Raw genomic sequence first — 280,396 nt, forward strand, 5'->3', positions numbered from 1 at the left:
GAGAAGCAAGAAGGGGCTGCACTCAGGATGGGTGAGATGGGGACAGACGAGTGGGAAAGGTTGGAGAAGGGAGGCCTTCCTGAAGGAAGCAGCCCCTGAACTGAGGCTTTAGGGATGAGGAAGCAAGAACAAGGTGAAGGGCTAAGACATCCTCCACAGAGGGATTAGCTGGGGCAAAGGCGCAGGGTAAGAAACAATGTCACGAGGACTGTTTGCAACCAGAGCACAAGTACTCAGCAGGGATGCGGAGAGGAGCAGCCGGAGGGGAAGGCCAACGCAGATCAGGGTCATATTTGCCTTGCAAAACCTTAGATCTTATAGGTGTTGGGAGCCACCAAAGTATTTAGGGGCTTGGTAGTTCACTCTGGCTCAGTATAGAGGAAGGGTTGAGGTGCGTGGATTGGAAGGAGGCAGGCAAGTTGTCAGGTTGTTGTGGATCCAAGAACTATTTTGACAGGCTAGCTGTGTCTGAGAGTTGGTGGGTGGGTGGGTGTAGGAGAGGCCAGCTTCACAAACAGCTCCCTGCCGAGTGACCAGGTGTATCCCACAGGGCGCTGGAACTAGTGTGGCTCTGGGTTCTGGGTATGAGGAGTGTGGGCAACGGTAGCAACAGCCAGGAATGTGGATGGGGCTCTGAACTCTCTGATTCCAGGACCCCCAGATGCTGGCCTGTGGAAATGAGGCATGTAGTGGGCTTCTTATAAATTAAATGTGTGCACTTGAAAGATCCATCTGCAGTTAAATCAATAAGTCGGCATATCACTTAAAGGCATGAAGTGAATTACCAAACGAAATCTCTTAAAGATTCAAAAGGAGTTTCATCCTGGAACTGGGCGTAGGGGAGGGTTTGCAGGGTTTTTTTTTTTTTGTTGTTGTTGATTTTAAATAAGCCTTTAAACTATCCTAGTTTAAAACCCATGCACATAAAACAAACACACACCCCCACCAGCAAAAAAAAACCCTGGCCTTTGTTCTGAATTTCTGTCCTTTCTACTTTTTAAATTGCTAAAAGTGGCCTTTCTTGTATGAAACGATACAGATGGAGAGTAGCCGGCTTCCCCCCCCCCCCCCCCCCGTTAATGTCCTCATTTGGCAGAAGAAAACATCGCTGAGCCCTGTGCATCCTGAAATACGAGACTGCGAGCCTCCAGTCCAGAGCACCCTGCCTTTGCGGCGGCCGGCCGGCAGGGGTCAGGCGAGCTCCACGCAGGACCCACGGAACCGCGCCCGAGCCCGAGCCGGGGTCCGCCGCCAGTGCGGCGCCTCGCGGAAGGGGGACAGAGGGAGGACCCTGGACCCTGGACCTGTCCTAGGCTGGCGGTCGCGGCTAACGGTCCTGGGTTAGCCGGGCGGGGCGTGGACTGGGCGTCCGCCCCCAAATAAAAAAGAGGCGCCCTTTCTCAGCCCCAACGCCTAACTGACGCCAGGGCTGGCTCCACGTCTGGGCGTGGCCGGTTCCCCTAGCGTTTTTTCGGGTACCGTGGGCAACTCACCGGTCTTCAGGAAGCGGGCCCTGCGCAACCTTGTCTCCTGCACCGGGTTGTCGGGATAAAGGAGCTAATATGTCAGTATGAGACTTGAGAGGTCTATATAGGTGAGCGATTGTCATTACCAGGTTATATGGGTTTAGAATTAGGACTCAGGCCTCTGGAGGTGTGTCCTCTAGGCCCCCGATCAGCTGTTCTAAAAGGTTGCCTGTGCTTTATAATTACCCCTGGGGATGTGATTAGGTCTGGGTTCCATCCAGGAATCTGGGTTTTTTACAGGTTGCTAAATTCTGATAAAGGGTGTGCCCAGACCACACTTGGAAAACCATTCTCTTAGCTTCTGTTGCCATCCGACGGGGCAAACAGTAGGAGAACAAAGAATGGCATGGTAGTCAACAGGGGAGCTGGGCTGATAGTGACCTGCCTGAAACTGGAGTGGAATGAGGCAGCCCCAGGAAGGAGTGGTGCTGGGAGCTGGTACTGCAGAGTTGCACAATGCACATAACAACCCCAAATACCAAGAACCAGTGCCCCCTGCTCTCCCATCATTCATGACTCAGGCTACACTGTTTTGGCTTTATTTTATAACATTTCTATTTCACATATAGCATTGGGAGAATAATCACCCTCCCCAAGTTGGTGGCAGAGCTCCGTTACCCACACTGACTGGATGAAGCATCCCATTCTGAACGTCTTCGGGCTGTTCGTTCCAGCTACACTTTATAACCAGCAAGACCACCATTTTAGCCACATTCATCTCCAACATAGTAGGGAGCAGGGTGGGGAAGTGAAGGGACAGGGCCACAAGCCCCTCAGGATAGGACTGGGCTGGGGCTGGTAAGGAGCTAGCTCCACCTGTCACAAGCATCAGGCTGGGAACAGCTCTTGGCTATAGGCCAGGACCAAAAGTCAGAACAGGCGCTGCTGGGCTGAGGGCCAAGAAAACCGGTTCTCTTTTAGGGAATTAGATGGGGTGGGACAACCCAAAACTGTCCCACTCTCCATCCAGGCGGCCATGTAGTAGGGCCCCAGCCTGGCATTCCCAGAACCCCTATTTCTGCTGATCTGGATTCTAGCTCCAGTTCTGACCTTGGGAAAATCAAATTGTCTTGATCTTAAACATGGGGATGGTTTCCAGAAACTTACGAGCTTCCTTCTAGCTCCAAGACTCTTACCGCTCCCTCCTTTCTTTAAAAAATCACTGGGAGATCTGGAAAAGGGAGGTTGAGAACTCCTCTATCCTAAGGGCTGATTCCACCCCTGTGTCCCCTATCATCAATGAGCAGGCTGAAGGGCCAGAAGCAGGACCCGGACCAGCCACTCTCCAAGGACATAGGGCTGGAGCCAGACAGAAGGCAGTAGCAAGTAGACTGCTTCTCCCCCAAAACACCAGTTTAGAATCAGATGGGTTTGCTTCACGAAATGTTTAATACAAAATGGCAGCAGCCACTGTGCAGTTGTAACAAAATTAGCCATAGGGTGTCCAGAGAAATGTATGCAGGCAGCCTTGGCTGGAGTTAAGCCAGCCAACCCAGGCCTGCTGCCCAGTCAGCTGTGGGCTGTCACATGGCCAGGACTGGACGGTGGCGGTGGCAGCATTGTGCTGGAGGCATTGAGCCCCGTCCTTCACGAGCACGCTGACCTCTGCCCCACCGTGGACTCTGGGTGGCACAGGTGTTCTGAGATGCCTATTTCCAGACCTCTACCCCAGTGGTAGGATTTCAGCTTAAAGAACGAGGGATGGAGGGGTTGCTGCAGAGGGGGTGCCCACTCACAAGCTGCTGAGAGCTGATGCCTCTAGAAATTGGCAGAAACAGAGGCTAGGTTTGGGGGGTATTTTTCCCCAGAAAGAAAAGACGCTACCAAGTTCAAATGAAGGAGAGGGGCAACGCTTCTTGTGTACTTGAGCAGAGAGTTCCCTGGCAGAGGCTCACCAGGAAAAAAGGTGCCCACCCTGGGAGCGGGGGTGGGGCATCAGGCTTGACGTTAGAGAGCAAGGGCGCAGAGTCACCAAAGCCCTCCCACTGAGCCCCAGAAAAGCCAGCATGCTTCCTGAGGAGTCCATGTTAAGCCGCTGCACACTTTCCCTGGGCCGGTGGGCAGGGCCTGCCTGGAGAAGAGCTGCCGCGTCTCTCCTTCCAGAGAAAGGCCTCTAGGTGCTGGGAAAGGGGATGAAGGGCCTTGGAGTTAGTGGAATTCTGCGTTGAAGGCTCTGCCGATGACTAGCCGCCTCACCTCACTGGTCCCAGCCCCGATCTCATACAGCTTGGCATCTCTCAGAAAGCGGCCCATGGGGAAGTCATTGATGTAGCCATTGCCACCTGCAGCCATGGTTTGGGCACAGGAGAAAGGACAACAGGAAAAGTGATGGGCAGTGGGCAAAGCAAGGAAAGCAAACAGAAGATCAAATACATAGAAATGGGCTAGGAGGAGAGACTGATTGAAGAGAAGCAGCAAAAGGTGATGAGAGGTTTCCCTGGTGGCGCAATGGTTAAGAATCCGCCTGCCAATGCAGGGGACATGGGTTCGAGCCCTGGTCTGGGAAGATCCACATGCCACAGAGCAGCTAAGCCCATGCGCCACAACTACTGAGCCTGCGCTCTAGAGCCCGCGAGCCACAACTACTGAGCCCGTGTGCTGCAACTAGTGAAGCCCATGCGCCTAGAGCCCGTGCTCTGCAACAAGAGAAGCCACCGCAATGAGAAGCCTGCGCACCGCGACGAAGAGTAGCCCCCGCTCACCGCAACTAGAGAAAGCCCGCGCACAGCAACGAAGACCCAACACAGCCAAAAATAAATTAAAAAAAAAAAAAAGGTGGTGAGAGGGATGGGGTGGGGATTACCTAATTGTGGGGAGGGTGGACAGGAGGCCGGAAGTCCACTCAGAGTGCTGAGGATGCCAGGCAAAGGTAGGGGAGAACCACTGGCAAACATGGAGAAGGGGGACAAGAAACTACTGCATAGCACTTACTGGGGGCCAGGCCCAGAGAGGTGAAGTAATTTGCACAGGTCACAAAGCTGGTCAGTGGTAGAGCCAGGATTTGAACCTAGGCCGTCTGGCTCAAGCCTGTGCTCTTAACCACTATGCGGCATTGAAGTGAGGCTGTTCCACCTCTGAGGCGTCTCCTCTTCCCCACTCCCCAGTGCCCATAGGACCAGGCTGGGAGGGTAAGAGGGGGGCACTACTGGAGACAGTAGCAACCTGTGGCCTCTGGCAGTTTTCTTCTTTGCTTTTCCATGTCCTCCCAGTAACTGGGGCAGGAGGAGCCTAAAGGTGCAGCTCAGCTGAAGCACAGGGTGAGGAGTGGGGGCCGCTCACCCAAACACTGGATGCCGTCCAGGGCTACCTGTGTGGCGCACTCGGCTGAGTAAAGAATCACCCCAGCGCAGTCCTGTGGGAGGAGGTTCCGTGTCAGCAGGGCCCCCGCCAGGGCCACACGGAGGAGAGGGGGCCCAGCAACCACCCCTGCCCCAGCGCGCTCTCCTCTGGGCCCAGCCCTTACCTTGGCAGTGCAGTAGCCCTCATCACAGGCCTTGGCGACATTGTAGACGTACTGCCGACAGGCCATGAGGCGGGTGTACATGTCTGCCATCTTCCCCTGCATCAACTGCACACAAAGGGAGCCCCCAGGTCAGTGTGGTGGAGACACGCTCCTCTCAGAATCATTCCCTAGTTACCGAAAGTGGGTCAGCAGTAGCAACCTGACAGCCGGGAATGGGGACCCGGGGCACAGAGAGGAGATGGTGGGACTTGCTTAGGATGACAGACATGGTAGCAGGTCTGGAGTTAAGGCCAGAGAGCTGCTGCTGCATTGTTGCCTCCTGCATGCATTGGATGCATTGCTGCATCCTCCAGTCACACGACCCTCATTACCGACCGTCCCGCAGCCCAGAAAGTGTGACTCAAAATGCTACTCCCTCCCCACAATCTGCTCCCTTCACCCTCCAACCCTACAATGCCTCATTCATTCATCTCAAACAGGGAGGGAGGTGACATGAGATGAACTGCCTGACAGCTTTCAAAGCCAGGTAGCATGCTGAGGAAGCCTGCGCCCCAAGCATTCACTCATTTTTTTGTTTTTTTGGCCATGCCACGAGGCTTGAGGCTTGCGGGATCTTAGTCCCCCAACCAGGGATCGAGCCTGGGCCCCCTGCAGTGGAAGCACAGAGTCCCAACCACTGGACCGCCAGGGCATTCCCTCAAACTCATTTTTTTTTTTTAATTTATTTATTATTTATTTTTGGCTGTGTTGGGTCTTCGTTGCTGCACATGGGCTTTCTCTAGTTGGGGCGAGCGGGTGCTACTCTACATTGCGGTGTGCGGGCTCCTCATTGCTGTGGCTTCTCTCGTTGCAGAGCACGGGCTCTAGGCACTGGGGTTTCAGTAGTTGTGGCACGCGGGCTTCAGCAGCTGTGGCTCATTGGCCCTAGAGCACAGGCTCAGCAGTTGTGGCGCACGGGCTTAGTTGCTCCGCGGCATGTGGGATCTTCCCAGACCAGGGCTCGAACCCATGTCCCCTGCACTGGCAGGCAGATTCCCAACCACTGTGCCACCAGGGAAGTCCCTCAAACTCATTTTTTTGACGAAGGATAGTAAATGCCCACAGCAAGTGCCCTATTTGTTCATTTGTTAAAGAAAACCTGAACCCAACGAAAGAGTACATCTTAACAAAACCATTCCACTCACCTGGAAGTGGCCGATCTTCTGGCCAAAGGCTTCCCTCACGTGTAGGTAGGGAATAGCGTGGTCGAGGATGGCCTGCATGATCCTGCGGGAAGGAGAGAACACTGGCGAGGGGCCTCGCTGTTACCCCATTGCTGGTTGGGGGGCAAATGCTAGTGTGGAAAGGCCTGGGGGGCAGCCCAGCAAGACAAGGAGCTGGCGTCCCAGGAAGGAGAAAAGGAGCGTGAGGACCCTTGTCAGCCCTGCTCAGTCACCACACTGACTGCCCAGCAGTGAGTGTCCCTTCCCCTGAGACCAGGCGGAGTGGTGGGACCCTTCGTAGATGGTTAGAGCTCAGGCGTCTTGCTTCACATCTGAGTAACTAAGCAGGGTGGCTCCTCAGGCCTTGTGTCTGTCACCCAATGATACTTGCCTTCAGTGCAAAGAAAGTAAACGTGAGCGGAAAGGTACTTTTTTGTCTCCAGGAGATAAGGTACAGGCTCCCATCGGCCCCAAGGGGAGGGCTGCGGCACCACCTGCTGAGGAGGCTACAAGAGCCCAGCTCCCGCCCACCCCCCGCCCCGAGCCTCACACTCACCCGAGGGGCCCGCCGGCCAGCACCAGCCGCTCCAGGTCCAGCCCACTCATCAGCACGTAGACGCCCTTGCTTCGATGGCCCAGGATGTTGGCAGCTGCAGGGAAAAGTGCTGGTCAGGGGCAAGGGAGCTGCCCACAGCCTCCTCGCTTTTAGAAAAGTTGCTGGGTTTAGTAACATGGCTCTCTCACAAGGCATTAAAATATGTTACCTGACCTTCAACTAGGGCCCCAGGTGAGGAAAAAGGATGGAGTTTACCACTTCCAGTCAGAAGTGGAGTTTGCTAGTGGGGACATGCTCCCCTCACCCTGCCCCCAACACACACACCATCCCCAAGACCAGACACACAGGCCCAATCCTTAGATCCTCCCCTTCTCTTCTTGAGCTGCCTTGGATGGGAAAGAAGAAAAGCTAGTTTGGTCTAGAAGTCATCCAACCTCTCCCAATTTTTCTTTTTAACACACTTGTGCCCATAAAGGAACCAGAGAATTACTCTTTCCCCCAGGTTGAGTCTGCTCTGGTTAATACTACCCTCCACCCTCCCCTGGGTGGTCCATGGAAGAGCCTGTCCAGGAGATGGGCCATTTGGTGCTGGTGACAGAAACTGCTGAACACCTCCCCACCCAGGAAGCAAGGACACTGGATGGCCTGGGGAGGTGTGGGCAGGAAGCTGAGTGCAAAGAGTTGACACCACTGACCTGTCTTTAATGCTAGTGGAGTTTTTTCCTTGCCGACAAAGAAGGCTCTGCACTGATCGTCCCTCCCTAGATGCTCCTTATGACTAAAGCACACTTTTCTCAGGTGGCGGATCGTGGGGCAGAGGGATGGTTTATGGCTGAGACACAGAACCATCCTAACTGGTGATCAAATCTGTGCCCTCCGTCTCATCAGTGCATGGCAGGCGTGCTGGTTCTCTCATGATGTGCCACACGCTCACTTACACTTCAGGGGAGAAATACCTATAAACAGAACTGCCTTCCCTTCACCGAGTCCAGCTTCCATCAGTTTATTTAGATGTTTTTTTTAGCATTGTTAATGAATACCTCACACAGGCTGTACAGGCAAATGTACGTACAAGGACGTCTGAAGGACGTGAGTGGGTGAGGGCAGATCTTACCTTTCTACGCCAGATACTGGAATACCAGCCCCAGGCACAGTGTGTGGTCCACATAGGGAGCACCACCCTTCCCTGAAGCCACAGTAGGGCATACAGCTGCAGGAGCTCTGGCCGGGAAGGACAGCTGTCCAGATTGAGACCGACACCTATGGGCCAGTGGGCAAGGGCGCAGTGGCAGGCCCACTCTCTGGCCACATACCATTGGTGAGCTAACAATGGTGAGGCTCTCCAAGCCAGAGATGGGCTTTCTCAGGGTGTGATGGGGTCAGGACAGGGGCTCCCTCATTCTCAGAGACTCACCAGGAACCTCGCAGTCCTCAAAGATTAGCTCACAGGTGTTAGAGCCCCTCATCCCCAGCTTGTCCAGCTTCTTGGAGGTGCTGAAGCCTGGCATACCCTTTATGGGAATAAAAGGTGGCCCTGATTACAGAGCAGTCCCCAAGGGGGCCAAGAAAAGGGAAACCCCTGGGAAGTAACCATCTTTCCATCAAGTCCCTGTATTTGCCTGATACACCAGCGTCTACTTACTCTGTATGCAACCACCCCATTTCTGGAGGCGCTGCCCTAACACTCCACCCCAGCCTCCCCTGCTGCTGGCTGCGTTCTCCCCAGTTCTCGGGAGACCGGTTCTTTCCCAGTGAAATGCCAGCTCCCTGGCGCCCTTCTGACCCTTCCTGGCTTTGGTTCCCTTCCTTGGGGGAAATCACTTCTTTTTTTTTTTTTTTAAGATTTTTTTTTTTAATTTATTTCTTTTTATTGGCTGTGTTGGGTCTTTGCTGCTGCGCACAGGCTTTCTCTAGTTGCGGCGAGGGGGGCTACTCTTCGTTGCGGTGCGTGGGCTTCTCATTGCTGTGGCTTCTCTTGTTGCAGAGCACGGGCTCTAGGCGCGTGGGCCTCAGTAGTTGCAGCACGCGGGCTCAGCAGTTGTGGCTCGCGGGCTCTAGAGCGTAGGCTCAGTAGCTGTGGCACACGGGCTTAGTTGCTCCGCGGCATGTGGGATCTTCCCGGACCAGGGGTTCAACCCGTGTCCCCTGCGTCGGCAGGCGGATTCTCAACCACTGTGCCACCAGGGAAGCCCCAGGAAATCACTTCGAAGACACTCTCCCCAGCCCACTCAATTCCTTTGTACCCTTGTTCCTCTGCCACCTGTACCTAATGGAGTCCCACCCAGGGTTCAACTCAACCACCTGTGTGCTCTGACCTGGACTAATCAGATGCAGAACACGTTGGCATATGCCCATCAGAGCACTGCCAGGTGCTGCTTCCCTCCCCTCTAGGAGATGAGAGCAGCGTGACTCAACCTGGAGAGTTCCCATCTCAGCCACGCCCTTCGGGGGGCTCACTTTTCTTGTCCTCCAGTCCCATTCCGAAACACTCTCTCCCTCTCCCTATGGAGGGTACTGCAAATCTTTAAAACACTCATTCACGAAACTCTCTGCCCCCAACTCCCCTGCCCCCATGGTCCCCCCGCCCTCCCAGGGGCCCTGGCCTCCTATTTCATGACCATTAGGCAGATGGTTCCTCCACCATCACCATCACCATCCCCCACCTGAGCCTCTTCTCCCTCAACTCACCATTGTGCTTTGCTCACTCTCTCTCATGCATCTCACTTTCTCCTTCTCCTATTTTCTTTTCTCTTTACCAAAAAATTTGCTCAGTTCTCTACCATTCCTAAAAGCAAACTGAAACTCCCAACTTTTCATTCTAACTCCTGCTGTCTCCCTTGTGCTTTTACTGACAAGACTTGGAAGGTGCGGTCTCCGGTCTCCACCTGCAACCTCACTCATACCCTGGGCTCCCGCGGCTGCTCTCTCCAAGTCCACCAGTGACACCCTGGTTGTCAAAGCTGGTGGCCTCCCTTCAGTCCTCATCTTCCTGGACCTCCGGACAGCCCAGCTCTGTGGATGGCTCCACCGTCCTCAGACTTGACCCCTCCTCCCTGAATTCCACTTTTTGGCCACCCTCCTTTCAGTCTCCATTCCCGCCTCAGCCCCATCCCAGGAGGGAGCCTTGGCAGAGCACACAAACCCTGATGGTCTTTGCAATCACCTGAAGGAGGTCACCTCTGGTGCCACTTTCAGGAGATAAAAGCCTCCCGCCATACACTCCCCTACACTCACCTTCTCCACAATGAAGGCTGTGATGCCCCGAGAAGCTGGCACGGCAGCCAGATCTGTCTTGGCATAGACAATAAGGACGTCAGCATCAGGGCCATTGGTGATCCAGAATTTGCTGCCATTCAGGACATAGTGGTCCCCTAAGGACAGGAAGTTGGCTACTTGCATAAGCTGTATGGGCCTGTCTCAACCAGTCAGTTCTCCAGACCTTCTGTGGACCAAAAAGCTGGCCAGCTGGTAAGTGCTTCCAGAAACCCAGCAGAGGCCACCTCCAGTCACTGCCCCCTCACCTCGAAGGTCTGTCCCTCTGCCCACTCCAGCTCTCAAATCAAGGGGATCCTCACCTTTCTTTTCTGCTTTCAGCTTCATGGAGACAACATCGGAGCCAGCGTTTGTCTCACTCATGGCCAGGGCTCCGACGTATTCACCGCTGATCAGCTGCAAGGAAAACCCCAAAGGGCCTTGTTATGACTTCAGAAATACCCTACAGGGGCTCACTGATACCATGTCTTGCCTGGTCACATGACACCCCTTCCAACTTCTTTCAGATCCGGGCATAGGTAAAGTCCTAGAAGAGAAGCCCCATAGCCACAAGCCTGAAGCTTTCTCTTCTATTCCCATTCCCTTTGCAAGGGAAGCTAGTCCTAGGCTTTCATTTCTTAAAATGCTCAGTAAATGTTGTCCAGTGACTGACTCAGGTGTTCTGGCCCTATTTTTAATTTATTTTTTGGCTGTGCCATGCGGCTTGAGAGTCCCCGACCAGGAATGGAACCCACGCCCCCTGCATTGGAAGCATGGAGTCTTAACCACTGGACCACCAGGGAAGTTCCTATTTTTAATTTTTTTGATTGAAGTATTTTATTTTTTTTTTAGTGTCATATTTTAGTTTTTTATTTTCTTAATTTATTTTTGGCTGAGTTGGGCCTTCGTTGCTGCGTGGGATTTCTCTAGTTGCGGAGAACGGGGTCTACTCTTCGTTGCAGTGCGCGGGCTTCTCATTGCGGTGGCTTCTCTTGTTGCGGAGCACGGGCTCTAGGCACGCAGGCTTCAGTAGCTGTGGCTCGCGGGCTCTAGAGCGCAGGCTCATTAGTTGTGGCGCACGGGCTTAGTTGCTCCACGGCACGTGGGAGCTTCTCGGACCAGGGCTCTAACCCATGTCCCCTGCACTGACAGGCGTATTCTTAACCACTGCACCACCAGGGAAGCCCTGACTGAAGTATTTTAAAACAAATCCCTGACCCCTTCCTACCCCTATCAGTTTCTGGGCAGCAGCATGCTACAGAAAGCAAGGCTGACCAGCCCTCCCCAATGGGGGAGAAGCCTCATGGCTGGTGGTTGCACCATGCGATCAGCGTGTTTCTCCATCCCCATTTCCTCACCTTGGGGAGGTACTTCTCCTTCTGGGCCTCGTTTCCATTACGAACAATTTGGTTGAGGCAGAGGTTGGAGTGGGCACCGTAACTGAGACCCACTGCTCCAGAGACTCGGGATATCTCCTCCATCACCAGCACGTGTTCCAGGTAGCCCAGGCCAGAGCCACCATACTGAACTAGGGGTCGGGGTGGGGGGCGCAGGGGAGTGGAAAAGGCAGCCCGGTTAAATGAGGACACTGAGAGGAATCTTACATTTATTTGCAGTAGAGGAACACTCTTATAGCACCTATTCCAAGTTCCCTCTAGCAAGGTCAACAGGCGGATGCCGTGGACCCTGCTCGCAAGCTCACAGAATTGGTTTTGCCTGCTGCTGCCTCTGGTCAGCTGAGGCATGGTTCAGAAAACAGTCATTGCAACTCCTGCTTTATCCCAAACATCAAAATCAAAGAGGCTGGGTTACCTGGTGCCAGCCTCCCCTCCCTCCGCCCTGCTGTCTGGGTAAACCCTGGCAAGGCCCTCTGTGTATGTTCACTCTGACCAAGAAGTCAGGCTGGTCCTTGGCTCTAGGGAAGGGTTAGCCCAACCCGCACGACTCCAGGAAGGAAAGCCCATGGGCGGGTAACGTTAGAAACTGCTACCAGGACACCATGTGGAAACCAGAACTCATATCTGGCTTTCTTTTCAAGGTTGTCCCTGGATAGGGTTTTCATCTGATTCCTAACTGCCTCTTTCTTCCATTAACTAGCATCTGATTCAGAAGAATATTCTTTATGGGGGCTCATAAACCCCCAAGACACAATGGGAGAAAGAGTCTTGTTTGAGAGTTCCCAGCAACCTTCCCCCTACTATTGTACGTTAAGATAGCCTAAATTAATTTTTAAGTGGTTACATCATTACTCATGATGTAACTTTGTACGATCAGCTTAAATCCCAGGAACTGTCTCCAAGTGGTGAGGGGAGGATGTAAGGAGAGAATACTGTGGTCCACCGCTACTCTAATGCCCAGTGAACACAGGCCAAAGCAGGGTGGGCTGTCCAGGCTTTGGCTGGTGAGGCCATAGGCTCACCTCTTTACAAGGCACTGCAAGCCAGGCCTGGCCTTTGCTCTAGAGGCCAACATCTGAAACAAAGCCCACCAGCTCCCTGCCCTCTCCCCCTGGAAACAAGTAGCAAGACGCACAGGGGACTCTGGACAGGCCCAGGGACAGCCTGTTAAAAACATCATCTGGCCACCTCACTGTGGAGGCTCAGAACGGCATCCCTCTCCCCTCTACCTCCGTCTGCTTCCAGATGAGCTCTAGGGCCCAGCTGTGGGCAGAGAACACAGGCATCCCCCACAGGAACACACTGTCCTGAGCAGTACTGCCTCGATGCTACCGGTAGGGCAGAGCCTAGGGATTATGCGAGGCAGTAAGACTGAGGTACTCAGACCACTGCTTGATCTGGAGTTTTCTAAACTCCCCAGATCACCTGAGGGAACTTGTTAAGCATGCACTGGGTGACCCAAGTGAACCACACTGACCTAAATTCTTTGCCTTGTTAACATCACCGCCTAAAGACACAGAAGAGTTTACTCTTCTCTGGGTTGACAGTCACTGGGCACTTTCTCAGCTCCAAGTGGGAAGAGACTCTGGTTTCTCCGAGTATGATCTTTCTTCTCCTTTCCTGCTTCTTTTGGGAATGGTTTTAAAGCGCATGCAAGAAAAGTTCTCTGTAGGGAAAGAAACCATACTCACCAGGGGCTGTGACACCCAAGACTCCCAGGTTCCCCAGCTGCTTCCAAAACTCCTGCCAACAGAATGGAGTGAGTATAGTCGGTTGTGAGAAAGCAGACAGTCACAGGGGCCTGGCATATCTGGAACAACAAGACCCAAGGGCTTCACAGAAAGGGGCTGCATTCTTAGGGGGCTTTCATTTACCAGAAGACTATGAGAACTCTGCCAGGCAGCAGTACAATTCCCAGGCCATCCCCGCCCAGCTCCCAGTCTGCCCCCCGTGCCCCTCAGAGTGGGCCCCACTACTGACTCGCAGGTTCTTGAACTCATTGCTCCGATCAATCTCCTGAGCATGGGGTGCTAGATGCTCCTGAAGGAATTTAGCCATGGTCTGACGAAGCTAGAGGGAGAGACGTGGACAGATGCTGCTGAAACGGTACATAATTGCCCCTGAGGACAGCGTCTCCACTACTGAGGACACCTTCAGGGAAACGGGACACAAGTAACCTCACCAAAGAGCATCAAACTGAAACTTAGAGGCCCCACCAGTTTATGCTTCCTCAGAGATGATCTTCCCCTCTCTTTCTGAAGATTATTTCTTTTTATTTATTTATTTATTTGGCTTTTATTTATTTATTAGGCTTTTATTTATTTATTTATTTGGCTTTTATTTATTTATTAGGCTTTTATTTATTTGGATTATTTCTTATTTATTTATTTATTTATTTGGCTGCAGCATAGGGGATTTTTTAGTTGTAGCCTGTGGGATCTAGTTCCCTGACCAGGGATCAAACCCGGGTCCCCTGCGTTGGGAGTGCAGAGTCTTAACCACTGGACCACCAGGGAAGTCCCTGAAGATTATTTCTTAAATGTCACTCCCCTACATAAATCATTCCATGGTTTTCCACTGTCCTTAAAAGACAAACTCCTGGGCTTCCTTGGTGGCGCAGTGGTTGAGAGTCCACCTGCCGATTCAGGGGACACGGGTTCGTGCCCCGGTCCGGGAAGATCCCACATGCCACGGAGCAGCTACTGTGCGCCATGGCCGCTGAGCCTGCGCGTCCGGAGCCTGTGCTCTGCAATGGGAGAGGCCACAACAGTGAGAGGCCCGCGTTCCGCAAGAAAAAAAAAAGACAAATTCCTTATATATGTATATGTATAACTGAATCACTTTGCTGTACACCTGAAACTAACACATTGTAAATTAACTATGCTTCTTTTTTTTTTTAACCATTAAAAAAAAATTAAGACAAACTCCTTACCCAGGACTGGAAGGCCCCGTGTGAAGTGACCCCTGCAGCCTATCCAGCCTTCCCCAGTACCTTTCTCATCCCCCACTCACTGTGCTCCAGCCACACCCCCTTCAGTTCCTGGCACGTGTCAGGCTCCTTTTTGTCCCTGAGCCTTTGGGTAAAAGGGATTATTCAAGAGAGATTAGAAACTCCTTTTGGCAGGAGAGTTTGAGAACTAGGATTGAACACTTTCTGCCTGAGGTGATTCAAAGCTCTGTCTGCTGACTGTAAATACAAGTGGACTTTGGGGTTCTGGGCAAGCTCAGGCACTTGCTTAGAGCCACAGGAGAATCACATTCCCCGGGAACTCCAAGCCAGTGTCCAAGTGAACAGTCTCCTTCCTCCAGGAATGGCTCTGGTTCAGCCACATTCGTAACAACATCTTTCAAGCTTTTTTTCAACTTTGTGGTTTGACCCGCTAGGTTGAAGAATTATATACACTGTGAATTTCAACTCCACCCCCAAGGTGTGTATTTGAAAGATTCCGTGGTAATGATTAACCAGGTTTGAGAACCACAGCCGTAGACAGTATTGAGGTGTAAGAAGACTTCAGACAGATTGAGGGCCCTTTTGCCGCACGCGGGTAGTCCTGCCAATCCTCCACCAAAACACCCCCCGCCCCACCATCCCCGGTCTCCCAGGAGCGTTCCTATCCTCGACTCCTCGTCTAACTCCGGCAACCGGGCCTTGCTGCCGCCACAGAGGGGAGACTGGGGCCCGCGGCCGCCCCCGCGCTGCCGCTCCTACAGCCCCCGGATCACACGCCGCGGCTGGGTGGGCGCTGGGTAGAAGAGCGCCAGGGCGACCACCGAGCACGGAAAATGGGCCGGGAGGGGGGTCAGGCTCCCTACCTGCTTCTGCTCCTCGCTTAGCCCATTGATTGCATCGTCCACGGGCAACAGCGAGTTGGCCCGCTGGGTAATCAGGCCGGCGAGCGGCTGCAGTGGCGGCCGTGGCCTCCAGCTCGCCACGCGTCGACCCAGTAACCAAGCTACAGTCGCCATCTCGGCCTTGTCCTGGGAGCCTGAGCCCCAGCAGCTGTGAGCGAGTCCTACGGCGCTCCACCAATCCCCGGCTTCGCTTCCGCCACCCAATCGGCGAGGGGGTGGGTCTCCAGCAGCCAATCACCCTCCACTGTCCGAGGAAGGCCGCGCTTCCCCCGGCCACTGCACCAGCCAATCAGCGGTGACCGCCTGCGGACCGACGCCCCGCGAGGCTGGTGTGCTTGCTGGGGGAGCTGGACCTGCAGGGGTCATGTCAAGTTTGGGTCTTTTTAAAGTGGACGAGTAGGAAGAGTGTCTTCTTTTTTGAGTTGAGGATAAGTATTCCCCCTGCGTTGAAAATAGCTGCCCCTAACTGCAAACATCTGTGGGAAAGCAAGTGTTAAAAAAGCAAAAGGAAAAGCCCCGAATGCCCCTTGCTTAGCAATACATTGTTAAAGCAAATCGGGGAAAAGAGCGCTTGCTCTAGGGTACACGTTGGTTATAACTCAGTGAATTTGCTTTATTATGTAACAAGGTTTGTTGAGTTCGATTGAGTTTTATGGGAAAGGGGTTGTTAAGGAGTTGCTGTCTTCCAAATTATTTAATGTGCCTAAGAACAAGAATCTGAACTTATTTTTAACAGGGGTGGGGTGATGGTGGACCGAACTCAGCTGCTCGGGTTCAGCTGCTTCCTGCTGGAAAGACAAGTGTTGGCTGGAAAGGACGGGTTGCTTTATTCAGAAGGCAACCTGGGGGGAAGGCAGAGTCGTGTCAAAGAACCAACTCTGAAGAGTCTGCTCCACCATGAAAGTTTTTAAAAGGAGAAAGGGGGGAAGCCATTCGCAGTTAATCATTTGGGGAGGGGGGGATCAGAGTCTTCCTTATCTTCCACTAAGTGCAGACTTTCTTCTGATTGGTTGGTGGTGGGGTAACAAGGTGGTGTTTCAGGAATCTGGTGCTCAGCCTGAAGTTACCATCTTCCACCTAGGTGGGGCCTTAGTTCTAGCAGAAGAACTCAAAGATATTGTTAGGTATATTTCTGGTTTCTGGAGGAACCAGGACCCTGCTTTATTGTTGTACTATAGTTTCTTGACAGCTCCTCCTTTGTTTCTGCATTCCCTCTTTTTTCTATTTAGCAACTGTTTGAATCTGCCCTTTGGCACTCAGGGAAGGTCTAGGAGGCTAATGCCTCTTTCCTACAAACAATAAATGGGGACACAGAAAGGATTTGTACACAGGAGGGCCTCACAGGGTCCTGCTCCATTTCAGGGAGACAGGAAAGGAAGAATGGTATATGAGGGGAAAGAGGAGAGCTGATAGAATTCGGCTTCTATCCCCTTCCTTGCTTTGCTAATTTCCCTTTCTGTGGGGTGGTCAATGCCCTTGAAGAACTCATCTCAGGTAGTTTAGCGCCCCGAATCCAGGGACACCATTGCAATCCTGCTACTTAGATGTGGAACTTCGGGCAAGTTTCTTGGATCTTTTCAGACTCTGTTTCACCGGGTTTTTTTTGGCCAAGCTGCCAGGGATTGAATCGGGCGCTCTGCAGTGAAAGTGCACAGTCCTAACCACTGGACCACCAGGGAATTCCCTTTCATCATCTTTATTTATTTATTTTTAAATATTTATTTTATTTTATTTTTGGCTGTGTCGAGTCTTAGTTGTGGCACGCGGGATCTTTCGTTGTGGCATTCGGGCTTCTCTCTGGTTGCAGCACTCGGGCTCCAGGGCGCGTGGGCTCTCTAGTTGAGGCACAAGCGGGCTTAGTTGCCCTGTGAGATGTGGGATCTTAGTTCCCCGACCAGGGATCAAACCGGAGTCCCCTATGTTGGAAGGAAGATTCTTAACCACTGGACCACAAGGGGAAGTCCCCCCTTTCATCATCTTTAAATGAAAACAATACTACCCATTGCAAGGAGGAATAAAGGAGATTACATATTTAATGAGAACACTTGGTGTTCCTTCTTACAGTGCCCCATTCATTAGTCCAAGGTCTCAAACACAGCTAAGACAAAGGCCAGGCTCTGTCAGCTTGTCCAGACCAAAATGTTTTCTTCTTCAGCTCACTGCCTTTCATATCAAAGGTTCCCCCACCCCCAGGTGGAGAAGATTTTCGGAATAACCTGATATCGATTGTGGGCAAGTTCTCTACATTTCTGATGATCTGCAGCCTCATGTTTGCGAAAATCTTCCATAGGCACCTTCCAATTTATCTCTTGGAGCCATTCCTTTGCTTTACTTTCAGGGACTAGTAAATGTACAAGCTGGTACAAGTTTGAATATCCAGGCTCATAAGTTCTTACTGTAAGATGAAATTGTTTAGCAAACCCCAAGGGATCCTGTGAACAATCTGGAAATTCCTTAGTTAAGGCCTTAAGTTCTGTCCTAGTCCAAGGGTGTATAGGTAAGAGCAGGTTTCTCCTTAAAGGGGGTGGCTATTACCTTAGGGCTGTCTTTATCCTTTCCCTTAGACTCAACAAGTTCTTCCTTTGAGATTAGAGGTGGAAGAGCAGAGAGGTCAGCATAGGGGAGCTCAGAAAGAAGAGGATACGAAGGAGACAAAGGAGGAGAGAGAGGAGGAGAAGCAGTGATGACTTCTGAGGTCTTTTCTAATCTAGTCACCATTTCTGATAATTTCTGATCTGTCTCTCACAATGAAGCCATTTTATCATTCTCTCGTTTTGAGGCTTCCAGGTACCAATTAAAATGTCTCCATTCTAGCTGTTTGATCTTAAGCCGGCTTTTTCTAATTTAGTGTGCAAATAAAATTTACCAACTTAGGTAAATCGAAAGTGCCCCATTTTGGCCATCTCAGGGACAAATGATTTTTGGTCAGACCTTCCCATTAAGTTAAACGCTTGCAAGTGTCAGTTTCATGGGTGTTATACATAAACCCAGCTGGGGTTCCCATAGGTGGCTATTCATCCGGGAGCTGTTTGGCCCGTGAGGCATGATTTCCCATTATTAGTTTGGTAGTCTGGTTCAGGTATGAGATATGATCTGAACAATTTTCTGAGGACAGTGTGGTGGACTGGATGTGCACTGCTTCTGAGTCTAGCAGTCGGTTTGACTCTGATGTGTCTCTGTTTCTCCCTGTGACAGTCTAAGACTGTCATGGGTGCGGGGAGTGCTAAGTTATCAGCTTCTGTTGCACCCCACAGATAAGTAGCATTTACTTAATGGTCGTAGTGGGGTTCCCTTGTAGGACCACTGCGCATAGTAAGGATTGATCCTCAGACACTTCTGCAAGGTCCTCAGCCACCTGAGGATGCCTTGTGGCCAGGAGCAAAATGTCCCTTTATTCTTCAGAGCTGAATAACTCAGTCTCTCATTTCACTAACAAAAAAGTTTTGTTAAGACCTGATATCAATTTACCCCTTTTTTTCCCTTGATTTAAGCCGAACTTAACAAAACCCAGCTACCTATGTTTCCCTGGACTTCCTGTCCAGATCCCCCTAGGTCCCTGCCTAGGAAATTCCTACGTGCCCCTTAAGACAAGTAAAAACCAGCCCAAATAAAATTTTCAGGATCATCACCAAAACAACAAGATCTGGGTATTAGGAGAACTCACCAGAACACCAGAGAGATGCTGAGAAGCTGGTGAGGCTCAAAGTACCCATGCTGGTACTGAGTGCCGGTTTGAGGCATCTTCCAGGTGTCCTCTGGTGGCTGTCTCTGGTATCCTGCTGACTACACCAAGCATATTTCGATGAAAAATTAATCAATAGCCAATCTATGAGAGAAATGGAAAATTTTATTTGAGCCAAATCTGAGTACTGTAACCCTCAAATTTGTGTTCCAAGAACTGTTCTGCCTGTTAGAAGTCAAAACACAGTTACATAAGTTTTTTGAGACAGAGCCGTACATTAGATGACGTATCACTGACAGTTTACACAATCCAGATCGGCAAGTGCAAACTGATGGGTCGTTGTGACCCCTTTACAAGATCAAGAAGAAATGTTGTCTTTTAAGGCGTTGCCTTGTTCCTGCTAGGAGGATGTTGCTGTTTATGGTTGAGCAGGTATTTCTGCCAGCGGGGAAGGTTTTGTTGAGGCAAAATGCAGATACACAATGCACAGTAGAGGGGAGACAGGAGGCTAAAGGGCAGAGGAAATTTTTTTATATTTAAATTTTTCTTGTCTTGCCATAAAATGTGAATTTCATTTCACACACCTTATCAAAAATTGTTTTGGGAAGAGTCATGAGACAGGAAGCCAGATTATCCACAGGTGAAAGAAGAAATCACAATGGAAATTAGAACATATTTTGAACAGAAAGACAAATAATCAGAATAGGACATAGCAAAATTTGGGATGCTGGTACCTGGCCCTTAGAGGGACAATTTATAGTTGTAAATGCATATACTGGAAAAGATAAAAATTGAAATGGAATTACCTCATCTTCTATTTTAAGAACCTAGAAAAAGAATAGTAAATTAATGGGAATTCCCTGTGGTTAGGACTTTGCATTTCCACTGCTGGGGGCCCAGGTTTGATCCCTGGTCGGGGAACTGAGATCCTGCAAGCCACGTTGCATGGCCAAAAACAAAGTAACAAACTTGTTGTGATAATCATTTTATGATGTGTGTAAGTCAAATCATTATGCTGTAAACCTTAAACTTATACACTGCTATGTCAGTTGTATCTCAATAAAACTGAAAGAAAAAAAGGTGCTATGGTAGTGCCCCATGACCTCCTGCCTGCCCAAGGAGTGGCTCAGGAACTAAGATCCTGCAAGCCGTCCATCCTTCACACAGTGCTAGATTCATTTTTTCTAAATCATTCATTATGGTGATTATCTGCTCAAAATGTATCAGTGATTCCTTATTGCCTAGATTCATGGTTCCCAGACTGTGAAAGGCATCCCTAGGCAGCAAGCTCACTGGGATGCCACGGGATAAACTTCTGGGGGAATCACAGTGATACATGACATGTTAGACAACATGTGAAGTACTAGCTCAAAGTAGGTCAGTTTCAACATTAGGTCATGCTGTGTTCCTCTCAGTGTCAAACAGGATAGGAAGGTGGTAGTGTCCAATTTGATTCCAAGGCTTGAGAAATTAAACTGCGCCCCACATCCCATTAGTAAATAATTGTAGTTATTTAAAAATAAAAATATTTTCTTTAGATTTATTTGTATTATTTTTTCAAATACCTACTAAAAATAGAACTTTTAGGTATTTAGAACTTTTAGGTATTACTTTTGGTGTGTCATAAAATATTGAGACACCAGGAGCATCATGAACTGAGACAGTTTGTAAACTTCTGGCCTGGATGATAAAAATCCACACCTCCTAGCTTGCATTTAAGTTTCTTCAAAACATCTAGTAGCACCATGTACTTTCCACTCCCATTATTCCCTGGCCCAAATCTTTCTCCAGTACTTGCCTGTTGTTTGACCTTGGGCAAATCAACTTCATTTCATTAACTAATTTCATTAATTAACTATATGGATTAATTTCGTATAATTTCTCTGAGCCTTTTTCTTTAGCTATAAAAAGGGTTAACAGTGCTTACCTTGTGTGACTGTAATGAGGATTACATGAGAATGAACATAAGGAGGAACACACATAAACATCACATATGGCATATTGCAAGTGCTCGGTTAAGTGTCAGATATAATCCCCTCTCATCTTTTTTTTTTTTTTTAATATCTTGGCCGTGCCACATGGCCTGCGGGATCTTAGTTCCCCGACCAGGGATCGAACCCATGTCCCCTGCAGTGGAAGCACAGAGTCCTAACCACTGGACCACCAGGGAATTCCTCCCCTCTCATCTTGAACTTTCTGAAGAAGCCCAGTGTTCTTACTGAGTTCCTCAAGACTCATCTGAATATCCCCTCAACTTTTTTTTTTTTTCTTCAGTCTCTCATAATTTTATTTTCTCCTCGGAAGTTCCAACGATCCCCTCCTTGGGTTTGACTGATTTGCTAGAATGGCTCACGGACTCAGAGAAGTATTTTATTTGCTAGATCTGGTTTATTAGAAAAGGATATAACTCAGGAACAGCCAGATGGAAGAGATGCATGGGGAAAGGGCGTGAAGCTTCCATGCCCTCTCTGAGTGCGCTACTGTCCCCAAATTCCATGTGTTCACCAACCTGGAAAGTTCTCAATCCTCTAGCTAGCTTCCCTAAATATTACTCTTCCTTCAACCCCAGTTTACCGCTTCCATCAAGCCTCCCCCAACCGAACTAGCTCAGAGTTAACTACTATAGCACACAACTATATCACACAACCCACTGTTTAGTAAACTATTGCCTTTGTTATTCAACTTGTATATTACCTGTGCAATGTTTCACCCCATGTACTGTAAGCATTTCTGAGGTTAAGAATGTCATGCTACATTAAAGTTTCCTATAGCGTCTAACAAAGTGGAGGGTGCAGATCACATTGGTTCATGTAATGCAGGAATTTATTGAGGCTGTAGATCAGAATAAGCACCACAACACCTCCACACGTACAAAAGGCAGATGGAGCAGCAGAGGTCAGAGGGAAGACAAGAAAATGCAAGACTGCACAAATGCTGGCTGGTGGTGCAAAGCAGCGCCGTGAGGTGAAGGGCCCTTGTGAGGCCAGACCTTGAGCAAACAGGATCTCAACACTGGGCAAGATGAGTAATGGAGGAGTTGGGATAGTTCCATTCTTAGGAGTTAACTAGGGAGGCACGACAAGGAGGAAAGGATCGCACAGCTGAGTTTCCCACCCTTTCCTTCCAAGAAGGAAGTAGAACTTTTGGGGGGACCAGAAATGCCAATTACAAATTCACTTGGGTAAAAATCTTTTAAACAATAAACATCCTGAAAATGGGTAGAAGAAAATATTCAGCCCTTGTCACCAGTGAGAATTATTTAACTGGGTTTCCCTATCAAAATATTTGGGACATAACCAACTGTGTGAATGTTGTATGTGTATGAAGGAAAAGAATTCTAGCCCTATAAGTTAGGGTGGGACGTTACTTGACTTGATTGGGTGGCTCTGGGCAGCCCCAATGATGCTGAAGAGTAGGGGGAATTGCTGAAGAAATTGGGAGAGGTGCAGAAAAAAATGGGAGATGGCCAAAGCCAAAGTGTGCCTAGTTTGACTATGAAATATGGCGGTGCCTTTGGTGGACTGGCGGTTGCAGGGGTGGGGTGTGGCTGCTGTGGACTTCAGTTGACTAAGGATCCAGGGGGCCAGGTCCAGGATTGGCCGTGCAAAGCAAGAGCAGAGATACACGCATACTTAGGAATGCAGGCCGCTAGTGACACAAACCTGGTGGACGGAGTGTGGCACCCACTGCTACAAACAGGGAACACCACAGAAGACTAGCTAATGTTCCTGGAAGATGGGGTTGGGGGGTGTGTGGGGGGCACTAGCTACAGAGCACTTAATGAGTGGAAGAAAAATATTCTGGGTGAAACTGGAGGCTTGAACTTGTTACCTAGATTAGTTCAATAGTATTCAGTGGACGTATTTAGGTTAAAAGGCTATTTTCATTTGCCAGTGTTGCAGTCTGAATAGTTACAGAAATATTTATTGTAAAAGTAACACTTTATAAAAACAAAAACAGAACTGATTTAGATTAAAAGCTCCAAGGTGTATTGTTTCATAGGTGTTATTGCTATCTATACCTTCACCCCATTTATTAAACCATTTCAGGTAACTTCCAGTTTGTAAATTTACAGTGAGGTTATAGAGCCCAACCAGGATGGGACAGAATGGGTTCCAAGTTACGAGGGGACCGCAGGGCTCCTCAGTGATGTCTCCCGTGAAGCACCTGTGCACCACTGTTTCTTCCCACACGTCTGAATGTGACCTTTTGGCTTCTCTGGCTGTGGCTGGTTTAGTCTCCTGATACTAATTCTGTGCCGCTCTGTTGCCTAGGAGGTTGATCCAAGCTTTCAGGCCCCCTCTCTTGTAGGCCTCAATTACGTATTGTGAGGTTCAGGAGAGCTGGCCAATCTGAAGGCTGGGAATGCTTGCTTAAAGGAGGAATTGCCATTCCAGCATGAACTGCAGAAACTGTTTTCATTCTGGGGGTGGTGAGTCCTAGAAGATCATGGCCAAGAAGCAGATGTCTTAAGTGGCTTCCTCTGAGAGTTTATCCCCAAGAGGGAGCCATGTGGCCACCTGCCTTTTATCACATTTCTAATAGCTGCTCCATTTCCTCAAGGGCTGTTGTAAAATCATTTACTTGACTGTTACATAAGGTCTGTTGTTCTAGGAACTGGGCCCTCTCTTCTTCTTTTATCTTCAACTTTACCTTTAAGGCCTGCATGGAAAGACATTAAAAAAGACAAAAAACAAAAAACCACCAAACTCTGACTCATAGGAAAGACAATACCATAACCAGAACATTATGCTTCTGTTTGAGATACTGACAGACATTGTCTTTTCTATCTTAGGTTTATCTGTGTTGGTTTTAGGAATTGTCTCTCTCTACTACAGAGTCTGTTATGTCAACTGGAGCAATGAAATACTCTAGGATTCCGTGTAGTATCCCATGGTTCATCCAAGCAATCCAAAGTGGTCCAGACCCAAGAATCGGGGTTTCCTATTACAGGTTTCCCTGAGATATCAAGTTTCTACAGCATGGATTTCACACAGGTGTCAACTGTCAACCTGGAGCCACCTAGCGTGTTGCACACTGCCTCAAGCCCTGCAGATGTGAACATTTCTAAGAGTCTTTAGAACAGAAAATTAGTTGAAAAAAATGGTGAAATCAAATAAAGTCTTGGAATTTAGTTAATAGTAAGGCATCAATATTGGTTTCTTAGTCTTGACAAATACAGCATGATAATGTAAGATGTTAATATTAGGGGAGTTGAATTCTCCATTATCTTTACAACTTTTCTGCAATCTAAAATTATTACAAAATAGTTTATTAAAAATGAATAAAGAGGGCTTCCCTGGTGGCGCAGTGGTTGGGAGTCCGCCTGCCGATGCAGGGGACACGGGTTCGTGCCCCGGTCTGGCAAGATCCCACATGCTGTGGAGCGGCTGGGCCCGTGAGCCATGGCCACTGAGCCTGCACGTCCGGAGCCTGTGCTCCGCAACGGGAGAGGCCACAACGGTGATAGGCCCGCATACCACAAAAAAAAAAATGAATAAAGAGATAAATAAGAAAGAGCCCTCCACAGATCCACCTATTGTGGTAGGAAATGGTAATTTTGCCTTGCGGAGATGTCTGCCTCTCACCTGTAACTCCTCCATCTGCTTTTTGGCTGTTTCGTTAAAAAGCTTCAGCTCATCTTGCAAAGTTTCTAACAGCAGCTAAGAGAAAAGTACAAGGTAGTAACAAATCTTTATTGAAATGTGAGAACTTTCTTCATATAAACTAATCTCTTCATGGGAGTTGAATCAGATGATCGCTAATATCCCATCTGTTCAGTCACTGACTGAGTGTCCGCAAACGTGCCGGGTTCTCTCGTGGGCCTGGAAGAACTGAGTCCACAGCATGGACAGAGAACCCCACCTCCACGTGCTCTGTGCTACACAGGTAATATGAACGAAAGGCAGTAGCCACTAAAGGGGTGATAAATCGCCTGGGGGAGCTGAGGAAGGCTTCCATACCCAGTATTCTAGGATTCTAAGATGACAACTGATCTTCCTGGGGAATAGATCACAGAAGCTCAAAAGGCTTTAAGTGCAAACGATTGCCCTTTACTTCAGGGAGGGAAGCAAAGAGAAGGCAGATTTAATTCAGGCTGGACCTTTGTAAGACACAGTTCTCAGCAAAGGAATAAGGGGAGAAATTTGGTAAAGCAAAGAACAGAGAAACCAGAAAGCTGTCTCTACCGGTCCACCCTACTACGGGTTTTAAACTGGTACATTCTCAACTTAGACTCCCTCATGTTTGTAAGCACAAAGTCACCTTCCGAGTAAAATATGCTACTTTGAGTACACATCCACCACCCTCTTCCACTACCCTGGATAACCGAAGGCTGCTTTGTGGGCTTTGCCGAGCATACGGCAGAGACCTGCTTAGATCTGCAGGGCCTCACGCTCACGGGGCCTTCGCCCACTCACACCCACACCCTCACCATCGAGTCCATGTGATCCGTGGTGGAGTCCTGCCGTGCCGCCAGGGTCTCACTGCCTAAAACCAGTAAATACAACAAAGTCAGCCTTGCCTAGGGAACTGCAACTTAAAAGAAAATTAAAATTCCCTTAGAGGGAAACTTCTCTAAGCATCTGAAAACTCTCTCCCCTGAGTTTTCACCTTGGCAAGGTCACCCACGCCTGCCCTCCAGAGCTGGATTTTATCTCCCCTTCCTCTCTAGGTATGGATATGGCCAAAACTTCATCCTGCTTTCTCCTCAGCTCAGCGGAAAATTTGTCCAAAAGAAATGTATAGGTTGTATTTTTTGGGTTCGTTAACAATACACAAAACTATTTTTAAAAGCTTTTCAGGCCTTAAAAATTTTTATTATTTTCGGTAAAAACAGTGCATACACGTAGGAAATTAAAATCATCCAAAAACATATATGGTGACTATCAAGAATATATCCTAAAATGCACAGGTTAATGGCAGCATTCAAAGTCAGCACTCCTTAATTCAAACAAGCCTGGGCTCCTTCCCTGGGCATTCTCAGGCTCCTCAGTTCAGGCTCTCTTACAGTCCTGGGGTAACCCCTTCTTCCGCTTCCTCTCTGTGACAGACTCTGCCCTCTAGGGAAGGCTCAGAACAGGAATCACATTTTAAACACCGCGATTCTGCTAACTAGCCAGCTTTAGGAACCCTTTCAACAGTATTATCTCTCTCTCCACCTGTGAAGGTTACCTGTATGCTATATCCCTTGAAAGAAAGAAAATATTTCTGATGTATTTGCAAGATCATACCTGTCAGCACCAAACTAATGGTATAAAGTGTTCAGATAAGAAAGAGAGAATCCTCTCTGCACAACCATCTAAAACTCCTCTGGGCAGGCAAAGTCAACATCACAACAGAACAGAGTGGAGCTCCCCCAAATCTTCAGGGCTTTGCTAGGCAACCCCTGCATTGACTGGGTCAGCTGACACCATGCCAGACCCCGATGCACAGTCCAGAATCACCCAGGAAGGGGCACATGCACTGACTCCTTTGAAGGCAGTTGTGTGCCATCTCTTACCTGGGTTGAGGCCCTTGCTCTCCAAAATTGCCAGACAGCTGTCCTGAAACTTCTCCAGCAGCTCCACTTTTTGGGTCAAGTCCTTCAGCTCTCCCTGTAGGGGTGCCACACAGACAGGTAAGGCCTGCCCCATTCCTCAGGGGCAGCCACAGCGCAAGCCTGGCATCTTCTCCTGCGCTCAGGCACCTGGCGTGGCCCCTCAGGATTCCACATGCATCACCCAGTGCAGCTGATGGCAGGTCTGGTGGATCACTTACCTGAGTTTCAATCAACTTCTGGTGCAACTGCTTGTTGACGGCCTCTAAGAGCTGGTTCTTATCCTTGAGCTCTTCCTCTGATTTCTCTTTACTCAGTGGCTTATAGCTGTAATGATAATCGTACTTAGATGAAGTGGTGGAGGGGTTACGAGTATGGGCTATGGAGTCGGGTTGGTTTGAATCCTGGCATCACCACATAGTGGTATATGACCTTCAGGGAGTTGTGTAACCTCTCTGAGACTGTTTCCTCATTTCTAGAATTAATACACACATCTCATAATATTATTATCATGAAGGATAAGAGAGAATACATGTACAATTCTTAGCACAGCTACTGACACAAAACTTTTAATAAGTAATAGCCATAGCCCAAGCAGTCTTTAGGGAAAAAAATGGAGCTGGAGGAATCAGACTCCCTGACTTCAGACTATACTACAAAGCTACAGTAATCAAGACAGTATGGTACTGGCACAAAAACAGAAATATAGATCAATGGAACAGGATAGAAAGCCCAGAGATAAACCCATGCACCTATGGTCAACTCATCTACGACAAAGGAGGCAAGGATATACAATGGAGAAAAGACAGTCTCTTCAGTAAGTGGTGCTGGGAAAACTGGACAGCTACATGTAAAAGAATGAAATTAGAACACTCCCTAACACCATACACAAAAATAGACTCAAAATGTATTAGAGACCTAAATGTAAGACCAGGCACTATGAAACTCTTAGAGGAAAACATAGGAAGAACACTCTTTGACATAAATCACAGCAAGATCTTTTTTGATCCACCTCCTAGAGTAATGGAAATAAAAACAAAAATAAACAAATGGGACCTAATGAAACTTAAAAGCTTTTGCAAAGCAAAGGAAACTACAAACAAGATGAAAAGGCAATCTCAGAATGGGAGAAAATATGTGCAAACAAATCAATGGACAAAGGATTAATCTCCAAAATATATAAACAGCTCATGCAGCTCAATATCAAAAAAACAAACAACCCAATCAAAAAATGGGCAGAAGACCTAAATAGACATGTCTCCAAAGAAGACATACAGATGGCCAAGAAACACATGAAAAGCTGTGCAACATCACTAATTATTAGAAAAATGCAAATCAAAACTACAATGAGGTATCACCTCACACCAGTCAGAATGGGCATCATCAGAAAATCTACAAACAACAAATGCTGGAGAGGGTGTGGAGAAAAGGGGACCCTCTTGCACTGTTGGTGGGAATGTAAATTGATACAGCTGCTATGGAGAACAGTATGGAGGTTCCTTACAAAACTAAAAATAGAATTACCATATGACCCAGCAATCCCACTACTGGGCATATACCCAGAGAAAACCGTAATTCAAAAAGACACATGCACCCCAATGTTCACTGCAGCACCATTTACAATAGCAAGGACATGGAAGTGACCTAAATGCCCATCAACAGACGAATGGATAAAGAAGATGTGGTACATATATACAATGGAATATTACTCAGCCATAAAAAGGAACGAACTTGGGTCATTTGTAGAGACATGGGTGGATCTAGAGAATGTCACAGAGAGTGAATTAAGTCAGAAAGAGAGAAACAAATATCGTATATTAACACATATATGTGGAACCTAGAAAAATGGTACTGGTTTGCAGGGCAGAAATAGAGACACAGATGTAGAGAACAAGCATATGGACACCAAGGGGGAAAAGTGGTGGTGGTGGTGGTGGTGTGATGAATTGGGAGATTGGGTTTGACATATATACACTAATTTATATAAAATAGATAACTAATAAGAATCTGCTGTATAAAAAAATAAAATGCAAAAAATAAAAAAAAAGTAATAGCCATTATCATCATCAATATTAAGCCTTTTCAAAGTTCTGAGTCCTTGATAGTATTTTGTCTTCAGAACTTTTAAGTCATGCCCAAATAACAGATGTGGAATTAAAACCTATGTCTACAAACTTTTCAACTTATGTTATTTCTGTCTGCAGGACTGCAAAATGTCCAAGCAAGTCTCAAGCAGAGAAAGATGGATCCTTCTCCAGAATCTCAGCAGCAGCAGCAGCAGCAGAACACTCATCTCGAACTCACTAACCACACGCAGGCTCTCCCATCCTGAGGGCTTCCCGCTCCTGCCGATGGGCCATAGCTAGGTTGGGGCAGTGGTCCTGGCATGGAGCCCCCAAACTCTTGTCTGGTACTCAAGATGGTAGCATCACTGATTCTTGCCCTGACAGTGGTTCTCAAAATCGGCTGTGCCTCAGCCCTGAAAATACCATCTAGATTTCTGGGGTGGCATCAGACTCCAACACAGTAAAACAAGTCCTGTGAGTGATTCTGATGTGCAACCAGGATTGAGCTCCACTACCTTAAAACGGTGGCCAGGTTTCATCTACCCTGACGCTCACCTCTTCCTGATGTTCCTCCTGGTGGCAGTGTCTGTAGCTCTCAGCTGCCTAGAGAAGCAGAAACAAATCAGGATGTTAACTATTCTTACTGCGGTGATCATTTTGCAATATATATAAATATCAAATCATTATGTTGTACACCTGAAACTAACACAATGTTGTATGTCAACTATACCTCAATTAAAACAATAACAACAACAAAGAAATCAATCAGAGAATCACGGTACTGTTATTCCTTTTATTTTTTTTTTTGTATTTTTGTCCAGGCCATGTGCAGCATGCGGGAGTTTAGTTCCCTGACCAGGGATCGAACCCGCGCCCCCTGCAGTGGAAGCACAGAGTCTTAACCACTGGACTGCCAGGCAAGTCCCAGACAGCCCAAGCTTGAGAAGCTCTGAGGGCCCATGCACTTTTGTTTCAGCCCAGACTACTGAAAAAAGCTTATGAATAGGGCACGGGCTCCCCTCCTGACCACCTCAACAACCTGACAGACCTGCTTCGGCTCAAGACAGTGTGGCTACTTCATGTCAGCCTCACTCACACGGGAGCTGAACACCAGGTGGAGGGACACACATGCATACTACACTGGGTTGGACTGCTCAGAGCAGCAACCTAGGCTAACAACTAGGCCCCACCCGCCACGACTACCACTTAAGGCTGGTTTGACTGCACTGCTATTTGTACACTCAGAGCAAATGCTGAGAGAGGAAAGAATAGCTCTTATTGTAACCCTGGCTGTGCCTCTTCTGACCTGATCAACACAGAGGGTTCTGACAAACAGGTCAGCAACGCTGCACTGCTATAGGCCACTGACTACAGGCCAATCCTTCAGATACCCTGTGCTCTCAAAAGCCCTAATTCTTGGTACTGAGCAATTTCTAGCCCAATGTTCTAATTGGATACCGATGCTCTGACTCTCACCCATTGTCTCGTCTTGGTTTGATGATTTTTGTAACATCATTTTCTGAATCTCCTAAGTGAGGTCGGGAAACATCGACTTCTTTGGACCTAACAGGTAATAGGCTCTTAGAAGTGGCTCGAGTTTGTGCATCTGCAAAGGAAAACAAGAGGGTGGAATCCCACGCATCATGACCCAACAGTGCAACTCTATAAATTCGGAAGAATAAGACTTCTAGACCAATTGGGAATAGAAACCAAAATTCTTTAAATGTGACAGTACAGTGTGTTTGAGGGTAGCCAAAAGCTTGCTGATACAGCAAACTGAATGGCCAGAGGGTATAGATGTGAAAGTGGAGATTCATACAGCAAAGAGGATGAGAGGCAGTGTGGCCGTCAGCAAGGCAGAACACAGCTGAGTCCTTCGTCACACAGCAGTTGAAAGGAACTATGTCGTTCAGCTCCTAAGCACTCTGCCTGCTCTCCTAAGGCTACACTCAAGCTGCTTCAAGTTTCAGCAGTTGCTTAGTTGTTTAGTTGTTTTGACCAGACTGGCTCCCTAACTAGTACTCTAAGAGACATCTTTGTGCCCCAGCATCTAGGAGAGTATCTGGCATATTAACAGAGGTTCAAAACCTACTTATTGAATAAATAGAACACGTCACAGTTTCATGGGTTATTTCACAGACCATCTCTAAACTAGCTCCTCTATTCTTCTTTCCCTCTTCCATGCTGACTGCCTTTACCACCAGCCCTTTTTTTTTTTTTTTTTTTGCGGTACGCGGGCCCCTCACTGTTGCGGCCTCTCCCGTTGCAGAGCACAGGCTCCGGACGCCCAGGCTCAGTGGCCATGGCTTACGGGCCTAGCCACTCCGCAGCATGTGGGATCTTCCCGGACCGGGGCACAAACCCGTGTCCCCTGCATCGGCAGGCGGACTCTCAACCACTGCGCCACCAGGGAAGCCGCTACCACCAGCCCTTTTAAACTGTTTATCCACTGTTAAGTTTAGAGGCTCGTTAGGTTCCCTGTTTGGTATTCTGTTCTGATCCTGCTAGGCTACTGCCAGATAACCAGAGAAATGGCCCTGACATGACATTCTTCTTCGCCAGAGGTCCCCCTAGCCCTTATGCCAGCCCTCTACCACACACATCTTTCTACCACTTACATTTGATAGCAAATTCAAGTAACTTGTTCTGGAGTTAAGCACGCACCCCCAGCACATGCACAGGATTCTTCTAGTTTATACTAACTTTCACTTCGTTCATTGTAAAACGGCTCCTTTAAGCTTGACCTAAATTAAGAGCCATAACAATTAAATCAAGCTGAAGAAATGAGGTACAAAGCACTGGATCACAGGGATTAGGAAACTTTGTGTTTGATAAAGATTTATTTTGATGACTCTAGCTGCACAACAGTTTGGAATAAATATGATTTCTCAGGCTAACAAATTACTTCATTTATAGGTACACTCAATCGGCACTTACATCCTATTTTCCCCTTACCCACAAAACAAGTATTAAAAAGGTTCTTTCTGAGGTCTCTGTTGGAAGTAAAAGGTAACTTTGAGTGCATGAATTTACCTTCTCCTCTCTCAAGTATTAATAAGTTAACATACAATAAGAAATCTATCTCATGCAAAAAGGTGTCCATAGCAAATTGATCAAAATTAACACTCTTCATTGACTGGAATTGGTTTCAATAACCCATATTTGTGAGATCCTAAGAACTGCATCATAGGAAAAATTTAGCAGGATTTAACAAAGACCATCTCCTTAAAATGAGAGACGCGAAGGAGGGAACTGGATGGCTGGTGTCAAGGAAGGGAAGACTTGTTTTTCACCGTATATTGTTTCCCCACTTTGGATATTTCCTTATTTTGAATGTTACCTATTCAAAAACCTAAAAAACAACCAACCCATGCCTAAAATCTAAAATCCTGAGAGGCAGCCTAAAAATGTTAAACTACTGAAGTTACATATGATCATAAAGCTGGGACAAGGAAAAAAGCAAAGAGATGAAAACTTCCAACTTGGCTGGGGAGATGCCAGTCGCTCCCCACTGAACGAGAGACTGCTTTCTAAGGGAAAGGCAGCTAAGACTGGCTCCATTTCCTCCATCAACTCCTAGGTGTTGCTGATGCCAGAAATGCCACTCAGGTGTTCTGAAGCAACATAGGACAAACAGAACCCTTTGAAGCCTTTGAAGTAAAGCCCATTTACTTCAAAGGTCAATCCTGCTACTGCCCATCGGTCAACTGCATGGAGTCATCCGGGAAGGGATCTTAAATAGCTGCTTCAAAATCTCCTACCGCAGGTTCTGATGTTTGGAGCCTATTCTGTGCATCATCTCTAGATCAGGCAGCTCAGCAACTGCAGACTTTAGGAGATGACTTTCAGCCGCAAGCCCAGTAACACAAAGCAAATGGCAAAGCAATCAAACACGGCTTTTATTTTTATTTATTTATTTATTTAATTTTTTAGTTTTTGACCACGCAGGGCATCTTGTGGGATCTTAGTTCCCCGACCAGGGATGGAACCCAGGCCCTTGGCAGTGAAGGTGCGGAGTCCTAACCACTGAACCGCCAGGAAGTCCCAAACATTGCTTTTAACCATCTCTCTTCTCCCAAGATTCTCGAATACTAGTTAGGCCTGACCCTTCTCTCTCACTTCACTCAACAAATGTTTACTGAGAATGTACTATATAAGAGACACTGTGCCGTTACAAATGGGAACCAGACACAGTGTGAACCCTAGTGCTCCCTAAGTATCCTGCTTTTCATATGACTCTCTTCTCTTCTCCCTGACAATAAACCCAGTCCTTCCAGATAGCTCGTCTGGAAATAAAACAGGTAAATGTTTAAAAAGGGATTCCTAGCTTAATGGAAATAATATTGTAGAATAATCAACAACTTAAAACTACTTGGTGAATGCAGCAGAGTTCGGTTTGGGGAAGCAGGGGTATGGGTCAAGTCTAAATTCCCACCATGTGGCCCTTCCCCTAACTCCCATCATAAGCCTAGACAGCCCGGTTCTAGGGGAGTTAGAGTAGGATGTCAGAGCCGATAGAACCCCCTCCCTTGCCGGAGCCCTCCACTCCCATCCACCGATTTGATCCCCCATACTCCTGGCTTGACCACCCGGGGCCAGTTCGCAATGCCCGGGGGCAGGGGCGGCGTGGACACCCACCTGCGGACAGGCCGCTGCTCAGCACAGAGGGGGGCTGCAGGGTGTACACTGTCTTGACCACGCTGGTCATCGTAACGAGGCGGCACGGCTGGGGCCTGGAAGGTACAAGGCGAATGTTACCCAGGAGTGAGCCAGGGTGCCCGAGCAGGCGGAGGGCCCCAGAAGAGCGCGACTCGGCAGAGAGAAAATCCTCCATTCTCAGCCCATCCCATCGGCCTCCCACATCCAGCCCAGTCTCCCGCCCCAGGAGAGCCGAACCCAGACGCCTGCTGCTCCTGCCCGCAGGCCTCGTCGCTCAGCTTCTAAAGACGCTCGGCAATAACTGCCGTACCGCAGACCGGGTCTGCCGCCTGGGTTTCAAACGGAAACTTCCGGTGGCCGGGCAAGAGGGCTGCGACGCGCTCTCTGTAGGCGGCCATGTTGTACGGAATGCACTGCCGTGGGCGACGCCTTCGGGGGCTGCCATGCTGTACGGAAGATCCGAATCGAGGCACGAGCGCGAGCTTCCTCGCGGTGGATGTGGAATCCCCCAGGTCCGGGCGGGGGAGGGGAGTGATGCGCTTTGCCGGCCTAAATGGAGCTGTGAGTCATTGGCGTCTTATTCCGGCCTTGGGACGCAAACGCGGTCACGTTTAGAGTCCATGTCACAATCTTTCTCTTTATTTGGTCTGTGATTGTTAGGGATGGTGCATGATACCGGATAGCCAGGAACACAGAGAGGGATGGGCAGGAAACTACACGTTACGGGGTGGAGAGTGGCAGGCGAGGTTTGGAGAGGGTCTGTGAGCTGAAATACCTGCAACACCTACCCTCAGTCCTAACTTTAATAAGACTTATCCAGAATTTAAGCGGAGATTCAAAGCTACTCCTAGGGAACAGGGCAGGGTTCTTAAACAGTGCACTAATTCATTTCGCTCAACAACTATTTATTGAGCACCTGCTATGTGCCAGACCACAATTCTAAGTGGGCAGATGGGATGAGGGCAGCAAATATCAGCACTAACCTGGGTTCTGCCCTCTGGGAGTTTACAATCCAGGAAACAGCAAACAAATAGTCACACAAACTTGTGAACTGTATCTCAGTTAAGTGGGAAAAAACCCAAATAAATATATATTCATCAACTATAGTAAAACTATGAAGGGAAAGTACAACGTGCTATGAGAGAAAAGCAGGGAAACCTAGTTTAAATTGCAGAGTCATTTTTTTTTGGCTGCGTTGGGTCTTCGCTGCTGCACGTGGGCTTTCTCTAGTTGTAGCGAGTAGGGGCTACTCTTCCTTGAGGTGTGTGGGCTTCTCATTGCGGGGGCTTCTCTTGTTGTGGAGCACGGGCTCTAGGTGCGCGGGCTTCAGTAGTCATGGCATGCGGGCTCAGTAGTTGTAGCACACAGGCTTAGTTGCTCCGAGACATGTGGACCAGGGATCAAACCCGTGTCCCCTGCATTGGCAGGCAGATTCTTAACCACTGTGCCACCAGGGAAGTACCAGGGAAGACATCTTAAGTGATGTTTGACTAACAAAAATGAGTAGGAGTTAATCAAATGAGCAATGGGAAAGAGGAGAGCAATGCAAAATCCCAAGGTAGGAATGGGCTTTTTCTAGAGGGACTGAAAGATGGGAGGCAAATGGTACTGATAAAGCTGGAGAAATAAGAAGTCAAGTGGCAGTCTTTGTAGGCCAAAGGTAAAGAGATTTGTAGTCCAAACGTAATGAGATTTTTTTTTCTTTTTTTGAGATTTTTTTTCTTAAGGGTAATTAGAAATCATTGAAGTATTAGAGCAGGAGAGTGTCATTCTATATATATATATATATTGGCCGCACTGCGCAGCTTGTGTGATCTTAGTTCCCAACCAGGGATCGAACCTGAGGCCCTGGCAGTGGGAGCGCCAAGTCCTAACCACTGGACTGCCAGGGAATTCCCCAATTTATATTTTAAAAAGTTCACTCTGGCTACTCCAAGGAGAATGGATTGAAGGGGAGCAAGAGCAGAATTAGAGAGACAGTTGCGAAGCTACTCTCATCATTCAAGTGAGAGATGATGGGGGCTTGGCCAGGATGGTGGTGGTGGTAGTGGACATGGAAAGAGGTGGACACATTTAAGACAGCTTTTGAGGGCAGAATCTCAGGACTTAGTGTTAGACTGGATGTGGGGGAAGGAGGAGTAAGGGGGAGGGAGATCTTAAGGATGACTCCCAGGCTTGAATAATTGTGTGGATAGAGTCATTATTTTGTGTTGGGGAGAGATTTAGATTTCAGTTCTGAACACGGCAAACCTGAAATGCCTTTGAGACATTCAAGTGGAGCTGTCAAGTAGGCGGTTGGAAATACAAGCCTTGAGCCCGGAGGAGAGTCTGGGTTGGAGATATACTCTTGGGAGTCATGGGTATACATATGTATTTAAAGCTATGATATTGGATGAGATCACCAGGGAAGAAGTGTACAGAGAGCCTTAGGACCAAGGACAGGGATGGCAGTACTTAGAAGCTGCAGTGATTAGAAGGTGCCAGCCAAGACATCTGATAAAGAGGTGTCAGAGAGGTGAGAAGAAAATAAAGAGGGGCTTCCCTGGTGGCGCAGTGGTTGAGAATCTGCCTGCTAATGCAGGGGACACGGGTTTGAGCCCTGGTCTGGGAGGATCCCACATGCCCCGGAGCGACTAGGCCCGTGAGCCACAACTACTGAGCCTGCGCGTCTGGAGCCTGTGCTCCGCAACGGGAGAGGCTGCGATAGTGAGAGGTCCGCGCACCACGATGAAGAGTGGCCCTCACTCGCCACAACTAGAGAAAGCCCTCGCACAGAAACGAAGACCCAACACAGCAAAAATAAATTAATTAGTTAATAAACTCCTACCCCCAACATCTTAAAAAAATAATAAATAAATAAATAAAGGGTGATGTCTTAGAAGCTAGGAAGAAGGAAGTGGTAAACTGCTGAAAAAGGGAGTGATAAACCATTGAAAATAACTGAAAGGGCAAGCAAGATGAGAATTTAAAAGAACCCATTTAATTTAGCAACAGAGAAGTCATTGGTGTGTACAAAATCCTGCAGTGAATAAACTCATGCATATGTTTTCTCATACACACACAAAAGTCACTGTTGAGTATCAGAAGAGGAATTCTGGTGGAGAGGCTGGAGTGGAAGCCACACTGGAACAAATTGAAGAGTAAATGAGAGATGAGGAAGCAGAGATGGCGGGTGCAGAAGAGTTTGTCTGTGAATGGAGTTAGAACAATTGGGCAATAACTGAAGGTGGGTTGTGGGGGTCAAGGAAGGGTTTTCTTGAAGATGTAGATAATAGTGGGTACATGTGCCTATGGGAGTGAGCCAGCTGAGAGGAAGAATAGGATGCTTCAGAAGGGAGATGGGATGATCAAAAGAGCAAAGTCATAGAGAAAGGGGCAAGGGAGATGGTACCTAGAGTAGCATCTTCAAACTCCTTTGTGCATGTACCCTCACAAAAAAATATATTTTTAAAATGCACCCTCTTCATTTTTAGTTGATGCCTAAATTATTTCATAATGTTAAATAGTTGTAAAGGACATATTTTCTGCTTGTTGTATATTGTGTATGCTCTTTATTCATTTCTAAACTTTTTTTTTTTCTCTTGGTGTTTCGTTTTGGATAATATCTATTGCTATGTCTTCAAGTCCACTAATCCTTTTTTTTTTCCTAAAACGTCTAAACCATTGATTCCATCCAAGGATTTTTTTTTTTTAATCAGACATTTTAGTTTTCATCTCTACAAGTTCAATTTGGGTATTTAAAATAAAATATATATATATATTTTTTCTAAGTCTCTACTTAGCTATGTGAACATATGGAATAGCTATAATAATGTTTGGATGTTCTTGGCTTTGCTCTCTCAAGGACTTCCTCAAGCAGAGCATTCTCAAGTAGTCCTTTTATTTGTTTTTCAGAAAATACTGCAGAGGGAGATGCCAGAGTAGGAGTCAGAATGAAGGAAGGGTCAACTGGGAAAGCGGAGGTTGGGGAGGCGAACTTGCCGACCTAAGGCTCCTTCTTAGGCTGATGAATATGAGGAGAGGAAAATTATGAAGAAGGAAGCTCTTGAAACTGATTCCCTTAAAACTATCTGTGCCCACCTACCTTCTAGAAAGTGTTCATGTCTCTGTGGAATGCAAGCCCTAGTTGAAGGCCTCTCATGCAAAGTGTGTGAAGCCATTGCTGGGGCCATTACTGCTTCTTTCTTTGTAACAGAAGAGATGGGTTGAGAAGCCAGTAGGAGCACGGTAGGTGAGTTGGGGACTTGGTGCCTTGAAGGTGAGCACATTTCACTCTGATGCCTCTAGGTTTCTTCATGAATAATGAGTTTTTTGTCTACTGAAAGTCGGGGTGCAGGGAGGAGAAGGGCATCTGATGTCTGAAGCAGGTAGAGAAAGTATGAAATGATCATTGCAAAGAATGGAAACTAGTAACTGGAATGGAAGCTAGCTAGGCAGGGCGGAGACTGCAGGTGAGGTTGGAGGTCATGGATTCAAATCTACGTCAGTCTGCCCAGCTGAGTGATATTCGTTAGCAATCCTGAAGCTCTTGTTTGATGTTTGTGAACTTGGTAAAATGTTGATCTTTTCCCTATGTTAAGGTCTAACATGAATAACCACACAGAGGCCTCATGATAACAAGTTTATCAAGGTCCTTCCAGGGCTCTTCAGTGCAAGGTGGCTTGGGACAGCCAGCCATTTACACAGCACACAGTGGCTTTCTTTTGTTTCTCATCTTCCCAGTGAATTGAGTTACAGCTTCTTCTCTTAAGCATAAACACCACTACACCTTGAGTTACTGCTGTCCCTGTGAACAAGGGTGAGGTTAGAAACTGTAAGGAATGTCTGTTTTTCCCACCCCCAAGCAAATCTTTTTTTTTTTTTTTTTTTTTCCAAGCAAATCTTGATGCATGGCATGGGTGCCAGAGAGCTTGTCATTGCCCACGTGTATTATCAAAGGCCAAGATAAGGCCACCATGGAAGAAAAGATCAGAAACTCTCCAATATGTCCTCTTTCCTGGTACCCCTCCCCCACCTCCCTGTCTTGTCATGCGCTGGGAGAAGAAGGAGTTAGTTGGAGGGGCTGAGGGCATTTGGCTTATAAATCTCCTGTGAGATGTCTCTTTCAGAATCAGGCTCAAGCTGAGATATTGCCTAAATATCATGGTATGGGATGTGCCCGTAAAATCTAAGATTCTGCCGGTCAATTCAATCTCTAACATTGTCACCAAAGCCATGGAAAGATGGGTTTCCCCATAGTGACAAACTATTCCAAGTTACATTCTTAAAACATACGGTACATATACTCATGCTCTGGGTGTGAGTTCAAGGACCTGTGGCACAAATAGGAGAAATGACCTCAAGTCCCAAATGAGTGTTCATGCAGTGTCTCAGTGTTAAGAAAGCATTTCTCGAATTTTCCAGAGCCATCGTGAATGCTTTGACTGGTTTTCCCTTGCCTCACAGCATGCATCTAAGCCTCTCCCCACATGTGTCCAGGGCCATACACTCACTGTAACCACCCATAATGATAATAATAGATCTGCTGAAACTCAGAGGAAATAGAAAGTGCTTCAAATCCCGCTTTCCAAAGTTGGGGCTAGAGAGGCAGGCGGGATTACCCACTGCTGTGGGAAGCCTGCTCTTCGTTCGGGCCACTCTGGGTGTGAGGTGATGTTTTGGATTACCACTGGATTCTTCCAGTCCTTTGGGCCCACTGGTGTAAAGAACAAATCCAGTGGGTGCCTCGGCTTCTCTGACTCATCTGCCTTCCTGAAGGGTTGTGGCCACAGCCTGCCAGAAGGGGACCCTGCGGAGGGCCCTCAGTTGTCCCCAGATCCTTGATGCCCACCCCAGCCACCACTTCATGCTCTCTCGAACGTTTCACTGGTTGTGTTCAGGCCAGATTCCTGACGCTCCAGTCCCAGACATCAAGGTCTCCCCCTGCAAGACACGAAAGAGGGTGCAGAGGAGCAGGTCCTTTCCGTCCAGGGCCCTGCTGCCTTCCTACAACACAGGGCAGAAGAGCCGCGGTGAGTCACTGAGAGACCACTAAGATGTTGGACTCGCTTTTGAGTCAAGGCCAGACTTCTGCTTATGCTCAGTAAGAAGGGCTCACCTTGTCCTCCCTCTGGCTGATGGTCCCAGACAAGACCAGAGCTCTCTCAGCCTGGCTGTGTGATAACAGAAGGATATAGTCCATGGTGCAGAGAAGCCAGGCCAGAGAGGCTGAATTCTACTGGGACATGAAGAGAGAGGTCCCAGCGGACCTCCAGGGAGATGGTCCAAGTTAGTCCTAGTCACTCTCTCTCCTTCCTGGTGTCGGGAGTCAAATGGGTATCATTATCTTGCAAAGGAGCCGACATAACCGGTCATTTCTGCCCACGGTCTTCTGTCTCTTCCACAATGCCCACATTTTCATTGGGGTTCTGGCCTCACTTCTTATGGGTTACTCGGAGTGGGAGGTAGGGCTCAACAATATAGGAAAAAAACCCTAAAACACCCCCTGATTTGCCTCCAGCTCTGCCACAGACTGTCTCTTTGGCCCTAGAAAAGTCCCTTCCCCTCTGTGATACTCATCCATAAAATGACCTGCATCAGTGGTTTCGCATCACATTCTTCAGAGTCACCAGGAGCTTGAGGGGTTCCCCAGGGTCCCCTGAGAGGCACAGTAGAAAGGGAGGCTGACCTGGCTCTGTACTCCCCCACCCCCAGCACCCACAAGAGTGGCTGCTTTTCATCTGCTTTATATACTGTTTCCACACAAGGATTCTTTGAAGAAAGGATCCTGAGGCTCCAAAGTTTGAAAACTGCTGGAATAAATGATTGTTAAGGTCCCTTCCAGTTTGAGATACTTGGACTTCTAAAGCCCAGCTCAAGTCGTTCCTCCTCCAGGAAGCCTTCCTGGTTACCATTCCTGGGTACTTGAGCTCCAGCAATAGTCATGGTGACAGGCCTATGGCCCTCAGCACATGCTGCATGCTACTATCAGTGACCCATCGATGCCTGCATGTGTGTGTGAGCTGTTTCCCCAGCTAGAGAGTGAGCTCCTTAGGGCAGATGTCTGATTTTCCCTCCTTGCCTCTGTCCCCATGTAGTGCCATAGGCAGAGTTGGTGTTCAGTAAACTTGCTGAAGCTCCAGGTGTCGTGAGCTCTCATGTGGGAAAAAACCTTCCAGAGAGACCCTTTGCTTTGGGGAGGGGGCAGTCAGCCTTTGGTCTGCTGAGTACCCCTAGAGAGACCCGTCCTTAGGAAGCTGGGACCTTGACCTGCGAAACAGCTTCAGACTTACACACTCCTAAAGAGGGCAGCCCTGAGTTCCTGCCTTAATTGAACTCTTCTCAGCCTCTACTGCCCTCAGTGCGTCTCCTGGCAGGGACTCTCCACACATTGTGGCCACTGAAGAGGCCTCCTCCTCTTGACCCTGAACCTGGGAATCAGAACAGCCAGGATGCCTTATGGATGGTAGGCTTCTCAGCTGGAGCTGGAGGGAAGCACGAGGGAGATGGGGAGGAACTCCAGGCTTGCTCAGAACGTAGCTCTTTCTGGAGATGGAGGCCTAAAGTGAGGAAGGAGGGGAGTTTACTGAAAGGCATCTGCGAAGGCAGGTTGTTAGAGGGTGTCAGAGACCAAAGATCAAGACAGCCACAGGCCAACATCCCTGGGGCAGGTAGACAGGAGGAGAGTGGCAGTTGTGGTGGAATGAGTCAGGAAGCCTGTTCTGCCATTTACTAGCTACGCGACTTTGTGTAAATCACTTAACCTTACCTAGTCTCAATGTCTTTACCTGTAAACTGGCGGCAAGAGGACCTGACCAACTGTAGGCTACCCCACACAGAAGTGGTGAGATTCCCAGGACACGATGGGTGTGGAAGTGTTCTGCAAACTAAAAGATGCAGGACGTAAAGGATTCTTATTGTTGTTAACAGGGGAGAGGACCCTTCCATGTCAATGCAGCTCCCCATGAGGGACCATCAGCAATTTAGGGGTGCTCTGAGGCTGACCATTCCTCCTCCTCCACTTCACTGCCAGCAGCCATCTCTGCCTGGTCTTGACAAATTCCTGGTCAGACTGAGGACTGTGAGGGGCACAGGTAGTTAAGGACAGAGGGCCCAGCCCAATTCTGGCCCAGAGAGGATCCCCAAAGAGAAGGAAGTGTCCTGATAAAAAGCCTCTGAAAGGTGTGAGGTCCAGGAGGCTGCTGAGGCTTCCCAGGGCTCTTTTGGTTGGTGAGGTGCCCTGGCAGGGTCCCAAGGACTGGGTGCCTTAGTCCCACTGACCTTCTTGTCACTTGGCATGGGGGCCAGGTCAGCCTCCTCTGATATATGGAGCTACACCTGTGGCCTTCCCCATTCCAGAGGGTGGGTCCTGGTTGGCACTGTGGGGCAGACGAGCCCTTAGCAGGTCACAAGGAGAGCTTGGCGTTTCACTCCAAAGACCACCCCCCCCGTACCCCTCCACTGAATCTTCTAGATGTGGGGAGGAAGCAGAAGCCCCTACCAAGGCTGGATCATCTGGCAGGGTTTAAAATCCACAGCTGGAGAGTGAGACCCCTCCACGCTGATGTGAGGAAACACCAACAGGCTCTAGCCTGCTGCTGCCCCTGCCTTGTCACCCCCGACAGGCTCTGGGCCCCAGTCCGGCCTCTCAGGGCCCCCCTCAGCTGCTGTAGCCTGAAGTGTGGGTGCTGGGCCTGCGCACCCAAACGTCTGGCAGATCTGGCTGGCTGTTGGGCAGCACCACAGGGCTGCCATCCCCTGGCCCACCACGGCCCTTCCAGGACGAGCTGCTCTGGTGGGAGGCGGGCAGTGATGGATCGTACACGGTCTCCCTCAGCGCCAGCCACAGCGTGTCCCGCTTCCCATTCAGCTGGCCCCGCTCAGGTACTGTTTGCTCAGTTTCATCCAGGTCCTCTGGAGAGGCACCCATGGAATCTGGCACACGGGCACTGGGCTCAGAGGTGCTTAGGCAGGTCTCGTCAGAGACACTGAGCCCCTCCAGGGTGCTGGCTGAGGAGCAGAGGCAATCAGGAGGTTCTGCGACCTGGGGCTTGGGCTTGGGGGAGTGGGCTGGGGCTTCTGGTGATGCCTGCACGGGCTCAGCCTTCTGCCCTTGGGAGTCCTGCCTGGCCCGGGTTTTGGGGCTGGGGCCAGCCTGCTTATAGGGGGAGGAGGTCTGCAGGGCTGGGCACTGGCTGAAGAGCGCCTGGTGGTCCAGGAACACCTCCCTTGGGGAGGTAGGGGCTGGTGGGAGCCGGGAGCAGCAGGGGCCATCATGCAGCTGTAGATCCTCAGAGAGCACTGAGGGCCGGTGGGACAGCTTGCTGGTGGCTGTACTAGTGTCAAAGCTGGGACTCCGGCGTCGTGCCAGGGGCTGTAACTCGTACTGCTCTGGACAGGACCCAGGCGCCCCTCCCACTGGCCCTGGTCGTTGGCGGCCTGCCTTCTCCCCTCCAGGCTCCCCAGTTCCGGCGTCCCATGGCAGGTGGGCACAAGGCCAGAGGATTTGCCCACAGTTCTTCTCTGGTCCAAAGAAACAGCAGAGAGATTGGAAGAAGAAGCTGGCGAAGCCGCAGCTGACGCACTTCACCATCATGAGGACGATGCCCAGCTTGCGATAGAGCAACACCGAGGCAGGCAGCATGAGCACACCGGCTGCAAACAGGGCTGCAGCCCCCACTGCCGTGGCGCAGCTGGTCTGGCGCAGCGAGAAGGCCACGCGGCTCAGGCGGTCAGGGTGTGGGCACAGGTGATAGGAGATGCAGTAGTTGACGGTGAAGTCGACCGAGAGGCCCACAGAGGCAGAGAGAAAGAGGGCCTCAGCAGTGTTGAGCTGCCACTCGAGTAGAACCAGGAGCCCCACCGTGAGCAGCACGGTGCCTGCCACGGCTGCCACAGAGAACAGGCTAAGTGGAACATTCCAGGTGCCCAGCAGCAGTGTGGCAAAGGCCAGCGCCAGGGCCAGGCCCAGCACCACAGCAGGCTCGGTGCTCAGGCTGTGCTGCAGGCTGTACAGCTCCAGACGGCTGGTGAACCAACCCCGGCGCAGGCCGGGGGGTGCCCTGCCCAGCTCTGCTGCCAGCCAGTAGCTGACCTCAGTGTAGAAGTGGTGGGCCTGGCTGTAGTCTGGACTATACTGGAAGTTGGTCTGGAACTGCAGGACCAGGGCAGCCAGGCCGCCCTGGGTATTGAAGCGGGCTCCCAGGTCCCGGGTGCTCTCGGGGCCTTGCTCCAGAGCCATCATCTTGAGGCAGTGCAGGAAAAGCTGGGGGGGCCAGGGGAAGCCCGAGTGGCCACAGCAGAGGCCAGGCCCCAGGCGGGCGCAACCGGGGCTCTCCATCCAGCGCTGGAGGGCCTCCACGAAGCACAGCGTGGGCCAGCCCTCTGGCTGGGCCCCAAAGAAGCTCTGATTCCGAGCTCCCTGGCAGAGTGCCAGCAGCCAGCGCTGGGCCTCAGGACCGCTGGCCGAGAAGGCAGGGTCACTCACCAGAGAGCTGTTGCTGCGAGGGTCCAGGGGGTCGCCAGTGTCCACCGGCAGGATGCCCCACACCAAAACCACAGGCATGTGGCCGCCCTCACCCTGAGGCAGCCGCTCGAACAGAAACTGCTGACGGTACTCAGCGTCGAAGCGTTCGAAGGGGTGGCTGGGCCGGAAGACCTGGCCGCGGGGAGGCGGCAGCGTGGGCAGCCGCAGGCGGGGGCTGACGCCAGCGATGTAGGCGCCCCCCGCCGCCAGCGCGGCGAACCAGCAGATCCAGATGTAGCGGAACTTGATGACGCCGCAGGGCAGGAGGCGCTGGAAGAGCAGGCGCGAGGTGCTGGCGGCCGCCCTCCGAAGCCCGCGGAGCCGCCGGTGCAGCGCCAGCGCCAGTCGCCGGGGCGTGCTGCCGCCCCACGGGCCGCGCGCCCGGGCCGCACAGCCGCGCGCTAGGTAGCGCTCGTGGAGCACCGCGGAGGAAGGCAGCCAGGCCAGCGTGAGCGCCAGGTGCGCCAGCACAGCCGTGCCCATGTAGAGAGCGAAGCAGCGGACGGCGGGGAGGCGGCTCAGGTAGCTGGCGTAGAAAGCCGCGCCCGTGGTGAGGCCCGAGACTAGCAGCAGGTAGCCGAAGTGGTGCATGGTGCGGCCCACGCGCTGCGCCAGCCCCCCGGAGGGCAGCTGGCTCTTGCTGAGGCGCCAGAGGTCGAAGAAGATGAGGGTGTGGTTGGCGCAGACGCTGCTCAGCAGGACAAGGGCCGCCAGATTGACGAAGGGGAAGTAGGCCATCCGGAAGGCCACTCGGTAAAGAAAAAAGGCAAGCAGCAGGGAGCCCAGCACCCCCAGTAGCACCATGAGTGTGAGGAAGAGGGAGCGCAGGTAGAGGGCGATGCTGAGGAAGATGGCGGCCAGAGCCAGCAAGGGGTACACCGTATCCTGGGCCAGGTAGTGCCTCAGCAGCTCCTGCTTGAGGCCCAGGTCCATGCCAGTGATGGATGTGTAGTTGTCGGAGAGCCCCCAGGGCACGGCTAGGCGGTCCAGGTAGATGCCCATCATGGAGGCACCCTTCGGGGTGGGCAGGAAGAGCAGGCTGTACTTGAGGGAGGGCACCTGGTAGTCAGCCGTCTGGGGACTCAGAAAGTCCCTGTCCAGCAGGAAGTGCAGGAGTTGGTAGACAGCACTGCTCCGGGAGCACTTGGTGGGAACCTGGGCACAGCGCGGGGGTTTGTCCTTCCCGGGTCCCAGACAAGAGGGCACCAGGGCACCACGGTGATAGTAGAGGGCACAGGCCCGCAGCAGGGCCAGCGTGCGGGCTGTGTCGGCTTGAGTAGTGTCCAGGCAGGAGGAACGATTGGAGAGCACGGCCACATAGTTGCCCAGGGACCAACTGGGGCAGCACTCGTTGGCTGCTGTACGCTGGCACAGAGCCCCAAAGCTGGTATGGGAGCGGACCTATAGGACACACACAGCACGAGAGAGCTCAGGGGCAGTGCAGGGGCCCAGGTTTCCCCAGCGCTGTCCGAGGCCCTCTCACCTCCTTTCAGGCTGCAGGGCAGAGGCAGAGAGGTATCTTGACTGCCCAGCAAAACCTGACTGGTCAGGCCCAGGTTCCAGCAGCTACATCTTGACTCTGTCAAAGAGGAGCCTCAGGAATGCTGCCCCAGGCCTCTGCCTGAGAGGTCTTGCCCTAAGGGCCCCAGCAGGTCACACACCCCAACTCTGCACTGCCTGAGACAGAAGTAGGAGTGGAAGTGGCAGCCACAGATGGAACAGGGCCAAGTGTCCAGGGAACTGGACAGGTGGGAAAAGTGGAGGCCAAAACATTCCAGGATCAGGGTCACTGCCAAACCCTAGCCCCCTATCTCTGTCCACTGGTCTGCTTAAACCTTGTGAGGGATAGGGCTGTTTCTTTTTCAGACCTCATGCCTGTTTTTCTCTCCCACCCTGATGCTGACATTACAATAGCTGGTGTAGTTACAGAGAATGCTAGCCTGGGAATCAGAGGCCCTGTACTGCCGTCAACTGGATGTATGGCGTTGGGCCTGAGATCATGGTGACAATATTAACATTTATTGAGAGATCACTATTGTCAGTCATTATGCTATATTTTTTACAAATTCTACCTTGTTTCATTGTCACAACACCCCTATGAGGAAACTACCATTATTCCCATTTTATATATACAAAGACCGAGGCACCGAGAGGTTGAGAAACGTGTCTGAGGTCACACAGCCAAGGAGTATGAGAGCTGGCCTTGAATTCAGGCATCTGACTCCAGAGCACATGTTCTTCAAGCCTAGTGGTGTTCACACTGTTTTTAGTAGCGCAACTTTCTTCAGATGTTATAGCACACGGTTCTCCAGTTAGCATGACTGGATCTGCGGCGCTTGGGTTGATGGGGGCTGGGGGCCTTGGGCCGGGGCCTCCTCAACAGCTCTTGAGGCTCCTTTTCAGGACCTTTCGAAAATCCCCAGGCTCTGCAGGGTCTGTCTTCCAGCACCTGTGTCTTGGCTCTTCTGGAAATAGCTGACTCTTCTCTCCCTGCCAACCCAGAACCTCTCAGCAGGGTTGCAGTAATTTTCTAAGCAGGGAATGCTCTCTCCTAGTCCAGGCTGGGAGTCCTGGCTCAGCTGTATTTCCTTATGATCAGGTCCCTGGTGTCCCTGGTTCCCCCACCCAGCCCCTGGCACCTCCCTAGCCAGCTCACCTGATCCTGTTCCATGCGACACATGGAATGGATGGCGTGCAGGTTCCACAGGCTGCCCGCTGAGGTGGACATGAACACCAGCTGTGCATAGCTCTTCTCTGCAACACACCGCCCAGAGCTCACCCTTTGGCCCCAGGTCCTGGGCCCACCGAAGGGAAGATGCTTACCCAGGGCCATATGAGGTTTAGATTCCCAGGAGCCTGAAACCTGTGCCTGCCTGCCTGATCCTGGGCCTGCATCCCTCCCCTGTGGCACACCCCCATCCAGCTTGCCCCTACCTGGCTGGAGCACCTGAGACCTGCCTCCTCATCCCAGCTGTAACTCAACTTCCTTGGCTTGAATGTGACTGGCCAGGCTCCTTCCCCTTCTGTCTGCCCAAATTTGTTCTCCTGGGCCCTCCTGTTCTCGTAGGTGAGGAGGGGGGTAACCACCATTAAAGCCAGGAACTGGCCAGGCTGCAGCTTACCAGGGGGGCCACAGAAGAAGCTCTCCTGCCCTCTGGCCTCCAGGGGCTCCACCATCCTCCGAGGCCGGACCATGCCCTCCTGGGCACTGCTCCAGGGTGTGGGGCTCAGAGTGGTATGGGGGTTTGAGCTGAGGTAGAGAGGAAATCTATGCCAGGCCCTCTGACCTGCCTTCGGCTGCTCTCTGGAGGCCTCGTTCTTTCCCCGGTTCCCCCCAGCAGTGGAAAGATGGGAACCCATTACCTGTTCAGCTCAAGGTCTGGAGAAAGGGAAAGCAGCTTCTTGGGGCCTGTGAGGGACTGCAGCGCTCTCCAGACCACTAGCTTGCGCCCAATGTCTGTGTCCCGAGGCTCAAAGCCCTGCAGGGGGGAGGGCAGAGAAGATCAGGCCAGCAGGAGGGGGAGTTCTCCTTCTCCCTTCTCGGCTCTGCCCCTTTGGGTCCCTGGAGCAGGGAAGGCTGGCCCGCCTGCCTGGATTGTTGGACACGAGGATCACCTCTATACCATCTCCCAGCTCTCTCTGGAGAGCCCACTGCTGCCTCCCCACTCCCAGCTGCGCCACTCCCATTTTCTGCCCCAGACTGAGCTGAGGTGGCCAGGCCTGGGGGCCCATCCCTCCCCTTGGTTCCTCACCAGTAAGGGCTTGGAGAAATCGGGTAGCTGGCCCCCCAGCAGTCCAGCCAGGGTGCAGAGGAGGATGACAGCCAGACACAGCAGCAGCACGGCCACTGGCCACTCAGCAATCAGCTGGGAATAGCTGGGAAAGAGGAAGAGATCCCACATGAATTAGCGTTGGGTGTGATATAGCAGGGAATGCGGGAGCTTAGAAGCCACCAACAAGGGATGGTGGGGCTAAACTGGGCACTGGCCTGGTGACCCCTAGGGCTCCAGAGAAGGCCCAGGCCTACCTCTTTGGCATCTGGAAGGCCCGTACCTGCCTGTGGAAGAGAAGAAAAGACACTTGCTTGCTAGAGTCCTCTTGTAGGGTGGGAGGTTGGGATGGGGGTGGAGGATAGAGGAAGATGGCATCAACCCTTTTAGGCTTTCCCATTCCCAAGCTCCAATGCTTCCTTCCTCTTCCATCCAGGCTGCCTCCTCCATCAGACGCAGGGGACATCCTGGGCTGCCTCCTAGTGAAGGAGTCCAGAGCCTGGGGAGTGGGGTGGTGGGGGGGGGTCGACCCCACTTTTAAGCCCTGCCCGGGCTTCCCTGGTGGCGCAGTGGTAGAGAGTCCGCCTGCCGATGCAGGGGACACGGGTTCGTGCCCCGGTCCGGGAAGATCCCACATGCCGCAGAGCGGCTAGGCCCGTGAGCCATGGCTGCTGAGCCTGCGCGTCCGGAGCCTGTGCTCCGCAACGGGAGAGGCCACAACAGTGAGAGGCCCGCGTACCGCAAAAAAAAAAAAAAAAAAAAAAAAAAAAGCCCTGCCCCACCTTCCAGGGCAGCTGGCAGGCTGCTGGACCCCTCCTTACCTGACGCTGACCACATGGTGCTGCACAGATGCTGGCTTCCAGGCCCCATCATGCTGTGAGGGGGCTGGGGAAGGGCTGAGGCTGGAGCCATGGGAGCACAGCGCTGCCCGGTCCCCAAGCCCTGGAAGGGAGCTGCCCCCCCGGTATTCCTGTGGTGCCCGGGGATAGGTAAAGTGGGTAGGGGCCAAGGGGCTGGATGGGCCCACAGGATGAAGGGTGGAAGTTGCTGGTGGGGGTCCTGAAGAACTGGAAGGGTCCTCAAGGGGGCAGCTGTGGAGGGCGCAGCTTCTCTCTGGGCTTGCCTCAGGGGCCACAGCCTTGCTCTGGGACCTGGGGAGAGAGGAGACAGGGAAAAAGAGGGTGGGAGACAGCGGTGGTCCACACAGTGCGGCAGCCTTGCTCAGTGAGCTGAGACGGACGGAGCTCAGGCTGTTCTATTCCTAGGCCTGGGGAGAGGCAAGGAGGGTGGAGGCTCTGGGTCTACACTCCCAGCCTACTTCTTGGGGTTCACTGTCTCATTCACGCATCTGCCCCTGCACCTCAAAACACATATGATCTTATTTACTCCTTTAAAAACCATACCGGGGAAGTACTTTCCTTCTTTTATAGATTTGAAAACTGAGAAGAGCTGGGCCTTGAACCCAGTTCTGACTTGCAGCCCTGTGCTCTTTCTGCTGTAGTTGTCCTTCATCCTCTTGTCAGACGTTTATTGAGCACCTGCTGCACTTTTGTTCCCACCTTAGAGCCTCTAAGCTTTCTTTGCCCTCTGCTTGGGATGTTCCTCCCCAGATAATTGCACGGCTCACATCATTACCTTCTTAGAGAAGCCCTCCCTGACTACCCTCTCTAAATAATCATCCACCAACTCCTATCCCCCTACCTACTCTATATTTCTTCCTAGCATTTTCCACAACTGGACGTTGTATTATATATTGTCATGTTTACTGCCTGTCTCTCCTATGGAACGTGATCTCCGGGAGAGCAGGGCCTGGTGCATTTGTTCATCTGTGTCCCCAGTGCCTTGAGCAGCACCTTGCACACCGAAGGTGCCCCAGGGATGTTTGCTGAGTGAAGGCTGAGTGCTGGACGGGCTGCTAATAGTGGTGCCAGGATGAATAAAGCCCAGTCCTTGTCCTCCAAGCACTCATGGTAGGTGGGCGATGTGCAGGGGCCACCATGTTGAGTGTTGTGAGAGGGGAAGTCACACAGGGCTGAAGGCGCCCAGAGGAGGGCCCAACTTTGACAGGGGTGGGGGGGTCAGGGAAAGCTTTGCAGAGGCAACCACTTCCTTTTCACCAAGCCTGGGCCTTGGGGCAGGAGGTTTGCTCTGCAACGGTGTGCACGGTTGGGAGAGGGAGTTGGGACCCCCAAGGAGCTTGCCAGGGAGGAGTCAGCAATAGATTCCTCTTTCCAAACTATGCATGAGGGCAGCACTCTGTGCATGGACCCAGCCCCACTCCTTGGGTGCAGGCAGAGGCGGAGTCCCACCCCAGGGGCAGGATTGCCAGACCTGGGGTAGGAGAAGATGGCCACAGAACAGAGTGCCTGAGGGCCATGGCGGGTTCCCAAGGGGTTCTGGGCCCTCCAGCGAGTCTCCTTTCTTCCATCCGCCTGCTACAACTTGCATAGCTCCCATGGGAGAGCCAGGTCTATGCCGAGCAAACCCTGGCTTCCAGTCTTGCCTGCTGCACTGCTGAAGGGGCCGTGGGCCAGAGTCCTGGCTGTGGTGGCACGTGGACATTGCCCACAGAGGCTGGGTTCTGCCCAGAGACCAAGTAGAGGACCTGGAAAGAATAGGCAAGCTCCTCCTCTTCCTCCCAGAAGGCTGGATGGCAGACAGTCAGGGGGTGGGGTATAATTCTCATGCTTGGACTAAAATAGGGGAGCAGTGGAGGTGGGATCCTGGCTCCATCATCCTTTAACTCTGGGGTCTTGGGAAAGACACACAATTCTTGGAGCATTGGCATCCTTGTCTGCTGAGTGAGGGTACGATGATAACGCCTCCCTCTCAGGTTTAGTATGGGCATTAACTGAGGTAACACATGTGAGGTGCCTGGCGTGGAGCCTGGCATGTGGAAGACATTTACTTTCCTGCCTCTTCCCACACTCAGTGCTGCAGGGAGTGTGCAGTTTAAGAAGTATATTTATATTTACAATTCGACCTCTTTAGGCACCTCAGATAATATATCTCCATTTGAGAACTTCTCACACCTTGAGAATCTCACTACATATATAATTATAAGTACTTTTCTTTTTGTTATTCAGAAGCAGCATCAGAATTTGTTTCATGATTTAAACCACTGATATTTTTTTTCTTACTAACTCAACACTTAGAAAAATAGGAATTTGACTAAACTTGTTCTCAAGCAAGACCACAGAATACCCCATAAAGTTAATGACACAGCAACCAGTGTCCTTGCAGATAACACAGCTTATGGGCCCATCACCATGGGCCAAATGGAAGCTGGAAAAATGACCAGGGTTCATGTGTATAAGTGTGGACATCTACTTCTTTAAGATTTTTATTCTGCAGGTCTTTTTTGAGCACCTGCCACATGCTGGGCACTGTGCTTGGTCTGGGTTGGATCCTGAAGGCATGAAGGTGACCCATTAGTCTTGGTCTCCCTCTTTAGAGCAGGGCCTGCTTTCCGCAGTCAGGAGGGTGGGGCAGCCAGGGTGCCTATTTCAGCTGCGCATGGTCTTAGAGCACTCACTGAGCTTTGGGCTTATCCTAGGAGCCAGGCCTCCACTTGGAGTGTCAGTTTCTTTTTCATTAAGGGAAGCCAGCACTCCAGGCCGTGCTGGCAGAGAACAGGAACTCCAGTTGTCCTTAACCAGTCTACCAAATCTCATAAGCCACCCCCTTCCTTAGCAGGCTCCTGTTCAAGGGGGATTCCAGCATCCACCATTGGTTTGCTTCTACTGGGGTGTCCCTGGCCCCAGCCCCTTCCTCTCAATCCCTTCTATCCCTCTCCAGGGACCTAGGATCAGCTGCTCCCAAATCTCACCCTTCATGACCGTGCCCATCATTGTGAATGTGGCAGAATTTGAAACTTTCCACATTCCGACTGCTGTAGAACCGGGAGTTTGTCTTGACCCTCCCAAGGAGAAGAGGCAAACTGTTCTCAGAATAAAAGCTTTCTCCTGCCAGCCCCTGCTGCCTTCTGTTTTCGGAAGACCTAGTAATAGTTAAGCACCCCTCGCCTTGCCTCCCCAGGGGGCTTTCATTCTCACCCTCTCAGTTCCATGGCTCTGACTAGGATGAGCGATTTCCTGGGCCACCTGCCTGGGCCCACCGGTCTGCAAGCTAAGTGATTGGGGCAGGCAGGTAGGTTAATGGAAAGTGATGACACAGGCCTCACTCATGGCCAAAGTCACAGCAGTCAGGGCCTGGCTAATAGTGCCCCAGACACCTCTCTTGGGAGCCCCGTGAGCGGAAAATATACATGTGTATTAACCATGCCCCCAAGTCCACAGACACGTAGCCATATGGACATCCATGTGACCCTGCGAAGTGGCCAGGACAGATGAGGGAGCAATTCACGCCACTAGGAAAATAAAAAGGTAATTTTAAAAACACAAAGAATGGGGCTTCCCTGGTGGCGCAGTGGTTGAGAGTCCTCCTGCCGATGCAGGGGACATGGGTTCGTGCCCCGGCCCGGGAGGATCCCACATGCTGTGGAGCGGCTGGGCCCGTGAGCCATGGCCGCTGAGCCTGTGCGTCCGGAGCCTGTGCTCTGCAACGGGAGAGGCCACAACAGTGAGAGGCCCGCGTATCGCAAAAAAAAAAAAAACACAAAGAATGAACTATTTCAAATTGCCCTGTTGTCAATGCATTAGTAAAGGGGTGTGTGTGTGTGCGCGCACGTACGCGCTATCTTATTCACTCCCCAGAGTGCTACTTAGTTCAGCAGGAATGTATTTTTGTTTCTTGGATTGAAATGAATCCCTTTGCCTGATTTGTCCAGGGTCTCTGGGTAAGTGCAGAGAGGGGCCAGAGGTCTCAGGGAGTTGCTAGAAGAGAGCAAGTGATTCCTGTGCCCAAGTATGACCCACACGTGCAGGGGAAGTGAGCAGACCAGACAGGGCTGATCCTTGGCAAAATATCCAAGGTAGCAAATGACTCTCCAGTCCCTTCTAGGGATGCTCCTGGCCCCTGCCCTGTCCTGTCACTGTCTCTGCCTTGTCCATACTTGGCTTTTTGGTCAAGCCATAGTTCCAGGCAGCCCCCTGGTCCAGGGAACACATTAATCCTGTGTACCATCCCGTTGAAGAAAGTTCTGTGGCTTTCAGACTGAAACGTGGCTAAATCTACCCAGGCTGATGTGTCAACATAGTGGGAAGAAAACATTTCCCTCCACTTGTGGGGTCTCCTCTTCACTCAGGTACAGAATGCACATTTTAACTGGGGCAGTCTGAAGACAATGTGTCCACCTCTGCTTTTGCCCCCAAAGAACGCTTCCTATTTCAGTCCAGGCAGGAGAGAGAGGCGGTGTCATGTCAGGTGAGGGATTCTGGGGGCGGCAGACCAGGCAGGGCACAGAAATTGCACCATATTGCTACCTGGCTGGGCTGTTCCCTCACACATATGGTGGAGGAAGGGAGAGGAGAGGCACCAAGATCTGGGCCCGCAGCGGGAAGATGTTCCTTCTGTCCCGCCAGCCTGGTGCTCCTTCAGGGACGGTACTGACCGCAGCCTGAGCCTCAGAGCCTGCCCACGCAGCGCCTCAGAAGAGTGCAGGTGGCTGCCACACGTGGGGACTCGAGCCTACACGTGCGCAGCTGGCCATGTGGGGCAGACTGGAGACAGACGGTGATGGACAAAGACAGATCCTACCTAGCTTGGAGACCGAGTGTTTGCCCTCCCCCCAGGACACACCTTGGCGAGTCTCCCGTCTACAGTACACGCGCACCCTCGACCACATTGACTCGCTGGAACCCGGACTGAGGTTGCTGCAGGCTTGGGGCTTACAGAGAAGACGCGGGGGCAGGGCCTAGAGGGAGGGGCTCTGGAGGCCGGAGGGGCTGGGGATACCGGGGCCTTAGAGGAAAGGTAGGAACAGTGGGTGGGGCAGGTCCTGGGGGCGGTGAGGGCTAAGCGGGCTGACAGTAGGGGGTATCGGGAGAGAGAAAATTGACCCGGCAGAATGAGGGCGTGGCCAGGGGGCAGGGAGTCTGGAGGCCCCAGAGGGGCTCTGGGAGGGGCTGGGGACTGAATGGGACGACATATGGCGGCTATTGGGGATACCTGGGGCGGGGATTCTGGGAAGGTCTGCGAGCTGGGTCTGCGGAGCAGTCCGCCCCTACCTGTCCGGGGACCTGCCGTCTGGAGCCAAAGGCTCCCCCTCGGGCCGCTGCTCCCCTTCCGGACCCGGGCCGGGAGCCGGATCGTTGCTGCCGCTGCCGCTACCGCCGTCCATGCCCGTGGGCGGCGCCGCTGTCCGGGCGCTGGTGCTGAAGCAGCGGCGGCGGCGGCGGCGGCGGCGGCGGCGGCGGCGGCGGCGGCGGCGGCGGCGGCGGCGGCGGCGGCGGCGGCGGCGGCGGCGGCGGCGGCGGCGGCGGCGGCGGCGGCGGCGGCGGCGGCGGCGGCGGCGGGCTCCTGCGCACGCGTCGACGCCAAGCGGGTCGACCGCTGGGCGGGGCCGATGAGGAGCCCAGCCAATGGGCGCGGCACCGGGGGGCGGGGACAGGGGCTTACCGCCGCGCCGCTGCCCGAAGGCTCGCTGTCTTTAAGACCCCCGGGCTGGAGTTGTGGGCTCTTCTACTCAGGCCAGGTCTGAGAGCTGCTGTTAGGAGTCTGTGCAGTAGTTCTCACATCGGCCTTTCCTGGGGGGGCATCCGTCTTCCCGCGAGGGACCAGGAAACGCGACCCCAGGCACCGTGTAAAGAGCCTCATAACTTGTAACACAGACTCTTCCAGCCCCAAAGAGGGAGCAGCTCCATACCGGCACTTCACTGCTCCGGACGCTGAGGGGTTGAGAGGTTGGGCTACTTTTAGACTCACATTTCTCTCGGCTCCGTTCAGCGTCCCCCCTTTCCTTCCCAGTAAGGCTAGGCACCTGCTCAAGTTGGGTCTTCACGTTGGTCTGGACCTGGGTCTGCACCCCTCAGTTGTGGAGCCTGGATTCTGTTATTCAAGTGCAGAATATGGCCGGGGAGAGGGACAAGAGAGACACTCAGAGAAGCTCCAACTCTCTCTTATAACCACCCCACTTCAGCCTGGAAGGTACCCAATAGCCACTCATTCCAGGGAGCTTGCTGCTTCCCCTGTCAAGGAATGGCTGTGAGAGACGGGCGGTGTGATGGGCGGTGGAGAGGCCGGGCTAGAGGGCTGTTACCACAGATCTAGAACAGATACGGGCCCTGTGAGAAGCCTGGGAGTTGGGGAGCGGAGAGGATCCCAGACGTGGAATTTGGATGCGAAGAAGAGGTTTTACAGTAAGCAGACTCTCTGTGTGTGTGGTAGGTGCCTTGGCTGAAGCATGCGGCTGGGGAGAGAGTCAGAACCCAGGAGTGTTTGGACTATGGGTATCCCTAAATTGTGTGCAAACCGTGTACAAGGCATAGACCAGTAGGCACGAGGGTGGGAGAGTCTAGAGGTGTAGAAGTGGTGGCCCTGCCCTGAGTAGCTTAGTTTGGTGAGAGAGATAAAACGCCAGCCCGTTAATTGATGCCAACTGGGTAGGGTGTGGTTGGGCCCATGTGATGGTCGATAGGAGCTGCAGAGGAGGGGGCAGTGTGCAAAGACAGAGAGGACCTCACTCATCCTAATGGGCTTTAGGGAAGCCTTCATGTTGATGGTGGAGCTTCAGCTGGCTTGGAAGGAAGGCATTCCTGACCTGGGGGTGAGGTGGAGGTGGCGGTGGGGAAACTGTGCAAAGTTTAAGAGGCTGGAAATTTCTATGTGTTTTCAGGGGATAGTGAGAAATAACAACTGGAGAGTTAGGGATCCATTGAAGGCTTCTGACCTGTAGGGTGAGGCATGTAAGATGGAACCTTGGAAGGCCCACCAGGTCTGGGTATATATGATGGGATAGATGTGATGAGACCATACTTGAGATTGAGACCCTTTGATGGGGGGTGAGGCAGAAGTGAAAACAAAAGGAGGGGTGACCTTATTCAACCGTATGCTATGGACACTACTGACAATGCCTGACTGGGTGCCGATTTTCACAACTAGGGAACTCAGAGACCACTGGGCCCCGAGTGCCAGTTTGGATGTGAAGGAAGATAGGCTCTTTTAAGAGTAGAACATGGCCTCCTGAGGAGACTGTTTATTAGATCCAGAAGATTCTGGTTCAGGCCCCATGCCAGGTCATGCTCTCCATTCTTATGTCCTGTTTCTTCTGCTTCCTCAGTGATGTGGGCCAGTGGGGTGCCCACAGGGCCCTGGGGGGTGGCCCTGCATAGGACAGTGCCCTGGTTCAGGGTGGGAACCTGGAGGATGGTTGCCATGCCAGGGGGTGCCTACCACCATGGCAGTGCCCAGGGCCAGGGCCGTGACCATGCCCGCCACCATGGCAGGGCCCCTGTGGAAAGCCGGATGAACAATATTAGAGTCAGAGGTCAGTGCCAATCTTACCTGCAGTCAACTCTCCCTCTCCCTTCCCCTTCCCCATCTCCAGCCCCTACTCTAGAGGACTCAGGATTCCTGGGCACTAGCAGGGGCTCACTGTGGAGGTCAGGAGACAGGGATAGCAAGTGACTGCTCCTAGCCCTGGGCCTTTTGCCTTGATGAAACCAGAGCACAGAGCAGACACAAGGGGAGGAACCTAGATCCATTGGGTTCCATTCCTTTAGCTGAGATATGACTCCCAGTCTCTGGACCTCAGTTTATTTTATCTGCAACGAAGAAGCAGAATTATCTCATCTTCTCTCTTCCCTCACCCAGGAACCCATGCAGAGTGATTAGAGGTTTTGCCATGCTGACTACTTAGAAGTGAACATGGGGCTGGGGGAGGCTACAGAGGAACACAGTGAGGGCCAGGGGCAAGGAGGAGACAGGAGGCAGGGTGAGGGGAGATGCGGGAGCCAAGGAGAAGGAGAGGCAGCTGGAGGGTGGGAGGAGACAAAGGTAGGAGGTGACAAGGTAAGGATGTGCTTGTTCTCTATGTAGGTAGTGTATGCAGGTACAAGGCTATGTGCTGCATTTACATACACATAGCTATGTCTGCATACATGTGCATGGGTGGGCGCCTATACATGCCTGCTGTGTGCACAGATACATGTGTATGGGTGCATGTGCCTGGTTGTGTGTATGTGACAGTGGGAGTACATGTGAGCCCATGCCTGTCCCTGAGGAGGTGCCAGACTCAAGAAACCAGGAAGAATGGAAAGTAAAATCAAGGCTTTATTGCCTAAGCCAGAAGAGTCCTGGGAAAAGTGGTTTAACCTTCTGTCTTGGCTGGAGCCACTCCTGAGGCCCCAAGGCCAGAGAAGTCTCTTTGCCTCTTGCCACAGGCCTAGGGAAGAGTGGAGACGCTACCTTGCTTTTCTGGTGCTGGGCACAGGGGACCTGGGGCCCCGGGGGAGCAGGGTTGGGGCCCTACTCTGGGGGGTGGATAACTCCCCAGTCGCTCCTGCCGCCTAGGGCCTGAAAACGGCTTATAACCAGTGGGGAAGAGGCAGGCTCCATGGTTAGGGGACTTTCCTGTGACCAAGTTAGGGCTGCCGCTGCCCCATCCAGGCTCAGTGATGCCTGGAAACTGCCACTTCCCACCCTGCTTGCCTCTTCTGTGACTCTTTTTGTGGTGGGCCCAGTTCCGGGCCTAGGAGCTGGGTCTGCTGGTGGTAGCCAGTGGGGGCTGGGGGAGGGGGAAGCAGGGAGGAGGGCAGGCAGCCTCCCTTCTCTGGCAGAGGCAGGTCACTGGGGCCCTGCAGTGTGGTTGGGATTTGGGAGCAAGCCAGCTATCCAGGGAGGCTGTGAATAGCCAGGAATGCAGAGAAGCATGGAACAGGAGGGGAAGCAGCAGGAGAGAGGATGGGCTGCCAGGGCAGGGAGGGGATGTGAGAAAAGGAGAGAGACAGATGGGAAAACAGGAAAGGAGCAGAGGAGAAGGCTGACGCCTGTAGGGGGTGAACCTGCACTGTGATGCCCTGCCCCACCCCACCCATGGGGGCTGAGGCCTCCCTATTCTGCATCTGGGGGACATTGTGGTCGCTCCCTGAGGGTCTAGGAAGGGGCTGGAGGTCTGGGGGATGTGGCAGCGGGGAGGAAAAGGGGGAGACGGCTGGGGAACTTTCTATCCTTTGGACCTGTGGGAAAGGAAGGGAAAAGAAAGAAATAGCTTTGGTTATTTGGTTCTGCAGTGAGAATCCTGTCTTCCTCCTGGTGCTGATTTTGTGCCCACCTTCCACCCCCCTGCTCCAACAAGGCTCAAGAGCCAGCTGAGTTCTCCTGGGTGGGATGGGGCTAGTTAGGAAGTGTGGGTTCTTGTTCTCACTCTGTCAGCTGTCTGCCCTCCCAACCTCGGCCAAACTCCCTAACGCTAAGGGAGGCGTCTGCAGTGGAAACCCTGTTTCTTCTACTTCCACCTTCAGGCGGGCCCCACCCCGTCTCCCCCTCTGCCTCCTCCCCCCAGATCCCACTTTTCTCAGCCCAATCTCTGCTCAGATCCTCAGCTGTTTCTTGGCTCCTGCTTAATGACCTTCTGGTCCCAGCTCTTAGCCTTTGCTCATGTCTCCTGCCACTTGGAACTATCTCTTGCTTGACTCTGTGTCGCATTCCTGCAGGAAGTCTGCTTAGATTGGGCCGTCCTGCCTGCCCTCACTGCCCAGCTGCTGGCCCAGAGGGCTCATTCTTGCAGTAACCAATTTGAGTGGTCCTGGGTGTTCTGAAGTGCTCCCTCGGTGAGAATCGCCTCCTTGATGAGATGTATATTTCTTTTCTCTTTTTCTTTTGGCCGCATCACACAGCATGTGGAACTTCCCTGACCAGGGATGAAACCTGCACCGCCTGCAGGGGTAGTGCGAAATCTTAACCACTGGACGACCAGGGAACAGGAGGGGAAGCAGCGTGGTCTTTTGTTCCTTTTGAGGGGAGCCAATGGCACAGCTGCCAAGAGCTGTGTTCAAGGCTCCAAACCCAGCCACACCTCCAGGGCCTCACCCTGAGCATGACCCCTAATTCCCCAGAGTGCATGTGGACTCAGGAGGAGCCCCTGCCTGTTTTACTCCTGAGGTTGAAGAACTAGTGGGATGAAGGATGTGTGGGCATGCTTCTTAAACTGTAGAGTGTATTACAAAATTCAAGGGCTTGTTTTCATTTTGGAACCCTACCACCGCGCACACACACACACACACACACACACACACACTCTCTCGGCTTGTGGTAGATGTGACTGACTGATTGCCCCTGCCTTCACCACCCTCCCCTTCCTTCTCTCTTGCTTCTTCCACCCTACAGCCTCCCGCTGCAATACTTACCTGGCTCCATCTTTATGACGCAAGCACAGGGGGTGACAAAAAGAACACCTGTGAGTCAACAGGTAAAGTTTAGTTTACTGTAATCTAAATCTCAGTCTCTCCTTCTTCTTCCCAAGGATGTACACACGTAGACCCTCCAAGGGATGAAAGGGATAAAACTGCTCCCTGTGGCTTAGCTTGGGACTCACTGTGGAGCTGGACCCAGAGTAGGCGCCAGGCAAGGGTGTTGAGCGGATGCACTGGGTTCATTCATATGGTAGGTAGACAGAGACATGAGAGCATTATGCACCCCTGAACCCTACACCCTCACACGTGACCCACCAGATCCACCCCCAGACTCACAATCATGTATTAATTCATTTTTTAAAAAATAAATTTATTTATTTTTGGCAGTGTTGGGCCTTCATTGCTGCGCGCGGGCTTTCTCTAGTTGCGGCGAGCTGGGGCTACTCTTTGTTGCAGTGCGTGGGCTTCTCATTGCAGTGGCTTCTCTTGTTGCGGAGCACGGGCTCTAGGCGCGCGGGCTTCAGTAGTTGTGGTACGCGGGCTCTAGGGCACAGGCTCAGTAGTTGTGGCGTGTGGGCTTAGTTGCTCCGCGTCATGTGGGAGCTTCCTGGACCAGGGCTCGAACCCATGTCCCCTGCATTGGCAGATGGATTCTTAACCACTGTGCCACCAGGGAAGCTCCCTATTAATTCGTTTCTACTAGGGTCAATTTCAATCATGTTAATTATTCATGTAGCATGCCTACCATGTGTCAGGTCACAGTACTCAGTCCCTAGAGACTCTTGTCCCTGTGTAGATGCCTGGCATAAAGGTGGGGAGGGAGGCTTGGAGAGATCAGTGCACCCAGAGCAGGGAGGATGGGGTTGGTGGGTAGGGGCTTCCCTGGTGGCGCAGTGGTTGAGAGTCCCCCTGCCGATGCAGGGGACGCAGGTTCGTGCCCCGGTCAGGGAGGATCCCACATGCCGCGGAGCGGCTGGGCCCGTGAGCCATGGCTGCTGAGCCTGCGCGTCCGGAGCCTGTGCTCTGCAACGGGAGAGGCCACACAGTGAGAGGCCCGCGTACCGCAAAAAAAAAAAAAAAAAAAAAGAAAACCTTAGGGCCAGCCAGGATCTGGCTTGGTAGAAAGAGAAAAGACAGGCCTTGGAAAGAAAACAATCCCATTAAAAAATGGGCAGAGGGGCTTCCCTGGTGGCATAGTGGTTAAGAATCTCCCTGCCAATGCAGGGGACACGGATTCGAGCCCTGATCCGGGAAGATCCCACATGCCGCGGAGCAGCTAAGCCGGTTCACCACAACTACTGAGCCTGCGCTCTAGAGCCCGGGAGTCACAACTACTGAGTCCATGTGCCACAACTACTGAAGCCCGCACACCTAGATCCCGTGCTCCACAACAAGAGAAGACGCCGCAATGAGAAGTCCACGCACGGCAACGAAGAGTACCCCCTGCTCGCCACAGCTAGAGAAAGCCCTCGCGCAGCAATGAAGACCCAATGCAGCCAAAAATAAAGAAATAAATTAATTTAAAAAAAATAGGCAGAGAACCTGACATTTTTCCAAAGAAGACATACAGATGGCCAGCAGGTACATGAAAAGGTGCTCAACATCAGTAATCATCATGGAAATGAAAACCAAAACCACAATGAGATATCACCTCACACCTGTCAGAATGGCTATCATCCAAAGGACAAGAAATAAGTGTTGGCGAGGATGTGGAGAAGAGGGAATGTAAATTGGTGCAGCCACTATGAAAAACAGTATGTTGGTTCCTCAAAAAATTAAAAATAGAACTGCCATATGATCTAGTAATTCCACTTCTGGGTATTTATCCAAAGAAAACAAAAACACTAATTTGAAAAGATATAGGCACCCCCATGTTCATTGCAGCATTATTTACAATAGTCAAGACATGAAAACAGCCTAAGTGTCGATCAACAGATGAATGGATAAATAAAATGTGTATTATAAACAATGAATATTGTTTAGCCATATTGTTTGGCGATATTGTTTCAGCCATAAGAATGAAATCTTGCTGTTTGTGACAACATGGGTGGACCTTGAGGGCATTATGTTGAGTGAAATAAGTCAGACAGAGAAAGACAAGTATCATATAATCTCACTTATATGTGGAACCTAAAAAAATTCCCCAAACAAACAAAAATACCCCCCAAGCTCACCGATACTGAGAACAGATGGGTGGTTGCCAGAGGCAGGGGGTGGGGCCTGGGTGAACTGGGCGGAGGGGGTCGGAAGGTACAAGCTGCTACACACCTGACACTAACCCAACCTTATCGTTAATTATACCTCAATTAAAAAAAAAAGACAGGCCTTGGACTGTCTCTCCCCAGTTCAGGCCAAGGTGCTTGAGGGGTAGGAGTTGGTGGCTCTGGAAGGGAACTAACACAATCTCCTGGACCCTCAGCTAAACCCCTGTGCCTGGCGCATCAGAGGCTGTAAATTCAATTCTAACTCAAGAAGAGAGCGCAGACCCAGGGGTGGGGTCAGGCACCTAGACACATAGCACACAGACCCACATTGCGTTTATGAGAGACACACACATGCGCGCGCGCACACACGAATGACACCCACACAAAGAGACACAGAGGCACAGATACCAATTCAGTACACACACACATACCCAGGGAGACCATGACCACACAGGCCCACAGCACTCACAGAGCCCACAGCCAGCGGAGCCAGACCCTGACCTGGGAGCGCAGAGCCGGGGGCAGGAGGCAGTCTGAGGCTCTGTTTGTCCTCAGGTGTATTTGTAAAGGATAGGGAGGGGCTGGGGTGGGCCAGGTGCACTGGGAAGTTCATGGGCTGAAGGAGTGGAGGAATGAGGGGGGCTGGGCTAATCTTTAACTGGGCAAAGGGCAGCTGGAAACAGGGTGTGTGTGGGGGGGGGGCAGTGTGTAAGGGTGGAGTGGGTGGGAAGGAGCAGGGAAGAACCCGCTACCCCATCAGCCTGGTAACAAGATGCCGCAGAACCAAGGCAGGGGGCCTATACCCTGGCGAGGCTGTTTAGCACCCAGAGGGCCGTCTCTAAACACTCATGGAGCTCCTACTAAATGCCAGGCCCTGAGGTGCTTCACACACTTAGTTAACCCACTGACGCATAAAAAACAGTGAGATTATCACCTGCTTCCATGGGTGAAGGAGGAAACAGGGAGCCTAGTGGAGGGGCCTCTGGAATCTGTGCCCTGGGAACCAAGCCCCAGGCCTGAGTTCTCACATGTGCTGCCCCAGCTCAGGGAGCTCGCCTGGGAGTGGAAATTGAGTGAGTCAGAAAAAAAACAAACTTGTGGTTACCAAAGTGGGGAAGGACAAATTAGGGGTATGGGATTAACAGATTAAAAACTACTATAAAATAGATAAGGGGGCTTCCCTGGTGGCGCAGTGGTTGAGAGTCCGCCTGCCGATGCAGGGGACACGGGTTCGTGCCCCGGTCCGGGAAGATCCCACGTGCCGCAGAGCGGCTGGGCCCGTGAGCCATGGCTGCTGAGCCTATGCGTCCAGAGCCTGTGCTCCGCAACGGGAGAGGCTACAACAGTGAGAGGCCCGTGTACCGCCAAAAAAAGATAAGGAACAAGGGTATACTGCATAGCGTGGGAATTATGCTCATTATCTTGTAATAACCTATAATGGAATATAATCTGCAAAAATACTGAAGCACTATGCTGTACACCTGAAACTAACACAATGTTGTAAATCAACTATACTTCAGTTAAAAATTTTTTTAAAAATAGAAGTGGGGATAAGATTAATAAATTTCCAGGACACTGAAAAAAGAAAAAAAAGAAAAGAAGAGGGGACTTTGGGGTTGGAATGTCGACAAGAGGGAAGCAAGCCTAGGGTTTTGCAGTCCAGACCACCAGCTTGCTCTGTGCTCTGCAAGCCCCTGCGGCCCAGCCCAGCTGAATCCTCTGGCCTCTTGTTTGTGCCACACCCCTTGGCTTCCCTTAGGCCCCTGCAGACAGACCAGATGCCCCTATTACAAGGCATCCCCTCTCTCCCTGCATCTTTCTTCTCCTGTATCCTGCTCCGTGGGACTATCTGTTCACCTTTGTATCCCCAGGGACTGGCCCTTAGCAGCTCTCCTGGCCCTCAGCAGGTGCCCAATAAAAATCTGGTGAATGAATGCAAGGTTGGAGTGTAGTTACTGTTGGGTAGTAACTGGTCTCCATTTCTGTGGTTTATATTTTGTTTATTTTTCTCTCTTTTTTACATATTAAAAAAAATTTTATTTTCTGGAAGAAGGAGGAGGATTTTTCCCATGATGGCAGTCCCCTGGCTGACGTGAGCTCATGCTGCCCACCCCTGGGCTCACCGTGATGGGTGAAACCGAGGCCAGCTGACACTCCCACCCTCAACTAGGTGAAGGGGCTCAGAGGGGCCCTGTTTCGATCAAGGAGAACAAGCACCATGTGAAATCGAGAACATGCAGGAGGAGGAAGAGAAGTTAAAGCAGCTGCTCTCTCTAGGTTCTCCTATAAAAAGCCTGGTTGAACTGGATGCACCTGAACTGCTTTAAATTCATTTTTAAACAGTGACCTGCCGGAGAGAAGGGAAAACCTGGGCCTCACTAAGGTTTATACTTGAATGTAGTAACTTTGTTTGGAATAGCTAAAAACTGGGGAACGTCTCAAATGTCCATCAATATGTGAATGAATAAACGGATCATGGTGCATGCACTCCATTGGATACGACAGTAAAAAGGAATGAACTATTGATATGCACAAAAACATAAGTGAACCTCAAAATAACTGCTGGTGAAGGAAGCAAGACATGAAGAATCCATACTACATAAGTGTCTATAAAATTCTAGAATGGTGTAAAATTCTAGAAAATGTGAACCAATTGATAATGACAGCAGATCAGTGGTTGCCCGGGGAAAGCATGGTGGGGGTTGGGGGCTGGAGGGAGACGTTAGAAAGGGACATGAGGAAAGTTTTGGGTTTCATGGATGTGTTCATTATCTTGATTGTGAGGATGGTTTCATGGGGTAAAAACACGGCAAAACTTATCAAATTGTACATTTTGTGCCATTTCTGGTATATCATTTTGGCCTCGATCAGAGCTGTAAAAACAGAAGCAACATAACCACATCAGAAAACAATTTGGAAAATGGAGAGGAGGAAAATAGTGATTCTCCTTTATTTCCCTGGTGTGCAGGAAAGGAAAGTATTTGTGTGTCCGTTTCTTTTAAAATACCAATTATCTCACATAAGCTCTTGGGGATAGGTGTTATTATCTTCCTCTTTTTTATAGATTAGGAAAAGCCAGGATTCAGAGAAGTTAAGACACTTGCCTGAGGTCACCCAGCCAGCGTGTAATTAGTCCCAGTCGAGGACCATCTGAGTCTAGAGCCTGGGCCCCTTCTCCACATTACGTTGTCTATCTTTTCAGGAATGCATTTCTGAAAAATTCCAGCCTGCTTTGGTAACACTGTGGGCAAAGGACTTTGGTTTATGACTAGATGGGGAGTTATTAATCCATCATGCACATATTTTCTGTGAGCCTTAGGGGAGCTAGTGCACGGAGGGCAGGCGGAGGTTTACAAAGGCACGGTGTCTGCAGAGCTCACACCTTTCAGCCCACGCTGCCTGAATGATACTACCTGTGACCACCACGTCCTGCCCTCCCCAGCCCTCCCAGCCCCCCTCTTCCAGGAATCCTCCTTTTCCCCTTCCAGGACCCTGATGTCATGACCTGTTCACCCCCAGCCCCAGCCTTTGGCAGGAAGCTAAAAGGAGAGGCCTATGGCTTCATGGACACCCAAGGGGGATAGGGGACTGCAGGGCTGAGGAGGGCAGTGGGGCCTCATGCTCTGGGCTCAAGGTTCAGTACCCTGGTTCTCTGCATCTCTGGAGTCAGGGTCTGGGCTCAGGATCTGCATCACTGCAGGCAGGCAGTAGGAGGTACGGAGGCCTTGGGCCGAGGAGGCAGACCCATCATTTTTTTTTTTTTAATTTTTATCGGAGTGTAGTTGATTTACAATGTTGTGTTAGTTTCAGGTGTACAGCAAAGTGAGTCAGTTATACATATACATATATCCACTCTTTTTAAGCTTCTTTTCCCATATAGGTCATTACAGAGTATTGAGTAGAGTTCCCTGTGCTATACAATAGGTCCTTATTAGTTATCTGTTTTATATACAGTAGTGTGTATATGTCAATCCCAATCTCCCAATTTAGAGGTAGACCCATCTTGATGGGGTGGACAGAGAAGCGAGGACAGTCTGAGTGGTCTGGGTGGGGTGCAGCCTTCGGGAGGTGAGGAGGATGTCCACAGCAGTGGGTGGGCACACTGGAGTCAATTTGTTTTTTTTTTAATGGATTAGTCTTGCTTAATAATGTCTTATTTATTTATTTATTTTTGGCTGCGTTGGGTCTTCGTTGCTGTGCGCGGGCTTTCTCTAGCTGCAGCGAGTGGGGGCTACTCTTTGTTGGGTGCGTGGGCTTCTTACTGCGGTGGCTTCTCTTGTTGTGGAGCACAGGCTCTAGGTGCGCGGGCTTCAGTAGTTGTGGCACGCGAGCTCAGTAGTTGTGGCTCACGGACTCTAGAGCTCAGGCTCAGTAGTTGTGGCGTACGGGCTTAGTTGCTCCACGGCATGTGGGATCCTCCCGGACCAGGGCTCGAACCCGTGTCCCCTGCGTTGGCAGGAGGATTTGTAACTACTGCGCCACCAGGGAAGTCCTGGAATCAATTTATAGCAGAGCACGATGTTCCGTGGGATCCCTCTACCCAATCCTAAGATGTTGGGGGTGAGCAGAGCATCGACCACGTGTGGGTTCCCTCTACCCTCCGGCACTGTGCCTTACAGATAGTAAGTGCTTACCGAGTGCTTTTGTTTATTGCCTGGCAGAGAGAGGTGGCCCTTCCCTGCCAGAAAGGCACACCAAGTGGAGAAGAAAGGCACTCTGGGAGGAAGGAGAGACATTTCTGGGCTCAGGGAGAGGAGAGGCTGAGGGCATCTCCAGAAGCGGTAGAGGCCATGGGTGGGGGGGCCTCAGGGAGCGTGTGGACTGATGGTGAAGGCCAAAAGGCAGGATGTCGGCCCTCTCTGTGACCCCCAATCCCTGTCAGTAGAGCCAGCAAGGCCCTTGCTCCTGGGCTGTCCTGGGGGGTGAGGTGGGGAAGGAGGTGGGACAGCCAGGCAGTTTTGCAGGGTTTGGGGGGACAGGTTTCTCCTGGCAGGAGGGTAAAGGTGGGCGGCCTTGACCTGGGCTGGAGAGGGTGCTGCAGGGATGGGGCCGGTGCAGCGGGAGGCCCCCACCTGACCACGAGACTCCCGGGCATGTCACTGACCCTGATCTCCAAAGACAATCGAGTAACACTAGCCCTGGCTAACCCACAGATTTCAAAGCTTGATGAGATCAAATGACATCACATGTGTGAGGGCTTTGGCAGTGTTAGATGTAAGTGCCAGGTGTTATTATGATTATCAGTATTAGCACTGACGACCTGGCCTCATTGTTCATCCCCTTGCTCACAGTGGGATCTTCCTGAGGGACACATCTGCATCTTTGGCCACTGGCATCACTCAGAGTATTTCACTCACAGGTGAAGATTCCCTCCCTGCCCCAGCCTCCTTCCCCATAAAGTGACCAGACATCCAGGTTTGTCTAGGAATGGGGGGACTTCTGGACACAGGACTTTCAGTGCTAAGGTGGGCTCAGTTTCAGGCAAACCGGGACAACTGGTCACCCTACTTCCCTTCCACCCCCCAGGCTGTTCCCTCTTCCCTGTGATGACTGTGGTGTCCCAGGCATTTCAGCGTGCTCTCTCTCACCCTGGTTGCCCTCTTCTGCCTTGAAGCCTCTAGGCTGGGTGATACCACCTCCAGAGAGGGGACATCCACCCCCTGCCATTCCAAAGGCCAGCCTTCAGCAATCCCTCGGCCTTCTGTTGGGCTTCTGTCCTCTCCGCCCCTGAAAACTGTGCCAGACCTTTTCCCTATCCCTGGAGGGTGTGACCCCACCCACACCTCATCCCCATGAGAGGCCCCTGTGATGAGCTTCAAGATGGGGAGAGCCTGTCTGTCCCAAGCCAGCCTTCCAGCCTCTCTGCCTACCTAGAGGAAGGAGCACCCTGGGCACCTGTAGGCAAGCCCGGCCTGCTCCCCACATCCATGAGGACCCCAGGCCTGAGTCTTAGATGCTGTCTTGGCTGCCCTGCCCCTCTCCCCCCCACCCCCCATGCTGATGCTCTGAGGCCTCCTGAGGCTCTCCTGCTCATCCTTTCCTGGAAACTCCTCTGCCCTCTCTGGTACAGACCCCTCCCTCCACGATCTGGACTCAGCCTCCTCCCTGGCTTCCTAAACCACTGCATGGCCTCCTTAGCCCCTGCTGTAAAACCTTCAGTGAGCCCCTCTGGACGGCTTTGTCCCCTCAGTCTGCCCTGCAGTGACCTACCTGGTCTGGTCTGCACTTGCCTAACTTAAGGGTCTCTCTCTCTCTTTTTTAAAAAATTTATTTGGCTGCACCGGGTCTTGGTTGTACTGCACGCGGGATCTTTGTTGTGGCATGTGGACTCTTAGTTGCGGCATACAGGATCTAGCTCTCCGACCAGGGATCGAACCCGGGCCCCCTGCATTGGGAGCACGGAGTCTTACCCACTGGACCAGCAGGGAAGTCCCCTAACGTTTTTTTACTAGTAAGATGCCACTCCCGCTTCATGCAACACTCTCACTGCCATCCCCTTGCTGAGTCCTGCTCATCCCCTGCAACGTTATCTCCTGGAAAATTGTAACAGAGAAGAGCCAAATCTGACTACATGTAGAATCTGTTTCTTTTACTTTAACCTTTGCTTTCCCCTGCTTTTGTTCACTAAAAGGATATTGTGTAGGGCTTCCCTGGTGGCGCAGTGGTTGAGAGTCCACCTGCCGATGCAGGGGACACGGGTTCGTGCCCCGGTCCGGGAAGATCCCACATGCTGCAGGAGCGGCTGGGCCCGTGAGCCATGGCCGCTGGGCCTGAGCGTCCAGAGCCTGTCCTGTGCTCCACAATGGGAGAGGCCACAACAGTGAGAGGTCCGAGTACTGCAAAAAAAAAAAAAAAAAAAAAAAAAGGATATTGTGTATACATAATGGCCTGCCTCAGGGAACTCTGCCCCTCTGCCAGAATGTTAAACCAAGTGCCTTTTGTTCAGGCAAACATCCGGACCCTGTCCACCTGTGGATGGCTAAGAGAAAGAAGAAATTAACACTTAACACATCCCTTCCCGGAGGCTGGCCATTCCAGGGGATATTTGCAAAACGTCTGGCCTTTTTACTTTACTGCCTCTCTCCTCCCCCTCTGTGCTATAAAAGAAACTGGCATCCAAACCCCGATAAGATGGTTATTTTGAGACTTTAGTCTGCCATCTTCTCCGTCTGCTGGCTACACCTCGTCTCCGATTTATTGGCCTGTCCTGCGGCAAGGAAAACTCCTCAACTGAGGAGTCTTATGTCACCCTGGCCTCAGGCTTACGTGGCCTGGTATCATCAGGTGCCTCTGAGGTGGAGCCTGGGTCTTCACTTTTTGTTCACTCATTGACTGGACCAGGTGAAGTAGCTCAGGGGTTCGGTTCCACGTCAGGGTTCTCCTCCCACTGCCGGACTGGAGCCGGAAAGCTCAGGATGCCCCAGCCCAGGGCGTGCCCTGGAGAGCAGAATGGAGGAGGGGTTCCCCGAACCATCCTTCTGCCACCTGATGCTTCAAAGGACTTCGGCCCCACCCTGCTCTGGTATGTGTGTTCTTGGGAGTGGTAGGGCCCAGACCGTCCTTGGCATCTGGAGCCTGACAAGAGCTTGTCCCTCTGGCCCTACCTCATGCACTCTGAGTCCTCCGTACCCAGGGCCAGGCCTGGCCTGACCTTAGAGGCCTGCACTAAACCTCTGGTCAGTAGGAATCATGACAGCAGTTTCTTGATCCAGGGAGGCACGGAGAGTGAGGTGGCAGTGCTATGGGCCCAGCCGGCAGGCTGCCTGAGAGGGTGGGGGACCAGCCAGGGAAGAGACACGACCTGGACCTGCGGCCCGGGACAACAGGCCCATCCCTGCGTAGAGAGAGGGAGGGCACACAGTGAAGTATCAGGAGAAACAGCGTTGTTGGGACAGCCAGGAAAAGAGCTGGTCAGGAGGCAGGTGCCCGGCTGCTAGGTTCATCTGAGCCACAAACAGGCTGAGCAGCCTAGGCAGAGGGGCGCTACCTCTCTGGTCTCATCACCAGTAAAATGAGGCTCTTACAACGCATGTGGCTTCTCTGGTCTGGTGGAGTTGGGAGGTGGGGGTTATGGAGACTTGTGGGCGGGGCACTGGGAAGGGGAGGGGAGCAGAAGGGAGGGGAAGAGGGCCCCCCAACCAGGCTTTTGTTAACCTTGCTGCCCCCTAGTGGTGACACAGAGTAACAGAGACATGGTCTCCCCGGGGGAACACAATGCTGGTCACACCCCGCCTTCCCTAGACAGGGAAAGGAAATTCACGGTTAGGGACTTTAGCGGACACCGCCTCCCTCAAGGCTGCGTGTGCTCTGGGTGGAGGGAAAGGCAGCCCCAGCCAATGCACAAGTACCCACAGCCGTGCACAGGATGGCGTGGCTACCTCACTCCTGTATTCATTCTGCAAGCGCCGAGGGAGGCTCTGTAGTTTGCAGGGGCACTGGGCCAGGCCCTGGGGATTTAGAGCCCCTTGGCACACCATTCCTGCCCTCAGAGAGCCTCTGTCCAGGGGGGAGCAGACAGGCACATCAGAGACTCTGGGGAAAATAGGAGACTGCTCTGGGGCGTGACTGTTGTGTGAGCAACACTTGGGAAGCACATGGCCGGCAACCGTGGGGCTGTCTGACTATTGGTTTCTCCTGGGCACGTGGCTCCAGCCTGCTGGGTCCGGAGGCCTTTGCCACTAGTTTAGGGGAGTCTTTTCCTGCAGGGCCTTCCAGAGATCTGGGTCGCCCTCCCTGCAGGAGAGCTGGATTTCTACCTGTGCCTGCTGCTCCCCGCTGCTGTCCTGTCCCCACCCTGGCTGGGAACAGGCACAAGGGGGACAGCAGACCTTGCCTCGCTCCTACAGCCTCCTCTATCTACACCTGCCCTCCCCAAACCTGGTCTGGGGACCTGGGTTCCAAAGACAACAGAGAACATTAGGTCTCAGCTGCATCTCCCCCTCCCAGGCTGGTACTCTGCGGGCCTTCCAGCTCCAACCACACGGCATGGGGCAGGTGACAGGGGGCCCAACTGCCACCCCACCAGGGCCCTGCCCTGACCTTCAGAGTCTAGGCTGGAGCTCAGTAGGCAGCACGTGGAGAGGGTGGGAGAAGAAGCAAGTGTGTGTGTGTGTGTGTGTGTGTGTGTGTGTGTGTAGCCTGGGTGCGTCACCGTCACTGGGAACGAGTAGACGAGTCTGACTCAGTGGGAACATCCGGCATGAAAGGAAGAGAGAGCACAGTGGCATTTCCAAGCAGGATGGGAACTCTGGGTGGTGGAGACTGGCCGTGGGGTCAGGGCTGCTGCTCCAAGGCCTGGCCTAGAAAGAGGCTAAGCGTGGTGGGGAGGGGGGAGGGGAGGGGAGACAGGAAGGGGTAGTTCAAGGGGAGCAGAGGTTGGACCTCTGACTGCCTGGGCTGGTCTGGGTAGGAGAGAGGGCAGCAGGGCTTTCTGCTCTGGAGACAGAAGGGGACAAGTCATGCATGGAATTAGAGAAATAGGCCTGGTCAATCATGGATGAGGGGAAATGCAGGGACTTCCGACCTGCCCTTCAGGGCCTGGAGGTTGGGCACCTGTTACTACTGAACCAGACCCCAGGTGCTCCTGATACGGAGAGACCACCCCTCCTCCCAGAGGCACTAAGGGTGGGATTGCCAGGCAAGCTGCTCCCCTGGGCAGAGACAGCAGCCTCAGATGCACCGGGAAGATCTGGGGAGAGACTTTCCCAGGAAACGTTGCTTCCTTTCTCAGGATCAGAGAGGCTGAAAGGGCCATCCCTGGAGAGCAAGGCCAGGAAAGGCCCAAGTTAGGAGCCAAGGAGGAAGGCTGTTGGCCAGCCCTGAGCTGTGGCAGTGCAGACCCTGAGGGATGCTCCCCACACCAAGGGGTGACCTGGACAGCTGAGCATCCCAGGAGTAACTGTACTTGAAAATACAGGGAAGGACTTCCCTGGTGGTGCAGTGGTTAAGAATCTGCCTGCTAATGCAGGGGACACGGTTTCGAGCCTTGGTCCGGCAAGATCCCCCATGCTGTGGAGCAACTAAGCCCGTGCGCCACAACTACTGAGCCTGAGCTCTAGAGTCCGCGAGCCACGACTACTGAAGCCCGTGTACCTAGAGCCCGTGCTCCGCAACAAAAGAAGCCACCACAATGAGAAGTCTGCGCACCACAACGAAGAGTAGCCCCCGCTCACCGCCAACTAGAGAAAGCCGTGCGCAGCAACAAAGAGCCAACACAGCCAAAAATTAAAAATAGGTGAAATAAATAAATATTAAAAATATATATATATATAAAGAAAATACAGGGAAGACAATGTTGAACCTAAAGGAATGAACGACAAATGGTGTTATTTTAGGTGTGTGGTAGTACTTGGTGGCCTAGGGGAGGGGAGCTTCTTAATCCCTTCGAATTACTTAAACCAGAACTGATGGGGAGAGTGAGGGGACAGGGGATGCTCATTTGAGTTGGGCCCCTTGGACCAGGGAGCACAATGGGCTGGGCTATAGGTCCTTCTCTACTAATGGGAGGGCCAGAGGGCTACTTGGCTGCCCATCTGTCTGCAGGCAGGCCCAGGCTGGGGTCCCACTGGAGCATAGGGCCCCCTGTGTAGACTCAACCCTCCAGGGAGAAGTCCCTGCCAGTCCGTCTGGGGATGCCGGGGCAGGGCAGGGAGAGGTGCTGGGCAGGGCCAGCTGGCTGCCGGGGCCCTGATCCTCGCCCTCTGAGGGTGGATGGTGAGGGCGGTGGCCACGGCGTTCCTGGCTGGGAGCCCAGAGGAGTCTTTTGTAATCACAACATGATCTCGTGTGCTGGGCGGTGAAGCCGGCAGGGAGAGGCCAGCAGAGGCCCGACTCCGGTGGCTCCAGCTTCCCTCCTGCTCTGGCTCCCCCAGGGCTGCTCTGGAAATCTCTCGGTGCCTGCTGTTGCCATGCACTCGGCTGTGAGTGGCACCTTGCCTTTGGCGGGGGGCTTCTTGGGGCTGGGACATCAGGCGGCCACTCTCTGGGGGCAGCTGGGGGCAGCTGGGCCTGGGAGGAAGAGGGCTGTGCCTATGCCGGTGGGGGGCTGGGCAGGGGCATCTCCTGCAGCCGGAGAAGCAGGGACTCGGGGGTCTCGGTGCTGAGGCACAGCGTGCCCCGGGGTGGCGCCCCGGCTGGGCCTGCCCTCGGAGCTGGCTCTTTCCTGCCCCGACTGACTGTCGGCAGCTCAGGGCCTGGAGAGGCTGGGCCCATGGGAGTGGCTCTTTCCCACAGGCTGGGCACAGTTTTGGGGTGTGGGGTCCAGGGCCTGGGAGCCGAGGACAGAGCAGGGGCCTCTCTTTTCACCATGGTTCTTGGCCTGGGAGCCAAACAGCACTCCCCTCGACCTCCTGAATACCCTGGCAACTTCCCAGTCACGGCAGGTTCCACTGCCAGAGCCATTTATAACTCCCATTCCAGGCTCTGCTCTGCAGTGGAGCTCCCAGGAGAGCTGGGGGGAGGGGCAGCCACTGCTGGGAGCTGCAGGCCTGGGTATGAGGCCCCGGCCTGAGCCTCAGAGGTGGCAGGAAGATGGGCACAGAGGCCAGCGGGGTGGGGCTGGGGGGCCTTCCATGGGCCATCTCCCCACGTGACCCTCGCTCTGGGTCTGGAGTCTGCTCCTTGGGTGGTAAGAGCATGGTAGAGTGGGTGAATGTGAAAGTCGAGGAGCTGGTAAGGGATGGGCCCAGCAGTCAGGAGCTTGGGCCCCCTGGCCTCTGCAGGGGCCTCATGGGGCCGAGTCCCCAGTGAGCAGGCAGGAGGAGAAGGATGCAGAGCTGGACAGGAGGATCGTTGCCCTTCGCAAGAAGAACCAGGCCTTACTGCGCAGGTACCAGGTGAGTGGGCTGTGATGGGCTGGGAGGACTGACTGGGTTGGCACTCCCTGTCCGATCTGCAGACCCTGAATGGTTGTCTCTCCCTGCAGGCTCTGGGCCTGGGACCAGGGTTAGGTTGGGTGCGTTCCATCTCAGGGGCTCTGTGAGGGTCCTGGGGACTCTGTGATGTAGTGCCTCTGCCCCCTGGTGTCCCACTGGTGTCTCTCTGTGTAGGCCTGTCGACATCTGTGTCTCTGTGCACTTGGGGGGCCATGGCCTGTGCTGACCCCGGGCCCTCCCACAGGAGATCCAGGAAGACCGTCGGCAGGCGGAGCAGGGGGGCATGGCTGGGACCACGCCGGAGCTCCTCCGTCCTGACGGCCTCACTGTCACCATCAGCCAGGTTCCTGGAGTAAGACCCACCCGGCAGACAGGGTGGGGTGGCAAGGAGGTGGAGGCCCAGCCCGTGCCAGGGGAGCACAGCTGTCCCCGCTCCTCTGCTTCTCCCGCTTACATTCTGGGGCATACCTACCAGCTCCCAACCTCATGCAGCCCAGGCCACTGCTGGCCCCCATCCCCAAAGGGCCACAGCTGAAAGGTGACCAGATAGAAGCCTCTTCATGCCCTTTTCCAGCCCCAGATCTCTGCACCCGTACCCCCAAGCACAGGCCGCTCGTAAACCCCAAACCCCAGGGGCACAGAGACGTTGGGGCTGAATGCCAGGAACAGCGTCTGAGGGACAGAGCCTCATTGTCTGAGTGTTTTGGATTTCCCAGCTCAGAGATGATGGGCCACTGTGGAGTCTTGGGGCCCTGGGTGGCCCCAGGCCCGGATAACCTAATGCCACTGGTATGTGAACGCCTCGCAGCGTCAGCTCCTCTGTGGGCATTCCAGGGAGGGCCAGGGCTGGAACCCAGCCTGGGGAACCACCCAAAGGGCCCAAGCCCCAGCTTCTGTCCAGTGCTGTCTATGTGGCGTGACGGCACGGCCCCTCATTCTGCAGGGGAAGCGGGTGGTCAGCCGGCACTGGGCAAGGAGCACCCTTGGACCTGGAGCAGCCAATGAGATGCTTGAGGATGAGGAGGCAGAGGCCCACGCGGGCGCCTTCCGCTTGGGGGAGCGGGTGGAGCTGGCTGTGATCATGGAAAACAAAGCCGAGGTGAGCAGTGCTGGTGGGGGGAGCCGGGTGCCAGGAAGGCAGCCTCTTCTTCTCTGGCTCTGCCACACTGCCCATCCGCACCTTCCCCAGGCCAAGCGGATCGTAAGTGAGAAGCCCACCAGAGCAAGGAGCCAGGGGGCAGAAGGGTCACCTGGAGGGGGCTTGGGCCGGAGCCCCTCCATGCAGATGGCCATCAGCTCAGATCCTGCCCGGAAGGTAGCTCTTCAAGAGGGGCTGGGGACATGAATGTGGTGGTCCCCTTTCGGGGGAGGAATAGAAGCTGAGTCACATATGTCCCCCTTTGCGAGGACGTGGCCCAGGCAGGACCTGCAAGAATTTCCCACTCCTTCTTCCTTTCTCTGGCCAGTCTCCACGTTGGGTGGGTCTTGCAGTGAGAGACAGTGTAAGCCAGAGGTGTGACCTAGCCCCTTACCCTACCTGGACATCTGGTAGCAAGGTGGGGGGGTCTGGAGGTCTGTCAGGAGGGTGTAAGAGACTGGCCATGTGCCAGGTGTGACCTCTAGGTGGCAGCAGCCCCTAGTCTTGGCTCTCGCTCACAGCCGCTGGGTGCCTCTCCACCCTGCCTGCACCTGACCACACACCTCAGCGACAACTCTGTGGATAGATGCTGTTATTATCCCCATTTTACAGATGAGGAAATGACACACAGAGAGGTTAAGTAACTTGCCCAAAAGACACCACTAATGCGTGGACGGAAACCGTGCCTATAGCAATCAACATGTTAGAGATGGAATGGATCTAATTTTTTTGGTGGGGGGACCTCAAGACCTTGAGAGAGGAAGGGGTTAGTAGACTCTGGATCCCCATTCCAAGCTCAGGGGTCTTTCTGTTTCGACCCCGTGGTGTTTTGTGTCTTCTCCCTGCAGGGTGTCCGAGAGCCCCAGAGTCCAGGCCTGGTCCCAGGCCCAGCTCCCCGCCGGCCAGTGGGGGGGCCCCCGGAGGTGGGCTGGGACTATGCCCAGTGGAAGCAGGAACGAGAGCAGATCGACCTGGCCCGCCTGGCGCGGCACAGAGATGCACAGGGTGACTGGCGCCGCCCGTGGGACCTGGACAAGGCCAAGCCCACGTGGGTGGCAGGGCTGGGCCCCCTGCTGGGTCGACATGCTTGCAGGGCTGAGTCGGGCTAACTGTGGGTGTCTCTTGGAGGGCTGCTGGGACCCTCCCCAGGGTGGTGAGGCTCTGCCTGACCCTCTGTTCGGACCCTGGGCTCAGGGCTGTGTGTGGGCACTGCGTTTCCCACCTTTCTCGGGCCCACCCTCTCCATGCTGTCCTTGGTTCCGTGGCTGGGCTTGGGGCTGGGACTGGGGCAGGAGGTGTCAGCCCACCAGCAGCCTTGCAGCCTCTGTGCTCCCTGCCAGCAGCCCACCTGACTCCCTCTCTCTGCAACGCAGGCCACAGGACTCCAGCAAGCCTTGGGAAGAGGGCCTGGCCAGGGTGGGCAGCACGAGGGGTGAGCCAACACCCACCCTTCCTGGATTTTTTCACCCCTTGCCCCCGCTTCCTCTCTGTTCCCTGTCTCTTGGTTTACCACTTATTTTCAGAGCTGGAAGGAAGCATGGAAGGACATCTTCCTTCCTCTCCCTCCCTATCAGAGGAGGGCACCACTTCCCATCCTCCAAACCCACAGCCCCTGTCCTGGATTCTGACCCCAGAAGGTCTGGGGAGAAGGGCTCACCAGGAAGTCAGCGCTGGAGTCCTTTTGAGGTGTTGGTCCCTTGTGGGCAGCAGCTGCCCCTCGCCTGTCATAGGAACAGAACTCTGCGTTGCTGGCCCCTCATTTTACACACAAGGGAGCTTGAGGCTGGAGAGGCTCTGCCGGTCACCTAGTCAGGAGTGACACAGCGAGCACAGGGACGCAGCTCCCCTGACCCCCAGGCCAGGGCTCTTTTTTGGGAGCCAGAACACTCATAGCTGGCGGCTTCCTGGTCCCGAAAGAACTGATGTTCCTGCTTTGGGTCTTTTGTGACGCCCACCCTTTCCCCATTTCTTTTTTCCACTTAGGCCCCAGGGGCCACCGAAAGCTACAGCCCCCACCGTTTCCCCCTGATGGCAAAGGTGAGTTGGGACAGGAGGAGGAGCAGGTCCCATGGGCTGGTGAAGGAGCTGGGCTGCTATGGACCTCTTCTCTCTTGATTTGTGGACCATCTCTTGCAGGCGGTACTACTCGGGGTGGGCAACCCAGCAGACCTTTGGTGGCGCTGGCCACGCACAGCAAAGCTCGGGGGACAGAGAGGCTGACTGGCAGGGCCCGCAGGTAACATGTGGCAGGGAGCAAAATCGAGGGAGGCATCAGGGCTCCCTGATTTCCTGGCCCTCCCCTGCCCCTGGGAGGTCAGGCCCAGCACTGGCCCAGGTGCCTGCTCCAGCCCCCCCGGGCCTCTGCCTCTTGGCTGACTGCTGCCTTGTGGCAGGTTAATGAGATGCGGGGAGAGGCCATCAGCAAAGGCAGCAGCAGCAAGAGCCTGGTGTCCAGGGAGGCTGGTGGTAATTACAGCAGTTACCTCCCCTGGGAAGTCAGGCGCGCCTTTCCTAGGCAGCGCAGGCCAGGACACGCACGGAGTCCCCACAGAACTCAAGGTGCTGCAGGCTTGGCCATAAACAGCAGCTGGGGACTTGCAACGGGGCTACGGTGGGCGGTGTTCAGAGGAAGTGGCTGGGTTTGGGGAGGAAGTTTGGGCTGGAAGGGAAGCATCCTGGAGCCTCGTTCTGGCTCTGAGGTTCCTCTGAGACCCTTGGGCTCTCGCTCCTCCCTGGAGGACATGGGCTGCTGGCTATGGAGCAGGTGACGTGAAGTGGGATGGGTAGTAGTGGGGCCTGCCATGTTCTGTGTTTCTGCAGGTGGGAAATGAAGGGAGGCAAGGAGGAGCTGGAGAGCCAGGAGGTGGGTACTTGGGCATAGGATGGGGCGGGATAGGGGCATGAGCCCTGAATTCACCAACCAGCAGAGCCGACCTCTTGTTGTCAGGGAAGCCCAAGCACCAGAAGGACTCCAGATGAGAAGGAACATGCACAGACTCCGAGCAGGATGGAGCCGGGCGGACCCATGAGTGTCCCAGCAACCGGCCCAGCTCCAGCATCAGCATCACCAGAGGAGCCAAAAGGGGAGTCAGGAGCTTCGACAGCCAGTCCTGAGCCTGGCTCTCCACGAAACACGGACTTGCTTCCCCTCGACCTCTCTCTAGGATGTGCCAGTAGCCCTGGGCCTGGGGAGAGCACGTGTGTGCTCAGTCCAAGGCCTGGGACCCAGGAGAGCCCTGTGTCCTGGTTGGAGGGTCACGAGCAGCCCCTGGGGTGGACCGAGCCCCAGGCTGAGCCAGAAGCCCAGACTTGTTCTGGGCCCCCAAAAGAGGCAGGGCCCCTGGAACCCAGAGAAGACAGGCCTGGCAAGGCTGGGGCCCAGCAGGTCCTGGCACCTCGAAGCAGACCCCCCAGAGGAGGCAGCCAAAGGGCGAGGGGCACAGGAGGTATGAGGCGCAGGACAGGGGGTCCTGCCCCTGCAAGAAGATGCTGAGCAAAGCTCTCGGGGGCAGGGGGCCGGACTGGGGAGGGGAGGAGGGAAGACACGGTCAAAAATCTTTGAGCTCTGGGCACGCGCTGGCTGGTGGCTGTGGCAGCCTGGCCGAGCAGTTTGGCAGACTCTCCAGTGAAGTGACACTGTGAAGGCAACGAGCCAACCCCTGCACCTCACGGGCACCCCCCTGTGCACGTGTGTGCTCTCACCAGCAGGTAGAGCCCCTGGCGTATCCCCATGCCACACCTGGTCTGTGAGGCTGGCAAGCCCTGCCCCAAGCCTACTGCTGCCCAGGCCACAAGCTCCCTGACCGTGGCGAGATGACAAGGCTTGGAAGCACTCAGCACCTGGCTCTCCTGGCTCCCATCACCCTCAGGGCCTGGCCTCCCTCTCCGGCTGCCGGCTCCTGGCTCCTCAGGTACAGACAGCCTCAGCAGCTGGCATGGCCAGCCCAGGCTCGGGCCCTTTCCTACTCCCCTGCCTCGCACCCAGGTGAATTACAGTCCAACACTCACAGGATGGCCAACCTGGGGATCTCACAATCATCTGGCAGCCTCCTGCCTTTCTCTGGGCCTCAGCATCCTGGAAGAGGAGGCTGAGGCCCAGAGAAAGGGAGGCCACAGCCAGCAGGGACAGAGCTGGGGACAGAAGAGTAGAGCTCAGGTCTCTGTGAAAGGAAGGGTCTCTGGAGAGTCTCTGAAATGGGGCGGGGCGGGGGGAGGAAGGAGGGGCCAGCTTCCTCTCCCCACAGCAGGCGCAGGAGCCCACCGTCAGGGACCTCGTCCCCCACCCCCAGGTCAGACATGGAGTGCGCCCTGAACGGGGGCAGAGGGAGCCTGCCACCCAGGGCCATTTCCTGCCATCTCCAGCTTCCTCCTCCCACCGCCTCCCTGCACAGTGTCATGCCAGAGCAAGGTCTCAGGCAGTGACCCAAGAGGCAGAGAAACAGCGACTCCAGCTAAGTATGACATCAGGACTTGTCTTTCCTACTTAGTCTCCTTTCCCGTCCCTCCCCTGAGGCCCACGTCTCCGCACAAGCTGTGGCTTCCTCTCAATTCAACAAACATTTCCTGAGCACCCACTACCAGCAATGCAGCTGGTGGGCGACGGTGACTTTGCCAGCAAGAGGGAGGGAAGAAACCCCTGCATCTGGCAGACCCAGGCTGTGCAGCAGGAGCTGTTCTTGGCTGTAGGTGCCCGACAGGGGCTGGGGATGGTAGTAGGAGCCCAGAGGGAACCATCCCACCGCTGCTCGCAAAGGCAGGCGCGTCTCCCTTTCTCATCGTGTGTACCCTTTGCCCCCAGTCCCCTGCTTGGATCTCCCCACGTGGCTCTGCCACGGTTGTTCCTCTCTGCTGAGGGTCCTGGGCCTCACCAGCCTCTCTGGGCTCTCTAGGGAGTGCCCGGCTCATCCCCAGCATCTCTCCACTGTCAGTGAGGCCTAAACTGTGGCTCAACTGTGTGAAGGCTGGGCTTCCTCACTGGCTCTTGCTCCGCTCTCCACCCCCTCTATTGCGGAAGCATGAGGAGGGGGTGTCTTTTTGGCAGATCAGATTGTTTAGAGCAGTGCCTCTCATACATTAAGGTGCAGAGTAATGCAGATTCTAACTCGGGAGGTCTGGGCTGGGCCCGGGAACTTGCATTTCTACTAGGCTCCAAGTGCTGCCTCTGCTGCTGCTTCCTGGACCACAGTGTGAGAGTAAGGGTTTGGACTAGAGTGTATGGAGGGCTAGGGGCAAAGACAGACTCTAGACTCTAAGGGCTGGCTGCTGGCTCTGTAGGGGATGGAGGCAGGCTGCCCCTGCCCGGTGGGAGCTTCCTGGCCTCAGAGTTGGGTGGGACACTGACGCACTGGGTAGATGCTTGAGAGTGGGTGGTGTCAACTTCCTGTAGTGGGGAGTGAGAAAGCTGGTTGGGAACGGGATGAGGTGAAGGGGGTTGGAAGAGGTGAGGACTGATCAGAGGAATTTTGGAAAGGCTTGGGAACATTCTGTGCCTAAGGGAAGAAGACCCCTGTGAGATATGAAAAGGCAAGGGTGAAAGAGTCCAAGCTCAAGCTTTTCTTTTGCCTTCCAGTCACATGTGCGTGGCTTTGGAACATGGCACTGGCTCTGGAACTCACGACTCCCAAAGGATGGAGCTGGGGTAGAGCAGGTTCGGGCAGCCTCGAATTCAGATGTCTCCCAAATAACTGTGATCCAGAATTTGAATTCTAAGATTCACAAACTTCCCCCAGCCCCCAGTGGCCCCAAGTGTACAGATGTGCCTTCATTGAAGGGTCTGTGCCAAGGCATGTTTGACTATGGGATGGGGATGTAGAACTTGGGCAGAGCTCTGGTTGAGGCCTCACAGCAAGACCTAAGCAGGAGAGGAAGCTGGACAAAAGGGCTATGGAGAAATAGGGCTTCTCTCCCTTCTGGATGTTAGGAGAAAGGGATGTCATGGGAATGAGTCACTAGGGCTTGGGGAGAATGGAGTCTGGCACAGGACGTCTTCATTGCAGGAGGACTGTAGTGCAAGGCAAGCATCACCGAGCTTTTCTCAAAAAAGGGGAGCCCTTCTTCAGGAACAATGAACCAGCAGCTCTGGGGGCCACCCCTCCTGCTCTAGGATGGAACCAGCTAAGGAACAGGAGGGAAGCGTAGACATCCCTCCACAAAGCTCAGGACCATGGAAGGCTGCTCTGTTTCCTTCTGGCTCCTTTGGTTAAAGGCCTGGCTGGGAGCCTTCTTCTTGGATTCCCTTCTCTCCAACCAACAGACAAGACTGCTCCTCAAAGGTGGGAAGTTCTTCATGGGACACGGCTTCAGGAGCCCAGGCACAGAGCTGGAGGAACTGACAAGGGAGAGTGCAGTGGGTAGTAGGGAGCCAGCAGGGAGATGACAGCTTTACCTAAGGCCTCAAAACAAGGAGGGCAGAAGAGGTGGAAAGCATCTCTGTCCTGGCCCATATCCCCTTACAGGGGGGAGCAGCAGACCACATTGTGTAAGGGAGGTATCCTGGGGATGATAGGCAGCATGGTTGAGGGGAACAAACACGGGCCTTGGAATCTGAGAGACTGAATCTGAATCCTAGGTCTGCCACCTGCTAGCTGGATGACTCTGGTCAATTTTAACATCTAAAAGCCTCAGTTTTCTTGCCTGCAAAATGGAGCTAGTAATACCTATGATGAAGGGTTGTTAAGAAGAAGATGAGAATATGCAAAATATACCTGGCATACCACAGGCACTCTATTCACAGTAGCACACAGAAGGCACTCAGTAAATATCTGTCAAATAAATAAAGTAGCTATTTGTTGTGATCTCCGTCTACTTGGTTTTCTATCTTTTCCACCGTCTTCTCTTTTAGTCTCATGGTCACTGGAGTCAATACACTCTCAGGAAAACAGGGATGGATTGTAAATGTTACCCAGCCTTCTAGGACAGTGAGCTGCTTTTAATGCCCCGGGGTAGTCTGGTTGAGTTGAAAGCATCACGAAGTGACTCTGCTCTTACAGGGAATGTTCTCTGCCCTCATCCACCCACTGGATCACAAGGATATCCTAAGCATTTCCCCCTGACTTTGCACACTGCCTCTTGCAGCTCAGAGTGTTTCCTCTTTTCTTCTGTTTACATCATAGCAATCTCAGGAACTCACTCCCCAGACACAAACTCCTTTGTGGAGTTTGCTCCATGCCTCCCAAAGTTTTATCAGCCAAAGGAGCAGCATGCCGGTATTTTCTTATAATCAAGAGACGGGTAATTGGGGATCCCTGGCAGCAGGGGCTCCCCAGCTATCTAAAAAGTCCCAAGTTTGGAAGGTTTGACCACCAGTCAGCTCCAGCCCCAAACCCTAGCCTCAGGGACAGGAATAACAGGAAAAGATGGCACTGGACCCTGAAAAGAAAAAAGGAAATGGCAAAAATCCCACTTTGGCCATGTCTTCTTATTTGGGGGCTAAATCAGGGGGGTCAAGGGAATAGGAGAAACTAAAGGCACCGCTTCACTTCTGCCTCTTAAGTCATTTATCAGTGTCCACAGACCCCGCAAGCGTCTCTTCCTGAGTGAGGGATATCAGGGCTTACGAGGAAGAGCTGACACAGGGTGACCACAGCCCCACCGAGGGGGAGAAGGCGAGGCTGGGGAAGGCAATGAGAGAAGCCGCGTAAGGCACAGACCAAGGCTGCTTTCTCTCAGCAAGTCTGCCGGCCTACATCACGGCCTCCCATTAAGCATCCACTTGACGCCGGGGAAGTGAAATAGCACAGACCTGGCACCAGAAAGGACAAATGTGGCACCCACTGCTCCTTTTAAGGACTGGCTGGAGGAGCTGCAGGCCCCAAGGCAGGAGGTGATGCAAACACATCAGTACCTTTGTGGGAGGGGGAGGGAGGACTCTTTCAGGCCTGCCTCCTTTTTTTTTTTTTTTTTTTTCCGGTATGCAGGCCTCTCACTGCTGTGGCCTCTCCCGTTGCGGAGCACAGGCTCCGGACGCGCAGGCCCAACGGCCATGGCTCACAGGCCCAGCCGCTCCGCGGCACTCGGGATCCTCCCAGACCGGGGCACGAACCCGTGTCCCCTGCATCGGCAGGCAGACTCTCAACCACTGCGCCACCAGGGAAGCCCCATTGTTGGTTATTCTTGAAGGTTGCAGGAGAGCTTGCCCAGGAGAGCTTGTTAAGAAGGAGGCAGGGGATTCCCTGGTGGCGCAGTGGTTGAGAGTCCGCCTGCCGATGCAGGGGACACGGGTTCGTGCCCCGGTCCGGGAAGATCCCACATGCCGCGGAGCGGCTGGGCCCTTGAGCCATGGCCGTTGGGCCTGCGCGTCCGGAGCTTGTGCTCCGCAACGGGAGAGGCCACAGCAGTGAGAGGCCCGCATACCGGAAAAAAAAAAAAAAAAAAAGGAATAACCAACAATGAAGGCTTTTTAAACTCTAGGGACACAGTGTTTCCTCTTCCCTCAGCAGGGCAGCTGGCTTCAACCAAGAAAGAGGGTCAAAAGTCACCTTTGGATAACCATCTGTTCAAACCGTAATACCCTAACCCCAAGTTACTGAATCAGAGGGAAAGGCTGGGCCAGTGCTTTTCACATTCCAGCGTGCATCCGACACCGGCAAGGCTGGTTAACACAGTGCGGAGCTCCTCCTCCTGAACTTCTCATTCGGTCGGTATGGGATGGGGCCTCAGACATGGCGTTTCTAACAAGTTCCCAGGTCATGCTGATGCTGATGGTCTGGGCACTGGTGTAATGTTTACTCCCTGCCCCTTCACATTTCTTTCCATGCATCATTTTTGCCCAAAGGGACAGTCCCTCCCTTGAAAATATATTAATTACCTCATGTGAATATACTGTACTTTTATTCCCAAGATCTCGAAGCCCTGTCACACCTATTAGCTCCATTTGCTCTCATGAATTCCCATTTGGTTAGGAGGAAAGAGAGAGGTCACGGGCAATAACCCATGCCATCGTTGAGTCCGTAGGCTGCCTGTCTTCCAGTTCGGGGGTCCCTCCGAAGAGCACACTGCCTCCCCAACCCAGATCCTCGTGATATGTGAGCTGCCTACAGCTCAGAGACTGGCTGCTGTGACTCAGCACTGCCCAGACTACTAGCAGGGAGCTGAAGGGACAGGTGGCCTCCAGGACAAGGTGGGAGGAGACCTCAACTCATCCTCTGAACATGGAGGTAGCAGAGAGAGGTAGAGGTAAAAGGAAATCCTTGGTAACCAGCAACTGCTTTTTTGGACAAGTTGGTTTGGGGACTTTTGAGGCTCACTTCATATACTGTAGGCAATAAATAAATAGTTCTTGAAATAATGGTAGTGGTTTATGGAAAATGTTCTAAGGAAGGTTACAATCTTACTGCTGATGAACTGATGAGCTATTGTAAAAACAGATTACTGAAGTTAAGGAAACAGGAAAAGTAACAAGGGTAGATTCTTGTTGGCATGACTGTAAATTCCTTGAGGGCAAGAACTGTATGGTAATTTTCTGGTCCCATAGGAGCAGCTTAACAAATGTTTATAGAATGGAATGCGGCACAGGGAAGCTGGTTTGGCTCTGGTGCTCCTTACTGACCAGGTGGCTCAAGGACACTGTGTGCCACTGGGAGCCACGGCTGCTTCTGCGCTTAGGACAGGCAGCCTGGTAGAGTCTGGGAGTGTGGTTAAAAAAAAGATTTCGTCTTTGTATTTTTAAATTAGCTACTCGAGGGAACAAAGAGCATAACACAGGTTTTCTGGCAGCAGAAACCTACATGTTATGTCAGCAAGTAAAACAGATGCGACCCAAAAACTGTTGATAGAGCAGATATTTTTATAGCTCAAATTGGCCACAGGGCCAGGACAAAGGAGACAATGAATGGGTTACATATTCTCTGTTGCCTCCTTGAAGCACCACATGGAATACAGCTGTGGACTCCTGGCGCCTGGCAAGAACAGGCAGGCCAAGCCCAAGCCCCGCAACCTGGCAGTGAAGAAACCGCAGCCAGAACGGCCAGTGCAGCTGTGATCTAGCAATTCACCTCCCTGAACCAAGATTCTCGCCTGTGGCTACACAAGTGGATCATGACAGTGATACCACGATGACTCTAGGGCCAATGCTATCCAACGCAGTGATAAACCAGGTGATCAACAGTGCCAGGCACTAAGCTTTGTGCTGGTCCTCTGAAACGAGCAAGGCCACTGTGGTCCCTCCCTCCACCCAGGGAGAACAACAAAATGTACAGCTGTGGCCCTTTTGTTACTGCATTGCAATTCCAGAAATACCACCATTCTCTGCAGACAGGAAAGGGAGGGCAATTATTATCCCTTTTAAATAGCTGTGGTAGCCCTAAAGCTCGGGACCTGACCTTTCAGTTCCCCTTAAAGAAACATGTAGAAACAAGTAGATGCTCTCCACTCAGCATTTCAAAACAGGATATAAATACTCAACGAAAGAACACACTATCTTAGGATTCCCTAGTGAAAACCAAAAAACAAGGTAGACAGAAAAAATTCCAAAGCTGTGGTATCATATGTGTAGAAATCTCGAGCTGTTAGGAAGAAAAATATTTCTTATGCCGGAAACTTCACAGAAACACTTCCTCAGCACAGTGGGGGAAAGAAATGATACCCACACAAGCCCAGTCTAAATGGCTTAGCAAACTCCTCACCCCTCACCCTCCAGAACTACGGTTTCAAAAGAGGATTATTTCATCAAATGCAGGCTGTTGAGAAATAAACGCACACAGTCACTTCTAACATAAACACCTTGAAATGATCCAGGTAGTCCCAGTGCAAAGCAGTTAAAGGAAAATAATCCCCCTTTACCCAGACCTCTCCTTCCCAGCTCAAAACCTGATGGACAATTTTGCAGCTAATTTCTAACCCTTGAAAATAAAGCTATTCCAACCGCTGCTCCCTGCCACCAGGCCCTGTTCCGGTGGAACAGTGACCTTCGCACTGGCCAGCAGGTTCCTGCTGCACACACACACTGCTGTATGTGCCCAACGTGTGAAGCCGTGTGCAACCGCAGAAGCCACATGTCTCCCTCTACAGAAAGGAGGGGCTGGCTTGAAGAACTTTGGAAACTCACTCCCCTTCTGCTCTGCCTTACCAAGCCCTCTCACAGAAAGCCATTGTGTAGGCTCAAGAGGGAAATAAAAGAAGGGTGGACTTTTTCCATGCTCCCCTGCGGACCACAAGGTGATGGAAAAGCACAGCAGCCACCCCCCAACAGCTCCTGAGAAGTACAGGCCTCAGGGGGCCCCACCGACACTGGCTTCTCACTTGGGTTCGCACTGGGCAACATTGTCTAATAATGAGCTGAGCTCAATTGCTTGCTGTGTATTTTGCAGCACAACTAATCCCTTATATTTGTGCTTTCCACCCACATGTCTTTTATTGTTTGCTCTAGGGAAGAAAAAGCCTCACCTTTGAAGCAACCTACACCTTCTCTCTGCCCTGTGGCTCTCTCACCTCCTCCACTGTAGACAAAGCTCTGTCCAACCACTGCAGACACATCCACTTGTCTCCCCCAGTATTAGCACTTCTTGGGCTTTCTGGGGGCCAGTGGTTTAAAGGCGAGAACAGCGATGCTATATGGCGGCTGACCCTCACCTCAGCTCAGCTCTCAGCCAGCTCAATGTTTATAATAATTCTCAATCTGCATGCTTACTGGTCCCTCAGCTCCCTCAGCTGGGCAGCTGCTCAGAGTCCTTTAAAGGCAGAACTTTTCCCAACCGTTTTAGGGTTGGCAAAAGGTAGCTGAGCTAGCTATCACTGTTCTTCCAACCCCGTGATTGCTTCCCGAATAAGATGGATTCCTGCCACCCTTCAATTTGGTCAAACCATCAGGCACAGAGAACGTTAGAGCAATTGCTTTTTCCTCTTACACCTTATTCATTACCACCCGTCCACCACACCTTAGACTATTACCTCTACTCCTTCCCCAAGAAGCATGAAAAGAGAAATGATCGACTTACACAGGCTGACGTAGAGTTCTTAGAATGTATTTTTGTTCACCTGAAAAATAAAACTTTTAAAAAATATACAGGACTTTTTGAGTACAGGTATATCTTAAATGGCTGGATTATAAATAATGTCTCTGGTCACGCTCACAGCTAGAGCTGGAGCTAATGTCCCAATTCCAGTGAAGGCGTTAGAGTCAGGAGACCAGCAGCTGGACCCACGAGTGGTTTCTCTAGACCCTGATCCATCCCAACGTAGATTAAACAGTCCAGAATGCAGGGGTCAGGATGGGGACAGGGGATTGGACTCCCAGATGTTCTCTTGCAAGTTCAAAGGATTCTTGGAATAAGAGATCGATTTACAAATTATTAAAATATAGGACTAAAAATTCACACAGTAAATATAAATTACAGGTTATTATTTAAGTTATAAAGTGGCATTTTATGTTTCTTCCCCCAGGCCCTCACCAAAAATTTAAAAAGGCCTCAGGGCTTCCTAATGGCCGAAGTGCTCAGAAATCTCCTTCAACCAAGACACCTTGGGGGTGCAACCAGCCTGCCCCTATAGGCTATGATAGCTCAGCTGCTATTACCTTGCCCACACCAGGACATGGCTTAAAGCAAGGCTGCTGTCCTGTAAACTTGGATCAGAGCTAACTGGAGTGTAAGCCAGAAAACAGGAGAGACAAATTGTTTCAGGACTCAGGTGGATAAGTTGTTGTTGTTGTCATTGTTTTAAAGTGCCTCATTTCCCAAAAAGGAAACACGAAAGGGTTTGATATCTTGTCACTACCCACACTCAACTGCCTAAAAGCAAGTGGCGGAAGGAAACGGAATCCAAATTGAGGATGTATAATTCTTGCTGCCCCAGAGCTAGCTCTACATATGTCATTTCACTCGATGTTTCTCATCTCAATAAAAGTATAGGCTGCATATAAGTAGAGCTTATCAGGAGAGGTAAAGACAAGCCAATTTAACCTTTCTATGGCTGGTCTATTATCTGGCTATCCAAACACAATCCGGAGGTTGAAGCCCACCTTTCGGCCTTGTGCGTTCCACAGTACAACTCATAACCAGAGGGTGTGCTCAAAGCTCTGGTTTCACAACGGATTTCGTCCTAATCACAGGGCTACACTGCCACTACAGGCTCAGGGAAGAGGGAAGGTGAAGGTGATTACTGGAACAAGACCAGATCTTAAAGAGCAGGGGAAAAAAAAAAAAACAAAAAACACTTGTGAGCCACTCTACTTACAAAAGCTTGCTCTTCCTAAAAGAACTCTGTGAGAAGGCCAAGGCGTGAAGCACAGAGGCATTGCTTTTTCCCTTCCTTCTTCCCTGGCCCATATCCAGATACTTAGGGCTGCAACAGAAAGCCTCTTAGGTGGGGGCACTAAGGTGGGAAGAGGAGAGCAGGGGATCAGTACATTCCCCACCCTCCCTGAACTCCTTCTACTTCTCCAAAGGTTTTCCATTGTCCTTTCAACAAGTTTAAGAATGATTATACTTTTGTCTTGTCTAACCCTAATGTGTCATAAATCTATCTTTCTGAAACAGGAGGGGGGAAAGGGGAAAGAGTGGGTAATGAAAAAAGCGTTTGTGCCCTTCTGGCTAGCTGCACTTTGGGGGCCAGCAAATAGCCCTTGCTTAGCCCCATCCATCAGTCAGTAGCTACCCAGGGTGTAGGAGAATACATGTAGTTATATGTAATTATAGCTTCTAGTGCATATGTCAACAACTATATACAGGGATCTATAAATTAAATGCATCTGTGGCCACTGCAACTAGGTTGACGTACCTGAGCTCCACTACTTTTGGTGCCCTCCTCCTTGCGAGAGCTTCGGCTTATTAAAGAAGAGCCCCTACAGCTCCCTCCTTCCCCTGAGTCTTGGGGGAAAGCCCGAGTCACCCCTCCACGTAAGATACCGAAGAGCTAGCGGCGCAGAAGGGTTCGGTGCTGGGATCTCCCCCCCGCTCCCCCCATCCCCCTTATGGCTCAGGGCCCTGGCGCAGCACGGTCCTAGGAAGACAAAACACCGAACCCCCGGAGAATCGTGGTCCCTTGGCTGAAGATCCGACTTCAGGCCCCTCGCCTCTGCGGCGAGCGCGCGATCGTCGGGGGAAGGGAGGCGTTCACTCCCGTGGGGGTCACTCCCGCGGGCTCCCCGCCCGGTCCTGCTGCAAAGTCCTGCCTCCGGGCTTGGGGAGGATGGTTTCCGGCCACCCCTGGCACGGAGGGGTTCAACGACTCCCGGGCGCCGCCGCCGCTTCCTTCTCGTCCTCCTCGGCCCCCTGCGGCTGCTCCAGCGGCCCGGCCAGGGGTCTGTCGGCAGAAGGCTCAGGAGACACGGGCCGCGCCGCCTGCAGCGGGGGCGCGTCGCGCGGCGCTTCGCGGCGGGACGACCCCGTGGTGTTGGGCCCCGCCGCAGCCGCCGCCCCTGAAGTCCCGGACGGGCCGGTGGCGTTGGAGCCGCCGGGGGGCGGGCCGGCGGCTCCTCCCGAGGTCCCGGCGCCCACCGGCTGCCAGATGAGGCTGTAGTAGACGGCGAGCACGATGGCGGCCAGCGACACCGAGAGCACGTAAGCGAACACGGTGGCGAGTCGAACCCACTTCTTGTTGGTCTTGGCCGCCATCTTCGCCTTCTTGTCCCCGGTGTAGGTGGCCGGCTTGCCCCGCTCGGCCGGGGCCGCGTCGCGCTCCTTCATGGGAGGGCCCCGGCCTTTGCCCCGGTGCTCCACGGCCCCGGCTGGAGGGGGCCTGGCGGCCTGCAAGGACTGGGCAAGGGGCGGCCCGGTGCCCACGGTTCCCGGCCACTCGGCTCTCCGCCGCCGCTCCTCACGCCGCCAGCCCGCAGCCCGCCACCGTGTCGCTGCAGCCGCCGCCGGGGCCTGGACCAGTCACCGCCGCCAGCGCCGCCGCCGCCGCCGGCCCGTCAGCTGCTTCCCCGCCGCCGCCACAGCCACAGCCGCCACAGTCGCCCGGCTCCGAGTCCCCATCCGCCGCCGCCGCCGCCTGCCCGGCCGCCGGCCGCCCGGTCTCCAGTGGCCGCGCGGACAGCGCTCTCTTCTCCTGCCCGGCTCCCCCGCCTCTCGCGCCGGCAACAAGGGGCGGGAGAGGGCGCTGCTGGGGGCTGCCTCTTAAAAGGGCGACGGCGGGGTCCGGAAGTACCGCACGGGGAGGCGGTCTGCAGGCGGGCGCCGCGAGCCCCGCCGGGACGCCCCGTTAAGAGAGAGTTAACGGAGGCTGGCTCTTAAAAGGGCAACGTCGCCGCAGCCCCTTACGGGCTGGCGCGGCGACGGTGGGAGCCCGGGGCGCTTCTTTAAAAGGGGAACGGCGTCGTTTGGGGCGGAGTGGTGAACTGGAATGGGGCGGGGAGGGGCGGTCGGAGCGCAGAGCTGTCAACTCTGGCGCCTCCCCTCTGTGTCCAGACTGTCCGAAGTGACAGGTGGTATAGCAGCAACGGCTTCCGCTCCCAGGCCCCAGGCCTCAGTTTACCCCCAGAAGTGGGAGTGATTTCACGTTGGTGCTCTCGACTCGCGCCCCGTTCCACGTACCCGCCGGGCGGGGCTTTCAGACCCCTTTACACCTAGCGAGTCTGGACCATGTCGTCTGGCGTAGGCAGCCAAGGAAGCAGGAGCGTGCACTGTGGTTACAGCTGGTCGCGCCCTTTCCCAGCCCTCACCTGCCACCCGCCGCCGGATCCCGCCTGGGCTTCAGGCTCTCCCGATTCTCTGTCCTCGGAGATCCCCGAGTCGGCTGCCCAGACCTTCCAGAGCTTTCGGGACAGTACAAGTGCTGAGCTGTTTCTCCTCCCACCTTAGTCCTGAAGTTTGCAACAGGTCCCAGGTCCCGCTTTGGGGGGATTCCGACTCCCGGGTCTGGGCTTGATTCATGGACTCAGGAGGCTGCCCTTGAACCGGTGGAGCGGCTTACAGTACAGGGCTTTTGCCTTCTCTGATCCTCTCCGGGTCTCAGAGCCTGGGCGGCTGTTGCCCTGCCATCCTTCCCAAGTGAGGCTTGTCATCCCTCGTTTAGGTGCTGACGAACTCCTCCAAGCTCGGACTCTCAGTAGCCGCTTACCCTGTGCCTTCCCTCTCCTTCAGCCCTCCTCTCTTTTGGCTTCTCTCCTCCCCATTCCCTGTCTATGAGGTTTTCGAGAATTTCTGGTTCTCTCCTCCTTGAGTTCTACTTCCTGTGTTCCCACAGCTGGGTGTGTGGACCTCCTGGGTATCTCAGTGGGTGTGGGAGACAGCCTTGGTGGGGGGGAGAGAGCCCAATTAGGTCGGTCCTAATTGGGTTCTGTGGGCGAACCACCCCTCCTGACTCCTGGCTTCAGACTCTGTGGGGCTGGACCATCTCTGCCTTTTCCATTTCCCCTCCTCCACAGGAACTCTTAGCTTCCAGACACCATGCCCCCTGATGAAGAAGCCCCACCCCATCACTGCTGCCCTGCCTCCCCCACTGCACAGAAGTCAAGTGGCTACCAGAGCTGAGTGTGTTGATCAGGGCTGGAACTCCAGGCCCATAGCCCAGCCCCTGACTCCTGAAGCTCAGGTGCGAGTCTGCCACTAGCAATGGCCAACTGGATGCTTATTTCCAAGAACAGGCTGCCTTTTTACTTTCTGAGAGATTTTAAGGACATTGAAAGTTTGGAGTGCTTATTGCCTTCTGGAGGCTGATGGGGAAAAGACAACCACTCCTTCCCCAACCTGCTGCCAGGGTGGCCAGAGCCCGTCTAGCAGGGCGACCTGTTAAGTCAAAATCCCTGAATTGCCTCTGGATGTTGAACTCTCTCTCCACCTTACTCTCTGGCCTTCCTGGCAGGACCGATCATACCAGCTGTACCAAGGTGAATTATTCTTAAAAGATTCCAGGTGAGGCCAACCCAAAGCCTCCTTCCATCTGCTTCCTTGAATGCACTCTGAATTTCTTCTGTTGCAAATTAAACTTCTTTCTTCTTGCTTGGCTCCCAGCGGAGTAGGAAAACAGCCTGTCACTTTTTTCCATACTGAAGAATAGATATACTTGAAGCCCCTATTCAATTCCTCTCACCCTATTCTTCTCTAAACTAAACAGTGCCAGATTCTTTAACCTGTCATCAATAAGCCGTATTTATTATCTGGATTTACATAGTGTCTTTTACCCTAGGAACTCAAAATGCTTTCAGATATAATTGAGGCTGATCTCCCTGGTGCCTGAGCCATTAAGAAACCATTAGTGTATTCCTGTTGCAGGCAACTAAACGGCCCCCTGGTGGCCTGAAAGTGAATATGCTTCTCTAAGTGCCTCTCCGGGACTAAGGGTAGGCAGAGTCAGAGCAGAGAATCAAGGCAGCTTGGGGATAGAACGGGCCCAAAAGGTCCTCTTTTGTAAATACCCTCATGGACCCTAGAACCTTCCCCACAGCATCCCTATGGAGCACTCTCCAGCGTTAGCTAAAAGACCCTCCATGTTGGTGTACGTTATTGTCTGCTTCCTAAGGCAGCCCTTTCAGGCTTCGGAAAGTTCTGACCAATTGTAACAGCAGCAGTTCTGACCAATTGTAACAGCATCCACACCTTTATTATGTGCTAGGCACCACGCTAAGCACTTACATTCCTTGTCTCATTTGTCTTACAACAATCTATCAGGTAGTTACTATTTATCTTCGTTTTAGAGATGAAGAAATTGCCTCAAAAAAGTTCAGTAGGGCTTCCCTGGTGGCGCAGTGGTTGAGAGTCCGCCTGCCGATGCAGGGGACGCGGGTTCGTGCCCTGGTCCGTGCCCACATGCCGCGGAGCGGCTAGGCCCGTGAGCCATGGCCCTTGAGGCCGTGCGTCCGGAGCCTGTGCTCCGCAACGGGAGAGGCCACACAGTGAGAGGCCCGCGTACCGCAAAAAAAAAAAAAAGTTCAGTAACTTGCCCAAGGTCACATAGCTAGATAGAATTCAAACCTGAGTCTTTATGACTCTAGAGCATTAGATACCGATCCCTGTTCTACTTTGCCTCACTGGCAGAGCTGAACTTTGTCTCTGTAGTGGATATTGGGAATACCACGCACATCACCCTCAGAATGGAGGCTCTCATTCCTCTAGCTGCTAGGAATGTTGGCTACTAATGGCTCACAGCTTGCCACTGTCCCTGGGAATTGCCCTCAGGCACCAAAGGAAGCTGTAACTCTCTCTTGGCCTACAAGACCAATAAACAGGGCCAAGTTGCAACAAAACCCAGCCAGAGATGTGCAGGGTTCCTGCTAGGGAAGGAGGAGGGCTCTATGCCCAAGGAGCTGCGGAAGTAGCCAGTATGTACTAGCAGGAGCAGGAGAGGATGTATTGGCTGGATCGAGGGGGAGGTGAATACTAAGTAGAATGAGGGGGAGTTTATTGATATGGGAACACTCTCCCATGAAACAGGATTTAACATCCTGACAAGGATCCTGGGAGACAGGCTCACCAAGTAAAATGGAAATGCCAGAAGTACCATGGCAGAAGATGGAAGAAGGGTTCAAAAAGCTCAGAGAAGTGGGCATGCTCTAGTGGGTATTCTATGTAAGATCAGAAACCCACTTAAGTTCTGCAGGAGGGCCCAGAGGATACTCTGGTTATCAAAGCAAAGAGGAGTGCATTGGTGAGAAGCTGAGTTTTGGCTGTCCTACGCAGGCCAGGGCTGACAGCAAGAGGCCAAAACAGAACTGGCTCCCTAATAGCGATGGGGATGTTAGGACTGCAAAATGATAGAAGCCAGAGATTGGCACAGTATTGTAATAAGCAGCAAGCCGCAGTGTCAGTGGGAGGGTCCTGACAATAGAGCTATGCAGATGGTTAAAAGGTCATAGCACCTCTGGGGCAAATTAGTGGGAAGAGTGCCTTTTTTTTCACATTTTTGCAAGTCACTTAAATGTGGCTTTATAGACAACAGCTGGATCCTCATATCTGCTTTGGTTGGCAATATGTTGTTTTGGTTAAAATATGTGAAGAAAATCCAGCCTCATGAATATATGTATTAACAGTTGGAAAAGAGAGGAGCATTTTAATAGACTTTTCAGCTAACTGTGGGCATTTTCCTTTGATACTACACCAAAATTCAACAAGGAGTATTTTCTTAAATGGTAGTTGTAATGTAGAATATGAAACTATGTCAGTGAACTTTTTGTACTCAATCATATTAAAGTCTATTGATCTACCTTGCATTCTGAACGGCTCTTCTACCTATGCATGATTTTGTAACATCCTTTGGTCATTTGGAAAATATGGGTTCATTGAATTATACAGATCTTTCAAATATTGATACAATTCATTATACAATACTAAAAATCATATTTGTTAGTATCATCAGGAAAAGTTTTAAGTATTGGGAATCTGTCAAGTTCATGATAGTGCATACAAGTTTCCTAAAATTCTAATTTTCATTTGAAAGCTCAAATTGTATCATTGGCAAAAAATACCATCAGTTGCTTTCCTCAAAGTCACAGGCCTACTTGGTTTGAATCTGAGAAAATACCTCCCAGATAACCAAGTCTGAATGACTATAGTTTACCTGTCAGTTATTTTGTCGAGTGAAAAAAATGGCTAGTTTAGCTCATACTCAATTGTACAATTGCTTTTTCTTGAGAGAACCATTATATTTCTGGGTGCAGTACGGTACTTTCTAATTAATTACAGAGAATATTAAAAAGACATGTTTTTAAGGGTTATGATTTAATAAAATTTAACAAATTTAAAATTCTGTTAAATTCATTAAGGACATTCTTAAGTGAGACTGACTCTTCACTTTCTTCCTCCCTCCCTCCCTCCCTTTCTTCCTTCCTTCCTTCCTACCTTCCTGCCTTCCTGCCTTCCTTCCTTCCCCTTTCCTCCCTCCCTCCGTCCTGTCTTTCTTTTTCCTTCCTTCTTTTTTTACAGTGAACTACCAGAACAGTTTAGTGCCACTGCCTTGGTTTGATAAGGTGCCAGAAATTTTATCCAACATTGTGTTTGCACCATCAGTGCAAATGTCAACACAGTTTAAAAGGCATATAATGTCTTAGTATTATTATGCAAATATTTTGACCTTGTGAAATACCTGAAATGGTCTCAGGGCCCCCCAGCGATCTGCAGACCACACACAGAATTGCTGAGCTGTACAATGAAAAGAAATCAGGAATGAAAGATCAGGAGGTTGGTGACAGTTGCTCCAATAAAAAGTCACGATGCCTTGTCTGGTTTCCAGACCTGACTCAATTTTCAGATCTAGAACACTTTTTTTTTTTAATTTACTTACTTTATTTTTATTTATTTTTGGCTGCATTGGGTCTTTATTGCTGTGCATGGGCTTTCTCTAGTTGCAGCGAGTGGGGGCTACTCTTTTTTTTTTTTTTTTGCGTTACGCGGGCCTCTCACTGTTGTGGCCTCTCCCGTTGCGGAGCACAGGCTCCGGACGCGCAGGCTCAGCGGCCATGGCTCACGGGCCCAGCCGCTCCGCGGCATGTGGGATCTTCCCGGACCGGGGCACGAACCCTGCATCAGCAGGCGGACTCTCAACCACTGCGCCACCGGGGAAGCCCTGGGGGCTACTCTTCATTGCGGTGCGCTGGCTTCTCATTATGGTGGCTTCTCTTGCTGTGGAGCACGGGCTCTAGGCACATGGGCTTCAGCAGTTGTGGCATGCAGGCTCAGTAGTTGTGGCTCATGGGCTCTAGAGCACAGGCTCAGTAGTTGTGGTGCACGGGCTTAGTTGCTCCGCGGCATGTGGAATCTTCCCGGACCAGGGCTCAAACCCGTGTCCCCTGCATTGGCAGGTGGCAGATCCAGAACCCTTTGACTGAAGGAGAGGTTGGGTCTCCAGGAGGAAGGCTTCCGTAATACTATGGCAATACAGTAATGATTTTCTACTCCTTCCCCAAAGGGACCTATGGCCATTTACTTGGGTAACTGTACAGTGGGGAAAGTGGAATAGCCAAACATTTTAAGGTCATGCCGTGTCTGAGTTGACACTGATATCTGGAGACCTGAATCATCATCATGGCTGCCTGGTCGAGTGGCCCTACATAAAAATATGTACAGGCTCATGGGCTGTAGAAAACGGCTTGATGAGTTGGTTAGAGGCCTAGAAAGGGAAACAGTGGAAAACTGGGAAGAAGAAGAGGCACGTGGATGTATCTATGGGAGTGGACACAAAGTGTGAAGATCTATACATTGCATGTTAATGTCCACTCAAGAGCATCCACCATGGAGGAGAGGCTAAATAGCCAAGTAGATAGAATGCCTTGGCTAGTTGACATTAGCCAGCCTCTGTCATCTACCACTTGTGCTGGCCCAACTGGCGCATGGAAAAGTGGTCATGTTGCCATGGATGGAGGCTACACATAGGCATATAGTGTATGGCGGCAGGGGTGCACCCAGCAGAATGGGCTCCCGCTCACCAAGGCTGGCCTTTTTATTGTTGCTGCCAAATCTCCAACCTACCAACATCTGATGTTACTTGGTAACAAGGTGACTACATTGCACCTGTTCTAATCGGGAAGGCTTGATGATTCATCTTGACTTGAATCAGCATGTATCCTGGACCGCTTTTTCTTTCCTGCTAAAGGCCTCAACCAGCACCACTCTCTGAGAGCTTAAAGAGTGTTTGATTCACAGATATGGGATCTCACATAACACTACATCAGACCAAAAGTCCCACTTTACAGCAAAAGAATGGGCACACGGTCGTAGAATCTCCTGGGCCTATCACATTCATCGCTATCCACTGGTGAATAGAGCTGATAGAGTGGAAGAAAAGCCTTTCAAAGGTGCAGCTGAAGCACTGTTTTAGAGATGATGGGACACCATGCTCCAGGATGAAGTATGTACCCTATTCAATAACTATAATATGGTGCTATGGACCAACAGGTAGAATATAAAAGCCTAATAAACAAGGGGTTGAAGTAGGAATAACCCCACTCACCATCACTCCCAGTGATCCTCTGGGGGGAATTCGTGGTTCCTATTCCTACAGTTCTAGGATCTCTGGGTTTAGAGAATCTAGTTCCCAGAGGTAGAACACTTCCACGAGGGCACAGAAAAAGAATCCCATCAACTTTAAGTGTGGCTGCTTCCTGCCTTTTAGATTCCTTGTAACAAGACACCAGCAGGCAAAAAAAAAAAAAAAAAAAAAAGAGTCGCTTCCTGCCAGGGGTACTTGACCCTGATCCTTGGGAAGAGATAGGGCTGCTGCTATATAATGGGGTCAGGGAAGAAGATGTTTGGCACCCAGGCGATCCTCTAGGGTGTCTCTTGGTACTCCCTTGCCCAATTTTGATAGTAAGTGGACAAATTCAGCAGCATGGCTTGCAAAGGGCATGGTGGTTAGGAGCTCAGACTCCTTGGGGAATGAGGATCTGAGTCATCCCACCAGGTAAGCCACCTAGACCAGGAGAGGTATAAGCTGAAGGTAAAGAGAATCTAGAATGGGTAATGGAGGGATGCTGAATATCAGTGTGACACCAAGACAAGCTTCAGTAGTGAGGGCTAAGTTCAACCTACTTACCTTCCTATAAGTTTCTCAGAGGAAACAATCACTAGAATTCTGGAGGGGCTATTCCCAGGCAGAGGGTGCTTACCATATGATGCAAAGAGTTCCAGGCTGTGCAAAGGGGGTACTGTCATGGTTGCTATGGTGCACCACCCAGATCCTGCCTCTGGGACCAAGAAGCTTATCCCCAAGTTGCTAGGAGTATTGGCTGCTGAACGCTCACAGCTGAGTCTCTCCCTGGGCATTTCCGTCAGCTTTCAAAGGGAGCTGCCTTGCCTGACTTCATGAGGGATAATCTGCCTAGTCAATGTTGCCGGGCGGGGGTGGGGCGTTCAACTTCAGTTGGGGCAGCTCTGAAGTGTCACCCCAACCCCCGAGCTCCCTGTGGAGGCGTCCTTTGTTGTGACTGCATCCTTGATCAATTTCTTCCTCTGCTCAGTCTTGATTCCTTCACTCCCTCAGATGTGTTGTTTCTGAGAGCACTTCCCAATAAACTTCCCACAAGAAGCAAATCTCTGTTTCATAATGTTTCATGAGAAACCTGACCTAAGACAGTCACCTCAGTCACCTAAGATTCCAACCTTTAGGACCCACGTGAACAAGTCTCATCCATTTGAAGGTGGACCGCCTGACCACCTTTATGTCCATGCTGTGGTTCCCTCCACCAGCCCTCACAGAATGTCAGGTGCATCCTACATCCTGGCCACCTTCCACCAAACGCCCTCCAGCTTGTGTGTTTCCCCATGATAAAGCCACCGAGACTGAAGTCCCTGAGTGCATTAGATGTGGTCTGACATGCCAAGAATGAGAATGTGATCGACTCTTCCTTGGTTCTAGAGCCCTGGCTGCACACTGGAACCAAGACTGAAGCTCTTTGGAAATCCAAACGCCTCACTTCCTTCCCCTCTCCCCACCCACCCATCCCAGGTCCTGAATCAGAGGGTCTGGGAACAGCAAGGAGCATCCAGTGTTACCAGAGCTTCCCAGGCGATTCTGATTGATATCAAGATGGACAGTCACTGGGCTCAGTACTCCACTTTAATTCAGCAGCCTAAGAGTCTGTCCGTTTCTTTGGCAGCCTTCTCGTTTGACTCATATGAAGCTGGCTGTCGGTGAAAACCCTCAGTTTTATTCACACATGCTTCTGCTAAGCCGCTACTTCCCCACCCTGTCCTTGTACAGTCGGTGCCTTGGAGCCAAGCCCGAATCTCTCAGTTAAGCCCTGTTCATTTTACCTTGTGAAGTTCAGGCTGTTGCTCCAGCAGGTTAGGATGTTTTGGGATCCTGAGTCTGTCTCTCAACACCTCCCCTATCCTCACTGGCTTCCTGCTATTCACAAAGTTGAGGGGCCGGTTCAATGTGGCTTTGCCCAGGTCCTGATAAACAGATGGACCAGGATGGGAGTAAGGAGGGAAGCAATCAATCAATTCTGAGGGCACTCCTTATGTGCAATGCACCATGCCCACCTGGAGAAGGATGTTGTCTAACTTATTTCCATCACACTTATGAAAATGGGTCCATTTCACAGACAGATAAACAGAGGCAGAGAAGACGAGTAATGTGTCCAAGAACACCCGGTAGGGGGAAGAGCCGATCCTTTTCCTGCCATCTTCAGCTCTCATCTCTAGGTTTGTCACCTCTCAGAGAAAGTGACAAGGCTGGCCCTTCTGATGGGACAGAGATTTTTAGAGCTGGAAGGAATCTTGGAAATGATAAAAAACTTAACAGATCAGGAAGCTCAGGTAACTTGCCAAGATCTCACAGCTAACCTTTGCTCTGGTTGACAGTAAAATCTAGGTTTCTTGAGGACGGATCCAGTGTTCCCCTAGTTACACCTCCAGGTAAGTTTGATCCAAAATGATACTTCAAAGGGAAACACATATGGGACTGATTCTTTTCCACTTCTAAGTCCAGGATGGTTCCTTCTATGATTCTAGGAGGGGTTGGCATGGGAGGACAGGCAACGTCTTCCTCCTGGGTTTCTGCAGAGAGCTCTTGATTGCCTGTCCTTTTCCCCTAAGGGATTAGAGCCTCAGCACCTGCTACACAGCCTTGTCCTTGCCTGCATTCACACTCAGCTCTCAGCATGCAGAGGGTGGCTGGATCTGGAGCTACAGCTGAACATACAGCCGGACTGATGGACACCTCCTGGTCTTCACTGTCACGCCTGCCTCACCAGCTGTGATGGTGTGGAGGTGGTGGGAGGTTGGCGTTTGCCCGTGATGTGACTTCACGAGTTCAGGCTGCTTGGGGGACAGCCTGCTTCAGGAGCACCCCTAATTCAGCCTGCCCTGGGAAGGTGGGTCCAGGCCCTGATCCACACAAACTGCTGGAAAAAACCCCACAAAAAACCCAAAGAGCAAGTCAGTGAATACAGTTGTGGAAAGAATAGCAATATACACTGAGGAGGAAGTAATAAGAAACTGCTTTTCTCCTCTCAGCGTCTGCTAACAAGTAATAATAATAATATTGAGCTCATGTGCAGGCTGGGTATTAAGTACTTTACATCCATTATATTGTTTAATCCTTATAGAGTCCTGTGAGGCATAATTATCCCCATCTTACAGGTAAGAAAGTTGAGGCACGGGACCGTTACAAGATAAACCAGCTTGTAAGTGGCTGGGTTCATGGAGTAGTGAGCCCAACCTGGCTCCCTGTGCCCAACTAGGAAACAGATCTTTGAGGATGCAACATCTGAGCCAATCTTCATTCCAGAAGTAAACTAGCCACTGGCCCAAGACACTCAACAGGCCTCCGGGCTTCTGAACCCCACTGCTTCATCAGGTAAGTCATGGCATCAGGTAAGAAACCCACCTAATTTGACTCTCTTGTTTGTCTGGTAACTGGGCCACCCAAAGATCTGAGTTCAACTTCCACTGCTAAACTTCTCTGATGAACAGGTTGAGAAACCAAAAAGCAAGAGGTCCCCACACAAAGCTGCCAAGTGGGCAAGTGACTTTGCCAAAGCTCGGACATGCCAAACTCTCCAGCATACCCATCTTCGCAACTGATCCAGACCCAGCAGCAACTTCCCTAAGGGTCTGCCTTCGGGGTTCCCAGCCTTTCCCCAGGAGGCACGTGCTCTCCAGTGCGCCCAGCAGGGGGCATCCTCGCCCTTCACCTTCTGCCTTGGGGGGGATGAGATTGGCAGACTGTCTGAGGCGCCCTCTTCTCAGCTCAGCCCAGGAGCCAGTCTCCCAAACTGTGTATTCGTGTGACCTCTCTGATTTTCTCTGTATCCAGTCTACCATTATTTACACAATATTTTTGTCAATTCACATTTTAAAAAACCTAAATGTAATTTTAAAGGAAAAATATCCCTGTTGGATGAAGGTTTTCCCAGCTCCCTTTGCTGCTTGGATTTCTTGCATTCTGAGGGCTGCTTTGCAGGATGTGGGCAGGCGAGGACAGACGAAGCTACAGTTGGGGGTCTCAAGAACAGGGTCCAGGCAGTGTCATCACTGGGTAAAGATGGGTGAGGCTTTATTCTGTGGATTCAGAGCCTCAAACTTCAAAGCCGGAGATAGAAAGGGTAAAAGAGTAAAGAGCCCTGAAATCCTTGCCTTCCTTGTGGCGCCCCCAATCCTGTGAAATGAGAGAGCCTCCACCTACCCCATCCCCATGCCGAGGGAGAGAGAGGGGATTGTCTTTCCAGGCCCAAAGTAGAGAGAAGGCTGCAGGGTGGACCAGAGGGAGGAATTGGGTACAGGAGCAGGGCCGGCTGCAGGTGACAGGTGCAGGGGCTTTGGGAAGGGACAGGGATATCCCTTGCAAAATGCATTCAAACAGACAGAGAGGGAACCTGATCCCAGGAAGGGAATCGGAAGAGCAGGAGACACCAGAGGGGCCCCCAGAGGAGTCCAAGGCTGGAGGGATGAGGGAGGAGAGATGAGAGACAGCAGGGCTTAGAGGGAGGGGAGGGCGGCTGAGTCCTGAGGGCACAGGGCATGGCAGCATGGAGGATTCCCAAGCTGTTTCCACAGGTTCAGTCAGGCCTTGCTCCAGGATCCACCCCAGTGGTCTTAGAATCATTTTTCCAGGGCTTATTTTTGTGCTAGGAACCCCCTCAGCTCCAACCCCTAGAGGCCCCCATCCTCCTGCCTTGGGCCGGACTGGCCATCAGAGGCAGTTGTAGGGCCTGGGTGAGGGTCCCGTTGTTGTCAGGGGGTGGCACAAATGTCCACGGTGGGACCTGGAACAGAAAGCCGGGCCCTGAGAGGGGAAGGAAGTCCGGGGCAGAGCTCCCGGCTCCCCCAGCTGGGTTAAGAAGGGTGATGAGAGCAGATTAGGCAAGAGGAAGTGGGCTGGGCTGGACTGGGCTGTGACTGAGCTCCCAGGCCGGGCCCTGGGCCGGAGCAGAGTTAGGGCCATAAGCCCTGAGCAGCACCTCAAGCTGAGGCCCCTGCGAGCAGCCCTCCTGCCCCAAGCATTCTCTCCCACAGGCCCCGGCACAGGGCAGAGGCGGGAGCCTGGCAGGACAGCAAGGTGGAGGCTGGTGGCTGAGGGGTGCTTGAAGCAGCAGTGTGTGGAGTGGCGGCTGGTCAGTGAGGTTTCAGGCCTCGTCCAGGTCCGGAAGGCCAAGAGGAGGGAGTCACGTGTGACGCGGGTGAGGGGCGCGATTGCCTCACTTGCACCTCATTTTCATGGGGAGGAAGCACCGAGAAGGAGGGGCTGGGTGTTCAGCAAACTTTGCTTATTCAAAACGCTCAGTCCCAGCTGGACCCTGCTTCTCCCTCAACTCCCACCTCGAGGGTGGTCCCAGGCTCCTCGGCCTCTGAGAGTGACCCCTGTGCTCCGGACCCCACCTCTGTGGGGGTCCCTTCCCCTCGTGAGCTCCTTGCTTGCCCCCCTCAGTGTCCACCTGGGCAGCAGTATCCCCAGCTGGCCCCTTCCCACATCTGACCAGGGATGACCCCTGGGACGGAGAGGCCCCTGCTCGGGGCGGCCAGGCCTCGGGACCTGCTTCTTGAGCAGCACAGAGAAGGAAGCCCTGAGCAGGAAGTGCTGAGGCACCGGGTGAGGGCGGGGGGCTTTGCGGAGGGGAGCCCGGCCTCCCTGGGCAGGAGCAGTGACCACAGCCCCCCACTGCGGGCAGGCGGGACGAGGTTGATTTAAAAGGCAGATGGGCCTCTGGCCGAAGCATTCAGCTCTGCACCCAGCTACTGCCCCCCGCGGGCTGTAAGAGCGCCCAGACTTCCGGACTAGCTGGGGCGGGTGCCATGTGAGCCCAGCTAGTCTCCCCCCACCCCCGCCCGCCCTCCTTCCTCCCCTCCTTCTGTGCCCTGTGCCTGCCCAGCCTCTCATAAGACGGACGCTTGGCACTATGTCTCTGCTTAACCCTGTCCTGCAACCCCCCGGGGTGAAGGCCTATCTGAGCCAAGGGGAGCGCTTCATCAGATGGGATGATGTGAGTGGGGCTGGGCGGAGGGCTGCAGGGGTGGCGGCCGCCCTGCTTGGGGCTTTGCCGGGGTGGGAGGGGGGCTGGCTTGGTTTATGTCTGCCAGGACTCAGGCGCCTGTGTTGCTTGGCCAGGCAGCTGACACAACTACCCAGATAAACAAACCTGGGCGGGAGGGTGTGTGCCCCCAGTCTGTGTCCCTGGGCTGCTGGGGCTAAGGCTCTGTGTCTGGATGTGGGAAGATGATGGCTGCCTGGGTGGTCATAGGAGGAAATTTCTCTGGGTCTGGGTCTGTCTTTCCCCAAAGCCCCCAAGAAGAGAAGGGTGTGTTGCTCCCGGTCTGGGCAGTGGGAGGAAAGGTGTCCCAGAGCTGAGGCAGGGCCAGCAGCAGAGGTGAGCCAGGCCCCTACTCCCAGCACAGACAGCCCATTCCAGCCCCAGACGGACGCCTGGACTGGAATCCTCACCCCTCCCCACCTGGCCCCGGCCCTGTCCCTGGGATGCCCTGCTCTCCCCCTGCTGCTGTGAGGTGGCCACGAAAGGCTCCTGGACCCCAAGGGAGAACTGGAGGCTCTCCTCCCAGGGGCCTGGGAGGGAACGGATAGACTTCTGCTTCCGCCAGCTGCTCTCGGCCTGGCTCCCTGACGCCGGCCCGTCTGCAGGGAAGGGGAAACCACACTTTGCCCTGCACCTCTGTCTCCACTGTGTCTGCTGCTTCCCAAACTGGGCCTGCTTTCCAGCCTCCGGTCCTCCCGGAGCCTGAAGATGTGTGTGTTGCCATAGGCCAGGGATTCTCCTGGGCGGGTGAGAGGAACAACTTGGGGCCCCTCCTTCAGGGAGGTAAGACTGCTGGGCTGGCCCAGCGTGAGAGTCAGCACTGGCTGCTCCCAGGAAGGGAACCTGAAGTCTCTGGACTGGCTGTGGGGCGGCGGGGGGGGGGGGGGTTGGGGGGGGGGGAAGGAAGGGCCCTTAGGGCTGGTTCCTCCTCCTTACAGGTGGGATGAGGGGGCTCTGAGTCTGTGAGTTAAGGCTCTCAGGCCTTTGGGGCTGGGCTAGGCTGAGTAATCTGGTTGCCATGGCTATGGGGAGCGGGCCTGTGGTGAGAGACTTTCTGCTTCCCCACGAGTGGTGTGGTCACTGCGGCATGGTGGAGCCATGTCCCAGGAGCCTGTGGAATGAGGGAAGTGGCTCAGAATGAAAAGTGAAGCGGCCTCTCTCCCTTCCTCTGGGAAGTGCGTGTAACCTGACTGGGCAGAGGGTCATCAGGGATGGGGACGTGCTATGTGGCCTTCTCTGCAAGCCAGCATCCGTGTACCTGGCAGGCCCGCTGCCCTCCCCAAGGAACCTGCCTCCCACGAGCAGGAACCTTCCCCGTCACGGGGCACACGCACCTGCCAGACGAGGCTCTGCTCTCAGACTGCCTTTGGCCCCGTAGGCAGATGACCTGGGTACTGGATAAGCACAGTGCACAGGATGTAATCAAATCCCAGCTTACTGTTGTGTCCCACAGCCCGTTTCCAATGTATTCTGTGGGAGAAGCTCCCCTATGACCCATGGAAGGAAACTGAGCCTGTCATGAGATGTTCCATTTTCTCCTGGGGAATAGACAAGCCTAGGACACTTTTCCTCACAAAGCCCAGTCTTACTTCAGAAACTAGTTATAACTCAAAACTCCAGTCTTAATTTAGAATGACATCTTCTGCCCCACCTCCAAGAATGGTTTCAGGTGGGCTGCAGGCCCTGCAGAAAGGCCTGTGGGAGGATTCCCTGATCTTCCTCTATGCCCACTAGGGGTGGGGTACAGTGAGGAAGGAGGGAAAGAGGTACCAAAGTTCTTAACTGAGCAGCTGCTATCACGAAGTGGGCCTGGCGGAAGTGTAAGTCTTCTTCTTTCTCTCAGGCGCATTTTTGAGGATTCTTAGGAGACCCTCCCCCTGAGCTGGGGATCCCTTATTTAGGGTCCACCTGCCATCTCTGTTTCAGGAGCTCACTTCAAATTACTCCTTTAGCCCCGGAGAATCCAGTTACCACCCTCAGCTTCCTGCACCTTCGGCTTTGCCCCATTCTCCCACAGGCCCACTCTGGACCCAGAAAATACTCACGGGTTCATTGCCCCACAGACTCTGGGGGTTCGGGCTCACCTAGCACACCAGCATCTCTCTCACCCGCTCAGTTTCCTGGGCAGGAGTCAGACCCCAGTTTGTCATGCACCACAACTGCAGGGGTGACGACAGCTCTCCAAGTGCGAGCTTAAGGTGAGGGGTCAGGTACCCCAACCCACCCTTCGGGAAGGAAGGGAAGGGAGCTCACAACACAGCTTTCTCCAAAATTAGGTTCCTCACACAGTATTCTCTTTCCCCCCATATCCTAACTGCCCCTGATCTGGGCCATTTCCTTTGTAAATTCTGCATTTGGTCTGGTCTGGTGTGCAGCCAACTATCATGCCTTGTGGGAAACTTCGATTTTAGTATCTTGTTATTTGTGCATACAAAGACCATTAAAATAAAAGGTAGGCTGTGTGCTCTGTGAGTGGAGCAGGAACGCAGAAGCGAGTTCATTTTTCATTCACCTGCTCCTTCGGCAAACATGGCGCATGCAGCTCCTGGTCTAGTACAGGCTTGTTTCCCGAGAGTCCGTGAGCCCCTTGGGGATTTCCTGGAGGGGCTTCCAGGTCTGAGAACCAGCCCCCACCCTGTTGTTGCAGCATGCTTCAGGAAAGGCTTTGCAGAAGCTAGTCTTTGATGGTATTTTAGGCAAGAGGGGCTGGGTGCTGAGGCTGGGAGGTGGGAAGGCACTTGGGACAGCTGGGGGGTGGGGCGGTGGGGTTCATGGATGGAAGGGCTGGGCAGGCAGGAAGCTTAGGCAGCTCTGAGGGGTTTGGGCTCTCAGCTCTCACCGTGTTCAGCTCTCCTGGGGGTAGCATGGAGTCTTGGTGAGGGACATTCTACCTCTTTGGCTGAGCTGTGGGCCTTGAAAATAGGGTGAGGTGGGGGCCAAGACCCTGCTTGGGGTCTAGAGCGAGATCTTCTATTTGGGATTTAGAGGGGAAACCCTCTGCTCTTCCAGAAATGTCATCTCCAATCCTCTACCCCTCCCCACCCCCGGTTCAGAGCTTTTAAGGCTTACACCCAGCCCTTAGCTCTGGAGAACAAAGAGAAATGCCTGCAGATCCCTGGGATGGCCACCTCCTAGGCAGATGGTGAGCTCTGAAACCCCTGGCCCGGGCCACAAAAGCTCGGCCTGAAGTCTCAGAGCAGGGAGCTGACTCCTTCTCTCTGCAGGAAACAACAATAGCCTCCCCGGTTATCCTCCGTGTGGATCCCAAGGGCTACTACTTGTACTGGACGTATCAGAATAAGGTGAGGCAGCCCCTACCTACCGTGGCCCTGAGCTCCCGCTGTTCCATTGAGTCCAAGCAGCCTCTCGATGACACAGGGGTGGAGGTGTGGATGCCAGGAGTATAGAATGACCAGGAAGGGTGGCTCTGGGGGGATCTCCTGTGGGCAGGGGCTCTTTGCTTTGGGAGGGAGGATGCAGTCACTCCAACCATGGCTGCCTTGGGCCCAGATGCTTCAGCTTTAGCATCCCTTGGAGAGAGAGAGAGAGAAAGGAATTAGAGCTACTGCTGAAGGCTGATTCCCTGCCTGTGGTTCTGGGTAAACTTGAGGGCTCAGAGAGATCAGAGAAGGTCCTCGGCACCTGGGCGGAAGGAAGGGAGGGGGAACCTGGGGAGAGTGCAGGATGGTGGAGGGGAGGCTGGAGGTCACAGCTCTCAAGTAACTCCAGCGGCCAGGGGAGGAGTGGCCAGAGAGGAAGGGAGGAGGGTCACCATGAGGAAGGAGAGCCCGATCGCTGAGGAGGGAAGGCTGGGGTCTGGGAAGCCCCACAGTCTTGGCATCTAGAGAAGGCAGCTGGCCAAGATGTGAAGGGGTGTGAAGCTCCCTCCTCGCTGCCCTTCATTCTTGACCTGAGGTCTCTGTCCGCATCCTGTCTTTGCTCCTACCAGGAGATGGAGTTTCTGGATATCACCAGCATCCGGGACACCCGCTTTGGGAAGTTTGCCAAGATGCCCAAGGTAAGTGGGCCCAGTAGCAGCCCAGGCTCAGCACGGCCACCAGCTCCACGGGGCTGGGGCAGGAGTCCCTGTGGGGGCAGGGAGCCTGATCTCTGGAGCCAGGGAAGGGTCCGTGGGCTGAGCAGAGGGTCTCTTCCTGAGCTGAGCAAGAGGCGTGACTGCTCCCTGGCTTGCAGGGGCTTTGGTATCAGGGCACAGTGGATGGAGATGTTGCGTGGCCAGCTACTGCCCCTAGAGCACCCCAGGCTGTCTGGGAGGTGTTGCTTGCATCCTCTCCCCCTCCACCCTGACTGCTTTGCCTATATTTGCCTAATGCTGGTAGGAAAATTGGAGGAAGGGATTGGTGGAAAGCAGGATTCCCTGAGACTGGGGACTAAGAATCTGTCTTCAAATGAAAAATGGCAAACAAAATACACAGAACTCCCAGGCCCCAAAGTCTTGGTTAATCTCTTCCTGTGGGCCTCTCCCTCCCGTGGCTCCTAAGATGGGCATGGATGGGATGCCACCCCCGTGGGCCAGATTTCAAGTGGCTGAGAGGGAAAGACAGGGAGAGCCACAGTGGGCAGGGACGGGGGCACACACCTCTGATCCTAACCGTGTCACGACCTGCTGCAGAGCCAGAAGCTCCGGGATGTCTTCAACATGGACTTTCCTGACAACAACTTCCTGCTGAAGACGCTCACCGTGGTGTCTGGCCCCGACATGGTGGACCTCACCTTCCATAACTTCGTCTCCTACAAAGAGAACGTGGGCAAGGTGCACTGGGGGCGCCTGGCCTGGGGCTGGGCACCTGGGACAGCCTGAGAGACGGGCCTGGGCCACGGCGTGGGGCGGCACCTTTGTGGTTGGGGGCCTGACTGCTGTGCTCTGGGGTCCTGCAGGACTGGGCTGAAGATGTCCTGGCTCTGGCCAAGCACCCGCTGATGGCCAACGCCTCCCGCAGCACCTTCCTGGACAAGAGGTAAGTGCCTGCCTGCCTGGCCTGAGTGCGTGGGGCTAAGTGTGTCAGCCCGGGCCTTGACGGGCTGCCTTCTGCCCACCAGCCTGGTGAAACTCAAGATGCAGCTCAACCCTGAAGGAAAGATTCCTGTGAAGAAGTGAGTCTCCCCTCCTCCCTCCCCACATGTCCTCTGAGCTCCCCAAGGCCTTCCCTCTCCAGGCCTGACCCCTCTCTTGGCCTGGTGCTTTTCTCTGCTTCTTCAGTTTTTTCCAGATGTTTCCTGCTGACCGCAAGCGGGTGGAAGCTGCCCTTAGCGCCTGCCACCTCCCAAAAGGCAAGGTGAGTGGTTCCCCCCTCTCCAGCCCACGCCCAGCATTCTCCTTCTCATCTGAGTTGCCTTGGACTGGAGGGCACCCTGGGCAGGCCTGGTAGGGATGGGGAGGGCAGGAATGACAGTTCAGTCCCAGCCAACAGCGCGAAAAGTCAGTTCACTCTAGAGCCACCGGTTCCTAATACAAGGCACAGTGACAGAACCGGGGCAGGGGGTTGAGGTGCCCGGGTTCAGAGCAGGTTGGTCTATACCCCTTCAGCTCCAATAGGAAAACATTTTTCCTTTCTTTTTACTTAAGTAATTTTTAATTACAAGTCGTATGCTGGGTCACCCCATGAGATGCCTCATGTGACTTACAAAAAGGAGCCCTCTGGGCAGATGCAGCCCTGAGCCAGGGTTCCTGCCTGGCGGGGGTACATCTCAGGCCCCTGTCCTCCCTTGGCCAGTGCCTTTGTGGATTCCATGGAGTCTTTTCTCCTGGTAAGAATTTGGAATGTTATAAATAAATAAAACTAAGGCCTCGTAGATCACTTGTCCACATGAATCTCAGAAGGAATACTTCCCCCACACTCAACTCTACGGAGCTGGTGACCCCTCGGTGCAATGAGTCACAGGGGATGCAAGCTTGGGGTTGGGGAGAGGGTGGGAATGGGCTCCTGCTAAGGGCACCACTTGGGCTGTCACATCCACCCTCCTTTTCTCCTGCCTCCCGAGTTCCCACCTTGGCTAAGTCCTCCTTATTTATCAGCTCTCCTGCATCCCGGTAGGAGCCGTTGAGCCATCTTTGCTTGCAGCCGATGGGTCCAAGATTCGGTCGAGCTATCCTGCTCAGAGCCTCTGCTCCAAACTAAGACTGATGTTGGCTTTCCAGAATGACCCTGGAAAACATTTGACGGGTTTTTCTGGAATGGAATGCAAAGGCACAGAAACCCTGAATGCCACCAAATCTACTTTCTGTTTCTGTTTCTATGGATTTGTCTATTCCGGACATTTCTTGTAAATGGAATCATACAATATGATGTCAGCCTTCATTCATTTAGCACAGTGTTTTCAAGCTTCATCCATGTTGTATCACGTATCAGTAGTTCATTCCTTTTTTATTGTGGAATACTGTTCCATTGTGTGGATATACCACATTTTGTTTAACTGTTCAACAGTTGATGGACATTTGGGTTGTTTCCACTTTGGGGCTATTATGAATAATGCTGCTATGAACGATTCTGTCCGGACGTATATTTTCAAGTCACTTGAGGACATAGCTAGGGGTGGAATTCTTCTGTCATATTGTAACTGTACACTTAACATTTTGAGGAAATTCCACACTGTTTTCCAAAATGACTATACCATTTTACAATCCCACCAGCATTGTATGAGGGTTCCAATTTCTCCACATCTTCATCAACACCTGTTATTGTCTGTCTTTTTTTTCTTCTTTTTACTTTAGTCATTCTGTGAGTGTGATGTGGTATCTCATTGTGGTTTTATGTTATTTATTTATTTATTTTGGCCATGACACCCGCCTTGCGGGATCTTAGTCCCCCAACAAGGGATCAAACCCGTGCCCCCTGCAGTGGAAGTTCAGAGTCCTAACCACTGGACCGCCAGGGAATTCCCCTCATTGTGGGTTTGATTTGCATTTCCCTAAGGACTAATGATGCTGAGCATCTCTTCATGTGCTTATTGGTCATTTGCATATCTCCTTTGGAGAGATATCTATTCAAGTTCATTGCCCATCTTTCAGTTGGGTTTTCTTTTAGTGTGAAGTTGTCTACTACTGGATATCTGATTTGCAAATATTTTCTCCCATTCTTTTTACTTTATTGACAGTATCCTTTGGAACACCAACATTTTTAATTTGGATGAAGTCCAATCTGTCTATTTTTTGTTATCGTTCCTTGTGCTTTTTGGTGTCTCCAACTATTGTTGTTGAATTGTCTATTTCTCCCTTCAGTTTTGTCATTTTTGCTTCGTGCATCTTGGGGTTCCGTTGTTAGGTGCATTGTTTGTATGCAAATTGCTTCTTTTTGAAAATTTATCCTCCATTTAAAAAGAAAAAGATAGCCCACAGTTCTGGCAAACAGCATACAGTAGCTTGCTTCTGAGCTCTTTTCTTCCCAGTTCTGGTCATTCTTAGTTTGAATCCTGTACCAGCCAAGAGATTAGCCAGTATCAATCCAGGGGCAAAGCAAACCAGCTAAGATGCTCTCTGCTCAGCAACCAGGGCCTTGAAAAGTGGGGGCTCAGGGTGCCCTTGATGCTCTTCTGTCTGCCCTGAGCCCTCCCTCTCCCCAAGCCGCCTCGCGCAGGGCTGGGCCTAGTCTGTGGTTCTTAGTGCTGGAAGGTGGGGGCAGGAGTCATCAGGTGGCTCTCTATCCCCCCAGAATGATGCCATCAATCCCGAGGACTTCCCAGAATCCGTCTACAAGAGTTTCCTCATGAGCCTTTGTCCTCGGCCAGAAATAGATGAGATCTTCACTTCCTAGTGAGCTTCTTGGGCTGGGCTGGTCTTGGGGAAGGGGTGGTGGCTAAAATTCCCACCTGCCATGCTGACAATTAGGTAGCGTGGCTGGAGAAGGGGGTTGTCCCAGCTCCCACCACACACACCCCCGCCCCCAGCCCAGGGGATATAGAGGAGACCTGTGCTCCTCTCTTTGGCCTGCAGCCACGCCAAGGCCAAACCCTACATGACTAAGGAGCACCTGGCCAAATTCATCAACCAGAAACAGCGCGACTCCAGGCTCAACTCCCTGCTGTTCCCGCTTGCGCGGCCTGACCAGGTGCAGGGCCTCATCGACAAGTACGAGCCCAGAGGCATCAACGTGCAGAGGGGTGAGGACTAAGGGAACTTCTGACCCTCCACGGTCCTCTCGGGTCCTGGCAGCTGGGCTGCTGCCCTGACAACCACCCCTGTCCCCCAGGCCAGCTGTCCCCCGAGGGCATGGTATGGTTACTCTGTGGGCCAGAGAACAGCGTGCTGGCCCAGGACAAGCTGCTGCTGCACCACGACATGACGCAGCCGCTCAACCATTACTTCATCAACTCCTCCCACAACACCTACCTGACAGGTGGGCCCTGGCGACCTCACTGCCAACCTCTCCTTTTACGGGGGCTGTTCCTGCTCCCTGAATCCCCTGCAGGGGTTGCCCACGGGCTGCCCACGATGGAGTGGGGCGGGGCAGAGCTGGACTGCCCTTGAGTGAAGCCCCCGCCCCTCGCCCCTCCTCTGGCTCAGCCGGCCAGTTCTCAGGCCTTTCCTCTGCCGAGATGTACCGCCAGGTGCTGCTGGCGGGCTGCCGCTGCGTGGAGCTGGACTGCTGGAAGGGGAAGCCCCCTGACGAGGAGCCCATTATCACCCACGGCTTCACCATGACCACAGACATCTATTTCAAGGTGAGACTCGTCATGTGGAGGCTGGTGGCAGTGGCACTAGGGGAGGGCCCTGGGCCATGAGCTTTTTGGGGTTGGGGGGAGTGAGGCCAGAAAGGAGGGATGGCTGGGAGGCCTTGGACCAGTGTGGGTACTAGAGAGGACCAGAGACACAGGGCCAAGAGTGGCCCTCCAATTCTATGTGTGTGTTGAAACTGGGGAGTGGGGAAGGATGCCGCTGAGGGAGGCGAAGCCTGGAGGCACAGCACTGACCTCCCCATGGGGTCCCCTTCTCCTCCAGGAAGCAATTGAAGCTATTGCAGAAAGTGCCTTTAAGACCTCCCCTTATCCGGTCATCCTGTCGTTTGAAAACCATGTGGACTCGTGCGTATCCAGGCCATCCAGCCTCATTCTCTACCTGTCCCCATCTCCCGCCTGCAGCTGCCCTCCCCATAACTGTCTCTAGCCTCTAGCCATGCCTTCTGGCTCTCTCCCGGGTCTCAACACAATCTCCTTGGGACCCCAGGCTCTCCTGCCTGTGTCCCTGCCTCCCCAACATCTTGAGCCCCTGATCTGGGTCATCAGGGGGCACAAAAAGATGGACAAGAGGGTGGAGTGGAGCTGCTGAACCACACCCACTTCTGCTCCCTGCAGACCCCGCCAACAGGCTAAGATGGCTGAGTACTGCCGAACGATATTTGGGGATATGCTGCTCACAGAGCCACTGGAAAAGTTCCCAGTGAGTGGACTTCACTGTGGGGCATCTGGGTCTGAGGGCTGGGGAGCCAGGGCAGGGTGCCAGATTAAGGAGGCAGATGTCCCCAGAGGATGCTGGGGTTTATTTGGGAGGACGTGGGGCTGGGGTCCTACCATCTACCATGTGTCAGGCACTGTGCTGGGCTTGGGGGGTATGTCAGTAGCAGAGGGGCAGTCCCAGCCTTCAGATCACTTACCCTCTAGTCAGGAGGCAGACAAGTAACCAGGCCATTACAACCAGTGGCTGCTATGAGAGCACCTGGGGCTCCAGATCTGGTCTTGAGGATCAGGGAAGGCTTCCTGGAGGAGGTGATGGCTAAGCTGAAACCTGAGGGAAAGAATGGATTTATCTTGGTGAGAGTGGGGAAGGGTGTTCTAGGCAGGCTGAGTAGTTGAGAAAAGATCACTGAGGAGCTGGGATAAGTTGGGTCAGGCAGGGGTTTAGCGCACAAGGTGGGAGTGATGAGAGGAGAGGCTGGAGAGTTAGGCCGGGGGCAGGTGGAGCATAGCTTGCCATGCAGGAGCTTGGGCTACTCCCTGGAGGTGAGGAGATAGCGCTGAGGACCCTGTCTCCTCTCCCACAGCTGAAACCAGGCATCCCCCTGCCCAGCCCTGAGGATCTCCGAGGCAAGATCCTCATCAAAAACAAGAAGAACCAGTTTTCTGGTCCCCCAGCCCCCAGCCAGGAGCCGGGTGGGGAGGCTGAGGGGAGCGGCCCACCCAATGTCCCTGTGGGTGAGGACACAGGTGAGGCGGCCTGGGAGGAGTGGGGGTGGCCGAGGAGGAGCATCTGGAATGGGAGAGAGGGGCTGGGCCTGGAGGGGAGAGCCAGCCTGGTGCTGGGGTCTCCCCCGCCCCCAGTGCTGATGGAGCTGTATGTGGCAGTGTGGGCTGGTGAGGAAGGGGCTGAGCTGGAGGAGGAGGAGGTGGAAGAGGAAGAGGAGGAGTCGGGAAGCCTGGATGAAGAAGGGATGAAGAAGATGCAGTCAGATGAGGTGTGTGGGGAGCCCCGAGGCCCTTCTGCCAGCTCCACTGCAGAGCCCTCCAGGCGGGGGGGTGGGACCAGGCCCCTGGGCTCTGAGCTGGCCTCTTCCCCATCTTCCCCCCTTCTCCCTAGGGCACAGCGGGCCTGGAGGTGACGGCTTACAAGGAGATGTCCAGCCTAGTCAATTATGTCCAACCCACCAAGTTCATCTCCTTCGAGTCCTCTGCCCGTGAGTTAGCATGCGGTGGTGGTAAGCTGGAAGTTAGGCTAGATTCGGGAGAAGGCCCTTAGGACGCGTGTCCGGACGCCAGAGCAGCCTGATGGGTGGGGGTGCGAGCGAGGCGGGTCCTCCCTCTCCTTGGGCTGGGGGCCCTGTTTATAAATACCCAGCAGAGGAGCCAGGCAAAGGCATGTTTAAGTGGCAGTGGCCCCCAGTGTCCCATCACTGTACTGAAAACTTGGCACCAAGCAGAATGCTCTGGAGTGTGTCGGTGACAGGCAGGTCATTTACCAAGGGCCACCTCGGCCGGGCGGCCTGGGGCTCCTCCAGCTTCCTTCTGTGGCTGCCTGGGCATGAGAACTCCTGGGAGGGGGAGGAAGGCAAAGAAACCAGCCAGCGCACATCTGCCCCTTGTTCCCTTCCCTTTCTGAGTGCGTCCACGCTGTTTACCTTTATCTTCTCCGGACATGCGCGCAATGAGTTCCTCTCACCCCCTGTGCACAGCCCCAACACGAACACCTTTTTCTGCATGCACTCTGCAGCACTGGCTCGTCATCCCTGAAGCCCCAGCCTGCACCCCCTCCTGTGCACCACCCTTGCTGTGTGCCTCTCACCCCTGCACCCTGTTCCCTGTGCATCACAGCGTGTTCCTGACCCCCCGGGCTCATCGCTGCGTGTTTCCCACACCCTCCGCGTCCACCCAGGGCATGTACCCCACTTTTTAGGACTCTGGCACGCACACCCCATCCCTGTGCGTATGTATCCACTGTGCGTACCCTTTACCTCCAGCACACACTGCTATCCACACAGATCTGCATATTCCCCACCCCGGGGGTGGCCCCTCAACCCTCAGCCCTCGGTGGAAACGCTAGGTTGGAGGCATCTCTGTGCTGGAGGGAGCCGCGCCACAGGGGAGGGCAAGTCTGTGGGAGGGGACAGGCTGACGCGGACTCTCCTTCCTCTTTCTCCCCTACACAGAGAAGAACCGAAGTTATGTCATTTCCTCCTTCACGGAGCTCAAGGCTTACGACCTGCTCTCCAAGTCCTCAGTGCAGTTTGTGGAGTATCCTTGAGACCTCACTAGCCAGGGTCCCTGGTGGGGTGGAGGGAAGGGGGAGGCCTGGGATGGGGCTCGCAGGGGGTCTGTGGGTCTTCCCGGCGCGGGTGGCTTTGCTGGCTCCTATACCCTGCGGCAGCTACAACAAGCGCCAGATGAGCCGCATCTACCCCAAGGGCACCCGCATGGACTCCTCCAACTACATGCCCCAGATGTTCTGGAATGCTGGTTGCCAGATGGTTGCCCTCAACTTCCAGACGATGGGTGAGGGCATGCTCAGGCCCTTAAGAACCTTCCCCTGCCCCTCCCACCTTTACCCCTTCCCTGGGGAGGGGGGGGTCTTTGGAACAGGCCTGGGGGCAGGGGGGCCGATGTTCATTTAGGCTCTGGGCGCATGTGCATGTGTGTGAGCGTTTAGTGCATCAGCTCACGCCTATGTGACTGCACGTATACGAGTATGTCTGTGATGATGCCAGGGTGCTGGCATGGGTTCTGGCTGCTCGGCCTGAGTGGGTCTGTGGGAACACCTGCTCCACTGGCCTCAACTCCCACTGTGAGCTTGAGGTCCGGTTGTGGCTTTGCTCCTGCTGACTCCAGGTTGCGGGCCCTTCCTGAGAGATGAGACCCTAAGGAACCAGGCTGGGACATGAGAAACCCTCATCCTCACGGTCCACCCAACCTCCCCATTTGCGAGACGGGAAAGGCTGGGAAATGTGGAAAGAGAGGCTGCGTGCAGACCCAGAGCCGGGCCGCCCTTCCTGAGTGCCCTTGTCCCCCCAGACCTGCCCATGCAGCAGAACATGGCGCTCTTTGAGTTCAACGGGCAGAGTGGCTACCTCCTCAAGCATGAGTTCATGCGCCGGTTGGACAAGCAGTTCAACCCCTTCTCGGTGGACCGCATCGACGTGGTGGTAGCCACCACCCTTTCCATTACGGCAAGGCCCTGAGGTGGACAAGTGGCCGGGAGGGCTGGGGTCTTGAGGAGAAAGACACAGGAGCCCCACTCCTCCATTCCCAACCCCCTCCCCTGATATCCCGAAAACTTCAGCCCCAGCCAGTTCGTGAAGTAGCAAGTTGCCTTGGAAACTGCCTCCTCCTCAGCACTGGAGGCTGCCTCTTGGTCCCCATGGAAACCAAGGGGAAGGGCTGAGGCTGGGGTGGGGGAGGGGGGAAAGAGTGGGGCAGCAGGAGCCCCAGGCCCCGGGGGGAGGGCCCTGTTCCTTCCTCGCTGGGGAGGGAGGTGGGGAGGCCCACACCTCTTCCCTAAATGCTGGAAGCACCCTGGGTGCCAGAGCTTAGCTGTAACCCTTAAGCCACACAGCCTCTACTCTGTGGCCAGAATTGAATGGGGCTCTTCACAGTACCCAAGAATGGATGTTTCAGCTAGGGGGCCTGGAGGCCCTAAGTTCTGGGGAATGGCCGGGGTGGGGGAGCTGATGCTGGTCTCCCATGGGCCCCAACCTCCAGGTGATCTCTGGGCAGTTCCTGTCAGAACGCAGTGTGCGCACCTATGTGGAAGTGGAGCTGTTTGGCCTTCCTGGGGACCCCAAGAGGCGCTATCGCACCAAGCTGTCACCCAGTACCAATTCCATCAATCCTGTCTGGAAGGAGGAGCCCTTTGTCTTTGAAAAGGTGGGGCGGCTAGATCAGGGCAGGGGCTGGGATCTGTCCCTAGTTCTTGGTCTCTACTTGTAAAAGAGAAAATACATAAAGGGATTTCCTCGATCCTCCTCCTCTCCCCACCCCTCATCTGTGCCCTCCTGAGTTTCAAGAGTCCAAAAAGCAAGTTTACAGAAATTTACTTTGTGGGCAAGTTTTGTATGTGTGTGTACATGTGTGTATGTGCATGCTTGTCCATGTTACGATTAGAGGCAGAAATGTGAACTCCCAGACCAGGGTGCAGGGACCCAAGGAATCACGGGGGCCTTTTGCTCCCATTGGATACTTGTTGACAAAGCTTCCAAGGGCTGTCTGCACCAGGCCCCCTGGAGCCCTGGGCTGCATATCCAGCTCTCTGCCCTGTGTGGACCAGCCATGACATGAGCTGTTAGGATGTCTATGTGTGTGGCTTAGAGTGGGCCCTCTGTCCTCACCAAATCCAGTAAAGCCTGCCATGTTCTCACACTGACCCTAGATTTCTGGAATCAGGGAAGGGGGGCAGCTCGGCCACTCTCTCCCCTCTCCAGCTTGTCCTGTCCTGAACTCTCCCCAGATCTTGATGCCTGAGCTGGCCTCCCTCAGGGTGGCTGTGATGGAGGACGGCAACAAGTTTCTTGGACACCGCATCATCCCCATCAATGCCCTGAATTCTGGTAAGGATAGGGGTTCTTCTTTGCTGTTCCCAGTGGGTCTGAGACCAAGACCAGCATCAGGATCCCGTCCAGAGTGTGGGGCAGCTTCAGGGAGGTGGCGTTGTCATTTTATCAGCCTGGGAAAGTGGGGCAGGAATAGTACCTCTCCGGGAAACTGACAGAGGTGGGGACTCTGCCCACCCAACACAATGTCTCTAATTCTCTGAAACTACTGGGGCAGTTTCCCAAGTAGCTGACACTTATTGGGCACTTAAAATGCTTTACGGGCTTATAACACTTTCTCACTTAATCCTAACAGTAACCACATGAGGTAGAACCAGACTAAAGCCAGAAGTGTCGAGTACTGGGCTGCTGGTGAGCAGTGCTGGGCAGCAGTGGGCTCTGGCTCACTGGTCACCCGGTCATGTCCCACAGGATACCACCATCTGTGCCTGCACAGCGAGAGCAACATGCCGCTCACCATGCCTGCACTCTTTGTCTTCCTGGAGATGAAGGACTATGTACCTGACACCTGGGCAGGTGGGAGGCCCCTGGAATGTTGGAAGCCCCAGGGTGTCCATCCCCCCTCCTCTCTCCGCAAGCCAGCCTCCAGAGGGGGGCAGGACAGGGTATTCTGGCGTAGGTGAGGATGGGGGAGGCTCCCAGGTACATCTCCTTACCAGGCCCATCAAGTCCCTGTGCACCCAGATCTCACGGTGGCCCTCGCCAATCCCATCAAGTTCTTCAATGCTCATGATAAGAAGTCTGTGAAGCTCAAGGAAGCCATGGGAGGCCTGCCTGAGGTCTGTGTTGTCAGGTCCACTGCCAGGGGCCCCCATGAGCTGCAACTTCTCCTTGGGAAGATGAGGGAGGGGGCGGAGTCCAGGGCTCAGGGAGAGAGACACCTTCCTAACACGCTCTCCCTACACAGAATCCCTTCCCTCTCGGGAGTCCAGTTGCCCGCCAGGTCAATGGGGCATCAGCTTTAACGAGCAACGGGTCAGCAGGTACGCACTGCAGGGTCCCCGCACCTACCGGAAGGGTCTCGATCTCTCCGCTGCACCGGCGGGCACATCCCAGACAGGCGGCAGTTCTCTATAAAAACAAAAACAAAAACCACCCCGAAAACTTTCACCTGGGGAGGGAACGGCTGCATGTGAAGCCTCGGGCTGGGCAGTGCGCAGCAGGGGGTCCACACCGCCACCCCCGGGAGGCGCGGTAGCGGCCGAGCCGAGGGCACCGGAGAGCCTCTCCTTTGGCTCTTGCAGCAGCCGGGGCCAAGGCCAGGGAGGAGGCCACGAAAGAAGCTGCGGGTAAGGCCTGCTGAGACCGAGTCACGTTGGGGTCGAGCCCGGGGAGGGTCCGGGACTCGGGGTGGGGGGGCGGTTCCCGGGGGGCGCGCGCCTCACGCCTGCCCCAGCAGAGCCGCGGACCGCTAGCCTGGAGGAGCTGCGGGAGCTGAAGAGCGTCGTGAAGCTGCAGCGGCGGCACGAGAAGGAGCTGCGGGAGCTGGAGCGGCGCGGCGCGCGACGCTGGGAGGAGCTGCTGCAGAGGCGCGCGGCGCAGCGGGCCGAGCTCCGGCCGCCGGGCGCTGGGGGCGGCGGCGAGGGCCGGGGCCGCAAACTCGGCCCGGGGAAAGGCTCCAGCATAAAGAGGTAAGGGCAGCGGAGGCATCCTGCCCCCCGCGGCTCGGGCGCGGGCGGCCTGGGGCTCACGGCTTGTCCCCACATGGCCTCCGCAGGACCCCGCCGGGCGAGGACCCCGCCGGGTCGGCGCCGGCCGAAGGCCCCGAGGGCGCGGGCGCGCGTCTGCGAGAGCTGAGGGACAGGCTGGAGCTGGAGCTGCTGCAGCAGGGCGAGGAGCAGTGCGAGTGTGTCCTGAGGTGCAGGGCACAGCAAGTGGCCGAGGTGCCAGCGTCGGGGAGGGGAGGGAGCGAGGGCCCGACCGACCCCACACCCTCTGCACAGCCAAGGGCATCTCCTCGGGTCTTAGCTTAGCCGGTCCTTCCTCTCCCTCAGCAAATGACCAAGATGATGGAGCTGGCCAGAGAGAAACAGGCTGCAGAGCTGAAGACCCTCAAGGAGACTTTGGAGACGTAAGACTGCCTCCCTTCTACGCCTGACTCTTACCTCCCAGGAGGGCCCAAGTCGCAGGAAGCATCTTCCTGATGCCTGTTTCTCTGCAGTGACACCAAAGAGGTGAAGAAAAAGCTGGAGGCCAAGAGGCTGGATCGGATCCAGGCCATGATGAAGGTCACCACAGACAAGATGGCTCAGGAGAGGTGAGCCCTGGAGGGGAGGCACAGGACTCAAACTCCAGGCCCAGTGCTGAGCAAGAACCACACTGGGTGGGAAGGGGCCTTCCTACAAGTGGGTCCTGACTTGCTTCCCAGAGATGTGCCTGTCTCCTGGTGCTGGAAAGTTAATTCTACTTCCGTCACCTCTGATCAGAGAATGTCCTCCTTAGGCAAAACACAGATGCCACCACTATTTGAGGAAAGAGGAGAACTTAAGGGAAAATCAAGTGTGTAAAGAGGGAGGTGAAACCTTGGGAGAGCTGATTCCCACCTACACTTTCCCATGCATGCCTTGAAGAACAGTGCGTTTTAGTGAGGAAGCCCTTCCCTCAAAGGGCCCCCAGGGCTCCCAATATCTCCTTAGATCCTCCTTGGGTCCCCATGCTTACCTCTCTGGCTGGTTCCCAGACCAGACATAGATGCATGCCAGCCACAGAGGGTTCTACGATGGAGTTCTCATGTTGCCTACACCCTGTGGAGAATTTGTCTCATCCAGCTCTTCCCGGGGGCCTCCTGCCCTCTCTGAAACTCTGATCACCCCAACAGGTTGAAGAGAGAGATTAACAACTCCCACATCCAGGAGGTGGTGCAGGTCCTCAAGCAGGTGTGTATGAGCTGTGCCCTTCCCAAACACACTTTCTCTCTCTGAGGGAAGGAGTGGCCCCAAGGCCTTTACTTTGCCCTTAGGAGATGCACTGTTTAGAGTGGCCCACCAGCTAGGGATGGGGGGAGAGGCAGTAGAGGGGAGGGGCTTCCCCTAGGCCATCCAGGGTTCTGACCTTTGTGCAGAGGTTGGGATACCAGCCTAAAGGAGTCTGTCTTTGGCCAGCTGCCCTCGATGGAAATGATGTGGGCCAGCTGGCCAAGCGGAGGTGGGATTGGGGTGGGTGGGTAAGAGGGAGCAAGGGAGCTTCCAGAGTTAGACTTCCAGGGAGTCAGAAGAGGAAGGAAAGCCCTGTGGAGAATGGCCCTAAAGCTCCCTGGGGATTACTAACAACAGTAACAGAGCTACCAGCTCCTGAGTCCTGACCTTGTGCAGGCACTAAGCCGGGTGCTTCACATGAACTGTCTCATATAATCCTTCACAATCCAGCAAGACAGGTACTATTATCCTCATTTTACAAATTAAGAAACAAAACAAAACAAAAAACCCAACTTTTCAAAGGTTAAGGAATTTGTCCAAAGGCTCCAGCTCGTTGACTGGGATTGTAGCTGGATTCCACCCCAGACTGCCTGCCTATGCTGTCCTGATTCTCTGTCTCTCACTCCTGCCCAGATGACAGAGAACCTGGAGAGGCACCAGGAGAAGCTGGAAGAGAAGCAGGCAGCCTGCCTGGAACAGATCCGGGAGATGGAAAAGCAGGTGACGGGGGGACCACTACCCTGGCCCACAGCAGAGCTGGCCTGGCTCCAGGGTGTAAAGGGACCCAGCTCCGGGGGGCTGCGAGTCAAGAGGTGGGTGGTCGTGGGGGACTTGCCCCTCTCCAGGGGGTCAGGGCTCTGATTCCCAGGGGATCATGAGGCAGCTCTGCAGATCTCTTTGCTTGGTTGGTATTCCCTCTCCTGAAAGACCCCCTGATGGGCTCCACTACCCCCACCTCCCACCCTGATCTCCTGGGAGGTCTGAACAAACCAGGCATCTCCTGGTTCCACTGTTCAGGCGAGGAAGAGTGGGCGGGTGGCCCATGCTGAGCCAGGGGGTGGTCCTTGCTGTCCCCACAGTTCCAGCAGGAGGCGCTGGCACAGTACGAGGCCAAGATGAAGGGCCTGGAGGTGGAAGTGAAGGAGTCGGTGAGGACCTACCTCAGGGCCTGCTTGCCCTCTGCGGAGGAGGACAAGCCTGAGAGGCCCTGCAGGGTCTCCAGGGAGCTGTGTGAGCAGGATGCACTCACAGAGAAGACAGATGCCCAGGAGACCCTCCTCTGATGCCCCCATGCCCTTGGGACGTTCTGCAAGGACATTCACCCTTCTCTGGGACGTGAGTCCATTCCCCCTGGAGGAAAGGGCCCCAGCACCGTGAAGCTGCGGGAAGCTGGAGCTCCCTTGGACACTGGAGCCCCTTTCTCAACAGCCAGGCTAAGTAGGAGGCAGGAAGCAGGCCAGCTGGGGCCCGTCTGGGGTCTGAGGTCCTCTCCGTCCAACATCCTGCCCCTCCTGCTTCCGCTTCCCCTCTGAACAAGCGTCTGTCACATTTTTGTTGAGGGCAAAAGAATATGAACTTGGAGGCATGAAATGGGGCCCTGGCCCCACTCTGCATTTCCTAGTGTGCCGCTCTAGACTCAGTTTCCTCACCTGAAGGGTTAGGCCTGGCCACCTGGAACCTCTACTCCATCACCTGTAGTTCAAGCAGGTCCAAACTCCAAACTCTCCTGCCATAAGGCGGGCAGCTCACCCTGGCTTCTAGGCCCCATCTTGGGCTTGCCCTGAGTTGGCCTCATTGTCAGCTCCCTAATACAGAGTCCAGCACTTCCTTCCAGCTCCCTGCGGACAGCTGCTCCCAGGATCCCAGGCTAAGGTGCCTTCCCTGCTTCCTGCCTTTGGGGGATGGGAGGCTGATGTGGAAAAGCTGCCTCAGCTGTGTGGCCCTCAGGCCACTGAGACAACTGGGGCTGGGGGTGAGGGGAGAAGGACGGCCTTTTGTGCACTCTCCCACCCAGAGCCCAGCCACCCCTTTTCCTAGGCCTGGGGGGTACTTCCCAGCATGTGCCCCAGCTCAGGCTGTCCTGACAAGGTCAGCACCATTTTCTCTCCTGACTTTATGAGGTTTATTTATTTTTCTCTTTCTTACTCCTGCTAAAGAACCCTGTCTCAAGATTTCCTGCCTAAGCCTGGCCTCTGTTCTACAGCTAAGAAAGGCGGGTGGGGATGGGCAGGGCTTCCCAGGTGGCGCAGTGGTTAAGAATCCACCTGCCAATGCAGGGGACACGGGTATGAGCCTTGGTCCGGGAAGATCTCACATGCCGCGGAGCAGCTAAGCCCGTGCGCCACAACTACTGAGCCTATGCTCTAGATCCCGCGAGTGACAGCTACTGAAGCCTGAGCACCTACAGCCTGTGCTCTGCAACAAGAGAAGCCACCGCAATGAGAAGCCCGCGCACCGCAACTAGAGAAAGCCCGCGCGCAGCAACGAAGACCCAACGCAGCCAAAAATAAATAAAAGAAATGGGGGGGGCAGCGGAGTAGACTGCCCCCCTAATGAAGTGGGCTGGGGAAAAAGTCCATGAGAATTGACCTGGGCATGAGGTCCCTTCTAGAGCCCAGTGGAATGGCCCTGCCTCTGGGCTTGAAGAGGATTCACTTCCCCATCTGCTGGCCCTGATGCCACAACCACTGGAAAATGATGTCACCCTTCTGCTCCACTCCTCACCAGATGTGGCCCTTCCTTGTCTCCACCCTCAGGGCTGGAGCAGAAGAGCCTCCTGCAGAGGTGCCCCCCACCCTCTTGGGGAGTCGCAAGCTGTCAGGCCACCTGGGCCCCTTTAGGCAGACTTAGACCAGTCGTATTCTCAGGCTCCTGGGGCCGTTATGGTTGACCCAAACACAGGCTGTAGAGAGGCTTCTGGGCAGCTATTCACTGCACCTATTGACATAGTCCCAAATCCCAAATGAAAACAGACACTGGCTTCGGAGAGGCAGGGTGGGTGTTGATTCTGGGCTGTTTTCTTATCAGAGAGTTATAGCAAATGCCATTAGCCCCTCCCCCCATCCCTCTGGGGGCTTGATCTCTGTGATGCTAGCAGTCCCTGGCTGCAGGGTGAGGCTAGGGGCCTGCGCATTCACAGGAGTAAGGCCTGTCATTGGTCAGCCTGCATACACACTGGAGACAGCGGAGGGCGGGACACCTACACCCCAGGGCAGTGCCCTGTCTTCAGCACTCCAGCTGAGCACTCAGCTGCCCCATCTCCTCCCCAACCCAGGGGTAGAACCTTACAGGGATGAGGATCCAGGCCTAGAGGAACTCACTGACCTGGGCATGGGGCATAAGCCGGAGCCAGTGCCAAATAGGGCCCACTGGTCAGTCCCCAGCTTTGACCAGTGACCGCTCAGGGGAAGAAGACTGCCTTCTCTGCCCCTCAGTCAGGCTGGGCAGAGTCTCTAGGCCTCCAGTCTGGGGCTGAGAAGCCCAGGAATGGGGAAGGGGATGCAGTCCTCCCTCCTGGAGAGGCCTCTGCACAGCAGGCTGGGGGCTTCCCAGGAGGGCAGGGCAAATACCCACCTCCCTGCTTTCTGTCCTCTGGAAAAAGGGCAGGGTGCCCCTGGGAAAATGCCACAGTCCTTGGGCCCTGGACGGGAATTAATCTCTGGCCTCAGGGGATGTGCAGAGGAAGAACTGATGCCGTCCCTCAGGGCTCTAGAGCAAGGGAAGAACACCTGGCTTCCACTCCTGCTGCAGATCTGTGGGGCTGAGGCCAGCTTCCCTATCCACTTAGCATGCCTCAGTTTCACCTTTTGCATCAAGAGAAGGGTCCCTACCCCCTTCCCAATCCCACTGCTGACTCAGACGCCAGAGTCCCCTGCTGACTCACAACCCCCCCCCCCCCAGCTCTCTGGATCTCCCAGCCACGTGCCACCAGGCCCAACCCTGCTGAGCTGGTGCAACGTGACAGGGTGAGGGGGCTGGTGACACTTGAGGAAGAAAGAAGGGGGCCTGGGAAGGGGGGCAGCTGCAGACAGAGTGACAGACTGCAGGCCTGAGCCGCCTCTGGGAGGAAGCCCTTTTGCCAGCCTGGGGCCTGCAAGGGGGAGGCTCAGCAGGTGGGAGGGAAGGGGAGTGTGGCGTGCCTGCCTGCCCCCTGCCTGCCTCAGCTCCATCGCCTGTCAGCCTTCAGCTCCCTAAGCGACAGCTTCTAATTCCGGCTGTTGGTGCCTCGATGCTCCTCAGCAGAGTCTCAGCTTTTTTTCATCGTTGCTATTTCTTTTCTGCTCAGAACATGCTGAGCCCACTGGGAAGTCAGAGCAAAGGCTTTAGGGCATGAGACGTGGCACTGCCCCCCCCATCCCACCTCAGGCCTGGCTGGGTTGGTAGTACCAGCTGGGGCAATGGAACGGCCGCTCCTTCCAGAGAGTACCCAGCACAGCACACTCTGACGGGCCAGGGTGAGGACCTGATTCAGCTCCTCTTCTTCCCTGGCACTCTCTCCATCCACCACAGAGAAAAAGGACAAAAATGAGGCTGAGCTGGCTCAGGGAGGAGGGGCAGGGCTCTTTGGGACCGGTGCCCCTTCTGTGTTCCTGCTGCTTCTCTCCTCCACCTGGGGGTGTCACTGCCTGGATTGTTGGGCTGGCCTGCCACACAGATTCCTGGGATACCCCCTCCCCTAACCCTGGAAACAGAGAAAGAAGAGAAGAAAGCAATTTTCTTCATGCTGCAGAAAAGGGAAATTGAGTCATGAAGAGAAGAAAACCTTTCTTCTGCTACCTGAGTAAACAGGGAGAGCATTCCTGCGTCCTTACTAGGCTTGGCGAGTCTATTCCTACTCCAGGTGGGGCCCGCAGGTCTGTGGGTGGGATTGGGCTTTCTGCACTCTGAATAACTGTGCAGCTCTTTCCCTGACACTCCCTAGCTTGCTGTTGCTTGCAGCAGGCAGGGTTGGTGTTCTTGGCTTCCTTTTGCAGATGAGAGCATGCAGGCCTGGAGCCACACTGCTAGTAAATGCCTTCAAGCTGGGACTTAACTCTGCTGTCAGATGCCCTTTCGGTGACACCATGAGAGAAAAGTGGCAGATCTCAGAGTAGGGGGATTAAAAAATTCAAAAAGTCAGAAGGGGGGCGCTTCACGGTGTGCACAGGCATACATCACATGCTCCGCCCAGGGGAGAGGGAAGTGGGAGTCCCTGCTTCACGGCTGGCCCCGATGCCATGTGGGCATCTCTGAAGCCTGGGAGCTGGAGAGAGGTGAGAAGCTCAGGGTGCGGAGCTATGTGCCCACTTTGCCACTCCCCCATCTGGGCCCACGGGCTTTTCCCAGAGGCAAATCCTCTCCTTGCCCATACCTTTCCCCAGGCAGAGCCTGCTGCAAAGCTTCTGGTCACTGCTTTGCCCAGGCTGAGGACACCTTTATTCTTCCCTTAATTTCCTGTCTTTCATATAAAGGGACCCCTTAAAGCAGCCCTCAGCACTAAAGGTGTTTTTCCTGCTTACGTGCCCTTGCTTCTTAGCAGCCAGCTCCCACACATCCTTGAAGACCATTTCAGAAGCCCTATTCTCAGAAGACCCTAGAGTCCGCCTTTCCCCACAACTCCATTTTCTCCTCCAGGGACTGTCTCCGTTTTGTATTTAACATACGTATTCAGCCCCTAGGCGATAAACTCGACTTTTTATGTCCCGATCTTGTTTTCCCACTTGAGAGGGGAGGTTTCTTCCATCCAGAACCGAATTTCCGCCTCTGTATTTCCCACGGCTGGGAACACACAATACCTAGCTCACAAAAAGTCTCAGTAAATTCTGTAGTCGATACCTGACTCACTTCTTTTTTCACAAATATCCATTCCAACCCTACACACCTTCCCACCCTCTGCAGCTCTTAGGTGCTCTGACTCCCCTCCTCCGAGGCCTGCTCCTCCCCCCCCCCCCAGGGCGGAGCAGCGGGCCGGAGGGAGAGGGGATACGGTAGTTTTCTCACACTCTGTTGACTCGTGCTCTCTTCTTATCTCGGAAGGGTTCAGCTAGTGGTCAAGGTCAGAGCCCTGTGGTCTGGGGGTGGTTTTGTGCTCAAGAGGGAGATGGGGACCCTGGGGGAGGTTTGCATGTCCCTCGCTCTTTCCGGGGTGGCGATGGGTCCTGAAACAGCGGGGAGGCGGCACCGAGGAGTTGCTAACGCGGCTGCAGTACTCCCGGATCTTAAGGCGCCCGCTCCAGTCGCCGCGTCTCCGCACCGCCAGCTTCTCAGCCGCCGGGAGCTGGCAGGCGGGCGCGTTGTCTCGGTTGGAGACGTCCGAGATACGAGAGCGCACTCCCCCACCGCCACCCCCGCGCCGAATCAGCGTGTGCGGGAGGAACAATTGTGTGTGCGTGCGTGATTCGCTACACTTCCAGTGGCGGTTCCCAGCCAGACTGAGGGCCCCCAACCCCGCGCAGCGTAGGTACTCCCCCGCCCCCCGATTTGGGGAGTGATTTACTCCCCGCCCGCCTTTCGCCACCACCCCCAGCGCGCTTATGGTCCAGTTCTGCCCTCATGGGGTCCCACTTCCTTCCAGCCGCACCGATGGGGGCAGTCCTCGTCTTCTTCGACGGGCTCAGGGTCCCTCCAGTTTCTATGGAGCCCCGGGCACCGACTCCGGTGGGGGCGGAGGGTGGGGAGAGAAGACTGTGACTTTGGGATTGGCCCGGTCGGGTGCATGTGGCCCCCTGCGAGCAGCCCCCGCCCCGCCCCCGCTGCCGCAGCCCCAGGGAAGCGCGGAGGAGAAGCTGCTCCCCGACGTCGTGGCCCACCGAGAGGTGGGTGAAGGTCAGGGGCGGTCTCCGCCGCCCCGTCAGTTTCGGCTCTGACGGCTCAGCCCGCTTCCTGAGTAGCCATTGCCATGCAGACCCCCGAGACTATAAAACCAGGTATCTATGCGGGCGGCGACTCCCGCGCCGCCAAGCCCCCCAAGTAAGGAGCAAGCGCCCTGGCGTGGCCCGGCCCCCGCGAGAGGGGAGGAGGCGGAGGAGCGGCGCCGGGAGATTGAGGAGCGGCGCGCCCCGCCAGGGCTAGAGGCAGGCGCGCACGGCGGGCGCCACCGTCTCAGCAGGGGAGCGGTGCTGCCCCGGGTGTGGGTGAGTGGCGTGGCTCCCAGCCACGACGGACTGAGGGGCGCCGGACACTGGGAAAGCAGCGGGAGAGTCAGGAGGGGCCCGAGCTTCGGCTCCCGTCGTCTTGTGGCGGGCCAGGCGCGGAGCCCGGAGTAGCGAGCAACCTACACCATCAGGCGGGAAGCCCAGGGAAGGAGCAGCGAGACGCCGGGCGTGCGGCCCAGGAGCGGCGGGGCAGCTGGAGGACAGAGTGGGAACCTCAGGACCCTCGGCCGCAGCCGCCCACGCGCGGAGGGAGCCATACCCGAGCGTCGGCGGGGGCCGGAGCCCGGTGGGGCTCAGAAACAGGGGCGCCCCCGTGCGGAGCTGCCGGGCCGCCTGGGCGCGGCGGCCGAGGCCATGCTCAAGCCCAAGGACCTGTGCCCCCGAGCGGGTACGCGTACCTTCCTGGAGGCCATGCAGGCGGGCAAAGTGCACCTGGCCCGCTTTGTGCTGGATGCGCTGGACCGCAGCATCATCGACTGCCGCGCGGAGCAGGGCCGCACGCCGCTCATGGTGGCCGTGGGCTTGCCAGACCCCGCGCTGCGCGCGCGCTTTGTGCGACTACTGCTGGAGCAGGGTGCAGCAGTGAACCTGCGGGACGAGCGCGGCCGCACGGCGCTCAGCCTGGCGTGCGAGCGCGGCCACCTGGACGCCGTGCAACTGCTGGTGCAGTTCAGCGGCGACCCCGAGGCGGCCGACTCGGCGGGCAATAGCCCGGTGATGTGGGCGGCAGCGTGCGGCCACGGGGCGGTGCTCGAGTTCCTGGTGCGCTCTTTCCGCCGCCTCGGCCTGCGCCTCGACCGCACCAACCGGGCGGGCCACACGGCGTTGCAACTGGCCGCCGCCAGCGGCCACGGGACCTGTGTGCAGGCCCTCACCGGGCCCTGGGGCCGCGCAGCCGCCGCCGCCGCGGCCCGGGGCTCCAACTCCGACAGTCCCCCTGGCCGTCCGGCTCCCGCGCCCAGCCCGGAGCGCCGAAGACCCAGTCCCCGCCGCCTACCGCGGCCGCTCCTGGCGCGCTTTGCTCGAGCGGCCGGCGGCCATGGTCACGGCGGCGAGGCTGGCTCAGGGGGTAAGGGCTTCGGTCGGCACCGGGTGCAGGGCAGCGAGCGGCCGGAGCTGGGCCGGAGCATGAGCCTGGCGTTGGGTGCCGTGACCGAGGAGGAGGCGGCTCGACTGCGGGCGGGAGCCCTGATGGCACAACCACACTCGCCCCAGTCTTCAGGCGTTGGGCGGTGGCGTTCGCAGGAGGTGCTGGAGGGAGCGCCCCCAACCTTAGTGCAAGCCCCCGTCGGCCTTAGCCCCCACCCCGAGGGCGGCCCCGGCTCTGGCCGCTCGGGTTTGCGCCGACGCTCTACAGCTCCAGACATCCCCAGCCTGGTCGGGGAAGCACCTGGGCCCGAGAGCGGCCCAGAATTAGAGCCCAACGCTCTGCCCCATTCGGTGCCTGGGCCTCAGCCTTGTCAGGCGGGCACAGAGGCCGTGGTGCTGCACGCTCAGCAGTAAACAGCCTCGAGGCCGAGCCCTGCTCCCCCCACCTTGCCCTCTCTGCTCCACTGGGATTTCTTTTTCCCAGGTCCCTCACCTTCCTGGCAGTTTCCCACCCCCAGATCCTAGCACCTGTCCCTGCTGCCAAGGTGAGACCTCCCTCAGCCCTCTCTCCGAAAAGGACCCCTATCTTATTTCTTTTTTGTGCTTGTTGGTATTCCCTGCCCGAGTCTCTCACCTTTTCTAAAGGCCTGCCGTTCCAGTCCTGGAAGCGAGAAGTAGAAGACTGGATCCATAGGCTACAGCTTTCCAGCTGGACCCTCTTCCCTGAGCGCTAAGGCGCACTCCTGCGTCTTTCAGGCTCCTGCGGGGTTTCCTTCCCCTTGCCGGGTTTTCCCACACCCTAGTCAGCCAGCCAGGCAGAAGAGTTGTCCTGTAGAACAAAGGCCTAGCCTCCCTACCCCCCCCACTCCCACTCCCCCACCCCTCAACCCCTGCCCCCCCTACCCCAGTGATGCTGACAGTAATGCCCCACATGACCTAAGTATCCCTTCCCCTTGTGTTGGAGTGATGGAGAAGGGGAGCCTGGAGATGGGCTTCGGAGCCTTTCTGAACGGGAGGGAAGGAGTCTGGAGGTTACATTTTTAGGGGGAGAAACTCCTGCCTCAAGACACTGAAAGCATAGTTTGGGGGTGGGAGGAATGCTAGTTGTCCCTTGAACCAGCTTCTTCTGCCTCAGCCGGAGGCAGACCCAAGATTCAACTGCATCGACAATGTGGGGTCATTCCCCCCATCCCGCTCACGCGCCCCCCTCGCCCCCCTCGCCCAGCCCAGCTCTGGGCTCTTGAGCCTGTTTCCTCTCACTCTCAGAGGCCTGAAATGGAAAGGACTTAGCACTTCCCCCGCCCCCACCGCCTCGCAGCTCCCGGTCTTGCACGTGGGTGCTCCCGCAGGGGGGAACGGTTGCGAAGGCTTTGATTAATTGTATTTCTTCCAATCCTCAAAGAACTCGTGTTTTGAGTCTTTGTATGTGAAGCAGAAAGCAGCGGGTCTGATCCGAGGCTTAAGAACCTGACAATGTCTCTTTAAATAGAAGCTCCGCGAGGGGGATAATTGACTGAAGTGTTTGCCACGTTAAAGGCGGCGGCGCGCGGGAGTCTGAAGCCCACACGAACGGCAGGTCCGGGTTTAAATTATATCAAACTCCTTTGAGAGCTGGAAGAGGGCTGTTAAACGGTTCCTGCTTCTCCCTGGGCCGTTAATAGAGGGCAGGGTGGATAATGGATGCTAGAGCTCGAGACCAAGGACCCCTGCCTCTGCCCCAAAGCGTGGGATGCAGGCCCGGCTCAGCTTCAGTACTGGGCAGATTAGTGAGTCAGAGGCAATTGCGGAGAGGTGGTTAAAGGCCCCTTCCTAGCCTGGCCCTTCGTCCCCATCCCTCCCCGCCCCCGCCCTCATCTTTGTGCCGGCCTAGCGAGAAGGGTCTGGAGGGTCTGGCGAATCGCGTGCCCTAGGATCCTGCTGAAGCGCCAGCACACGAACCTGTGTGCCCAGCCCGTGGGGTGGCAGCACGTGGGGAGTTTTTTGTGAACCCCGAAGGTTGAGCGTGCAGCCCCTCAGCTGCCGGCCGTGGGGTCTTTTCAAGACGTCGATCTATTCATCTTTGCAGAACGGAAGGTTTCTCACCAATAACTCTAGGGGAACTGCCCAGAGCGAGAATGACCTGTGATGAGAAATTGGGCCTGGGGTGAGGGATGGGTGATCAGGGTCCGGCCTCGTGTAAGTGTCAGACACCTCCCCAGTGCTTCCACCAGTCCGGGGTCCGCGAGGCCGCGAGGGCCCAGACACTGGACGTGATCTCTGGTGCCCCCTGGTGGCAAAGTTGCGCTCTCGCTGCGCCCAGGCTCGGAGTTCAGCCTTGTGGTTTTATTTGGAGCCACCGCTGTGTACTTCTCCCTCCCTGTGCACTTACCCATGGAATCCTCTTCCTCTTGTAGTGTATTAAATCCGGATACTTGAAGTCATTTCACAGCAGTGAAGTGAGGGACAATGAACAAAAAACTCGCATTTGGAGTAGCAGGAGGCCAGACCCTTTACTTAGGACATCAAGATCTTCCAGGTTAAGGCTCCATATAGAGAGCTCCTGCTGTCTTCTGAGAAACTGGAGCTTCCAACCCGTCCCTTACGATTTCTGAACCTTGAGACCTGCTGATTGTGCACTGTTTTTTTCTGATGTGATTTGCTTTCGTTTCTGGGGTGTTTTGCCCTTCCCCCATTTTTCTCTCCCGAAATATCTGCCTCTCCTCAGTCCCACTGTCTGGGCGGCGGCTGAACTGAAAAGTTCTGAAAAACGCCTGAAAAGCCAGAAGGAGAGAATCTGGGGTGGGATGGGTGGTAATTGGACGCCCCAAGTGCAAACTCCTTTTTTCTGATCCTTGCTTGTTCACTTATCCTTTTCCAACTGTGTTTAATTTTTATGAAGTTTAATTTTAATGGTGTAAGAATACAAGTATTTTGGCTTCTTCAAAATATCACATTGAAGACATGGGTCTGGGTTGCACATTGTGTTGAAGGTGCTGTCATGTTTCAAGTGTTGCCGACATGGGGATTTCTGGTTGAACGTCACCTTGGGCCCTCTTTATTGGATAAACAACTATGAGGGCTCCTCTGTGGAATTGCCAAGGGTTTGGTGGTTGAAAGTGATGTTTCTAAAAAAACCACAGCAGATCTTTCCTGTCTGAACTGAATTGTGTGTTTGACTGCCTTGCTGTTCTTGCAGATTTCTTACCAGGCCCAGCTCTGTGCAGAACTTAGATGTTTCACCACATTTCGCTATCCTGAACTTCCCCTTATTGTCAGCCCCAAGGCATTGAGGCTGGGGTCCCCTCGAGCTCAATCTGGTTTAGAAGAGACTTTTCTAAACATTTTGTTTTTCCAATTCTTGTTGCTTTCGTCATTGTGAAGTCACCTGTGCCACTGGAGCTGGTACTCTCGGGTCAAGCTCAGAACCGGTCTGTGTGTGAGGCTAAATGACATACGCACATGCTTTTGGAATGACACTGTGCAGTGGAAGGACTCTTAGAGCTCAAAAGAATAGTTAATAAATCCAGTGTTATTCAGTTGCAAGAACTGGCCTCTTTTTGCCTTGCCAACCACTCGTGACCGTGGGCTTCGGTTGGGAGGTAGGTTCCGCCTTCCCTCAGCCTCCATCTCTGCCCAGCCCACTGTGGCTGCTTCCTGGAGGTAAGACTCAGGTGCTGCTTCTGGCTGAGCTGGTGGGACAGGGGCCCTTAGACCAGGGCAGCTGTCTAGGTGGGGAACTGTGGGGAGGAGGTCTGCAGGACTCCTTGCTCCTGGGTAGAAGGTTTCAGTGACCCTGACAGAGAGGGGGTAGAATGAGACCTCAGGAAGTAAATGCTGGAATCAGTGTCAGAGCTGGAAGTTTAAAGACCCAGGTTTCTTGGTTTCCAGTTGCGCTCTTTCACAGCTCCTCACGGTCACCCTCTGTTGTGAGAACTGAAGCAGAGACTGCTTTCTCACTGGAAGCAGTTCCAGGCCACTTCCTATGGACAGTTTGAGGGGAGCAGCCTCTGACTTTCCAGGGAGGTGGCAGGGGGGAAGCAAACGGGGGAAGGGAGATGCTGCTGCAGAAAGTGGCCGTCAGCCCCTGTGGCGCCAGCAAGCACAGCCCACGGCCCTGGCTTTCTGGGTTGGGTTCCTCTCCCCTGGGAAGGAGCCCTGTCTATTTCTCAGCTCTTTCAGTCCCAAGGGCCTTCCACTTCCTGTTTCCCTTCTTCTCTGCCCTCATTTCAGGCCCACATGCCACCAGGGAGTAGGATTTTCTGCGGATCAGAATGACCGTCGGGGGGCTCACAGCAGGGAGGAGGGAGGGCCACCCTGGACACCCACTACAGTGTGTCCAGTTTGAAGACAGCCTGGCTCTACTCCCAGGGACGACAGGAAGGCCAGAGGTTTTGAACACTCCGTTTAATTTAAAACAGGCACAAGTGCAAACAATTCACAAAAGAGACAATGCTTTTGTTTTTAAAACTCTGACCCTTAAAAAAAGTCCTTGCAATTTTTTTTTTTTTTTGCCCCAAAGCAGGCCACTAGGGATAGAGGAATCTAAAAATATTATCTAGATAGGGTCCAGACACCTGGAGTTCTTCCCTGGGATTCCCTGTCTCACAGCAGCCCTGAAGGTGGGGAGGGGAGGGGGACAAGGAGACAGGTGTCTGAGGAGGCAGCTAGGGGCACGTGGTTTGCACAAATGGGCTGCCCATTCCAGTGACATGATGGAATTGGGAGCTGGTTCACCTCTCCCAGACCAGGATTTTGAAAACAGGTCCCCCAAGCACACAAAAGAAGAGTGGGTCCCCGATGACCTGGTTGTTGAGATGAAGCTCACAGGTAAAACAAGTTTGTTCCCTCACCATTCTGGTCCCTGGCTCTCAGATCCCACAGTACAGGAGAAACCCAGAAACCGGCCAGGCCCCCAGGATGTGTTCGACTCAATACAGACCTCTTCGCTGGTCAGGTAGAACCCCGGGACTTAAGAGGTGGGAAACCGGGCCAAGGAAGCAGGTCACCTTCAGAGCAGAGTTTAGTGGGAGAGAAGATGGAGAAGCCTAACCGAAGACAGTCGTGGGTGACCTTCCTCCACACCACACACACACACACACGTGTGCGCGCACACGCATCCTGTGAAGTGAGACCACTTTACCACCAGCTGCCTTCTTCCTCTTTCACCCAGAAAATTCCCCTCCCCGTCACGGCCTCCGAGCAGGCTGTTCACAGTTGGGCGCGGGCTGTGCAGGGAGTGTGTTGTCAGCTCAGGTGGGTCGGGAAGCAGGTGCAGGTGGGACTGTGCCTTCAGGAAGTCAGACACAAGGGAGGAAGATGGAGTCAGGCAATAAACACCTTCCAGATCCCAGGATTTGGAATTGGAGCTGAGAACAGCAAGTATCCTGATGAAGACAGGCAGTCTGCCTCTTGGGTGACCTGGGATGCTCGTGTACTACTACTTTAAAAAAAAAAAACACCTCAGCAGCCTTTTCTGCTGTGTTGGCCACAGTGGCCAGAAGCACTGGTCTCCATGTTTCATAGAAATATCCCTGTGCAGATAACAAAGGGTCATCCTGCAGAAGAGGTCTCCATCATCCCAGAGGCAACTGGGGACTCTTGGGAGGGAAAGTGACTGAGGGGCAGGTCCGGCCTGGCCCAGTGGGCTGAGGGGCAGGAGGGCAGGGTCGGGGCTTCACATTCAATCTTTGGAGAGAATACTGAGAGAATGAGGCAGGCAGCCAGGCCCTGTTGGCAAGTTGGTGGCCCAGTGTCCCCTGCCTGTGGGCACAGGTGGCAGGCGCACTCGGGCTGGGCTCAGCAGGTGGAGGTCTGCTTGCGGTAGAGCTGGATCAAGGGCACCAGGCACTCGGGCAGCCCCGTCTGCAGCAGGAAGGGGTGGTCCAGGAGTTCCTGGGCCGTGGCTCTCTCCTGGGGGTCTCGCACCAGCATCTGTTCCAGGAAGTCTCGCAGCACTGGGGAGACCTGTGGAGGCAGGGCAGTGAGAGGAAGCCACAGTTTGCAGCCACTTTGGGGTGACCCAATCTGCCTGGCCCCACTGTCATTTGAAAGTCTTAAATTCTCGCTTCTTACTTCCTGGTTCCTCCCAGGCTCAGTACTTTCTGGACTATCAGGTAGGTAAAGAAAGTCAGCATCAGTCCGGGAAAGGTGGCCAGTTCACCTATAGTGGGTGCTGGTGAGCAATGGAATTAGGATACCAGGAGAGCTGGGGAGCTGAGCTCCAAATACAGCCCATGCACCACGCTGCTTCTCAGGGCTCTCAGTGTTCAGGCTCTGTGGAAAGGGGCACGGGATTGGTACCCAGTGATCCAGTCCTGGGTCTATCCCTAATCTCCAGCAAGTTGTACTTTTCTCTAGAGCTCAGTTTTGTCATCTGTAAAATGGGCTAATGATAAAATGTGCTTTCCCTGTCTGCTACATAGGGCTTTAGTGAAGATAAAAAAGAGAGGTCAGCGAGGAAGGAGTGTTTTGAAAAATAGAAAAAAACAAAGTGGGACCTGAAAAAGGAAGATTCCTTTATTTCTCTAAGCCTTAGAGTCTAAGTCAAGGGATTACCCTGGTTCATTTTGAGTCAATATTTTGGGATAAGGCTGAGTCTTAGGCTGTAATGGAAGGATGCATCCTCTGGGGAATTAGCCAGTTAGAAATATCTGCTAGTCTAGGGGGTCAGGAGTGCGGGTTCCAAGGACCAGCTGTCTCAGAAAGTGTTTCCTGTCTCTCCTCGTATCCAGCAGGGCTACGGAACTATTTTGCATTTAGAGACTGAGCGTCAACCCTCTGGGACATTTCTCACTCTGGCCACCAGGTGGCAGTGCCACTCTGCAGCCCTGTGCTGAGCTGGCTACCAGCAGGGGGTGCCCACAGGTAAGGACTGTGGGTTTGGGTGGATTTGCCAGAAAAGCGTTACACACCACACACACACACACACACACACACACACACACACACACACACACACACACACACACACACACACACACACACACACACACACTGGTTTTAAGGGAAAAGCTGGCTCAGATGTGGTTAGGATGTACATTGATGGAGGGCAAGCCAATTCTCTGTGTTGGAGACTGGGAACACTGTGTGCCTTGGCATGCCTCCCCTGACAGATGGGGTAGAGGCGTTACTGCTCAGTTAACTTCTCTAGATTCTTTCCCAGGGCATCAGGGACTCCCGCTGGCCTTGCTTTCCCTTCTTTCAGGCTCCTGTCAGTTGTCTGCAGGTGGAAACTTGTTGGAGTGACCACGGGAGTTTGTGACTAGGCTCCACACCAAGGTGCGGGATTTGTGTGGAGAAAGACGAGCCTTTTCCGGGAGCCCGGGCCCTCTGGTTTCTGTGGGAGGGAGAAGCTGGGCCTCACAGCCCAGACTCTGATCCTTGAAGCCTCAGGAAGAATGGGGCCTGCAGGGTCACACCCTGTGTACCGACTGACCTTGTGAGAGTTCTTCAGCTTGGGTGGGGGGCTGTCCCGGAGCCTCTTCATGGCTTGCACTGGGGAGTCACTGAAGTAGGGTGGCTCTCCATCTACCATCTCAATCACCATGATGCCCAGAGACCAGATATCCACCTGCAGGAGGAGAATGTCCCTGACTCCACTGGCCAGAGTCTGGCCCCTTGGTAGCAACATGCTGCAGGGGGAGGGGAGCAGCTGGTCCCAGGTTTCCTTGGTGAGCCGGCCTCCTTCCTGGTCACCTTCCCTGTGGTCAGTTGCCACCTGCGTGAGTGACCACTGACTGCAGGGACACAGCTGTCAGCCACTCTCTTAGAAAGGCCACCACACATGGGGAAGCCTGGCCATACCCCAACCTGCCCTTGCGCTTGGGGGAGAGCATTTTGGGGACCAGTTTGTGGCAGCAAAGTCACAGGCCAGAGAAGATCCAACCAAGAGTGGGAAGGGGGCAGTGGATGTTGGGGTAGGGTATTGACTAAGTGGGAACCCGACAACCGGGGCTATTCGGGGTGGGGGGCTCTGGAGGAGACCACAAGTAGAAGAGCTATGTGTCCCCAAGCCTCTTCTGGGAGGGCTGGGTGGTGGAGGGAGCCGTTACCTCAGTCGCATACAGACACCTGCAGATCACTTCGGGAGCCATCCAGTAGGGGGTTCCCACCAGGGACTTCCTCTTAGGGACATCTTTGCTGATCTGTGCACAGAATCCGAAGTCCGAGAGTTTCACCTGGGGTTGGGGTGAGAGGGAGAAAGGGGAGTGATGGCGAACTAGGGAGGAGGAGCTGTGAAGTGGGGTCGTGGGTGTGCCAGGGTGGGAAGGGCCCTACCCTGCCATCGAGGGTCAGCAGGATGGAGTCGCTCTTGATGTCCCGGTGGATGACACCCTGGGCGTGCAGGTAAGCCAGGGCCTGCAGCACGGCCTCGCACACGGTGGCAATCTGCTCCTCATTCAGCCTGGACGGGGAAGGCAGGGCCATCAGCAGAAGAGCATGTTAGCTTTGGCGGGGCTGCAGGGAAGACGGGCTGGGCAGAGTAGGTGCCCCTGGTACGGGGCCCCACAGCTCCTGGACGATGTGTGTGGGAGCCCAGTCAGGCTAGAGCCCTGGAAACGGGCCTGGGCCTAGGCTGGAGACCTCATGTCTTCCCCACTGCCCTGAGACCCCTGGGTCTGTTAACCCGAACAGATGGGGGTGGGCAGTGTGGCTCGGGACCACGTGACGGGCACCCCAATCATCCGGGCCTGAGGCTGCCTAATATCCCTGCCAGGGCAGTGACGGGAGCAGCCAGCGCTGGGTCCCATTCCTCTCAGCTGCCCACCTGACTTGGGAGATGATGTCCGTGAGGGCCCCGCCCTGCAGGAACTCCATAAGCACCCACAGCTCCTCGCCCACCAGGTAGCTCTTGTACATCTCCACCACGTTGAGGTGCTGGTAGTCCCGCATGATCACCACCTGGGGGCAGGAGGGGGGACGCCTGAGTGCCGGGCACCCTCCCCACTGCCCCTGCTTGCAGACGTCCAGCCTGCCTCCACCATCACTGCCCGTCCCAAAGGCCCCGCCACGCCCTCTCCTCCCACCTCATTAAAGAGCAGCTCCCTGCGCTGCTGCTTCCTGAGGTCCATCATCTTGACGGCCACCTGGCGGCCCGAGTGCTTCTCCCGGGCCAGGCAGACGATGCCTGTGGAGCCCTCGCCAATCTTCATGTAGCTGTCCAGCAGTAGCCGGGGGTCACCCTGGTCCACCACCATCCTGAGTGCAGCCTTGAACTGCTCGTGTGTCACAACGCCCGTTTCCTCACCAGCCAGGGCACCCTTGGCCACTGCGGGGTCCTGGGGCAGGTACAGGTTGCTGGTGCTGATCTGGGCATGCCGGGTGCGGGGGGAGCCTGCCGGGGAAGACCGTCCTGGAGGAGGGCCGGCAGCTGGGGCTGTGCGGAGGGACTTCTGGGGGCTGCTGGTATCCGAGGTGGCCAGAGGGCTGAAGGTCCCCACGGGCTGGTCTGAGGGCAAGGACTGGGCCTTAGCCACCAGGCTTGGGGGGCGGTCTTTCTGCAGTGGTCTGAAAGAGGCGTTGGGCTGCAAGGAGAAGGGAAGAAACGAAAGGGGTTTGGCTGTGGGAGCATTTGGAGTACCCTTCCCAGAGGCAGGGGGTGGCTGCCGTGACCTCTGGACACTGGCAGGGTTGGGCAGAGCCGGGATGGGCGTCAGACTAATGTGGGAGGTGCCGCAAGCAAAGATTTTCAAATGGAGCTGAAGCCAAACCATAGTCCTGCTTGAGAAGTCAACCCCCAGTGTTCCCAGGTGAGCAGACAAAACAACAGCTCTTTATATCCACACTGTCCTTCCTGCGAAGACAAAGCCGAGTCCCTGGGGTGTCCTGGGCCGGTATTTCTTCCTTGGGTGACTGACAGCCAGACCCCAGGGAGGCCACCAGGAGGCAACCTGGGTCAGAGGCGTTCACAACCGTGGCTACCCTACCCAAGGGCCCATGCGGGCAGAAGAGGCCCTGGGCGTAGGGGCGGGGGCTGCAGCGAGGCAGCTGTGACTGACTCCCAGGACACACGGCTGCCGTCTAATAGTCCCAATTGTTCCTGACAACGGGGCGTCTGCGTGTCTGTGCGGTGAGATTAGGTCCCCAACAGAGGACCACAGAGCCATGTTACCATCTTGGGGGGTCCTCAGGTGTCTCCTGGGCTGGGGATCTGGTGCTAGAGAGATCTGGAATCAGGAGGGTAGGTCCAGCCAAACCCAAGCCTTGGGGCCAGGGGTGAGGGGGTTTCCTCAGGGCTCCCCAGAGGAGCTCCTCCACTAGCCACATGGAACTCCTGGCTGATGACCCCCCAAGAAGGAAGAGAAGGCAGGGGGCCTATCTTTCTGGTCTCTGGCAGGGAGGGAGGGAGGGAAGATGGAATCGAGCAGCAGGCTGGGCCCCCAGTGAGTCTTGCTCAGGCCCAGCCTTCCGGGCAGCCCCAGCAGGAAAGGGTCCCATCCCTGGGTGTCCCCAAGGAGCTGGCGAAGTGCAGCAGGACCCTTCCCAGGGATTGTGTATGTTTAAAAGGGCCACCTGGAGAGGGCCATGTGCAACCTAATGGGGGACACCTGAGGAGCTGCAGAGGGGCCTTCCCGGAACATCTCAGAGCCCATCTCATAGGCGGTTGTCTAGGTGCCTAGAGGGTGCTGGTCTTCATCCTCAAAACTGAATCAGCTTCCAGGGAATCTACTCAAGCACTCAGCTTGGGCTGGGCTGCTTGAATCGGGGCCTTGGGTGCTACCAGGCTCAGCCAGGGCCTTTACAACCTCTTCAGCACCCCTCCCCACTAGACTTCAGGGCTCTCATCCCAGTCCCTGGCCTTGCCTATTATTGGGCATGTGCACGGTGCCTCTTCTGGCGACAGCCATGCTGTGGGGCTCTGCCACCTCCAGCCCCGCAGGCCCACTGAGTGTGCTCCAGCCTCTGCCAGGCCGTGCCTGACTCGTGCTCAGCCCTCGAGGTGAAGGAGCCAGGTAAACCTCCTGGGACTGCCGTGACTACTCCACCCCCGCCCGGCAAGCACATGTGTGCAGTAAATGGATTGTCCCCGCCAGCACCAGCACCGACCTCACCCCCCTTTCCCTACTGTGTTGTGGTGGAGCAGTGGGAACTCCAGACTGGGGGGTCAGGACCTGGGTTCCAGTCCTGCTCCGCTCTGACTTGGGGTGAATCTTAGGCCATTCCCCCTCTCTGAGCCCCAGTCTCCTCTGTGAAGGCACGGTGATCTGGGGAGCTGGATAAAATGCAGATTCCCTGGCCTTGGAAACGGCTTCAGCAGGTCCCTAGAGCAGGGACTCCGCAGTTTAACAAGGCCCGTGGCTTTGGATGTGAGAGGAACCTTGGCCCACAATTTGAGCAGCTCTGCAATTCCATGGCCTTGGGGAGCCTGTGGGAGGGCTGGGACTCGGGGTGGAGGGAGCACGGCCACCACCAAGGCTGTGAGGCCACAACCAGGAGCAGAAGGACCATCAGATGTCACCCGGTAGCAGCCTCCAAGGCTCTGTGAAAAGGCTGCCCGCTGGCCTGTGAGGCATGGACCTAACACAGAAAATGTGCTCTCTGAGCATCTGTGTGGGGCTGGGCAGAGATTGGGGATCCGAAAAGCTCCTAAAGCTGCTCCTGAGATTGCTCTCACGGCCCTTGACCTCTCTCCACTCTGGATTTCTAAGGAAGGCGGTAAAACATTTTCCCTCTCCTTCTGGCCTCCCGGCCTCCCGCATGAGCTCTCTGCTCTGAGGATGAGTGAACATGGGAGGGTGGGGACAAGTCAGGCAGAGGGACTGAGGAGGTGGGTTCGCTTCCCCCCCTGCTGTCGAGGCCCCTGTGGAGACCCTGCCGCAGGTGCTGGCTGAGCTCAGGGGCCGAGGAGGCAGCAGGTGGATGGAAGCAGCAGACGGATCTGGGGGAGGCAGCCAGCTCTGATGTGGCCTGGGACATGGGACATAGGACACGGGGGTGGTCGGGCCAGGATTGGTCTTCACCTCAGCAGGGTCTGGTCCCAAGTGTCCCTTTGTGGCCCTTGCTGCCTGTCTCCACAAGGAGGGAGATTTTACTTAACGTAACCACGAGAAAGGACCAGATGATACGTGTTAAACCGCTCCAAGAAAGGGAAAGGGGGACAAAAGGTGGAATTAATTGTTAGGGGCTCTGGATTAATTCTAGAGTTACTTGTGTGACTGAGGCCTCTTCTTGGGCAGGAAGCCACTAGAAAGAAGAGTTGTACATGGAGTTACAATGATGCCTCATGTTCCCTTCCCAGGCTAAGAAGACAGGGCCAGGCTCTCCAGCTGTGGGCTCAGGAGGCTGTTCTGTTAGTGCCGCCCAGGCAGAGGCCATTTCATAATATTTAAGAAATACTAGAGCCATTTTATTGAGGGCTTACCACTTTGACAAGGGCCTTAAATGCATTATCTCATTTAATTCTCATAGCCCTGTGGACTGATTTATCAGCCCATGGGTAATATTATTATCTACATTGGTAGATGAGGAAACAGGCTCAGAGAGGTTAAGTAACTTGCCTAGAGTCACTAAGCCGTAAGGGACAAGGCCAGACTTCAGCCCTGATCAGCTTAACCTCTGATCCCTATGCAGTGGTCCTACTGGGGATCCTTGGCATGTAACCGAGTACATGGTACACAGTAGGTGCTTAACCAAGGTTTGCTGATTGTTGAGGTCTTTCTGACAAGGCATTTCTGCCGCTAAGTGGGACCCCTTCTAAATCTCCCAAGCTCCTAACTGTCTTACCTCTTTGGCCTCTCTGTCCCCACTTGAGGTCTCCTTTTGCTCTTTAGCCAAAGCGAGTGAGTGCAGGCCAAGCTGCCTGGGGCTGAGTACAAGAGCTCTAGGTCACAGACCCTCCTGCAGCCATGCCTGGCACGCTGTGGCTATTGGTGGCCTGCCCTCCCAGGGCACTAGTGCATGGACTGCTGCTTTAGGAGTTGCTGTGAGTGTCCAGGGCCAACCTCTGGGATGTGCTGAGTGCGGAGGGCTGGCTGCTGGCTTGGTCTGGGTTCCCAGGGCCCAGGCCTTGGGGGAGGAGGAGGAAACTGAATGCTTCCCAACCATATGGTAATTTGCTGAGAGCAGTGGTTCTCAACTGGGGGTGATTTTTTTTTCCCTCAAGGAACATTTGGCAATGTCTGGAGGGATCTGGGGTTGTCCCATCTGAGGGGTGCTACTAGCATCTAGTGCATAGAGGCCAGAGATGCTTCTAAATATCCTTCAACACCCAGAAGAGCCCCTGCAACAAAGGATTATCTGATCCAAACGTCAATAGTACAGGGTTGAGAAGCCCTGGCCCAGAGCGGTTGTGGGGCAGTCTCGGCCCCGCCTTTCGGAGGCCTGGCTTGAGAACATCCATCTAGAAAGGTGTGCCCAGGGGGCCAAGAAGGAAACCACTCCCCTGGATTTGGAACCGTGGTGTTTCTGAGCCCCGGCTGGGCACCACCTGACTCTTCAGGGGCAGGGGAGACCTCGTACAGCCCGCAGCAGTGGCCCACAGTAGGTGCTTTGTGGGTGTGCGGGGATGCGGGCGGTTGGCCTGCCCCCTGCTGTGGGGTGCTGGCAGGAGCCTAGGACCATGCATACCAGTTTTGACACCCCCTTTCTCCAAATCCCTGAAACCACCCCCCACCCCATTAGGACTCTCGAAGTGCACTTCCTGGCAGGGTGCACTGTCCTGCTCCCACCTTAGTTTTCTGGGGAATGTCTCCCCAGGGGTACAGCCTTCCAGAGACCCCTCAGCTCACAGGCACTCATGTTTTCTCACGGGGCATATCAAGCCACGTCTCATCTGTTCCTCCCTAAAGCCCCTGCCCCACAGGGGATCCCAGCCTACCATCCTTTGTCCCAGTGGGGACTGGAGGGCACAAAGCCCAGAACCTTCCCTGGGTGCCTTGGGCTGGCAGTGACCTATATGGGGTTGAGGGTCCAGGCCACCCCTCAACCCCCCACCGCCCCCCCCCCACGATTGGGCTGGACACACTGACGCCATCCGGGGAGGGGGGACTCCATTACTCATGCCGCTGTCAGTGGCGGTTTCTTAGGTGAGACTTAACAACCCTTGTGCTGCAGCCTAAGCTCATTTCTGTCTGACCCTCAGGGAGGAGCTAAAAGATGCCTTCATGGAAAAGCCTTCCCTCCCACCTTCGGCTGACTCGTTCGCGACGCCAGGGGGTTGTACCACGCTCTCTGAGTCAGTCTTCTCATCTGCCAAATGGGAAAGGATGTCACTGTCACCACGGACAGGATGTCATAGGGCACGTAAGAAGCAAAAATGTTCTCCTCAGCCTGCCCAAAAATGTCACCATTAGGGTTCCCTTCACTGTTTCCTTTTTTACAAGAAAAATATGTGCATTTGAGGCTGTCACACGCCAAAAGTCAGCTCTCCTGTTGCTCCCAGACCTAGGCAAATTCAATCCTCTAGCTTTTCATATGGCACACAGTATGAGAATAAATAACTACAGGAATGTCAAACAAAGCAAGAACTACTAGAAAAAGGGAAGGAAGGAAGGAAGGAAGGAAGGGAGGGAGGAAGGGAAGGAGGGAGGGAGGCAGGGAAGAATCCTTACTAGAGAAGGGGTAACATAAACCTCTGGCAGAAGCAGCGCAGAGAGGCTGTGTATGACCTCAGGAGAGCACTGGGACAAGCTGGGGGTCCAGGCAGAAAAAAGATCAGAAAAGGGAGCCAGAGAGACCCTGCCCCCCCTCCCCACCCCCCGGGGCTGGAGCCTGGGTGGGGTCGCTGGGCACTGGGGGCAGGGGAGGGTCTGGGCTTGTGGTTAAAGGTGCTGCTTTTTCAGGGGTGCCTGCCTCCCCGTGTGGTCCGCCTAGATACACCCCAGAGGGCAGGAATGTCAGCTGAGGCGTACCACAGCCCCTCAGAGGCCCCCGGAAAATGACCTGGCTTGCAACATCTGACTCACACGTGCAAAGCCTTTGGAGCGCTAGGGCTCAGCTGGTTCAGGGTAGAATCCTCAGCTGATGATCTGTTTACCTCATGCTTTCCCCAATCCGACCGTGTAAGTGGGGAAGGCTGGGCAGGGCCTGTGTCCCCAGCGGATGCTGCCGGGCCAGGCTCCCTGCCCTGTCAAGAGTGGCCCCAGCGGAGGCCGTGGCCTGACCTACCTTGCTCTGTGGTGGAGGGCCTGGCTTGCTGCTGCTTGGAGGGGCGGCGGCAGGAGCAGACAGGAACATGCTTCGGAACAGCCTGCGCTTCAGGCTGCTCTCCGGGGTCTTAGGGCTGGGGCTGCCCTCCCCCCCCGGCCTGCCTGCAGCCGAGCCCACCAGGCAGGACTGTGGCCGGGCCTCCTCAGAGCCATGCCCGGCAATCTTGGGCCCCCGCCTGCCCGCAGCCGTGGAGGCCGAGGTGCCGGTTGGGGAGCTCTGCAGGCAGCGCTGCGGGGCACCCTGGAACTCGGTGGGGCCCAGGGACTGTGCCTTGGTGGCCAGCCCACTGGGCAGGACCCGCGGGCTCTGTGGCTCGGGCCATGGCATATGCCTGCGCCCTGCTGGTGCGGCCCCGTTGCAGCTGAGGTAGAGGCCATGGGGGTCCCTGTGCTCAGACTGGGGGCTCTGCAAGTACATGTCCGAGTTGGCGGCCCACTGCTCATCCCCTAGCAGCCCCAGGGACTGTGCCCGCCGCCGGCTGGTGGGGCTGCGGCCGCGCAGGGTGTTGGAGCTGATGACTGACAACTTCTGGATATCGTTGAGCAGCCCCGAGATGTAGCCGTCCATGGGCGCCGCGCTGCCCCGCACCACTGTCTGCAGGGGAGGGGGAAGAGCGTGGTGAGCCTCCTGTCATGGCAGGGAGGGGGCGCTGGGCGGGGACCAGGTCAGAGAGCCTCCCTGCGGGGCCTTGGGGAGGAGCACCATGGACCTCGCTTGCTGTGTCATCCATCTATTCTTAATTTTTCAGCCCCTACCCAGGGCCCACGGCGGGCCAGGCCTGTGCTGGCGGACGGATACAGGGAGAAGCCTCATTTTCACCGGCCCACAGTCTAGCAGGGCAGACAGGTGAGTAGCCGTGGCGTTCAATCCAGCGTGCCTGATGGTGCCGGCAGCTGAGCTTCGGGAGCTGGGGAGACTGCAGGCCTTGCCTGGGGCCCGCTGCCGTTCTCCAGCTCTGTCTGTGTGTGGCCTTCCAGGGGACACGCACCAGTCCAGGGCTCTCCTCCACACATACTGGCTTTGTGGCCTCCAAACCCTGACAGGGCCCTGACCCCAACCCCTATCAGGCTCTTGCATCAACCCCTCCTGACCCACACAACTTAATCCCCTGGGTCTGTGACAGCCCCCAGCCCCACAGGGGCTGCAGGTCCAAATTTTGCATGGGACATACTTAAAGATTATTTGTTATCTGAAACTCACATTGTATTGGGCATCCTGTATTTTTATTTGCTAAATCTGGCAACCCTACCACCCTGTGGAGAGGGACTCCCCAGGATCCTCCTCCCTGGGTCACCCAGGGAGAGAACGAGAGGCTGATTAGCCGGGAATGAAGACATCCTGGCTAACTGATAGCTGGTAAATCAGGTGGTTCTTCAGGTGCCTGTGTGGTCTTGTCAGCAGCCCTCTGTGAAGGGGGATGGTCTGAATCCTCCCCCTCCGCCATCCCTGATGCCCGCCTCACCTTCATGGGCTGGAGCTGCACCCGGGTGATGCGTGAAGGGTCCACCACGGGCTTGGGTCGCCGCAGTGTGTCCAGGATGTTCTGCCATTGTGGGGGGAGGCCCACGAACTTGCCTTCTTTGGGGTCGAAGGAGGTGTGGACACGGTGCTGGAAATTCTGTGGGGCCGAGATCTCAGGGCGTTTCTTTTTTTTCTTGCGGAACATGGTGCCTGCGTGGGGAGGGTCAGACTGAGTTCCAGAGGGGGCTTCACAGGAGCCTGGCCCCGGGAAGGACAGGTGGCCGCAGTGGGTACTGGGGCCCCAGACTCCCTCCCCCACTTCAACCCCCTGCACCGACCCACCTCTCAGGCCTACTCCCTCAGGGAAATGGCTAGCTCCCCGCAGAGCAGTCCCAGAAGCAGCAAAAGCCCCATAAATAAGCCAACACAGACTACAAAGGAGGAAACGAGGTGTCTGTCTTCTCATCTGCGCCAAGTCCCCTGCTGAGGAGGCAGACCCGGGGGGGTGTGTATTTATAAGATCCAAAGCCCATGACAAATAACATTCCACCGTCGAAGAATTAAAAGGGGGGTGGGGAAGAGGGAGGAAAGCTGGCAAACTCATTTTATGAAGTATGATTTTGATTCTTAAACCAGATAAGAATAGTACAAGGAAGACCCCTGGTGGCATAGTGGTTAAGAATCTGCCTGCCAATGCAGGGGACACAGGTTCGATCCCTGGCCCGGGAAGATCCCACATGCTGTGGAGCAACTAAGCCCGTGCGCCACAGCTACTGAGCCTGTGCTCTAGAGTCCACGAGCAACAACTACTGAAGCCAGCGCACCTAGAGCCCGTGCTCTGCAACAAGAGAAGCCGCTGCAATGAGAAGCCCGCGCACTGCAACAGAGTAGCCCCCGCTTGCCGCAACTAGAGAAAGCCCACGTGCAGCAACGAAGACCCAACGCAGCCAAAAATAAATAAATTTTAAAAAAAAGTAAAAGGAAAGGAAAATTTGAACCAATTTCACTTCTGAACATAAATGAAAATCCTAAAGAAAATTAGCAAATTGAATCCAATTGTTCGTTAAAGGGTTTTTTTGTTTGTTTGTTTGTTTCTTTTATAACACAGTCAACTCGGGTTTGTCCCAGAATGGTTCAAAACCAAAAACTGCTAATGTGACATACAACTTCATAAAAAGTCAAGCTGCTGATTCAGAGACATGTTGCCCCATCAGGGACCAAACTAAAAGGGCCCTTATGGTCCCCAGGTGCTCGGCCCTAATTCTGGAAAGGCCCTGAGCTAAGGGCACTGCTGGGGTGGGTGAGGGCAGCTATCTTAGGGGAAAAGCTCTCCAGGAAGAGAGAGCCCACCTCCCTCTGGGTCCCCTTCTCTCTGGTCTCAGAACTCTGATTGTACAAAACATCACCTGCAGTCAAACCTCCATCCTTTGCCTTGCTGGTTTGGGTTTGCCTTAGGCACTATTAAGCTCTAACAACAGCTCTGAGTGACACCGGCATGCAGATCTGAGAGAGGGAGACTGGAGACCCAGGAGGCAAAGTGACTCTTCCAAAGTGCTGCTCTGGCCTCACCTTCAGGGAGCCCTGGGCTGGGACCACATGGAAGACAGGGTTGGGGGTACCCACTAGAATGCTATTGTATTTGAAGTGGCTCAGAATAGCTCAGTGCATTTGTGTGGGGCGATGGGTGCTAAGGACACTCAGTGGGCTCTTCTGTCAGCTGGAAAAGTCACTTCTAGGTTTGTTTCAACAAGACATGTGTGTTTCTTGAATTGAATGCTTGGATCATTCATCTATCTACAGAACTGGATAGATCTGTGCCATGGCACTCTCTTTTTTTTCCTGCTCCAGAGAGAGAATTTTCCTGGTCACATTCACAGGTTCTGGAGCAGGTCACAGATCTGGGAGGCAGCTGGTGCCACTCGGGAAGGCAGGGGGCTCAAACGGCCAAGTCTCTCCACTAGGCATTCACCAAGCATGAATCAATCTGAATCCATGTCATACCTCTTGGAATGGCAGCCACTTTTGGGGACCTTGAGGTTCAGGAAATCTACCAAACATTCCCACCAGGCAAAGCCACATGTGCAGGAGCCCCAAGGACCAAGGACTTTGGAATGAAATATAACCGTTTGAGTTACAGGTGAGTTGCAGGGAGTCTTCCACTAATTTGGGGAGACTTTGAGCGAGCTACCTTAATGATTTGAGCCTCAGCGTTCTTCATCTATAGAATGTGGTTAATAAAAAATAACGCACAGAGTTTAGGGAGTGTTAAATGAGCGAATTCCCAGGAAAAAGGGGCGTTTCTCTTGCTATGTTACCTCTCCGTGCATCCTGTCTCTCAACTCAGGTCCCTGCAGACATCAGAACGTGAGCAGATCCAAGTCTGGGAGTGATGCCCAACTCCTGCCCTCTCGGAGTCACCTGGCAGGGGTCATGCCTGATTTCTCGTTCTGGGGCCCTCGTCACCGCTCCACGACATGGACTCTTCATAGCTTGGTAAAGCCTGGCCTCCTCCGTGTAGTCTTCGGCTACAGAAGAGTCTCAGTTCTGCAGTTCTGTCCTGACAGACCCACTATCTCTGGATTAGCTCAGCTGATGGTTGCACTGTCCTCCCCACTCTGTAAGCCCTTCTGGAGGTGTAGGGACACAGCCTAGAGTTGCAAAAGAGGTGGCTAATACTTCCCTCTCCCCCCACCAGAACATCCCTGGCCCCAACTCCCCGGCTGAACCCAAAGGCCCAGCATTTGCTGCAGGAATGCCCAGGGAAAGCATCTTTTTTGTTTTTGTTTTTTTTTTTCGGTTTTTTGTTTTTGGCTGCACCGCAGCATGCGGGATCTTAGTTCCCTGACCAGGCATCAGTGGAACCCTCGCCCCCTGCAGTGGAAGCATGGAATCCTAACCATTGGACTGCCAGGGAAGTTCCTGCAAAGCATCTTTAGCAAATGGTCTACATGACTCTGGGATGCCCCTCCTGAGTCCACCCTAACAGCAATTCCAGAATAAGTTCTTCCCACAGGCAGCAGGAAGGGCCTGAGGAGAAAGAAGGACAGTGCAGAGTCCTAGGATCCAGGGGTTACAGGGGAGGTGGGGAGCTGACAGAAGCAATGAACTGAGCTCAGGCTTTGGGGGAGGGGGAGTAGAGATTTAGAAATCAGAGCCAGCCACTTAGCTAGCGGGAAATCCACACCTAAAGGGAGGCTGCCAGGACTTGCCCAAAACCATGGTGAGGCCAACACTGCCTGGGACAATATGACTGTGTACATAGAAAAATCTACATACAAACTTTTGGGATTAAATGTGAATTTTAGAAGTCCCCAATTCAAGGTCAATATCAAAAAAAAATTGTATTTTTGCATACCAGCAGCAAACAAATAGAAAATGAAATTTAAAAAAAGATTCTGTGGTACAATGGGAAATAGACGTTTGGTCTTTGTACACCCCACACCCTGCCCCCTATTCCTGGCACAGAGCTCTTAAACCTCTTGGAATCCCCAGAGTGACAAGAGTGTTGGAACTTTCAGCCTCCCCATTCCCACCTCTGGGGAGGGAAGAGGGGCTGGAGATTGAGTTAATCGTCAATAACCAATGATTTAATCAATTGTGCCTACTTAATGAAACCCCTCAGAGATAGGATTCAGGGCTGGTGCACGCCTCAAGGTCCTGAGAGGGTGACGCGTCTGGGGAGAGCATGGAAGCTCTGCACCCTTCCCCCATACCCTGCCCTATGCGTTATGCATCTCTTCCATTTGGCTGTTCCTAAGTTGCATCTTAATGAACTGGTAATAGTAAAGTGCCTTCCTGACTTCCACCAGCCATCCTAGCAAATTATCAAATGTGAGGAGGGGGTCGTGGGAACCTCAATTATTAGCCAGCTGGTCAGAGGTACAGGGACCTGGGCCTTGGAACCTGAGTCCAAAGTGGGGGGCAGTTTGTGGGACTGAGCCTGAGGAGTCTGTGCTAATCCAGGTAGTTAGTGTCAGAATCAAATTGAATTGTTGAACACCCAGTTGGTGTCAGAGAGTTGGAGAAATGATCTCAGGAGGAGAAAAACCCTCTCATTTGCTGTCAGAAGTGTTATTAGGGCAAAACCCCTCAGACACCCTTTCCCACTTTACATTAAAAATATCAAATACCTAGGAATAAATCTAATCAAAGATGCACAAGGTCTCTACATTGAAAAATATCAAACGTTAAAGATAATAAAGAATGTTCATAGATTGGAAGCCTCAATATTGTAAAGATATCAATTATTCCCAAATTAACCTACAGAGTTATTGCAATCAAAATCCCAGCATACTCCTTTTGGTAGAAATTGACAAACTGATTCTAAAATGTACAGAGAAGCATAAAGAATCAGGAATAGTCAAATCAATCTTGAAGAACAAAGTTGGAGGGTTACACTACTAGATATCAAGATTTATTATAAAGTAACCAGAATTAATACAGTGTGAAACTGGCACAAAGACTTATGAATAGGCCAGTGCAACAGAAGACAGAATCTAGAAATAGACCCACTCGCATAAGGTCACTTAATTTATGACAAAGGTGACACTGCAATATGGTAGGGAACAGATGATCTTTTCCATAAATGTAGGTGAAGCAATTAGATATCCATATGAAAAAAAAAAGGAGTCTGGAAAAATGAATTCATATCATATCCCCAAACTAACTGGCTCTAAATGTGAAAGGTAAAAATAATAAAGCTGGTGGGAGTGATGGTGGGGGGCAGGAGAGAGGGTAACCCCTAGTCTGGCCATCCCCTGCCCCAGGTCTGGTGTGAGTGACTATGGCGAGCCCAAGTTTGATGGGCTCTCCTGGAGCCCCTGACCTGCTGGGGCCCAAACCTATCCACACCCATGGGTCCCGAGGACAAATTAAACTATCAAGGTTTTCTTTGTCCAAAGCAGGCCTAGGTTAGGAGTAGGAAATTCTTTCTAAAGATTTCACCTAGACTAATTTGTAAATGCAGTATGAATATAATGAATATTTGAAGGAAATACAGCAAAATATTCATTGTTGTTGTGTTTGACTGGTGGGGTTCCAGGTGACTTCCTCCTACCCCATCTTTCTACTCTTCTGAACTTTCCTTCAAGATGATGCATTATGCATCTCTTCCATTTGGCTGTTCCTAAGTTGCATCTTAATGAACTGGCTTTCTAAAGAAAACAAAATATTTTTAAATAAAGAAAAGAGTGATCCACGAGCACTGAGTTTCCTAAGAGATACTCACCCACTTAAGTATCCGATGTTGCCAGGTCACTGGGTGTCGATCACCTGAGACCCAAGCATCCCCTGCATCTCTCCAGCTCCATGTCCTGGACATACACACGAATGCCCAGACAGGGGCCCTCACTTGCCATTCCTAGGTCTCCATCTTTCACCCAGTTTCCCGCCTTCTGACAAGCCCAAGGGCCTCGGGGCTGAGGGAGAGGGAGTGCTGAGTCAGCCATGAGGTTAAATCAAATCAGGACATGCCCGCCTTTAAAACTGCCATCCGAGAAGCACCACCTCTTTGCATCCACTCACCTAGTGAAAGAGCCTTCCCTAAAGAAGGTACCCTGGAGGAGGAAGGAGGATGCTGTTCTTTCAGAGAGCCAGTCCCTGCCTTTCCTTCTGCCTAGCCTGACAGAAATGATGTGGGCCTTGGCCACTGAAGTAGAAATGGGCAGAGGCAGGGCGCCAGCTCTGGCTCAGGGGGACCTCCACTTCCCGAGCCCCTCCAACGCAGTGGGGGGAGGTGCTGAGGAGTCTTTCTCAGGCTGGGATGCACCTTTACGACCGAGGAATGCTTTGAACATTCCTCTTCTGAGAATGGCCGAGGACATCACCTTCCAGCCAGCAGGCTGGCCCATGACTGGACCAGAGAAGTATGCCCATCACTGGGGAGGGGAGGGGAGGGGAGAGGAGGGGAGGGGAGGGGAGGGGAGAGCCCTGCCCCAACCAGTTTTAGAAGGAAGCTCCCCCACCCCCGCCCCACCCCCGGCACAGCTCCTGCTGAGGCTGCTTCCTCCAGCCAGAGCCTGGCAGATGGGGAGCAGGTCAGTTCCTGGCAGAGGCTTCTGGAGGAAATGCTGTCACACCCAGTAAAACTGAGGGTGGAGGTGGTGGGAGAGTTCAGGGAGCCACAGGCCTGGGGTCACTGAGGGGTGGGACTATCATGTCAGAGGAGCAGGAGACTCCAGAGAGAAAGGAAAGTAACTTTTCTTGAGCACCTACTACATGCTAGGCCCTTTCCAAGCGCCAACTAATTTAATCCTCACAACGAGCCTGGGAGGTAGGAGCTATTATTATTATCCACAAATCCAGATGAGGCTCAGGGAGGCTGAATAACTTACCCAGGATCACAGAACCAGGAAATGACCGAGTTGGTGTTTAAACACAGATCTGGTTCCAAAGCCCTGCTCCGTCCACCATGCCCACTCAGAGGGACTCGGGCTATTGTTAATCTCCTTCCCAGGGGTCTCTGTGAACAGGAAGGGGGCTGGGCAGTCTGTGTAGAAGGGGATGGGCCAGGGCCAGCTCCCTCAATCAAGATTACTAGGTTCTTTCCTGGGCTGATCTGTGAGTCAGAGGCCAAGGGAGACTGGCGCTGTCTTGACTTGCAGTCTGACCCTTACTTTGTTTGGAACCAGGGCTTGTTTGTCTGTTTTTTTTTGCCCTGCAGTGGTGGTGGTGGGGTGTTCTAAGGAGCTTGCCTTGGCAGCTGTGATGTCAGGGCCTGGCACACATGGAAAGAGCCACAGAAACAGCAGGAGGGTATTTTCTCCAGCATAGGTCCACGTCCCCTCAGTAGGGTCTCAGCCTCAAGTCAGGCAACCGGCAGGCCTGTACTAGTGTCCCACGGTGCCATGGGGTCTGGGTGGTGAGGGCCCCCAGACCAGGCACTGTGGCTCAGCTGGTCCAGGGTCTATAACAGGGACAGCAGATAGCTGTGCTGGGTGGGTCACCCCCTCAAACTGCTTTTCCTCTTGGGGAGGAGACATCCGTCCGCCAGGACCTGGGGCTCCAGGGCCACCAAGCTGTTGGTTCCCCAACCAGAACTATGGAGAAATGAATCTGCACTTAAACCTCAAACCAGAGCACAGACTTTCCAGTGAGCACTGCCATTTGAGGCAGACCCTTGGAAGTGAAACCGCCTGTTATAGATGTGCTCCAGGACTTTCAGAAGTCCTCCTGGGAATCAACTTTGGGGCCCATCTTGGGCCAGCATCAAGTGTTTTCCTAACCTGTGGCCTCTGCTTTTCACCAGAAGAGCTGGTGTCCAACGAGGTTGCCTTGCCGCCTAGACCCGGCTTCCAGTGAGTTTTGGCTGTTCCCACACAGCGAATTCCTTTCAAGGAGAGGACACTCAGCCCACTGAAGGGATTCACAAGAACGCACTACAGGCTGGGAAGGTGGTTTCCAGAAAGCAAGTCTGAAGGAGCTTGCAGCCACTCTGAGGGGAGGAGGATTTGGTTGGCTGTGTGAGTTCTGGGATGTAAACTGTCTGTTAGGATGAGGCTGGTGGGATTCCCCTCCATTCCTAGACGAGTGGGAAGAGAGAAGGCAGCTGCACCTGGGGCCCTGTTCCCTCTGAGGGCCAGAGAGTGAGAGTGGGGTGCATGCCTAGGCCCCCCTTGAGGGAGGCACCGTCGGCTTGTCAGGGCTGAGTGCGGGCTCAGTGTGGACCTGGGGCGAGGCGTTCCTGAGTTCCGCTTGTGATCCTGGCCCACTCTTCCTTTCTAAGCCTCAGCATTTCCGGGGCCAACAGGGGCATGGACTTATTCACTTCTGCCAGCTTCTCCAGGTACAGTGAGGAAAGAAACAGCATCTGTCCTAGTTGGAGGGGCTGTTTTGGGTATTTTTAGTAATTGTCACTCAGGGAGTGCCTAGTATAAGCACCAGGCTCTGGGCTGAGCATTTCACACACAGAATCCTCGCTGCAAGCCGGTGAGGTGGGCCTATTACTGTACCCATTATGCAGATGAGAAAACCCTTGTTCAGAGAGATTAAGTGATTTGCCCAAGCGCAGCAGCAAAGAAGGGGAAGACCCCTGTTAGTCTGATCCAGATATGAACAAGGCTGCAGTTAGCTGTCACCTTCCACCACCCCAGCCTGTCATTCTCAGACCCACGCAAGATGCTCTGTGACATCGAGATAGAGGTAAGCCCCTGAGTCCTAGAGCACTTACAAAGGTACCCCCACTACTGCCACCATCCAGTCACAGAGGGGCTGATGGAGGACCCTGCCACCTCCAGAGCTGGGCCCTTTCACCCCGAGGTCTGCTGCCCAACCTCTTCATAACGCCCTTTGGGAACTGACATCCCACACCCTTCCGTGAAGAGGAATGTGCCTCGAAGGCCCCTGGTTGAGAATATCCTGGACAGAAGCCAGTCTTTCATTGGAATATTCTCATCAGCCAGGAAGATCTTTCTCAAATTTTAGTTTCTGGAGTTAGTTTAAATATGAAATTATATTATTCATTCACTTATTTGATAAATTCATTTGTTGTGCATCTGCTCTGCTCCAGGCTCTGGGGACCATGGTGAACAAAACAAAATCCTTGCTCTCGTGCAGTTTAGCTGGCTTTTCCAAATAGATGTTGCCAGACCCCATCCTGACCTGCGCCACCCACCTGTGGGACTTACTGATGGGGTATGGCCTCCCCTTCGCCCCTGCCCAATTTTCAATCCCTCGGTGGCATTCCCGACAGGAGCTGGTCCACGCCCTGCTCGCCTTGCTCCAATGAATTCAGTGATGGGGGGCTCCTCCCCCTTTCGGAGGCCCCTGCCCTCTGTCTCTCTGTCCCCTCACAGCTCATCCTTCGTGTGGGGCTGAGCTCTGTCCTCCCTCAGCTTCCACCAGGGGTCCAGGCCTACCATCTGCCCTCTTCACGTGACATGAGAGGTGGCACCCCAGCACTCTTCCTGTCCCCTAGAAATATACCAGGGGAAGGGCCTGAAGAGAATTTCATTTGCTCTTCTGCCCAGCTGTCCCCTGTAGGGTGGATGGGGCCTAGACCCAGGCTGTGGCCCTTACTGCCACTGCCCACAGGCACTATTTAAGACCTTCCCAGGGCCGCTGTGTGGAAGTGTGGAGCATCCCCGGGATGTAGAGCAGTACCCCGAGGTTCTTCGGACGCACTCGAGTGGCCCAGAGAGAAGCTGAGTGTGCAGGGCAGGGGGCACTGTGCACAGAACACGCCAAAATGTCCGGGCTCCCCACCCTTGTTGTCATTCCCACACTACAGGTCCCAGTGAATCCCCAGGGGAAAGATAATGGGGCTGTTGTTGAAAAGAATATGATAATAAGTCTCATTCAATCACTTGTGTCAACACTCCAGCTGAATGAGAGGCCGAAGAGCTAGGCTGGCCAGCCAGGGAAGGTCAATGTTGACTCAGGCCTGCCTTTTGGGCCCAGCTCCAGCCTGCAAGTGCTGTGCTGCCGCCGCCCGGCAGCGGCTCAAGCCAGAGCAGCCCTCTGACCTCTGTTCACTGTACTTGGAATCCTAACCGCTTCCCCAGTCCGCAGCACTGGGGTTTCCTGGGCATGGCATAATCTCCAAGGGAGGAGTGAAGACTGGGAGAGCTGCAGGCCAGCCACCTCTTCACTACCCCAGATTTTCTTTTTTTTTTTCTTTTTTTTGGCAGTACGCGGGCCTCTCACTGTTGCGGCCTCTCCCATTGCGGAGCACAGGCTCCGGACGCGCAGGCTCAGCGGCCATGGCTCACGGGCCTAGCCGCTCCGCGGCATGTGGGATCTTCCCGGACCGGGGCACGAACCCGCGTACCCTGCATCGGCAGGTGGACTCCCAACCACTGCGCCACCAGGGAAGCCTACCCCAGATTTTCAACAGCTTCCACATATAGAGGCTCGAGACCTCATCACAGAGCCCTCAGTGCCTAGCCAGAAAGAATCTCCAGAGTCCCCAAGTCACAGGATTAAGTCCCCTAGTCACAAAAAGATTATGTTTTCACAGCCCTTAACCTTCTGTATCACTATATTGTTCCCCTCCTCACTCCAAGTTCACAATACTGCAGTGACATGGGCCAAACCTGTTTTACTGGGTGCGTTTTAAGAATGGCAAGTGACTGGGGAGAGGAAGGAGGAGCTGAGAAAGGGAAGCTACACATACACGTGTATAAAGTGCCTCGCATGTGTCAGACACTGTACTAGGCGCTTTTCATTACTGCATTTAATGGTCACGACTCTACGAGGTAGGTTTTATGAGCTTAATTTTACAGGTGAAGAAACTGAGGCTGAGAGAGAAGTAATTGTCTGATATGGTGAGTGTGTAGCTGGGAATCAAATCCAAGCTCCAAGCTCTTGCACCATGCCTAGTGCACCCAGAGAAGTCAAATGACCTGCCCCAGATCACACAACTACTCTGGGCAGAGATAGGACCGGAAGCCTCAAGCCAGAGTCTCTCTCTCTCTCTCTCTCTCTCTCTCTCTCTCTCTCTCTCTCTGCCCCAGGCTGCACAGGTGTTAACAGTGTGTCCAGGGTCACCTAGGGACAGATGAAGCCGTGTGATGTGTACAGAGCACGCTGCTGTTTCTGCTTCCAAAGTGGGATTCCCTTCCAGAAATGGCCCCTTCTCTGGGGCCACCTTACTACCCACCCTGCACAGACCCTCTGCCGTTACTTTATTCCCATTGCTTTGCTCTAATGTCTTCCACAATCTCTTGCCACACAGCCAGACCATTCTCAAAGTTCTCCCAGAGAGGAGGGCTTGGGGAGCTTAACCTTTCCCAAAACTGGAGGCTAGGCAGATAGCCTCCTGCTGGGGCTGTTCTCCTTTATCAGTTATCATTGTGACTTCTCAACAACTGCCCTATGAGGAAGGCATGATCACCCCCATGTTATAGATAAGGACATTAAAGTTGGGAGAGAAGTAAAGAAACTTGCTTAAGGAATCAAAGGCAAAATGTCAGAATTCGAACCCAGCTCTCTCTGGTTCCAAATGTGTTCTCTACCCCTGTCCTATATATGGCCTGAGGAGAGCTCGCACCAGAATGGGGCAAGATACAGAAAACACAGACTACACCCTGGGAACTCCTCATGTCTTAGCCCTTGGTGCTCCCAGCAGCATCTCCCTCCCAGCGTGGATGCCACTCACTGGGTGTGGGCAAAGCTGGAGAGATTTTAGCAGGTTGGGCAGCTGGGGAATGAGCTGACGGCAGGCTGGGATCTGCCCAGCAGCACCTCTGGCTGGGGCTGCCTCCTGGTCTGCTCAGCACGGACGCTGGGCCTGCTTCTGCCCTTCCTGTTTGGGAGCCTCTTTCCCAAACAAGAATTTAGTGCACTGGCCTTGGTGACACTGCCTCGCCCCTGACCGGCAGCGGACGGGAGGACAGGCAGAGGCTGGGCCAGGAGCCAGGGCGGGGCATTTGAAGCCGTGCGCGCCTCCAGTGGGCCGAGGCGGGTGAAGTAACAAGGCACATCCACTAAGGACTGAGAAATGGCACCTAGTAGGGACCACTGCCTAACAGTACCGAGAACGGGGCAGCCCAGGAGGGCCACCTGCCCGCCCACTGTCCCGGCCTGTCCTTCACGGAGGTCCCAAGAGGCCCCTGGACACCCTCCCAGGGCTACTCACCTCCGGGCCGCCTTCCCTGCCTCCTCTTTCTCCGGACTCCTCACTCTTCAGTGGGCAGAGCTCTCAGGCACCGAGCAGAGGGAACTGGGGACCTTCGCGGGCCGGTCCTCCGAGGCCTGGGTGGAAACAGGTCAGAAATTCATTGTGGCCGATGTAGTAAGTGTCCCCGCGGATGTCGTGACTGGCCGGAATCCAGAGCATTGGGAACCCGCCCCCCCGCCCCCCACCCCCGGCCGCCCGCCTCCGGCTGAGCCACCTTCTCAGGTGCGAGCGAGCAGAGGAGGCGGCGGGCTCCCCGCAGGGCGCACGGGGACGAGGGGACAGCGGGCTCAGCGCTTCCGGCCACTCTGCTCTCCTAGCTCCGACCCAGCGCGGCCACCGGCCCCGCCTCGGCCGCCCGAGTGAGGCGCCCTCTGGGACGAAGCCCCCCCCGCCAGCCTGGGCGCGAGGGCCGGGCGTCCACGCGGAGCGAGGTCCGCTGCCGGTGCCGCCGACTCCCCTCGGCCCGCGCCGGCGGCCCCGCACTTCGGGGAATTAACACCCGAGAACCGGGAGCCGCGCGTGCGGGGAGGCCTGTTCCCCGCCCCGGCCCCTACCCGGGCAGGGCTTGCAGCACCCCGGTGGTCGGGGCACCCACCTGCCGAGCGGGAAGCGCCCGGAGCTCTGGGAGAGGCCGCGGGAGCCCGGCCCGCCCTCCGCCGGGAGGCGCCGGGAACGACGGGGGGAGGCCGCGCTTACATGTTTGTGCAGCGCCGGCTTCACCTGCCGCGAGTTTGATTTCGGGGTGTGGCCTCAGGTAGGACGCCGCGAACGCAGAGCCCGGGAAAAGCCGCCGAGGGGCGCAGGGGCCGCGGCCAGGAGCCTCCCTGCCCGAGGGGCACCCCCTTTCTCAACCCTTTCCCCCTACCCGCTCGGCTCCGGCTCCCGCCGGCCCTTTGCCTTCCGGTGCTGGCCCCGGCCGCCCGCTGTGACGTACACGTGGCCCCTCGGACCCTGGGCTACGGCCTAGAGGCCTGACCTGGACTGTCCGCCGAGCGCCTCTGTGTAATTAGCTCCTTAATTTGCACTGCCGACGCACACTCGGGCGGCGCGTCCCACCCGCCCACCCTGGAGAGCCCGGCTGGAATCCTGAAACCTACCACCTTGGCCTGTCCTGTCCCATCGCGCGACAAGGCCCTATGGCTGTCTTGGGTTAGCCCCCTTGTGCAGGCAGAAAAGTGGGATTTAAAGAGATTCCAGTGCCCTTGTCAGACCCTGATCAGTACTGAGAGCCCTCGGGCCTCAGGACTGTAAGGGACCTCTAGGAAAAGAAAGCTTCCAGGAGCCCTGCACCCCCAAACAGAGGATAAGGCACGGTTCCAGAGTCAGCATCTCCTAGCTGTCCCCAGCAGTGTCCGGGCCTCGGATTAGGATGGCTGTCCCAAGTGGCACACTCTGGGCTGCCCTTTGCCCTGCTTCTGGATTGGAGGGTGGTTTCTCCTGTGTTTATATGTTGTGGAGGAGGGCAGGGGCCATCTGTCTCTTCCCCAAACACGGAAGTGGGAAGACTTCCAGGTCCCCAGGGAGGGCTGTGTCCACCCGAGAGCTGAGGGGAGTCTGGCATGGAAATGCAGTATATCTAGACCTCAGATGGCTGCCCCGAAGGAGGAAGTGGAGAAATTTCTGTCATTGTTGGTCACCTCAAACTTTAGGTACTGAGGTGACTATTGCCATGTATTGTTTTTATTCACTGATTCTTTAGACATATCAGTGCAAGTTATGGATAAAGAATTTGCATTATAGGCTCAATTGCTTATGCACAGCTTACTCTAGGCTCCCACCAAACAGAGCTGAGGTGGCCACTGGGAATTCACTACCCCAAACAGGCCTGCACCCTGTCTGGCTGCATCCAAAGCCCTGATGTCCTCAGCATCCCGGGGAAGGCATGGTGATGCCAGGTGGAGACGCGCTGGCTGTGGGAAGGAGGTTGTGCTGGGTTGGGGGGTGGGTATGGGAATTGGCTGCTGAGGATTTGAAATGAACCAAGAACCAAAGCTAGAATGAAATGCATTACTTTATTGAACCTAGAATCAACACCCTAAATTATTTTTTACCGACACACATGAATTATTTCCTTTCGATACAAATACCTTATATACCAAAACCACGGCTCCAAGCAGTACTTTTGAACTGTTACACTACAATAAAGTGTGAACATTAGAATATTATCAGAAATGAACTGGTATTTAATTTGGTTTAATTCAGGCTTGGGTATCCCAAAAAGGCTACACACCCAGTCCCCTCCTTACCCCAAAGGGAGAGAGTCTAGGGTACCTTGGGGGCCCTCTCACCTTTGAGAGCTGCAGTGACATTTGGTGCCTTGAGAGAGACAGGACTCCCAAATAAGACTGACTGAGGAGGTAATGAATCCCCCATCCCTGAACGTATTCAAGAAGCAGATAACTGTCAGTCAGATATGCTAGAGAAAAGGTTCCCATAGTGGATACCAGACTAGAGTAGGGGGCCTCTTGGGTGCATCACAACCCCACATTTCTGCCCTTCCAGGTGGGTCTACGGCGGGTCGGCTGCAGAGGGTTGGATGACCGTCTGCATATTGGAATGGCTGGGATGTGCAGAATGGGTCCTGAGTGATTAATTTCTGTGTGTGACTCTCCCCCCACCCCCGTCTCCATCTTCTTCTGATCCACACCCAACTCGGCCCTGCCCAGGAGGAGGGGGCAGAACAGTTCAGGAAGTGGCAGGGACAGTCTAGAGACAGCTTCTCCTCCAGCATCCACATGCCTCCTTCTGGCCTATTCCCAGGTTGCCGTGCCAAGCGCAGGGAGAGGGACCAGGCACACCCTCCTTTGAAGAGCCTTGGCAGCTGGCATAGGCCTTCTGGTCAAGGGCGTTGTCCACACAATGCCATTGCACAAATTGGGCAGGAGTGCTGGACAGGGGCACTGAGAAGTGGCATTTCACCGTGGGCAATGGCGCTCGGAGCTCTGCCAGCTCTGGGGCATTGGTCAACCAGCCTGGTCTGGGAGGCTGTCAGGGAGGGCACATGGGCAGGGCAGGCACTGCCTGGCTCTCAGCCTGTGGCTCTTGGGGCCTGTTGTAACATCTGAGTACCTACAGCCAGGGCTGAGAACCCGGGTTAGGGCCAAAGAGGAAAGATACAGATCAACTTGTGGTTTAGAAACACAAACACATTATCCTTTCCTGGCACCTTTCTGCTCTGTGACTTGAAAAGCTTCCTCAGCGTCCTTTCTCTGGATGACTGCCCTTCTCTAATAATAGTAATAATAATGCCTGCCGATTACTGAATGCTTCAGGTGGGCCAGGCCCCATGCTAAGCTATTTACACGTGTCATCAGTCAAGTCTTCGCAACCACCCTGGGACAGAAGCACGATACTGTTATTATTCTCATTTTACAAATGAGGAAACAGATGAGGCTCAGACTGGTTAAGGAATCAGCTCAGGGTCTTATAGCTTTTGAGCGGTGGAGCCGGAATTTCAACCCAAGGGTATCTGTCCCCAGTCCGTTCTCTTAACTCTGTCCTGCTCAGAGGTTCCTGGTGCCAGGGACTGTCTGATATGACTTGACCGTGTGGGGTCAGGTCCCTGGGAGCAGCTGGTGGGGGAGGTGCTGGTAATTTGCCTCTTTGTGCCAACTCTGCCTGCCACCCAGGACGGGTATGTCATGTGACACAGAGAAGTCGGGAGGTGGGGTGGGGATATCCCTCCTCCATTTCTGATGAGGGCATGAGGACGCCCACATGGCACTGGGTATGAGGGGCAGAGGGGGGCCTCAGTTTCCACCACCCTCTCACTGAGTTATGAGCCAGCACCCTGCCTGAAGTCCCTGAATCAAGCCATCTGTCCTTCACAGACCCAGAATGGGCCAGGCGCCATCAGGCCCACATGCAGGCACCGCTAGGGAAGTGGGGCTGCACACCTGCTTGCTACCTGCTTGGAGGAGCCCCTTGGGGCCTGGGCTCCAGGGGGGTAGCTGCCCACTCACCCTGAGCCCCCAGCCCTAGGAGAGAGGCACTCTTTGGAGAAGATCCCTTCCTCCCCCTCTCTTTTGGGCTGTCCCACTCCTGTCCCTTCCTGCTCTTGGGGTGGCCTGGGCCAGTGCCCCTCACCCTGATGGGACCATCCATCTCTCTGCTGCTGGGGCTGGGAGGCAGGTGCAAACCTCTCAGATTCTGGGAGCGTGAATTGAGAAAGTTGAGGTTGCTAAGCCCTTGAGGTCCTTAGGCAGGAAGGAGGTAGAATCTAGCTGCAGAGACCATGGGTTCCTGCAGGACTGGAGCCCTTCTGCCTTTCTAGACTTCCAGCGTGTCTCAGCCTTAGTTTCTTGATGTGTATAACGGGGGAGAGGGTGCCCCTCTCCTTTGGGAAGGTGGTGGAATGATGAGGTCTAGAGCACTGGGGTACAGGGGCCCCAAGGACCAGCACCCCCAAACAGGGTGAGAGTTCTTGGCCCTCGGCCCTCACAGCTGCTGAAGGGACCAAGGAGGAAACTCCCCTCCCCTACACCATGCATGCACACAGCTGCCACAGGGAGCAATGGAGTCCGGTTTAGTGTGCCATGGGGGCAGAATCCCAGGGTTCTTCCAGGAGAACTTGCTATTAAATCAACGCAACAGGTCTATCCACTCCAGATCCTGGAGAGAGAACCCCAGCTCCAGCTGGCAGCACCATCTGGGCCCAGTTAGGTGTTCGGGAAAAGTCCACTGGACTCTCCTGCCTGGCCGCTGGACAGATGTGTCCCTCTGCCACCCTGAACTTCAGCAGAAGGAAATGACCACACCCAGAAGCCTCCAGCCTCTTTCTGCCTTTTTCTCAAGTGTATATATATGTACTAGGCTTCCTGTGCCAATGAGAATATATAGGCCTGTCTCCCCTAAATGAAAACTGACACTGGCGGCTGAACTTGCCTGATAGTCCCAAAGGGACCTGGTGACCTTGGGTGAGCCACCCAGATGCAGAAGCCACTGTCCACCCACCTCAAGGAGCTAAAGCAGGGGCAGGGCAAGCTGCGGCCCCCTTCCCGGGTGCATGGGGGCATGAGCTACGCTGGGGAGGGTGGCAACAGAAGGAGCTACCTCTGTGCTAAGGACACTCATTTTAGAGACATGATGAATTCCTTTAATATCTTCTCACTATGATCGCTTCGCAGCCCCTGCTCTTAATGGGCTCCAGAGTTCCATGCAACTGTCTGTTGCTGGCAATTCAGCTCTCTGGCTGGCATTTCTGCTGGCAGAACTGACCGCTGGGAAGCTTCCTGAATGGATGCCCTTCATTGTCCTTTCCTCTCTGCTCTGAGCCTCCAGCAGCTGCCCCCAGTCTAAGGCCAGGGCAGGGTTGCGACTGGCACCCACGCCCTGGAGCCCAGGGCCTGACTTTCAGGAAGGACAGGTGAGTTGGGGGAGTGGAAGGCTTGTGCCAGACCAGGTAAGAGCCCCAGCCAGAGTCCAGGGAAGGAAAGAGTCTCAGGAAGCATGATTTTGGCTGCCCAAGCCCCATCCACAACCGTCTGGGGGGAACACCTTAGCTCTAAATGCATGAAGTTCACAGGCTCTGGGCCACGTGGCCTCGTGGGAACTTGCTGCAGAGCTTGTGGAACTCCACCTTCTGCGTCTGCCCTGGGTTAGAAGGCATGACCTAACTACCGCTTGGCTGGGCTGGGCTCTGCTTAGAGGGTCCTAGGGTAGCGGGTGGGGCAGGCAGCTACTGCCATCCCTTCTCAGGGTCTTTCCTTCTTTAATCTCTGGACCACACCTTGACTGCCCTGGGGTGGGCCTGTGGGAACTTCATGTGAACCCTGAGGCAAAGGGTCCTGGTGTGCACTGCCCCGCCCTCCCCAGTGGCTCTTGCTGGGATGATGGACCTTCTGAGGCAGCCCCTCCTCCTGTCTGACCATCCTGTCCTCTACAGAAGCCCTGCATATGCTTGCTAACTGCCTGGCCTTGCATTCTTGCCCCTGGGTCTGGCTCCACCCTTTCCCAGGGTCCGAGACCTCTACCTTTCTCCACCTTGCCTGACCCCTGACACCCCATCTTCCAACAAACCCCACTACAGTGGAATATAAAAGACTTCTTGTCCAGCTTGTGCCTGGGGTCAGGGAGACAAATGACAGACAACTGGCCACCTGCTTCTGGGATCTGACCTCTGATGGTGGGTGTTTAAATTCCTGCCTGGGGTCATGGTATATAACTGGTGAAAAGACCACCTGAGGTAAAAGGTCTCCCGTGTTCCTCCCGCTCAGGGTCTGCCCCAGAATCTCTTTCATCCCTAGATACTATTATCATTACCCCCTCCTTTGGCTTAAGACATTAACAGGCTTCTGTTTAAAATGTAAAATGCTTCCTGGGACAAGAAATTGAGTCTATCCATTTACAAATTAGCTGGATCTGTTTATCAGAGAGTGGCCGGGTCCCAGGAGTGGGCCGGGCCTCTCCTTGGGGGGCGCTGGTGAATAAGCGTGGGCTGAGCTGGGGCTCCAGGTCCATCGAGATGCAGGGGCTGGGGGTGGGCAGGAGGCACAGAGGAGTAAGGGGACCTGTCCTCCTACTGTGTTAGGCCAGGCCGCCTCTCTCAAGCCACCTTGTTACCTGGCAGCTCTCACCTGTCCCTGCTTGGGGGTGCGTTTGTTGATACTGCTGACGGAAAGGCAACCTAGACTGGGAGGCGAGGACCCCCAGGCCTGAAGCTGACTCTGTCACCAGTTAGTTCTGTGATCTTAGGACCCCACTTTCCTTCTCTGGGTCTGTTTCCCTCTATGAAATTATGAAGGCTGCATTAAACATCCTTTGGGCCTCCCTTTGGCTTGAATGTACTACAGCAGTCCAAGGCGGCTAGCTCCTTTCTGGGGCAGTCCCTTTCCTCCTCTGCACTCCTCCCCACTGACCCGAGACTGTGCTCTGGTGCACAGTTGGTTCCCGCCTCCCTGCACTCTCTGTGCCTTCTTGCACAATTCCATATGGAGCCTCATTCGAAGCCGGAAGAAAGAAAATGGAGGCTGGAGGCTCCATGCCAGGACTGAACCAGAGAACCAGTCCTCCCGGTTTTAACCCCGCTGCCACCGCTGCAGCACTCAGGAGCCTCAGGAGCTGGGCGGACAGGCAAGCAGCAGGGGCCTTGAGCAAGGTGACTGGTTCGTTGCTATTTGCCCTGGGGTGAGTGGGCTGGGTTCCAGGTGCACGGGGGTCAGAGACCAGAACAACGAACGAACCAGCTGACCTGAGCTTCCTGGGCCTGCTTCTCTGAGCACGCAGAGGCCGCCACCAGGTCCTGGGCAGCCTGAGTGTGCAAGAGAACACAGCCCTGACTTCACCCCGTTAGCCAGAGGCCCGGGGCCCAAGTGCTTGGCAAACTCAGGCAAACCAGAGCCAGGCTGAAAGGTGCCAGTGTTTGCTGACTGAGGCAGCACTTCGAGGGGGAAAGTTTAACCACAGAGAAACCACAGGTGTAAAAAAAAAAGGTCATCACTGTCCCCCTGTAAAGTCTCTGCACTGCCTGGTGGGTCAGAGTGAGGTTTTATAGAAAATGCTGACCAGTGTAAGTGTCCTTTTGCTGGGGCTGATGTGGCCCCTTGCAGTTGCAAGGGAATGGTCCCTGCCTCCATGCTAATTCTCCCCAGGGTATGAAAGTCTGTCCTGTTCAGCTTTCCTTTCCACTGCTCTGTTGAAGCCTGTAAGTTCCCCCGGGGCAAGGGCTCCAGCACTCCACCCCACCCCGTCCCCCATCCTGCCACCAGTGTTTGGTACTTCGTAGTCAGGCCATAGCTCTTCCCTGCCTGCAAGCGAGTGAGCCAGAGCAAGGTGCCAGTGGCCACCACCTAGTGCTGCCTAGAGCCCACACCCTGCCCAGAAAAGACAAGTCCCCCTTTATCCCACACCTCACACCTCTCACCTTAGCCCCCAGTGGGCCCTCGGGCTGAGCTTGGAAGGGGCAGCTTCCCAGGACCAGTTGGCCTGTTCACCCCGGGCAGGAGGGTCAGCCCTGCTTCAGGAAGTTGAGAGATCTTCCGAAGCTTCCATTTTCCATGCTCTACTCCAACCTTTTGGCTACTCCACTTCTTTTAGGGACAGGCTGCAGAAGGCCTGCTAATGAGGTTTGCTAGCAGCCTTCCTACTGCCCGAGTCTCCTTCCCACTCAGGTGTGGAATGCATCCTACAGGAAGGGCTCCACTTCCAGCCACAGATCAGCTTCCCATGAGTCCTTCCTGCCTTCTGCACCCAGGACACAGTGCACAGAGGCGCCTCTGGGGCTGTTCCGGTGAGGAATGAGGTCTCTCAGGGTCTCCGCCTCCTCCCAGCCCGGCCCTCCCACCGAGGCGGTAGGTATAAGAAAGCCGTCGTCCTGAGCCCTCCCTGAGCTTTTCCTCTCCTCCTGGCCTCTGCCTTCCGCTCCCTCCTGGCCCGGCCAGCTGCCACCCTGCTGGCCTGCTGTTTGTCCGGTGCTCCCCAGCCTCTGCCACTCTGTCCCCACCTGGGCACCAGTCGCTGCTCAGCTCTGCATACACGGGGCTCCGCCAGGCTTGGAGTGGCCTTTCTCCAGGAGCTGGGAATACGCCCAAAGCTGGTAACCCCACGGCTAGTAAATACCCCCATTTTCCTCTTCCTGGAGCCAGGTATGGGGATGAATTGAGTGGGAGACACTTGGGTTCATCCTGACTCTGGTCCCATGGGCTCTTCCAGGACAGGGGGCATTCCTGGTCATTGTTGGGAATTATGCACAGAGTGGGTTTGCCGTGGCCGGAGGCCCCAGACCTGCCTGCACATTTCCCTGTGCCTGGTACATCCCAGGGGGCTCTGCTCACCAAGAATGTCTGTCCTTGCGGGACCGAACTGTCCATGCGGCCACCATACTCTCCTCTCGTGGCCACTCTCAGGTGCACAGAGCTTTCCACACAAATCAGGGGCTCCCAGAAAGCTTGCTCCTGGTGCCGACCCCTCTTGACTAGGCACCCTGGTCACCAGGGCTCCCAGGTTTGTCACTCCTGAGCTGCAGAGAGGACCCCTTGCTTGGCCCAAAGGCCTTATTCTCAGCTAGATGAGCTTCTGTGGGGCCGAGTCCCAGGCGCACCAGGGCCCATGCAGCCCAGAGCTCATCCTCTACTTCAGGAACCCGGTTCCCACCAAAACCACTCAGGGAAAGACCCCAAGCAGGACCCTCCGACCTTGGTGTGTGATGCCAGGGAAAGAGCAAACTACACTGTATGAGCCTTGCTTCTTGGTGGGGCCCCAGTGCTTTAGAAACCCGAGCTCACTGGGCCTGACGTCCCCCGAGCCAACCAGGTCCTTAACACTGCAGGGGAGTCTGAGGTCTGTGAGGAAACACGGTGCTCTCAGCCAGGCAGCCCCCTGAATCCGGCCTGAGGCTGAGTTTCAGAGTCAGAGTCTGTGCCAAGTCAAGCTCAGCACAGGGGCGTGACTTGGATCCCGGGACCCAGCGGATGCTCCATAAATATCTGTGGGATGCACGCATGGGGGGAGTGTCCCAGAGGCGGTGGGGCCTCCTGGAGGGGCGTCCCGGTGGCACTGGCACGGCCCAGCAGGAAGGGGAGTTAAAGGCAGGAATAGCAGAAATAAACATCTCTCTCTCTGGCCAGGGAGCCAGAGGCCAGCTTGGACGGGGGTGCTTCAAAATCCATCTGGGAAGGGAGTGGCAGTTCGGGCGGGGTGTGGGGCTCCTTAGCCCAGGAACCCACAGATGCCCGCCCTGTCCCAGATGGTGGGCAACCTGGACACCTTGGCACCCCACCCCGCCAGGGAGGCCCGCGCCGCCGTGGCAGCAGGGACCTTACCTTGGCCGTCCTCTGGGCCCCGAGCTCCCTGCTGCAGGCCGGTGCTTGCCTCTGGCCCAGGAAGCGGCACTCCCTTCGGGCAAAAAAGAAAAAAAAGGAACAGAAAAAGAAAACCTCAGTGCTTTTCTCGCCCAGCCGCCTCTCCCGAAGGCTCCTGGTTGGTGTCGTCTTGCCTCTGTGGGCACATAGCCTTCTCCCTCTAGCAGCTTACTCACTGGTGTGGAGGCGGGGGACCCACACCAGAGCACGTCCTGTGGGGTCAGGGGTCCGGGGCGCTGGCTTGAGCACCAGCCTGATCAGTGGCCCTGCTGTGTCCTGAGTATGGGGGAGCAGAGCCCTGGGCAGCATCCTTCCCAGGGATGCACCCGTGAGAGCTCGGCGGAGGACACACGAAGGTGCTGACGGGCGCTGCACCGAGAGGGACAGAATTCCTGGTAGGAAGCTGTTTCCTTAGTGCCTTAGTGATTAGGGCTGTCAGAAGAGGAGGCAGCCCAAGCACCGTCCGGTGCCCCCGGCGGGTTGGCTTCCATCCTTGGACCACCCCCTACCCTGGCACCCTGCCGTATCTCTGTCCCGTGGACTCAGTGGGGCCTGGGTCTGTATGAGCTGGAGCTGCTCTGCACCTGCTCAGGCCAGGCACCTGGTGTCCTTTTCCACAGCACCCATCTTGGGGCCTGGGCGGGCCCAGCATCAGTCAGGATGAACTGCTGCCAAATCCCTCATCCCCAGTCTCTGCCAGCTCCCCTGCGGTCCGCTCTCACACACACACCTGCTCCTCTCACACACACATGGGGCCACACCCGGCGCAGAGCCACCTACCTGCCCAGGCCAGCCTAAGCCAATCCAGCCTCGTTCTCCAAATGCCACTCTGACCCTAGGAGCTGCTCATTTACAGAAATATCCCTTAGGAGGTGAGTTCAAAGCCAGCCCGGAGGACGCCAGTCAGCATGGACCAGACTCCCCTTCTCCCGACACCTCCAGAGGACAGGCAGCCTCATCACCATATCTGCTGTTGCACTTTGCCGGCTGACATCTCTCCCCGGCCCCTCAGGCCCCCACAGCGTCTTCCATATCCTTAGCGGGTGGCGGCAGACTCGTGGCAGGTCCCATCTTCCTTGGAGCCCCAGGTAGGGAGGGGAGAGCTAGAAGGGGCGGGACTCAGGTGCAGCTCCAAGTTTCCAGTTCCCAAAATAATCAGATGCAAAAGGGAAGGAAGAAACCTCCAGGCCAGCGGTGACTCAGTGCCCGTGGGCCGGCTTAGTCACCTGGATGGCTGCTCCTGGCTCCTGGCACATCAGGCAGGGAGCGATGTCCTTCCCCCTGCTGCCGGCAGCAGGCTGTCAAAGGGAGCATGGCCAAGGAGCCCCAGCTGGCCCAGGGCTCCTGGCAAGCGGCACTGGCGGGCTCTGGCCTCCACCCCAGCCACGCACGCCTCCTCCACGGAACACCTTGGCTCACTTTGGGATTTCTCCATTAAATCCTCAGGCATCAACCCGCTCTCGTTTGGGGCGCCGAGCTGCTTCAACGTTGCTTGGCAATTTTGATATCGTCGGAGGTTGCCATGGGGAGGAGGGTGATGTCATTGACACAAAAAGCCCACTGAATTTACAAATCAGCTGGGGCTGGAGCTATTTATAAAAACACGTTTTTTTCCTGCCTGCCTTTACTGAGGGGGAGGTGGGGGGAAGGGCTGCCTGCCCAGCTCAGTGCAAGCCTCCCTCAGCCCCTGGGAAGCCAGACCTCCCAGGCTCCCCACTCCCAGAGATGTAGGATTCAGAATTCGGTGTTGGGACCTGGCTGCCCGGCCACAGCTGGCTGAGCTCGCCTTTAGGGGTCTCGGCTGGTTTTGCTGTGAAGGGTGAGAAAGCGGCACGCAGGGGGTGGCGGGCAGCGTGGGCACCGGCTTCCGGGGTCGGCAGGGACCCTTTGTTTCCCAGACCCTGATCAGAAACAGGGGCCTTTGCAGGTGAGAACTTGAGCTCCCCAGGGGCCAGGCAGAGCTCAGCCTTCTACAGTGCCCGCCCGGTCCCTGGACCCACCTGTCCCCTCACTGGCTCCTTTTCTTCTCCCAGTGCCCAAGCCCAGTCTCGGCCCCTGCTCCTCTCCCCTACACTTGCCCACACTCCCGCTGGAACACCATCCTCTCCATGGCTTTGACCGTCAACCTGGAAATGCTCACTCCAGAGCCCAAGTCACAGCTGCCCCAGTGTAGGCACCACCCTGACCTGCCAGTTCCCGCCCCAGTGCCCACTACTGCTGAAGATGGAAACCCACCGTTCCCCTTGACGCTTCTCACCCCCCAGCCCAAGGCGGCACTAAGCTGTTCGCGTTAATTTTGAAAACTCTTTCGTGAATTTTCTTCCATAGGGAAACAACGTGGTGTTTGGTTAAAAGCCCGGGTTCTGAGTTTTTCCTCCTGAGTTCACGTCCCAGCTTTACCGTTCATCAGCTGAGTGACGTTTAGCGTGTTATTTAATCACCTGGACCTCAATTTCCTCATCCATAAATTGGGGATGATTTCACCTGCCTGCAGGGTTGTGGGAAATAAATGAACGAAGCTCCTGGCATAGGAACTGCTCATCCTGAGAGCTCAGAAAACATCAATGTTCTCAGCTTTCAGCTTCATGGCTGTGCTCGTTTTGTCACTCATTCTTATCCACACACCAAACAGCAGCAGGTCCATCTTCCAAACCATGACTCCAGTCACCTCCCATGTAACAGTCTCAGGCTGCACACACAGACATTTTGATTGAGCTGCACAGCATTGGACCATGTGGCATTAATCATAAAAACTCAGTTAGGTTTTCTAATGACCAGCCATCTTGAGCAGGAAAGGGATTTTTTGACAGCCATCAGGTAACAAACTCCCAGCACTGATAAGTCTGGAGAATCAAGTCCAGGACAGAAGCCGGGCAGCCCTGAGGTCTCTAGACATCAGACCTAACTCCACAGTCTCCATGCTTCCCCCACCTGGACGGAAGGTGCTCCCACCACGCGCTCCACCCGATGCACCTCAGCACCTGGTCCAAGAGCAGGGGGAGTCTGGTTGGAGGCTCAGGTCACGTGTCCACCTCTGGCCTGGCAGAGGGGAGGGTAGCCTGGTCAAATGTTCCCATTACCCACATGAGGTGGGGAAGAAGATTAGCGTGCTGGAGGCCAAAAACCAGCCAAGGGTCACCATGGGTCTTGGCTACATTTTCTCATCCTTTAAAATTCCTGAGCATGATAATCCATCATTGTCAATTCTGTTAGTCTTGTCTTCAGGGACTTCTGAAAGCTGATGCCTGCACAGACTGAAACTCATTCCTCTGCCATCATGTTGCATGGCTTCTTGATTTGGTGAGGACACCTGCCAACCTAGATCCCTTTCCTCACAGGTTGTAGAAAAGGGGGATCTGCCAGCCAATGGAAGAAATCCTGCAAAGGCTTGGCTGCCTGTTGTAGAAGGCAGTTGGCCAGATGCCTGTGTTCTTGGGCCAGTGGTATGCCCTGTGCCCTTCCTTATCCCAGCAGAGTCACCTCTGCTAATCCCAGCAGGCTGCGTTCTCGAGGGCAGGAAACCCAGCATGGTGCCCTGTACATAGTAGATGCCTTTGCAAACTTTGTTGAATGAGTGAATGCATGAAGCGGTTCTGTGCTCTGGTCACCCTTACTTGGAATACGGTGAATCATGGCTGAAAGGAATTCTAGAATCATCAGCCCTGCCCCGCCTTCTGCAGGTGAGAAAACTGCAGCCCCCAGAGATTAAGTGACTCAGCAAAGCCACAGAGGAAATTAGAGGCAGAGTCGGGACTGCAACCCTGCTTTCCTCCTCACAGGCCCGTTGTTCCCTTTGCGGCCCATGCAGCCCGTTCTAGGTCAAGCCCCGAGTGTGACGTATCTGTAATTGAGTCCAAGGCAGCAGCGGTGATGTCACTGTGGGCATTTCTGCCTTTTACTCTTGGCTCCCAGGAAGTGGCAGCATGTGGATCAGCCAAAATGGTGTTTTTACAATAAAGTCTTTCATTTTACTCTCCATTTTGCTTTTGAAAATAGAGATATGCTTAAAGCCTCAAAAGCAACTTGCCTCATCTGTACCATTTTGGTGAGTCAGGTTCCGGTGGATTGACTGCTTACACGGAAATGTCCCACCGCATGGCTTTAAGCAAATCGTCTGGGGATGGGTTTGGAAAGGCCCTCTAACAGCGAAGTCCTCACATTTTCATAGACGCATGCTTCCCCAGCTTTCCTTAAGAATGACAAGTTTCAGAAACAAAGTCTAGGGTTCCAGCGTGCGGGAAAAATGCCTTTTTACTGCCAACTTTTTCTCGATCTTTAGATTCTTCCCCACACTTCCCGCCCCCCCTTGTGCTGTGTGTATAGAGGGTGCTTCACACGGGCCTTTCTGACGGCTGTGTGGGCCTGTCTCCGCCTGCCCACACTTGTCAGCATCTCTCGCCCCAGGGCCAGGAAGGGAGGAACAGGTCTGCCTGCCTTCACCCCCCTACCATCCCAAGCTGGGGCAGGCTCCAGAAGGGAAGGGCTGGTATTAAGGGGCAGGTATTGTCACTGGGGCCTGTGTCCTGCGTTCCAGGGCTGGTATTACCTCAGAGGTGCCCCTCAGCCCTGGGCCTCCAGGTAAGAGGCAGGGGCCCCACCTTTAAGAGGTTTTCCCAAATGGCTTCCCGCAGGGCAGGTGGGGTTCGCAGGGAGCAGATGCCTCCAGAGAATCCGCCCACCCTCCAAGGTGGTGGTAGCAAAAGGGAGAGTGACCAGTCGAGGCCTGGGGGTGGTCCTCAGTGGGAAGGAAGCATTGGGGCCTCGTCAGACAGGGATGCTTGGGCCCCTTCTGTGCCTCTCCTCCTGCCCTGCTCCTTCTCCCTCCTGTGGGTGTGGAGGGGGCAGGGAGGCCAGGGTAATCGGGTATTCTGGTAGCGGGGCAAGGTGTGTGGAAGGCTCCTGGCAGAGGGCCGAGAGTGTGCCTGGCAGAATTCTCTCCACCACGCTCCATGGAGTAGGAGAGCCTGCCGGGCTGCGTATTAGGGAATTTCTCCAGGAACTCTTCTTCAACAAAAGCAAACTGGAAAAGCCCAGGAGTTACTAATACTGCCGGCCAACTGCCTTGCTGCCCTGCCACTGTCCCTCTGGCCTTGATCAGAAGGCCCAACGCTGGCCCTCTGCCTAGAAGCAAAGAGAGAATGACGAGGCCTTCCGGTAGCCCAGGCTGGGCTGCGGAACCTGCCTGCACACTGATGGGCAGGGGAGGTGGGGAGGAAGCCAAGGGGCCGCGGCATAGACTGAGGGAAGACAGGGATTGTTCCCTGAGAAGCTGGTCTAGTGTCCCCCATGCTTCCACCCCACAGTGCCCCAGCTTCTGGGGCAACTGGGGGAAGCAAGAAGAAAGGGTAATAGGGTCGTGGCCAACGGGGAGATAGACCCAGAGAAGATGGCAGTGTTAGCAGATGGCCTGGGAAGCAGAAGGTGGGCACCGCTTCGTATGGTCTTCTCTTGCTTGTCCCTTCTTACTTGCTGGAAGAAACCCAACTTATTTGGATGTATACTCTTCTCCTTCCTGTGTGCTCAGGGAAGGGCCCCTCCCCGGCACCAGCCCTAGGGGTGAATCTTGATTAGTTTAAACCAATCTTGCTAATTCCCTTCCTTCTGCCAGGGATTGGTTTGGGCCCTAGGCATGTGACAACTGAGACAGGAGTGCAAGTCTGCTGGGAGAGTTTTTGGGAAAAATTTCCTTGCGCTGCTCCAAGTTGTAGAGCTTGCTGTGGTAGCCAACTGGGTTCTAGAAGAGGACCCAGCCTGAGGATAAAAGCCAACATGCTGAGGATGGCAGAATAGGTGGAAACAACATGGGTCTTCCATGAATTGCTGGGTTCAGGCTGTTATAAGAGATAACAGATATTCTTACCTTTTACGCTAGTTTCGATTTTCTGATTTTTGCAGCTGAAAACTACCCGATACAGACCAGCTCCAGTCCCTGCCATGCCCTGATGGCTCCCAGGACACCCTAACCCATGCTGACCCTCACTTCTCCAGTGTCCTAACATATCTGCTCCATCTGCCTTACCTTGAGATGTCCTTTGACTTACTTCTCTCGATATTCTCTTGGCTTTTAACCTGTAATATCCTGTTCTGCTAACTAAATTATAAACTCCCTGAAGGGAGAGAGCACGTCTTACATTTCTTTATATCCTTCATGGTGCCTGTCATTAAATGTGGAGCGCCAGTAGAGTTTAAAAACATTCATTGGCTAAACATCTTTGCCACATTCCAAGAGATTACTTGCTGTCCTGAAGGGGGTAAATGAACATTTATCAACAGAGTAAAACAGGAGTCAACAGGTTGCAGCTGGAGGCCTGAGTGAATAAGAATGTCAGGCATCTCCATTGTAGCTTAGATTCCACGAGGATGGATTACACCAGCTCCGGCTGCCTCCTGTGCCCAGCTCTGGGTTGGTTGTTGGGCAGACAGAGGCAAATCCACTGCTTGCCAGGAGCCATGAAATTTTCATGTTTAGCAACTATACTGTGTTATTAATTCTCACAACAGCCCTTTGGGGTAGAAGCCTCAGCACTAATTTATAGATGGCAGATTGACCTGCCCTGATCAAGAAGCCAGTATGGGGCTTCCCTGGTGGCGCAGTGGTTGAGAGTCCGCCTGCCGATGCAGGGGACATGGGTTCGTGCCCCGGTCCGGGAAGATCCCACATACCGCGGAGCGGCTGGGCCCGTGAGCCATGGCTGCTGAGCCTGCGCGTCTGGAGCCTGTGCTCTGCAACGGGAGAGGCCACAACAGTGAGAGGCCCGTGTACCGCAAAAAAAAAAAAAAAAAAAAAAAGAAGCCAGCATGCAGCAGAACTGGGGTTGGAGCCCAGGTTTTCCAGTTCATGAATCGAATTTATAGGGCTTCCTATGTTCTGCCTTTCCTTTTTCCTACTAAGCAAGTGGTCACTTTTTATCCATTGGCTCAGGAGAGGGATGTAGCAGAGGGTAATATAGAAATAGTTCTGAAAGCCTAAGCTCTAGCAGCAAGAGTCTCAGGAAGAGACTAAACGTCTTGGCCTTAAATGGGGTGAGTAGACCCTGCTCCCTAAGTCAGAAAGTGCTTCCCCTGGTGGGGGAGAGGAGTGAGATACATCTGCAGGTGGCTAGAGGGAAGGGATCTGCATCTTGCTTCCCACTAATGTGGGCAGCAAGACCTGCCTGTTACGTACTGTCAGAGCAAACAGGACCAGAGGCAGCATTTAAGATTCCTGTGCTCTGAACATGGCACAGAAGCAGCAGAGAGCTGCGAGCCAGAGACCACCTTTGGACTGAAACAGCCTTGTGGGCTGAAGACGGGACTAGACTGATCTTCCTGATAGCTTGGTACCTGGCTTATCTTGAGTCTGTCTTCTTGAAGTACAAATACTTGGTTCCCTGAAGGTCACTCCCAGTAGAAACTCATTTCCCCTTTAGGTTAGAGAACACCATGTTTCTTTCACCTACCTTTATTACACTATAGATTTAGCTGTACTCTGTACTGTAAATTAATTCAAAAGACAGTAAGGCTCCAATCTAGCTGGGATTCTAATCTACTCGAGAGGTTTCTAGAGAACTTTAGACCACATTAGAACTAAATCAATACAAACATCTACAAGCATCTGTACTAAAAGCTTTATTTAGTTCTCAGAACTTTGTAAAGTAGGCACTCGGGTTATCCTCATTTCATAGAGGGCAATACTGGCTTAGAGAGGATAAGTAACTTGTTCATTGTCACACAGCCAGGATTCAAACCCAGGCATTCTGGCTGTAGAGGCAGCATCTCTAACCATGTTATTAGCATTTGGTTTGGCACCACAGGCAAGGGGCCATCTCAATACTGAGGAGGTTCTAGCAGGCCCTGGGCCTGTGAAGTTAACCCCCTATAATGTGAGCACCACATGCAAGATGTAACTAGAGTATGAAAAGGCACAGGTCCCGTCCCACAGAGCTCAGCTGATTTAGAGAGGTAAGGCACGCACACGTACCTGTCCAAGGCAACTGATGATACAACGCAGGCAGGTGCTACGGGGCTGCCCCAGCGGCCTACACCACTGGTCCACAAGCTAGGTAGGGTCCCGGATGTGCCTGCTCGGGCGAGTCCTGAGCAAGTGGCTTCCTTATCTGTTCAGTGACAGGGTAGTTGATCAGGAAGGTCTCTCCCAGCAATGCTAGTTAACGTCTGTCTGCTCTGCCTAGCTCCTATTTCTGTCTGCCTGATCCCCTAGGTTCACTGGGACTCCTTGACTTGCTGTACCACACATGTACTCACCCTTAGCTGTCTCATTTCCTGGAAGGAGCCACTCTCAGTGAACCTTCATGTCTCATCCTTGTCAATATCTTTATCACTTTATTCTAGCATTACCAGTTTATTTTTCAATTTTGTTTTAAAATGCAAAAGCAAATGTATGTTCGTCTTTTTGTTCACAGATTTTAATGGGTATTTGTTTTTATGAAACACCATCCTCACTTTGTTACTTGCAGGACTGAAGCAATTAAATAAAACGCGTCACATGACCAGGCCCGTAAGGTTAGACTACTTTGAAACTGCAGCATTCACTGACTCACGCAACTGTTTCGAGTGAATGTGAGGCTGAATTATACACACACGGAAAATAAAATACACACTTTGACGGAATAAACATACCTGTGAAAATAACATTTAATTTTGAAAAGAGTAAACAGTACAATGAAGTGTATCCTGATGTAAGGTCAGCAGTCGATTACAAGAGAAGGTTAAAGAAACATACACAAAGTGACACACTAGAAATGAAAGTGAGATTATGATTCCAGGCATATCTACAGCCTTTCCCCCCTCACCAAGACTCTAATACAGCTAGTTTTTGAACTTGTGGCCGCTATTTTCCAACATTTTAATTCACTACTTATTTTTTTAACTCACTACGTATTTAATTCACTACTAATTTCTAGGACTATATAAAATTAATAGACACACAGTCCTTTGCTCACAAGGGGTTTGAGAACTAGCAGTGTGACTGGGCAACCACTGCTCCCCATGGAGAAGCCAATTTGAATTTAGTGGACAACACTGCTAGGCAGCTGAATGTCTGATGCAGGAGCCTCTAAAGAGCAAGACTACTGGAAGTAGTATGCTTTGACGGGAAAAAAGTGTGTTTATAGACATTTAGCCTGAGTTCATCAGTTTGTTCCTTTCTTAATCATACAATGTCAGTTTGTGGAAACTCAAGTTTTTATACGAAAGCCATAAAATGTATTTTGTTTTGAAAAAAATCAAGTTTTATGTAATTCAATCCCTTATTCACAGGCATAGGAAGTTGTAACAGTAGGAAAATAATTTTAGAAAGCACACCTTGAATAGAAACATTATAAAACATTTGAACATGTATGAATTTTTAGCATACTAAAAATAGAAGTTTAGATATATTATCTTCAATAATTTAAAACTGTTTTCATGCTCTCATTTTAATACCAAATTAATCTTGCTTTTATATTTGGATGATAAAGTCTCCCAAATTTCCCACTATAAAAACACCTAACACATATTAGGCGTTTTGTTTTTTTAATGTAGAGAAGGGAAAAGATGACAAAACCATAGCCCATAATTTCTTAGCCTAGATTATCCCATAGACATAAAAAAAAGTGATCAAAATGTTCAAAATGCTCAGAAATGCACAAATTGAAAAGTAAAAGCCTTTATTCGTTCCCCTCTCCACTCTACTCTCCTCAAAGGCAACCACTTTTTCCCCTCAGCTTTTTTTTTTTTTTAAACATAAGCTGAAATGTCTGGAATTCAACTTTCAAAGCCTAACTCAGGTTCTGCCATCTCTACAGGCTCATGCCAGATTGGAAGATTGGGCACCAATCTTCTTGGCACCAATGCCAAGGCATCCCTGCCATCTACAGAAATTGTCTGACTTCACCTCTGCATTAGTTCCAGGACTCCTCTTTTCGCAGGGTCTGTCACATGGATTATCCCTCTGGGACTAATGAGCCTTGGAAGCAGGGAGGACAACTGTTACAAACAGTGCTTTATCTTTGAGCATCTGTGCCAATGCTTCTTTAAGATAAACTCTTAGGAAAAATTTCTCAGCTGAAGGGAATGAATATTTAAATTAAATAAACATTGCCAAATCACCTCCTAATAGTGTGCCAATTTGCACTCCCACTAATAACATGAGTACTTATTTCCCCTCACCCTCACAAACACAATTTTCAACCATTTACTATCTGAATGATGAAAATTTCAGGTTTATTTTGCATTTTATTTAATTAGGAACGAGAGTGAACAACTCACATGCTGGCCATCAAAATGTTTTTAGTGGACTGTTCATGCCCTTTGTCTATTTCTACTGGTTTTCAATTTTTTAAGCGAGTTCTTTGTACCTTAGGAAAAATAGTGCTTTGACAGTGCTCTAGGCACTGGGGTTAAAACAAGAAACAAAGTAAATCCCTGCCCTTAAGGAGCTTAAATTCTAGTAGTGGGATACAGGAGAGAAGAACAAAGTATATATATATGTATGATATGGAAAAAATAGGTGATAAGTGCTATGGAAAAAATAAAGCAGGGTATAGAGGGATAGAGAGTAACAGCAGAACATCAGTGTGTGTATGGGATGCTATTTTGTACAGAATAGCCAGGGAAGGCCTCTGATAAGGTGGAGATCTGAGAAGATATCTGAAGGGGAGTAGGGGAGTAATCCATGTAAAGTTATGGGAAAGAACATTCCAGGCAGAAGAAACAAAGCAAAAAGTTCATAAAGAGGGAAACTAGTTGGCATGTTTAAGGAACAGAAAGGAGGTAGGCAGGCTACAGTGGAGTCAGCAAGGAAAAGAGGAGTCAGGGAAGAGGTGAGGGAATAGCAGGGTTAGACCTGGTAGGGTCTTGCAGGCTGTGAGAAGTCTTCCGATTTTGTGCTGTGTGAGATGGGAAGCCATTGGAGGGTTCTGATTTGACTGGAGGTGGGCAGGGGAAGCAGAGAGACTAGTTATGAGACCTTGAGATAAGGCAAGTGAAAAATGATGCAAACGTGTGGCAAGTAATTTTTCCTAGTTTGCGTTTAGGGTTTTTTTTGGGGGAGGGGAGAGGGGAGAGACAGGTGACTATGTTAGGTTTTGTTTTTTTATCTATTATAGTAATAAACAGCAATCTTCCTGGATAAACCTTGGTGTTATGTCACAGACAAAAAATTACAAAGTCATCTACTATTTTATATTTTCAGTTTTTTACATTAACATTTTTGATCTAAATTTTTTTTTGCAGGTAAGCTGTGAAACAGGAAAGACCACTGCATATGGCTGTGCAATTTATTTACAAGGGTACCAGGTTGAGAGGGTAAGTGCGGACTGAAATCCAGTCAAGCTATGGTGCACAGGGAGGTACTAAATCCGCTAGAGGAAGGGGACTTCTAATTTGCACAAAGGTGCTGTATGAACTAGTGGTGGCGCTGGTGATAGAGTTCAAACTCTAATCCATTATTTCAACACCAGTTTTCTGAAATGCCACCTTTATCCTATTAAATATTCATAGCTTCTTGTGTCTTTGGTGGAAACAAGAACCTCATTAAGGTCGAAGTTTGCCATATTAAAAATTTTTTAAAAAACGCATCTTCCTCCCTAGGGAAATCTTACTTTTATGAGCCAGACTGGAAGTGAATTTGGTGTAAGAGTTGGTAGAGCTGGAGGAAGAATTCCTCTTTTCCAAATGCAACAGACAAGAAGCATTTCTTTGCTGTCTTTGCTTAAAGATTTTAGCCTGAACACGAGTCATTTCAAAGTGCTTTGTGCTAACCCTCTGAAAGGCTTTCTTATCTACCTTGAGATAATAGCCCAACTAACCAGTCTAAAGTCCTAATGCTAAAGGAAATCTTTTTATTTCCAGATTCAGGTTTGGCATCAGTTAGAGCACTCTGACTTGGGTGGAAGGTTTCTTGTACAGCTGCCACAGAGGGATGAAGGTTCTAACAGTGGTAGAAGATTAGTGGATGTACACTTTGTGAATGGTGAGGCACTATATATTCCATGGTCTCTTTTCAAACAAAAGTGAAGATCCTGTCTTTTCAGCTATGTTCTTTTTCTCAGGTCTATCGTTAAGCTATTTCTGCCTTAGTGAGACAAGAAATAAGAACCATTTGAAGCTTCAGCCAACAAATAGAGGCTTCCGCTTCCTTCTCCCAAGACAAACAACATAAAATATAAGGAAAACGGAAATGTGCCCACTTTGTGGTTTTATGCTCAGGCAAAGAGAAAACAAAGACATCATAGGTCCTAACTGGTCAGGTATTATTTTCTCCCCTCTACGAAGAAAGGTCAGGATTAGAGGGGATGGGGAAAGGAGGAAGAGGTAGCAAAACAGTTGCAAGTTCTCTAATAAATTAGCTTCCTCAGATTTTCCTCCCTCTCCTCAGAGTGGACTTTCAGAATCAAAGCTTTATCCATAAAGCACTGGTTTGTCAGTCTTGCTGTCAAGGTTGCTGAAAAATTCACTAGATGGTAGCTAAGCCTATGTTGAGAAAGAATCTAAATTTACCATCCAGCCTCAAATGACTTTATGTGTCAAAGAGGTAGATTGAGAAATGAGGAGAGCAGAGCAGAGGGGTAGATGGGTTCTATTACATAAAAGATACAGATATATAATTTCATATCCTTAGTTGTACAAGAAGCAAACATGAAAATGTTTGAAAAATCATATTTTGGTTAAGAGCAAAAAATTTCTAAGTTGATTATCCTTCAGAGCCAAGTCATGTTTCAGTGCTTCAACTATATCTGCTTAAATATTTTTAGCTGAGATATACTTAGAATCTTCTGCTTTCCAGCAATCTTAGAGCAGTAACAGTGACAACTAGAGTGAAAAAAAAAAAAATCAGGCACCAGCATAGAGGCACATTTGATAATTTTGATATTTAGATATGAAATAGTTAATTTTCATTGCCCTTTTCTACCAATTTCCTTCCCTATACCCAAGACCTGGTGTAATTCATGCTTCTGTTTAGCAGTCTAATACTTCATTTAGACCTATTCTCTCCCAAATGATTCCATGCTTCAAAGTCTCTTTTTATTCTAAAATTCTGCCTCTTCAAATCTTCCAAACAACAAAATCTCCTTCTATTCCTTCATTAACCATGCCCCCACCAAGTCATTTTGCATGTAACAGAATGGTAATTATTCCATTTCTGAAAGGTTGCTAAAGCCCATTCAAAACCTTTTCTTTTCTAACTCGCATAGCCCTAATCAAGAGACCGAGCAGCAGCAGCACTGCTAGATTATATAAGTAGACCAAGGGGTTTGGTGGATAAAAAATGAAAACATTAAAATATAATAAAAACAAACAATTTTGCCCCTTGAAATTTAAGAAAATTTGGCCTTGTGTAAACCATTTTATCTGCTTTTCAATCTAGACCATTTAGTGGAAGGTCAGGAACACCTAAAGGAATGGTTGGCTATTCTGTCTCGTGACAATCCTATCATAACAGTTCTAAGTCTAGAATATATACATTTCCATGGTAAAGTAGCGCCTGTCTGCAAAATCAGGCCATTTATTACCTTAGTTAGCAAAAAGTAGATGAGATGTTAGAAGCACAAATTTAACAAATACTATTTTATTATTTACAAAATACATAGTGATCATAAGGGCACAGGTCACAAATTACAAATGGGAAAAGCACAGGGAAAAGTTGAGACAAATGCATTAAATGACAACAAGGTACCCATTAATATGGAATCCATTTAGAATAAAACAGTTCTTTGTTAAAGTTAGACAAGGCCAAGAGGCGGTACCTTGTTGAGTAGAAAATGCCAGTTACCTAGAAATAAACTTCTACCAAAAAGCAGAAAAGTGTTAGTAGTGTACCTAAATTAAATCATAGCATATACAGGTCCAGTGTTCCACAGTAACACCATTGGTTTTAGGCAGGAATCTGCGAGAGACTTGGCTGCCTATCTTGCTGGAAGAGGAAAGCCCCAGGACTGATTAACTTCCCTACCTTCCATAAAGCTTTGTTCAGGTGACTTTGGAATGTGGCGTCAAACACCCCATTCATTTCTGCTGCAAGTTCCCTCAGAACAGGCACTGTGGACTCATCACTGGCATTCAGAATCCGCACAAAGAATTGATTCCACAGTTCACCACCTTTTAGCCTAAAAATATATAAAACCATTTTCATCAAGATTAGGCATATAGGAGTTAGAATTCTTTCTGTGTTTAACTCAGTGGTACATTTATACACCAACATGATTTAAGGTAATACCTAACTCTAGGGTTAGAGATCATTCAAGTAGTGTCCTTTGAAAACCCAAGGTCAAACTACAAAAAAAAAAAAAGAAAAAAAGAAAAAAGAAAAAAGACTACCATAGTGGGAAAAGCCATAATATAATGCACATAAAGGGAAAGAAAATCTTTCATCCGAATCTATAAATTTCCTCCATGTACTAAGATGCAGCATTTCTCTTCTACAAATAGAAGAAAGACGAATTTTGTCTCCTCTCTTCTAACTTTTCTAAAGTCTAGGTCATTAGAAAGACTACAGCTTCCTCTCTTCCCCCGCCCAGGGGTTTATTATCTTCACAACCTTCTCAGAATCCTAAGCTCAAGTGAAGTAACTACTGCTTAAGTCTATGATGTTTGCGCCTTTTTTTTTTAAAGATCAGAGAAGCTTCTATTATTGTAAAAGGCAAGGCTGTTAGGAAACCCCACCTGACCCCACTTGCTTCTGTTTGTGTAAGACCCACCTAGGACCATAACCAACTGGAGATAACCTGAATCTATCCTATATGCCTTACATTATATTTCAAACCTATTTTGAAAGTACATGTTAGAGACAAATAAGACTGGCCAAATTCTGAATTAAATAAAGAAAAAAAATACAATTCAATTGTTGGCAGGGGAAAATGGAGGTGAAGGGGTGTTAAATTTTCAACACTGATTTTTCTTTTCTTTAAGTGATAGATTGGTAAGCTTATTCTGCGAAGTTAATAGCTATGATAAGGTAAGGGAGAACATGGGATATTTAATAAGTATTATGAGCAGGCCTGAGGGAATACTAAGGTTCTGAGACCAAGCAGCTGTTATTAAGAGAGCATTTACTTCCTCACCAAGGAGATTCAGTTCTCTGCTTTGGTTTCACCCATTCATTAAATAAATAATAGCCTAAAATTAGTATGTAATTTAGAAATTTAGCTTTCTTCAAGAGATGCTTATTAACTTTTGACAAAAGCTATTAAAAAGGGCCATAAGACTAACACCAATTGATTAGAAAATTATTCTCATAAAATGTTTCTATTAAGCCTTCTAAATTGAGAGGCTTCCATACTCTAGTCACGGTTTATATGTCTATGATACATCTAGGTCCAGAATGATGTCCTGAAGTCCGAATAGCTTGATTCCCATTTTTAATGAACAATTCCTTTGTCCTGCACAAGGTGCTCCACTGATACTCTAATGAAAACTGGTTAAAATTAATGAAATCATGGCATTTGGACTAAGAAACCAAGGCTGTCAAAGCAGAGAGCACCCAAGATAAAGAGAACATTATTTGGACAGGCAAAGACCCTGAAACCACCAATACTTACTCAGAAATATTTTGGCTAAGTCTCCAGAGGGACCCATCCCAGAAGACCTGCAGGTGTTCCTTGAACAATAGTAAATGTGCTAAATCTGCTATACCAAACAGATCTACCTGAAATCACAAAAAGCACCATCAGCTAAAATCATTCTCTGCTACTGTCACGGCAATTTATTTATGTAGGAAGTTGACAGGTATCATAGTGCTTAGCTAAGTTTATTTTATGACATACATTTTAGTAGACTGTTCCTTATCCTTACAGTAAAGAGAGAAACTCCCCAAAGAAGTGATCAGTAGAGCCAACTCTAGGAATTATCCTAGAACAAAAGATGACAAATAGGGCTTCCCTGGTGGCACAGTGGTTGAGAGTCTGCCTGCTGATGCAGGGGACGCGGGTTCGTGCCCCGGTCTGGGAAGATCCCACATGCCGCGGAGCGGCTAGGCCCGTGAGCCATGGCCGCTGAGCCTGCACGTCCAGAGCCTGTGCTCCGCAACGGGAGAGGCCATAACAGTGAGAGGCCCACGTACCGCAAAAAAAAAAAAAAAAAAAAAAAAAAAAGAAGACAAATATATCTGGACTGCCAAATTCAAATTTGTACACCTACTAAATTTGCATGGACTCTAGCTGTGATCTAAATGTGTTCTACATGACTAGTTCAGGGCTATGCTACATATTCAATCAGCAAAATGCCATATATCCAGAGCTGAGTCAGAAGGGATTTCTGCATATAATGCCACCATATAAAACACTTTATATTTCTCCTAATGTCTTTTTATATACATTATTGCATTTAATCCTCACAAGAATTCTGATGTAAACAGAGCTGATTATTATCTTTATTTTACAGAGAAGATCACAGAAAATGATTTACAAAAGACAACACAGCTAAGTGGTAGAAATGGCCCTGACACTTAGGTTACTGAGTTAGTCATGTGTCTGCACGTGTATGTGTAAATTCTTCAGTATTGTGACAGAAAAATGGTACATTTTGCTTGACTTGGTGATATTTGAAAACTAGGTCATCTGTTCCAGGAGAGACAATATCAGTAAACACTAGCTTTCATGGCTTATCTAGGTAAGAAGGAGATTAAGAAACCCTCTCCCTATTTGCTCAAGCTTGTTTTACACTTACCTGGTAGGGAGAAGAACAGTTAGCCAGGATCTTTTGTCCTTCCAGGATCTGTACAGTCCGAAAGCCGCTGAGGTTAAAAACATCTAGCTGTGCCCTAAGGTCAACACTGTAGGAAAAGTCCACTATCTTCAAAGCTTGATCGTTCTTATTACAATCATAGGGATCGTGGATTCTAAGCCCAGATGTAAGAGAAGGAGATAATAAAAATAGGCCATGAAAGAAGCTGCATAGCTGGTCTTTAAAAAAAAAGAAAGAAAGAAAAAAAAGGAGGTACTGCAGGTGTGCCTTAGCTATGCCAATAGCTCCCTCCAGTGGTTAGTTATGAAAATGCACCTGTAAGAGCAGTGGCAGTGTCCACCCAACTGGGGAACGTTAACATGAGTTCAGTGACCCAAGCTATATCTAAGCCATTGTGTATGGCCACCACAGAACATTTATCAAGTTTCCATATTATATAAACTAAATACTGAAACTAGACTGCAGGCCTCTGTCTTGCACTGAACATATTGACATATATAACAGCAATGATTTGTACACTGACAAGAATTATAATGGAGGAAATTAAGCTTTGATAGATGTCACAGTCTTTCTTGTTTACTATTAGATTAGGCTTTCCGAGTGTCATTCAGATCCCTCCTTCCCAGAGTTTAACTGAAAACAACATCAGGCTGTTTTTTGGTAAAGTGATACCTTTACAAAATACTGTAAACCATCCTGTTTATATTAAATTAATACCATACTGTCTTCCTCTTATATGTAATTCCAATCCTGTTTCCTTACAAAAAAAAAAGAGAAAAGAACTTTATAGCACTAATTCACTATTGATTTTCCTCAGGCTTATCTATTCCATGTAATAAAGCTATTCTCCAAAGAGATATAGGAACTATTTATGTGAGGAAAAAATGGATTATTTTTGTGTTCCTTCTGTTTCTCTGCTTTCTCAGTTGGTGTTTTCAAATCCCTGATGGATGTCAGTGGCAGGTCTTATATTCCTAAATATAGGCTTTGATTAATCCTATCACATATACCTCCACAGCACAGAATGATCTATTTTACTTTAAAATTTATGATTCCTTACTACAACTTGTTTTTGGCCATCATAAAACTATAATTCCCAAATATTTTCAAAACTTGGGAGAGGTAGGAAAAATGTTTCTGAGAATAATAAAAAGAAGCAGGAAGGTCTCCTAGCTCTCTAATCATCCATTCACTGTTACCCTGGGCAAGACATTCCACTTTTTTGGATCTCATTTTACACACACACACACACACACACACACACAATGTAGAAACTGCATTAAATGATTTCAAAAGGCTCTTTCACACAGACATAGAGAATAGACTTGAGGCTATGGGGAGGGGGAAGGGTAAGCTGGGATGAAGTGAGAGAGTAACATTGACATATATACACTACCAAATGTAAAATAGACAGCTACTGGGAAGCAGCCGCATAGCACAGGGAGATCAGCTCACAGCTTTGTGACCACCTAGAGGAGTGGGATAAGGAGGGTGGGAGGGAGATGCAAGAGGGAGGGGATATGGGGATATATGTATACATGTAGCTGATTCACTTTGTTATACAGCAGAAACTAACACAACATTGTAAAGCAATTATACTCCAATAGAGATGTTTAAAAAAAAAGGCTCTTTCAATTCCTTGTGCATCTATATGAAATTTCCTATCAAATTTGAAAAGTTGTGACAAAGTAAAAGGCAATGTCCCTTCAACACTATGTGGTTTCCTGGAGTCCTCTAGTGACTGAGAGAAGGATATTTGAATACACAGCATACAAATGCCTAATCCCAAAAAGGCTTAGAAAATCTCTTTGCTTACAATTTCCATGAAAAGTCCTGAGAACTCTAGCACTATCCTTTGAAATTTCAGTGCTGTGAAATAGAATGAAAATAAAAACTATACCAGGGGTTCTCACATTTGGAAACATATGGGGAGATATTTGGTGATCACAATGGCTGGGGGATTGTAACTTGTGTTTGGGTGAGAGGTAGTTAAGGGGAAATAGATATAAAACATCCTGACATGCTTGGACCAGACCTGCACAAAGAATTATCTCATCCAAAGTACCTATGGTGCCCTGGATGAGAAATGCTGCTGTATTATGCCTGGGGAAGCCTTTAGGGCTCTGCCATCTCAGGAAAGAAGGTAGGATGCTCTAGTTTTTTTGGTTATAATTGCAGAAATACATTGAAGGTTATTTTAATTTCCATGCCAACTATGATTTAGAGTCTAATTCAGTTTCTTCTTGCAGAATAAGTAGTCAGGAGAAATGTAAAGAATGATTCCAGCTTTTAGTGTACACGAATGACCTCAGAGAGAAAGTTAACTGCTTACCCAAGTCACAGGCTTGGGGCAGACAAAGCATCTTTAAACCAGACTGCTTCACTCAAATACCATGAGATCAATGCCCATTATTAGAGGGGTGTGTTGGTCCTCTAGTCCTTTCCATAAAACAAAAATTGTTGAGCATCTTTGCCTTGTTTATGCCTCGATGTTGTCTGTATTTTCTCAGTTCTTAGTATTTGGGCTTCATTTCTTATTTCCTGCTCTGTGCTCACCCCTTGAACCTGACGGCTAAACTGGATTTAATTTGAACACTAAGCCCCTTTTCTTGGCATGGTTTTTGCATTTGCACTCTGGTTTTACCTACTTCTCTTGGCAATTACCTCAATTTGGTGTGACTTAAGCTCTGGTCTTTGAAACTGAGCAGTGCCTCAGTTTTGCTAGCATCCTTGCTAGCTCCGCACTGGTCCCACACAAAGAAAGACTAGACAATCTACTTCACATTTCCCCAAATATTCACATTTTACATCTCTTCTTGACAGGAATCATCACGATGGAGTTGTTAATTCTTTTTTTCTGGATTTTTTCCTCAACGTGTTCTTTTTGGTTGAATTCTTTTAAACTATTCCCAGTGACTATTGACTTTTAGGTAGCAAATATTCTCTTAACGTACTGTGTTCATTAATATGGCATTTATCAAAAGGCAAAAGAGAATGGCAACTATCCATGTTTTATGACAAAGCTGACAGAATTATAAGAGAATGAAAAGGACCAACCTGTTTCTAAGAATCAGACTCCTTGGACTCAAGTCACCATGGACTATTTCTGCTTTGTGTAGTTTCTCCATCATTGTCAAGAGGTTACAAACAATCAACACTATCATTTCATGGGTAATAAGTTCACTGTATTGAAGAAGATCCTGGAAATAGAAGGACAGAAAACTATTTCTTAATTTGGGGTGACTTACACTCAATACCTTGCTTACCACTGCCCTGTACTCTTCCTTGTTGTTCTCTATTAGAATGTCGGCTCCTTTGTAGGTTGGGTTTTTGTCCCATTTTTAATAATGCTGCTTTCCAATTAGATTGTTTATAAGGATTTAATGAAATAATGGATGAAGAGCATCAAGGATGAGCCTGGCCCATAATAGGTGTTCTATAAATGGTAGTTTTAAAATACCATCATTCCAACCATTTTGGAGAATTTGTATTACCATCAAAATTGTAGCAAAACCATCACTATGTTGTACACCTGAAACTAATATAACATTGTCTATCAACTATACTTCAATTTAAAAAGAGATGAGAAATAAAAACCTCGGAAACACTAAACTAAAAAAAGGCAGTAAAACTTTCTTAAGAACATCCCAAAGAATAAAATGATATATTGTGGGGAGTTCCCTGGTGGCCTAGTGGTTAGGATTCTGGCCTTTCACTGCCAAGGGCCTGGGTTCAGTCCCTGGTTGCGGTACTGAGATCCCGCAAGCCGTGTGGTGTGGCCAAAAAAGATATATTGTGTTTGGGTTCCAAAAATGATCCAGGGGGAAAGTATACATAGAACAAGAGTGGCAAAAATAGACCTCTGGTTTCCATTCCTCACATAAGGAGCTTGGAAGTTACCACTGTCCTAACATGTAAAAAGCTGAGCCAACTGAAAAATCAACAACTTCTTTAGGATCTGTATGCATAGGGGGGCCCCACATTTTTGTGAACTTTACCTCTAGGAGCCAGACGAGGTTCTCACAGTAAATATCACAGAAAAATTCCCCTAGTGCTTCCAGCAGCGGGAGGGGAAAAAAGAACCATTTGAAATAGGCCACAGCACTCTGTTCTTTTTAACAAGGCCTGCCTTCAGGGGAAACTAGTTAACCAGAGCCTAACCTGCTGGGGCATTTTCAGAGCCTACCTGACCTGGGGAAGGGAAATACACAATTCCAGCCCACTCCAGCCATCCTGTCCTACCTAAGCCGGGTGGTGGGGGGTATGGGGGTAGGAAACTGAGAAACTTGTGAAGTTCACAGTCCAAAGGCATAGGCTCGCTGCAAAAGACGATGAATCATAGCACTGTACAACACCTTCCCTCCCCTCACACCTTATCATCATATTACTAAAGGCCTATTTACAGTAGTTCCTTTTACCCAGTACATCATGCCTGGCTATCAAGAAAAAATTACAAGGCATACCAAAAAGCAAAAAACTCAATTTGAACAAGCATCAAAACCAGACATGGCAGGGATGTTGGAATTACCAGACCAGGAATTTAAAACAAAAGTGGACATGAACTGGTGATGGTCACAGTTAGATGACCAGGTCATTACACAATTCTGTCTACTTTTATATGTTTGAAAATTGACATAATAAAAAGTTAAAGGAGGTTCTTGGTCAAAATAACTTGGAAAAAGAAAACAATGCTTTTAACTCATAATTTAATTGGTCTATTTCTAGAAGATTAACAGGAATTCTGTACTAAATTCCTTTGCTAAATGGAGCACAAATCTCTCTACTTGAGGACTTTAAATGATATGTTTTCGTATTATTGCAAACCTGAAGGGTGAAGCAGTTTATATATTGGTGCCAAACAATACAGCCATCTTGGTATTGATAACAGATACACAAATTATCACACTCCTCATTTAAACGTTCCTTTAACTTGAAGTTGATATAAAAGTCCCATGGGACAGGTTGAGAAGATACCTGTAAGAAAATATATTTTAAAAATAAGAGTCATTAGAATCTATGGTTATAGTTGGCAGAATGAAAACATTCCCTCCAGCCCTTCCTATATCCCAACAGAAATAATAGTAACGGGATATTTTAAAAGGTAGAAATCTATAATAAAGGACGGAGCAGCAGGAAATTCTGAAAGCTGGAAAGAGAATAATAAGAGGTAACAATCCACTTAACAGATCCAAGAAAGCTGATTCTAGCAGTGGAGAAAGCCGAAAGCAACCATATTTATACTACAAGACCATCTCCCTATAATATAAAACTGGTGGTACTAATTACCTATAGAAGTAAGGGTGAAGGTGGAGCTAAAACAGGGGTGGTTGAACTCCGTAAAGAGAACATCAGTCCCCAGACTCCCCTCCTGCTCCTGTAGCCCAGCCTAGCCCTGCCTCTCTCTCATTCTTGAAGACCAGAAGTTTATTCCTAGAGAATATAAAACAGAAGGGCTCTGGACTAGAGGACACCGTGCATTGTTGAGGGTGGGAATACCATATGGAGAAGAGGAAGAAGTTTATCATATGTCAAATGTTAAGATGCATCTTCCTGCCCCTCTACTCTGCAGACTAACTTCCCCATGCAGCTTTCAGGAGGCTAGCAGCCAGGATTACATGCTCTAGGCAGGAAACCAGAAGTTTTCTCTGAGGAATCTGATAAACTCAAAAGACCCAAAGATTGAGGATTTTCCAACAAAATGGCCAAGTGAGATCACTGTACAGTGAAGCCTACAGCTGTCAAGGTCCCACCATATAACAGAGCTTTCAACTGGCTTTCAACTTAAATATGAAGAGACAGCCAAAGACTTGAAGAAAGCCTCTAATATGAAAGACAGAGATCAAAACAGACAAAAGGAAACAGATGATGCAGGGAGAAAAAAAAAATTAAAGTATCATTAATATACTCAGAGAGATAAGGAATATTTCATCTTTGAAATGAAGAACAGAATGCTACAAAGAAAGAACATGATAAAAGAAATGAAAAACCCAGTAAAAAGACTGAAAATAAAGTTGACAAAACATTCAGAAAGTAAAGCAAAAAGACAAAGAGAAAATAGGAGAAAAAAGATAAGGTTTTTAAAGAATCTGTCCAGGAGACCCCAAATCCTAATAAAAGGAATTCTAGAATAAGTGAACAGAAAAGACTCGGGGGAAGAAATAATTTTTTCTTTGAAGATAATTCCTCAGAACTGAAGGAGTCTCCAGATTGAAATGGCCATCAAGTGCCTAGCATATGGGTGAAAATACACTTTTACCAAAGCATGTAATTGTGAAATTTCAGAATGCTGGGGACAAACATAAGATCCTACAAGGATCCAGAGAGAGGGGGAAAAAAAAAATCACACAGAGAATGGCAAAAGATTTTAAAAGCAAGGTTAGAAGCCAAAAGCTAATGGAGCTTATCTTCAAAATTCTAAAGAAAAAAAGTTTTGAACCTAGAATTCTAATATCCAGCCAACCTACCAATCAAATAAAGATGTGGAATAAGAAATATTTTGACATGCAAGGTTTCAAAAAATTTACATCCTATGCATCCTTTCTCAGGAAGCTACTAAAATATGAGGACTTAAACCAAGAAAGGAAAAGAAAACGGGATCCAACGTAACTAGGCATTCAATATAAAAAAGAGGTCATGTGAATCCCTGGGATGATGGTGAATGGAAATTTCAAGGTAATATAGTGTGTGTGTGTGTGTGTGTGTGTGTGTGTGTGTGTGTGTACACGTGTCAAGCCTAGAATGTAACTTGTCCAGATTGGAGCGAGCCAGAAAATTTCAGATGTCCTCAAAAAGATAAAATTGATGTAACACCTGACATGTTTGGACACATTGAGAGATTTACACAATACCCTCTCATTTTTTTTTTTTTTTTTTGCGGTACGCGGGCCTCTCACTGCTGTGGCCTCTCCTGTTGCCGGAGCACAGGCTCTGGACGCGCAGGCCCAGCGGCCATGGCTCACGGGCCCAGCTGCTCCGCGGCATGTGGGATCCTCCCGGACCGGGGCACGAATCCGCGTTCATCGGCAGGCGGACTCTCAACCAATGCGCCACCAGGGAAGCCACACCCTCTCATTTTTGATATCTCATCTTGGCATATAATGGTGAGTGATTTCTTTATGCATCACTGACTTTCCTATAAGGAAGCTTATAGACTATGAAAAGGATCTTATGGTACCATGGGGTCACAGTTACTGCTTCAACCAACATTATTTACAAAGAAATTGAAATGACAGAGAATCAGTCCCACCTTTATTATGGTTAACTCTGCAGAGTTTCTTGGCGTCACCCAGAATAATTTGTAGTCTTCACATATCAGGTATTGTTGTTTAATGCAATAATCCTCATTATCTGTTGAGAAGGTTTGATTCCATTTCAAAATCACTGTGAATATGTATAGCCCCCTAGCTTTTACTTCCTGGCTTAAGGGCTAAAGGCACTCACTTTATATTTGCCAGTTAGTAGCATCTAGAATACTTTTCAAAATCATTTGTTAAAAACTGAAAGAGGGGATAAAAAAATTGAAAGAGGGGAAGACAGAATTCCTATTGTTACTGGGACATGAACTTATCAATGTGTCAACTCCTATAATGTTGTTTCTTACATTCTAGAAATATTGATTGTACTTAAGCATCAAATTCAAGTACAAATAATCACTTATTTGTATATTGTCATACACAAAAGGACATGCATTCAACGATACTTACCTAATTCAATTTCCTTCTCTATTTCCAAATTAGGCATTGGTTTATCTTCTACAAAAAACTCTGTAGAGGTACTCAGCTCCGGTAGGGATTTTAGTAGTTGTCTGCGATACTGTGAACACCAGGGTGACTGAGTAGGGCTGTCTGCGGGAAAAAAAATGTTGAAAAAAATTATCCCCAAACTTAAAATGGGTATTATAACAGAGGAGGGGGAAAAAAAACCATGATCGCATGATCAATACTGCTAACCTAACAAGACTCATCTATCTCAGGTCTTTATAATACCGAATTCAGTTAGTACTCACTTATTCTAGAGATTTCACAATTTATGGCAACTTTTCTAGAGAAGAAATACTTATACCTCAGTTTGCTCTGATAAATAAGTGTTCACTGGACATGGATATAGATATTTGTTTACAAATGGTATATATGAACCTACCTGCAGTCTCACTAGTGAGCTCCAGTTTCTCAGGAATTTGAAGACATTTGATGGAGGAGGTGCTTGTAACTGAGGCAGAAGATCCAGAGAACCCAGAGGAGTGTGTGGCTTCACCGCTGTCTTCAATAATTGGGCTGAAAGAACCACAGATGAGTCAATGCTCAAGGGGGTAATTTATATCAACTTATCTTTATTATACTTTTATTTGCTATTCAATAGTCTCAATTTTAAAGTTCATTATTTTCCTGAAAAAAAAAAGATTCATAATCAGAATCTAGGTAACTTTACCTACTCTGGTTGAAAAGCAATGCCAAGCATTAAATTTATGTTTTATTAACCTAATCTATAGGAAATGCCTTCTTCTACGTCTATTCTAAACTGACTGAGAAAAACTAAGACACTAACTTCCTTCCTCTTTATCCATTCTTTGGACTTTTTAACTCTTCAATAAGCAAAGGTCAAGAAAGAAAAAGCGAAATTATTCAAGGTGAATACATGCTAGAAAATGTGAAAAAAGTTTGAAAATACAGTCTTAAAAGCACAAAATGGCAAATTAAAGAATATTCCTGGGCTTCCCTGGTGGCGCAGTGGTTATGAATCCGCCTGCCAATGCAGGCGACACGGGTTTGAACCCTGGTCCGGGAAGATCCCACATGCCACGGAGCAACTAAGTCCGTGAGCCACAACTACTGAGCCTGCGCTCTAGAGCCCGCAAGCCACAACTACTGAGTCCACGTGCCACAACTACTGAAGCCCGTCCTGGAGCCCATGCTCCGCAACAAGAGAAGCCACTGCAATAAGAAGCCACGCACCACAATGAAGAGTACCCCCACTCGCCACAACTAGAGAAAGCCCGCACACAGCAATGAAGACCCAATGCAGCCAAAAATAAATAAATAAAAACTATTTCTAAAACTGGAATGTTTGTTTAAATCAGGTGGCTTTTAAATATGGAGAGATCACAAGGCTTAGTCCCTGGCTCTCTATGCCATTCCCCCCCTCTTCTTTATTCATTTCCATCTCTCTACCAAAAGATATTTTAAAAAACATGTCTCCAGTGGAGTCAAGATGGCTACCAGGAGGACGAGAAATTCGTGTCTCCTCACAACTAGGGCACCTACCAGGCACTGGTGGGGGACCACAGACATCTCAGGGGACGGGAGGAACCCCCAGCCACCGGGTAGGACGTGGGGCGTGGGGGGAGTGAAGGGGGAAGAGAAGTGGAGGGGGACCAGACTGGCGCCCCTGAGGGGCTGCTGGGGGAGGGTAAGGGATCCCACCCCGAAAGGGGGAAACTGGGGAACCATTAGGAGGGCAGAGGATCAAAAGGGAGCATGGCCAGGTTTCCACTGCCCACTTGGACCCCCAGGAACCTGCTGAGATCCTGGGCCTGATCCTCTCCCCACTGAGGCCCTCTCCAGACGCGCGGGTCCTGAGGGAGTGGGAGGGAGGGAAGCGGGAGCAAAAGTAAAGGTTGGACTTCAGGGACCAACACCCCTGAGGGGTGTCTGGGGGAGGAGGAGTTCCTACACCCAGCAGGACCCACCCATGGTTAGGGGTCCAGTGGCCCAGTGGGGGGCGGGTGGGGAAGACCCTGGCAGAGACCATGGGGGAGGGGCATGAAGAGACAGAAGGTAACACGGCCAGTGCCTTCCCTGTCCACTTAGGCACTGGGAAGCCTGTTGGGGTCCAGGGCCTAATCCTCTGCCCTCAGTGCCTCCCTCCTGCCCTGGAGAGCCCAAGCCCTGCCCCTACACCCTCACTCAGTGCCCTACCTCCAAACTCCCGAACGCCACACTCTACAGGTCCTTCTTTCCACGTGCTGCCTACCCGCTTCTGTGCAGGTCCTAAGCAGAGGCCCCGCCCCATGCTTGAATGTCGTCCCGCCTAGGCCCCACCCCATGCTCAAACGTCACCCCCACGCCCTAGGTCCCGCCCCACCCTAAACCCCACCCCCGCCTAAACTCCTCCCCCAGAGTCAAGGTTTTTTTTCTTTTCTTCTCTTTTAGATTGGGTTCTGTTTTACCTTGTTGATTCACTGCTGTCGATTCTTTTATATTTTTATTTTTCTTAATAAACCTTTTATTATTCTAATTTTATTTTATTCTTTATACTTTGTTAGTGAAAGAACTTCTTTCACTTTTGGCTTCTTCCCCACCCCACCCCCCTTGTTTTTCCTTTTTTCTGCTGCGGTTTTATTTTACCTTGTTGCAGTTGCTTCAATTATAGTTTATTTTTCCTAATATATTTTTTATCTTTCTAACTTTATTTTGTTTTTTATTCTTTGATACTGTACTGCTCCTTTTTTTCTTTCTTTCTTCCTTTTTTTTTTTTTTACCATGCCACAAAGCTTATGAGATCTTGGTTCCCAGGCTGGAGGTCGGGCCTGAGCTCCTGTGATGGGAGCTCTGAGTCCAAACCACTGGACTAACAGAGAACCTCAGACCCCAGGGAATATCAGTCGGAGTGAGGCCTCCTGGAGGTCCTCATCTCAGCACCAACACCTGGATATATCCAACTGCCTGCAAACTCCACTGCTGGACGCCTCAGGCCAAACGACCAGTAAGACAGGAATACAACACCACCCATCAAAAAAGAAAAAGAAAAAGAAAAAGAAAGGACAAAAAAACTTGTTACAGACAAAGGAGCAAGGTAAAAACCTACAAGACCAAATTAATGAAGACGAAATAGGCAACCTACCGGAAAAAGAATTCAGAGTAATGATAGTAAAGATGATCCAAAACCTCAGAAACAGAATGGAGAAAATACAAGAAACATTTAACAAGGATCTAGAAGAACTAAAGAGCAAACAAACAGTGATGAACAACACAATTACTGAAATTAAAAATACTCTAGAAGGAATCAATAACAGAATAACTGAGACAGAAGAATGGATAAGTGAGCTAGAAGATAAAATGGTGGAAATAACTGCCAGGGAGCAGAATAAAGAAAAAAGAATGGGGCTTCCCTGGTGGCGCAGTGGTTGAGAGTCCGCCTGCTGATGCAGGGGATGTGGGTTCGTGCCCCGGTCCAGGAAGATCCCACATGCCGCGGAGCAGCTAGGCCCGTGAGCCATGGCCGCTGAGCCTGCGCATCTGGAGCCTGTGCTCCGCAACAGGAGAGGCCACAACAGTGAGAGGCCTGCGTAGCAAAAAAAAAAAAAAAAAAGAAAAAAGAATGAAAAGAATTGAGGACACTCTCAGAGACTCTGGGACAACATTAAACGCACCAACATTCGAATTATAGGGGTCCCAGAAAAAGAAGAGGAAAAGATAGAGTCTGAGAAAATATTTGAAGAGATTATAGTTGAAAACTTCCCTATCATGAGAAAGGAAATAGTCAATCAAGTCCAGGAAGCACAGAGAGTACCATACAGGATAAACCCAAAGAGAAACACGCTGAGACATATATTAATCAAACTATCAAAAATTAAATAAAAAGAAAAAATACTGAAAGCAGCAAGGGAAAAGCAACAAATAACATATAAAGGAATCCCCATAGGTTAACAGCTGATTTTTCAGCAGAAACTCTGCAAGCCAGAAGCGAGTGGCAGGATATATTTAAAGTGATAAAAGGGAAAAACCTACAACCAAGATTACTCTACCCAACAAGGACCTCATTCAGATTTGACAGAGAAGTTAAAACATTTACAAACAAGCAAAAGTTAAGAGAATTCAGCACCACCAAACCAGCTTTACAACAAATGCTAAAGGAACTTCTCTAGGCAGGAAACGCAAGAGAAGGAAAAGACCTACAATAACAAACCCAACAATTAAGAAAATGGTCATAGGAACATACATATCGATAATTACCTTAAATGTAAATGGGTTAAATGCTCCAACCAAAAGACACAGACCGGCTGAACGGATACAAAAACAAGATCCATACATATGCTGCCTACAAGAGACCCACTTCAGACCTAGGGACTCATACAGACTGAAAGTGAGGGGATGGAAAAAAATATTCCATGCAAATGGAAATCAAAAGAAAGCTGGAGTAGCAATTCTCATATCAGACAAAATAGACTTTAAAATAAAGACTATTACAAGAGACAAAGAAGGACACTACATAATGATCAAGGGATCAATCTAAGAAGAAGCTATAACAATTGTAAATATTTATGCACCCAACATAGGAGCACCTCAATACAGAAGGCAAATGCTAAGAGCCACAAAAGGGGAAATCGACAGTAACACAATAGTAGGGGACATTAACACCCCACTTTCACCCATGGACAGATCATCCAAAATGAAAATAAATAAGGAAACACAAGCTTTAAATGACACATTAAAAAAGATGGACTTAATTGACATTTATAGGACATGCCATCCAAAAACAACAGAATACACTTTCTTCTCAAGTGCTCATGGAACATCCTCCAGGATAGACTATATCTTGGGTCACAAATCAAGCCTTGGTAAATTTAAGAAAACTGAAATCATTATCAAGTATCTTTTCCGACCACAATGCTATGAGACTAGATATCAATTACAGGAAAAAAACTGTAAAAAATACAAACACATGTAGGCTAAACAATATGCTACTAAATAACCAAGAGATCACTGAAGAAATCAAACAGGAAATCAAAAAATACCTAGAAACAAATGACAATGAAAACATGACAACCCAAAACTTATGGGATGCAGCAAAAGCAGTTCTAAGAGGGAAATTCATAGCAATACAATCCTACCTCAAGAAACAAGAAAAATCTCAAACAAACAACCTAAACTTACACCTAAAGCAATTAGAGAAAGAAGAACCAAAAAACCCCAAAGTTAGCCGAAGGAAAGAAATCATAAAGACCAGATCAGAAATAAATGAAAAAGAAATGAAAGAAACAATAGGAAAGATTAATAAAACTAAAAGCTGGTTCTTTAAGAAGATAAACAAAATTGATAAACCATTAGCCAGACTCATCAAGAAAAAAAGGGAGAAGACTCAAATCAATAGAATTAGAAACGAAAAAGAAGTAACAACTGACACTGCAGAAATACAAAGGATCATGAGAGATTACTACAAGCAACTATATGCCAATAAAATGGACAACCTGGAAGAAATGGACAAATTCTTAGAAAAGCACAACCTCCTGAGACTGAACCAGGAAGAAATAGGAAATATAAACAGATCAATCACAAGCACTGAAATTGAAACTGTGATTTAAAATCTTCCAACAAACAAAAGCCCAGGACCAGATGGCTTCACAGGCAAATTCTATCATACATTTAGAGAAGAGCCAACACCTATCCTTCTCAAACTCTTCCAAAATATAGCAGAGGGAGGAATACTCCCAAAATCATTCTATGAGGCCACCAGCACCCTGATACCAAAATCAGACAAAGATGTCACAAAAAATGAAAATTACAGGCCAATATCTCTGATGAACATAGATGCAAAATCCTCAACAAAATACTAGCAAACAGAATCCAACAGCACATTAGAAGGATCATACACCATAATCAAGTGGGGTTTATCCCAGGAATGCAAGGATTCTTCAATATATGCAAATCAATCAATGTGATACACCATATTAACAAATTGAAGGAGAAAAACCATATGATAATCTCAACAGATGCAGAAAAAGCTTTTGACAAAATTCATCACCCACTTATGATAAAAACTCTCAAGAAAGTAGGCACAGAGGGAACCTACCTCTACACAAAAGGCCATATAGGACAAACCCACAGCCAACATCGTCCTCAATGGTGAAAAACTGAAACCATTTCCACTAAGATCAGGAACAAGACAAGACTGCCCACTCTCACCACTATTATTCAACATCGTTTTGGAAGTTTTAGCCACGGAAATCAGAGAAGACCAAGAAATAACAGGAATCCAAATGGGAAAAGAAGAAGTAAAACTGTCACTGTTTGCAGATGACATGATACTATACATAGAGAATCCTAAAGATGCTACCAGAAAACGACTAGAGCTAATCAATAAATTTGGTAGAGTAGCAGGATACAAAATTAATGCACAGAAATCTCTGGCATTCCTATACACTAATGATGAAAAATCTGAAAGAGAAATTAAGGAAACACTCCTATTTACTACTGCAACAAAAAGAATGAAATACCTAGGAATAAACCTACCTAAGGAGACAAAAGACCTGTATGCAGAAAACTATAAGACACTGATGAAAGAAATTAAAGATGATACAAACAGATGGAGAGATATATTATGTTCTTAGATTGGAAGAATCAACTTTGTGAAAATGACTATACTACCCAAAGCAATCTACAGATTCAATGTAATCCCTATCAAACTACCAATGGGATTTTTCACAGAACTAGAACAAAAAATTTCACAATTTGTACAGAAACACAAAAGACCCCAAATAGCCAAAACAATCTTGCAAAAGAAAAATGGAGCTGGAGGAATCAGGCTCCCTGACTTCAGACTATACTACAAAGCTACAGTAATCAAGACAGTATGGTACTGGCACAAAAACAGAAATATAGATCAATGGAACAGGACAGAAAGCCCAGAGATAAACCCACGCACATATGGTCACCTTATCTTTGCTTTGGGTAGTACAGTCATTTTCACAAAGTTGATTCTTCCAATCCAAGAACATAGGAGGCAGGAATGTACAATGGAGAAAAGACAGCCTCTTTAATAAGTGGTGCTGGGAAAACTGGACAGCTACATGTAAAAGAATGAAATTAGAACACTTCCTAACACCATACAGAAAAATAAACTCAAAATGGATTAAAGACCTAAATGTAAGGCCAGATACTATAAAACTCATAGAGGAAAACATAGGCAGAACACTCTATGACATAAATCACAGCAAGATCCTTTGACCCACGTCCTAGAGAAATGGAAATAAAAACAAAAATAAACAAATGGGACCTAATGAAACTTAAAAGCTTTCGTACAGCAAAGGAAACCATAAACAAGACGAAAAGACAACCCTCAGAATGGGAGAAAATAATTGTAAATGAAACACCTGACAAAAGATTAATCTCCAAAATATACAAGCAGCTCATGTAGCTCAATATCAAAAACACAAACAACCCAATCCAAAGATGGGCAGAAGACCTAAATAGACATTTCTCCAAAGAAGATATACAGATTGCCAAAAAACACATGAAAGAATGCTCAACATCATTAATCATTAGAGAAATGCAAATCAAAACTACAGTGAGGTATCACCTCACACTGGTCAGAATGGCTATCATCAAAATATCTACAAACAATAAATGCTGGAGAGGGTGTGGAGAAAAGGGAACCCTCTTGCACTGTTGGTGGCAATGTAAACTGATACAGCCACTATGGAGAACAGTATGGAGCTTCCTTTAAAAGCTAAAACTAGAACTCCTATATGACCCAGCAATCCCACTACTGGGCATATAACGTGAGAAAACCATAATTCAAAAAGAGTCATGTACCACAATGTTCAATGTAGCACTATTTACAATAGCCAGGACATGGAAGCAACCTAAGTGTCCACTGACAGACGAATGGATAAAGATGTGGCACATATATACAATGGAATATTACACAGCCGTAAAAAGAAATGAAATTGAGTTATTTGTAGTGAGGTGGATGGACCTAGAGTCTGTCATACAAAGTGATACAAGTCAGAAAGAGAAAAATAGATAGTGTACGCTAACATATATATATACGGAATCTAAAACAAAAAATGGTTCTGATGAACCTAGGGGCAGGACACGAACAAAGTCACAGATGTGGAGAATGGACTTGGGGACATGGAGAGGGGGAAGGGTGGGCTGGGACGAGGTGGGAGAGTAGCACTGACATGTATACACTACCAAACGTAAAATAGATAGCTAGTGGGAAGCAGCTTCATGGCACAGGGAGATCAGCTCAGTGCTTTGCGACCACCTGGAGCGGTGGGATGGGGAGGGTGGGAGGGAGACACAGGAGGGAGGGCATATGGGGATATACGTGTGCATGTAGCTGAGTCACTTTGTTGTACAGCAGAAACTAACACAACACTGTAAAGCAATTATACTCCAATAAAGATGTTAAAAAAACCCAAAAACATGTCTCTAATTGCCTATTTGAAATTAGCATCAACCTACTCTACCATTATTTTAACCTCAATATTAAAGGAAAAATAAATGCCTCGTCTCTACCAATCAGGTACACTTTGCTGAGTTTTCTCAAAGATACCATAACCGGCAAAATTTACTTTTAACCCTTAGAATCAAATCAGTTACTAAATCCCATTAACACTTTATCTGGAGGAGCCCAGCTGTCAGGTAAAGCACTTAGCACAGTACCCAGCAGGTAGTAAAAGCTTCATAATTGATTGCTATAACTGACAAGCACACACAGAATAAGAAAGCCCTCAAACAACCTGATTTGTACAACCTATAATCACCAGTCACCTCAGCTTCTTGATGCTGAGAGTTGGATTGTAGATAGTGCCACAAGCAGTTTGCTGGTCCTCAGAAGTCTTCACATCTAGGTCCTCTTCCTGCAACAGTCTCTCAGGGTCAGAAGGGAGATCCTTCAAGGATATCATCTCATGAAAAGGAGTGGATGCAAAATGAGCTGCTCTAGCGAAGTCACAAGTGTCTTCTGGGTTAGGACAAATAGTTACATTCCTGAAACCTGTGATAATAGCATCCTCACTCAAGGGCTCAATTCCTGTAAATTCATCCTGAAAAACCACAAAAAACTTAGCTCAAACATTTCAGTGAGCATATGAATGGCCTATCTTTTTTAGTGAAAGAGATACATATTAGTTAAGTGATTTTTAACACAGGGTGCAAAAGCATCATATCAGAATCTCTAGAGAAAGACAAATTTAAAAAGCACATCATTACATTTGAGGAAAAAGGTTTTGTATTATGAAAACAGCAAATTATATTTCATCAAAAAATACACTGTGAGGATTCTCCATACAAAGGAAAAATACTGGACAATGTTTTTTTCCCAACCAATTTCACCTAGGAACTAGAGGACTAATGCTATTTTTCTTCTGGCTTTGGCCTAGAATATGTTCCAATAATCTGCTATCCTCCTAGCTTTTAAGTCTTTTTCTTTGACAAATGTCTAATTTCTATTTTATTTCTTAAAGGTAATTCATGACCATGGTAGAAAATATGGGAAAAAAAGTATAAAATAATGGAAAACATTTAAAATACACCTTTGTCGCCATAAAAAAAAATACGCCTTTGTCTTTAAAAGTAATACAGGTATATAGTTTTAAAAAGTCAACTAGTTTAAAAGGATATATAGTGAAAAAGTCTCCTTTCCACACTTGGTTCCTGACGTCTCCACTCCAGTTACTACTCCCCAGAGGCAACTGCTATGACCATATGCATCTGGTAGGATACATGCACAAGCATATTCTATGCATTTAAAAAAGAGGTTTTAAAACAAGTGAAATTATAGCATCTATGCTAGTCTATATTATTCCTTCTCATTATATTTTTTAGTATATTTTCTGTGCTATTAAAAATTCTTTAGAAACATGATGGTAACATTGTGGGTTTATCAGAAGTTGACCAAATGTTTTAGGTTATCCCCTGTTTTTCACTGTCATAAAACTATTTTAAATATTCTTGTAGATTTAAATCTTTAAGAATATGTTAACTTTCTTAGGAATAATTCATAAAAGTAGAACTATCAGGTCAAAAAGGTAATTGAACACTAAGTGTCTTTATACGTACCGCCCTCAGAGGGACTGTACCACTTTATACATTTACCTGAAGTACACAAAAGTGCCTATTTCATTTAACCCTTATAGATACTAGATATTAATTTTCTAGATCATTACCAATATGATATATACTCTGAATTTCTGACTCAACATTATTTAGTAGAGGTGAGATGCATCTAGAAGAAACAATAAGTGAAACTAAATAATTGTAAGATTAGAGTAAAATAGATGTCTGCAGTCTAAGAATACATTTTATGCAAATTCTACTTATGGCCTTATTAGTTTAGACACTTTAATTTTTTTTTTTTTTTGTAGGGGAAAGAATCCTGGTAGGTACCTATTAACAAAATTCAAGTAAAAGGTTTAAGACAAAAAAACTAGATTGAGATTTACCCCTTTAATAATTTAGTCCATCCTTGAACAGCTGAACCTAGAACCACTACCTCCAAATCTAGCCTATCCATCTATTCTCTGGTGATATTCTCCAGAACACAGTATGTAAAACTTACTCTTCTACATCATTATCTTTTCATACCAGTCAGTGGATTACTTATATTAGAATTACCTGGGAAACTATTTAAAACAAATAAAAATACACGCTTGGGTTTTATCCCTGGAAATTCCAATTCAGTATAGTTGGAATGGGGCCTGAGCACCTTTAGTCATAAATGGCTCCCGAGGTTCCTCTGGGTTGCTGGAAATTTTCTGTATCTTGACATAGGTGAAGACCGCACAGATATTCACATATATAAAAATTAATATTTGTGCAGTTTATGAATATAAAATATACCTCAATAAATAAGTAAACAAAAACATGTTTGAGTCATTCCCTAGGATGTGGAGAATATACTGTTTTAAATCAGTGTTTTAAATCACTGTAGCTACTGATCATGTCTCCCCTTAAAAGTCTTCAGATTAAACATACTCAGTTCCCTTCAATCTCAAGACAAGTTTCCAGATGCTGGTTTAAGACTTCAATGAAATGTCACTGATAAAGTTTATTTACTTTGTCTTGAATGTCTACACAGGGTCTTTTTTTATCCTAAGTATTATCATGTCACTAGTCCACAGTGATTAAAATAAAACATTACTACAAAAAAAAAAAGGTTGGTTCACATAACTCTTTCATTGCCAATGTTTCATAAACATTTTATAAGATCCTTGGCTTTCAAGGCAGTGATTTTTCCCCACTTTAAAAAACTGAGATATAATTAACATACCAAAACCTTCACCCTTTAAAAGTGTGCATTTCAGTGGTTTTTAGTATATTCATAGGGCTTTGCAACCATCACCACTATCTAACTCCAGAACATCTTCATCACCTCAAAAAGAAACACCATATCCATTTGTAGTCACTTTCCAACCCATTCTCTCCCTAATCCCCTGGAAATCCCTAATCTACTTTCTGTCTTTATGGACTTGCCTATTCTAGACATTTCACATAAATGGAATCATACAATATGTGTTCTTTTGTGTGTGGCTTCATTTTAGCAGTGTTTTCAAGGTTCATTCATGTTGTAAGATATATCAGTACTTCATCCCTTCTTATGGCTTAATAATATTCCATTGTATGGATACACAACATTTTGTTTATCCATGCATCAGTTGACGAACACTGGGTTGTTTCCAGTTTTTGGCTATTATGAAAAATGCTGCTGTGAACATTCATGTAAAGCTTTTTGTGTGAAGATATGTTTTAAATTCTTTTGGGTATATACCTAGGAGGGAATTGCTGGATCATATGGTAACTCTATGTTCAACATTTTGAAGAATTGCCAAACTGTTTTCCAAAGAGGATGCATCATTCCACATTCTCACCAGCGAAGTATGAGGGTTCTAGTTACTTCCCATCCTCACCAACACTTGTTATTTTGTCTTTTTGATTATAGCCATCCTAGAGCATGTGTGCAACATTTCACTGTGGTTTTGATTTTCATTCTCTGATAACAGATGGTTTTGAGCGTCTTTTCATGTGCTTATTTCAAGCCAGTAATTTTCATTTTAACCCTAAACTTTTGTGAGAATTGAATGAAACTATCCACTAGTCCATTTATAAAAACTTAGGGATATTGCTCCTTACACAAACATCTGGAGATACATCCTCATTTGAGGTGATGCTTTCTGAAGTTTTGAGAACTGCAAGTGGTCTTCGTTGGGCTAAAACCCGTGGGGGATCTGCAGAAGGACTGGAAAAAGACATATTTCATTTAGCAATTTTTCTCTTAACACAGATAACAGTAACCCCCTATTTCATCCTCATTTATAATAACAGAAAACTTCTAATTGTCAAAACAAAACAAAACTAAAAAACCCCTCAAACCTGATAGTCTTTTTTTCTGAAAGGAGAAATTCATCAAAAATGGAGAAAGGTACACTGGAACCTATAGAAAGAGAGACTAAATTTACACTCTTATGAGTAAATGCCCTACTCTTCAAGACAACTAGGTCAATTAACATTTTTGCTGTTTGAAAGCATAAAGACAATTTTGTTTATCTTTTATAATAAATAATTTCAAATATATAAAAGTAGACATCATTTAATAACAATTACCTAAACATGGATGATCTTGTGTCATCTTTATTTCCCACTACTACTCCCCCAAACCTAACCCAATTCTGGATTATTTTGAAGCAAATACAAAACACCGTATCATTGCATATGTAAATATTTTAGTACATATTTCTTCAAGAGATAGCCTCTTTTTAAAAAGCATAATCTCAAAACATGATCATACCTATAAGAATTAACAATTTCTGTATTCAAATATCCAGTCAGAGGTTTCACATTTTACCAAAACTTTCTAGAAAGTTTGAATTAGGAATGCAAAATAGATTCATACACTGTTGACTAGTTGAAATGCCTCTTAAATTGCTTTTATTTTATAGGGTTTTTGTTTTTGCTATTAATTTTTTATTTTAGAAACTGGGTTGTTTGCCCCATAATGCTGGATTTTTTGCCAATTATATTGTTTCACATGTTCTTCTATGCTTTGCATTTCCTATAAATTAATGGTTAGAATTAGAGGTTTAATCAGATTCTACTGAATTTTTTTAACTACTTATAGATGGATATTCATGTTTCTACCACTTTTAACATGTTTCTGAAAAGACAACAAATTTGAGTATAAAATAGCTTTAGTTTTAAGCTTTCCCCCCTCATTCTTCCAAAAAACCACTTTCCACTCTTGGCTGCTGGGTACTACTGATACGCTTAGCTAGAGTACACTAACTAAAGTGGAAGATTATTTTGTAGTTAGTATAAATTTAAATTACATTTAAACCAAATATTTTAAAGCAATGAGTTATTTTATAAAAATATTCTTTCAAATGTCTAACGTATCTTGAATCATATGCTTATAACTGAATTCCATGATTCAAATATAACAGTACCTTAGTCCCTCCCTCTGCTTTCTTTCAAATCCTTTTACCACAATCAAGAAAAGTATTTACACTTATTACATAATGCATTTGTATCAATAAGTTCTTCATGAGATGTCAAATAAAACTCACTTTTAGAATGAGGCTGTTCTTGCCAAATGTTTTCTGCAAGTGAAGTTTCCCTGTGAAGAAATTTGTTTTAAAACATGTGCTTAGTACCCACAGAAAGAATTATTTAATTCTTAAAAGTCCAAGAGGTCTTTTTATTAAATATAATCTTCTTCACTCTAAGATAAAGAAAATATTCTAGTACCATTAAACCAAATTCTTTAAGATAGAACCTTCAGTCATTAAAATTGTCATAGAATTATATTTGATAACAGATGTTAAGTTACATTAACAGTATAAGTAGATTACAAAATGGTAAGCTTTCATTTTTATAAAACAAAACCAAAACAACAAATAAGAATATACCAATGTTAATACTAGTCATCTCTTGGTAGTAGAAATGGGTGGTATTATCATTTAAAAAATTATTTGGTTGTTCTTATAAGAAACATGTATTTTTTTTAATGGAAAAAAGCCAGCACCCAGACCTCCCTCATCAGCATCAAAGCTTATGTTGTGACAAAGACTTGGAAAAATCATGTCTCAATACTATAAAAGTTAAGGAGACTTCAAGTCACTAGAGAGTCAAAGGTCAGTTCTAGATGCCCTCCTATAAGCACCATCCCTCCCACCAATGCGGTCCTACCTGGCACAAGAGTTTACTGGGCAAACAGAATTGCATAGAGCCATTCCTGGTATTTCCTGAGACTCTGAAACAATTCGCAGTTCAGCTGTCTCCTTTGTAGACATCTTCTCTTCTTGCTATTTGCATTAAGTAAACAAAATCAATGTGTCCCTCCTATATAGAAAATGCTACCTATTCTCAAGTTTTAGTGCCAAAATTAACTTTACTATACTCTTCCCCTAGACATATATTAACCATATAAAATGTCTGTACCACAAAAGTTCTTCCCAATAATTTATGTTCCCAGTATAAACTGGTACTGTTGTACTCAACTGAGTAGTGGCACGGAAATACACACTAAATTTCTTTAGCTAATCTCATTTTAATGGAACATAACTAGAATAAAAATCTAAAGTAAGAAGTAACAGAATAGTGATTTAGAGTATAACTAAGAAGTCAATAGTCAATAAATTGCATCACTTATATGCCACAAATTCCATTTGAAGTCACCTGTTAAAATTACTTTCCTGCTCAACTTTACTGATACTAATAGCAAAGAAACTATCAGAAACTGAGTGGGTCTGACAGGACTTTTTACTTTCTATATTTTTATATTGTTTAAATTTGTTTCAATAAGCATTAGTTGTACGTATTGAAAAAGAGAATGACCTGATCACTTGCTCTTTCTTGCTGAGTAGTTTGGATTTCTTTTAGCTTCTTCTCCATCTCTTCAATCTGCTTCTGCATTTCTGCTCTCTTCTCTGCACTGGTCAGTAGCTCAGCTAGAAACAGTGAAGTTGGCTGAGGCATTACTCCTCATAGCAATTTATCCTGTCAAAAACTGTCTTTGGGGCTCATGTCCTCAACGTATGTTAATATTACAGATGAGAATGATACAAATGGAGCAAGGCCCTCAACTTGAGGTCTAGGTCTCTATTATTATTATTATTTTTTTTTGCGGTACACGGGCCTCTCACTGTTGTGGCCTCTCCTGTTGTGGAGCACAGGCTCTGGACGCGCAGGCTCAGCGGCCATGGCTCACGGGCCCAGCCGCTCTGCGGCATGTGGGATCTTCCAGGACCAGGACACGAACCCGTGTCCCCTGCATCGGCAGGTGGACTCTCAACCACTGCGCCACCAGGGAAGCCCCAAGGTCTCTATTATTTATTCAGTCAATAAAAAATAGAATATCTATTATGTGCCAAGCGCAACTTTAAGAATTTAGGTTTTAGTGGTACATAATACAAAGTCCTTGGTCATGTGATGCTAACGTTCAATTTGGGACAGACAAACACAAAAATTAACAAGAAAAATCAGTTTTAAAAATAAAACTAAATAGGTGATGTGAGAATGTGTCACTGGGTAGGGGGATGGAGGTCAGGGGCTACTTAAGACCAGAGATCAGGAAAGATCATCTAAGAAAGTTACATTAGAAAGCTGTAACCTGGATGACAAGAGGCCAGTCATATGAAGATCTGGGGAAAGATTTTAGGCCAAAGGACTAGCTGGCACAAAGGTCCTAATGCAGGAACAAGATTATTGTGTTCAAGGATCCAAAAGAAGGCCAACATGGTTGTAGCAAAGATAGAGGGAGCAAAGTAAAAGATGAGGTTGGAGAGGTAGGCAACGGCCAAATCACGTAGGGGTAAAGACGCTGTACTGCATTCTAAGACAATGAAAAAACACTGGAGAATTTTAAATAAAGGAGTAACATGATCTGACTTTTTTTTTTTTTTGTGGTATGCGGGACTCTCACTGTTGTGGCCTCTTCCGTTGCGGAGCACAGGCTCCGGACGCGCAGGCTCAACGGCCATGGCTCACGGGCCCAGCTGCTCCGCGGCATGTGGGATCTTCCCGGACCGGGGCACGAACCCATGTCCCCTGCATCGGCAGGCGGACTTTCAACCACTGTGCCACCAGGGAAACCCATGCTCTGACTTTTTAAAAAAGATAATTTGCTGTGAATAAAATGGACTGTGTTAAGGCCAGAATGAGGGCAGAAAGTCTAATTGCAGTAGTCCAGCTAAAAGACTGTGGTTTCGATTGAGGTAATAATGGGAATGGTGATAAATGAAAGATTTATGAAATTTCTTGGTGGTAAAGCTGATAGGCTTATTCACTAGATGTGGGGGAATGGTAAAGAAAGAGGGATCAGAGATGACTTCTGGACTTTTTTTGGCTCGAACCAACTGCGTGCATGGGGATGCCTTTTATTGAGATAGGGAAGCCTGTGGTACATTTGCATATTGAGGTGTGGTTTGTGACAGAAATCACTAACTTTGTTTTTCTTTAAAGTATTTATTTGGCTGCACCAGGTCTTAGTTGCAGCATGCAGGATCTTCCTTGTGGCATGCGGGATCTTTTAGTTGAGGCATGTAGGATATTTAGTTGTGGCATGCAAACTCTTAGTTGCAGCACATGGGATCTAGTTCCCTGACCAGAGATCGGACCAGGGCCCGCTGCACTGGGAGTGCAGAGTGTTAGTCGCTGGACCACCAGGGAAGTCCCAGTAACTATTTTTGCTTAGGTTGAGTTTAAAATGTCTATTAGGATAGCCAATAGATGCAGGCAACTAAATGTGAGTCTGCGGTTCAGGTGAAATGTCAGGGATGGGGATATGAATTTGAGAGTCCATGGCTTGAAAACAGTATTTAATCTATTACCTAAAGATAGCTGTTGAAAGAAAAGATAATTGGGATACTTCAGAACTCTCCCCTGGGCCTCAGGAACAGGTCCTGAATGAGAAGAACAGGAGTAAAGGAAACTGAATGGGAATACACATCAAGGAAGAAGCCAAGAGAAGCATTTCATAAAGTAGTACTTCATCAACTGTGCCAAATGAAGCCAAGAGGTCAATAAAGATCAGGACTGAGAAAGAGCCATAAGATTTGGCAAAAAGGAGGTTTCTGGTCACCGTGATCACTGGAATAGAAGGGATGCTTGAGGAAATAATAGGCAGCAAAAGATGATTGCAATTCCCCCCAAATTTTGCTGTGAAAGAGAGTATAGAAACGGGGTAGTAGCTAGAGAAGAATATGAGGATAATGGAGATTTTTTCTTTTTCTTTTTTTTTTTAAAGAATGGAGACATTAGAGTATATATGTATAAATGAGTGAGAATGGTTTAGTAAAAAGGGAAAATGCTGGAAGGGGAAGAAAAAAGGGCCACTCCTTTGATAGGAACAGAGAAACATTAATTTCTTTAAAAAAATTACTTATTTATTTATTTACTGGCCATGTTGGGTCTTCATTGCTGCCCATGGGCTTTCTCTAGTTGTGAGTGGGGCTACTCTTCGTTGGGGTGCACAGACTTCTCATTGCAGTGGCTTCTCTTGTTGCGAAGCATGGGCTCTAGGGGCGCAGGCTCAGTAGTTGTGGCACATGGGCTCAGCTGCTCCGTGGCATGTGGGATCTTCCCAGGCCGGGGCTCGAACCCGTGTCCCCTGCATTGGCAGGCGGATTCTTAACCACTGCACCACCAGGGAAGCCCCAGGGAAACGTTAATTTTAACAGAAAGAATGAGTGTATAGGTACAGATTGCAGATATGGCAGATTTGGTGGAAGAAAATGGAGCTACCATTACATTCCTTCTATTTTCTCAATGAAATTAGAAACGAGATTATAGGTGAGGAGGGACAGGGATGCAGATTTGAAAACATGAAAGAAAATTAAATTAGTTGTTTAGCAGAAAGAAGAACTTCACCTACCAGGAAACTAGAATGATTGTTAGGCACTGGTAAATGCTCATTTGAGATTTGTGGTCAAGAATTTAAAATGACTGGACAGCTACATGTAAAAGAATGAAATTAGAACACTCCCTAACACTATACACAAAAATAAACTCAAAATGGATTAAAGACCTAAATGTAAGACTGGACCGTATAAAACTCTTAGAGGAAAACATAGGAATAACACTCTTTGACATAAATCACAGCAAGATCCTTTTTGACACACTTCCTAGAGAAATGGAAATAAAAACAAAAATAAACAAATGGGACCTAGGGAAACTTAAAAGCGTTTGCACAGCAAAAGAAATCATAAGCAAGACGAAAAGACAACCCTCAGAATGGGAAAAAATATTTGCAAACGAAGCAATGGACAAAGGATTAATCTCCAAAATATACAAACAGCTCATGCAGCTCAATATCAAAAAAACAAACAACCCAATCAAAAAATGGGTGGAAGACCTACATAGACATTTCTCCAAAGAAGACATACAGATGGCCAAGAGGCACATGAAAAGATGCTCAACATCACTGATTATTAGAGAAATGCAAATCAAAACTACAATGAGGTATCACTTCACACCGGTTACAATGGGCATCATCAGAAAATCTACAAACAATAAATGCTGGAGAGGGTGTGGAGAAAAGGGAACCCTCTTGCACTGTTGGTGGGAATGTAAATTGATAGAGCTGCTATGGAGAACAGTACGGAGGTTCCTTAAAAAACTAAAAATAGAACTACCATATGACCCAGCAATCCCACTACTGGGCATATACCCAGAAAAAACCATAATTCATGAAGACACATGCACCCCAGTGTTCATTGCAGCACTGTTTACAATAGCCAGGTGATGGAAGCAACCTAAATGTCCATCAACAGATGAATGGATAAAGAAGATGTGGTGGCACAATGGTTAAGAATCTGCCTGCCAATGCAGGGGACACAGCTTCAAGTCCTGGTCCAGGAAGATCGCACATGCCGCGGAGCAGCTAAGCCCATGTGCCACAGCTACTGAGCCTGTGCTCTAGAGCCTGCGAGCCACAACTACTGAGCCTGCATGTCACAACTATTGAAGCCCGTGTGCCTAGAGCCTGTGCTCCGCAACAAGAGAAGCCCGTGCACCACAACAAGAAGCCCGGGCACCACAACAAAGAGTAGCCCCTGCTCGCCGCAACTAGAGAAAGCCCACACACAGCAATGAAGACCCAATGCAGCCAAAAATAAATAAATTTATATATTAAAAAAAAAGATGTGGTATATATATACAATGGAATATTACTCAGCCATAAAAAGGAACGAAACTGGGTCATTTGTAGAGATGTGGATGGAACTAGAGACTGTCACACAGAGTGAAGTAAGTCAAAAAGAGAAAAACAAATATTGTATATATTTGCATATATGTGGAAATATATGTGCATATATTTCCACATATATGTGGAATCTGGGAAAATGGTACAGATGAACTGGTTTGCAAGGCAGAAATAGAGACACAGATGCAGAGAACAAACGTATGGCTACCAAGGGCGGAAAGTGTGGGGTGGGATGAACTGGGAGATTGGGATTGACATATATACACTAATATGTATAAAACAGATAACTAATGAGAACCTGCTGTATAGCACAGGGAACTCCACTTCGCTGTACAGTAGAAACCAATACAACATTGTAAAACAACTATACCCCAATTAAAAAAAAAAGAATTTAAAATGAGACCGATGCACACAGTTGCATTTTTCTCCAGCTACATTTAAACTATCAATACTTGGATGCAGATAGAGAGTGTGAGCAGAGAGCTGGATTTAACCAGGGTTGAGGTTCTGCCAGGTGAATACAGTATAGTGGATGACGTAGGGAGTAGAAAGTAAGATATGAGCCAGGTGCTTAGTCAGTTAATGAGTGACAGGGAGTGACTGAAAAGTCTGAGGTGAGAACACTAAGGAGGTTCAAGAGGCAGAAAAAAAAAAAATTGGAAGACATGAATCCGAAAGAAGCTTTTTGAAGGAGGAGGGGGAATATGGTTTGGAAGTAGCAATGGTAAGAAAGGATAACAGCCTTGTCTTTAGGCCCAACCTGTGGCTTCCTCATTTCTCATATCCCTACCTGAGAGTGAAAGTCTGCAACAATCTTTGAAGCTAATTTTCAATATAAGAAGAAACCTCTTTCTTATAGGCATAAGGATTTATAAGAGTACAAACTAGATTCAGAGACAAGTTTAGGAAATGAGTATTAAAATACCCTCAAAGGTCAATACTTTTTTTAACTACTCAAATCCCAACTAACCCTAGCTCAGGTCCTTCTTTGGCTAGTTGAGAATAAAATGTACTATTTTACCTGTATATACTTGGCATAGCTAGAGCCTTCCCTTTAGGAAGCAGTAGTTTTAATCTAAGTACCTAGCTCCTTTCCCAGCTCATATTTGGCTACTCTGCTAGCCTACTTCTTTGTTGTGGTGGTTCCCACTTTGAAAAGCTTTACATAACCAGCTCCTTGCTTTTTAACCATTCCCTGTCTCCTACCTAGACACGTAGATTCCATTTTTCAATGTATTATTTGAGCCCAGAGCACTTCTGTCAACCTTGGAAGGCACCAGTTGATGTAACAAACAGGGCAATTCCAAACGTACAGTCTGCTTTACAGACGTTTGCTTCTAACTTGTCACCTGGAACTCTGAAATATTTTTTTCTCAAACAAATTACAAGTGATGGTTAAGTTTCCCAGCTAGCCTTATGAATGCCATGTCTCCTTAAGTGAGCTGAGCTGCAATAGCAGGTTACTCTGGATGCCTGTGTTTAAAAAAAAAAAATTTCTTCTTTCTTGGTATAGATCCTAGTCAAAATGTCTAAATGAATGAAATTTATTTCTGGACTCTCCCCTACCTCCTTTTCTGTACTCTCGCGCATCTTCTAATGCCTTGAGCTCCAAATGCTATACTTCCCTACTTTCAGCCTATTCTGCACACCTCTTGCCCCCAAGTACTTCTAGGCTTCAGAATCAGAACCACTTCCCACTTCCCCCAAATTCCCAGTTTTTCAATTTATAGTGAAGCTTCCCTTAACTTAGAAAGAACATAATGTCTTTAATAAACAGTACACATAATTATCATCTAAATGAGTATGTTAACCTAAATAAGCCCTGGGAGAAATTTTGGCCGAAGTATCAAAAGTAAAGTGAAATATTTAGGAAATGTTAGGAAAAGCACTCTGTCTGCCAATTGCAGGGAAATTATGAATTGGTCATGCAGTTCCTTTACTTTTGAACACAAACTTAGTTGCTTAATATTTTTTCTCAGGGGTTTCATGGAAAGCAACAATGGAAATTCAGCCTAAATGGAGAAACATAGAAACCATAGAAGCATCACATAAAGGTACACACAATGGGGTAATTTTCCTCAGACTTAACATATCAACTCAATCTTCCTACAACTAAGTTATTTTTACAAACTTGAACTAGATCAATACATATACCTTCTCTTCGCTCTTTTAATTTCTTCCGGAAAACCTCAGCCCGGATCTCCTCAAAGGAGAACTCCCCCACTCCTGCATAAATCTTCTCCTTACAATACATCATTTTCTCTTTCTTCTCCTCAGACTCTTGCTGAAGGTTTTGAACTCTTTGCAGGAGATCTCCTTCTTCCTTTCCAGGCTTTCTTGTGCTTAGAATGTGGTTTATACTGGGTTCAATTTTACATGGTGTCCTAAAAGAAGCAAGATAATTATTATTCACCATACAGATCAAATGAGTTATTTCTTACGTTTTGACAGAACACAGGGACAATGTCAGTAGTGAGGCTATATGTGATCGATTCCAAAAAAACAAAAACAAAAAAGACTGAGAAAACAGGCTAAAAATAATTTACATGGTCCATCAACAATTATGTTCTGAGTACTACTATGATGAAGAAGGAAATTAGGTGTAAGTTAGGGTCATCATATAGCTTTTATTACTTATAGGTAAAAATAAATCTGAATACCATATCTTTTTTTAAAGGAGGTAATATTTTTATTAAAAAAATTGTTTTTATTGAAGTATAGTTGATTTGTGTTAGTTTCAGATGTACAGCAAAGCGATTCACTTATACATATATACTTATAGATATATTCTTTTTCTGATTCTTTTCCCTTATAGGTTATTACAAAATATTGAGTATAGTTCCCTGTGCTATACAGTAGGTCCTTGTTGGTTATCTATTTTGTATATAGCAGTGTGTATATGTTAATCCCAACCTCCTAACTTATCTCTCCCCTCATCTTTCCCCTTTGGTAGCCATAAGTTTATTTTCTATGTCTGTGGAAATATCTAAATCAAAGTCAGTGTATGAAATGAAGTTAACTTATGCAATACAGCCCATTTTCCATTGTTTAGCACCCCAAAGAATTAGAGTTAGGAATATAGCATTTAGGGAACTGATGATGTGAAATTCAATGTTCTCAGCTGAGGGGGAAGAACGAGAGTGGTAATATAGGTTTGAAAAGGATGAAGCATAAAGTACCTCAATCGGGATAGGGCAGATGTTCTCAATCTGGACAATGGATCAGAATCACTTATGTATCTTTTATTTTCTTATGTACCTTTTTACAACTAAAGATACCTGGTCTTCACCTCAGATACACTGGATCAGAACCTTTAATGGCCCAAGCATCTACATGCTTAAAAGCCTTCCTCAACTGATAAAAGACTCTGAAAATCCCACACAAACATCATACCTAGCATATACGAAGGGTTATAGCTTAGTTATGAGGAAACTCTTGCCATAGGGTGCAAAATACGACCTAATATTAGAACTCCACAATGTTACATATTAGGCTGAATCTCAGACTGCCTGATTATTTAATCATCATCTATCATATTTTTTCTTATAAACAGAAATGCCAAGGGTTAGGAAGGAAAAGACATCCAGAAAGAAAAAGCAGGTTACGAGGAAAAACTGCCATAATTTCTTATTACTGTCAATAACAAAGGTAGAACACCTCATTTAAATCACAGTGACTGTCTTTGACTACAGCAATGTAAATATAAACCTATTGAGTTTATTCCTTAATAATACTAACAAATAGTCTTTTAGCCCTAACATACTCAAAAAAATATAGATGTAAAGGAAATAAAACTTTGGTTTACCTTCATCCCCACAAAGAAGAAAATGCCTTTGGGAACTAGGATAGGTGCCCCTGCCCACTCTTCATAATTCCCACCTCAAAACATCTGGAAACCAAACTCACATAACTGGCTGTTGTGCAGTCTCTTCCACATATGGAGTAAAACTGGGAAGCACAGAGGGTACAGCTGTCATAGAAGCTGCACTGCCACGAGGCTGGCGATGAAGAAGAAAACTAAAATTACCATGGTTTTACATTCTGACACAACATATGAAGACCATGCCTAATTATTCAAGAGGAATTAAGAGAGATGCTAAAAATACTCATCTACTCTAACTCTGAAGTCTTTGTTATGTCAGCAAATAAACTGGATCTAAGAGTCCTTACCCTGTATTCCAAAGGCCTGCCTGTGTTCCAAGGGCCAGCTTGCAGCTCATTCTCTTTGGCCCTGGACACAGGAGGTGCTATCCATGGCTGCCCTGTAGGCCTAGATGACTCCGCTCTAGAAGGTTCATCAGCATTTTCATCAAAAACAGTAATTCTAGAATTACTTTGCATCTGTTGAGGAACTGGATTTTGGAGTCCTCTGTTCTGCCTTGGAGCTAAGAGAAAAATATTAAAACTCCATGTAAAATCTTTAATTATCAATTTAGATGCCCAAGAAGGTATACCTAATTCTTTCCCAAATCAAGGAGATTACTTCTACTACCACACAATCAGAGATTTTTTTAAATAATAATTTTAAAAACCTTAATGGATCAAATTAGTAATTTTTAAGTCCATTCTGTATGTTACTTATACCCTACCTCTTTTCCCTCACCTGTAATCTTTTATGCATAGATATCCAAGAAACAAATTCTACATCTTCCTTCAGTCATCATTCTAACATTGCCTAATTTTACCAGACTAACCTAATCTTAATCTTCATTTTTCAGTTTAAAGCTTTCTCTCAATGGAAATCAGCTGAAAGGTACTGAATCTAGAAAAAACAAATTAACCCACTTATTAGTGGTATTCTCTTTAGTGGGGCTGCTTATTAGAATCAAGCTTCATCATGATCTGGATGAAATATTCTTTAAGACTATATTCCTTATACCCTAATTCTCAGATCTCCAAGGAACATTCTGAGTATTAATTTTTATTTATTTTTGGCAGCGTTGGGTCTTTGTTGCTGCACACGGACTTCTCATTGCAGTGGCTTCTCTTATTGGGGAGCACGGGCTCCAGGGCGCATGGGCTTCAATGGTTGTGGCGCACAGGCTCTAGAGCGCAGGCTCAGTAGTTGTGGTGCATGGGCTTAGCTGCTCTGCGGCATGTGGGATCTTCCCAGACCAGGGCTCAAACCCATGTCCCCTGCATTGGCAGGCAGATTCTTAACCACTGTGCCACCAGGGAAGTCCCCATTCTGAGTATTAAAAGTTGATATCAGGAAAGGGATAAGAGATCTTTTAAAAATCTGGTCTACATGTCTAACTGCTATAAATTTGGTTAATAATTATTTATCTTTGTACCTTCCACTCAATTTTGCTGTAAACCTAAATTTCCCTAAAAAACAGTGAATTTTTAAAAAAGCTATTACTGATCATCTTTAGGTATACAAAGAGAGCCCAATTTCTGACCCCTCAAAAGCTGAAAACCAAGTTAAAACATTCTTTGAGGATTTGGTACATGTAAGCTTTACTTTGATAATACTTGCTGTATCATTGCATATATTCTTTCAACTAACAACTAAAACTGAGAAACTCTAGATGCTCCCTGTATATTAGGTTAGGTTTTTTTCTCTCTCTTTTTCTTTTGCATTATAAGGGCCTCAGAATGGGTTTTTCTTAATTAAGAGACAAAATGCTGACATGTTTTAGTGTTACTGCACTCTGTGATCTCAGTTCTCCTTAGACTTTTCTTTTTTGCTACCTAGTACTCAGAACAGAAGGACAATGTCCATATATATATTTATACATGTTCTCCTTACATAATTTGCCTACCACCTGAGACGAAGAGCTTCCCATAATAACACTTAACAAACTTACCCTTGAGAGCACCTCCTACACGGCTGATTGGAGCTCTTGCTGTCTTCTTCCCTTTGCTTTTTAGTTCAGCCAATGTGCTTCGTTGTGGATCAGAAGATCCAAAAACTTCCTCCTCCTCTTCTTTCTCAAGTGCCAACAGAGTTTGCCGAGACACTCGAGCTTGGAATTGTCTAAAGTAAGAGAATGGACAATTAACATTTGGTGAGATGAACACTACTCACCAGATTCAAATTTCTTAATTTGTTAAATAAACAAGGGTGAAAAGTGGGATAAGGGAAGAAATATATACAAATAGCCAAAAGGAAGTGTTTAAGCTCTCAGGAATAAAGAAAGCCACCTTGAAATCAGAAAAGGTTTTGGCTAGAATGATTTAGCTCCCCCTCTGTATGTCCAAACTTGACCAATTAAAAATACTCTGAAGAGCACGAGTAAGCTGATCTCAGGATCAGATAAGGATGTCTAAGATTAAGATCATAGAATTTATTAAGATGAGACTTTCCCACCAACTTTTTAAACTCACGAAATAGTTGAAAGAGTAAATGAGCACCCATATACCCTTTACCTAGATTCACTAATTGTTAAAATCTTGCCACGTCTATTTTTATCGCTGCATGTCTTTCTCTCTCTACATAGAATCCCCACCCTACCCCCTACCCCACCATTTTTCCTGAATCAGATGAAATGAAGTTGCATCCAACGGGACATTTTACTTTAGTAAAGCTGGCAGAAGTTTGAAGTCTAAACTTCCTGTGCTGCTGTCCAAGTTTCAAGCATTATCAAAAGGGTAAAAAAACTGAATAAACTGCGAACGCTGGCCAAGATGGAACAAGCTCATGATAGCTTCTCTCTCTCTCACTGATTAGAATTAAAAACTCTAGACAAAATACAAAAAAGCAACTGAGGTCTCTGAAACGTAAACAAAAGCAAGTGGACTGTGGAGAGGAGTCAAACTTGAAGAAACAACCCACACAGGGCTGCTTCCTGGTTTGTTTTTTTTTTCCCCTTCATCTCTTTTCCTCACTTTGAATTGTTACACTGGTGGTGTGGGAAGCTAAAACTCCTAGAGAAACCTCATCTTTCTGGCCAGAGGACTGGGAAAACAGGACTCTGAGGGCCAATGAGTATGGGAGAAACATTGGAGAGGATGAGCTGAAGAAAGGGATCTCCTAATTCTATACATAAATTGGCACAAGCTCTAGACTCACCCCTGAGCTATGCATACACAGGGCAGACCCAAAGCAGCAGAGAAAAGGCTTTGAGAATTGAACGATAGTATAAACCACTGCCCAAGTCCTAGACTAACCCCAGAGCAACAGACACATGCGATAGACCCAAAGGTCTTTGGAAAATTGAACTGACACTGGAACCAATACCCACATAAGATGAAAAAGAAATTATGATATCTGAAGGTTAGTTACCTAATAAGACAAAAACATCAACATTCTCCAGAGAACATCAACCAACAGGACCTAGGATCAAATAATTCAGGATAAATGTCCAGGATATCATCCAAAATTATGTCACACATGAAGAACTGGGAAAATGTGACCGATTCTCAAAGGAAAAAGAATCAACAGATATAAACATCAAATGACCCAGGTGTTAGAGTTTTCAGACAGAGATTTTAAAGCAGGTATTATAGTGATGCTCCATAAGATAAAGGTAAAAACATTTGAAATGAGTGGAAAGATAGTTCTCAGCAGACACACAGAAAGTATGAAAAAGAATCAAATGGAAATTTTAGACCTGAAAAACACAGTATCTGAAATAAAAAATTTACTGGATATACTCATTATCAGAATGGAGAAGACTGAGAAAAGAGTAAATGAACCTGAAAACAAATAAATAAAAATTGGCCACCCTAAAGAACAGAAAGAATAAAGGTTAAATTTTTTTTTTTTTAATGAACAGAGCTTCAGGGACCTGTGGGACAATATCAGAAAGTCTAACATATGTGTAACTGAAGTCCCAGAAGAAAAGGTATAGACACGTTTTGCTTTTGTTTTTTTTTGTGGTACACGGGCCTCTCACTGTTGTGACCTCTCCGATTGCGGAGCACAGGCTATGGACGTGCAGGCTCAGCGGCCATGGCTCACGGGCCCAGCCGCTCCGCGGCATGTGGGATCCTCCCGGACCAGGGCACAAACCTGTGTCCCCTGCATTGGCAGGCGGACTCTCAACCACTGCGCCACCAGGGAAGCCCCAGACACATATTTTTAAAATAATGGCTGAAAACTTTTCAAATTTTGTGAAAGGCATGCATTTACAAATTCAAAAAGTGCAGTAATCCCCAAATGGATTAAACATAAAGGTAATCACACCTAGACACATCAAGATCAAACTGCTGAAAAGCAATGTTAAAGAAAAAAACCTTAAACATACCCAGAGAAAATCAACACACTACAAAAAATGGGGAAGAACCATTCAAATGACTACAGGTTTCCCATCAGAAGTCATGGAGTCCAGAAGACAGAAACATGTTAAAAGAACTGTTACCCAGAATTCTACATCCAGTGAAAATATCCTTCAGGAATGAAGATGAATAAAGACATTCTCAGATGAAAACAAAACTAAGATAATTTTTAGGCGAAAGACTCACTCTAAATGAATGGCTAAAAAACCCCTCACTGGGCTGAAAGGAAATGATACCAGAGGAGAACTTGGAATTTCAGGAATAAAGAAAGAACAAAAATGGTAAATATAAAAGATTATTTTTCTCTTAAGTTCTTTAAAATATGTATGGCTGATGAAAGCAAAAATTATAACGTTGTCTGATGGGGTTTTCTTCTTTTTAAAAAAAATTTATTTTATTTATTTATTTTTGGCTGTGTTGGGTCTTTGTTGCTACGCATGGGCTTTCTCTACTTGCAGCGAGCGGGGACTACTCTTTCTTGCGGTGTGCAGGCTTCTCATTGCGGTGGCTTCTCTTGCTGTGGAGCACAGGCTCTAGGTGCGCGGGCTTCAGCAGCTGTGGCACGTGGGCTCAGTAGTTGCGGCTCACGGGCTCTAGAGCGCAGGCTCTACAGAGCAGGCTCAGCAGCTGTGGCTCATGGGCTTAGCTGCTCTGGGGCATGTGGGACCTTCGTGGACCAGGGATCGAACCCATGTCCCCTGCATTGGCAGGCAGATTCTTAACCACTGTGCCACCATGGAAGTCCCGGATGGGGTTTTCAATGTATGTAAATATAATACATACAACCAGTATATCAAAAAAGTCAGGAAGATAAAGAACCTATATGGTTATAAAGCTTTTATATTTTACTTGAAGTGGTAAAATATTAACTCTAAGGAGACTGTGAAAGGTTAGATATATGTATAATATACCCTAGAGCAACCACTAAAAAAGTAACAGACAAAAAGCCAATAAAATAAATTTAAATGAAAAAAAAATTCAAATAATCCAAAAGAAGACAGGAAAGGGGCAACAGACGAACAAAAGACAGAGAACTGAAAACAAATAATAACAGATCTAAATCCCCCAAAATCGATAATTCCATTAAAATGTTCTAAGTATACCACATAAAAGATACTGCAGGAACTGAGAAAAACACAACACCCAACTCTTTAGCGTGTAAGAACCACTTTAAATATAAAGACACTGACAGGTTAAAAGCAAAAGGAGCAACCTGATTAAAAAATGGGCAGAAGACCTTAAAAGGCTTTTTTCCAAAGAGGAAATGCAGATGGCCAGAAGGCACATGAAAAGATGCTTAACATCACTAATCATCAGGGAAATGAAAACCAAAACCACAATGAGGTATCACCTCACACCTGTCAGAATGGCTATCATCAAAAAGAACACAAATCACAAATGTTGGCAAGGATGTGGAGAAAAGGGAACCCTTGTACACTATTGTAGGAATGTAAATTGCTGCAGCCATTATGGAAAAGAGTATGGAGGTTTCTCAAAAAACTAAAAACAGGGCTTCCCTGGTGGCGCAGTGGTTGAGAGTCTGCCTGCCCATGCAGGGGACACGAGTTCGTGCCCCGGTCTGGGAGGATCCCACATGCCGCAGAGTGGCTGAGCCCGTGAGCCATGGCCGCTGAGCCTGCGCGTCCGGAGCCCGTGCTCCACAATGGGAGAGGCCACAACAGTGAGAGGCCCATGTACCGCAAAAAAAAAAAAAAAAAAAACTAAAAACAGAACTACCATATGACCCAGCAATTCCACTCCTGGGTATATATCCAAAAAAAACAAAAACACTAATTTGCAAAGATAAATGCACTCCAGTGTTCAGAATAGTGTTATTTTCAATTGCCAAGATACGGAAGCAACCTAAGTGTCCACCAACAGATGAATGGATAAACAAGATGTGGTATACATATACAGTGGAATACTACTCAGTCATAAAAAAGAACGAAATCTTGTCATTTGCAACAACATGGATGAACTTGGAGGGGATTATGCAAAGTGAAATAAGTCAGAGACAGAGATAAATACTGTATGATATCACTTATATGTGGCATCTAAGAAATACAACAAACTAGTGAATAAAATAAAAAAGAAACAGACTCACAGATATAGAGAACTATTGGTTACCAGTGGGGAGAGGGAAGGGGGAGGGGCAACATAGGGGTAGGGAATTGGAAGGTACAAACTATTAGGTATAAAATAACCTACAAGGACATATTATACAACACAGGGAATACAGCCAATATTTTATAATAACTATAAATGGAGTATATAACCTTTAAAAATTGTGAATCACTATATTGTATGCCTGTAACTTTTATAATACTGTACATCAACTATACTTCAACAAAAAAAAGAACTCCCTTTGTTAAAAAGAAAAAAGTAAAAGGGAATTCACACAAAAACCTGTAATGTGAATGTTTATAGCAGCATTATTTCATAATTGCCAAAAAATAAAAACCTAAATGCCCAATAACTGAAGAATGGATAAACAAAATGTGGTATGTCCATAGAATGACATATTATTCAGCAATAAAAAGGAATGAAATACTGATATATGCCACAACTATGTTCATCTATGATGAACCCTGAAAACATGCTAAGTGAAAGAAGCCAGTCACAAAAGACCACATAATGTAGGATTCCATTTACGTGCAATGTCCAGAAGAGGCAAATGCAGAGAGAGAAAGCAGATTAGTGGTTGCCTGGAACTGGGGTGAGTGGGAATGGGGAGTGACTGCTAATAAGTATGGAATTCATTTTGGTGTGTTAAAAATGTTGTAAAATTACATTGTGGCAATGGCTGCACAACTCTAAAACTGTTAAAAAAAAAAAAAGTAAAGAAAGGAAAAAGATGTACCGTGCAAACTAAAGAAAGTTGGACTGCCTATATCAATATCAGATTAAGCTGACTTCAGAACGAGTATGATCAAGGATAAAGATGAACATTATATAATGATAAAGGGATCAATTCTAAATGTGTATAAACCTAACAACAGAACTTCAAAATATATGTAGCAAGACTGATATGAGCTCAAAGAAGAAACATAAATTCACAATAAAAGAGGGAATTCCCTGGTAGTCCAGTGGTTAGGATTCTGCACTCTCATTGGTGAGGGCCCAGGTTCAATCCCTGGTCGGGGAACTAAGATCTCACAAGCCACGCGGCAAGAAAAACGAACAAACAACCAAACAAACAAAACACAATAAAAGAAACTTCGAAATTCCTCTCTCAGTAACTGATAGAGCAAGTAGACAGAAAATCAGCAAGGATACAGAAGACTAGAACAGATTACCAATCAACTTAACCTAAATGACATTTACAGAACATTTTACTCCAAAACAGCAGAGAAGACATATTTTTCAGGTATACACAAAACATTCACCATGATAGACCATATTCTGGGCCATAAAATGAAGCTTAACAAATTCAAAAGAATTGAAATCATACGAATTATGTTCTCTGATCATAACGGAATTAAACTAGAAATCAGTAACAGGGAGATATCTGAAAAATCTCCGAACATGTCCTAATTAAACAATACACTTCTATATAACCCATGGATCAAAAGGAAGACATAAAGAAAATTAAAAAATATTTTGAACTGAATGAAAATGAAAACATAATATTATATCAAAATTTGTGGGATACGGCTAAAGCAGTGCTTAGACAGACATTTTTTATATTAGAAAAGAAAATTCTAGAAATCAGTGCTCTAAGTGTCACCTTAAATTAGAAAAAGAAGGGCAAGTTAAACCCAAAGCAAGCACAGAGAAGGAAATAATAAAGAGCAGAAATTAATAAAATTAAGAGCAGAATATCAATTAAGAGAAAAATCAATGGAACCAAAAGCTGATTCCCTAAAAAGATCAAGAGAAATCAACAAACTTCTACCCAGACTGACAGAGGAAAAAGAGAAGACCAATATCAGGATTATCAATATGAAAAAAGAAAGAAGGGGGGTTACTACATAACCTACAGACATTAAAAGGATAATAAAGGAATACTATGAACAATTCTATGTCCATAAACTCATCACTTGGATGAAATGGACCAATTCCTTGAAAGACAAAAACTACCAAAGCCCACTAAGAGAAATCAAAGATGTAAATAAATGGAGAAATATACCTTGTTCATGCACAATATTCATCAAAATCCCAGGAAGCTGATTCTAGAATTTATACACAGAGTCAAAGGAACTAGAAGACTTAAAAAGAACAGTTAGAAGACTCATATTACCTGATTTCCAGACTTACTATAAAACTCCAGCAATCCAGATAGTGTGATATATACCAATGATAGATACAGAGATCAACAGAACAAAACAGAGTAACAGAGATAAACCCATACAAATACGATCACTTGCTTTTTGACAAAGATGCAAAGGTAATTCAATGGAGAAAGTCTTTTCAACAAGTGGCACAGGAATAAATGGAGGCTTATATGCAAAATAAAAAAAACAAAAAAACAGCCTTGATACCTTCTACAAAAATTAACTCAGGGCTTCCCTGGTGGCGCCGTGGTTGAGAGTCCGCCTGCCGATGCAGGGGACGCGGGTTCGTGCCCCGGTCTGGGAAGATCCCACATGCCGTGGAGCGGCTGGGCCCGTGAGCCATGGCCGCTGAGCCTGCGCGTCCGGAGCCTGTGCTCCGCGATGGTAGAGGCCACACCAGTGAGAGGCCCGCGTACCGCAAAAAAAAAAACAAAAAAAAAACTCAAAATGGATCACAGATTTAAATGTAAAAAGTAAACTATAAAACTTCAGGATAAAAACATAGGAGTGACCTCTGTGACCTTCAGCTAGATGGAATTCTTAGATATACCAAAAGCACGATCCATACAAGAAATAATTGTAAGTTAAACTTCTTCAAAATTAAAAACCTTGGTCTATAAAAAACACTCCCAGACTTAAGCTAGGAGAAAAGACTTACAAATCACTCATCTGACAAAAGGCTTGTATTCAGAATATATAAAGAACTCTTGCAACTCAAATGCATTGTGCTAAATGAAAGCAGCCAGAATCAAGACTATATACTGTATGATTCCATTTATATGGCATTATGGAAAAGGCAAAACTATAGGGCTGGAGAACACATCAGTGGTTGCTAGAGGTTGGGATTGTGAGTAGGTGTTGACAACAAAGGGATAACGTGAGGGAATTCTATGGAGTGATGAAATTATTCTATATCTTGATTATGGTAATGGTTACATGTCTCTACTCACTTGTGAAAATGTATAGAACTGTACACCAAAGAGTACATTTTACAGAATGTTAAATGGAAAATATTTAAATATGTCTTTTAAAAAACTGAATAGTAATGAAGTTAACTTGCCAATCCATAGAGAGCACTTTATTCAGATGCAAAACGACTGTTACTAGTTTTAACGAGTTAAGACAAGCTCCAGAGAAGCAGTTTACCGGTGCTGGGACTGCAGTCTTTCCAGTGGTTCAGCCTTCTGTTGAATCCCTTCCTGAAATATCACATCTGCTTTCTTAAAGTTTTCTCTAGCTTCATATTCTTCAGCCCATGAGATATAGAATTGAGCAAGTGAAATGCCAATTCCTTGGTTATGTAAATAACTGTACATATCCAAAGGTTCATTGCATAAATGGCCCTGTAACAAATGAAAAGTGTTAGCAGTTAACCAATTTCTCTTCACTTACTGAGTGTCCATTATGTGCCAAACAATCACGGGAAATACTATATGTAGTTTCCGCACTGAAAAAAATATATCTATTATAATACAATGTTATAAGGAATATATTGGGAGGACCTAAAACATAGACAAAAGAGATTAATTTGTAAGAAAAAGAGATAGGGAGGAAAGTCTTTAAGAAGGTATGACATTTGAGTGTGGCGCCTAAGGAAGAATAGACTTACATAAGGTAGACAATGGAAAACAAAGGGCATTCTAGGCAGAGAAAATAGCATAAGCAAAGACACCGAAGACCAGAAATTTGTAGGGGTGTAGGCAGGACAGGAGTTTGGGAAAAAAAGGTCTGAACAGTCTTGAAAGTCAAGCTAATCAATTTTAAATATACTTGATAGTCAATGTTATATGTGTTGGGGTAGGAGAGCTATAAGCAAAGAAATGACATGGTCAAACCTATATTTTAGAAGGGACCTTATAAGACCAGTTACAATGTAGATAATTCTAGTAGCAAGAAGGGGAGGAGAGAGGGATCACTAAAAATCCCACACCACTAACAGTTTTATGTATTTTCTTCAGTCTTTGTTTTTCCCTTAGGGAAAAAAAGGAACATATTTCATTTTACCCAGGATAAAAGGATTTTTGTCATTTTACAGTTTTAATCATAATTAAATGTTTTTATTCCATTTGATAGTGCATCATTCATTTTTCCATGCGGCTACTTACTCTTCATTATTATTTTTAAATGGGTGAAAAATGTTCCATCTAGTAGATCTTCCATCATTTAATTATTCCCCTATTTTTTTGATAAACCACTTCTAATTTTGCCTAATATAAATAATTGAATAATAAATATCCTTAAGCATACTGCCTTTCACAATTTACATTATTCCCTTAAATTCCTATAAGTAGAACTATGTTAAAAAGTAAATTGCTTTCTAAGACGGTTTTACAAATTTAAAATGTTAGCAGTTATTCCCAAATATAATTTCACAGATAATACTTATTTTTAAAAGTTTCTCCTTTCATATAGAAAGTAGCATTTCAGTGTTCTAGTTAGGAGTTCTTTTACTACTGTGGAGGATAACATTTTCTCCTGTTCATTTACCATCTGTCTTCCTCAAAAAAGTAAACTCCACGAAAGCAGAAAACATTGCTATCTACTATATTCAGGTCCCTACCCAGGGTCTGGTAGAAAAAGGCTGAAAAAATGAAATGCTCCATTTATATCTTTGACAGAAACAATTAGTATTTTATACTTTAATTTTGCAGTAATTTAGTAAATGCAGTTTTTCTGCTTATCCGAATTAGAGATGTTTTCCCATATGTGATGGTGTTTCAAGCAAAGTTATAATTCTCAATGCGTTATCAGTATAAGATCCAGTCCTCGATATCTATTACTACATAAATAAAGCTTAAAATTGACTGCACTTCGTTAACGGCTTTCTGAATAGCTGTGGTACAGCATGGGATAGCCAATACATATCAGGTTATTCCAGACTGCTGAATGAGATCACTTAAGAAATAACATAAATATCAATAAAAGGATAAGATGGTGAGATTAATAGATTCAAAAGTTAAACATACCTTTTTGGTAACCTTAAAAAGCCAAATTAAAACAATTTTACACTTTTAACTAAAAATACTGGATATTTTCTAAGAACAAATTTTTCCTTAGCTAGATTGTAGTTATCCTTTATAAAAATAACTGGGGCTTTCCTGGTGGCCAATGAAGGAGACACGGGTTCGAGCCCTGGTCCGGGAAGATCCCACATGCCGCAGAGCAACTAAGCCCGTGTGCCACAACTACTGAGCCTGCGTGCCACAACTACTGAAGCCCACGCGCCTAGAGCTCGTGCTCCACAGCAAGAGAAGCCATCACAATGAGAAGCCAGAGCGCTGCAACGAAGAGTAGCCCCTGCTGGCCGCAAGTAGAGAAAGCCGGCGTGCAGCAACGAAGACCCAACACAGCCAAAAATAAAAATAAATAAAATAAAATAAAATAAATTTTTAAAAAAACAAAAAAACCCTCTGACTGCAGAAATCTTTCTGCAAATCAAGAGCAGTGTGAGAAACCCACCTTTACTCCTCTTGACTAAGAAAGACAGCAAAATAGTTTCATATGGACCTTATTTTCCAGGTGCAAAGTTTAAATTACTGCTGATCACTCTAGGGCTGATAATTTGAATTTGACGGTTATCTAGACCAGTCCTTCTCAGATTACCTGTGGTGAAGGAGACAGTTGTGTGTGTGTGTGTGTGTGTGTGTGTGTGTGTGTGTGTGTGTTTAAAAGTTTCCATTCCATCGCTGATTTTTTTTTCCCATTGCATTCATCTATTGGTGTATCATAAATTACCACAAATTTAGTAGCATAAAACAATTCAAGTTTACTGTCTTACAGTTTTTTGAGTCAGGATCAGTTGGGTTCCCTGTTCAAGGTTTCACCACATTGAAATCAAGGTACTGACTGATATTTTTTAAAAATACAATAAAAAGAGAAGTTACCAGAAAAATGAGGATGTGCTTAGATGTTGTGCCAATGCTAAACTGTTAACAAAATGTCTAAATGCTTACTCTCAATTTTTGTACTTATCTTGAACAGTCTACAGACCATTCTTTCAGGAGTACTGGTTTAGACTATGTCTTTTACTCTATGATAATCACTGCTTTTCAGTCCAAGCACCAGCATAAGTGAACAGAGAAATTATTCCAATTGTTACTTTTAATAGCTCCAACTAAATATAGTCATAGAAACCTGGGATTAAAAGTCACTTTAGAGGTTTATTTAGTTCAACCTTCTAATAAATCACACATAAGAATATTATATAGAATAGAATGAAGAACAAAATCCATTAGTATACCACCAGGAACCACAGTCTCCATACTAACAAATCTGTTTAGAATTCTTTGTGTGCCATCCTTTGTTATAAATTCCCCTAACTACTATCCCTAAGGTAATTTCACCAACTTGTATAAGGATGCCAAGATATGTCAAATGTCCTGCAGAAATCAAGATAATGATATCTTCAGGATTCACCTAACTTCCTGTACTAGTAACTATTTGAAGTTTAAGTTAAGTCCTCCCCAAGAGATATATTTTAGCCAGAAATCTTATTAATTTCCAGTGTCAGTATTTTATCATATTACAATGGTTGTAAATATTCCGTTATTTAGAATTATCTAATTACTTATTTTTAATAAATTTTTAATTTTTAAAAATGTATTTTTAATTTTTAAATATATTTTACTTAAATTTTTTAAATCCAATATCTAATTCTATCATCTAAAATTCTATTCTAAATATTTATCACTTGCTTATTTTCTAATCTCTTTTAGGATAAAAGCAATGAAATTAATGTCTAAGAAACCCTGGCCATAATTTTTACAAAGACATTTTCATAAAAAAATCCTCAAGAGTGTTCTTAAAAGAACTACATGTCAAGTAAGATGGTACAAAGTGGTCAGGTCAATATTTTTAATTGTAGCAACACACTAGGTGAAAGAAACCCAAAGACAGATGAAAAATAAACATCACTTTTTTTTTATGGTAAAGATTCAAAAGCTGGGAGAAAGGGATACCAGAATCACCTACAAAAGCTTTTCCCCAAACAATCGTACTACTGCCATGTGTTGGCTCCTACACATCCTCCCCCAGTACAGTTGCATGACCCAATGGTGTTTAAAATCAATAAATAACCCACTCCTACAGAGAAATAAGACAGGCCTTATGATCACTTTTAAAGGGATAAAAAAACCTTATAGTAAAATCCACCTCTAAAGTAGAAACAATTTAACAAATATTGAATATTTATTAAATGTTTAGTATCTACTGAACAGCTCAGTTTTTTGGTGTACAAGATACCTCTAGAGAAAATCTCTTGGTTTAATATTTTAAACTCAGATGGCACTTGAGAAAGACTTACCAGCTTAAGCCAGAGACTAAGAAATCGAGGATCATTATAATATCGTTTTTCTCCTTGTAGCGCTTCTACAGCTCTTTCTAATAATGTTGACATATTACTCTCCTTCCCGCCCTGAGGATAGTTCTGCTCTGTCCAGTTAATATACCTGAATGAGAAGAGAGGAAAAGAATATTTTTCAAGTTTAACATTATCTTGCTCCAAGACCCATTCTGGACTTTTTAAAGCAGAAATATCTAATATACTGATATATTTACCAGTATATTTAGAGGTCCTCAATGACATGCCCTAAGCCTGTATACCTCAAACTTTTCCAAATATTGCTAACATATACCTGTGGGAAATAATGCGGATGGTGATAGACAGGTATAGCTCACAGTCACACCTCAGGAAGATACACTATGATTATTCTGCTTATCTGTGTCTGCAAAACATCCAGTTTGAGATGCATGGCCATAAGGACTCACCTGTTAAGTTTCTATGGCCCTTGTTAAATAAAAAGACTCACCTGTCCCAAACATCCAGAGGGTCATTTCCAGCATAAAATCGAATTTCAGATTCAAATGCCCTGAAATTTAAACAGAAAATGTGAGCATAAGCAATAGTGATAAAAGCCAAATGAACAAGTATCACCTTCATTTTTATTCATTATTAAGTGTTTAATATCAACCTACATAACTGCACTGGAGTTTGAGGGCTTATTAAACAGAAAGAAAAAGAATAGAAACAATCAGGATTCTGCCTGATAATATAACAGAAGAGATAAAATATACAGAAATTAGAGAAATTCCAAGACAACATACAGAAAAGAAGTATTACACAGCAGTTTAAATCTCTGGAACAAGACTCCCTAGGTTCCAATGCAGCTCCAGTAATCACTAGCTGAGTAACATTATAAAAGCTATTTAAACTGTTTTCAGTTTCCTCATCTATAAAATGGGGATAATAATACTATCTATCTTATTAGGTTGACTAGTCTTAAGTGTAGTGTTTAGACATAGTAAGTACTCAATAAATGACAGCTATTATTTTATATGTATCTGATAGCACTGAAAAAAAACTAAACACACACACATACAGATATATATAGAAATAAGAATCTTAAAGAAAAATTCCATGGGTAACATTAGTCAGAGAAGAATTAAACCACATATAAATTGGAGGAATGCTTCAGAGAAAGTGTGAAATATGACTTTGTAAAGAGCTGGGAAAGCAGAGGGCTAAGACTAAGTTAAGACTGACCAGTTAGAATAGAGGGGAAGTATTGGGTAATAAACCACAATTTAGATAAATGCTTAATCAATAAAAACTGTATAAGGGGTTATGTTTGACATAAAGAATAGTCCCTGACACAAAGGAATTTATGCCCTAATAAGAAAGACAATACATAAATGAAAAATTAATAATACAGAGCAGTATATTACAATTGCCAAGAATGGATAGTAAAGGCTTTATGAAGTCAAAAGGAGGTATCATAGAAGCAATCTTAGAAGGTGTGACTCTGAAGGAACCATAAGATTTGAAAGAAAAAGGGAATTTTCCAAGAAAGAGGGAAATCAGTACTGAATAAAATTGTCAAAATGGGACAGTTAACCCAGAGGGAATGAAGCTATAACATAAAGTCAGTATTGGGAATAAATGGAGGTATCTGGAGAGGTAAGAAGGGAATGCTTTAAATGTAAATTTAAAGAGTTTGGATTCTACCTGTTCAAGCCACTAGTGGTTCTTCAATTGGAGAGTATCTTGAATATGGTAAGTAAAGATTTCAAAAAGACTAATCAGGTAACACTGAGACAGGCTGGGACCTGGGACACTTTGCCGCAGTGCTGGCACCTGGACAAAAGTCTCCTTGTGCAACAGAATACAAAGAAACTATAAGGGACTAAAAATAACTGTGTACATTTGCAGTTGGGGCAAATTATGAACAAAAAGATCCAAAAAGACCCAAAACCCACCACTTCTGAGGTTTCAGGAACAAAAGCAGAGTACTGCTAATAATCCCTGCACACAGCACCACCAAGGGGGTGGGGCCGATCACCCAAGTCACCCCTCTGGCCCAACCCTTGGACCCACTCCTACCCTCACCCCATTTAAGAAACCAGCTCGCCCCAGCTCAGGGGAACCTGTTATTTGTTTTTGCTCCCTGCAGCACGAGTCCCAATAAAGCCTTGCCTGAATTTCTGGTCTGGCCCCTTATCAATTTCTATTGATTAAAGAGTCCAAGAACCCTGGGTTGTAACAACGCTATAAGAAAAGGAAAAATTAAAAAAGGGTACACAATTATGTAGCTAAGGTGACACAATTATGTACACTACTGATAAAAATCAGCAATCCTCCAAATTTATCTATGGATTCAATGCAATCTAACCCAAATCCCAGCAGTCTCTTTTCTAGAAACTGACAAGATGATTTTAAAATTTGGAAAGGCAAAGGACCAAGAATAGCCAAAACAATTTTGAAAAAGAACAAGAGTTGGAGAACTCACGCTACCTGATTCTAGTCTTTACTATATAAAGCTAATCAAGACAATATATAATTGGTGAAAAGAAAGACAATTAGATCAACGGAACAGAATAGAGAGCTCAGAAATGATCCACACATATACAGTCAAATGATTTTTGACAAGAGCCCCAAAGCAATTCAATGGGGAAAGAAAAAAATAATCTCTTCAACAAATGGAGGCAGAACAACTAGATATTCACGTGGGGGTGGGGGTGGATGCAGAAGACCTTTTACTCCAACCTCACACCATACTCAAGGATAAATTTAAACATAAAAGCTAAAACAATAAAGTTAGAAGAAATCACAGGAGAATATCTTTGCACCTTTGGGGCAGGAAAAGATTTCCTAGAGAAGATACAAAACGCACTAAAAGAAAGACACTAATTAATTAAACTTCATCAAAATTAAAAACTTCTGGACTTCCCTGGTGGCACAGTGGTTAAGAATCCACCTGCCAATGCAGGGGACACGAGTTCGAGCTCTGTTCTGGGAAGATCCCACTTGCTGCGGAGCAACAAAGCCCCTGCGCCACAACTACTGAGCCTGTGCTCTAGAGCTCGCGAGCCACAACTACTGAGCCCGCGTGCCTAGAGCCTGTGCTCCGCAACAAGAGAGGCCACTGCAATGAGAAGCCCACGCATCTCAACGAAGAGTAGTCCCCGCTCTCTGCAGCTAGAGAAAGTCCGCGTGCAGCAACAGAGACCAAATGCAGCCAAAAAAAAAAAAAATTAAAAACTTCTTCTTGTCATATGGTACTGACACAAAAACAGAAATATAGATCAATGGAACAGGATAGAAAGCCCAGAGATAAACCCACGCACCTATGGTCAACTAATCTATGACAAAGGAAGCACAATGGGGAAAAGGATATACAATGGGGAAAAGACAGTCTCTTCAATAAGTGGTGCTGGGAAAACTGGACAGCTACATGTAAAAGAATGAAATTAGAATACTCCCTAACACCATACACAAAAATAAACTCAAAATGGATTAGAGACCTAAATGTAAGACTGGACACTATAAAACTCTTAGAGGAAAACATAGGAAGAACACTCTGACATAAATCACAGCAAGATCTTTTTTGATCCACCTCCTAGAGTAATGGAAATAAAAACAAAAATAAACAAATGGGACCAATTGAAACTTCAAAGCTTTTGCAAAGCAAATAAAACTACAAACAAGATGAAAAGACAACCCTCAGAATGGGAGAAAATATTTGCAAACGTATCAACGGACAAAGGATTAATCCCCCAAATATATAAACAGCTCATGCCGCTCAATATTAAAAAAACAAACAACCCAATCCAAAAATGGGCAGAAGACCTAAATAGACATTTCTCCAAAGAAGATATACAGATGGCCAAGAAGCACATGAAAAGCTGCTCAACATCACTAATTATTAGAGAAATGCAAACAAAAACTACAATGAGGTATCACCTCACACCAGTTAGAATGGGCGTAATCAGAAAATCTACAAACAGTAAATGCTGGAGAGGGTGTGGAGAAAAGGGAACCCTCCTGCACTGTTGGTAGGAATGTAAATTGATACAGCCACTATAGAGAACAGTATGGAGGTTCCTTGAAAACCTAAAAATAGAACTACCATATGACACAGCAATCCCACTACTGGGCATATACCCAGAGAAAACCATAATTCAAAAAGAGACATGCACCCCAATGTTCACTGCAGCACTATTTACAATAGTCAGGTCATGATAGCAACCTAAATGCCCATCAACAGACAAATGGATAAAGAAGATGTGGTACATATATACAATGGAATATTACTCAGCTAGAAAAAGGAACAAAATTGGGTCATTTGTAGAGGCGTGGATGGCTCTAGACACTGTCATACAGAGTGAAGTAAGTCAGAAAGAGAAAAACAAATATCGTATATTAACACATATATGTGGGACCTAGTAAAATGGTACAGATGAACCGGTTTGCAAGGCAGAAATAGAGACACAGGTGTAGAGAACAAACGTATGGACACCAAGGGGGGAAAGTGGTGGTGGGGGTGGTGGGATGAGATTGGGATGGACATATATACACTAATATGTATGAAATGGATAACTAATAAGAACCTGCTGTATAAAAAATAAATAAAATTCAAAAATAAAACAAAAATAAAAAACTTTTGCTTGTCAAAAAATACCACCAAGAAAACAGATAGCCATGGACTGGGAGAAAATATTTGTAACACATATATTTGATAAGACTATATAAAGAACTCCTGCAATCCAATTTTAAAACTAGGCCAAATATCTAAACAAATGCACCACAAAAGAAGATATATAAAAGACCAACAAGCAAGTGAAAAAGTGCTCACCATCATTAGTCACCTGGGAGATGGGAAGCAAAACCATAATGAGATACTATTATACACCCACCAGAATGGTTAAAATGAAAATAAATGACCACATCAAATATGGGAGTGGATGTGGAGCAAATAGAACCTCATACATGGCTGATAGGAGTGTAAAATGTTACAACCTCCTTGGAAAACCAGCAGTTTCTTAAAAAATTAAACATACATTTATTCTATGACCTAGCAATTCTATTCCGAGAGAAATGAAAATCTATGTCCACAGAAAGCCTTATGCAAGAATGTCCATAGCAGCTTTATTCATAAAGCACATAATTGGAAAGAATCTACTTGTCCATCAACTGAATGGATAAACAAATGGAATACTACTCAGTAATAAAAAGGAAAAATCTACTGATACATGCAACATGAAAAAGGCTAAAAAACATACTGAAAGAACTGTAGGATTCCATTTATATAAAATTCTAGAATAAACAAAAATAACCTATGGTGATAGAAATCTAATCACTGGTTGCTTCATGAGGGAGAGGAAGATTGATTGGGAAGGGGCATGAGAGAACTTTCTGAGGTAATAAAAATGTTCTGTGTCTTGAAATGTCTTAAAACTAACTAAAAATCTGAGCATTTCACTGCATGTAAATTATACTTTAAAAATAACAATCACATGGGCTTCCCTGGTGGCGCAGTGGTTGGGAGTCTGCCTGCCGATGCAGGGGACACGGCTTCGTGCCCCGGTCCGGGAAGATTCCACATGCCGCGGAGCGGCTGGGCGCGTGAGCCATAGCCGCTGAGCCTGTGTGTCTGGAGCCTGTGCTCCACAACGGGAGAGCCCACAACAGTGAGAGGCCCGCGTACCGCAAAAAATAAATAAGTAAATAAAAATTAAAAACCACAAATCCTTAGTAATTGACTAAATAAAATTAGAGTGAGAGGGCAGTGAGGTAAGATCATTTAGATGAGTTTTGGTACCATTAATCAAAATGGAGTAGAAAAAGATAGGTCATTTATGAGAGAAAAGATTCAGTATTTAATATATTAGTAAAACATTTATCTAATTATATGTTACAGGTAGATAAAAAGACATTTATCGATAGAAGGCAAGTAAGAGATGTAAATAGTAGTTAAACAATCCTGGAAAATTTGAATATGGAATGAGAATGGAGGACAAAGAACAGAGGCTTAGATAAAATGCAGTAGGAAGCCAACAAGAAAAAAGGAAGAGTAGTTAGTGACGTGGAAAAACTAGCACAACGTCACAGAACCAAGAAGCTTTAAGAATAGAACACCATCTGTGAAACAAAACCATAAAATTCAATGCTTTTAAAGATCCAAAGAGATGAACAAGGATATTCATCACGTTCTATCAAAGTTATGATAATTTGGGGACTTCCCTGGCCATCCTGTGGTTAAGACTCCGCGCGTACACTGCAGGGGTTGTGGGGTGGATCCCTGGTGGGGGAACTAACATCCCGCATGCCACGTGGCACGTCCAAAAAAATTAATAAAATAAATAAAGTATCTATAAAAAATATGATAATTTGCCTATAACATCAGAATTTTGTCATGAGATTGATGGTAGAAACTGATACTTTACTTTTTTGAAAAAAGTATATTTATCAAAACATTTGTCAGAGGAGAGCAAGTTCCATAGGTCCATTTGAATGATGTAGTGGTATTTTTCAGCTTTTCATTATCCTGAGTTTGTTAAATTCAGTTTCTCTGAGGTTTACATTTTCTTTGGAGACCACTATTTCTTTCTGGCACATTCTCGAAAATACTTTCCTAGAAAGTTAATAATTGAGTACACATAAAAGATAGCAGATTCACTCTCCCTCAGTACTCAGAATCCAAAGAAGCAATTTCATTAACTGATTACTCTCAAAGAGTTCATTCTGTTTAGGGATCCAGAATGACATAATACTTTTGTGAAATATTGTAAAATGATACTTGCTTTACTTATCAGTTCCCCCTGTATGAGAAATATTTCTATTGATACAAGAGTTTGGCTGCTCCACAATGAAATGAAATCCTATAGCTCTTGTTCTTAAGTGCACTTGAGGAGATCTTTAGATAGCTGTTGTGTGACGAGAAAGCAGGAGAGGAACAGATTCTCATCCTACCAGCTTTTGAAGAGTAGTTTAGTACTCCTCATGCCATACTGCACGGGTCCACACCCACATTACCTACCAAACTGGGGATAAATGATGACAGGTTGAGCCCCAACCATTCTACATACCTTTTCTGTTGCTGAAGAGTAGTGTTACAGGCAGATTCTTGCTGTGCCAGTGCTCCCTGAAGTGTGGACATGATCCGCCCCTGCCTTAAAGGTTGGACATTTTCTTTACTCAGCTCCCATTCATCTCCCTCCAAGGACATGACTTCACTGCGAAGAGGGAAACAAAAGTAAATCTCATACCAACACTGAGTTACTATAACACTAGATTATTGTAAATGTTTTCAGAAAAGTGATCATGATCTTTGGGTTGAATATAGTGGGTTGGCACATTAGTAGTGTTATTATACTCCTAAGCTTCGGAGCCTTTCTGTGACCTGGTTTCCAAGTTTACAGCTGTACTATTGCCTAATGGAAGAGAGAACATAGCTAGGATATTGTGAACAATATTATAAGAAGAAAGTTTATGGCAGGAAAAAAAAACGGGAAAAAAGTATTATAAATTTGGCTAGGTAGACAAAAAGCAGTTCGATGCCTACACTGAATGCATCATCTAGTTTAATTTAAAATTAGCAACGTGTTTATCAGACTAACACCCCATGTTTCAACTGATGACTTAAAACTGAAGTTTATGTATACGGGTAGCCAAGAGCAGAAGCAGACAAAAATACAGCTTACTGGTCACAAATGGCTCCCCCAATTCTACCAATTCTATGGGGGGAATCCCCAAAAGGTTTTTGGAGGTAATCACTACAAAGGGTATGTACTCTGAACTTCAGAGCTCTGCAATGGTCGAAGAGAAGCTTACTTCTGGCTGAGAGACACTATCTCTGGGTTTAAAACAGATAGGCACTATTCTTCAAAACAAAGTGAAAGTTATGTGAGACCTCAGTCTAGATGAGAGCTGAAAACTTCCTTCAAGAAAGTAAACTGAAAAAAAAAAAAAAAGAAAGTAAACTGTAAGTGATTAATAATAATTTAGGTTGTAACTACTCATATCTTTTTAACTATTTTGTGTGAATCCTGTAAATGTAAGGGCCATGTCATTTATTTTTATTTTCTCATGCTCTAATATAGTATCTAACACTAGTTAGCACTGAATAAATATTTCCTAAGTTCATCTAAATTTCTTCTCCTGCTCTTAAAATAGCAATTAAACTATCTCTATTTTTTTTGTGTGTGTGTGGTATGCAGGCCTCTCACTGCTGTGGCCTCTCCCGCTGCGGAGCACAGTCACCGGACGTGCAGGCTCAGCGGCCATGGCTCATGGGCCCAGCCACTCCGCAGCATGTGGGATCTTCCCGGACCGGGGCACGAACCCGTGTCCCCTGCATCGGCAGGCAGACTCTCAACCACTGCGCCACCAGGGAAGCCCATTATCTCTATTAAATAGTATCCAAAACTGAGCTGGATTGCTTCCTCCATCCCTCCTCCTCCTCCTCTTGCCTCCTCAAAGACCTGGTCCTTCCCTCATCTCAAATAAATGGCAATTTCATTTTTCCAGTTGCTCAGGTCAAAATTCTTAATGCTAACCTTGACACTCCACTCACCCACCACCCACCCCGCCAGTCACTCAGCGAGTCCTGTTGGTTCTACCTTCAAAACATATCCAGAAATTAATCTCTTCTCACTATCTCCACTGTCTCCAGCCTGACTCAGGCCACCATCTTCTCTTGCCTGGAATATTTCAATAACCTCTAAACCGGTCTCCCTGCTTCCACCCTTTTCTACCTTTAGTCTTTTCAACACTGCAGCCAAAGTGATCCCATTTAAACACATGTCAGATCATGTCTCTCCTCTGCTCAAAACCTTCCAATAACTTTCAACTACAGAGTAAAAGCCAAGTCCTTACAATGCCTGCATCCTCACCTTTTTTACTTCGCTTCCTTTTACTCTGGTTCATTCTGCTCCAGGTACTGGCCCAGTGCGCCTCCCTCCTGCAACTCTCACCCACCAGCCTTTGTACTTCCCCGCCCCCGCCGCCAGATCTATGCAGGACTAGCTCTTGAGTTTCCTTCAAGTCTTGACCCAAATGACACCTTCTCAGTGAGGCCCTCAGTTCAAAACTATCGAAAATTGCACCCCCCAAATGTTTTATTTATTTATTTTTTTAGTACCGACCACCATCTAACTTTTAGTTTATTTATCTTGTTTATTGTCTGTTGCCCCTACCCTCATCCCACCCCAGAACTTAAGCTTCAGGAGGGTAGGAGTAAGAGCTTATATATGTATAAATAAGGAAGAGCAGCCAGCATGCAGACAAGGGCTTTTTAGATTTCTAACTATGCTACTAGCTTAATGCTAGCACCCACCATGTGCTGAGCACTTACTTGGAGGCAGTTACTTTACAGCTACTCTTAATTCTCCCAGAACCCGGCATGGTAGCGTTAACAGCAGCGTTTTCCATATTAAGACGTGTCCAAGGTCAAAGAGCCAGCAAACGTCTGGGCTGAGATACCAACACAGAACACACGACAAATTCCAAGCTCTTTGGACCCCTGGCGTCCCACAGCCTCCTTGGCTTTGAAGCAGGATGCAGCATGATTTTCACGCGCCCTCACCCCACTGAGGTCGGTGCTAACCCTGCTCTGCGCTTTCACCTCCACCGCTTGCGTCCGACTCCAGCAGGGAGGAGGATCCGGCCGGGCCTGCTCTTCTCCTGACCGTGCCGGTGCTCTCCTGGGCTGCTCTGAGCGAAGCCTCTGTCACCTGCCAGGCACCCGCGGGGCTCGCAGGCCCAGCTCCCGGCCGCCCTTCTCCGGTACCTACCTCGGAGCACCCCTTTCCTTCTGCATCGCCGCCATCCTGCATTCCCGGCTCAGGGCCTCGTCCTGCCGAGGGCCTTTCTTCAGGGCCGCAGACCGCCTGGGCGTCCTTCTGCAACCTGCCCTTCGACGTACTGAAGCGACCGGAGGGCGCTCCCGAAAAAACCACGCACCTGACTCCCTCGCGAACCAGCCACCTCAAGCCCTCACGTCCAGCCGCCAAGTTTCAAATTTAACGGTCCCGCGCCGACAACGTGCTACGCCCCTCCGCTCCTCCGCGCTCGCGCCTCCCACACAAGGGATTCTGGGACTTGTAGTTTATCCCAGGTTTAGTCCACGCTGTCGCGGTGCATAGTGGGAGTGGTAGTTTCCGGGGGACTGTGGCTGTCCAGGTGTAAATTCTCTCCAGGTGCTCTCTGCGTCCAGGCTCTAGAGCTAATCTTTGAGCCTAGCGAGGGACATTTTAAGCACCAGGATTCTCTGATGTCATGAGCATAGTGAGATATCTTTGAGTGCTTGCGCTTGGCCTGACTTTTTTCTGGGGTGGCTGGCCAGGCTATGACCACCCCTCTGCCCCAAGTCTCACACATGTCCTGAGCTCTTAGGGCGGCTCTGACCCAGCTGTTTCCTGCCCCACCCTTGAACTGAGAAAAGCCGGATTCTAGTTCTGTAAGAATCGTACCAAATGTGCAACCTTAGGCAAGCCACATAATCTCTCTGACCTTTGATTTTCCTCGTCTATAATGCGGTGATATTGCGTTGCTTTCTCTGCTGCGTAGTCCCAGACAGAAAATGCAGCTATTCCACAGCTCCCTAGGTTTTACCTCTTTTCCCCTTCAGCAGACCAACCTCCACTGTTCTGATTTCCTAAGGAAGAAACTATGGTAGCCTCAGATGTAGCTGGGAAGCTGAACAAGCCCAGCTACACTGGAGTCCTGAAAGGCTCTCTAGAGCCCTTAATAGCTAAAGCACACCATGAATCTCTGAGGGAGGGGGTGTACTCCATCTTCTAATGCTGCTCTAACAAATTGCCATAAACTTAGCAGCTTAAAACATCACAAATTTATTACTTTGCAATTTGGTAAGTCAGAAATTAGACTCGAGTTTCACACTAAACAAGGTGTTGGCAGGACTTTGTTTCTGGAAGCCCTTCAGGAGAATTTGTTTCTTTTTTTCCAGTTTTTAGAAACATTCATTCTTTAGCTTGTGTCCCCCATCCTCCATCTTCAAAGCCAACAGCATAGCATCTCTCTGACCCAGTGACTGTCATCACATCTCTTTCCCTGACCACAGTCAGGAAAATCTCTCTGCTTTGAAGGACTCATGTAATTGTATTGGGCCCATCCATATAAACTGTCTCAGGGTCCTGAACCTTAATCATACCTGCTAAGTTTCTTTCGTCATGTAAGTTGACATATTCACAGGTTCCGTGGATTAGGAATGCACGTCTTTGGGGGCCATTATTCTGCCTGCCACAGGGAGTGCTAAAATATGTTGGCATCTCTAAACTTATTTGACCATAAACCTTTTCACACATCTTTCAGAACAGATTTGGAGCTCTTTGTGTTTTAACAGTAGGTCCCAGGAGAAGAAAATTCATAACGGAATAAATCTTAATGGTGGAATTTCAGGTACAGTGGGAACTGGTAGCTGTTGGGGACTCTCATTTTCACCCATTTATATGCAAAGCCATACCTATGTGCATCAGTGGCTGTTAGAGGGATTTAGGTGTCAAAATCTATGATCTCTTGCTTGGTCTTGTGGAGATGTGTGTGTTCTTGATTGTCAAAGGCTAATTTTCCCCAACTTTGCCTTCATGGGTTATGCAAAGTCCTACTTTAGCAGGCTAAACGCTACAAAGATGAAAACCTCTGGGTCTCCAGGGAACCCTTGGACGAACTGCTTGTTTACTGTGCAACCACAGGAAGAGAGAGGGACTATCTGGGGGTGGGAGGAAGGTCAAGAGAGACCGAATGAGGGTGTGTGTGTTCAGGGCCTGAAGGAGACCACATCTGGCAAAGCAGCATCACCAAGCTGGCCTTTACCCCAGCAACACATCAGCCAATCAGAGCAGCAGCTGCGTCTTTTATTTACCAGTGATGAGGTAGAAGAACCAATGAGAAGGAGGCATAATAATCCAAACCATCTTGTGTTGCCAAGAGGAAGGGAGGTGAAGGGTGAAAAGATGCATTAGTCCCAAGGCTGGAGGCTACTGGCTGCTGCCTAGTTGCATCTCACAGTAGCTGTTATTACAGGGTATTAGGGAATCTCCTAGGAGCTGGGTCTCTCTCCAGTTCCATGGAAACTTCTTTCTGAACTCTGTCTTTGCTTTTCTGCAGAAACACCCTACTTTTCATGGGTCTTCTCAAATCATTGGAAATTGCCTGACCCAGAATTTCCACACTGATATATGTAAAAAAATATACATACTGAACAAGAAGATATCAGTCATCAACTTTTCTGCATCTTGCAGAAAAGGACCAAAAGGTCAGAATGGACCACAAGCTGAGAACAGAAGCAGTCATATGGCAGGGCTGTTAAGATACAAGTTAAGATGTAGAGCTAAATAAGCTATGTTGCTAATAAGAAGTACAAAATTAGGCTCTTTTGCCCTGGAATTAGCCTGACCAGAGTTTTGTGCTCCAGGAAGGTCTTGGAGAATCTAGAAGGTTCCCAAATATTCATCATTGTGCTCAATTTGCACATGAGCTGATTCAACCTCAAGGAAGTAAAGTGTCGATGAGAGTCAGCTATTAAGGAAGAACAGAGTAGGATCTGAATGCTGCCAGCTTCTTACTTCAAGCCCAGTACTCTGGGCGCCACAAACCTAAGCTCTAAATTAAGGGATTCAACCGTAATTTATGTTTAATTCATTCAACCCAAGTTTATGTTTAATAAACGTCAGCTTCTGGGTGCCAAATTCTGGGGGAGGAAACCAGCATCATACGGAGTGGGAGCCTCCACTTACCCTAACATGTTAGATATTTCCAAAAAACAGTGGGTGGGGCCCCTGGCAGGCAATTTTGTGTGCTTTTGAGGAATAAGAACAGTGGAACCGCGGACTTGGGGAGAACTGGAATGGGGAGGGTCACTTGATATCTGTCTTGAGCAGCGACCCTTCCTTGGCCTGACCCCAAGGAGCCCTGGCCTCGTAGAGAGAGGGCTGGTAGGCAGAGGCTGTAGAAGTTGGTACTGTGTGATGCTGGGCTCCACCAGCACTGTCTTCATGCCCAGGTGCCAAGGGTACAGCCCAGCTCCAGCATCTCAAGTTCTGGCCGTTCTGAGAACACTGGGAGGCCACTCCTGAACCCGGTCATCAGCACCCTCACAGCAGGATGCAGCAGAGGGGACAGACCCTCCAGTGGCCTCAGAGGTAGAGGCCATCAGCCAGGAAGCTAGAGCAGGAAAGGAAGAGCATGGCAGATACTGGTTGGTTGCAGTGGGGAATGGACTGGTTTGTGAGCACCAGAGCTCTGGAAAACACCCAGATGACCTGGGGGAGGCTTTGAAAGGGAGGCTGATTCAGGGCTGCATGTATAGTTGTTCAATTTATGCCACACCCAAGAGTGCCTGGCCAGAGGCATGAATGGAGACACTTTTTCCTGCTTCATTCGCTCAGAGTAGGCACTTTAAAAAATTCATCTGCCCAGAGGGGCCTCCTTTTCCTAATTCACACAAAGCACTGTGTGTGCTAGCCATGACCCTGGGCCTGGAGATCCTATGGAAGAGCCAGTGGAATTTTCATTACTCATGTTCATGTGGCTCCATAACATTGAGGCTTGAGGAATGATTTATGTCCTGGTCTGTCCTTATTCGAGGAGGTATTGATACCATGACAGGGGGACAACACCTGGGATGGCACTTGGCAGAGCCAACCAATATGGGAAACTGACAGGAGGATGGAGTGTGTAGGCGTGGGTACCCCACCTCCCATTGCTTGTACACCTGGCAAGCTTCCTCGCTCCCTCTCTCAGACGTTGCCTCCTGGGGCCTGGTGCAGACCGTGGAAAGTTTGCTTCTGACATTCTGAGGGGCCCAGCTGTGGGAGACATTCTGCGGATCTGGGCTATGTGCTGCTTTTCCAAGAAATGGTCAGAGGTCAGAGGCCCCCAGGCTGAGACAGGATGAGATGAGTGGAAACAACTTAGTTTGGGAGCCAAGCATGGAAATGTTTGGACTGTACAGTGAGAAGTGGCCATGGCTAGATGTGAGGTGATTCAGGGAATTAAGTGAGGTAACAAGCTATCTGGCCTCTGCTGCCACCTCCACCTTTTCCCCTGAAAGCTGTCCTTTTTTGGTCCTTGCTTGGAGGTGTGGGTCCTCTCAGGACTGGTCAACATTCTTCCTTTCTTAAAACAATTCTGAGACTGAGGGCCAGTGGGAGACCTGAATTTGGGCCACTTCTAGAGCAACGTTAGAGGAACTCTTCACATTTCAGAATCCCAGGTTCACTCCTGGGCTTGAACATGCCAGTGATAAGAACCCCAGGCTCTTGAGCCAGATCAAAACCACACAATCTTCCTTTCTCCACAGAGGTCTTCAGGACGTGTTGCCTCTGGGAAGTTGCAATGTCTTTCTTGCAACACAGACTCCCAAACTGAAGGAGGGAGAGGAGAATCCAGGGACAGGCAGAGTTAGAAAAACATCATCTCTTAACAGCTAAAGACAAACGTGACAGCTAAAGACAATCTGATCCTCTTTCTGATTTTCTATCCAGCCCCTTTATAAGGAGTTAGAGAAGGCAGTGGGCATGCCAAGAAAAGTGGCAGGGACGTTTGCCAGCTGTGATTTCACCAGGAGACCTGTGATATTCGAAAGGCTGGCTTCTGCCAATTGGAAGACATGTGTCTGGAACAGACAGACCCTGGGCATATATTACCTATGGTGGCTGTCATGGGGAGGACCCCGCCTCACAGTCAGGTATGAGAGAGGCTCAGGCCTCCCATCTGTGGGGGGCAGTTTCTTCCTCAGCTGCCAACAGATATTGGACCTGCTGGCTCCTCCGAGCAGCCAGAGGTTCTGCGTTCCTCCGTGTAAGAGCCTTGAGACAGGGTGTGGCAGTTCTGGCCCTTCACTGAATTCCCAGGACCTGGCCCAAGGCAGGTGCTCAATCAACCCTGGTTAACTGACTGACTGACAGAAGCAAACAAAAGAGAAGGGTTTTTTTTTTTGCTTGTATGTGTGTTTGTTTTAACATCTTTATTGGAGTATAATTGCTTTACAATGGTGTGTTAGTTTCTGCTGTATAACAGAGTGAATCAGCTATACATATACATATATCCTCATATCTCCTCCCTCTTGTGTCTCCCTCCCACCCTCCCTATCCCACCCCTCTAGGTGGTCACAAAGCACCTAGCTGATCTCCCTGTGCTACGGGGCTGCTTCCCACTAGCTGTCTATTTTACATTTGGTGGTGTATATATGTCCATGCCACTCTCTCACTTCCTCTCAGCTTACCCTTCCCCCTCCCCACATCCTCAAGTCCATTCTCTACTTCTGTGGCATGACCTTGGTAGACCAAGTACTCCAGGATGTCCTTCATTCACTCAACAAACACTTTATAAATATTTCATGTCAGGTGCTGTACCTGACAGGTATGGACACATTTTCATATAAATATGAAAAATAGCACAAGTCCTATGCTTGAAAAAACAATCTATAGCATGGCAGCTTATGAGCTAAAACCCAGCATGTGCCTAGAATTAGGGGAACTCAAAAGAGGATATAGTTCCTTCCTCTGCTGAGGGGCTAGGAGAAGGGGAGGTCAGAAAGAACTCCCCGAGAGGGGTGTTGGAAAATGAGTAGGAGATACTGGAAGGAGAGGAAGTGGCTTCTAGGCAGAAGGAACAGCACAGCTAATGTGCCTCCCTGAGAAAGAGAGTATGCAGGTGTCTGAGGGGCCTGCAGGTAGTCATAATGGCAGGAGCTTAGGAGGGGTGTGCGGACCTGGCTGAGGATGCCCTCACTCACTGCACCTGGCAAATGGCAAGGTTGGAGGGCAAACCCAGCCCTTTCTGCTCCAGCCTAGGGCAGGCGTCCAGCTGCAGTCTGGAAGCTGGATCTCTTCCACAGAGCTCTCAGGTTTCCCAGCTACTGAGCCACCTATTTCTCCCGGCTCTGGGAAGGGCCTGAGGATCCCTCTCCCCCATCCCAGGTGAGAAGGGGACAGGGCAGGGCACAGAATGGGCACCTCGCCCACCTGGATGCCTTCCCTTCCTCACCTCAGACAGCTCAGACGGGCCTTTCGGATGCCCACCTGTTGTCATTTATTTGCTTTATCTCGACTAGGCCACTGAGGCTGCCAGGACCAGGGGGGACTGCCCCAGCTGGTCTGACTGGTTGGGCTGCAGTCGCAGCTCTGTCTCTTGCACAGGGCTTCTGTGTCTCCCCTGCTCCCCTCCTCTGCTCTGCCACCCCAGCTCTGCCATGTTCCCATTGGCTGGGGTGGCTCCTCCAGGGCCAGCGCTCCTCAGCTGGTACCCTCCACCCCTCGGGGATGTGGTGAACAGCACTGCGATGTTTTAACTTCTGCATCTTTCCTTGCCTCCTGGACCCATCTGTAGACTGAGGCAGCCCACTGTCGGGCACACTGTCCATGCTGCAAGAAACACGCCCCTCCAGGGGTCTGTACCCTGAGGTGGTTCTGCTCCTCAGAGGGCATCTGGAGGGTGAGGGTAGCTCTGATTGCCTTGGAGACCAAGGAGCACTGTGTGGGCATTTAATGGGGATGGGGCAGGGATACCCTGTAAAGCAGGGGACAACAACAGAACAATCCAACAGAACAATGGATTGTCCCCCCCAAAAGGCAGTAACTTCCCTTGTTGGGAGACACCGCATCAGGGTCCACCTTATTCACAGGGTGCAGTTTGTGTAATCCCTGCAGCAGGGCTCGTCACACTTCATAGCACATGAATCACCTGTGGATCTTGTTACAATGCAGATCCTGACTCAGTAGGCCTGGGTCGGAGCCTGAGAATCTGTATTTCACATGAACTCCCAGGTGTTTTTCATGCTGCTTGTTCAAGACCACACTTTTCAAAGCAAGGCTTTACAGCACAAATATGCATGTCTTTTCTTTTAAGGGGGGCATTTTATCTGCAGAATTTGTTGAACTGGATATTGCCAAATGTTTGTTTAGATTAGTGGTTTTCAATGGGGAGTGATTTTTGCCTCCTCCCTAAGGGGACATTTTTTTTTTTTTTTTTTGCGGTACGCAGGCCTCTCACTTTTGTGACCTCTCCCGTTGCGGAGCACAGGCTACGGACGCGCAGACTCAGCGGCCATGGCTCACGGGCCCAGCCGCTCCGTGGCATGTGGGATCTTCCCGGACCGGGGCACGAACCCGTGTCCCCTGCATCGGCAGGTGGACTCTCAACCACTGCGCCACCAGGGAAGCCCCAAGGGGACATTTTTGACTGTCACAACTAGAGGAGCGGGGCCACAAGTACTACTGGCATCTAGTGGGTGGAGGCCAGGTATACTGCTGAACATCCAACAATGGACAGGACAGTTCTGCACAACAAAGAATGATCCAGCCCAAAATGTCAGTATTGCCAAAGCTGAGAAACCCAGGCTTAGATAAAATGTTAAAACAATGGGAAATATATTTGTGGGTGATCTGACTTCATAGTAAGCTGGTGACTCCAGCCACGATGCTGTGAATACGTGTCATCCACTGAGTCTGGGGCCCCTCTGAGCATAAGCACATCCAGCCAGTTGGAAATCAGAAGCACTGGGTTGTGGTCCTGGTGAGTAAACTCTGGCAGTAGGTGTAATAATTCATCAACCTTGGAGAGCCAATTTTTATTTTTTAAAATAAATTTATTTATTTTATTATTTATTTTTATTTTGGGCTGCGTTGGGTCTTCATTGCTACATGCGGGCTTTCCCTGGTTGTGGTGAGCGGGGGCTACTCTTCATTGCGGTGCGTGCGCTTCTCACTGCAGTGGCTTCTCTTGTTGCGGAGCACGGGCTCTAGGAGTGTGGGCTTCAGTAATTGTGGCTCGCGGGCTCAGTAGTTGTGGTGCGGGCTCTAGAGTGCGGGCTCAGTAGTTGTGGCACACGGGCTTAGTTGCTCTGCGGCATGTGGGATCTTCCTGGACCAGGGCTCAAACCCGTGTTCCCTGCACTGGCAGGCAGATTCTTAACCACTGAGCCACCAGAGAAGCCCTGGAGAGCAAATTTTAAAAAAATCTATGGAGGGGGCTTCCCTGGTGGCGCAGTGGTTGAGAGTCCACCTGCCGATGCAGGGGACACGGGTTTGTGCCCCGGTCCGGGAAGATCCCACAGGCCGCGGAGCGGGTGCGCCCGTGAGCCATGGCCGCTGAGCCTGCGCGTCCGGAGCCTGTGCTCTGCGACGGGAGGGGCCACAGCAGTGAGAGGCCCACGTAACGCAAAAAAAAAAAAAAAAATCTGTGGAGGGTAGTGGGTGGTGGAGAGAGGGATAGGATGAAGAAGGAGCACATATGTAGAGGTGGCTGTGGTCCATATTTTACTGGGTGTTCATGGGTGTTTTTTATATTATTTTGAAATAAACAATTTATTAAACAGAAATAAACACAAAGGTGGGCCACACCTGGATCAGTGAAGAAAGAGAGCTATAGACAAAGGATTGTGATTAATCCAATGTACCTGGGGTTAAAAAAAAAATGTGAACTTGCAGGGTCAGTGACAAATAATAAAGTGATACCATTATATTCATGGCAAAAATATCTGTGAGGGGAAGAGAATGTGACAGGTTAAGCAAAAAGACAAAAGTAGGCACCCTGGGAAGATGCCGCTTGCCTTGGGTCTGACTCTTTCCCTGCACGGGCAGAGCGGAGGTGGGTCTGGAAGGCGCGGGAGACAGGCTCTTCCCTTTTCTGCTCAGTTTTAGCCATGCAAGGACTGTCCCATGGGGTATCACAGTGGAAGGTCAATGCCTCCAGGCCACATCCTGACAACGTGCTGCCCAGAGGTGCCTTCCATCAGGTGCCCTGGTCTGCCCTCCGGGAGCAAGGTATCCGTCCCTGCCCCAACCCGACTCTGAGATCCACAGCCTGGCTGGTCATGCTCAGCTATTCTGCTAGACAGACATAGGCAGCTGATGGTGTTTTCTCTGGCAACTTTCTGTGTCCCACAATTCCCCAGTGTCTTTATGTCCCCTGTGTTCCAGGTACCCAGACTCCTAGCTTCCTTTCTATTTCTTACAGAATCTCAGTTAGTCCCAGAATACACAATTCACCTTGCTTCAGACTTTCTCTCCTATCCACGTCAACACTGACCTCCCCTTTGCCCCCTTCCTCCAGACACCTGTTTCTGGGGCCCGCTATTTATAAACACCAGAGAATTTTCCTCGGTGATGCTGTTGGATTTTTTATTATGATAACCTCCCCATGTGGTTGTATGCACATTTTAACAGGAGATATCTGCATAGCTAATACCTCAATCCAAAGAAACAACTCCAGAAGTGGGAGTTCTTTGGTCTGTGATGGGAGTTAAAAATCACCGAGTGTCAGAATGAGAAGTCTTAGAGATCTTCTAGTGCAACTCTCTCAATCGACGGACGAGGGAACCGAGGTTCAGAGAAGTTATTTGCTAGAAGGTTACACAGTATAATGGGGGCAAAACTGAGAGCACAACCCAACTCGCATTCCTTTATTCAGTCGCTCGCTTAGTCACTCAGTCAGCAAATCCTTATTGAGCATTTGCTACTACATGCCAGGCACCAACTGCGTGATGGGGTCACAAATAAGATGCGATCCTTGTCCCAAGTCACGCCGAGCCTAGCAGGTGACGACAGCCTAGGGGGAAAGAAAATTGCAATACAGTGGGGTCAGTGATTCAGCAGAAGTATCATATTCGGAGAGAGTAATTCTGAGGAAGACTTGGCAGGGCAACCTTCTGACCTTGTCTAGGGTTTTCTCTCCATAACTCTCACCAAAGGGGGGACCCGGACACCAGACAGAAACTTGGAGCTACTCCATGGTGACCAGAGAAATGATTGTCTAAAATAATAGTAGTGATGTGTAGCGAAAGGGGGCACTTTTAATAATTATGCTTGGGTAGCAGTTGTATATTATGTGTTGGGATTGTCCTAGGCAAACCCGGACACAAGGTCTTCCTAACTCTGGGGCGGTACCCATTGGACCCGACTCCTGCTGGCCCTCCATCATGCTGGGGGATTGCAGTCTAGGATAACTTCTACCATTCTCAGCAGCCAAGTGGTTCTGCTTCTTGAGATTGAGTCACCAGGCACACAGTCCTGCCTACTGGCCTCTGAGGATGGCCCCAAAACTGATAAACCAATCCTTCTCGCCCCTCACCTTCCACCCCAGGCAGAGGATTTGCCTCTCTTCTCTTTGTCCCTCATACCTTGCAGAGGGGGTACAGGGATGATTCTATGAGGACTGTGGAGCTGTCCTTATTCACGATCTCAGCTCCAGGGAAAGGGAAGCACTGTGGGCTCTTCCAGAAAACACTGGGCCTGGGTTTGAGTCTGGCGTTTTCTTACCTTAAAGGGAAGGTGTTTGGATCCTCTACAGCCTTGCTAATCAAAGTGTGGTTTACATTGTAATTAGATCTCCAGGTGATTCAGTAAGGTTTGAGCACACTGTCCTAGGCATTCAGCATAACACTCTTTAAATGTTGGCTTGAGCCAGGAAGTGGGTATACAGTATGGATGGTTAGAGGCAATGCACTTTTGAAATGATATGCTTTGTGGGTCTGTTTTACTGTCCCCATTAAACTATAAACTCTTCAGGGTAGGGATTATGTAGATTTCACACATTCCTCCCCAGCTCATATTCCATTGCCATTGCCTAGGAAGGACAGAGCCTGGTGTGTTGCCTTGGGAACCTGTTTTGTTTCCAGTCACCTTCTCTTCTGCCTCTGATGAGTAGATGCCAGCAGAGGAGGAGAGAGATCAGGTGATATGGAGTGTTAGCAGCCGCCAGTGGTAGGGGGACCTCAGCACAGAAAGTGTTTATGATAATAATTTATGGCAATGGTAGCTCTTTCTCCTCCCCTTCCTAGCCCCTGTCCATCAGCTGCCTTCTCCTCTTTCACCTTCCAGCCCTCCTGGCTGCATGGTCAAGTCCTCAGGGACATCTTGAGCCCCTTATTACACATTCTACATCAGCTGTGAATTTTTAGTAATAGAAAGGGCCATGATAAGGCATCTGGTGCCTGGTTTTGTTACTGCTCACGACAAGCCGCAGTGTTTGGGCAATGCCCTTTCAGAGGTCTCAGGCCTTAGGCTCAAGCCAGGGAAGAGTGAGCGTATCCCAGATCTGGCACTCCATGGATAGCCAACTCCTCTGGGGCCACAGAAAGAAAAATTGGGAGTTGCTCTGGAGAGGAGCTACAAAATAAAATAAGATAGTGAGGGAAGGTCCCCTTAAGAAGGTGACATTTGAGTAAAGATATAAAAGTTGTGAAGAAATAAGCCATGAGGATAGCTGAAGGAAAATTTTTCCAGGGATAGGGAACAGCAAGTACAAAAGTTCTGAAGTAGGAGCACGTCCAGATATTAGAGGCCCAGCATATGGTTTATCTTGATAAATGTTCCATGTGTATAGAATATGCTTTCTACCGTTATTCTTATAGTGATTAATAAATATCAATTAGATTAGGTGGGTTGATAGTATTATTAAAATTTCTATACCTTTTTCAGTATCCTTACTGAGTTTTTGTCTACTGGTTCTACCAATTACTGAAAAAGGAGTGATAAAATCTCCAGCTACAATTACTGATTTATTTTTCCCTTTAGTTCTATCAACTTTTGCTTTATGTATTTTGAAGCTTTGTTATTGGGTTACATACACATTTAGGATAGCTATTTCTTTTGAAGAATTGATCCTTTCATCTTTATAAAATATTCCTTCTACCTTTGGCAACACTCCTTGTCCTGAAGTCTACTTTGTTTGATGTTAATACAATCATGTTTGCTTACTCATGATTAGTGTTTGTGCGATGTATCTTTTTCCATCCTTTTACTTTTACATACTTTACTTTGTCTTACTATTTAAAGTACATCTCTTGTGATTATCATACTACATAAGTCAGACAGAGAAAGACATATCATATGATAACACTTACATGTGAAATCTAAAAAATGATACACATGAACTTATTTACAAAACAGAAACAGACTCACAGATACAGAAAACAAACTTATGCTTACCAAAGGAGAAAAGGGGGAGGGATAAATTAGGAGTTTGGGATTAGCAGATACAAACTACTATATAAAAAATAGATAAACAACAAGGTCCTACTGTATAGCACAGAGAATTATATTCAATATCTTCTAATAAACTATAAAGGAAAATAATCTGAAAACGAACATATATATATATATATATATCTGAATCATTTTGCTGTACACCAGAAACTAACACAATATTGTAAATCAGCTATACGTCAATAAAAAAATAAAGTACATCTCTTGTAAACAATCATTGTTAGATCTTACTTTTTAAACTAGTTTGACAAGTTCTGCCTTTTCTTTGGCATGTTTAGTCTATTTACATTTAATTTAATTATTGATATAGTTTGGGTTCAAGTCTACTATTTTGCTATTAATGTCTATTGGTTCCATGTGTTCATTGTTTCTTTGTTCCTCCTTTCTTCTGGATTGATTGTTTTTTAATATCCCATATTGTTGCCTCTATCTCTTTTTAGCTATACCTCTGTTTTGTTTTCAGTGATTGCTCTAGGGATTGTGATATGCATCTTTAACATGTTGTAGTCTGTTCTGAATCTATATTATACCACCTTGCAAATAATGTAAGACATTTATAACATTATGCTTGCATTTACTTCTTCCCATCCTTTGGCTATTTCATCATTTATTTTACTTCTGTATATGTAAAAACATACCATAATACATGGTTACTATTCATGTTTAAACAATTGTCTTTTAAAATAAGTTAAAATAATTTTTATATTTACCCACATATTTACCATTTCTAGTCCTCTTCATTCCTTTTGGTAGATCTAAGCTTCCCACTCATACCATTTCTTTTCAGCCTGAAGAACTTCCTTTAGTATTTCTTGGAGTGCAGGTCTGCTGGCAAGGATTTCTCTCAGCTGCTGCTTACCTGAAAATGTCTTTATTTCTTTTTCACTTTTAAAAGCTATTTTTCTTGTGCTTCTAAAAGTGAAAAAGAAATAATTCTAGATTTTCTATTTTTCTTTCCTTATATGTCATTCCACTGTCTCTTGGCTTGCATTATTTCTAAAGAGAAGTTAGTCATTATTCTTATCATTATAATATTCCTTTTTTTCTCTAGCTGGTTTTTATCTTTGGTTTTCAACAATTTGACTATGACATTCCTATGTGTATTTTATCCTACTTGGGATTTGATGAGATTTTTGAATCTGTAGGTTGCTGCTTTTCATCAAATTTGTAATTTTGGGGCTACTATTTCTTTTTCTTTTTTTAAAAAAATAAAGTTACTTATTTATTTTTGGCTGTGTTGGGTTTTTGTTGCTGTGTGGGCTTTCTCTAGTTGCAGCAAGTGGGGGCTACTCTTTGTTGCAATGTGCAGGCTTCTCATTGTGGTGGCTTCTCTCATTGAGGAACACAGGCTCTAGGCACACGGGCTTCAGTAGTTGTGGGACGTAGGCTCAGTAGATGTGGCTTGTGGGCTCTAGAGTGTAGGCTCAGTAGTTGTGGCACACAGGTTTAGTTGCTCTGCGGCATGTGGGATCTTCCTGGACCAGGGCTTGAACCCATGTCCCCTGCATTGGCAGGCGGATTCTTAACCACTGTGCCACCAGGGAAGTCCCTGGCTATTATTTCTTCAGAAATATTGTTGAAACTATTTATCCTCCTCTCTTCTCTGGGATACCAATTACAGATGTTAGACTACTAGATATTATCCTATAGGTCATTGATACTCTGTTCACTAATTTTTTCTCCCTTTGTTTCAACTTAGATTAATTTTGATAAATTCATCTTCAGGTTTGTTGATATTTTGTTCTCTAGTGTCTGATATGCTATTAAGCTAATCCAATGAATGTTTTTTTAATTAATTAATTTTTATTTTTGGCTGCATGCGGTCTTTGTTGCTGTGTGCGGGCTTTCTCTGGCTGTGGCGAGAGGGGGCTACTCTTCGTTGCGGTGTGCGGGCTTCTCATTGCAGTGGCTTCTCTTGTTGTGGAGCACGGGCTCTAGGCGTGCAGGCTTCAGTAGTTGTGGCACGTGAGCTCTAGAGCTCAGGCTCAGTAGTTGTAGCACACAGAGCTTAGTTGCTCCGTGGCATGTGGGATCTTCCCAGACCAGGGATCGAACTCGTGTCCCCTGCATTGTCAGGCAGATTCTTAACCACTGTGCCACCAGGGAAGCCCCCAATCCAATGAATTTTTGATATCATATATCATATTTTTCAGTTCTAGAACTTCCTTTTTTTTTTTTGAGTTTACATTTCTCTCTTGAAATAACCCTTTTATCCACCCATTATAGTCATCTTTTCCTGTGAACACTTTCACATATTTATAATAATTGTTTTAAAGCTCTTATCTGCTAACTCCAATAACTGGATCATCTGTGGATCTGCCTTTCTTGATTATGTGTCACATGTTTCTGCTTCTTTAATCACTTCATGTTTTTTTAAAAGATAGTATTCCAGAAATTTTGTATAAAAGAACACTACAGGCTAATATATATGTGTGTGTGTGTGTGTGTGTGTGTGTGTGTGTGTGTGTGTATTTCTCAGAAAGTGCAATGCTTTTCTTCTGTCTAGTGTTTGGGCTGAGAAGCAGACCATTCAGATTTCTTCTAGGGTAGAATTGAGCTGGAGTTGAACTGCTTTTTAATTATATTGCATTCTAATTAGTTCTGATTAGCCTAGCCCCCAAACTTCTGCCTCATTTTTATGTGTTAGTAGTTGAGGTGAGAGTGGGTAGGCTACAGTTTCAGATATTTTTTTTTTTGTTTGTTTTGGGGTTTTTTTTGTGGTATGCGGGCCTCTCACTGCTGTGGCCTCTCCTGTTGTGGAGCACAGGCTCCGACGCGCAGGCTCAGTGGCCATGGCTCACAGACCCAGACGCTCTGTGGCATGTGGGATCCTCCCGGACCGGGGCACGAACCCATGTCCCCTGCATCGGCAGGCAGACTCTCAACCACTGCACCACCAGGGAAGCCCCAGTTTCAGATATTTTTGAATCATCTTTGGACTCAACTCTGGCAGGACCCTGGAATCTAAGCACTGTGAAAATGTGCAGGGCTATGCTATTCTCTCCAGTGCCTCATCCGCTGCCACTTTTGTGGCAAAATTCAGGAGGGGTGTGTGTGGGGGGGTGTTTGTGGAGAATTACTAGGCCAAATGATCTGTTTTTACATTGGGGCTCTTCCAGATTCCAATATGTCATGCCAGCCCACGATACAGCTCAGCTGATTTCCTCTTCCCTACAGAGTCTCTGTCTATGACTTGCTCCTCCACATGAGGAGCTGGGTACACCCCCAGGTAAGTAAGCTATTGTGACTTTCTGTACATTTGGGAAAGACTTGTTTCTTCCTGGGGTTCAATTCATCGAGGCTTCCATGCATCCACTGCTCTTTACTAGCTCAGTAGAAAAGTATGATTTTAATTTTGTCTGTTTTTTCTTGTTGGGACCGTGGTAAGCAAAAGCTTTCCATATCTTTCTACATCTTAACTGGAAGTGGAACTCTCCTAGATGTTAGAGGAACAGCAAGAAGATCAACATGACTGGAACAGAATGAATGAGTAGAGGAAGAGGAGAGGAAGTCTGCGAGGCAACCAGGAGTCAGTCTGTGCTCAACTTTGTAGGCCATTGGAAAGACTGGCTTTTACTCTGAGTGAGGTGGGAAGCAACTGGATGGTTTTGAGCAGAGCATGACACAATCTGGTATGGGTTTTAACAGGATCCAGTCTGGATGCTGGGATGAGAATAGACTATAAGGGGCAAGAGAAGCACTAGGGAGGCTAGTTATTGCAACAGTCCACACAAAGGATAATGGTGGCTTGGAATAGTGGTAAGATGGTGAGAAGTGTTAAAATCTGAATACATTTTGAAGGCAGAGCCAACAGGGTATACTGACAGATTACATGTGAAGTAAAAGGAACTGATGACTCCAAAGTGTTAGCCTGAGTGACCAGAAGGATGAAGTTGCTGGTTGCCATGGGGAAGTTTGAAGAAGAGCAAGTTTGTTGGAAGTACTCTTTAGCCATCTAAGTACAGATGTTGTGGAGGCCCTTGATCTGCAGTTCAGGGAAGAGAAAAGGGCTGGGTTTATACACTTTTTTTTGTTTTCATAAATGAGTGTGTGAATGCAATAAATCCCATCAGTCTGGTTTAACATATTAGTAGCTAATATTTATTGTTAACTCTGCCAGGCATTGTACTGTGTTCTTACAAATGTCAACTTATTCAGTCCTCACAACAACCCTAAGAGTTAGGTTCTATTATTAGTATCCACGAAAGGGAGGTATGTTAGTTTGCTAGGGGTGCCATAACAAAATACCAGGGACTGAGTGGCTTAAACAACAGAAGTTTATTTTCTCCCAGTTTTGGAGGCTGTAAGTCCACGATTAAGTAAGTAAGTCCAGTTTGGTTTCTCCTGAGGTCTCTCTCCTTGGTTTGCACATGGCCTTTCCTCTATAGGCATGCTTCCCCAGGGTCTTCTGTGTATCCTACTCTCCTCTTTTTACAAGGATGCCAGTCAGATTGGATTAGGGTCCACTCATATGACCTTATTTATACTTAATTACCTTCTTCCAAATATAGTCCCATTCTGAGGTGCTGGGAGTAAGAGCTTCAACATATGAATTTTGGGGTAGAAACAATTCAATCCATAAAGGAGGTATAAAGAGATCACACAAAGTTTACAAGGTCACACAGCTAGTAAATGGTAAAATTAGGATTTGAATTCAGCAGGTCTCAGTCACAGCCTACTTTCTTAACGTAGTCTATATAGTCTCCTAGTAATGATACATCTTGGTATAGTTTCTTCTCCACCTGTAATAGCTTTTCATACATGTTTACAATCTGAACACTTGAGGCCAGACAATATGGTGCATGTGCCATGTGTTTTGTTACCACCTCCAGCAGGGTCTGGGCCAGCACTCTATTAGTAAATGCTTTGCTAATTTGGCAGAAAAAATGTAGTATTAATCACCCTAAATGGGATAGGAATTATGAATAGTTTCACACCATTTTAATAGGCTTTGATGCCAAATGATTCTTTGTTTAAGATTTTGGAGCATTGGGCTTTCAGAATTTTGGATGAGGGATTGTGGACATGCACCTGGCATTCTCCTCACTGTGGCTGTAACTATCCCCCTTAGTAAGGTTTATACCCCACTTGCTGATTCTGCTTAATCGCTTATGAGGCACACCGCACTAAAGCAGTTTGCCCCATGATGACCAACTGAACACGTGAGGTGTGAAGCCCCTGTGAGAGAGGGGAGTGGAGGGAAGTAAAAAGGGAGGTTTTGGCCCATGGCTTTGGTGAAAGGAGGAAAAATCCCTTGGTCCTCGGGAGGAGGTTGTGGCTGAATTTTACCCCAAAGAACCTACAGCACCTCCTATAGGGGAGGCGACGGCTCCTTTTTCTAAGACTTTCTTCTAGCAACTGCTGCATCTTTTTTTTTTTTTTTTAAGGTAGGAAAAGATATTTTTAATACATTAAGCACAAATATTCCAATGTTTTAAAATAGACTACAAATATTTATGCAAGGAAAAAGACTGGGGGAAATACATTATAATGTTAACTGCAACTGCTTCTTAACAGGACCCTCTGGATACTCCAAAAGAAGGATCCCAATTGTGAGATCTGCAGGCCTCAGAGAAGGCTGTGGGAACCCAGAGTTTTGGGGACACTTCTCACGTCATTCCACATTGACAACTTCCATCTTGGTCTAGGTGTGGACAATCCTGTGAAGAGAGAAGGTAACTTTAGCAACGCCATGTGGGTGGCTCTGGCCTAAGGGTCATGAAGGATCTAGAGACCTTACTCACGGTTGGGTTCTGACCTCAGGAGACCAGGTAACTCAATGGCTTAAGGGCACAGAGCTCCTTGAGAATGGAATATGTGGCCAGAGGTCAGACTTCCTTCTAACCCTGAGAGGCTCAGGCCCAGCTGTGGATGCTGCCATACATGCTGTCCCCTCCCACTTCCTCCAGGCACTGCCAGACTTCTAGGGCAGAGTTCTGAGTGACAGCTCATTAGATGCAGAGAGCCAGTGGAAATCCAAACTTCAGAACAATCTGTCTGGCTTTGTCTGGGGCCAGGCTGGTCAGCAATGGCCAGAGAACAAAGGGCTCTGCAGAAGAAAACAGCGTGAAACTTTAATGGTGTACTTTAAAGGCAGGTGTAATGGATCAGGGCCAAACTCCACCCCACCCCCCAAACCCCCGGCTCCTAGGTTTGCTCCTCTGCTTGCCTTCCTGGAGATTTCCTTACAAGGCTCCATGTTGCTGGCATGCTCCTACATGTCTGTCCCACGGTAGGTGCTGTGCATATTCTCTTGGGGGTGTGGGCACTGCCAAAGGGATATGTGCCTGGCAGGTCCCCTGTTCCCAGACTGGGGAGCTCCCTGCAGCCTGAGGATCCGGTGGGGCTCAGGCCTGCCTTAACTCAGTGCTGTCAGGGGAGCCTCCCCTGGATCTGGAAGGAGAAGAGGGGAGGGCAGATGGATCTGGATCTGGAGGGGGAAGAAGAGGGAAGTTAAGAGGGTAGCGAGGTCAAGGGAGAACACTAGGTCTCTATGGCACTGGGCTTCTGGCCTCACTTCAGGGAGACCCCAGAGCAGTAGCTACTTCTGGGCTGTAGCACTGTCCTGCTCTGCCCTGTGGTCATGCCACCTGCTTCACAGGCCAGCTTGTAATATTAGGGTTGATTGCAATCACCACTGGGCACCCGAATTAATTCACTGTGCACATTTGCTTAAAAGTGTATGCAAATGTATGCAAATAAGCACAACATCTGTGGCTATCCCAAGAGACTTGGTGTTATTTTTGTTCAGGTTCCCTGGCTGGGAATGTGGGGTTCATGTGGGCTGGGGGAATTTAAAAGACGGGACCATTTCCTTCTTAAAAAAGCCCATTTTCCCTGTACTTCCTTTTCTTCTTTCTTTTAGAAATTCAGCCCTAGACTCTGTGAGAGAATGGAGAAATGTGAACCCAAACCCAAAATTGAAAGCCTAGAAAAAAGCCCCAAGTCCTCATGGGAATAGGTACAGCTTGTAAGGCACTGTCTCCCATGTGAAGAAATAGGGTCACAAGATTGTCATATTATTTTTTACAATAATCATTTTGGAATTAAAATAAAATTTATGTTCTGAAGTTTGAGTTTCTAAATTATGTACTGAGAATGCAACTTGTCACTGAAAGTGGATTAAACCACAAGTTTGCTGCAGCCCTGGCTGGAGAATTACCAGAGCAGTATTTAGCACGTAAATCTTACCCTGTGTTTTGTTTGTTTGTGTGTTTTGCGGTACGCAGGCCTTTCACTACTGTGGCCTCTCCCGTTGCGGAGCACAGGCTCCAGATGCGCAGGCTCAGCGGCCGTGGCTCACGGGCCCAGCCGCTCCGCGGCATGTGGGATCTTCCTGGACCAGGGCACGAACCAGTGTCCCCTGCATCGGCAAGCGGACTCTCAACCACTGCGCCACCAGGGAAGCCCCTCTTACCCTGTTTCTAACGAGTAATATCTCTGAAAGACACAGACACTGAGTTGCAGAGACACAGGTGGCTCTGGGAGGTCACAGGAGATTCAAGCAGCTGACCTATCATACCCCTCCTGCTCCTTCCCTTTTCTGGGAAAGGGAAGGGAAACTAACATTTCCTGAGCATCCATGTAATCGGCACCGGGCTAAGGACGTGCATGTATGTCATCTCATTTTTAATCCCCAGTTCTTATAAACAGATGAAGAAACTAGGACACAAAAAAGTTAAGTAACTTATAAGGGGCACAGCAGGATTTCTTCGTGTCTGAGATTCCACACCCTTTTCACTACTAGCTACTTCCCTAAAACGGCCTGTGGCAGAGGAAGCTTCTGCTTTACCGGCAGGAGACTGGTGGCTATTCTTGATAATTGCAGGCAAGGCTAAGGGCAAATATCTGCTGCTTCCAGAGGCCATATCTTCACAACCACTTATATAGGAAGACACATGGGCTCTAGGCTACCCTGGCTTCCATTTCACTTCCACACTCGGCTGAGCTCTACACCAGTTCTCTTTCTGTCTGAGAAGGAGTCTTGGACTTTGAAGGCACCAAAGATACACCAGGTCAGGCAGGGTGTGGCCAGCATACATGCGGTGAACAGGCTGCATCTCGGGACAATCTGGATCAGGCTCCTCTGGTGCACGATTGGGGCTGATGAAGGATCTTTCTTGTTTCATGAATAAGTTAAGGATTTGGGTGACATGAGACCCTCTGTGTTCAAGGCAGACCTAGTCCTCCAGAGGGAATTTAACACGAGTGATTAAAAACGAACATCAGGGGACTTCCCTCGTGGTGCAGTGGTTAAGAACCTGCCGCCAATGCAGGGGACGCGGGTTCGATCCCTGGTCCGGGAAGGTCCCACATGCCGTGGAGCAACTAAGCCCATGCGCCACAACTACTGAGCCCGTGTGCCACAACTACTGAAGCCTGCACGCCTAGAGCCCATGCTTCGCAACAAGAGAAGCCACCACAATGAGAAGCCCGCTCGCCGCAACTAGAGAAAGCCCGCGCATAGCGAAAAAGACCCAACGCAGCCAAAAATAAATAAATAAATATATATTTTTAAAAAATGAACATCAGGCTTGAGCTTTCAGTGTCTGTTCCCCGGAATGGCAGTCCACCTAAGGGGAGGGGAACAGACTGGATGCATTATTCCACACGCCATAGCTCAAGCTCAGGTTAGGGAAGAGGCTCTGTTTTCTCTTGTTTTTCTCTTCTTGTAAGGCAGATTTGGGAGAAGGGGGCATAAGACGGAAAAGGAGTATTTTAGGGCCTCTTCCACAACCTGCATTAGTAAGTGTATTAATTTTAAAGGTTGAATCTTCGTCTCTTCTCCTTTTTAATGCAAGGCTCTATTTAGATGTATAGTCCTAAACTCCAGATGTACATTTGAATAATCTGGGGAACTTTACAAAATTCTAAGGCCTGGATCCCATCCCTAGAGATTCTAATTGGTCTTAAGGGCAGCATGGGCACTGGGATTTTCTTTAAGCTCCACAGGTAATACTAATGTTCAAAACCACTGCATCCAAATCACCTCGAGTGTTTATTAAACCACAGATTGCTGGGTCTCACCCTCTGAGTTTCTGAGTCAGTACGTCTGGGAAGGAGATCAAGAATTATTAGCATTTCTAACAAGTTCCAGGTGCTGCTGTTGCTGCTGGACCAGAGACCACACTTTGAAAACCACTGTTCTAGACAGACTCTTAAGGTGAAGGCAACTGTTAATAATAATAACTACTACCACTTACTGAGTACTTACTATATGTCACTTAACACTTTGGTGTTAAGCATTTTACATATTATAGCCTCATTTATTCCTATAGTAGTCATACTCTATATAATATTTTTTTAGGTACCTTATATGCTGTTTTTATAATGCTTCAGTTATTCTGTATATGCTAGGTTTGACTCCCTAACTGGAACATGCACCTTCTGAAAACAGGGTCAAGGGTTTTTCCATTCTTCTTCTGGATTTTCTTTCCCTAGCCTATGGTTGTCACACAGTGCTGAACACATAGTAATAGCTGATTTGTTGAGCATCTATTATGTACCAAAGCACTCTGCTAGGTGTTTTGTATAATTTATTACAATTTCTACTTCCCAACAACCACCTGAGGAGGAGCTATAATTATTTCAATCCGACAGATGATGTAACTAAGTTCAGAGAGGTTAATTTACTTGTCCCAAATCGCCAGTAGGTGCCTTTGCTGGAATTTGAATGCCTATCTGTCTGACTCCATAGTTTTCTTCTTACCTTTTGGTTTCTTAACTGAGTCACAGCATTACCTCTGGCCACCTAATTAAATCCCCAAGGAGTCCTAGCTCCCTTTTCAGTGGTCCCTGGGCATGACAGGAGTGGAGAAGCGGTAGGGGTGGGGTCTTGATGACTTCTGGGATGCTGTCTAGAATGGCAGGGAGGGAGCTAACCAAAAGCTCCTTGGCCCCTGCACCTTTTTTTTTTTTTTTTTTTTTGCGGTACGCGGGCCTCTCACTGCTGTGGCCTCTCCCGTTGCGGAGCACAGGCTCCGGACGCACAGGCTCAGCGGCCACTCCGCGGCATGCGGGATCTTCCCGGACCCGGGCACGAACCCGTGTCCCCTGCATTGGCAGGCGGACCCCCAACCACTGCGCCACCAGGGAAGCCCCCCTGCACCTTTTATGTCCTCAAACCATTATACCTGGCACATAGTTGGTACAAAATAAATACATATTTACTAGAATAGCACTGATGCTCTCTACCTCATATTACAGTACTTGGTTACATACTGTTTTGTGTTAATGTCTTCTATCCCTTCTTCTGTGTAAACTGTATCTCCTCGGAAGAATATAACAGCAAAAGACTAGCAAACTGGGACTTCCCTGGTGGTGCAGTGGTTAAGCATCTGCCTGCCAATGCAGGGGACACGGGTTCAAGCCCTGGTCCGGGAAGATCCCACATGCCGCGGAGCAGCTAAACCCGTGCACCACAACTACCAAGCTTGCGCTCTAGAGCCCACGAGCCACAACTATTGAGCCCATGTGCCACATCTCCTGAAGCCCGCACACCTAGAGCCCATGCTCTGCAACAAGAGAAGCCACCACAATGAGAAGCCTGCGCACAGCAACAAAGAGTAACTCCCACTCGCTGCAACTTGAGAAAGCCCGCGCGCAGCAATGAAGACCCAACACAGCTAAAAATAAATTAAAAATAAATAAATTTATATTAAAAAAAAGACTAGCAAACTGATATTAGCAACACATAGAAATGATTATACATGAAGTGGAATCTGTAAGGTTGCAAGGTTGGCTTAACATATAAAATCAATCAATATAGTACTCAATATCAATAAAATAAAGGACAAAATCACATGAACATCTCAATAGAAACAAGAAAAGCATTTGACAAAAATCCACCAAATTTTCATGATAAAGACCCTCAATAAGCTAGTAATAAAAGGGAACTTACTCAACCTGATAAAGGGTATCTACAAAAACCCCACAACTAACATCATATGTAACAGTGAGAGACTAAGAGCTTTTGCCCTAAGATCAGGAACAAGATAAGGATGTTTATTCTTGTCACTTCTGTGCAACATTTTACTGGAGGTTCTAGCCAGGGTAGTTAGGCAAGAAAAAGAAATAATAGACATACAGATTGGAAAGGAAAAAGTAAGAGTATCTCTATCCACATATGATCTGATCTTGTACATAGAAAAGCTCAAGGAGTCCTCAAAAAAGAAAAAAACAAACAAAAACTATTGTACTAATAAATGAATTCAGTGAGATTGTAGAATACAAGATCAATATACAAAAATTAATTGTATTTCAATGCTCTAGCAATGAACAATATGAAAATAAAATTAAGAAAATAATTGTATTTATAGAAGCACCAAAAAATAAAATATTATACTTAGGAATAAGTTTTTTTAATGTGTAAAATGTATACACTGAAAACTGTAAGACATTGTTGAAAGAAATTAAGATCTAAATGAATGGAAAGATACCCCATGTTCATGAATTGGAAGAATTAATATTGTTAAAATGGCAATATTTCCTAATTAATTTACAGATCAATGCAATCCCTAATCAAAATCCCAGATGGCTCTTTTGTAGAAATTGACAAGCGTATCCTGAAATTCACATGGAAATGCAAGGGACCAAGAATATCCAAAAGATCTTGAAAAACAGGAACAAAGTTGGAGGACTCACACTTCCCAATTTCAAAAGTTACTATACAGCAACAGTAATCAAGATAGTGTGGTACTGGAATAAAGGATAGACATGTAGATGAAAGGAATAGGGCTTCCCTGGTGGCACAGTGGTTAAGAATCTGCCTGCCAAGGCAGGGAACACGGGTTCGAGCCCTGGTATGGGAAGATCCCACATGCTGTGGAGCAACTAAGCCCATGTGCCACAACTACTGAGGCTGCGTGCCACAACTACTGAAGCCCGTGTGCCTACAGCCCATGCTCCGCAACAAGAGAAGCCACAGCAGTGAGAAGTGCGCTCACCACAGCAATGAGAAGTGCGCTCACCACCGCAAAGAGTAGCCCCAGCTCACCACAACTAGAGAAAGCGCACGTGCAGGAATGAAGACCCAACACAACCAAAAATTTAAAAATAAAATAAAATAAATAAAAGAAAGGAATAGAATTGATAGTCTAGAAATAAACCCTGGACATTGATTTTCAACACAGCTGCCGAGACCATTCAACAGGGAGAAGAATAGTCTTTTCAGCAAATAGTGTTGGGACCCCTGGATATCCACACATAAAAAACTGAACTTAAACCCCGTTTTTAATACTATTTACAAAAATTAGCTAAAATGGAGCATAGGCCTAAATGTAAGAGCTAAAACTATAAAATTCCTAGAAGAAAACATATGAGTAAATCATTGTGGCCTTGGGTTAGGTAATGGTTTCTTAGATATGACACCAAAAGCATAAGTGACATAAGAAAGAACAGACAAATTGAACTACATCAAAATTTAAAATGTTTGTTCTGTAAATGACATCATCAAGGCAAGAAGTAAAAAGATAACTAATAGAACAGGAGAAAACACATGCAAATCTTATATCTGATAAGCGACTTGTATCCAAAATATATAAAGAATTCTTACAACTCAGCAAAAAAAAAAGACACATAACCTAATTTAAAAATGGGCAAAAGATTTGAATAGACGATACTTTAAGGAAGATATACAAATGGCCAATAAACCTATGAAAACTTCCTTAACAGCATTAGTCATTACTTAAACGCAAATCAAACGCACAACGATTCTCCAAAAGATTAAACATAAAGTTACCACTCAACCCAGCAATTGCACTCCAGATGTATACTCAAAAGAATGGAAAACATGTATTCAAACAAAAACTTGTACATGAATGTTCATAATATCAAAAGGTGGAAACAATTCAAATGTCCATTAACTGATGAACAAATGAACAAAATGTGATATATCCACGCAATGGAATAGTATTCAGCCATCAAAAGGAATGAAGTACTGATACATACTACAACATGGATGAATCTTGAAAAGATTATGTTAACTGAAAGAAGCCAGTTACAAAAGACAACACGGGGGCTTCCCTGGCGGCGCAGTGGTTGGGAGTCTGCCTGCTGATGCAGGGGACACGGGTTCGTGCCCCAGTCCGGGATGATCCTACATGCTGTGGAGCGGCTGGACCCGTGAGCCATGGCCGCTGGGCCTGCGAGTCTGGAGCCTGTGCTCTGCGGTGGGAGAGGCCACAGCAGTGAGAGGCCCGCGTACCGCAAAAAAAAAAAAAAAAAAAAAAAGACAACACGGTATATCATTCCATTTATATGAAATGTCCAGAATAGGCAAATCTATAGAGACAGAAAGTGGATTAGTGATTACTTGGTTATTTGGGCTGGGGAGTGACTGCTAATGCATATGGGATTTCTTTTTGGGGTGATGAAAATGTTCTAAAATTGTGAATATTTTAAAAACCATTAGATTGTACACTTTAAATGGATGAGTTTTAGGGTAGGTGGATTATAACTCAATTATATCTCAATAAAGACTATAAGGGCAGGCAATGAGAAGGCAGGCAGGAAATGTGTCTTATACCTCATGGCCTCTCTACACTCCTCAGATAGTCTGAGGCACATAGTACGTGCTCAATAAATACTCAATGTAAAGGAGATAGTTTCTTTGCAGAGAAGAAGCAATAGTGATTCCAGTTAAACCTGTTGGGGATGTGTAGAAATAGGAAGAGACCCTCCCCCCGCAGGCTCCATTGCCAAAGAATCGAAAAAGATCAAATAAAACAAGGTCCCCAAAACATAAGACTAATTTTTTTTAAAAATCACATTTCAAAGATAATGACACAAACTTTGTTTCAAGTACAAAGAAACGGAATACAGAAGCTCTCTGCCTACAGGGAATATTTGAACAATAAACATTTAAGCAAAAACTTCCTTCCTGCAGACAAGGAAACTGGTAAACTCCAGGAATGCTTTCGTAGGGACTACATTCTAAACCCAAGATTGTTTTGTTCTCCTCCTCTTTGAGAGCTTACCTAGTCCAAAGGCACAGTGAAGGTCATAGTCTGTGACCCTGTCTTGGAGCTGAAGTAAGCTGGGAAGTAGTTTCTCCCTAAAGTCAGTAAGAATTTATGCCAGGGGCTTTATACAGAGGTCAGTTTTGTTTATTTTATTGTAAGGGGGATCAGGATTGAAAAAATGATTCTACTCTGAAGCATTTGGGAATTTTTCTCCAGTTGTGAAAACCAGGATTGATCCCGATACTTAGTTTCTTCATTACAGGTTACATAGTCTCAGATGATGCTTAGGAGTTTATATGAAACCTGGAATAGGCTCCATAACCTGGTCTGATCTGGGGGAAGAGTTAAGAGTCCTTGGGTTCCCCCTTCATTCCATAGAGGTTATCACATCAAGAAAGGTTTAATGACTCTGAATCCTTAGGAGAGAGTCTGAAATGGTGCTATTGTTACCCAATTTCATGTTGCAGTTTGACATTTCTTTAAACAAAGTAAACCAGTATTGGTAATTTAAGGCTGGGCTGGTCCTAAAAGAACAACTTGATATTTATTCAAATCACTGATTTTGGTGTCCTAACCCCTGCCAAGGAGTAAGTCAGGTTTGTGGTACAAAGAGCATCTGAGAGCTGGGAGAGATCCATATAGGGTCACTGGTTTAGCATAGCTATCTCTCTGGGTGAAGAGACGGTAATAACCCCACTCGTAGAGCTGTTTACAATGTCACTCAGACTCAGGCAAACCACTTTCAAATGGGGATGATAACGTTAAAAGAAGCAGCCTCGCGATTTTTCCATTCCCTCTCTGAGAGGCACCAGCATCTTCGAACTGGAGACATCTCAGTGGTCTACATGAGGACTTTGGATGGATACAGCTTAGATATATGGTGAAGAGTATCTTGAAGTGAATAAACAGCTTCATTTTCATTAATTTGTATTTCAACATTGCTGTATTTTCTGCTTGTCTTTAATGACCAGTTATGAACGTAATTAAATAATACATGACTAAAAGTAAAACAACGTAAAGTAAAATAAAAATAAAATTTTAAAAAGCAGCACACAACCTCCACACGGGATGATTTCCACTAAAATGTTGAGCATTTTATGAGCCCATGAAGGGCTGACTGCTGTTGCTGTGGCCCAAGGCAAGGCCAGAGAGAGGTGACAAATGCAGGAGGAAAGCAGGGTAGGAAGAGAGATTAAGGAGACAGATGCTGCACAGGGGAGAGGGAGAAGGAAGTTGGCAGAGAGGGGAAGGAAGTCCAGGATGGGCAGAAGAGGAACTGCAGGGGCAAGGATCTAGCCTCAGTTCCAGAAGATTCCATGACAATGTAGGGAGGGCAGCACAGCCCAGTGCAGTGTGTCTGCCTGTCTAATGGGCCTGAGACACCACACCAGAGACATCCTGGCTGTGTTGGCGGGCTCTTCAGCCCCTTCCTCTCGCTGGCCCACCTGATAGCCCACGTGGCCCAGACATGGGCACTCATCCTTGAAAGGCAGATGCGAGGTAATGGTGGCTTCTGGGACTTGTCTCCTGCATCCAAGAGGACTTTTTCTTTGAGCCCATGGGATCTCTGATTGGTCCTTGGCTGGGAAAGCCCCTTCAGCCTGACCTACCCTCCCCCATCCAGCAGCGTTCAGAAAAAGGATGAGAGGCCCCTGTCGGTCCCGTACAAATCCCATCCAAGCAACAAACCACAGTCCTTCGTCCAGACATGCACGTTAGCTTGAACCCACGGAGCCAGCGCAGGAGTAGAAGATAAGGTAGTGTGCTCAACGTATGCAAGGAGAGAAGCAGGAACTGAAAATGTGCCCCAGAGCAGAGGCTGGGCTGCTGGACCGCTTCCTGCGGGTGATGCAATCGCTTCTGCTGCAGGTGGTGGCAGTGGTGGGAGTGTTTGCAGCTCAGAGAGGCTGGAATTCACCTCGCTGGGCTGCCTCAGGCTTGGCCTTCCTGTTCTGGGGGCACTGGGGACAGTGTGTTATTGAGGGGGAAGGGGAGTGAATCCTGCCTGTGGGGAGGGGTTGGGTGTGTCTTTAAGGCCGTAAATAAGGGGGTGTGAGCACTGGCTTCCATGCCAGACAGATGTGACCTTAAATCACATCTGAGGGTTCTGTTGCCTGTCTTTGGAGAAGGGACCTTAGCTTCCTTGAATGCAAAATGGCACTGATGGTGATAGATCCCTCTTGGCATTGTTTAGGATTAAATGAACTGTCTTTTGCCATGTGTCTGGCATTCAGTAGATGCTCAACAGGTGAGAGTTGTTTTGATTATAGCCCAGGGACCTAAGGCAGTATTGGTTTAAGAGGCTGGTGTTGCCCCTCCTGAGCCAGCGTGTTTACCCAAGTTATGCCACCTCTGAATCTGTAGGGGCAAGGATGGAAATGTGAGTGCTGGAGGGTCACTTGTTGATGGCAGAGCTGGGAACTGAACATCTAGTCTAGAACTTTTGCTACTCAACCTGATGATAGGTGGGCTTTAGGAACAGGGAAGTGGGGCATCAGGCATTTCCAGGATGCTCTGTGCATGGAAAGGCATGACCACTTCCAGGGATGCTCAGCCTCCCCAGGAAGCGGGTTTCCCTTAGCTCGTGCGGTTGCAGCTCTTCCTGCCATACCCTCCTCCTGCCCCCAGTTTCTCTTTGAGCTTGTGTGTAGGTGTGCTGATGAAGGCTCATGTGTGGGGAGAAAGGGTGCAGATATGCTCAAGGATCCCCCCCAGGGATTGTATCTGCACCTTTAGCCCTTGGTGTGGAGCCTAGCACATGACAGGTGCTTGGTAAATGTTTGGTGAACTCACATCTGGGTGAGTGAGCCCCTCGCTCATTGTCAGATAGTGGTCCTCTCCCACTCCAGGACAGCAGGGGCAGAGGGCTTGGCTGGGAAACAGCTGATCCAACTCACTTCTCAGCCCAGAGCCTCTTGAACACCAGATTCAAAACCTGAGAGGCTCTAAGCCCAGAAAGAACGAGTCCCCAGCTCTTCCGGTGGCAGGTTTCCTTGATAGCAATTGATTGTTCTCTGGCCTCAGCTGGAAATTTCTGAGATGTCCTTGCCAGTCCCAAGGAGAAGTATGTACTAACATACTAATGTAACTTTGCCCAGGAAAGAGGCTTCATCCTGGGGGATGTAGAGTAAAAGGAAGAGTATTTTGATTGGCTTTCTTCATTCCTTGGCCGGATAAAGCCAACTTCTTTTCCATGGGTTGGGCAGGCTGAGTCCTGGACTGCGCAAGAGTTGAGGACACTTCCCGAGGGCCACGCTTATAGTTTTTCTGTAAATTTGTCTCCACAGACTTAGTAAATTCCGTCACGTGTCAAGCCTGGAAAAGGGCGGTCCGAGGGTACCAAGCTGTTGATGGCATCACCTTTGCCTCCTGAGAGAAGCCTCTGCTGGTGAGAAGAAACTCAGGTAAGGACAGCCATGCTAAGTGGCCAAGACAATGTAGATAGGACATTTATGGAAAATCTTCCACTGCAGCTTTTTCCCCACTCCCCAAACACAAAATTATTTATATTTTCTAAATGTGGAGATGTACATTCATTCACTCATTCAGCAAATATTTTTTGAGTATTCCCCCAAACAAAACTATGTGTTGCCTGTCATAAGCATGTGATCCCGGACTTCACCTAATCTGTTATGTTCCACTGGGCTTTCGCACGGTAGCCTCAGCCTCTGCATTTCCCTTTACATCCCGGTCTCTGAATTCCCAAATATTTTCTCTTTAGCGCCTGCTTGTTTGATTTGAATCCCACTCTCCAGTGATTGGTAAGGAGTGACTCACTGACTAGGAAATCAAGTCTCTCCACTTACTCAATTAGCAGAAGCCAATCTGTCTGTTCTGGTAGGTTCCACCCCACCCCCACCCCCGCTCCCCTCTGCTCCACACATGCGCGCATGCACACACACACACACACACACACACACACACACACACACACCCCCCTCTGCAACTCAGAAGAGAGGGTCTATTCCTTTGCAGCCAGATGGAATGATGCACAGAAAGATAAATTCACTCTGTTAGAGCAAGCCCAGCAAGGGAGGACACCAAGCCTTCCAGGTTCCTGGCCTTTCTTACACACATGATCCCTCCCAGAGGGAGTTAAGAGGCAAGAGGGTCGAGCGCTCTGGGTCCCTCCACCAAGACGCCCACCTTACCCATAAATCAGTTTCCAATCTAACCCCTCCCTGGGGGTTGAGTTACAAACCTCAGTAACCCCAGGGCGGCCTGCCTGGTAATTCCTATTATTCAGCTGTCAGCTGTTTTTTTAAAAACCTCCCTTCCCAGTGATCCCGTTACCAGAGTTTTAGAGCCCATTCCTTGTCTCAGAGAGAAACCCTATAGCCAGGTGAAACAATGGAGGGGGCTCCTGCCTGCTTTCTACAGGGAGCTGGGTTTTCTCTTCTGCTGAAAGCAGCCTCCCCTTAACTCTTTGCATTCCCTCCCCGATTGTCAGGAGTGCTGTGCCTCCCTCTCAGGCCTCCAGCCGATGCCTTTCGGAGTAACTTTGCTTTTCTCTGGGCAAAGTTTTGCCTCCTAGAGCCAGCATCAGTTAGCAGAGAAGAAAAACAAGCTGGGGCAAGGAGTGGGTAGAGAGAGAGAGAAGAGATTCTTCAAAACAACTGCTGCTGTGGCTGCAAGGTACATTTGCTCTGAGCCCAGTCACAAGTCCAGGGTTCTTCTGTTCCTAGGGTGCTGCTCTTGGTAGGGGGCTCCGAGCCCAGATCTCCAGCCCAGCAGGTCCTGACATTGCGGAGTCTGCCCTGTGCTGGAAGGGGAGAAAGGGCACAGAGGGAGGGGTCTGCTTTGACAGTGATGAGAAGTGGGGAGTGAGGCTTCTGACCTCCCTGACCCCTTTATCCCTGACAGTGTTTTCTGGTCCCTCTGGCTCAGAAGGCTGGGCCCCTGCTGCTTGACCTTAGAGGCTGAGAGCACAGGAGGCCGAGCCACGGGGTGTCCTTCAGAAGGAACCCGAGGGAGCAGGCTGGGAAGGCCTGGGAGAGAGGCCCGAGAAGAAATGTCACTAGAGGGTGTGACCCTTCTATCTTGCAACCTGCCCAGACCCACTAAGATGATCGCCTCTGCTCCCCAGCCTCATTCCCCTACAGTGGTGTATTTAAACCTTTTATAGAGTCACAGACCCCTTTGGGAAACTTTTGTAAGCCACAGAGCCACCCCCCACACACAAAAATATCTGTGTGAATCCACAAACACCATTTAGCCAGTTTCAGGGGTTCACAGACCCTGCGCCTCCCGCCTCCCGCCTCCCGCCTTCCACCGCAGCCCGGTGAGTGCCCGGGCGGCAGGGGGCCGGGCGGTGTTGGCTCGCACCTCCTTGGGGAAGTGGAGAGAGGATCGCGCTGCGCGTGGGGGCCCGGGAAGGGCTGGGCTGCGGGCTGAGGAGACCCTGGTGAGTCCGGCAAATACATGGATCCCAGGTTAAAACGTTTCTCTATCAGCTTCCTTGCCTCGTGAACCCAATTCCACCTTGCAGGGCTATGGTGAAGCAGACAGAGCTTTTGCAGCACAGGTGGGTCGGGAGAATCAAGATGACCCGTGCCCCCTGGGGCCTGTGCTGCCCCAGAGGACAGACTCAGAGCTGGTTTGTCCTTCAGTTCTATTCCTGACCCTAAGTAATGCCCATAGGCCCAACTGGCCTGCGTGAGATACTGGCCCAGGAGGAGAGCCACTAAGAAGAGTAGGATGCACGGAAGGAGGTGTGTGTGTGGCAAACATGGTGAGGGCTCCTCAGTGCCCTGCATGGAGGCTGGGCTTGGTCTTCTCATCTGCCCACATATGGCATGAGCGCTAGGTCACCCTGACCAGCTCTGACACTCCTTCTTGGCCAAGCCTCCTGGTAAAATAACATACCTCCTTTTGGCTCCGGCACCTTTTTTTTTTTTTTTTTTTTTTTGAGGTACTCGGGCCTCTCACTGCTGCGGCCCCTCCCGCTGCGGAGCACAGGCTCCGGACGCACAGGCCCAGCGGCCACAGCCCACCGGCCCAGCCGCTCCGCGGCACGTGGGATCCTCCCGGACCGGGGCATGAACCTGTGTCCCCTGCATTGGCAGGCGGACTCCCAACCACTGCGCCACCAGGGAAGCTGCTCCGGCACCTCTTTCTGGACATCTGTCAACTTCTTTGGGGACTGGGCTGATGGCCCAGCTTGACTTTCCCCCTTTTCCCTCTTCTCCATCCTTTTGGGGACAATTTTTCCTATTCTAGCAACCACAGCCCTCATGCCTTGTCCACTCTCTTTCAGGTACCCTTCGAGGGAGCTAGGGAAAGAATTGGTAGGAAAAAGGTACAAGGAGACTTCAGACTCCACTGAGCTAAGAGTTCCAGCTCCACTTAGCTTAAATCTATCTGAGTTTACAACCCAGAAAGAGCATCTTGGTGGTCAGAGCACTGCCAGTCCCCACTGTCCCCTGGGTCAGGTCCCATCATTGATCACCTAATCTGTTGCAGGGACTGCTCCCTCTCACTGATTTCTGGTCTCTTTGTTTATCTTTCCTCAAGTCCAGGCTTGGTCAAGTGAGTCATCTATAAAATCTTTGCTGTCTCCCCTTTGCCTCCGGAATAAAATGCAGACTTCCCAGCCTGCCATTCCAGGGACACTTCTGTAATCTGATCTGAACCTCCCTGCCCATGCCCACCCTTCCTCAATCCGAGTGTGTACCCAATGATCCTGTCCTCCAGCCTGCCCTTGCTCCCTGGACAAGTTTTCCAGTTCAGCTCTTTATTCTGCTCAAGCTAGGTCTTGGCTATTTGATCTGGCTTTCCTGATTGAAAAATTGCCCCATCCTTCGAGGTCCAAGTCAAAAGCCACCTCCCTGAAACCTTCCCCAGTCTGCATTCTGAATTTTTCTGCATTCCCAGCAGCCATTATCCCTGGCATTAACGCATTTCATGTTGCCTTCCATTATTTTCCGGTCTACTTCTCTAGGTAAGTTATATGCTCCCTGAGGGCAGGCACCAGGTTTTTGGCACCTAGCCCAGTAGCTGGCACAATGTAGGTGCTCAATAAATGTTTATGAAATAGCCCAGAGACTCCCTTGCCGATAGTTTGCGGTCTGCAGGACACGCTGCTTTCCTTGCAGCCCCAGAACCATCTCTGGGTGCTGCCATGAACAGGACGCGTGTCAACTGCCCAAGCAGCCCCTGCATTCTTGATCTCTCCTCTCCTCGGCCAGATGTTAATGTTGACTATCCACGCCCAGTCAAGAAGAGGACATGAGGGTCCCTTCGGATGTGTTTGATCTGAATGTTACTCGATAACAATGTCAGACACACGTGTTCTCAACCTTCCTACAGCTTTGGGGCTGGAGTTTTCTTCTGACCTGCCCAGCAGCCAGGAGGATGCTTTGCCTCTCCCCGCTTCCTCCTCTTCCACTCCCTTTCTGGACGCGCCAAAATTATTCGGCCCCTTGAAAGAGAAGACAAAAGTCACTTTGGCGCCCCCTGTCTCCCTCCTAATAGGGAGGACTCAAGGGCTCTCGAGTGCTTCCCGAGCCGGCTTTAGGAACCGAACCTGCGTGGGCGACGGCGCTCCAATTGCGTTTCTGGAGGAGGTCGGAATTTGGCTCGGCCCCTTGCAGTGTTTCCAAGGGAAGGTTCGTACATTCGTGACCGTCCCTGGCAGCCGCCCAGCCCGGGACTTGGGGTTCCACTCGCCATTGGCCAGCCGTCGGTGTGACGCGCCAGAGGCGGGGCCTCATCAGCTGTTTGCGGGATGCCCCGAGCGGGCGTATTTTGGAAACAATACCGCGCGGTGCAGAGTGGCCTCCACCCGCGCTAGCCCGCCTGCCGCCGCCGCCGCCCCTGCCTGCGCCTCCCGCCTCCCGCCTCCCGCCTTCCGCCGCAGCCCGGTGAGCGCCCGGGCGGCAGGGGGCCGGGCGGTGTTGGATCGCACCTCCTTGGGGAAGTGGGGAGAGGATCGCGCTGCGCGTGGGGGCCCGGGAAGGGTTGGGCTGCGGGCGTCTAGAGTGACCATGGACTGGGGCGCTGGGGTATGGGAACGGGGTACAAAACCCACATCTAAGTGCGCTGCTCCACGAAGGAACGTGGGGGTAGTAGCATTTGAGACTCCAAGGAGTTGGGTCCAGGTGGGCAGGGGAACCTGCGGTGCACTGCTGAGCAGACCTGGGCGCTCGAGAATGGCCCGGCCTCTGGATCTGACTTTGGGGTAGGGCAGGGAGTTGTGGGACGTCCCGCATCCCTGCGGAGTCTGAAGGCTCCTCTCCTTAACAGCCGCGCTTTTTCCCTCCTTCCCAACTGAGTTTGGGCGCCAAGCCCCCGAGTGCTCATCACGCTGGACCCTGGCGCGGAGCCCTGGCATCACGACTCGGAGGCCGAGATTCTCTCCTGGAGTCACCCAGGTCTGCTGTGTGTTGTGTGTGTGTGTGTGTGTGTGTGTGTGTGTGTATGTGTATGTGTGCGTTCCCAGATTTTAGCCCTCGTCGAGGTTCAGAATGTCTAGCTACTGCTTCTCCTAGGAGAAGGAGTCTGAGTTCAGCATCCCTGTTAGAGTCCTTAAGGGCTGGGACGGCTCCAGCAGGCTTTAGATCCCCTTGCTAGGAATAAAGACTTCCCTGGTAGGGCACTTAGGAAGTGCCCTTCTCCTGCCGGTTTGCACACCACCTCTTCAGCTCAGGGGAAGGGGAGAAGAAGGTCTCTTTACTGTATCTCAGTTTACACTTGACCTTGTCCAGCACCTGTCCAGAGGCTCCCACCTGCAGAAGAGCCACCTGCAGTTCCTGTGGATAGTGGGAAGGGTCCCCCTCAGGCTTGCAGAGCCACACCCTCTGGCTGCACCTCCCCCACTGTCCAGTCCAGGCAAGGGTGGAATTTGGGGCTTTGCTGGGAGCGGGTGGGGGAGGTGATAGGCTTCAAAGGAAAACCCAAGACAATGACTCCTGACTGTGATTGGCTTTGGAGGGCCCCATCTTAGGTTGGGATTGCCAACTTGCAGAGAGGAGGTGGAAGGGCAGGAGGGGAGCCCCTGCCAGGTGACTGGCGGGACAGCACTTGGCCCTTTCAGCGGGAAACCTTGTTTCCTGGTACTGATAAAGTGTAGTTCTCTCACTCCCCTTTGGGAAACACTGTCCAAAGAATACCATGTGCCTGTTTTGCCATCCAAGCGGGCATCTCCTCGCTGTCCAGGGAAGAGGGCAGGATAGGGACCATAGATAGCTCAAGGACAGGATGGGATGGAGGGAGGGTTGAAGCAAGCACTTCAGAGAGAGCTCGCATTTGAGAAAGCCAAGATTTCTGAATTTAACTGAGCTTCCTTAAATACTTTACCAACCCACAGACCATTTGGCTTGTTCTTCAAAGGCGAGAGACTGGGAGACAGAATTCCCAGGGGACCTCTAATTGACTCTGGCAATGACAAACACTGTCTCTCTGTATCCTTAACCATTCAGGTGGTTGCTTTTCTGGCTGCCTCAGGGACCCTAAGGGGTTCCTGGTGTGTGTATAAGGGGTTGGCTTGGGAGCTCAAGATGCTGCCTGGCTCCACGCTCAGACTTCCAAGAGCCATCGGGTGGAGCAAGTGGAACTTCTTTCTCAGCAAGAAACTCATGTCAACAACCTAAGGAGTTTAGGCAGCGAGTGAGGTCACGGACAGAGGGCTAAATTTCACTTCCTTCTGTGAGGCAGGTTGTACCAATCTCAGGTTCAGCGCTGGCAGGAGTGGTAGGCTGTGGGGGAAGATGTGAAGTTGTGGAGACTAGTGAGTAGACTGAGCTGGGGTAGGCTGGCCGCTTTACTGGATGCTGGACCTCCCCTCTAGGCTAAGCTGTGGTGGGCAGACAGCTGTACCCTGCTGACAGGGCAGCTGCAATGACTAACCTGGGTTTTTCTCCGCTCTCTCTCCCAGGACACACTCTTACCACATCGTTCAGCCTGTTTGTTGTGTTGAGCAAGCAGGGGGTGGAGACTAGGGTCTTGGGTAGGGCTTAGCAGGCTTGGAGGGAACCTGGCCACCCTAGGACTGCTGGCTTTTGATTTTTGCTGCTGAGCCCGGAGCTCAGCTCAGAGTGAGATGAGAGTTTGGTGGTTACTCCTCAGGCCGGTGAGTGAGTGTGTGTGTGTGTTGTGAGCACTGTGTGTACAGCCAGTCACAGCGCCCTCTGCCCTCCCACAGCTACTCATAGAGCCTAGTCTTGTTGACATTTCTCCAGGTACCCTGCGTGCTTGTAGCAGCCGATCATACCCCTCTATGGCTCAGAGTCAATAGCGGTCAAACTGCATGACCGTGACCAGCCTGGGTTAGAAGGAGAGGCCGAGGGGAGGGAAGGTGGTTCTGAGTGGGCCCAGGGAAGAAGCGTGGAGAGTCTCAGAACTGCGAGGCAGCCCACATGAGGGGGCAGTGTCACCCTTGGCAGTGCTTTAGCTCTAGGGTTGGTCTGTCATCAGTACCTGACCCCACTTCTCCACATAAGAAGGGGGAGCAGGAGAGAAGGAAGGGGAGGGGAGTCCTTCCAGGTATAGCCTGGGTGGGGGCAGCCTCCCGGATGCCTGCATTGCACCCTAACAGGGGAGATGGAGCCACCCCAGTGTGTGGAGGAGCTGGAGGATGATGTGTTCCAGCCAGAGGATGGGGAGCCGGGGACCCAGCCTGGGAGCTTGCTCTCTGCTGACCTGTTTGCCCAGAGCCAGCTGGACTGCCCCCTCAGCCGTCTGCAGCTCTTCCCTCTCACGCACTGCTGTGGCCCTGGGCTTCGACCCACCAGCCAGGAAGACAAGGCTACCCAGACTCTCAGTCCAGCCTCCCCAAGCCAGGGTGTCATGCTGCCTTGTGGGGTGACTGAGGAACCCCAGCGACTCTTTTATGGTGAGTGCTCTTAGCCTCAGGACTCCTCCCTTAGAGACTGGGGGAAAAGAGGGGACTTTCCCTCCCCAAACCTGTGCTTTGCTATTTCCTTCCCCAAATTGAGCAGCAAGGGCTATCGATTCTTCAACTCTCACCTGCTGCTTCTCTGCTTGTTACTGCTCCTCACCTGTGCTCCTCAGGCCCCAAGCAGGGCAGATTGCCTTGCCATTCTTTCTGCTCTTTTGTCCCTTTCTGGAAGGATCTTTGGGTCCATGGTGTCTCCTTGGGTTGGAAGAAGGGTACCTGGGTCTCGGCCTTTACATCCTGTGGCCTGTTGTGTGGCCCAGCCCTTTGTGTGGTGATAGTGATGTACCTTCTGTAAAGTGGCTAACGCTGCGTGGGGAAGGCTGGGGGTCTGTGACTCACTGTTAACACTGAAGGGAAAAACCCAGCCTGTTCTGGGAGGGTAGGTTCTTGAAGGCAGAAGGTGGCCCCCAGCTGTCACTTGGGACTTTCTGTGCTTGGAAGGGGAACTGGAGAAAGAGGTTGGGCCTGCCTGGGCTCAGTGCCAGCAAAGGGGCTGTTTCCAAGGCTCAATCAGACAAGACCCCTTCATTTGTGGGCTTCAGTGGTTGGTTTTATGAGCAATCTGCCTTCCTCTGGCAAAAGGGCAGGGTTAGACACTCAGTCTGTTTTCTTCATTTAGCACAAAGCTTCTGGAGAGAGGGCCGAGGTTTGGAGGCTATCTTGCTGTGTCTGACGGAGCAGATTGAGGAGACGCTGCAGTTATTCCCAGAGGGAGCTGCCCTATAGGACAATTCTGGCAAAGTAGTTCTGGCAGGAGTCTGAGAAGATAGATAAGGCAGGCGGGGAAGAGGGAAAGACGAGAGTAGGCCGGCGGGCGCCCCTAGTGGCAGCTCTTGGTAAGTGAGGAGCGCAGGTCTAGAGGTCTGGCCTGGGACTGCCTCCAGAAAGGAACTTGGCTAACCTGTGGCTCAGAGGAGTCCTCTCTCCGTATTTTTTTGTGTCACTGCCCAGAGCTTCAGGGCCTGAGACCAGCTTTCCTCTGCTGCACTAAAAAGCGAAGATACTTTTTTGCCTTTCTCGTTCTCTGTCCCCTTGCTTTGTTCAACCCAGGAACTCTGGAGAGCTGCCTCCAGTGCTTTTCCAGAGAAGAGCTTCAGCCTGCTACTACTATATGAGGGTAATAAATAATAAACTGTGGTCAAGCGTAGCTGGGTAAATAAGGACAGAAGGTTGGCAAGTTCACCCACACCTATTACCTTTGCCATGGCACTGCTGGTGAATGGAGGACTGAAGGCAAGGCTGGGACCATTCCCTTCTCTTCTCCAACAGCAGCTTTCACACTCTTGGGTGGCAAACAAGTCAGGCTGTCCACGTTTGGCAGAGTGCCCTGCTAAAGGCAGACTAAGTTCCTCTCCTTTCCCACACTAGGGTCTACCCTTGGCCCCAGGTCTCGGCCAGGAGTGGCAGGCATGGGGAGGATGGGGCAGCTGTGAAGCATGCTGAGATGTGGGCCCTCTGTCTTTGCAGGCAATGCCGGCTACCGGCTCCCCCTCCCTGCCGGTTTCCCTGCAGGCTTGCCCCTTGGTGAGCAGCCCGCTGAAGGGCAGTGGCAGCATCGAGCAGAGGTACAGATTGCCCGAAAACTTCAGCGCATTGCAGACCAGTTCCATCGGCTTCATATGCAGCAAGTAGGCATGGGGGACTTTTGGCGGGGGTGGTGGTGTGTGTGCATCTGCTGGGGCTGGGGGGCTGGGGCCTGCCTCAGCAGCTCTGTCTCTGCCAGGCCCCAAGGATAAGGTCCCAGAGTTTTGGCCTCATGCTATTGTGATTCTCGTGGACTGGATGGGCCTGGCTGGATGAGCACTCTTGCCCTCACCTCTGAGATACAAGTTGTTTATCTGCCCACTCTCAGCTCAGGCTCCAGGGAGATGCTACAATCCCTCCCAGGGGATGGGATAGCTTTCTGCAGCCTTGATTGACAGACTCTCTCTTCTTGAGGCCAGGGGTGGGAGATGGTTTCTTACAGACCTAAGGGGAAGATTTTCAGGGTGCTGAGGAAGACTGGACAGTCGGGGGGTGCCTGGCTGCGGTGCAGTGTAAAGCGGGTAACCAAGGCAGGGGATGGGCCTGAGTTGGGGAAAGTGGTGGAACCGGTTGTAACCTGACACTTTCCAGCTGGGGAGGCCGCTTCTCATTGTCTCTGCCTGGGAACCGGGGCCTGGGACTCTGGTGTGTGTGTACCTCAGAGAGTCTCTCCAGACCAGCGGCCGGGCGCTCGGCCGGGCGCTTGGCCGGCAGCCTGGCACCAGCCCCGCCAGGGCGGAGCATCGCGTGTCAGTGGAGCATGCGGCAGAGCCCATCAACAAAGGCGGCGGCTGGCGGGCTCGTGCTGGAGGAGCCCTACGTGCCATGGGCTGGAGGCTGCCCTGCTCTGCAGCCGCTGTCTGGGCCGCCCCCGGGCACTTAACCCTTCCTCTCTGGGCTGACTTTCTGGATGGCTGCCAAGGTGGGGAGAGGAGCCTGGGGCTGGAACCCTGCTAGTACAACCAGTGCTGAAGCGAAGGCACACCACCTGGAAGTGAACACATTCGCTACCTATGGGACAGTGTCCGTGGCCCAGTCAGCTGTGTGTGTGTGCGTGCGCGCATGTGTAAGTCTATATCTGACTGTATATCAGGAAATCAAGAGAATAAATAATCCACCATGATTGGGCAGACCCTGAGGTTAGATGGGGAACTTCAGGTGACCAGAGGACAGCTATTGGTAATAGAAGGTTTGACTTGGCCAGCACCAGGGGGAAGAGAAATTGACTTTGGATTTCCTGAGAACAGGCCATCTGGGGTTAGATATGGTGAGTGCCCCTGCCAAGGGGTTCTTAGGGAAACTTGGGGCTATACCTGGTCCTGGTGGCTCTCCCAGGCCCTCAGGAAGGGAGGGTGGCCCTATGCTTAGATAATAAGGCAGCCTAGCCACCTCCTCTGGCTCCAAGCTCTAGCCCCTATTCGCTCCTTTGATTTTTCTGTGGAGACTTGGCTTAGAGTTTCCCCTTCAGTCCATGTGTGGATGCACTCTTGATTCTTGATTTCTGCCTCTTGGCCTTCTTCCTGTCCATTCACTCTGCCCTGGTTGTGTAGGCCTGTGGTTGGCCTGAGCTCGCAGCTTCCGGTCCCAGGGCTGCAGCTGATAGAGGACACGGTGACTGTGGGTCTCCCAGGCTCATCTGGAGAACTATCTGGGAGGCAGTTTTCTGCGTTTCCAATAGCCCTGATCTCTCTCAACAGTTCTTTTCCAGAATGTTCAGCCATCCACGGGTGAGCCCCTGTGGGCTTGGGAGCAGGCTGAGAGGCCTCCCTTGCCCAGCTGGGCCCTGGCACAGGACCAGAACTCAGCCCAGGGCCCTTTCTTCCTGACTCAGTTCCGCACAGGAGAAACTGGCCCTGATCCCAGGTCTGACGGTGTTCTTTGCTGCTTGCCATCATTGACCCCCATCCAGGGCTGTCTCTTTGAAGGCCTGGTTCAACTCCATACAAGGTGCTGTCCTCTTAGCCAGAGCCTTCCAGCTGGGGAGGAGGAGGGGCAGAGGCAGTGGAGAACTGGAGGAGAGTCTCCCCTGCTCTGCACCTCACCTCCTACTGGTTCCTGACTTCCCTGGGCCCCTCACCATCCTGCCAGCTACCTACTCCTACCGTGCAGTGGCAGGAGGCTGGCCAACGAGGCCTTTCTAGCCAAGAGCTGGTTTCCCCAAACTTTCCATTGCAAAGAGCCAGGCTTTTTGTCCACTGGAGTCTTCTTGCTTTTAGCCCCCTCCTCCCTGCTGTCCCTGCTCACTTCCCTAGGAGCTCATCCTGTGGGAAGGGCTGGGGTAATGGCTGTGGGCAGATGGAGAGCTGGCACGTGTAGGACCTTTTAGCAGCTAGTTTTAAGAAATGAGTCATTTCTGAACTTGATTATGATATAAACTAATGTCTAAATATTTCGTATCTACACAATACTGTTGTCACTCTTACATTCTTATCCTTCATCTTCTTTCCCTATTCCTTCCCCTCATCTTTGCAGACAAGGAGACTGAGGCACTGGGATGGAAGTAATTTAGGGTTAAGTCTCTAGGCTTCAGATACAAAGTCAGAAGGCCCAGGTTTGAATGCCAGCTCTGCTACCTACTAGCCACCGGGAAGTCTCTGGCAGAGCCTGTTCCCTCTTCTGTAAATTAGACCTAATGCCAGAGAATCTGATCGTGAAGATTCAGTGAGAAAATACCTACGAGAGTTCCAGGCACACAGTAGGTATTCTTTAATGCTTGTTTTCTTCTTTCTCTCTATAATCCTGATTGTCTCCCACATTTGTTCTTGCCAGTTCACAGTGCATTTCCCACCCCACCTGTCCAGCTGGTCCCTGAGCAGAGCTGCCTCCTGTGAGCTCCCTTCTACCTACCCTGTCCAGAGAAATCAGCGTCAGAGCTGTTCACTTGTGGGTCTTGGCCTTGTACATTTCTCCTAGGAGAATAGTGGTCAATCTCCATCACTGTGGGCTAAGTTTAAATAACCAAGAAAGACAACCCAAAAGGCAGTAGTAAGAAGGTTGAAGGAGCCTGGCCATCTCCTCTCTCCTCAGGTCTGGGATTGGTGTCCCAGGGCCAGACCATGGCCACGGGCTCCCGACTCCTGTAGGGAATGTGAACTCCTGCCTTTTGTCCCTGGTTAGGGACCTCAGTTACTCTTTTTCTGTACGAGAGGAAGCCTTCTCCCTGGGAGATGTGGAGCACAGGGAAGGGTGTGATAATGGTAGTGTGTTGTAGGATGGCTTTATGGCAAAATGAGTGCATCAGCGTGACTCTAGATGCAACGTGCACCAAATTCCCCCTGGTGCTGGTTTTTGTGGGCCATAAGCCCTCCCAGCATGTTTCTCAAGGAGCTTGCTGGATGGAGCCCTAGCCTGGCTACCCAAGTTCAGGTCAGCCACCTGTTTAGGGTGGTTTCTCTGGGCAAGGAATTGGAAGCAGAAGATCAGTGCCAGTGAGGTGCTTGCTGTCAGCGCTTTGGGTCTGCAAAGCAGCAAGAGACTTTGAAGCAGAGTGAATGGAGGTAAAAGCCTTTCCAAACCTGGTCACACACCCCCAACTTCCTCTGCCTGGGTCAGGAGTGAAAGATTCTCCTCCTTGATCTTCTGTGAGCTGCCCAGCCATAGCAGGTGACCTCTGGTGGTCTGCTGATGGTGGCCTACCTTGACCTTGGCTCTGTGAGAGTGCCCTGGTGTTTCTTGTTTGCCCGGCTTCTACAGGGAAGATGGCAGTACAGGTTTGCTTCCTCCCTGAGCTCAAGGGATGCTCTGGCCAGAAGGTGAGTCCCAGCTTCTCTCCATTCCACCTGCCGTGGTCTCCTCCACCATGAGCCGAAGAGTGGACAGAAGCTGGTGTCCCATCCCCTTAGGAGAGTCTCCTGTCCCAATGGCACCATCTTGAAAGTTGTGGGATATTTCCGGGCAATGTTAAGAAGCCAAGAATCCTAAAAAAAAAAAGAAAAAAGGAAAAAGTGGCTACTGTAGACAGTTGTGTGAGTAAAGCTACAGGATTATTGGAATTCTTCGTGTTGGAAGTGGCTTTTTCACTTGGACCAGGAGTGGCTCCATTCAGAACAATCAGATTTGGAAATTCCCTGAATAGTAATTAGACTTTCTGGAAAATGGCATCTGAGAAAACTTTCAGCCACTCAGTTGAAACCATCTTTAGTTGCAATATCACAGAAAGGATCCTGGACTTAGAGACAAATTCGAGTTCAAATCCCAGCTCTGTCACTTATGGGTTCTGTGTTCACAGGCAAGTCATTTAACTTCTCCGAGCCTCGATTTCTCATACTTATCTTGTGGAGTTGATGTGAAAGCCCTTTGGAAATTGTAATATGTATAACTATTAATGCGTGGACAGTTTAACACTTGAAAATGGGTTAAAAGATGATCTTAGGATTTTGTTCTTTGGGAGCTCTTTTGGAAGTTGTACCCAAGGTGGTGTTTACATGGTTTATTAACTAGTGGCCTCTCTGCCAGCAGCCTAGATCCTTTGTTCAGGGAGCTCCTAACTACTTCCTGACCCTTTGGGATGCTCTCCTTGTTGGTGAGTGGTTTTCTGGAGCTCAGACTATAGCTAATAAAGTTGTTCAGGCTCTAGATGGGACAGCCCTGGGCGGGAGCCCCAGAGATTCTCCCTAGAGTGAGAAGGGTCCCTATGGAGCCAGCCGTTGTCCCCGGAGTGGAAGGTCCCCCTCGGACATTGCCTGGGGAAGAGTGAGGCTTGGGGAGGGGCTGTGGAGAGCGCTGTGCGTGAGAGCCAGGGCCAGGGCTTGGGGGCCCTGTGTTTGCTCTGTGGCTGGCTCTGTTTATATCGCTCACTATATTTAGCTTCTGAGTCATCAGCGTGGCTGAGTAGAGCTGAGTTCTCCACACAACCCTGCACCTGACTGCTCTCTCTTCCAGGAGAAGGGCCTTGTAGTTCCGGACAGTTCATTCCCTCCCCACCAAGGCAAGCCATGGGGATGGGGTTGGCTTTGGTTTTTTTTTTTTTTTTCTTGGAGGGGGTGGTGATGGGAGGGAGGACTTTGGGGGAGGTTCTAGAAAAGAGGGATAAAGAAGAACATCTTGTTTGCCTTTTAATCCAAGTCTGGCAACCAAGAGGGCATGTTCCATGACCAGTACAAGAAGAGCCGGTGTGCACAGTGAGGAGGAGGGTCCGGCCTTCTGTGCTCAGCTTGCTTGTCCTGTCCAGGGACTGGTCCTGGGTGGGACGAGAACAGCCAGCTGCAAAGGCCCCAAGTTGGGAGTTGGGGCCATGGGGGGTCTACGTCCTGTAGACCCACAACAGACCAGCCCCCTCCTCAGTCCCCTCTCTCCCTCACTTTTTTTTTTTTTTGCGGTACACGGGCCTCTCACTGTTGTGGCCTCTCCCATTGCGGAGCACGGGCTCTGGTCGCGCAGGCCCAGCGGCCATGGCTCACGGGCCCAGCCGCTCCGCGGCATGTGGGATCCTCCCGGACCGGGGCTCAAACCCGTGTCCCCTGCATCGGCAGGTGGACTCTCAACCACTGCGCCACCAGGGAAGCCCTCTTCCTCACTTTTGACCAGAGCACACATACCCCTCTTCCCCCCTGAGTTCTTAAGAAGTTGCCCATTAGTCTGTTCTCAGACTGGGGGAGACAGACCCACCTGGGGGAAGCTGGGTAAGGGCCTCAGTCCTTCCCACCTCCAGGCCATGGAGGTGCAGCCCATGGCTCTGGGGATATGGGTGGCAAACACAACCCTATCCCCGCACCCCCAGTGGCTGAAGCCGGTGGCTTCCACCTATGT

General features: G+C 49.6%; 10 protein-coding genes and 1 long non-coding RNA gene across 36 annotated transcripts in view; 5 read left to right on the top strand and 6 right to left on the bottom strand.

Moving 5' to 3' along the window:
- Positions 1-2,892: 2,892 nt before the first annotated feature.
- On the bottom strand, positions 2,893-15,391 carry IVD (isovaleryl-CoA dehydrogenase). The gene is made up of 12 exons (XM_022587467.2): positions 15,210-15,391; positions 13,377-13,466; positions 13,088-13,139; positions 11,358-11,527; positions 10,323-10,416; positions 9,982-10,118; positions 8,162-8,258; positions 6,748-6,841; positions 6,174-6,255; positions 4,990-5,094; positions 4,806-4,878; positions 2,893-3,808 (listed from the first exon to the last, which is right to left on the bottom strand). The coding sequence occupies exons 1-12, from the start codon at positions 15,360-15,362 to the stop codon at positions 3,675-3,677; spliced, it is 1,281 nt and encodes a 426-aa protein (XP_022443175.1). The 5' UTR covers positions 15,363-15,391; the 3' UTR covers positions 2,893-3,674.
- Positions 15,392-22,826: 7,435 nt separating this feature from the next.
- KNSTRN (kinetochore localized astrin (SPAG5) binding protein) lies at positions 22,827-33,528 on the bottom strand. Of its 2 annotated transcripts, XM_022587469.2 has the most exons (9): positions 33,430-33,528; positions 33,172-33,266; positions 30,010-30,139; positions 29,089-29,136; positions 26,689-26,794; positions 26,432-26,525; positions 25,364-25,419; positions 24,519-24,593; positions 22,827-23,592 (listed from the first exon to the last, which is right to left on the bottom strand). In XM_022587469.2, the coding sequence occupies exons 2-9, from the start codon at positions 33,239-33,241 to the stop codon at positions 23,461-23,463; spliced, it is 711 nt and encodes a 236-aa protein (XP_022443177.1). In that variant the 5' UTR covers positions 33,242-33,266; positions 33,430-33,528; the 3' UTR covers positions 22,827-23,460. The 2 variants fall into 2 exon arrangements, with proteins under 2 accessions (XP_022443177.1, XP_022443176.1); XM_022587468.3 differs by lacking the exon at positions 33,430-33,528 and having other exon boundaries at positions 33,172-33,395.
- A 1,962-nt stretch (positions 33,529-35,490) lies between these two features.
- On the bottom strand, positions 35,491-53,754 carry DISP2 (dispatched RND transporter family member 2). 2 transcript variants are annotated; one of them, XR_016392123.1, is made up of 9 exons: positions 53,595-53,754; positions 48,288-48,617; positions 47,724-47,753; positions 47,449-47,572; positions 47,060-47,175; positions 46,819-46,946; positions 46,353-46,450; positions 39,023-45,097; positions 35,491-37,978 (listed from the first exon to the last, which is right to left on the bottom strand). XR_016392123.1 is itself a non-coding variant. In XM_022587472.3 (8 exons), the coding sequence occupies exons 1-8, from the start codon at positions 53,705-53,707 to the stop codon at positions 41,831-41,833; spliced, it is 4,206 nt and encodes a 1,401-aa protein (XP_022443180.1). In that variant the 5' UTR covers positions 53,708-53,754; the 3' UTR covers positions 38,020-41,830. The 2 variants fall into 2 exon arrangements, 1 of the variants encoding a protein (XP_022443180.1); XM_022587472.3 differs by lacking the exon at positions 35,491-37,978 and having other exon boundaries at positions 38,020-45,097.
- A 17,805-nt stretch (positions 53,755-71,559) lies between these two features.
- Positions 71,560-80,727, top strand: CCDC9B (coiled-coil domain containing 9B). 4 transcript variants are annotated; one of them, XM_089907380.1, is made up of 11 exons: positions 71,560-71,841; positions 72,643-72,756; positions 73,040-73,147; positions 73,512-73,584; positions 73,739-74,110; positions 74,782-74,981; positions 75,307-75,365; positions 75,917-75,970; positions 76,070-76,169; positions 76,754-76,796; positions 76,881-80,727. In XM_089907380.1, the coding sequence occupies exons 2-11, from the start codon at positions 72,689-72,691 to the stop codon at positions 77,424-77,426; spliced, it is 1,623 nt and encodes a 540-aa protein (XP_089763506.1). In that variant the 5' UTR covers positions 71,560-71,841; positions 72,643-72,688; the 3' UTR covers positions 77,427-80,727. The 4 variants fall into 4 exon arrangements, with proteins under 4 accessions (XP_089763506.1, XP_089763509.1, XP_089763508.1 ...); XM_089907383.1 differs by lacking the exon at positions 73,512-73,584 and having other exon boundaries at positions 73,739-73,894; positions 73,985-74,110; XM_089907382.1 differs by lacking the exon at positions 73,512-73,584.
- Positions 80,728-85,877: 5,150 nt separating this feature from the next.
- On the bottom strand, positions 85,878-89,162 carry INAFM2 (InaF motif containing 2). Its single transcript, XM_022587481.3, has one exon. The coding sequence runs from the start codon at positions 88,552-88,554 to the stop codon at positions 88,090-88,092; it is 465 nt and encodes a 154-aa protein (XP_022443189.1). The 5' UTR covers positions 88,555-89,162; the 3' UTR covers positions 85,878-88,089.
- Positions 89,163-101,600: 12,438 nt separating this feature from the next.
- Positions 101,601-120,848, top strand: PLCB2 (phospholipase C beta 2). Of its 6 annotated transcripts, none has more exons than XM_089907365.1 (32): positions 101,601-101,726; positions 104,999-105,076; positions 105,724-105,792; positions 106,408-106,548; positions 106,674-106,753; positions 106,836-106,889; positions 106,996-107,071; positions 109,445-109,545; positions 109,726-109,892; positions 109,982-110,128; positions 110,296-110,453; positions 110,731-110,813; positions 111,084-111,168; positions 111,770-111,932; positions 112,071-112,180; positions 112,303-112,420; positions 113,369-113,453; positions 113,587-113,711; positions 114,228-114,382; positions 114,915-115,079; positions 115,660-115,759; positions 116,174-116,278; positions 116,447-116,541; positions 116,670-116,745; positions 117,007-117,051; positions 117,159-117,393; positions 117,480-117,645; positions 117,757-117,833; positions 117,924-118,019; positions 118,581-118,638; positions 119,311-119,397; positions 119,757-120,848. In XM_089907365.1, the coding sequence occupies exons 1-32, from the start codon at positions 101,643-101,645 to the stop codon at positions 119,958-119,960; spliced, it is 3,588 nt and encodes a 1,195-aa protein (XP_089763491.1). In that variant the 5' UTR covers positions 101,601-101,642; the 3' UTR covers positions 119,961-120,848. The 6 variants fall into 6 exon arrangements, with proteins under 6 accessions (XP_089763491.1, XP_089763493.1, XP_089763494.1 ...); XM_089907367.1 differs by having other exon boundaries at positions 117,010-117,051; XM_089907368.1 differs by having other exon boundaries at positions 117,010-117,051; positions 117,162-117,393.
- A 4,951-nt stretch (positions 120,849-125,799) lies between these two features.
- Positions 125,800-127,821, top strand: ANKRD63 (ankyrin repeat domain 63). Its single transcript, XM_022587091.3, has one exon. The coding sequence runs from the start codon at positions 126,165-126,167 to the stop codon at positions 127,311-127,313; it is 1,149 nt and encodes a 382-aa protein (XP_022442799.1). The 5' UTR covers positions 125,800-126,164; the 3' UTR covers positions 127,314-127,821.
- Positions 127,822-131,948: 4,127 nt separating this feature from the next.
- On the bottom strand, positions 131,949-165,903 carry PAK6 (p21 (RAC1) activated kinase 6). 12 transcript variants are annotated; one of them, XM_089907371.1, is made up of 13 exons: positions 155,699-155,793; positions 155,062-155,177; positions 149,819-149,946; positions 148,714-148,903; positions 145,802-146,134; positions 143,488-143,696; positions 141,984-142,619; positions 135,905-136,402; positions 135,646-135,779; positions 135,156-135,282; positions 134,930-135,055; positions 134,314-134,448; positions 131,949-132,842 (listed from the first exon to the last, which is right to left on the bottom strand). In XM_089907371.1, the coding sequence occupies exons 6-13, from the start codon at positions 143,689-143,691 to the stop codon at positions 132,675-132,677; spliced, it is 2,028 nt and encodes a 675-aa protein (XP_089763497.1). In that variant the 5' UTR covers positions 143,692-143,696; positions 145,802-146,134; positions 148,714-148,903; positions 149,819-149,946; positions 155,062-155,177; positions 155,699-155,793; the 3' UTR covers positions 131,949-132,674. The 12 variants fall into 12 exon arrangements, with proteins under 12 accessions (XP_089763497.1, XP_089763496.1, XP_030618710.2 ...); XM_089907370.1 differs by lacking the exon at positions 145,802-146,134; XM_030762850.2 differs by lacking the exons at positions 145,802-146,134; positions 148,714-148,903; positions 149,819-149,946; positions 155,699-155,793 and adding exons at positions 164,862-164,934; positions 165,681-165,903.
- LOC149750219 (uncharacterized) lies at positions 153,927-221,178 on the top strand. Of its 4 annotated transcripts, none has more exons than XR_016392125.1 (4): positions 153,927-176,186; positions 176,733-176,853; positions 184,386-188,662; positions 189,727-221,178. It is a non-coding gene; the product is annotated as an uncharacterized LOC149750219 (long non-coding RNA). The 4 variants fall into 4 exon arrangements; XR_016392126.1 differs by having other exon boundaries at positions 153,929-176,186; positions 176,733-188,662; positions 189,727-189,870; positions 190,159-221,178; XR_016392127.1 differs by having other exon boundaries at positions 153,929-169,478; positions 176,115-176,186; positions 176,733-188,662.
- On the bottom strand, positions 178,434-236,291 carry BUB1B (BUB1 mitotic checkpoint serine/threonine kinase B). Its single transcript, XM_022587499.2, has 23 exons — positions 236,051-236,291; positions 233,345-233,491; positions 226,789-226,848; positions 226,284-226,428; positions 222,128-222,324; positions 214,295-214,464; positions 212,655-212,869; positions 212,391-212,482; positions 210,639-210,868; positions 204,119-204,231; positions 203,471-203,586; positions 202,849-202,898; positions 201,659-201,719; positions 201,419-201,524; positions 198,059-198,333; positions 189,702-189,835; positions 189,266-189,406; positions 188,809-188,909; positions 186,387-186,536; positions 184,620-184,762; positions 181,545-181,716; positions 180,419-180,525; positions 178,434-178,987 (listed from the first exon to the last, which is right to left on the bottom strand). Exons 1-23 carry the CDS (start codon positions 236,083-236,085, stop codon positions 178,756-178,758), a joined length of 3,192 nt encoding a protein of 1,063 aa, XP_022443207.1. The 5' UTR covers positions 236,086-236,291; the 3' UTR covers positions 178,434-178,755.
- Positions 236,292-268,533: 32,242 nt separating this feature from the next.
- BMF (Bcl2 modifying factor) overlaps positions 268,534-280,396 on the top strand; it is an 18,753-nt gene continuing 6,890 nt past the window's right edge. Inside the window, exons 1-3 of one of the 2 annotated variants that reach the window (XR_016392128.1) lie at positions 268,534-270,089; positions 270,472-270,599; positions 274,592-274,752. Coding sequence is in view for 1 of the 2 variants with exons in the window: in XM_022587500.2 (XP_022443208.2) it covers positions 272,767-273,058; positions 274,592-274,752 (453 nt within the window). In the remaining variant the exon portion in view is untranslated. Of the gene's footprint in view, positions 270,090-270,159; positions 270,600-272,761; positions 273,059-274,591; positions 274,753-280,396 lie in introns of those variants that run through there. The other variant, XM_022587500.2, reaches the window with a different exon arrangement.

Source organism: Delphinapterus leucas, chromosome 2 (assembly GCF_059928025.1).
Source record: "Delphinapterus leucas isolate spDelLeu-1000000601 "Yukka" chromosome 2, BTC_Dleu_Yukka2, whole genome shotgun sequence".
NCBI classification, from domain to species: Eukaryota; Metazoa; Chordata; class Mammalia; order Artiodactyla; family Monodontidae; genus Delphinapterus; species Delphinapterus leucas.

Bases quoted from the DNA above. Each gene is read 5' to 3' on its own strand.
- IVD (XM_022587467.2), bottom strand. From the start codon at position 15,362: ATGGCGACTGTAGCTTGGTTACTGGGTCGACGCGTGGCGAGCTGGAGG. The intron at 11,528-13,087 runs GTGAGTATGGTT...CCCGACCCCTAG, and splicing joins CTTGGGTGTCACAGCCCCTG to TTCAGTATGGTGGCTCTGGC. The intron at 5,095-6,173 runs GTGAGTGGAATG...CTTTGTGTGCAG, and splicing joins AGAAGATCGGCCACTTCCAG to TTGATGCAGGGGAAGATGGC.
- KNSTRN (XM_022587468.3), bottom strand. From the start codon at position 33,367: ATGGAGGATTTTCTCTCTGCCGAGTCGCGCTCTTCTGGGGCCCTCCGC. The intron at 30,140-33,171 runs GTGGGTGTCCAC...TTTCCTTTGCAG, and splicing joins GAGCAGCGGCCTGTCCGCAG to ATGCACAAACTCGAGCCACT. The intron at 25,420-26,431 runs GTAAGAGATGGC...TACTGGTTTTAG, and splicing joins GAGCAAGGGCCTCAACCCAG to GCAGTGAGACCCTGGCGGCA.
- DISP2 (XM_022587472.3), bottom strand. From the start codon at position 53,707: ATGGACGGCGGTAGCGGCAGCGGCAGCAACGATCCGGCTCCCGGCCCG. The intron at 47,176-47,448 runs GTGAGGAACCAA...TCCCCCCTGCAG, and splicing joins ATTTCTCCAAGCCCTTACTG to GGCTTTGAGCCTCGGGACAC. The intron at 46,451-46,818 runs GTAAGCTGCAGC...GGTGTGTTGCAG, and splicing joins CTTCTTCTGTGGCCCCCCTG to AGAAGAGCTATGCACAGCTG.
- CCDC9B (XM_089907380.1), top strand. From the start codon at position 72,689: ATGCAGAGCTGGACAGGAGGATCGTTGCCCTTCGCAAGAAGAACCAGG. The intron at 72,757-73,039 runs GTGAGTGGGCTG...GCCCTCCCACAG, and splicing joins CCTTACTGCGCAGGTACCAG to GAGATCCAGGAAGACCGTCG. The intron at 76,170-76,753 runs GTAACATGTGGC...GTGTTTCTGCAG, and splicing joins CTGACTGGCAGGGCCCGCAG to GTGGGAAATGAAGGGAGGCA.
- INAFM2 (XM_022587481.3), bottom strand. From the start codon at position 88,554: ATGAAGGAGCGCGACGCGGCCCCGGCCGAGCGGGGCAAGCCGGCCACC.
- PLCB2 (XM_089907365.1), top strand. From the start codon at position 101,643: ATGTCTCTGCTTAACCCTGTCCTGCAACCCCCCGGGGTGAAGGCCTAT. The intron at 106,890-106,995 runs GTGAGTCTCCCC...CTGCTTCTTCAG, and splicing joins GGAAAGATTCCTGTGAAGAA to TTTTTTCCAGATGTTTCCTG. The intron at 117,646-117,756 runs GTGCCAGCGTCG...CCTCTCCCTCAG, and splicing joins GGGCACAGCAAGTGGCCGAG to CAAATGACCAAGATGATGGA.
- ANKRD63 (XM_022587091.3), top strand. From the start codon at position 126,165: ATGCTCAAGCCCAAGGACCTGTGCCCCCGAGCGGGTACGCGTACCTTC.
- PAK6 (XM_030762850.2), bottom strand. From the start codon at position 143,691: ATGTTCCGCAAGAAAAAAAAGAAACGCCCTGAGATCTCGGCCCCACAG. The intron at 134,449-134,929 runs GTAACGGCTCCC...CTCCTCCTGCAG, and splicing joins GGTGTCTGTATGCGACTGAG to GTGGATATCTGGTCTCTGGG. The intron at 132,843-134,313 runs GTCAGTCGGTAC...CTGCCTCCACAG, and splicing joins AGCTGAAGAACTCTCACAAG to GTCTCCCCAGTGCTGCGAGA.
- BUB1B (XM_022587499.2), bottom strand. From the start codon at position 236,085: ATGGCGGCGATGCAGAAGGAAAGGGGTGCTCCGAG. The intron at 233,492-236,050 runs GTAGGTACCGGA...CCCTCTTCGCAG, and splicing joins AAGGAAAGGGGTGCTCCGAG to TGAAGTCATGTCCTTGGAGG. The intron at 210,869-212,390 runs GTGAGTTTGGTT...TGCTTCTTTTAG, and splicing joins ACTGCACAACAGCCAGTTAT to GACACCATGTAAAATTGAAC.